General features: G+C 46.0%; 2 protein-coding genes across 2 annotated transcripts; one reads left to right on the plus strand and one right to left on the minus strand.

The window, feature by feature from the left end:
* Positions 1-90,762: 90,762 nt before the first annotated feature.
* Positions 90,763-217,297, minus strand: Hn (phenylalanine hydroxylase). The gene is made up of 13 exons (XM_075675329.1): positions 217,008-217,297; positions 170,134-170,256; positions 166,273-166,453; positions 153,426-153,520; positions 149,068-149,135; positions 146,245-146,295; positions 144,608-144,753; positions 140,620-140,755; positions 127,096-127,222; positions 99,924-100,019; positions 97,848-97,981; positions 96,081-96,196; positions 90,763-90,964 (listed from the first exon to the last, which is right to left on the minus strand). The coding sequence occupies exons 1-13, from the start codon at positions 217,044-217,046 to the stop codon at positions 90,924-90,926; spliced, it is 1,353 nt and encodes a 450-aa protein (XP_075531444.1). The 5' UTR covers positions 217,047-217,297; the 3' UTR covers positions 90,763-90,923.
* Positions 175,358-176,577, plus strand: LOC142563125 (uncharacterized). Its single transcript, XM_075673667.1, has one exon. The coding sequence runs from the start codon at positions 175,504-175,506 to the stop codon at positions 176,545-176,547; it is 1,044 nt and encodes a 347-aa protein (XP_075529782.1). The 5' UTR covers positions 175,358-175,503; the 3' UTR covers positions 176,548-176,577.
* Positions 217,298-288,358: the final 71,061 nt, after the last annotated feature.

Genomic DNA, 288,358 nt, shown 5'->3' on the forward strand with positions numbered 1-288,358 from the left:
GCGCCTTAATTACAGTAAGCTTTACTTTCAATGGAGCTCTGCCTCGAAGGTGATACATCATGGCAGCAATTGATCTTAGCTTTTTACATATGTGTTTAACGTGACTATTCCAATTAAGACATTGATTGGAATGTACACCTAAATACTTTACAGTTGATTCGAGTGGCAAAGGTAGGCAATGGCATGAATTACAGTCTGATGAATGCAAAAGAAATCCTCCTATTAATTGTGATAGCATTGTGGGGATTCTTAAACAAATTAGCTTTGTTTTTCCTTTATTTATGAAAATATAATTTTCCTGAAACCAATCACATAATTTAACAATATCACTCTGTAGTTGTTGGAACCCTGTATCAATGTTGGCAACATCTATAGTAATCGCAGTGTCGTCCGCATACTGAAAAATTTCAGAATGTAACGGTAGAAGGCTGAGGTCTGTAACATAAATGTTAAAAAGCAGGGGTCCTAACGCACTGCCCTGAGGTACTCCATATTTTAGTGGCTCCACACTGCTATATATTTCTCCTCACTTAACATACTGAAATCTGTAAGCAAAACAACTTGAAAAATACTTAATGAAGTGTCCCCGAAAGCCCAGATATTGCAACTTTTTTATCATAATATAGTCTATGGTATCGAAAGCTTTTGTTAAATCTAACATTAAAGCCAGCACCACTCGGTTATTGTCTATCGAACTGTTGATGTAACCGGAACGCTCATCTAACGAGGAAGTTGTATTCTTATTCTGTGTGAAGCCAAATTGCGCATTACTGTTCTATGAAAATCGATCACAGAATCACAGCAGCACGGATGCTACATGCTTTTCCATTATGTGTGCAAGCGCTGAAAGGATAGAAATTGGTCTGTAGTTTCCGCAGTCACTCTTTTTTCCGTTTTCGTATATTGGCCTAATAACAGAGATTTTTCATTCCTTTCGGTATATCTCCAGTTTGAAATATTCGGTTTAGTACTTTTAATAATACGTGTTTTAGTTCGTTAAGTTTACTACGGAGGTCTCGATTACGAATCTTCTCAAAACCCGGTGGCTTCCACTCCTTCAAACCCTTGAGGATATTCCATAATTCGACTTCAGATATTCCTGGCAGAACAGCTGTGTTCGTGCATGGCCGGTTTATTTTCCAATTCCGCCACCCATGAGATTATTTCAGCATCTCTGACCTTCCGCTTGACGTTCTTTGTTGCTGTGTTGCCTGCCCTACAGGCCGCATACTTGCTGGTGAGCTTCCTAGTTCTTTTCCTCCAGTGTGAATCAATGATATTTCTGTACAAAGGTTTCAACACTATCCCAGTCCATTTACTTTCTTCCGCATTCGTCAGCCGTTCTTCATAATCAATTTTACTGTGAGCTTCCCTTACTTCAAAATTTGTCTAGCCGATATCACCCTGCACAACTTCATTTTAGCCTTTCCGTCAGCGCCCAATGCAAGGCGTCCCACTGACCTTTGGTTGCCATCGAGTCCTGATTGTACCCCTGATTTCAAGCAAACGACCGCATTTCCAAATGCAAGTCCGGGACCCCGTAGCGCTATGTGTTTCATTATGGCCGTATTTCTCTTCCCCTTTACAGTTCTTTTCCTGTTTTCATATATGTATTGCTTTCGTTTATCCATACACCAAGGTATTTATTCTCTTTCACGCGACGTGTTTCCTGGCCCTGTATTGACACTGTCTGTTCACGGCATTGAATATCACAAAACCTATTTTTAACGCTAAATTTCCTACCTTGATTCACACCTTCCGGTCCACGGAAAGTGGCAGGATGACGGCGCCATCTAGGAGTGATAGCTCACACTACCTCGCCACCAGCAGTGGAAAGTAGATAGAGGAAGCTGGCCTGCACATGCGGGTCGCAGTCCGGTGGGGGAGGGCCAAGGAGAGAGTGACTCAGGGACGCGGAGAGCTGCGATGGCACGGAAGAGAGGAGGTCTGGGAAAATGGCTTCGCGTTGCGCGTGCGTTGCGCCTCCTGGCCACGGTGTGGTCGGTCGCATCTGCGCCTCCAAGGGGAGGCCGGGTTTCCCAAACAAATGGCAGAGAAATCCAGCTTGCCTCTTTCAATCCGTATAACGCTGGTTGCGTTCAAAGGTTCACTGCATTGCACGTTCGCTGCATTGCAGAAATCCTCGTCAGGGGCATCCTTGAGCCAGATGAAAAGTGCGCGTGAACACTGCCTATGAAGCTGCACTGTATGTAGATTGCATCAGGGCACGTTGGACCGGCTGGATATTTTTGTTCCCAAGTTTAAGAGTGAAATGAGCGCTTACAACCTTTTAAATGAGAGCAACTGACTTTTTCTTTAATTTGAGTTAAACTAGCGAGTTTCCATGCAGCCTGGTGTGCTTTGGTAGTTGGATTTCCTTGTCCATAACCATCCGTCACTCCCTAGAACTTGAGGTTATGCTAACTGCTTCAAGTTTACAAAATGGTTACTGTTTGTGTACGGAGACCATATCTACATGTTTCACGTACATTTATTTGTAGAGGAATACTGTGGCTCAGAAGGAGTTGAAGTTTTGTTTTAAATTTGTAGTAGTTATTGGAATAGCAAATACATGAACACTACAGACGCGTGGGCTATACTTGGTGCACCGGGGAATGCGTGGCGAGCGCGGCGTGCTCTGTTCGCGTGATATGCTCCGGTCGCTGGGGCGAGCGCCGAAAAGGCCGATGGCTTGACGCGCACTGTCTTCCAGCGCACCAAGCATATTGCGCCCTGTGCTGGACGTCACGTGATCTGCAAATCTTTTGGAGGGCCACAGTGAAAACAGTGAAAAGAGCGGCCTCAGGAAACGCTCGCGTCGGGCCAACAACAACTTCTCCGAGCGCTTGCTGTTATTGGGTAAACTCTCTTCACGAAATGCTCAAGGTGCTTGGCACGAAGCATAAATTGTTACTGCTTGAATATTCACTGCAATTCGTAGTGCCTTCAAAACTGCGAGTTCTTCGTGTAACAGTCTAGCACTGAGAATTTGACAAGTTACACAATTCCCAACCCCACCAACAAGATTTATTAGAAATTAACTCAAATTTTCAGAGTCGTTCTCACTCCTTCAAGGGTGGCGTCCGGAAGCTGCAACTACTTTTTATACGTTTGATCTTCCGTCTTGGTGGCTTCCCGTGATGGAGGAGCCGGAATGAGGATGTAACGTCGGGTTAAATTCTAATCAACTTTCTCAATTCGTGATCGTTAAATTTTTTATCTTCAAGTGTCCCCCAGCGAGAGTGATTCCACTCGAATGTTACCTTTGAACTAACCCTTTGCTAATTGTAAAATTTTCTGCCTTTTGGCGGAAATCAACAGTTTTTTTTGTGGTTTTGAAGAAAGTAGTGGAGGTCATGATGGTGTTCGATAAGTATTGAAAGTAAGACAGTTTACTATTTCAAAGCCACCTCCGCTGCGGTTAGTATGTGCTGTTCAAAAGTGGAAGAATTCCACTCATTGCCTCGGCGACCTCGTGAGCAGCTCCCTATTACTTATCCAACGTTGGCGACGCAAACACAACAGCGTCTTAAGCATGCACCTGACATATCTTAAGAGGCTGTCTTTCAGTCCAACCTCGGAGAAATTGGTGTTCACGAAAACAACCACAGCTTAATGGGTCGACCCAGAAAGACGTTAATCTTCCGCTCAAGCACAGCTGATCCCCTTCAGTGGGAGCTTAAGCGGGTCGGCTTATGGGTGTTGTGCTGGCGTCGCCGATAATGCGGAGTGTGCAGACTTCCTCCATGATTTTTGCTTATTTTTTGTGTACCTCCAACGGTAATGTGTATCTGTTTGTTTCCTTTTTTGTGGTGGTGCCAGTCGCGTCCGCTCACCAAGTTAGCAGGACTTGTTGACTTGGCGGCTGAGCACAATACCATGGCTTGCGATCATTAGTCCACCCCTCATATAACGTCCGCGATCGGGACGCTTGAGGTGTCTTAAGTACATAACAAAAGTAATCATTCTGCTCACAAAAGCTTTAACATCACCCCAGGTCGAAACGTGAGGCGGTATTTCACCTTAGTAATAGCAGCTATCTTTCGCGTTCTCGGTGATATGTGCCTTGCATCACCGAGTTTAAAAAGCCGCGGCTCTCGGCAGTCCTCGTAGCTGTGTTTCTGTGTTGTAGGTAAGCCAATATTGCGACCGCACATATTTGTGCTGAAATTTCTATATACAAATGCAGTACTTGTAAAGGCACAGTGGTTATAAAGTGTAAGAAGTTAAAATATTTATTTATTTATTTTCATCATAGTGCAGGCTGTGTGGCCCAAGCAGGATGGTCAAGGTAACAAATAAAAGTACGCGTACAAAAGGCAGAATTGCAAAACATAAAACTTAAATGAAAGAATATAGCACAAAACAGCAATGTTACTTAGGAAATACTAATAATATGAGTCTGAATTGATTCAGGGGAGTTCAGTTGATGGAAGGGGATGAGTTCCATTCTTCTATAGTTCCAGGAAATAAAGAAAATTTAAAGACCTTTGTCCTGGCAATGTAAGGGGAGAGAGCGAGGGGGTGGGAATGACGGGTTTTCCTGGATGCAGACAAAGTTATGTATGGACTAAGATCTAAAGAAAATGTACAATTTGTGAAGGAGTAAAGGAACTTCAGGCGTACTATTTTTCGCCTCGTTTCGAGGGTGTGAAAACCATTAGTCCGCAGTAATTCAGTTATAGACTCTTCTCGGTCGTATTTGGATAAAATGAAATGTATGGCTCTTCTTTGTATCCTTTCAAGGGCGTTAATGTTGATTTTGGTAAACGGGTCCCAAATCACGCATCAGTATTCCAATTTGGGTCGAATAAAAGTGGTATAGGCTAATGATTTTACTTCATGGGATGCTTGTTAAACTTATGGCGAAGTTGACGTAGCTTTCTGAAAGCAGAAGAGGCGGTAGCAGCAATGTGGCTATTCCAATTTAGGTTGTTAGTAATTGTAATTCCAAGATACTTCTGCTCGCTCACTTCGGCCAAGGGGTCTTGACCAATAGAATAAGAAGACTACAGGGGTAGTTTTTTGTTTGTTATATGTAGAAGCACAGATTTATCTGAGTTTAGTTTCATTCCCCACTTGCTGCTTCACTCAAGAATGTTGTTTAAGGCTAAACAAAAAGATAGTTGATTACTAACTGCCTTAATATCGCTAAAGATGATACAGTCATCAGCGAACAGACGGATATTGCCAGGGGCCTCTATTACATCAACTATTTCGTTACAATAAATAAATAGTAATGGGCCAAGCACGCTGCCTTGAGGCACGCCAGATCTTACTGAAAGAGAATCGGACTGTTGACCATCAATCACTACGTACTGTTTTCGACGAGTTAAGTAAGCAGAAACGCAAGACAGCACAAAGCCAGGAAGACCAAGGAATTCTAATTTACAATTTAATTTGTCGTGAAAAACTACATCAAATGTTTTTTGAAAATCCAAAAATATCACATCTACTTGGCCAGCCTTGTAAACGACAGAAGCAAACGAGTGAATGGCTGTGCTAATTGGGTGACTGTCGAGAGCCCCTTCCTGAAGCCATGTTGGAAAGGAGATAAAATGTTACGCTCGTTTAAGAAATCACTATTGTAGTGAGCAACAATGTGTTCAATTAATTTACAAGAAGATAATATGGATATCGGTCGGTAATTCAAGGCTGAGCTTGGGTCACCTTTTTTAATATAATGACAACACGTGCTACATTCCAATCGAGCGGAAGTACCGCGGGATGTTGAGAGGCCTGAAAGATTACTACAAGGAATTTGCTTAAATGTTCCGCATAACGACGAAGGAAGGTGTTGGGAATGCAGTCTGGACCAATAGATGGTTTTACTTGTAACCGCAGGAGCATTTTAAGTACACCTTGATGAGAAATGTTAACGTCACAAGAGCAGGACGGTGAAGTTTGGAAAGAGGGTTCAGTAGGCGGGGAGAAGACACCGTGTAAGTGGTCATTTAAAAGGTTAGCAACAGCCTTGGGATCAGTTAGTGGAATGCTATCGTGGATAACATTCGTTATGGATTTATTCGGTTCCATAACAAAGTTCAGAACTTCTGGTGATCTTCCTTAATAAAATTTGGTAAAGTGTTACCAAAATCAAAATTTTTTGCGGCACGAACATTGGTTAAATTTTAGTAGCTGGGCCTTTCTTTCTTAAGTGTTTGGCTTTACGTTATAATTGAATAGTGCGTCTATTTGTCCATGGTGTATGTTTAGCTGGCTTTTTAACTTTGTTAGGTATAAATTAATCAATGCAGAATAAACACATTGCTTAAACTTTTCCAAGAGGTGCAGAACGTCATACTGGCAAAATTCATAAGGACAAGAATCACTATAATCTGTTATTCGCATATGCCTGCGCAAAATGTTTCACAATCTTAGGCGCATGCGTGCCATGCGAGCGGGTAATATTCAACGGGAACGATACAACCATAAGTTCATGGTCAGACAGCCTAGGTTCAATAGGTACAGAATAATCGGAAAAGGAGCGTTCAAGAAAGACAAGGTCAACGAGCGAACCGAGACCTTTACCGAATCTGGTAGGTTAACGAACTACTTGTACAAGGTTGTGGTCGTGCGTCATGTCAAAAAGCACATTTGCGTCGAGAACAGAACTGGCACCTGACATAATACAATCCCAGTCAATGCCCGGTAAGTTCAAATCACCAACCATTAATAGCTTATTTCTATTGAACTGTGCCATCTGTTCACTTATCCTAAATAAATACTCGGGGGCAGAGACAGGTGGACTGTACATCGAAATTAAAACAAAAACAGGACCATAAATATTCAGTTTTACGAACAGACTTTTGGTGTTGCTCGACTCTGATAACAGAATGGCCTTCACGGACGACTTCACAACAACAGCCACCCACCGCCCCTAGAAGTCCTACCTCTACGAATTATTTTGTAGACAGGCGGGATTACGTCCTTGTCGCTAATTTCGCTATGAAGCCAGGTTTCCGTCATAGGTTCCGTGCAACTTGTGGCGAGTGCGACAAAAGAATTGATTCCAGTTGAATTGTCTTATTCACGATGCTATGTGCGTTAATGTTTAGTAATCTGATAAGCCTCTCATTGACTGGTCAATCAGAATGTTGAGCAGTACGGGAATTAAAGGCTATCTCGCGTTGGTTTGTTTTGTAATTCCAGATTAACATATCATTGTTAATGCGTAGATTATCATGATGAAATGAAACCTTCTTTCTGAGCGATTTATCATGCTTGGCATTTTCCCATAATAGATTACGCTTCTTCAAAGCGACTTGCGAATCGTCGTTTTGAACAAAGGCGGTGGTTCCCTTCAGTTTACAAACATTTTTTAATATTGCTACTTTCTCATTATAATCCTGAAGAAACATTATGACCGGTCTTTCAGGGCCAGTCCTACCAATTCTGTGAATATGGCCAATGCAAACACACTTAACACCTAGTTAATTCTCGAACCTTTCTGTAATTACTTTGAGCTTTATGTCAGATTCCGTCTCATTTGGCACTTTAAGGATACCATGAATAACTATGTTCGAACGCCTACGCCTACTTCTATCCTCAATATCAATGTGCTTGCAAGCGTGAGTATTCACAGACTCTTGAAACGTCTTTACTGTGTTTTCAAGGCAGCCGAAGCCAGCCGTATCAGATTTAAGTTCCGATATCTGAGCTTGAATCCGCTGAAGCAGTTCTCTTGTTTCAACTATCAAGTTTTCTGTTGTTGTTCTCGAGTCAACTAATTCCTCCCGCAGCAAATTTTCACCGTCAAGAACTTGATGCAATAAATCGGCGTTAGTGGGTCCAGGATTAGTTTCAACATCCCCACACAGCAAAAGTTTCAGAACAATAAAACACTCGCGACATATTTTAGAATACTGTGGTGGGCACGGCAATATCAGCAAGAAAGGACAGTCACTACCAAACGTAGAATAGCAAGAACTAACGTGCACAAAGCAGAAGAACGGCTTGGTGAGTGACATTCCTCGGCAAGGTCCATCGTGCCCACTGAAGTTAATTGATGCGCAGATTGTTTTATACGGGCAACACTAGATGACGTCATGAAACCAGTGGGGGGGGGGGAGGTTTGGAGCATACTGAAGAGGGGCGGTATTTTCCATTAGCTTGACGCTCAATCGAGTTTCAAAGCCATCCAGGCGTTACTGAGCTTTTTAAATACTACGGGCCTGGAGACTGTAGGCTTTAAACATGCCAAATTGCTTGCCATATGTTTTGCATCCTCCTTCTCTCGTCATCATCACCCATCATGCGCATCTTTCTTCCCTCTTTCTTTCTCTCTATTGATGCCGACGTTATTGACGCCGACGCTTCTTAGTTTTGCTCCGCGATTGCGGCTTTCAGCACCCGAACGTCCGCAAGGCATCATCATTGTTATACTCAGCCTCTCAAACCGCAAGCTTATATGCGTTCTGCCGCTGGGCAATGATAATGGCATAGCAAGGACGAATCATTGTCGTATGCACGGCGCGTTTTGCTACGCTCTGCGGTAACGAGTGATACGCGACACCTTGTTCCACCTGCTGGCTATGAGCACTCATGCAGATCATAACACAGTCGCCATTTCTTTGCTGTTGTCAGTGTATAGAGAATATTACAGCAGACTTCTGTTTACCTTGAACCACATTTCGGTGGGGGCGAAATGCGAAAACGCCCGTGCACTTAGATTTGGGTGCGCGTTAAACCACCCAGGTGGTCCAAATTTTTACACTACGGCGTGCCTCATATTCAGATCGTGGTTTTTGTACAAGAATCCCCATGTTTTTTTTAAATTTTGGTGTGCCTTGAAAACAGCTCTCGGCTGTGGCTGCATTGGTGAGGGCTGGTAGCGGAGCAATACTCTTGCGAAACAATTCGCCCAGGACTTGTTACGTCGTACCAGAGCCTGGTCTTAGTGTCATCTCATCATGCACATGGCGACGAGTTCTGCTGTAGGCATTTATGTTTTCAGCATTATCAAATCAGGTGTCCACCATTTTCTGGAATGGCTTTTGAGGCTCACCTGTTGGTAACATTCACTTGCGACGGACACGCAGTGTCCACAGTCGTCAGCTTTACGCACGAAGTTCGTGGACGACTGTGCCAGGTGAAATGTTCGCAGAAATGTCACTAGCACTGATATAGGCTAAGTCGTTTTATTCCCAACTTAGCCCTTCCTATTCGTCTGCTACGTATACCACCTACATCTGCGTTTTCGTTCGTTTGCTTAAATCAGCATCATCATCATTAGCCTATTTTCTGTGCACTGCAGGACGAAGGCCTCTCCCTGAGATCTCAACTCGAATTGATGAAATCATCACGTGAAAAAAATGTAACGTTTTTAAATGAGAACACTATGTGCCAAAAACTGGCGTAAGTCACTGGCGCTCTTCACCAAAAAGGAAAGATAAATTTGTGGCAGCTTTCAACGCTCTTTTCGATCAATTGAGTTGGGAGCCCGAATGCTAAGTGCATGCAAACAGCAAGAGTGTAAGAATGCAAAAAAAAAGGAAACAGTCTAGAATGGCTCAAGCGCCTACAGCTACAGGGTGCGTGAGCACGCGAGGACCGAACTGTGTCATGGACGCACGAGCACGCGTTTTGAATTGCATTCGAAATTGTACCTCGCGAGTCAAAACTTCTCGGTGTGCAGCAACGGCCGGAAATCACACCAATATGCGTGAGCCCTCTACGATGTTGTTGTTTTGCCCCGTGAGGTATAAGGACAAAAAACAAAAACAAAAATACATTGAACATAGAGAAGTAACAGCCCAACGAAGTGGTGTTTCCATCTCTCGGCTTGCACATTTTAGGTTGGTGATTCCGGATCGAAGTCTCTCTTCTCGCTTCTCGCCCCGGGAGTTTGAGGTGGGGGAAGGAGGCTCTAAAGCCAGGACGTGGGCCCTCTGGAAGCTGTTTTCGACGAAGAAGCCGACACGGGCAGAGAGGAAACGCAGGAAAAAGAAGATAGCATGCTGTGTTTACGTCGCAACATTATGGTGATAGGCTGCGGGTTGTACGATGAGTGGAGGTGGATGTGCCGCTCACACGGAAGGAGGCTATATGAGAGCATCCACAAGAGCGCACATGCTGTAGCTTAGGCGGTGGCGAGTCCTGTGTCACAGCTTCTTAGGAAGAGAGCCGTTGCAAAAAAAGAAAGCAGACCTAGAAAAAAAGTTTGGTGTTGATATTTGGTTGCGCCGAAGGTATTACGCCGGTGTTTCTGGTGAACCATCTTAAAAAGAAATACAGCAGTGCGAAATCCATATTGGGCACGTGCCTGTTTGAAACGTAAACCACAGAGCGTAATGGAGGACAGTGCGGGGGGAAATGAAAATGTCGGTGTATACTGTGCAATGCTTGTGGCTTAACCACGAACCGTGGCTCGGTCGCTGGGCAAGGTGACATTACTTCCTGGCAATGAAGGCCCTCTCTCTGCATAATAAGCTTGCGGTGGATATCGAGATAACGTGTTTTCAATACATTTCCAAGGAGGGATTCTTCTGCAAATTATTGGAAAAACGAAAGTGAGAGTAATAAAGAGTAAAAAGTGTCAGAGCCAAAAACTTGTGTCTTGCTTATTTACTTTATCTACTTCTTTACCAATTGTTATGACATTGTATGCACTACATGGAAGGCAATATGCCGTGCTCCCTTTTCTAATAGACTTTTCGGTAACCTAGGTAATTTAGAGCCTCACTTGTAAAAAACCAGCAGATAGAGGAAGGAACTGTCTCCGTGAAGAGCTGGGCTACTCAGAATTTCACTAGACACAGACGGCGTGGTTATTATACAAGTCATGTTTATAGTTTCCAGATGATATTGCAATCAAAGCATAATTTAGGAAAGCCTAATTATGCGAGGTTTTGTTTATTTATTGAACTAGTTTTGATTCCCTGACGTATTCATAGCGTACCTGCCAATTCTCCGAATCGTTCGTAAACTTTAGAATGTGGGCTTGTTTTACGATTTTACGAATGTTGCGTGAATTTTTATGAAAAGGAAATTCTCTTTGTAGAAAGATTTCCGGTGCATCGTGTAAAAAATGCAAGACGTTTATTCTGTGCGAACAAGACTGTACGGACAAGTTCCTGAATCAGTTGCGAAAACGGTCCCTCTGACATAAAAGCAATGTGTTGCTTGTTACTATTTGCGGTGCTAAGTTTGTTTTGTGTGCGCCGTCTCGAAAGTTAAATCGTCTTTAACAAAGTGCGTATGTATCCCTAGAAAAGCATGTGCTCAGTGCATATCTGAAAGTTAAATCGTCTTTAATAAAGTGCGTATGTATCCCTAGAAAGGCATGTGCGCGGTGCATATCTAGACGGAAACATGTATGCTACCCCCTCACCCCTACCCCCTGCTCCCGTTATTTCGACGAGGCTGATTTTACAATAATTAGAACTCACACGTTGTCAAGTATGATGGCGAGCCCACTGTGTTGAAGATCTCGGAGCAACGAGGTAAAAATAACATTTCGTCCGATTTAACAAAGTTTCGGGGGAAATATGGTTAAAGAGGGCGTATGGCAGATTTCAAGTAAGATGACTGATGCCAATTACCTCCTGAAGTAATCTTGCTGTTTCCATGTATGAGGACAAGACGTGCGCAATGAGCTTGGTGTCCGAGATACTATTGCTCACACAGACACATTCATTTGCCTTAGATACATCTTATTGTTGCTCGCGCCAGTGTTTTAAATGTTTTCTGTTCAACAAAGTCCTCGGTTGAACGAAACGATTGTCGGGTCCTGACGGCTTCGTTAAATTGAGCTGGAATTGCAGTTCCATTTATTGCTGGAGTTTGCAGCTTTCCTAGTTTCAATGATGCGAAGGCGGACACAGAGAAAAAAGCAGTGCGAAAGGTTTGCTCGCCGATTTCCTTATAGATTTACTAATTTTTCGCCGTCACACAAACGGGCCTCCAGGCCTCCATTCTGCTTTGTTTTAATAAGCTTCGTTGTGACTTACGGAGTATACCGGATCAAATATGATTATTATTTTTTCTAGTAAAGGGCCTCGCCCAATTAGTGCGAAATGGACGTTTTAGAGCGGAGCTGTTATGCGCTAGTTTCTGGCGCTTCATTGCGTCCTTACAACGTTCGCGTACACAAGAAACTGCTGCAGCGTCTATAAAAATTTATCGCCACTTTGCTGAGCCAAACTGTGATAGGCGAAATCCTATCTATGACTGCCTCTGTTGCTGTTGTGTGAACTGTTTTGCGAAGGGTCGCCGCCGTGGTCGCGAGCATGAGATGCAATCACAGCGATATGGCTGCAAGGTTTGTCACCGATGTGCACGCACACTCACGCGCATGTCGCGCTCTCCCACGCGCCCGCTCGCACAGCGCTACTGGCATGGCGCCTCCTCTCCTAGCTCCCATCACCGGTGGCGCCTGCTCTCCTTGCTCCCCTCGTTAGCGATGACCGCTTTCCTGCGTCCACCACACTCTTAGGCAAAGTTACACCCTTTGGCTTGCCCCTTCTGCCACACAACGATAATCATTATCTGCCTTGATGCATTTCCTTTCTTTAACGCTGCGAGCCCGGTACTTTCCAGTAACGAACGGCACGCGCGTTATCAGCTTAGAACAGTTTACACCCTTTGGAGTGCCCCTTCTGATAACGCGCGCACCGTTCGTCACTGGAAAGTTCCGGGCTCGCAGCGTTAAAGAAAGGAAACGCATCAAGTCAGATAACGATTATTGTTGTGTGGCAGAAGGGGCAAGCGAAAGGGTGTAACTTTGCCTAAGGGTGCACCGGACTGCGCTCGGACACTCGAGATCCACTAAGCCTTACGCTTTACTAGAGATATAGATACACGAAGCGCATCGCCGTATGTACCCCAGCGGCGTCTAATGGCTCAAAATGTCAAAGCGGGTGACGGACGACACCCTCTGCTTTTGGAGCGCTCGCGTCAAAGCCTCGACGCACCCTCTCCACACGCCATTTGTGTATCGTCGGAAGATGGCGCCGTCATGCGGTCTACGTTAGAGTTCTTGTGTCATCAGCATCGTTAGCCTGGCTCCGCTGTTCCTGCATATGCTCCCACATATAACTAGCCTACGTATAAGGAAAATAAACGTCAGCGGGCAAGTAGCAATATATGTATATATGCTCCCACATATACAGGAACACTAGCCTACGTATAAGGAAAATAAACGTCAGCGGGCAAATAGCAATATCTGTAGTAGTGCTTGCCCTGAGCGAGCACAATCGTACGTACTAAATTTTCTCTTAACATCTGCGTCAAACGGGCAACTTTCGCCGGCGCGCTCGGGAATGGCCCTTGTCTTTGCTTTTGTAGCCGAGGTATACGTCGACCGTCGAGGCCTCGAACACATGGAGCGTGGTAACGTCCGTGTTAAACGCATCGACCTCCTTGTTTCCTTAGAAGATGCGAACAGCCGCGGGTGCAAGCCTAGCAACCACAGAGCCGTGGTCACCTTGGTGACAAATAAGAGGCAGTGGAAAAAATAGAATCGAGTAAATGTGGTATGTGTCTTTATTTAAATCAGTATTGTTTATCAGCATATATACAGCTCCACTGGTCGTCCACCATGACGGAGTGGAATGGCCCTTAATTTTTCCGTGAATGTGCCGGCAATCGCTTTTTGCGGCGAAGACAAAGACAATGCCGTCTTTAAGGAAACACGGTGCGATACTGAGAAAGAGGTGGCGGGAACAACATATACACATCCGTCTATAGCCTGCAATTTTCTTCACTCGTGCGTCGACGTCAGAAATGTAAACCAGAAAATCGCATGACTGGCATTTTTCCAACGCGGCAAGTGCATGGCCAATAGCAATGCGTGGCTATTCGGAATTAGCTCTGTGCACAAATCGCGACTTGATCAGAAGTGAAGAGTTTCCTTTCATAATGGCTTGGAGTGTATTCCAGCACGCATCTCGAGGGAAAGAAGAGGCGAAAATATTTTTGCTATGATATTCACCCAAATTGTTTCTCGGCCTGAAGTATGTTGCGAAGCTCGGAGACTCTTGTTCACGAGAAAAAAAAAATTTGCTCCGGAAGGAAGTGGGGCCTTTCATGTCGTCTAGCTAAGCGCAAGATGAGTATTAAGCTGCCAGTTTTCACTGTACCACACTACTTTCTGTTCACACAATTCATTACGCGAAACGAGGTTGGAAATCTTTTGCCGGCGAGCAAAAGAAACGATTTTAAAACAGACCCTAAGATAACGAAATTACTTATAATGCGGCTATTTTGCCGGCAATAGCAATATTGGCAATAGCTTGAGCTGTAGCTTGAGCTAAACGACAATAGGTTGAGCAATTGATTTGATAAGCTAGCACCACCGTAGCGCGGATGTTTTGCCGCTACCACTGATGAGCGATCCATGGGCATGCTTGGCAACCGGAGATCATTAATTCCGTATCAATCACTCGCACACAATAACGTCGGGGAAATGGGTGGGGGCAGTTTCACGTATTTATTTTAAATTTGCCTTGAGCACACGCTTTTTGTGGGATACGCAGGCACTATTTTAATGATGCTTTAGTTATAGACGCAGTACACAAGTACAAGAAGCAAAGTTTCATGGAACAGCTGACGCTAACAGGCAAGGAATTTGTTTTTCATGTCAAAGTAAGTGTTTCAGCGGCGTTGGTGTGGCAAATTGAGCTCGATTCGGGAACCTGTGAATGCCAACTTCGAGGCAGCTGTTAATTTGCACGCTTTTGCCACAGGAATACATCCAATGGATGCATCGGAGACTGCTAAGCGACACTTCTTCGCGAACGACGTTTTTCCGCAAACACTTCACCCCAAGATTCGTAAAATCGTAAAGCGATCCGAAATTTCTAAAATTTCCGGAAAGAAAAAACTGCAGCACTGTTGACAGGTTGACCGGCTATAGGACACCGAAGAAGTCACTGCCATAGGTGCGGACAATAGACTCCTTTTATAGCCTTGTCATGGGGAGTCGTGCAGAGGTGCATGCTGGTGCGTGTGATTCGAAAACGCATGCCTGCTTCTACGACGGACCCGGCGTGGATTAATACATGCTTCGTGCAAATAAACGAAGGCTACAAGCACACAACCTAGAGGTACGCGACGAAAGATGGAATTTTCCCGGCAAAAATTTTTTTTTTTGCCGAGGGCACGCGACAGTAACATGGAATTGATAAACGCAATGAAGAAAACAATAGTGCGTAACATTAGCAGGCACTATCATAGGCGTCAATATCTAAGGCGCTTTGTACTTGATGCATTAACCACGCGTAGTTGGAACACCGTTCGACATCAAACCGTAATGTTCGCCTCTTCTGTCTCTACATATACAGATTTGAACAACTTGTTCCCGTTTATTTCTGGCCATGGAATATATTTTCAAAACAAAGTCAAAGAAATGTGTGAGGTAAAGCTTTTTTATTAGACCAAATAATTAAACAAAAATTGGTTTCCACAACTGCTCATACCTGAAAACTCTCCCCAGCAAAAAAAAAAAAAAAAACTATACTGTAGGCTGCGCAGGAGGGTTCCTGTGCTAAGCCCGGAATTTTAATCAAACAAAACAACTGCTTGTGCAAAACGCTGGGCATTAGTGGGTTAAGATGGCCTGGATTTAAGATAAATAATTTATTTATTTTAATTATTAATAATTTATTCATTTATTCCTCATATGCCCCAGCCAAGGGGTATTATATGAAGGTATGTGGGGGCTTTTATGAAAGAAAACATTCTTCAATTTACTTCTGGCTGGGCATGTCATGTAATGTAGAGCCCATGACCAGTTGTCTATTAAAGCCGCAAAATAGGTACGAATAAAGTGCACAGTCGGGGATCGTATAGAGGACTAGATTACGTGATGATTTAAGGAATTAGCAAATATAGAATGTATACAGTCGACCCGCGCAAGTAAATAATAATTGGAGATTGCAGATGTCTTTCTCCTTCCGTAGACGTGAAATAGGCTGATGATGATGATAGCTCCTCTATAGATTACGAAAAGTGGATGATGTACGCTTAGCGACTATGAATTAAGGAGCTTTCTTTCGCAATGTAAAACACGCACCAGTACGCACACTGCTCTAGCATTTTTCGAACTGACAGTGGCAACAGCCAAGAGTTTTGGAACCATTCAGCTGAGGTTACGGCGGCCTCCCAACATGTATCACCTGCGAAATCCTCATTTTGAACTTTGCATGCTGGAAGTCTGTGATCGCATGTGCTGAGCCGCACATTCTAAATCCAGAGCTGGAAGGTTGATCCCGCATTTGAGATGAAGTCTCAGAGGGCAACGAAAGTGCACAAGGTTGGCTCTCGTTGGCGCAAACCAACCTGCATAACCTAAGGGCCAAGGTTAGCTTGCCGTTACCAGAAGAACTCCCTAGGGATAAGGTTACTTATTTAACTTTCTTTGGGGGACAAGTACAAACTTACGCTTACTTCTGTTACGCCGTTCATACAGTCATACAGAATATCCAGTAGCTCAGAAAATACGGAGACCATTCTGACCAATCGGAGGGTGGAGAGAAGTTCACGACACAACATTTGGTTGACAGTGGGATGTCAAACTCCTACCAGCACTGTTATAAAATATTTTTCAACTCTTTATCGTGCTTGTCTAAAATAAAGTGAAAATAAACGGCCTGGACAACTGACATCATCAACCACTTTACTAATTTAAGGTTGAGGGGGCTGTGCGACACATTCACCACATTTTATTGGTTGTGGCAGCATTTTACATGCGCTAGTGTTAGTTACTTGTTTGATTTGGGACGTGTTTCTGCAAGTATAAATTGGTTCAACATTAAAATAATATATTTTACGAAACGGTTCTGCAGTCACCCTTAAAGTTACCGTTAGCATAGACCGCTTCTAAAGCCTTGCCGTGTGCTAATTGCACAACGATTACCTCAGGTGCGTCTCATTACAGAGTATGCACGGCTGGTATAACGTCGATTTTTGAAACCTTCGTGCTAGTTACGAAAGCTGTAAGCAGCAACGTAGGACGCTATAAATGATGGAGTATTTTTTTCCAGCAACTTCCTTTCCGAACTAGATGGGACAGTAAGCGTGACAATAATAAAAGTAATGAAGAAAATGATAGGCGTAACGTTACGAGGTTTGCATGATAGGCGTAAACACAGGGCGCCTTATTTCTAACACAACCCTGTGATTCGCTAGCACCGTTAAAAATGAAGAGAAATTAGACCACATTGTTCACTTTTATTTGTAGGACATGGATAATACAAACAAGAAACTTGCGTTGATTTCTGCTTCCTTTGTGCAAGTTACGAGAACTATAAGCAGCAAGCAGGCTAGGACGCGACATATGATGGATTTTTTCTCTAGCATGTTCCTATTTTAAATTAAAGTTACAATAAGCATGAAATTGGTAAATATGATGAAAAAATAATGATAAATAGTAAGTGTCCAACAATATTATCCTTAGAAGCCGAGGATATCGCATATCAAAAATATGCACAGTTACGTCAGCAACAACATACGAAGTTTTCCTCCGTGACGCATCGCCATCGTTTAAGGGAAACATTTATTTTACTCAGGCTTTGGCGATGACGTACGTACAAGCCGGGTATAGCGTGACAGTCGTAGGTGGTGACCGCCTCGCCGGAGTTTCTTTCCCGGGTGATGGATGCCGATGAACCCAGACTCTCGAAGAAATGAGAATATAGAGTGCACGACGATTAGCTATACGCAGTGTCGGCGGTGTGACCCCTCCTGGATAAATTACTGTCGCGTAAATGTAAATATTTCTCGTGCTGGTCCTTTTATAACAGCGGGGTTTGCTGTGCCAGATGAAATGCTCTTTATATCGCCCACTTTCATCACGCTCGGTGCAAGATGTAGAAACAACAGAGCCACATTTAAATGCCCACGCAGGAGCATTGGCCGACCGTGTTCTTACATTGTGTATAGGCGAACGGCTTGCGCGGGGCTAAGTCCTTTTACAACGTAGAACTGATGCTGCGGCACTTTTGCAAAGCGAACGACATCGTCAACGTATTCTCAGGAAGTTGGTGATACACCGGAGTTCACACTGTTGGCTGCCCTCAAAGCGCTTCTTTGGAGTTGCGTCTCCTCTTTCGTTGCCACTGACACCGATATGCCAATTTCTACGCTGAAACGTCGTTTTATTATCTCTCCTGGCGATTTCTTAAATTACCGCCGGCGACTGTCGACAGAACTTCTTCAGAGGTGCAGCACGAGATGCTAAATTCGAATGCGAGACTTATATTGCTCTAAAGTATTTTAATGGGAGAGCATTATGGTGTTCTGCACGGTCCATTCTACAATTTGTGAAGGGTGAAAGCAGTAGCGGCACTCTGCAATAGTAGTAAAGGTGGTCTACACAACCAGACCATACAGCGCCGAGATACGGGAGCTAACAAGGGACAATACAGCTATCGCAGTCCATACGCTGACCGATCCGTCCGTGTATACATGGAGGTGGCTGGGATAATCTGCATACAAATGCTTCAGCACCAAGGGACAAGCCACAGCAAGAAAAGTTGCAGTTTCCCTCGGAAAGTGAAGCATCGATTACAATAGCACATTAGTAGATAGCTAGCTATAGGAAATAAGGATAGTATAGTTTTATCGGCCGAATCAACTTGGAAACATTCACTTAGTAATTCACAAGCATGGTGTCAGCGCGCACAGGCTAACGTGAACACATCACACTCGATGACCGCGGACACTCGCAGTAAAAACGCTGGCATTAGGAAGCACGGCAGCATGAGCGAACGAAGTGACCTTCGTGCTGCCTATGAGGCTCTTGCATTGCCCAGGGGGCGCTGCGAAAATGGTGCTAAAAAGCGCCCTCTATCCCGAACTGGGTAGTACCAAAGCTCGGTCGTCTGCTTCGGAAAGCACGTTTACAATATGGACCCGCCACTTTCGGTTTTGTTGTACCACGGCTTGCAGCGAATATCTGGCGCCGAATATTTTTCCAGAGGTGGCATGCTGCGTAAAGGCAATAAATTATGCAACGCTGAATACCGTGTACGCCCTTCAAGAAATAAGCGGCGAAGTTTTAGCGCGGTGTCAATCGCAAGTGATGCGAGTCGCGTACGAAGTCGAACTTCAGGTACTGTTTGCACGCTACTAGATTCAGACGCACAAACGCGAGGAAATGCTTGCTATAAATGAATCCACAGCAGCGATACGCAGACATCATGTGTACGGAACTGCTCGAGCGCACGACGGTACGCGCCGCGACAGCAGCGGTCTTTCAGCATGCCGCGATGTACGAACTGCTCGAGCGCACGATCGTACGCGCCGCGACGGCAGCGGTATTTCGACTTGCCGCGAAACGGCGGGCCTCCTGCAATCTTTGTTGACTACATGCCGCTAGACAAGTAGTTATGCTTGCAATGTAGTAACGGCCATCTGTCCCTTTAGCAACTGATAAATAACTGATGCAATGCATATGAGCTCGCAGTAACGTACGTGCGAATCGGGCTGCAGCGCCAGCTCGTGCGCTGCTCACTTGATGTAGCTTTTAACGACAGCGCTCGCACATCGATGTGCTGCAATCAATACTACCTTGCTGCGCTGCCTCAACGTGCTGGCTTTAGGTCAAGAATGAACACATTTAACTTTCTAACCTGTGCTGCTCGAAGTGGGGTAGTGAATTGTCGCAGAATCAGCCCGACCATTTGTGCTCATTTGCACACACCTGCGGTCACTTCACCACTTCGCACCAGTCGAATTGTTAATTGTCGCTGTGGCCGGGTCTCGAATCGTGAATCACCAGCCATTCCTGCTGTTATGTCGGTCTGGTGTCGGGATTGTAGGTGCAAAGACCGAATTTTAGCAACGCAGATAATCAAGCAAGCTTCAAGACAGGCGAAGCAGTCAGCACGGCGCGAAGTTTGGCTTACCCAGCGCGACGAACTGCAGCTATCCAGCGCGCCCGACACTCCGCTTCGTGGGGCCTTGAAGGAAAACGGTAGAATCTGATGTTGGGATTCAGGCCTTCTTGTTCATGGCAGCCCACGACGCAGAAGAAACGACGGTGACGCTTTTTCGAGACTTAGCTAGGTCTCTCCGGATCGGCGTCGCCGATTCCATCTGCTTCCAGCATTACGTCTCAGGGAGAGTCCGTTTTCGTTATACTATAGGCTGCGGCTAGCTCTCAGCGTGTTCGGCGTGTTCTGTGAGAAGTGACGAGCCTTTTCCCACTCGCAACAGGGCAGAAAACTCGGGCTGGAAACGTGCAGAAACGCAAAACTCGGGCTAGAAACATGCTTCACCACAGCCAGGGCTCAATACTAGCCAAGCCGGTGCTACCCAGATAACGTTTCGCGTGCCCCCACCAGGCGCCGCTACTATACCTCAAACTTTAGCGCAAGACGCCCATCGGAGTTCAACGCAAACTGAGCATCGAGAACACCGCACGCACAAAGCTATGAGCCGTCTGCAGATCGCTCTCAAGATAAGGCACACGTGACCGCTTAAAGTGCGCAGTTGTTGCCGCAGAAGCCACCTACCCACCCCCTCTCGCCCGCGCTGCCTTCCCACTTTTCTCCGCTTCGCGCGCGTGACTGAGCCGGGATCGCCAGTTCCCCTTTGCGCCCGGCCGCGAAACAGGCAGTTGCTGCCGAAGCCCAACGCCGCGCCCCTCCACGCTCTTCCCTCCCATCCCCTCATGGCTTATCGCGCGACGGAAGACGGCGCGTGTGCTCTCCGCCTTCCTCCCTTGCGCGCACCAGATTGTGAGCGATCGTCTGCTCCCCTCGCGTATTTTCACTCGCGCATACAGCATACGGCGCGCGGAATCGGTATTGTCACCCTTGGATGTCACACGGAACACCACAGTGACGCCGACGGCAAAAACGCGCCTGCAGTGTGCATATAATTGTTATGGCGGTAGAAAAAGAGTGCCAGTCACTTGGACCGCAGGTCGGGAATATTAAGGTCACAAATGACGTGCTCTAACGTCCAAGGCAACGCAATTCGTTGCCTTCGTTTCGAAATCGCGATATTGGGGGCAGCAAGTGTACTGAGCACAGCGCAGAAGCGCACGGAGGTGTGGGCGAACGAGTGCGTGCGTGCAAAAGTATTTTTTAAATTGCAGGGATTGCTCTTGTGGACAGGAATAGCCAGTTAGATGTGGCAGGGTGACAGTTGTCAGAAACAAGGGTCACAAGGTGATGCAGCGTCGCAAAACGATCAATTGAGTGTAGCAATGAGACACAATAGACAAATTCTAGTCAAGCCCGTCTCTCAGAGTTTCCAAGAAAAAAACGCAGCATAATAATGTGTAGCCAAGAAAAGAAATGGGAATGGCATTTCGTGGTGACAGTAAAATAATAAGGAAGCTTGTAAATCGAAGAATTTGACAGAGGCGCGATTGTGACAGGACGAGATTGAAGAAGCTTGCGGGAAGGGAGTTCTCTCTTTCGGAAACAAAACACGGCCGATGAAAAGTGATAAAAGAAACGAACTTTTTACAAGTCAAGTTATTGAATGCATTTGCTTTTACTCGAAAGAGAAAAATAAACACCAAATTATTCGATTGAGCCGTGTGGTTCCTAGAAAACAAGAAAGAAGTGTGAACGCGCTGAAACATGCTTTTAAACACCGTATGTTGCTTGCGAAGAAGCCTGTTTACTGTCTGTAATGGACTTGAACTAAACCCGACTTGACCGTGGTATGCATATTGTAAGAAATACGCGGGAGACGTATATTGAAATGAAGAACAAGCAAGATAAGGCATGAAAATTACAAACACCTTGAGACAAGCGTATTTAAAATGAGAAAACAGTTTTCACGCATGCCACATATTGGACTTGGCCGAAGTTCCATTGCTTTTCTAGGAAATATTGTTTTTGTGCCATGGAAAGGAACATTTGATATCAGCATTGTCGAAAGGAGTCTGTCCTTATATGTCCTTCTAAAGCTCAACGTATATTCTTATGCTGCGATGATTTGCTTTGTCATGCAAACACGGTTAGTCTTTACGCTGCTAACGAAGATAGATATCGTATGAGCCGGGGTGCTCATTCATTCATGCGATTCAAGCTGCTTATGCAATAAATATCGGTGTTACTGCAACTAAGAATGCTTGCATAATTCATACTGTCCGCGATCGCCACACCTTTAAGACCCTCCAAGAGGCCGAACCGACTCTTTTATTCAGCGGCTCTCACATAGAGCTCACGAAAGATGATGACGCATACGATAATTAAAATTGGGGACAATGGAAATGATGAAGCCTTCAGTACTGCAAGTTACCCCTATATGGTACCCAGGAATTCAGTAATTCGAGGTCAGTTTGCCTCTAAAGCCGCTATTTATCCCTCGAATAATTTTCTCACCTTGTTAGCAGTCACCACGTCTCCCAAGTACAACCCGTGGGAAAACGCTTTTGTTCACTTCATTATTTTCATAGGCGCTTGTATTATATCGGTAGGTCGCGGTTTCCTCCCATTCCGTTAATCTTTTCATTGTTGTTCTTGTTCTACTCGCTCGTATTTTTATTCTTTTGGAACAGCCCATATTCTTGTTCAAAAGTTTCTTTTTGTATCCATTTTTAGGGATTCTTGTGTCAGCGTACTTGAGTGGTTCGATTAGAATGTGGAAATTCGAGAGAGACTTCATTTGAAACTGGCCAGTGTCATTTATGTGTCGTGAAGTATACATATTCTTTGTCTATCAAAAGCTTATAAACGATGACCATGTTTTTTCTTCTAATGATCGTTTCCGTTTTGAACATCTTCTGGACAAGAACAACAGTAGCCAGCTCCATATATAGGCACTAATCTATCCTTAAATACAGCTAGTAAAGAAATAGAGAACGATGACAACACAGGTTTGCAGAAAATTATTTTGCTTAGATCTTTTTTTCTACTTGTCAGGTAGACAGTTTACAGTAGAGCCTCGAGCATCATGAAGCAGGCAACTTCAGAATAAAGAAACAAAAGATACATTATCATTTAGAAAGTTTAAAATATACATCTGCACATACACAGAAAGAGAGAGAGCGGAAATTCAATTTTAACAGAACGACTTTGCTACAGCAAAAATATAGAAGAAAACGGAGAGCTTTTTCCTAGAGTTGTGCAATCTTGATGGTTCGTTGCACGGAAACAACACATAGCTGACTCACACTTAATTCTCATACACATAGATCCTTAGCCAATAACATCCCCTCACACGTGCACATTTTTGCAGACGACTGCATTCTTTGTCGTTTCATGAAATGTGCCGATGAGTCTACAATCCTCCAAAAAGGTCTAGAACTTATTTCTCTTTGGTGTAACAATTGGCTAATAAAGCTTACCTTTTCTAAATATAAAATTATCTCTTTTAGCGGCAAGCGTACTAAATCTACGTTTGTTTATCACATAAATAACATCACTATTTTTCATTATACCTAATATGAATATCTTGGTGTTAACATAACTTAGACTCTTTCGTGGTCAACGCACATTGCATACATATGTACCAGTGCTACGAGATCAATAGGTCAAATAAGACGCAAGTTGCATAATTCTACTAAAGACATTCGTAAACTAGCTTAGCTAACATTTGTTCGACCTCAGCTTGAATACGCCGCGTCCGTCTGGTCTGCCCATCAGAAAAACTTGATCGGAAAACTCGAATCTATTCAGAATAGGGATGCGCGTTTTATTTTATGCTATAACTATAAAAAAAGCATACCACAAATTAATCTTGACCTCTCACTACAGCCCTCACATGATCCTCGTGATATAAGCCTGCTCTCATTATTTCATAAATGCGTCCACAATACAGCGCCATCAGTTCTGCCTTTTGAAACTCCTAATCACAGGTCACACCGGCTGTACAATCAGTTCAATTTCATGCGCATCTGCGGAAAGACCAATTCATTTAACTACTCCGCTCTTCCAAGAGCCATTTGCCTTTGGAACAATCTTCCTAACTCCATCGCTTGTGAGACTGACCAGGAAAATTTCCGACATCTTCTAACAACGCACATTTCAAATTCTACATAACCTAATGTGCCATTTTTTCTTGAGTTTTCCGTTATTATTTTGCTACTATCTCGTAACTGCTGCTTTGTTATAGCCAAATACGTCCCGCTTGGTCTGTAATTCTATTGATTATATTTTACTTTGTGAAAGTTTCTTGTTCAGTGACGTCTCGCGTTCAAAAGCATTAGCTTGGTCCTTTGTACAATTTGAACACCACAATTACTGTATGTTAGCATATCTCTTGCGCTCTACTTTTTGTATGCGTATTCACATTTGTATTCTAATTATTGTATAATCTTTGAGTGTACTCTCCCCCCTTACACAATGCCTCTAAGGGCCTGTAAGGTATGTTTCAATAAATTATTAATATAAGGAATGCGTACTATCTGCACTCAATAAATTTATCCTAAACCTTTCAGACGCGGTGTACACAATTTTGTCCACCAAGACAGTGCATCCACACCAGAAGCACTGATCAAAGCAACGATATTTAAAATGTTTTGCATATATGTTGAAACACTTATGATTGAAAGTGTGCTACAGTTCGAATAATGTGCAGAATGTTCGAGCAAAATGGGTGGCAAGGTGTACGGTTGGGTCTTTTTACTCGGTGTCAGTGTGTTGTATAGGTAGCGGTTTCAGTTTCATTGTTTTTCACAGTGCCATGCACCAGGCATAATTTTCAAGTGGCTTGATAAGTGCTTCTCTAGCTTTTGAAAACACGAAACAGTTTATGTTCTCATATATGATGTTCGTGTAGTGACTTTTCGCATGGAGTCCACATTCTGTATATTTGACAAAACTCAATATACAATTGACAATTCCTAATCTTTTCTGCAGCTCTACACTTTCTGTGATTCTGAAGATACGAGAAATGTGTGGAAAGGAAGTTTTCAATCAACGGGATAAACTGGCGTCTGAAGTGTTAAGATCAAAATGAAAAATAAATACATATATTACTTCTTTAGTCATGGCGCAGTTAGGCAAAACACCTCGGCTGTTATTCCGTTGATAAATGCATTATGCACTTCTCAACACCTTCCAGAAATCTAAACTATCAGCAAATTTCATTGTGGTATTTACGACTGTTTAGTGTTCGATGATGACACCGGGCCATATGTCTTATGTTTACACTTCCTGCAACTATTTTGTTACTCAAATAAAGATTGACCACCGCATACCACCTCAATGTGTCATATCTCTTAAGTTGCTCAAAGGCTGGGGAAAAAGAGAAACTTCCATGAACGCAAGCACCCAAGAAGACTGGTTCCCCTTCATATGAAAAGAGCAAAAAAAGAACTTCCCAGGTTTCTAGATGAAATATCATCATCATCATCATCCTCCTGGTTACGCCCACTGCAGGGCAAAGGCCTCTCCCATACTTCTCCAACTACCCCGGCCATGTACTAATCGTGGCCATGTTGACCCAGCAAACTTCTTAATCTCATCCACCCACCTAACTTTCTGGCGCCCCCTGCTACGCTTCCCTTCCCTTGGAATCCGGTCCGTAACCCTCAATGACCATCGGTTATTCTCCCTCCTCATTACATGTCCTGCCCATGCCCATTTTTTTTTCTTGATTTCAACTAAGATGACATTAACTCGTGTTTGTTCCCTCGCCCAATCTGCTCTTTTCTCGTCGTGGGTGCAGCTGGTACTGTATAAATCTCCATAGAACTCCTCAGCCACTTGAACTAGCTCATCCATATTAGTAATGATATTGCCGGCTTTTTCTCTTAACGCATACAACTGATTCTTGCCTATTCCTAGTTTCTTCTTCACTGCTTTTAGGCTTCCTCCGTTCCTGAGAGCAAGTTCAAATCTATCCATATTATAATTCCTTATGTCAGCTGTCTTACTCTTGTTCATTAACTAGGAAAGTTCTGCCAGTTCTATTATAGCTGTAGGGCTAGAGGCTTTCATACATTGGCGTTTCTTGATCAGATCTTTCGTCTCCTGCTATAGCTTACTCCTATCATGTCTAACGGAGTTACCATCAACTTCTATTGCACACTCCTTAATGATGCCCATAAGATTGTCGTACATTGCTTCTACACTAAGGTCCTCTTCCTGAGTTAAAGCCTAAGTTAAGTCTATTTCATTTCTAATTTCGCCATTTGGGCTCCTCCACGTCCATTTTCGGCTATCCTGCCTGCTGAAGAAGGTATTCATTATCCGCATATAATTATCTTCTGCAAACTCTGCTAATAACTCTCCGCTGCTATTCCCAGAGCCTATGCCATATTCCCCCACCGACTTGTCTCCAGCCTGCTTCTTGCATACCCTGGCATTGAAGTCGCCCATCAGTATGGTGTACTTTGTTTTTGACTTTACCCATTGCCGATTCCATGTATTCATAGAAGCTTTCGACTTACCGGTCATCATGACTGGATGTCATGGAACACTGATATAACCAGTCCCGATTTTGTTCCAGGTAGGCTCGAATGAGTAAGCGGAACAGGTTAAGCTAGCTAGCACTGGACCGCTAGTGCTGCGATGGAACGCTACAGTACTTCTCTCACGTCTCTCTGCAGAAGCGATCTGGCTAATCCTTTCATCGGGCTGCTCACAAGCGCCGACGATTTTTCTTTGTGTCTCGGCTCATGCACGTTTCAGGTGCGACGTCTGCCGCGCCGCTCCTCTTCATGTCAGCGTTGTAAGACGCCTCATAACAGCCAAGGGGCTGTTTCTGTTGCGCAGCAGCTGTTCATCTCGTGTGCTGAGCGGCGTCATGTCACCTCCGCCTATTCTTAGCACACCACGTCAGAAGCTGGTGCGCCACGCTAAGCTTCGAGTTTTTCTGCAGAAAAGCAGCGTTTTTTTTTCTGCAGAAAAAGAACTCAAAATGGGGGGGCTTATGTCGAAATATGCGCTAGTTGCCATGTACGCATCGTCAAGGACTTTCGAGTTCACGGCGCTGCGCGAGCTGTGTGCGCGATGAAGACGACGGAGAAGACGTGCCATGCAGCTTTTTAGTGAGCGCGCCGAGCGCTGCAAGAAAATAAGAAATAGAAAATAAATATCTTATAACAGAAGTGTATATGGGTGACTAGGAAGAAAAATAAGAAGAGGGAGGAGAACGAAAGAGACACGTAGGCAGATGGGATTCGCCGGAAGACGGCCTGGGGTGCGGAGGTGTACGCTCGTGGGGCCACAAGGACCACAGCGCACAAGGCCTTCACCCTGCGCGCATCGAAGCTTCCCCGATGGCCTGGTGTCAACCGGGCACGACATAAGCAGGGACCGTTCGAGGAAGGCTGCTGGGGCGCGGAGGCTTGGGCTTGACGGGCTCCCCGACCCGGGCTCGTAGGGGCCTCCACCCAGACGCGTCGTGGTTTCCTGACGACCTGTGGCGTTTCTACCGGTGTTGCGGAGACGGAGCGATGTTGCGACAATTGCTTGGCTCAGCCGTTATCAAGTGCCTGGAAGCGCCCCTGTGCTGCCAAAGCCGTACGAACTTCTAACCAGGATAAAGAAACAACGAGTGAATTTTTAAAGCGAAAGCTTTACTAGCCGCGAACTTGTAATTTCGCCGTGGCCGTGCTCTGAGGAGGCACATGACTTCACATCGCGTTCCTCGTCGTTGCGTTCGCCTCCGATCGCTTCGCCAGCTGTGTCGCATGCCTGATAACATATCGGAGGATAGAGAAGGAGAGATCGCGTGCGCCGAAACCACAGTTGAGGCGGCAGTATGGACGGTGACAATTCTGATAAGCATGAGGAGGGCTGGAATCGACATCGGAACGAGATGAAGAGCAAACGAATCGCCCAGGAAACAGGCGAACAGCGCGCAGAACGACTGGCTAAACGCCGCAACGTAGCTAGACAACCAGACTAACCTGGACTTGCAATCAAGATTAACCAAAGCTAACCATGCTATGCCTTAGCTTCCGCTACGTATCTCCTGGCATAGCCGAGCTAAGCCACTGCCAATTTTTTTCTTTCCACATTTTTGATGAGTTGAACTGGGACTCTTCAGTTACTGTGTACATTTTGCAGGGCTACGTTAAGCCACAAGTTTATGTGTTAAAATTGTGCAATTTCTTGCATGCTGTCTGGTTGCACTTGCATGCAATGATTCCTTTCTTGTCAATATGTTGAGATATTGAAGACCCAACACCATAAGGCCGTTTGCCACTGCTTTCATTTCTGCTTTATAAAGTGTTTTGTGTGTCTTAAGTTGCAGCTGGCTTCGTTCATTACTGGAATCGAGCCAACACCTCGGCCTCGTAAATAAGACACGAACTAATTTGTTACAGGCAGTACGACAAATACTGCCGAGTGTGTGATTTTAGTTCTGCACTACTTATTGGGCTAACTTACGCCCAGAAAAGGACACAAGAGACAAATCCCAAGGATATCTCTCAGCATGCTCGTGAATTGTCGAACCCGAACTGAGGGCTCAAGTCCGACCAATATGCATTTCACGACCGTACATTCCAGAGCGTTCGCTGGTTTCCGCATACGTTGGAAAATATAAAATTCTTTTGACGTCGCGCGCGCAATTACGCAGGCTTTATCAGTGTCGAATCGGCGAAGCTATCAAGAAATTTCCAACAGAGTATGCGCGTATTACGGCGAACGAAAATTCAATATCAGTGATAACGCGGTGACAGAACGGTGACCGTAAAACAATAAAACACTATTCAGACGCGATTCTGATTCTGATTTATTGTGTCAGCCAATGAAGAGAAAGGCAAACACAAGCTATTGCATCTTTGAAGCGGGGCTGTCAGATTTTAATCCAGTGGGCCTCGGAAGGAATATTATGATCATTCTATCTGTTTCTTATGTTCCCATTACTTACGAGAGTTTTGTGATACAAATGACACAGGACAGACAAAACCCGCACGGGGGGATGCAGACGGTAACAGCTTGCGCTGTAATGTAGAGTAAATGATAGATCGCACTTGGTGGGAGATTTGGCGTTGGTGTTTGTAAGGATATAGGTCGATAATCTACGCCAGAAAGAGCAAAATTTATGGAGAGTACATCTTGCATCGCCGCCCGATGTCATGTTACATGACGTGACCTGACAAGAACTTTATATGAGTCCTGGGGGACTGAGATGTTGGGGAGCCAAAACCGAAGGCTCCCGAAAATCAAGTTGGTGGCTCCGCCCAAAATGGGACCGGGAGATAAAGTACCGCCCAATGTCGTGGACCTTCTGGACAGCCTGGAGTTGAATGTAGAGATTGCTGCTATTGAAAGATTCCTGCCATTGCTCTTTCGTGATGGGCGGAGAGGTGTTAAGGGCTGGGCACAGCCAGAGCATGTGGTCTTAAAAGCATGAGTCGTAACCACATTTGGGGCACGACTGCGTGGGGTCAGGGTCTATCCTGTTAAGGGACCAAGGAGTGGGATACAAGCTGGCTTGCAGGAGTCTGCGTGTGCTAGCCTGAGGTTTTTTCAACTTGGGGTGAGGGGGTGGAAATGCTCTCCTTCCCAGTCGATATATTTTCTGTCGTGAAGTTGAGCACATTACCCACTCGATTTCATAGGATCGATGATACCTTGAGAACTAGTGAAAAATAAACAAAAAACTCAATCACGTGCGCTCTTACTTCAGGTATTTACGGCGAAGTGTGCGGATTACCTACAAAAATATAAATATGTCAATTTTCATTCACTTTAGCGTGCTCGTGCGCATGCTATAGTCTAGTTTTATGCTAGGCTGTCTACACAGCCGAGCTTTAAACACCATGCCTGCCTTTCCATAAATTTCTGCGGCTGCGGAGTTTCCGTCAAGACTAAAGATTGATTGGGAGGAAGTGTTGCGAAGACGTTGACAGTCTTGCCTCATTCGTGATAATTAGAAACTTAGGCGCCGAGAAGGAGGAGGTGGGGGGGGGGCATGCGAGTGAAGCGGTTCGTTGGCTTTAGTATGAAAATGAGCTCTGCCGTGGTTATGCTTACGTTTCATGGCAGTCATAAAAATATTAGAGAACGGGGATACACACCTTATTCTTCAGGCCTTGAACGTCAGTTTTGTAGCATAAATTGGATAACATGGCTGATTGATTATTCTGCGTGGTATTACACTGGATGGTATCGGCGCAAAATATTGAGATATTCATATTACCCCAGATAGGCGTCAAGTCACATGAGGGCGCTTGGCAGTGCATTTTCACGTTCGGAAGAAATCTGCATGAAAAAGAAAATTTGTGGTGTCGCAGGGTCTCACTGCAGTGCCAGAGTAAAGGAAGGACCGCTGCTTACTAGAGTGACTATCGTCTTTTAGAAGGATTTTTCTTTTTGTTGGTTGGCTAGTTGTTTGTTTGTTTGTTTGATTTATTTATTTATTGATTGCTTTAATGGTTGATTGATTGACTGTCTTATTCATGAGTATGTTGACTGATTGACTGACTCAATTAGCGATTGATTTGTTTCAACATCCCAGAGTAACAGAGTAGGCATGAGAGACCCTGTTGTCGAGTGCTCAGGGCGAGCAACCCAGTCTGTTTAAAGCGCACCCTGAGCACTTCAAAAGTGTGTTCCCTTTTAACACCACCATCGGGATTGGAACGCCACAACCGCTATTCCTACCCGCGATCTGTGCTCACCATAGCTGCAGAGCCGCCTGTGTGTGCGAGGGCAAAGAACGGGGTGGGTGAGGGAGGAGAGGCTGTGCAGGCTCGTGTGCCTTATCATGGTATGCCCCGCTTGGGCACTGCTGGATGCATGCCCAAGCACGCTTCTGTTGCTGCTCCCAGTGGTCTCTTTTGTGGCTTCTGATGTACGCTCTGCCACGCCACTGCTGGATGTACGTCCAAGCACGTTTTTCTTGCTGCTCCCAGTGACCTCTGACCACAGGCTTTATCTTGTGGCGTGTCATGGTATGCCCTGGTTCGGCCGTGCTGGATGTATGCCCAAGCACGCTTCTGTTGCTGCTACCAGTGACCGCTCACCGCAGGCGGTCTTTTGTGGCTTGCCATGTATGCCCTGCTTCGGCAGTGCTGGTTGTATGCCCAACGACGCTTTTGTTGCTGCTCCCAATGATCTATCACCGCAGGCGGCCTTTTGTGCCTTATCACTTGCCGCTCTGTCCACTTCTGTCAACGTGGCGAAAGGGCACTCTTTCCGCAGTCCGCTGTAGCAGGTGTATCCTATTCCCAAGAAGGTCGCTCGGGCTAGCTTTTATGTCGTGCTTGTCGGTCGGTCAGTTTGTTTGTCATACTGGGATCCTAAGTAGCGCTAAATATGCATAAACATAAGAATGACAGCGCATCGTGCTACGTATTGCCGTTCGTGTATCTACGCATGCCTTCTATCGCGGCTTAGGATAGTGTTCGATACTGCGCTAAGGAAACGGACATGTATAATAAGCAGCAGTCAATACCGCACTATGCGGGAGGTTGTTCGCTGGGAGGGTCTTAGTAGGAAGTGCGGCGACTTAAGCAGAAGTATAAACTACAGACTTCAGTGATGCTTGCGTGTGAGGTTGTTTTTGCTTTCGTGTCCAAACGAACAAATTAACTACTCTTACCCTCACCCTCTCTCGCTTTCTCTCGGTCGATGGAAGACTCGCGCTTTATTTTTAGGCCCTTCAAGACAGGACACGGATTGCCACTCTCTTAAACTCGTTTCACGTGAGTTCGAATTAGTGCAACATATTTGTAAAAAAAAAAAAAAAAAAACGTTCCACGTATTTATGCATCTCATGTGAAGCCAGTGTTGTTGAACGTCGGTTCTTGCAATGGTCTTGCTCCTGCTCCGATGTTCTATACATGGGTTGCTCAATGAGGACTGAGGCCGATGCTCTGAAATATTTGTGGGCATATTATCCACAGAAACTTTTATCCCTTTTGATATGCTCCTCAGTGAGTGAAATGCACGCGTGCATTACAACTAGCTAGCACTGCCACCTTTCCTACCGGGCCTATAGGTAACGTCAGTCAAGCCATCACTTTCCGCCTTCCTAAAAATTGCCTCCAATAAAATGGTAACGCCAGGTTCAAAATCTTATTCCATACAAATGCGTTGCCCTCTTTTTTGAAGTACCCCGAAGCATCGCAACGATCCTCTTGCCCGTCTTACAGTGCAGAAGGGGCACTCTCCGAGTTTTTTACGTACCGCACGGTAACAAAGGACACTTGCTTCGACATGGAAGAAGGTGTACTCAGGATATTGGAGGCTGTCGTTAAGTAGATGTCAAAACATGGCTTCACTCGTGTTTTCCAGGCTTGGTAAAACGGTGGGAGTGAGAATTTCACTTACTGGAGACGGCACTTAGACGGATGAAAGTGGCAATGGATAATTTTCAGAAATAAACGTTATAGGTCATCTCCGTCTCAACTGAACAACCCCGCTATACCAGTCCTAATTTTGTTCCACGTAGGTTCCAATGAATAAGCGGAACAGCTTAGTCCAGCTAGCACTGGACCGCTAGCGCTGCGCGGTAACGCTACAGCGCTTCTGTCGCGTGTCAGTGCAGAAGGGACCTATCTAACAATTTTATCGGGCGCTTACAAACGCCGGCGATTTTTGTTTGTTTCTCAGCTCATGCCCGTTTCAGGTGCGTCGTCTGCCGCGCCGCTACTCATGTCAGCGTTGTAAGACTCCCGATAACAGTCAGGGGGCTGTTTCAGTTGCACAGCAGCTGTTCGTCTCGTGTTCTGAGCGGCGTCATGTCACCTCCGCCTCTTTTTAGAACACCGCGTCATAAGCTCGAGTGTCACGCTAAGCTTTGGGATCGGTTTCACTGCTTCCCCTGGGGTCGAAACTTTGAATGTTTACTTTGATTCAGAAGACTGAGGTCGAGTTTTGTCGATGACGTCATTTGAGATTGAGACCAATTGCGATGCATGCTCACTGACCTGGAGAGGCAAAGCAGAAGGGTGGGTCTGAAAATTAATCTGCAGAAAACTAAAGTATTGTTTAACAGTCTCGGAAGAGAACAGCAGTTTACGATAGGTAGCGAAGCACTGGAAGTGGTAAGGGAATACTTCTACTTAGGGCAGGTGACCACGGATCCGGATCATGAGACTGAAATAACCAGAAGAATAAGAATGGGCTGGGGTGCGTTCGGCAGGCATTCTCAAATCATGAACAGCAGGTTGCCACTATCCCTCAAAAGGAAAGTGTATAACAGCTGTGTGTTACCAGTACTCACATATGGGGCAGAAACCTGGAGGCTTACGAAAAGGGTTCTGCTGAAATTGAGGACGACGCAACGAGCTATGGAAAGAAGAATGATGGGTGTAACGTTAAGGGATAAGAAAAGAGCAGATTGGGTGAGGCAACAAACGCGGGTAAACGACATCTTAGTTGAAATCAAGAAAAAGAAATGGGCATGGGCAGGACATGTTATGAGGAGGGAAGATAACCGATGGTCATTAAGGGTTACGGACTGGATTCCAAGGGAAGGGAAGCGTAGCAGGGGGCGGCAGAAAGTTAGGTGGGCGGATGAAATTAAGACGTTTGCAGGGACAACATGGCCACAATTAGTACATGACCGGGGTAGTTGGAGAAGTATGGGAGAGGCCTTTGCCCTGCAGTGGGCGTAACTAGGCTGATGATGATGATGATGACTTTGGTAGAGAACTGTACCAACGGGCTGTTCATTCTGGAAATGGCACAATCTCGAAACGAGTACAAGAAATGCCGAATTAAGTTTGGGCATCATCATCATCATCATCATCATCAGCATCATCATCATCATCATCATCAGCCTGGTTACGCCCACCGCAGGACAAAAGCCCCTCCCATATTTCTCCAACAACCCCGGTCATGTACTAATTGTGCCCATGTCTTCCCTGCAAACTTCTTACTCTCATCAGCCCACCTCACTTCCTTCCGCCCCCCTGCTACGCTTCCCTTCCCTTGGAATCCAGTCCGTTAGCCTTAATAACCATCGGTTATCTTCCCTCCTCATTACATGTCCTGCTCATGCCCATTTCTTTTTCTTGATTTCAGCTAAGATGTCACTAACTCACGCTTGTTCCCTCACCCGATCTGCTCTTTTCTTATCCCTTAACGTTGCACCCATCATTCTTCTTTCCATAGCTCATTGCGTGGTCCTCAATTTAAGTAGAACCCTTTTCGTAGGTCTCCAGGTTTCTGCCCCGTGCGTGAGTACTGGGCAGAAAGTGTACACAGCTGTTGTACACTTATCTCTTGAGGGATAAAAGTGTATAAAAAAGTGGATAAAAGTATATTTTCGGCATATGTAGACTATAATACCGGCGGTGTAGTTTGTTCAGTCAAATGCATGTACCTGTACTGCCATTAGAAGTTAGTGGAATCAAAGTGGAACCAACAAACGAAGCGCGCTAAGGAAACAGGACCAGAACACAACCTTGCGCAATATCATGTAGATTGCAACAACTTTGGATATTTATTTCGCATTATTTACATTCGACAACAGCTGTTCTGTATCAAACATACAATCTGGTGGCGTCTGTGCACCTAGTAAGGACGCAGAACCCAGCGAAGAATAATGCAGAATAATGCTGAATAAAAGACTAATGCCAGAACCATTTCCATGATGTTTCTCGACTCAAACGAAATTGAAAATATATTTTTTTTTGCTTTCTCACTCTCGCAGTTCCATAGAAGGCTGATTGTATTTCAATAAGCGGAAGGGCCCACGAAGTTTGCACGATGTTTTTGCAGGAACTGTATGTCAAACTTTCGCAAAAGCTTTTTCTTTACCCTGTTTTTTTTTCTCGTTTCATTATCGACACAGCTGCATTATATTCCAGATTGATGACAGGTGATCGCGAACTCTAATACTGTCGCGAGATGGGCTTACGATATGGGTTTGTTTGCGCGAAGCCTTGTCTACTTGTGATTTCGAAGATTTTTTTTCGAATCTCCACGTGGGACTCTCGTATTAAATTGGAATGTTTTCACAAGAACGGGAAGGTGTATATCAGATTAAATTTACAGTGAAAGAGAAAGCAAATGAAAGAAAGAAAGAAAGCAGTAGGATCAGACGGGTACCCCTATTACTGTTTATATAAAGGAGGCAATTGTGCATATTAGGCAGGTCACCCCGTATCATTTTTTTTTGGCCCACAGTATTACATTGTTACTCAAAAACCACGGCGTAATATTACTCGGACAATGCAGTCCATATGTCTTCATGGAGGCTGTGTTGTTTTTCGGCACGTTGGTTACTCATAGTTGTAGGGCTTCTCAAACGAGATTTTGATGCCGTGGTCCCGCCAAGAAAAGTATTTCCTTTGAATTGAGGGATGGCGGGACGCAATATTATATGCGATGCTAATGTGAAGCCCGCATGTATCCACGTTAGGGTTTCGTGGAGTCCTGTTTCTGTGCTCCTCTGCAAGAAGCCAAACCCGCACAGAAGTTCGTAAAAATATGTCGACATAGATTTCTCGCAGCGCCTGAATCACGCTCTTGCACACAATCGCAATGCTCGTTTCAGTTTCAGTATGCGCATAGAGTGACTTTGCTACTGCATCACACACCACGCATTTGGCTCTCTCTTGATCTGTTGTCCTTTTTTGGTATTCATACAGCACCTGAAACTAAACAACAGGGTGGAATAAAATAAAAGAAGAAAGCTTTTTTTGAATACCTTTACACAATGGCAGAAACTGCAGGTTTCTATGTATGATGGCATTTTTTTATTTCATTTTGAAATCAGGGAGGTTTCATGGGCACACCGTGTATTATGGTTGGTTCACTAAGCACCATGTAGCTACGGCGGACAGAGGAATCGTTCTCGCGATAGTCAACAATGGAAATAATAATTGATCAACTTTCACGAATCAAACGTGAAATCGAAGGGTTTGGAAGGCTTTTTTCGTGTTTTATTCGATTATATTCGATTACTGTTTTTCCCCGAAATAATCGACACGTTAATAACATGTGCGTTAGCCCCGTAAAACCGAAAAAAAGGAAATTACAGGCGATTTAGCGGTTAATGCCACAGGAAAGCGTTCGCATTATGCCGCACTTTGTTTAGGTCCAGGATCCATGTGTTAAACCATGATCACCCCATTGCGAAATATGGTTCAGGAACCCGCATGACCTATATATATATATATATATAATGAGAAGCCAACAAACACTGACACCAAGGACAACATCACATCACCAAAAACAACTTCCCGCAGGTGGGAACCGAACCCACAACCTCCGCGAAGGTTGTGGGTTCGGTTGCCACCTGCGGCAAGTTGTTTTTTCATCCACTTTAATTTCCATTAATTTATCGTTTCTTCATTTTCATTTATTCAGCACAAGTAAGTTCCCCTATGTTGTCCTTGGTGTCAGTGTTTGTTGGCTTCTCAGGATATGATTAATAAAAATCGGGCCCCTCGGTTAACCCCCTTTCTTCTCGTTCATTACATAACGAGGGTCTCGAATCCGGCTACATTGATGCCTTCAGGTAGCATATGTGGGTTTATTGACCAGTTGCCTTCACCCGAAAAGATCACGTTCTCGTGACGCCTGCGGCAAAAAAAGACGTTCCACGTCCACCGCCTAGGTCTTGAGTGGTGGCGCTGGCTAACACTCCCAGGGTTCTACTAGGACACATCCACCCAAGTAAGTGGATGGGGAAGTAGCGCCGCGGTAGCTCAATTGGTAGAGCATCGCACGCGAAATGCGAAGGCTGTGGGTTCGGTACCCACCGGCGGCAAGTTGTTTTTTCATCCACTTCAATTTCCATTAATTTATCGTTTCTTTATTTTCATTTATTAAGCACAAATAAGTTCCCCTATGTGGTCCTTGGTGTTGTGTTTGTTGGCCTTCTCATGATATGATTAATAAAAATCGGGCCCCTCGGTTAAACCCCTGTCCTATCTTTCATATATATATATATATAATGTGTATGGTTCTGCTGCGTAACCGGCTTCGCACACTTCACACATCCTTTAAGCCGCTGTGATACTCTCCATATTACGCCATTAAAAAGACAAGAAATGCTGAAAGTAGTGTCGAAATCACAACCCCCTAACTCGAATGCCACTTTTTGATCTCGAAGAATGTGCTCTATCGCATTGCAGGCGCCGGAAAAGACGCTCCATGGTGGCTCGGATGTAATAAATTTTAGTTTTGCAAGTTTGAACAAATCGTCGTTGTTCCGTCTTGCTTAGAGTAAAAAAAAATATCTGTTGTGAGAACAAAGAGGAGCGTTGTATTTGGCTTTTTTTTAAGTCCGGAAATAGGGGTGCGTGCTACAGCTGAGGGCGCGCAATAACGTAAATACGATAGAAAGGAAGAAAGAAAGAGATGAAAAAAATGATGCATATAAGACCGCGATATGGTAGAGGCGTGTTTTCGCACTCTTCGGAAGTACCAGGGGTCTGTTTGCTGGCTGTTCTAAGGAATTATTCATAACCGACACCCTGGATATATATGGCAGCTCTGAGGCTTCTTTCTATACGCTTGCTGAATTGCTGGAATACGGCGCAAGTTTTCACCACGGTAGTGGTTCAAAGCCCTAGCTGACATGCGACGACGACAGAATAAAACGCGATGAAAGAGAAAAAAAAATGGTGACTGCGCAAAAAGAGAAACAATGGCAGGCGACCCTAATATTTAACCTACGTGTCTCTTAGGGGCACTCGCACCTCGGCGTTGGCGTTCTTTATGTTAAATATGGGCAAACGCAACGCACGAATCGAATTCGCAGACAGCTGTTTGCCATTAATTTGCCGGTTAAATATGATGTCGCCTGGTTGTGTGTCAGGTCATTAGAGACGACTTTGCATATGCTATCTACTTGCTGGTTTCTAGGAATATCGCCTAAGTCGTGCTGACATCGCGGGTCTCTGAAGTCTACAATTCTGTGCTTTGATGTGCGGTATTCAGTGATTTCAAATTATTTCTAATTATGCCAGGCACTTCAGTAACTAAACGTTTGCTCTGGATATATGTCTATAATGAAACCCATGAATTTTGTACTGCACAATTTTTTTCTATCATTTTTATTTATTTTGAATTTCCTCGCCGGTCGTCTCTGATGCTGAACTGGAAGTGCTGTGCAAGAAACAAGAGCGTCCCTCGATGTTCGTTCCATTAAAAAAACAAGCCATTTTACGGTGTGGAGGCGGTTGACCAGCGAAGCTGTTTAGCACATGACACGTAGGTGGTACATAAACTTGAGCTAAGGTACGAACTCATTTATTGTCTTTATGGGTGGTCATCCTGACGGAAGGTACGCACACTAATTTATTGCTTCTATAGGGGGTCATTATTTAAGTGGCAACTGGAATCACATTCTTTATTAATGTCAAACCGATGCCCGTACGCCGCTGGATGGTTATTTGGGCTGGATGGGTGTGGCATCGCTAGGGATATGTCTGCGACACGGAAAGCGTAAACCGCTTCTTTTTGGTACCGACACATCCGCATTGACATCGCCGACAACGACAAGAGGGGTAATGTCATCGCCAACAATTCACGCAGAGTGAGTAGCCATGAACGTTACGGGACTATCGGTAATTACATTTTTTGCTTGCTTACGGGGGTATGAGCCATTGCTTATGCGTGTATGAGCCGTTGATGACAGTCTTCGACATGCTGTTGCGTATGTTGTGCGGGTGATTAGAAAGAAACGCATTGTTACCTTCACTTTGCTGAGTACTTTTAGCCCCTGCATTACGGGGCTATGTGCCATTACATTTTTTGCTTGCTTACGGGAGCATGAATGCTTACGGGAGTATGCTCCATTGATGATGATAGTTTTTGTTCGCGGAGAACAAAATTGTACGGAACCCTAGGCATATACAGCTTCGTTGTAAAAACGTTGTGGTGAACATCTGCGGCCAGGAATGTGTGATTGCTGGTTGCTTGTATAAATTCCTCTGTCGGACTAACAAAACTGTGAGTGAAAAGCTTATCCTGTCTTGTTTATGGGTTGCACCATCCTCTGTCGTCGCGCTTCAACATGAATATAAATGAACACGAATAACGCGAACGTTCACCAGCTAGCTGCCTAACTTCTGAAGTTAGGGTCTGAAGTGAAGCTCGTTGCTTTGCAACCATGGTAGAAAAATAGCGCTAAAAACACGGACACAAGTAAGAACATACGGAAAAGCGCTGGTCTGGCGTAGTTCCTTCTGTCCGTGTTCTCCTAGCGCTCTTCTTCTACAACGGCTAGCTCAAATCACCGTCTTCTTGCTGACGTACGTTCTTTTTCTTTTTTCACCACGAGATATTCGCCTGTGACTGGCAGTAGCTTATGCGTCCGACGGTATAAGCAACATTTACAAAGGTAAAAACTTACCGAGTGAAACGAACTGTGCCAATTGCTTGGGCGAGAAGTATTCGAATTGCTCGAGTGCTTTGTCCCATCGTGGATGCTGATGGCCCGACAAGGCGGAAGCAATCTGTGGTTTACGAAAATCGCGCGCCAACTCGCGCGAAAGGGGCAGAGAATGTTTCGCCATTTTTGCAAAACGCTCGTCAGTGGGAAAGATATAGATATAAAAATAACAGCGAATGGGGGGAGGGGGGCACTAAAAGTTCAAACGCAACCTGAAATGCGAAAGATGTCTGTTTTGAAGCCATTCAGCCCCGTTCAAAAGACAAAAAATAACAGACGTATTGGCTGCGCCAACTGCAGGATGTCGTGCGAAAACACATTTTATTGGATCAACTTAGACATCCTCTGGCACCAAATTAGGCATTGCTAGGCCATTGCTTGGCCAGTTGCTGAATAATTCCTTTGTAGACGCGATGTCGTTGCTGAACTGTTCTTTTGCAGCAGACACGATTCGCACAGTCATGCACACTGGGTTACATAATGCACAAAGGGCTACTCAGTGGACACAGCCGGAGGAGGATTGCAGATTTGCACAAGGAGCGTTACGTGGTTTCACGTCGTGCTGTCCAGTGTTGTAGCACAGCCTTCGCACTCATATGAATGGTATACGCGCGGAAATCATGCGCTCCGTTCTACATGTAGTGGCGTTGAGCGGGAATACGGTCGGCAAGAAACAGAGTGGGACACGACAGACGCGCTCTTACAGCTGAAGGTTAATGAAAGGTTTTCCAGGAAGCAGCGGGCTGCACTAGCGCATTTGGAAGGCTGTTAGAAATCTCATGCATAATCACAAGCAAAAGTTGTAGTAAGTGCTAACGTCCAAGGAGATAACTTTTTTATCCGTCAGCGCAACTGACTGGCCCACGCGGTAGATTGTGCGTATATCTGGCCAAGCTCAATCATTTCCCTCACCAGTGTTTCAGTAGACTTGTTTAAAATGGCTGCATTTCTAAACAGCGGAGTGCATACCGCCCGCTACAGCCTCTCAAAGACGCTGAGTGCTTCCTGAGCCGGTCGTCTATACATCGACCCGTTTGGCGAATGTAAAGCTTACCGCAGCGAGACCCGAGCTTTCCAGACGTGACACCTGCAAAATGAAGCTAGGGTTTGCCCTCTAGTCTGTTGGTGGCCGTTGGGGCTTCTGAAGTAGCTCCATATGGCACTCGTCGCAACCGCCAGGCAAAAGCGGAATCCATAAAAGGGTTGAGGCACGGAGGAAGGAAACTAAGGAGAGGCCCTGACGTCACTCTTTGTGAAGCAAAAGTGAAGCCGGAAGTTGGCGTTGCTCATGGCGATGCTCCGCCTTTTGAGCCACCCTCCTCTCTTGTTTACATGTTTCGCGAAACCACGCCGCGCTGCGCGTGGTTTCGCGCGCGGAGTGCGCGCGCTCACGCAACATCCGGCAGAGCACGGTGCAGGTAACACAGCGCAACAAGACACGGTGACTAACGCAAACCCGCCCACACAGCGCCTTTGCCACGGCACGAAACCTACCAGAGCAACACGTGTGAGCGCTCAAAAACATAACAACGCCGCAATTGTGGCCCAAAAGGCGTGGCTATACAGCAAGAAAAATAAAAAAGCAGCAAAAAAAATGAGAACCTACTACGTCATTTCCGCCACACTTTTCTCCTAGCGCGCGGAGGGGGTAGGGCCTCTCCTTAGTTTCCTTCCTCCGTGGGTTGGGGTGATTCAGTACATACACGCGGTTACGCATAACCTGAAGAAAGTAGGACGCAACCGTGAGGTGGGCGTAGTTTTCACAGTCTCTTGTAGGCTCTCTAGGTTGAACTCCCTCACACGCGATCAAAGGGAATAGTGCAAGTAATGCATGTAAGAAGAGGCATGTAAACCCCCTTGTGACTTGCGCCACTGAGGTAGTTTACCAGATTCCGCTCCGCTGCGTTTACATTGCAAGTTTACACTGGCCAAGCGGGTCGACGTATAAATTACCGACACAGGGAGCACTCAGTGTCTTTAAAAGGCTATAGCGGGTAGTATGCACTTACCTGTAAACATAAAGATTGCAGTTGCACTCCGATATTTAGAAATGTAACCATTTTAAACAAGTCTAATGACAAATTTGGCTGGTAAATTACTGAGGCTGGCCAGATATACGCACAATCTGCCACGCGTGTCAGTGTCCCATCGCTTGCGAATATTTAAAGAAATTAGTTATCTCCTTGGGCGTTAGCAATTTTTGCACCTTTTGCATGCGATTATGCAGGAACTTTGTAACAGACTTCTGACTGCGCGTTTGTGGCCCACCACTTCCTGGAAAAGCTTTCATTAAACTTGAATTGTAAGTGAGCGTCTGTCCTGTCCACCGTTTCCTCACTCCCGCATTTACGCTGAACGACACTACATGACGCACCAATTGGCCCAACAGTCTACGCTGCTCCGCTACACAGCTGAGCGGTGGCAGGTGAGCAATCTTGGGTGGATGTATTTATACCCATTGCTCACAAAGAAAAAAGACTCTTTCGTTTGGTCGAGCGAAGACTTGCAAGTTCCTCAAACATTAAACGAAAAGAATTCTTCAACGATGAGAAAGAAAAAAAAATCCAAGGTGGCGTAATAGGGGCTGTGACGCATTCCAACCCCTTCTTGTGCCACAGTCTGTCACATACAGAACACGCAAAGCCAAACAGGTTGTCTGTGAAGTCCGGCTTGAAGATGCCCGTCGCTGCAGTTGCCGAAGACATATGTTCCTCAGCTGGTACGCAACGTACTCAGTCAGTCGGTGTTGTCGCTGTTCTTCCGTTTCGGCAGCGGGCTTTGCACGCATGTGGAGTCCTTTGTTCTCTAATCGAATGGCTTCTATCGTTCTTCGGCAGTTTGGTTGGCACGTTTCAGTGCCAAGAATTTTCTCCTTTGTTGCTGCAGGTGCAATCGTTTGGCCACATCTTCTTCGGTCGACTTCCGCTGCTTCATGTCGCCGAGCTCTTTGTTGTTCGCTGCACTTGGCGCGACGAATCTCTTCTTTGGGCATTTCCGAGAACGATGCCGATTCACTTTCTATATTTCACAAGTACGCACGTGGGCCTTTATGTGAAAAGAAGATGATGTTATGCACGCGAAACGCGCGTGTGGAAACGCGCATATTAAGAGGCTTCACACAGACGGAGGCAAAATCGGTGCTTTCCTCATTGAAACGGAAAGGCTTTCGGGAACATGTAAAAAAGAAACGACAACGGCGTAGTGAGTAATCCCCTAGACACGTACTGTGATGTCATTGCTCTTGGTGAGGTGGAGAATGTGGAATGCTTTAACAGCCACTTCTGTCCCTTTTCACTCCTGGAATAGCGTCTTCTGCTGACGAATCGATGCTACTCGAAGTGATTAGGGATATGAATGACATTGTAACCAGCCTGCGCGGCACTGAATCATTTCGTCTAGTGTGCGGCCCTTTTTTGTTTGCTTACCCACCTTCCTGTGCAAATCATGCGCTGAATCGCTTCAAATTAACTTTAGATAGTGTACCACTGGAAGCTTCCTTTGCTGATGATTCGAAATGATGTATTCTTTAGTTTCTTTTTAGTCTTGCCCTCAAAGTGGCATTTCACATTATCGGCAAATATTGTTGTTATTTTATTTACGATACTGTTGGCCATAAGGCCGTTGCAGAGAAGGTCGTTGCATCTATTGCATGCAAGCGCCTCCAACATATTTTATTCACGAACGTTATAACGCATTTGAAATCTCATTGCTTGTTTGCATCCGGTCTATATATATTCCGCAAATGAGTTTGTTGCATATACGTAATTTAATTGACACCAGGTATTGCGCCTGGATTAGATAAACGGCTCAGACTTAGCAGTCATAGACACATTGCGTAATCACGGTGTACTGGACGCTTGCGTAGATACCTTGGAAGATATCTACAGATGTTCTACAGCTACATTAATTCTACACAAGAAAAGCAGGAAGCTACCTATAAAGAATGGGGTCGGTCACGGTGCGGCATTATTCGATTCGGCGAAGCCCCGATCAACGGGCGCCAAAGGGTCGTAGTGATAGGAATCGATGAGCAAGACGGTTATTGCCAGCCACTCGGGCAAGCGGCTGAAAAGGCTTGAAAGCAGGTTTAGGGATTGTTGTCTTTTTTGTCGTGGACGCGACCGCGCCGCCCCGATAGCCTTTTGTAGGAATCCCTATGTCGTCGGCGCGACCGTGACGCCCCGGCAGGCTTTTGTGGAAACCCAGCGTATTCTCTGCTCCGCGCCTCCACTGAGAAGCTTACTAAGAAGGCGGGGGTGCTGATACTCCGAAGTATGCTGTGACTTTGCATTCCTGTGTCGACGAAGTGCTGGCAGTTTATGTGTACCGACAGCGCCCTAGGGCCGGCTGCCGTCGTTTCTCATATATGTTAATGAACGGACAATGGAGGCCCGGCACAGACTCAAGGATGTGCGTGTGTGGTGCAATACGAGTGAGCGAGCTCTATCAGCAGGAGGGAAGCACCCGTTCCCTCACCCCTAATTAAATGGGGCGCCCACAAGACATTGGGAAGCGCCAGTATACAATTGGGTGAACTTGATTGGATCCTCACCAATATCTGCCGTCCTCCAAACCAGACCACGAGGGAAAGGAGAAGTTATTTAGGCGCCGCTTTGAGATCGAGCTAGGCAGTCTAGAGTCTAGAAGCTGATCCTACAATCTGCTGAAAAGCGTCAAGGAGCAAGTGGCGTCCAGTATCGTCTGGGCCGCCTAGCCACGTCTGAACTGCAAGTTACTAGTTGGCGTAAGAGACGACAAACCAACGTCTGCAACGAAGCTCACGGTAGTTCTGCTCAAGTTAGCTCAACCTGTTCGAGGGAAAACGTCAGACCTAGATTCCCGGGAAACCCAGCCCAGCGATCGCATCCACTGCAACGAGATGGGCTTGCCAGCGTTCTTCGGGAAAGCTCTGCCGTCGACTCCACGCTTTATGAAATTGCTGCTGCTGCTCGGCCATGCTTATGCCATTTGTTTTCTTTTGAACTCTGCTTAGTGGACAACCGTTAAGTGTGTTCTTGTGTAGCGTTCATTTTTACATCCACTGTTAATTGCTTGTTCCATTTCTTTTCTATTCATGATTGATCTAGATTAAGTGCACGTGTGTTAGTGTCCTTGTGTTTTTTGTGTTTCTTTTAATGTTTGCGTTATGAACCGTCGATAATTTTTTTTCTGTCTTTCTCCCGACTCTGACTCCTTCGCTGTGTTCGCCTGACTACAGAACGACCAACCAGCTTGTGTACCGAGTTGACGACTTCGCGCTGGCAGCGAACGGATGACAAGCCGTGACTGGATCAGACAGGGAGACACAATCTCTCGAATACTATTCACTGCATGCTTGGAAGAAGTATAGAAGCTGTTAAACTGGGAAGGCTTAGGAGTAAGGATCGACGGCGAATATCTCAGCAACCTTCGGTTTGCCGATGACATTATTCTATTCAGCAACAATGCAGACGAGTCACAACAAATGATTGAGGACCTTAACAGAGAGCTATGGTGTTAGGCTGCTGAGCACGAGGTCGCGGGATCGAATCCCGGCCACGGCGGCCGCATTTCGATGGGGGCGAAATGCGAAAACACCCGTGTACTTAGATTTAGGTGCACGTTAAGGATCCCCAGGTGGTCTAAATTTCCGGAGTCCTCCACTACGGCGTGCCTCATAATCAGAAAGTGGTTTTGGCACGTAAAACCCCATATATTATTATTATTATTACCTTAACAGAGAGACTGTAAGGGTGGGGTGGAAGATTAATATACAGAAAACAAAGATAATGATGAATAGGCGGGCTAAGGAACATGAGTTCAGAATCGCCAGTCGGCCTCTAGAGTCTGTCAAGGAGTACGTTTACCTAGGTCAACTAATCATAGGGAAACCTGATCATGAGAAGGAAATTCATAGAAGAATAAGAATGGGTTGGATCGCATACAGCAGACAGTGCCAGCTCCTGACTGGAAGCGTACCATTATCATTGAAAAGGAAGGTGTACAATCAGTGCATTTTACCAGTGCTGACATATGGGGCAGAGACTTGGAGACTGACAAAGGAGCTTGAAAATTAGTTAAGGACCGCGCAAAGAGCGATGGAACGAAGATTGCCAGGCATAACGTTAAGGGACAGAAAGAGAGCGGTTTGGATCACAGCGAAAACGTGTATAGACGATATTCTAATTGACATCAAGAGAAAAAAATGGAGCTGGGCAGGTCGTGTAATGCGCCGGTTAGATAACTGTTGGACCATTAGGGTTACAGAATGGATACCAAGAGAAGGGAAACGTAGTCAAGGACCGCATAAGACTTGGTGGAGAGCTGAAAATAGTAAATTAGTGAGTGCTAGTTGGAATTGGGGGGGGGGGGGGCGGTTGGCGCAAGACAGGGGTAATTGGAGATTGGAGGAAGAGGCCTTCGTCCTGCAGTGGACATAAATCAGGCTGATTACGATGGTGATGGTGATGCCAGTGATGATGATAATGATGATCACAATGAAATAGATCTTTTCTGATTACAGCAAGGCGTATCACAGGTGCCCCATTCATTTCTTACAAGAAAATGTCCTTAAATATAACAATTACCCACGGTTGTTTCATGGGCTCAAGATTATGTTACACTGCTCCGACAATACGTTGCTGTAAATGGGTTCAAGCGCACTTGCAGGAAATTTCGTCAGGCGTGCACATAGGCTCTGTCCTGTAGCCTTTGTTGCTTTTGTTGTACACAAATCGTATTACTGAAGATTTATTATGACCTTTCAGGCTCTTTGCAGACGAGCTCATGCGGAATAGGGCCACATTACTAGTGTGGAGGATGCCAGATTGTCTCAGAATGACATCGATACAGTTAATGAAAGTCCTAATATGCTTATAATTTGAATGATAATGTATTCAACCAACTTAACCGAGTGTAACTATCTAAGCTTTTGGTACGCTCCAGAATTATAGTGGCAGCGACAGGTGATCTATGTAACTGCAAAGGCTGGAATTCTTTTTATTTTTTACGTGTGGTCTCTAGAACAATAATTCAGTCCACACGGGAACTACCTAATAAAACTGATGTGATGTCCCATCCTTGAGCATGCCAGTATAGTTTAGTGACCCTCTCACAATATGTGACACCGACGAACCTAAGAAGGTACAGAGTTTAGGCGCGTGGTATGGGCCAAATAGATACGGTATCAACTTCGGCGTTCCAAACGCGAAGCAAAGCTCATATGGGGGACATTATAGAAAGACGACGGAGTTGGTTACGCCAGAAGCTTTGAATTTCATTTACGATGGTGTCTATGGTACACAAACGAAAAAATATACCGGGTGTTTCAGCGAAAAATTTCAAAAATGTTTAAAGGGTGCCTGTGGAAGATTGCACAATTAAAGTTGATGAGATGGTTTACTCAAAAAGGCGCATATTACGTGCACAGAAAATTGAAATGCACAATCGTCTGATTAACGAAAATTCACTAATAAAGTTTTTGATGGATTAACTTATGGCCTATATTGCAATTTACAAATTCTATCTGTGGAACTAGCGAGGCGGATCCACTTGGAACGAATTCTCAGGATGACGCCAGTTTCGACATGTTAATTCCGTAACATTGCGTAGAAATGCATTGGAGTTCGAGTTACTGTTGTGCTTCAGTGCATAAAACGAGGTTTTGTTATGTAAGTAAGTGGAACGCCAACGATATTGGACTCTAGGATGAAAGGAACTTCTTTTTTTTTTTTTGTGGTGAAAGGGCTTGTCTCAAGATCGCCAAGTAATGGCTGCGCCACTCCGAGGCGAAAGCTGATCATCGGGCCCCTATTGTTCGTATCGCTCACTCTTTCCCGGCAAAGATAATTCTGCCAGAAAAAAAAAAAAAACCGGCCAGAACAAGATTTCGGAGGGCCTCTCAAGGGATAGTCTTTAATGCCACCGAAAGCAGCGTCACTGAACAGGAACCATTAATTTTGTGTTCGCGCTCCGATTCTTTCTTTCGTTTGGTTTGCTTGAAGTGGTTGCAGACCGGCACTTCCACGCAAGTCATCTTGAAAGGCGATGCTCAGTGCTAGATGTGGTGCTCGTTTTAGGTCTAGCCCCTCGTTGTTCCGCGTTTACTTGAACAAGAATAACTGGGCTTTACGCAACAAAAGGGTATGTCTCGTGTACAGAAATGGCTTGTAGGAAACAGAAGAGCGGCTTCACCTATTCTTGTGGCGTTCTCAGCTGATTATGTCGTTTGTTTTTATGAACTTCGGTATTCCTTTAAAGCGCACGGGATAAAGCTGTTGCAGAGCGTGCTCAAAGCTTCCACCAAATATAACAGGCGCCGAAAAGCAGCACCTTAGCCAAGTTCCGTAACTCATAGTAAACGTACTGCAATAAATGTGTGGCGTATGTGCCGTTATGTACAATCGAGAGGAGAAGTCAAAAACCAAAGTATGAGCAAAAAAATATGCCTAATTGTGAAACGCGCGTTACGTCAGTAGGATAACCGCACGTGGGCATTATTACTTGATTCCAGAGTTCGCGTTTGGGCAGCGAACATTTCTTGATATTTTTTTTGTGGCCTGTCTGGTTTATAGACACTTGCGCGGGACTGTACGTATAGCCACGTACAAGTGGGGGGGGGGGGGGAGGTGCAGCATGCAAGTACTGCCGGGAGCTTGATGTAAGTTCTGCACTCTTTATTAGGCTAAACCATGTCCAGAAAAGGAAACAAGAGACAAATCGCAAGTATATCTGTCAGCATGCTCGCGAATCGTTGAACCCGAACTGAGGGCTCAAGTCTCTCCGCGGTGCATTTCATGATTGTACATTTCAGAGCGTTCGCTGGTACTTTGAAAAAAAGAATTATAGACAAGGCTCTATCTTGGTGGAATCGGCGAAGCTATTCAAGAAATTACCAACAGAGTGTGCGCGTCTTGTACAGAAAGAAAAATCGTTATCAGTGATAACGCGGTGAAAAATACGGTGACCGTCAAACAGTAAAACACTATACACACGCGGCACTAGTGTGTCACCAATGAAGAGAAAGACAAACACAAGCTATTGCATCATTGAAGCGGGGCTGTCGGATTTTAATCCAGGGGTCCTCGTAAGGAATATTAAGATCAATATATCTTTTTCTTGCGTTAAATTTACTTACAAGAGTTTTGTTATACAAGCGACACACGCCACATAAAAGCCAGGGGCGATGGGGGAGGGGGGGGAAGACGGTAACAGCTTGCGCTGTAATGTCGCGTATATGATATATTGCTTTTGGGAGATCTGGCGTTGGTGTTTGTTAGGATATAGGCCTATAATTTGCGTCCATAAGAGCAAAATTTATTGAGAGCACAACATCGTACACGGCGCCCGATGCCATGTTACATCATGTATAATATGGTTTCTGTCGCGAAGTTGAGTGCGTTGCCCGCTCAAGTTTTCGTTAGATCGGTGATACCTTAAGACCTAATGAAAAAGAAACAAAAAACTCCATCCCCTGCGCGCGTATTTCAGGTATTTACGACAAAGAGTGCGGATTACCTACAAAAAAATAAATATATAAGCTTTTATTAACTTAGCGTACTCGTGCGCACGCTATAGTCTACTGTTATGCTACGCTGTCACCACAGCCGAGCTTTAGGAGGCACCATGCCTGCCTTCTCATAAATTTATGCAGTTGCGGAGCTTGCGCCACGCCTAAAGATTTATTAGAAGGAAGTGTTGCGACGATGTTGACCTTGTCACCTCATTCGTGTTAATGAGAAACTTAGGCACCGAGAAGGATGGAGTTGGGGGGGGGGGGGGGGGGGCATGCGAGCGAAACGATTTGTTGGCTTCAGTATGAAAAGGAGCTCTGCGTGGTTATGATTAGGTTTCAAGGAAGTCATAAACAAACGTTAGAGAGTCGGGAATGCACGCCTTATTAATCAAGCCGTGAACGTCAGTTTTCTAGCAGAAATTGGATAACGTGGCTGATTGATTATTCTGCGTTCTATTACACTGGATATTATCGGCGCAAGATATTGAGATGTTCTTACTATCCCAGGTGGGCGCCGCGCAACAAGAGGGCGCTGGGCAATGAATTTTCGCGCTAGGAACAAAATTGCATCAAAATCGATATTTGTTCTGTAGGGGGGTCTCACCGCAATGCCACAGTAAAGAAAAGACCGCCGCTTACTAGTGTGACTAGAGTATTTTAGATGAAACATTTCTTTCCTCCTTTCGGGCGGTCGGTCGGTCGGTTGAATGAATGAATGAGTGACCGTCCTATTGATAAATATGTTGGGGAGTCCACCACCACAATTCATGCTCGCGACGTGTGCTTACCAGCAGAACACCTAAGCTACAGAGCCACCGTTCTTTTCGAGGGCAAAACACGGGACGGGGATGGTGAGGGGATGAGAGGCTGGGCAGGCGTCATTCTAGCAGAGAAAGTTTCGGGGTGGGGCGGGGAGGAGGAGCACATGCCCAGTTTACAACCCCCTCGCTGCGACAGTGTAAGATGGAGTCACCTATATATAGGATTACTTGGAGCTGCAGTTACAAAATGCGGTGTGTCCGAGGCGTATAGTTAAAGGATATTGTTAAAGACGGGCTCCGTATAACATTCCGTGCGCGTAACTCCATCATTCTCATTCGCCGCAGTTGCTTCTACTGCTAGTGCTGCTGATGACGATCATGTCCTAAAGAATGCCGCAAGTTGACTGTCAGGGATAGGCCAAGTATTGGGTGGTAGTGTGAAATGCAAAAGGGCAATGGGGCTCATGCAAATTAAACATATCATCAGTGAAAAAAAAGCGAATAAGTACTCAATCTTTCGAATCAGTAATCTTCTGAGTAGTCAGTCGTTAACAACCAAGAAAAAGAAAGGAAGTCCGGGGATGTCCAAAAATAAAAATGTGGTGAACGGGATCCCACACATTTGCTACGCCTGCGTGCTGCGATGTACTATTTTAGGCAAGATATGAGTGCCGCCATTACGGAATATAACAACGGGTGTTCTCTGACGGTCAATTCGCATGGGTAAAAATAGTTGATCGAACGCATTTGCAATTTAAGACCATGTTAACTTGACGTTGCTGTGCACAAATTTGAGGCCCACTCCGGGACACGATCGAGGCGCGCGAGGTGGCAGTTCCCTCTGTCGGTGGCCGCATAACTGAATAAGCACCACAGTTCAACAATTTCAATCAGTCGCGGCTAAAACACGCATTCGAAGAACACACTTATCCATAAGGCTTTGCTTCGTATTTGATAAAAGAAACCGTGCTCGAGCTTCGCAAGGATGTTCCAAAAATCGGTTCCTATAATATATCAATCAAACTGTAAAAGATGACAGCGTTTTTCTTTTTTCGAGAGATTAAATTTTTTAACTGCGCCCATTCGGCTAAGCAGTTTAGAGCCGACACTCACCTAGAGAGGGCACCACGCACCTCGCGCAAACTTCGTAAAGTAGCGACACTCTCCTCCTCCGCCTTCACTCCTCCTCGTTTCTCCTCTCTTTCACGCTCCCTCCTCGACTGTGGCGGCGCCTACACTGCTCGCGCGTAGCAACGGCGCCAACATGCGCTCCTCGCCGCTCCGTAGACGCGTCTAGAGCAAAAATGGCGCTGATACACGGCGCGAGGGCCCACGTGATGCTATTAGGCCAATAGCGACGCGGCCTCGGGCAGAGCGCGCGAGTAGGAGGCAGCATTCTTCAAAGCGTGGCGCCACTTTACGAAGTCGTGCGCCTATAACTTCTCACATTCCTAGGCACATTGTAATTGCAACAGTGCATGAGCGATGACTACCTTAGAACGAACATAACTTCTCTTCCTGCGTGCAGGCATCCGGGAGGTCTCCTGTGGCCTCGAGCGCGGACCAGTTTTCACACCTATTCAGCCCCCAGCCTTCTGCACGGCGGTGCGGCGCGCCATCACGCCGGCGAGTGTGCACCGGATGGCGCGACCGCAGCGCCGCGACTCATCCCGACGGGCTGCTTCGTCGTCTCCGACGACGCGGTCTCGCAGCGTCGCCAAACTGCCTGGGTCTCGAGGCCCGTCACGGGAGGGCGTGGACAACCAGGGTTACAGTTCGGACTGAGTCGATCGAACGCGCATTCTCGACGGACAACGCCTTTAGCCTTTCAGTGAAGCAGCGACCGGGACGGGCTACTCCTCCACGCTCGATGACAGTCCTCATTAAACCCGGCGGAGAGTTACCTTCATTTGCGAAGCCATCGGATAATCGAAATGAATCTACGCAGTCACGTTCACTGTAAGAGAGACTGAGTCGTCTCAATTAAACTGAACGGACGAACGGTTTCCGTGGGTCGGCAAAATGAGTGGTTGCTCTCACTCTTTCACCAAAAATTTCTTGCGGGCTACGTATTCACATGCTCCTGTTCACTCACCATTTGTCGGCTCTGTCACTCATGAATACTCCTACACATGCCCTCTGCACACACGCTTCGATGGTGTGACGTAGATAGATAGCGAGTGACGAAGGGGGTCGGTGGACGCCAGTATGAACAGGAGTTGATACCTGCTAACACATTTGTGAACAAAAATCAGTGACGGTGAGAATGACAGGAAGTGAATATGAACGTGACTGTCGGCAAGTAGGAGTGGACGGGATCACGAACATGACTGTCGGCAAGTGCTAGTGCACGCGAGTGCGAAGCAAAGCAAATTTCTGTAAGCGTGAGTGCCAGCATTACTGGGTGCCGGCACGTGCGGACGGCAGCCAGTACGAGCGCGAATGAGTATTGATGTGTGACTGATTCGGCGCGAGTTCAGTGCAAAGCAAGTGGATACTCAGGCAAAGTACGGCTAAGTGAGGCGATACTCACGCACACACCATTGTTTTTTCAGGCTAGGTATACTCAAGCACACGCATGCCCACTCAGACTCAACGGCACTGATTCACGCCTACACTACCGCCTAGTAATACTCACCAATCCTCACTTGCGTTCATACTCGCTTTTATTAGCCCTTATGCAGGGGCACCTGCAAACTATGATACACGCGATACACCGAGGCTCACTGGAACCTCATTCCGGTCAGTATTCGCATCTACTCGTAAGTGCCCACCAACGTTCATACGGACCTCTGCTCAAACTCACCGTAACCGATTTTTGTTGACACTCACGGTAACTGTCACTCACTCCTGTTCACAGTCAAGTCCACGCAGTCTCACCAGCAGTCACTCCTTTTCGTAATACTCGTCTCATTCGCACCCTTCGTCACTCGCTCGCACTTAATTTCATGCATCCGAAGTGAGTGCGGAGCCAGTATGAGTCGGTGTACTCACCGAGTGCGTATGCTGATTCATGACAATATATTCATGACAAGGACTGTGTACAGTGACCAGTAATAGTGCTCCCATGAGTGAGTATGCCTATCCGTGACCGCTACATTAGTGAAGGGCTGCGGTAATACGCGAACTCTTTGAGAACTAGAAAACCAAGGGACCTCGCTTTGCACTAGAAATAATGCTGATGTTCTCCAGATCTGAGTGGTAGAGTCATCATTAGTGCATAAACCTGGGAGAACGCGTAACCAATGACGCATGCAGGGTTGCAGCAGGAAAAAAAAGCGCAGCGTGCGTACGTAAGCACACCTTCAATCAATATTCAAATTCAAATAGAGTATTCAAATGCGTGTCCGCCGCCGTGGCTGGGCTCTGGCGCTTAAAGCGATATCTCGTGTAGTGACGTTGTCGAGGTTCCCTTCCCCTTCTGCCTTATTCTTCCTGTGTATTTATATCACGTTCGCTGCACACGATAAACGTCACTTTAGAGCGCGGGATACATGGAGCGTACTTTCACGGCGAATTTCGCCCGGCATAAATAGACGCTGCGGGACGACACCGATGGTTCGCTGGCATCGCTTACGCTCAGCGAAAAACAGGCGGACGCCGCGGAGCGCTCGCCGCATGTTTGCCAGTGTTGCCAGACTCTAGGAATGTGTTTAAGGATAAGAAAAACAAATAGTAAATACGCGTTTTATTGTGATATTTTTTGCTAACGACTAAACAACTTGGAAAGCAGTTTCCTAGAGGCGCTTACAAACGATTTCCGCACATTTCATTGAGCTGCGAGCGTTTTAGCGGGCTGGCTTTGGGCCGTCCGGCTACGTTGAGCGGTGGTACCGCGGAGCGCATGTGTTGCGCATGTGTTGCAGTACTGCAGCCTGAGGGGATCGAGTTATGGATATTTGGCGTGAAATGGGCCTGTCAGCAGCTCTTGTTCTCGATGCCCAAGGCATTCCACGTGCCGCCTGGGCCTACACAGATGCAAACAGCCAGAAGACCAGGCATGATCGGCTTCTAACTATAGTCCGTCGTCGCTCTTTTGCCTCAAGACACTCGGGCAGAAGGGACTTGTGTTTGCAGTATAGCAGGGGTAATTTCCGACCGAAGAAGCACAAAACCAAACTTTGCTAGCACGCGTGCCGACAGTGAAAAAGAAAAAGAAAAAAAGAAGCTTCGGGTGCCGCGAACGAGAAAGCGTTTCGTCCCCTGTACACGAACACGTATGGCCGGCACCATACACACGAAAAACACGATAATAAGACGAAAATCACTACAATGCACACACTATTTTGCTCCATGGAAGCTTCGATCTGGTTGGTAAGAAAACTGCACCGCACTTATAATTATCTGTTTCATGAGCACCTGACTTAAGTTTGTAAACGAAAAAGAACTTTACAGAAATTTATACTTTTAAACATTAAATATCCGGCTGTAATGATCAACAGCGTCCCTTTCATGCGCAGAGAACCGGAAAGTGCGCGGTGTAGTGGTTTGGGGTCTGGCATGAAATAGGTGGTAGCTGGTCCATGCCGTCGTCCCGCTCATCAACGCTGAGGACGTTGTTGAAGGGAGAGACTTGTTCTCATCGAGAACCAGGAATATGAGATTTATTTACAATATCTACATGAGAACGTTACAGTTAATCAGTCTAACCTGACTAAAAGAGAATGCACTCTGAAGAGGCGGCAATGGTTGCTTATAAATACTCCGTCCTCCCTAGATCACTAGGGGAGGGAAAACGGCCGTTCAACCTTCGGCGAATTTGGAGCGTCCAAAGCCATCGTAGCCGACCCGCCTCTGAGGGGGAGGGTGTACACACTCACTTCCGCACAGGTTTCACTGACCCCACCGAGGTGAGAGGGTTTTCGCAGACACGGGCCTTGCCCTGAGCAGCCGCTTCTTGATCCCACAGTTAACCCCGCAGACAGCGGCCGCCGCGTCTGTCCATTGACTGACGACTTCTAAGGCCCACGAGACGGCGCCGCAAAACATCTGATTCCAGGAGTTCCCGCTCTCCAAACAAACCGTGACGGTGACGGCGAATCTACTAATACTTGGTCCGCCGACTCCGTCTAGACATACTGGCGCCGTTCGGTTGGGGACGCGGCGCATTGTCGTCTGTACAAAGCGAGTTGCCGCAGCAGACATGCCAGCGCCAACAAGTTGTGGACCAGGCGCATAGTCGTCCTTACAAAGCAAGTCGCCGCAGCGGGCCGGGCAGGTTTCGACGGTCGCTTCCCCGAAGATCGCCCCCGCGCAGGTCGAACGTAACAGCGGTCAAATTAGCCCAAACGCCCGCATTCCGTGGATTCAGCTGGCCGCGCGACGGACGCTCCCATAGAAGAGAGTTTTGGAATCGGGCCCCCAATTGTTTGGGTCCCCAATGAGCTTTGCGGGTGTTAGCGTTGGGGCACGCAGGACTGCAGTAGTAGTGCGGGAAGTCGTGTGCGACTTCCCGCATGCGGCGATTCGGGACACATGGTACGAATATCCGAGCGGCGGGTAGCTCCGCCCAGAACCGGCGCCCCTGCGTGGAAGTTCGGAATGCTGCGTAACTTCGAACAGAAAGTGAAAGCAAACGTATTTGCACAGCCCTCTTGTTTGAAACAAACGATGGAAATATAAACACGCCTATGCAAGCACTGTAGACGTGTTTCCGCAAGGCCTCGTTAGCAGTAGCGGCTCCGTTGACAGCCGCCAATTGCTAGGAGCCGGCAGGCATAGCTCGCTCGGCCATCGAATCCGACACCGGTGGCGCTTGTGACACGATCGCTTGCAGTTCGTATGACGAAGCGCCTATGTTAGTCGGCATAACGTGTATACAGTTATGTCACGCTTAAATTGCAGCACATTTGATTTTATTGGCGACGACGGAAGCGAACGAGCATGCCAGGCGAGCTTGCGATCGCTGGGAGACAGTGTAGGCCTAGCTCGCCGGCCGTCTATCCGAGGCCGAGGGCCCTTGCCGATGCGTCCGCAGCTCGTAATAAAGCGCCTAAATTCATCAGCACAATCAATGCCAGAACATTTATGTTTCTCTTAAGTGAAAATACGGTTAGTTTTCTCGGTGCCGTTATATAGTAGCGATCAGTAAACACGCCAGTCAGGCCAGCCACTTCGTATAGACGATTGCTGGCGCGTCTGCGTTGACCGCGTCCGGTTGGAAATCACGCCAATGATTTACTATATCGCTCAACGTTTTATAACATGCGCTCTTTCGAGGTCACTTTATTCTGTAAGTTATTTCGCGTCAGAAACAAATTGCAGCTGATTTATGTGCCGCCGTCAGCGGCGAAAGAGGCCTTCGTTTCGACGGTGAAAAAAACAACACAGACATGATCGGTGCGGCGCTCGCTCGCCGGCCTCGCCCCGTCGGGTCTTCCGCGGGGCCGTGACGTTCCCGCTCCCGCGCTGTCATTGGCTGCGGTCGTCCGACCGATGCGGCAGTCGCACGACAATATTCTGCAAGTTGGTCGCATGCGCGGCGTGCGATTTGACCCCGCGTGCGGTGCATTTGGATGAGAACCAGTTGAGTGCGGCTGCTGATGCGAATTGTCCTACGAGCGATCGCGCCCAAAATTGCACCATGTGTCTCGGGCTTTACGTCACGCAGCCAGCCTTGGCAAGCGAACGCTTCGTGAAGCCACAGTGGCGGCCCAACATGTCACCTCTCGCGTCGAGATCACGGAGGAAATCCGAGATTTGCCGAGACGTTTGGTTACCGGTAGTTTTTATTCGGTACGCGCTCTGCCGGCGACAGCTAGCTGCTCAGATGGAGGCATCCGTGGCTGCTCAGCTGCTCTGCCTGTATCTCTGGTCGCATTTCTCTCGGTATGCTTCTTTCGCTTCGGTCGTTTCCTGCAAGGCATGTGTTATGCACTTTGGGCGAGTTGAGAGAGGTTCAGAATCCAACGTCAGCGCATTTAGGCTACAGGTTATATACTTCAGCCGAAGTAAACAGACCATTGTGAGCGATAAGAAGCGATATGTATTCGTCACAATTTTGACCGAGGCCTTGCCCGTGTGTACTTTGCCCTGTTATGTGAGCCTCATTGATTTGCATTGTCGATGGATCAGTGGCATCTTAAGCACGAAGGTTCGCATGCATGCGATTGATCGCATTGCGGGAGCGGAGTCATCCTTGCAAACCAAACGCTGTGGAGCTTATTGCTTCAGATGACGCTGACTCCCGCAAGAAACGGTGAGTTGCATTTGCTAAGGGCGTGCTATGGTGTTCGCTAGTGAAATGCGGTGCGTTTTCATTTTATCTGCTCCAAAGAAACGCAGCAGCTACTGCAAAAAGCGCTTGTTCCAGCTTTTGGAGTTTGAGATCCATATACGGCCGGGTCATGCGGTCTCTGCCGCTATGTTCCCAAGCACTGACCCTGTTTCGAACACTGCGTACTGCGAACACGAACAAGCGGTAGGTCATTGGACGCATACGATCATATTACAAAACAATTATGGGGTTTTACGTGCCAAAACCACAGTCTCATTATGAGGCACGCCGAAGTGGAGGACTCCGGAATTTTTTGGGGCCACCCGGCGTTCTTTTACGTGCACCTAAATCTACACGGGTGCCGTTGGCGGGATTCGATCCCCTGACCTCGTGCTTAGCAGTCCAGCACCATGGCCACTAAGCAACCACGGCAGGTAAAACATCAAAGAGCGTAGGTTAGGGCGTGTTGGTATTCCATAGAGGTTTTTTAGCGCATGAAAAGGGACGCGAGACAGTGGCAAGACGTGCCCGCGTCTGCCACTGTCTCGCGTCCCTTTTCGTGCCCTAAAGAACCTCAGTTAGGTTAAAACATAACATGTATCGGCGAACGAAAGAAAAAGGTGCACTCCAACTCAAGCTAAACTTTGCTTTATCCCTGACACGCGAATTGACCACTTTACAAAAACAGTTTTTAGCCTCCCTTTATAAGTGAAGTATATGCGTGCTTAGCTTCTGAAATAACATCTATTGTTGTGAAATTTACTGCAACACGAACCGAAGCACACACTTACCGCAAAAGAACTCAGTAGTGTAGCAACGCCGCGCACCTTTCGGAGAGGCCTGAAACATTTGCCTTCAACTTCCAACACGCTTGAGAGACTCTCACTGATGCGGCTCAGCGAACGCACACGGATAGCGCAACACCGCGATTCGATGCCACAATACAGAAGCTTGAGCGCGGCATTAAGCGAAAGTGTCGCGGTGGTAGCCATATTTTTGTTTATTTGAAGAGCTTGAAATGATTTCGGATGTGCATCGAAAAAAATTGGAGGACGCTTAAGCTTCGCCTTCAAGAGTGGAACACGACAGCGTTCCCGTCGACCCGCCAAGGGGTGTAAGACAATGGGCTACGGCGCAGCGACTACGCGCCCCGCATCGGACGCGGTGAGCGTCGAGCAACGCAGCGTTCGGCGCGACAACGAAATGTGCGCCTGAGCAAGCGACGCACGCCTGAGCCTTAGAAACAGCTCGTTTCTAAGACAACACCGCGTTCACTAGAGGCGCTTTTGTACCGCTTTGAAGCATGGAAGTCGTGGCTCAATCGTCGACTGGACTGTGTGTTGCTACAAGGCAAGGTCTGTGAGGGGAGCGCCGTAGGCTCGGTCTGGTGTCACTCGCCAATATGGAGTCCTTAGAGAGGTCGATAAATATTGCAACACTTAACGTCCGAGGGCTTAGTGCCAACAGGCGGCAAAACCAACTTTACCGCCTCGTAACGGAGCACGATTTTGATATTGTAGCCATTCAGGAGACCAAAGTAGAGAGAGATGATCAGACAGAGCGTATGGTGCGTCCTTTCACGAGACGCTATAACGTGTGTGTTGCCCATGCGGTGGGGAGGTCTTCGGGGTGCATTTTGTTAATTCGGCAGAGTCTTGGTGCTGTAGTGCAGTCGGTGACTACCTGTGAGTCAGGCCGTTTCATTGTATCTGACTTTTCCCTGTCAACAGAAAATTGGCGAGTAATTTGTCTTTATGCACCAACTCAGGCTCAAGAGCGAAAGCTTTTTTTTTGAAGAAATGGAGACGTACGTGAAATGCGAGCGTAGACTAATCCTGGCGGGAGATTTCAATTGTGTCTGCACGGAACGTGACAAAACCAGTGGGTAACACAATGATGCAAGTACTGCTGTTTTGAAAGACTTGATTGCAGAATTTAATCTAGAAGACGTAGGTGAATGTCTTCGCGGTGGAAAAGCGGTCACCTTTACCCACTTTCAGGGTGCGAGCCATGCTAGACTTGACAGAGTGTACGTGTCGGTGTCGAGATTATCGAGTCACACCTGTTGCATTTAGTGATCATTGTTTGGTTTCTTTCCGTGTTGGAAAGGAAAAAACAAATAGCAAAGAAATATCCTGGGATCTTTGGAAATTTAAAGGGAAGCTGAAACACTTTTCGAAAAAAATGAGTTCTCTGCGGCATTCTACAGTTTTGAGTCCCCTGAACACGAATATCTGGTTCAAGAAGGGCGGAAACAAACGCAAGCGGCTGTTTTTTCAAGAAAACGCGCACCAGCGCCTCAGGGCATCGCGCGAACGCCGTTGTTGCCCGTGATTGGTCGGGGCCGCTGTGACGTCGTTGGCGGTAGTCGCCGGTCGGCGCCGCCGCATGTCTCCGTTTCAGAGCGTAGCACCATTCCATTCTCTCTGGTATACACGCGGTTCTGCTGTTCTGGCTTCATAGCTGAGTTGTAAGATGGAACGTTCTCGTTGTCTCCGACAGCTTGTATTCTCCCCGTACATGTTTGAACCCACAGCCGATACGGAAAACGATGGCGGCAACGGCGGCAACGACGATGTTGAGTGTGCCAACAGCGAGAGCGATGTGTGCACCTTCTCGCGCGCTGGAAATCTTAGCTGGTACGTATGTTTTTTTTTCATGTAGCTGCGCGTTGCAATGACGGGAGAAAAAATGCGCTAAAGTGTCACTGGGAACATGCTGCTGGAAGAATGCCGAAACACTAACTTCTCATTAGATTCTAAACACGGGTGCAATTCCGCGATGTCAAGCACCTTGCCGCTGCTTGTCCGTGCTTGTACCGTGGTTTTTTCAGCGTTGATACACGATCGCGAACATAAGTGCCGCGTTTCAAAGCGCGTACATGCAGTGCTGTGAGGTACAATCATGGAAGTTGCTTATCATACACATCCAGAGATGACCAGAGGTATTATATGTGCAATATTCATACCATGGTTCGACGACTTTGCGAGTGTGGCTCGATAAAGAATCGGTATGCGTGCTCCATGCTAGTGTTGACATAAAGATATTACGCAGTTTTAGCACCGCCGTGTGGTAAACACGATAACTGAACCGTACGTCGAATGTCACTAGGCAAGCCTACACTCCATTTGATACCTCAGGTGCAACGCTGTGGAAGCTACGCTCGAAGTCCGGTCACCAAAATTTATTACTGCGCGCGTTTCCGTCTATGCTTCGCAGCGTGCCAGCGGCGTTTGCTCGCGCGACGGGCTGCAATTAAAAAATACCGAAAAGAAAATTTTTTTTAAAAGAACGTGTTAGCAGCCGTATAAGTATAAATCTACGGAACGAAGTTTTTACACGCCGAGTTCAACTACTCTAATGCGAGCATGAAAATATTACCGTAACGCCTCATGTCGTGCGATTTGAACACGAAAGCTGAACAGCTAAATCTGCGGGCACCGCGAGGTAGGACGAATAACAAATATCACTGAATGAGCAAGCGTAGCCCCGGCCAGTTATTTCATCGTATAAGAACAGCGCCGAACAAACAGCTGTAGTACAGTGTTCCGTGACAAAGCGGAGAGGCAAAACAGGATGAAAACGGCAAGCACTTTGCACGTAGGTGCATATTCCCGGCTGTGCCTCCACCTCGCTTCGTCGTAGACCGTTTGTTCGACACTAAGGTGATCATCTGGTAAAAAATTGCCCGTGTGCACATTAAAACCCTTACCTCACGCTTTCTCCTCTTGGCGAAGGCCGCTTTTGGAGGTGGCGAGGTGCTTCTCTTGTAGGAGAATATAGACGGAACAACGCCGGGCTTCAGTCGCGCCGATTTAACTGGAATACCGAATGCCCGCATCGTTGTCAACCTCCGATGATAGTCACTGTCGCGGAAATGGTCCGAGCACAGCACAGTTGATTTCGTCGGCACGAACTTATCTCTCCTCACCGCACGTACCCACTGCGCTGCAAGCTTCTTTTCCTTCGGGAATTTGTGAAACACCACATCGTCTCGCCCACCTGTGTTCGCGCAGCCGAATGCTGCACAGAACGAGGGCATGTTGGGCGCCCTTGGCTGTAGGCACTCACGCAGCACAGAAGGAAAGAGCAGTTTACGAAAATCGCAAAACAAACGTGAGCGGCGGCGGCGGCGGCGGCAGATCTCTCGTAGCGTCGTTCAGTAAAGCGCAGGACGGAAAGAGGCATGCCAGCACATGGCAGCACGCCGGTCCGCAGCTCGGTTGGCTCGGTCTCCGCCCATGACGTCGCTCTCGCCGGTTCTCTCCTCTGGCAACAACCTCACCCGGCGCTCCGGGAAGCGATGGGGGCGTGTCCGCGCGGGTGATTTAGAAAGCGATTTCCGCCCCTTATATTAACAAAACGAAAAAAAAATTTTCGGAACCGTAAATTATTAGGTCTGTTCTTCCCAATCCCAGCAATTCATGGAAATTGAAAACCGTTTCAGCTTCCCTTTAATGCAAACTTGCTGAAAGACGACGAGTTTTGTGAGCAGTTTCTCAAGGCTATAGATAAAACAAAAACTCAAAACTTAGATAGTTATGGACATAAATGGGAAGTTTGTAAGCAAACAATTAAATTGAAAGCACTTGAAAGGGCCAGTGTCTTAAGTCACGCGAAAAAAGAACTCGAGTCCCGTCTTAGATTGAATCTGAAGCAATTATTGGAAGCTGAAAGTATACAACCCGGTTATTTCTTAGAAGACATAAAAACCATAAAGCAAAAACTTGAGCTGATAGACCAAGAGCGATACAATGGAGCATTGATTCGAGCCAGAGCTGAAAAATGGAGCACAGGAGAAATGCCGACAAAACGTGCCTTGGGAGTCGAAAAGAAATATGCTTCCCAAAATGCAATAACAGAAATAGAACATAATGGGTTACTGTCCACCAACAAAGAAACAATAGCAAGTTGTTTTTTGGAATATTACAAAGTATTGTTTTCTCGTAGCCAAGTTGACACTGATAGATTTAAAAAAGACTTCATGTCATTGATGCCAACATTAGATCATGAAACTAAGGAAGTATTAGAAGTGCCCATAACAGTAGAGGAAGTTAAGAATGCGATTGACTATTTAAATAATGGCAAATCACCGGGACCGGATTGCTTAAGCGTTGCATTGTACAAGGCGTTTAAGGGTGTTATCGCACCTGTTTTGACTAAAGTATACAACGAGGCTTACGCGAACAAACATCTACCGCCGTCCTTTTTGTCAGCACACACGGTCCTAATACCAAAAACTGAAGACCCAATCAAATTACGTAACGTCACATCGTATAGGCCGATCAGCCTGACAAATATAGACTATAAAATATTAATGAAAGTATTGGCTAACAGGTTGCAGACCGTAATGAAAGATTTAGTCGGTCCACATCAAACGTGCGGAATAAAAGGAAGGACAATTATGACAAATATACACATAGCACGATCAATCCTTGAATGCTGTGACGCAATGCAACTAAGTGTCGCTATGCTGCAGGTTGACCTTGAGAAGGCATTCGACCGCGTGCCGCACGATCTGCTTCTATGTATGCTTGAATATGTGAATGTAGGCAATGTGATCAGCGAAGGTGTGCGGATGGCTTACGCCGGATCTACGACGAGATTGATAATAAACAAATCAGTAGGTGAATACATACCAGTACAGCGCTCGGTCAGACAAGGGTGCCCATTATCACCGCTTCTTTTTTGCATATATATTGAGCCCTTTTGTCTAAGCGTAATTAGGAACAACGCGATACGTGGATTTCAGTTACATCAAGCCGAGGTAAGCTTTCTTGCTTACGCCGATGACATTGCAGTTTTCTGTGCTGATCATGAAAGTATAATGCATACCGTCAATGCTGTTAAAAGTTTCTGTCAAGCAAGTGGTAGTGCAGTAAACTGGGACAAGTGCGTTGGGTTCTGGCATGGGGAATGGGACGTCGCACCAAGGATGTTTTTGAACATTAAATGGCAAGAAACACCGACAAAATACTTAGGAGTACCCCTACAGTACTACTCTGATAATGATCCTTATTGGAAAAAACAAACAGAGGTGTTACGTGAAAATGCACAAAAGTGGAAAGGATGGGATAAGTCAATTTTCGCACGGGCCACGACGTGCAACCTATTTCTTGTAAGCAAGCTATGGTATGTAATGCAAGTTTTGCATTGCAGCAGGTTAAATGTACAAAAAATGCACAGAGTGTTCGCGGTCTTTATCTGGAGCTCTCTATGGGAAAAAACGAGCCGAACAAATCTGTTTAAAAGAGGGAGTGATGGTGGGCTTGGTCTAGTGCATCTGTATGTGAGACAACTCGTCAGTCGATTTGTTTTTCTCAGAGATGTAGATCATACCTTTCTCAGAACTATGATTCAACTGAGGCTGGGTAAAGTGCTACCAGAGTTTGTTGTGTCTTCGGTGTGTCAGCAAGGACCAGTACGAGGATATCTAAAAGAAGTGGTGTCATCTTTCCGCTTCTTATCGCTGCGTTTTTCTTTGCAATATTTGACAGATGTGTCACGCAAAAAACTGTACAAGGACCTTGTGGATGTGTTATTTCCTGTGCCATTGTACCGTGAATTATACTGTGCAGGCAAAGGAAAAGATGTTTTGAAACGCGTTAAAAAAATGCTAGTTGCGCCAGGGGTTAAAACCTTTTTTTTTAAGCTGCACACAGGAACCTTACCTGTTAAAACATGGTTAGAAGAAAAGGGTTTATTTGTTCCGTGGGGTACTCATTGTTTGTTATACAAAAAACCAGAGACAATTGAGCATGTGTTTTTAGATTGCTGGGGTGGAGTGTTCTTCTGGGACATCTTACAGAGAACCTTGAAAAAAGAGTTGCCATTAAGTCCGAACGGAATCCGTTATCTCACGGTCGAAAACGACGATGGTGTGCCTTTCGATCTGGTTATGCTCCTGGGCCTGCACAGTATATGGCGAACTCGGACTGCTGTACACAATGCGGATATTGACGCTAGACCGGTTCGCGAATATTTTTGCGAATCGGTGTCCCATTTTGTCGAAGTGCAGAAGGTGCAGTTGTATGTACCAGAGTGGGTTCCAAGATTAGAAATGTTGTTGCAGATGCCGAAATACTGATGGCTTGTAGTCAGCAAACAGCTGACGGTTCTCGGTACTATTATCTTGTTAATCTGTTCTTCTGATCTCGTAAACTCTGTGAAAAGTGAGGCAATAAAAAAAAACCCGTGGCTCAGTGGTAACGTCTCAGTCTCACACTCCGGATACCCTGGTTCGATTCCCACCCAGCCCATCTTGCAAGTTGTTTTTTATTCATGAAGTGCCTGCTAGGATTTATCGCTCACGACCAACGCCGCCGACGACACCGGCTTTTCTGCGACACGAGCTCCTTACCGCTGTCGCGTTAAAAAAGAATCAACCAGCAGTACTAAAACCTACCGCCCGCTCTGACGTTTTTATGACGTGTTGGGCCGCCACAACGGATTCAAACGCGTTGTGGCATGCTCCCTCCTATTTCTTTCCTCCATGGCTTTGTGTTTGCGGATAGCGTCTTGCGCTGACAGCGCCACTACGGTGTCAAAGAAAAGCAATTGGAAATAATCAAATAAAATACACCATTTTATAATAGGAATAGCAATTTTGACTTTCGTGTTTTCGTGTTTAACTACAATTTAGAGGTTATTCTGTAAGCAGCAAACAATTAGTTGCGCTTAGTTTTGAGTAACCAACTTTACGTGCCTTCACCAGCCAAGCTAAGCCGTGTTAGGCCTACGAACCATAAAATTCACAATCGAATTCACAATCAGCGGTGTCTAATTAAACAATATTTATAACACACGCTAGTTGACAGAAAGCGATAACCGCACTCACTTCTCGTAGCTTGCGAACGTTACGCGTTACCACGAATCGAACCCAGTTTGGTGCTAGGTTAGGGCCGTCGCTTCGATGGGTGCCGCCATGTTTGTTTAAGCAAATCTTTTGGGGCAACTTTTGGGGCTCCCGCTAAAATCAGTGAAATAGCGTGCCCGACCACAAACGCAATTTGCGTTTGGTGCATGCGCAGTGGCTTCCACGCTGAAACTCTCTAATAAAGAACCAGCTTACGCTCCGATGCAAAAGGAAAAATGCTCAAAAACCAACCAGCTGCCGGAAGTCGGAGGCTGACCGATCGTCGCGACGCCTGGTGAGCGCGGGACGCGCTGCCGCCACTTCCAACGGCGATTTTCGCCGGGCTTGTGTTTTTTCGATCGGAGCGGGTAGCGTAGCTAGCAGGCGGGAGTCAAATTATTGGACACCGAGGGGTGAGCGTTCGCCGCCGGGCGTATTTCGTCGCCTGGACGTCGGCTTTCCGCTCCATGTATCGCGGGCTTAACACAGCGCTTCGTCGTTTTTGTTCATGCTTGTTCAGTCCTTCCCGCTGTTCAGACTTTATTATGCACCACCTACACCACGTCAAACCGCCAACGCTCTAGGCTCGGCAGTGTCTGGCTCGGTCGGTACTATGCACTGGCGAATTCCACCAGCTGTTCAAAACCCGCGCTAAGCCGCAACGACAGTGCCATTTTGGGTGTGCCTTAGTTCGAGTACCAACGCATTGCCGCCGCGTCATTTATGTTTCGTTACCTGAAGTTTGAAGCCCACCTCTAAATCTTGCAGAGGGAATAGCTCAAAACATAAGACCACAGTAAATAATTGTAAGCGTTGTTTCTACGAACATATTTAGGATTTGGTATACCCAGGAGGAGGACGCATCTTGACGTCACGATTAAACTGGCCCTTTGTTCCTGCGATCGTTTAGGCGAAAACGCGCTCGCACAGCCAAAAAAAAAACATGTTTGTAGCACTCTTTGCTTACCTTTTATTTTAACTTTCACTTTCACTTTTCTTCTCGGCTATAAACCCTCTAGAGGCGAAGTTTCAGCGCACATGTGTTATCAAGGGCATACGTAGAGCTGAATTGTGACTTCAGACTTCGTACCGAGCAAAGGGATACGGAGGATGATCCACAACCTCAAAAGAATGCAATTCGTACATTTTGATAGTCGCCGTAGATGAGTTGTGGCCGAATTTTCTTCGAGTAACGTCGCCAGACTTAGCATTACAGGTTGTACACGACCGCAGCAAGTTTTCTCCGTGCAATGACGTCAGGGTAATGATGATGACTTACAGGCCTGACATTTTGAGGCAGAATAATGAACCAAATTACAATATTGTATGGGTGTTGTCCAACCCTTATACTCCTTAAGTGTTCTCCACTTACGTGCGAAAGACTTTTCGCAGAATTGCTGTGGCTTCGAATATATATTTCAATACTAATTTCCCCAGTATTTCCACTGCGACGCAACCCTTTCAAGTTGTCGCCGATTATCGCCTAACCCTGCTGGATTTTTGGAGTGAACTTCGATCTCAAGGTATGATTGAGGCCTAGTAGAAGGTGCAGCTTGGCTTGTTCGTTCATAGATGCAGGTTTTATAAGTGCACATCTTAACGGGACAAGGAACTATGTTATTACACAAGATCATGTACCCGAGGTCGTGATTTGATTTCGCGGAGAAAAAAAAAAGGAAATAGGAGGGACCGTCGCGGGATATAATTGTAGCCAAAAAATCAGAACGCGTGAGCATGTGTTTTCAAAGAGGACCTTGAACACTTTTCAAGCCGCCCATCTTTCCGTCGCAGGTTTTGCATACTGACGGTTGGAGACATTTTAAGCGTAGCTCGAAGCACCGACTTCGCCCGCCGTGGTTGCTCAGTGGCTATGGTGTTGGGCTGCTGAACACGAGGGCGCGGGATCGAATCCCGGCCACGGCGGCCGCATTTCGATGGGGGCGAAATGCGAAATCACCCGTGCACTTGGATTTAGGTGCTCGTTAAAGAACCCCAGGTGGTCGAAATTTCTGGAGTCCTCCACTAAGGCGTGCCTCATAATCAGAAAGTGCTTTTGGCACGCAAAACCACATAATTTAGTTTTTAAGCACCGACTTGAAAGCCGCAACGTCAAAATATCACATTGATCCCGTAAACAACTTAATCGCTGTCGACGGCATCATCGCCCAGTGGCGCTCGACAGAAGAATTTGCACGGAAATCAATGTCACCATTTACTCATCCATGATTGCTAAAAAAACAATGTTGCAAACAACTGCAACACTGCTGCGAAAAAGTGATAAAATAATGTTTAGTTTTATCTTTATTTTCACTACTTTTTATATAAACGCAAGCAAGAAGCCGTAAAGAAAGAAAACAACACTACAACCACAAAGCACGGTTGGGGCGCTGGCCTCTCTGAACATTGCTCCATCTTATAGGGGAGTGTGCACGCAGGTATAACGTCTACTTGAAGGCTTCTCTTCTCGCTCGTAAACGCTAATGAACAGCCTCGCCAACTTGTTGACTCGTTATGCGTGTGCCCGTGCAGAACACCTGTGACTTGTTTAAGCGAGGCAAGTTTCTCACCTCAGTGCATCGTTGATGCCGGGCACTTTTCCGTTGTTCGCGTTGCCGTGCCCTGACAAAGCGCGCAGGCCATGGAAGAACAAAATAGACGTTTGGCGGTCCTGGGATGTTCGATCGGTAGTGGCAAACCATGCCTCTCAGTCATTATCGTAAGGGAGGCTCATTACCTGCAGCGACCTTCCCTTCGATGGTGTAAAAAAAAAACGGGCGTGGTGCTGTTTCCCGTGTTTTGTTGCCATATGGTAACGACACCACCATGTCATCCGAGTCCGCATACATGAAATGGGGAAACCGGGGAGTGACAGCTACCTCAACGTAGGCGCTTCCACGATGTAGGCGCTTCAAGCCCTTACCATTGGCAACGAGGGGTTACGTCCTTAAGTGAGAGAAATGGGAACAGGAGGCCGCGGGAAAGTTTGAGCTGAGAGCAGTATTTCTTTTGCTTGTGTTTTGGATATCCTTAGGCGAATAACCTCGTACGACCTGTCCTTACCGCTTCCGTTCCTGTTGCACTTATCTCTCCAGCCATCAGTCTGCAAAACTTACACTAGAAAGACGGCGGCTGAAACGGTGTTCGAGGGACCATTTAAGATTTAGCGTCTCCCACTGCCAAGCCGTCGCCGTGTTCAACGCATCCTCTTCCGAAAACAAAGGGTTTTGTACGATAATTGGTCGGGGGAACTCTGGCACTTGTGTCTACGGAAATTGCGAGCAGGGCAGTTGAACTTACACTGTCGTGAGGGTTAGTAAGCGGAAGTGATTAACTAGGGCTTTCTGGCTTTTAACGGCTTCGCGAAATTGCAAACCATAATTTCCAAGAATGTTTTGTGTTTTAAATATTTCAATAAACATTAAGAAAATTGTCCTTCAGCTGGATACGAACACAGGACCTCTACCACGTAAGCCCAGTATTGAAAACGTTACGCCGCGGACGCTTTTATTTTCTTGTTTTTACGATGATCTTTCACAAAGAAAGCCCTCACACCAACTTCATGCAAAAGGTAGTGCCTACTTCGAAATTGCTTGATGTTCACCAAGTCATCCAGCAACACCACCAAGTCGAGTGGTTGTCTGTTTCTCGAACATTTGTCTCAGGTATTGTAAATTATCAGCGAAATTTTTCCTTGTCGACTTCATTTGTAAATATGAGTTTCGAGCACTCATTCTTGTTTTCTACAGTCTGTGCATACTTAGAGGCATCGTTATAGCATTTGGCACACTTCCTTCGTTCTCAAATGGAAGAGAGTGAATACCACGGGGTTGTGAGTGGTAGCTCCTTTTTGATCGTTGTTTGCAGTACAGCCCAATAAAACACGGCGTACTAGCAGTGTACAAAAACATGTTGCCCAATCTCTGCTTTCTTGCACGAAAAGAACAGTGAATTGTTCTATGGACAAAAATACGCGCCTTGCACTCAGACCTTTTCAAAGTGGAAAAGTTTTACTGTGTAACAAAAAAAAAAATGTTTGATTCAAGGTCTTACGGGACCTCTTTCACCATTTTCAGTACATCTTGACCTGGAAGACGAAGGTACAGATACCTCTACATTGGGGCAGGAAAACTTGGTACAAGGAACTCGGTCAAGGAAACCTCGGTACAGCTTCTCCCATTAGACTATCTTTAAGTAATCGAGAGAGAAGCGTGCCATTAGGATATGCAATTACGATTTCCCTAAAATAACCCCTCACACTATAACATGTTCCTACAGCTTTAGCTATCTGCAGCGGTTGTTTAGCCGCTATGGTTTTGCTCTGCTAAGCACGAACTTGCGGGGTCAATTTCCGGCCGCGGCGGCCGCATTTATATGGGTGTGAAATGCAAAAAACGCCCGCGTCCCCTGCATTGGGGACGCGTTAAAGATCCCCTGGTGGTAAAAATTAATCCGGAGTTCCCCACTATGGTATGCCTCATAACAAAATCGTGGTTTTGAGACTTAAGACTCCAGAATTGAATTCAGTTCCGGTTGTAGCCACAGCAAAGTCGAGGAGTAAAGCGCCTGATCTAGTCTGTATCACTGTATGCAAACGTAAATTTTTATGATCTCGAATTAAAGTAAATCTAGCTACGACCTGTGGAAGAAAAATGTGATCTAATCCTGTACCTATTTGTTAACTTCTGGAAACAAACTGCATCGACTGGTTCTTTACCATGTAGAGCTCCACCTAAATAAAGCAAACAACCTGTGAATTTCTCGCGGGTAAACCATGCAGCGCATTGAGACGCTTGGCGCATTTCGATTCGGCCACCTCGATAAGCGAGACCGACTATGGAGGAATAAATAATATGACTTATTGTGAATATGAATAAAGCGTAATGAACAACTAAGGCCACAAGAACGTCTGAAGCCACAAACACGAAGATAAGGCTAGTCCATGTAGCACCCATCGATGCCATGGTGTCTGAACGATCGCAGTGCCAGGGTTCCGTATGGATATATTAGTATATATAGGAGACTATACCGGCTGTCCCAGTTAACTTGGACAAAGAAAAGAAAACGAAGAGCTGTAGATAAATTGTGCCTACTGCATAGTAGCCGCAGTCGTGTGTATTTACCGCCGACATTTTTTTCATAAATTCCGAATCAAGCATTTATTTCGTACTCAAGTGTTTCTGGTTTTTTGCAAGACAAAACAGAAGCCCGCGAAATACGCGAAATGTGAAATAGATGCGCTCTCGCGCACCGCTACTCAAGCGCCTCCACGCAACCTTTGAAATATATACCGCTGCATTCGTTTACCGCCCTATCGTATAAGGCTTCGTCATGTAGGATGGCTCGAGAGGTTTCAAGACCTAACTAGCGTGGTGGGATAAGCGTCAGCATCTGCTGATGCAAGGATGTCATGTTCGACTTGAGGCACTCGGGATAGCTTCAGCCCTCGCGTATCATGAAACAAGGCTGCAAAGGAAAATCAAGCAATGTGAAAAAAAAGCAGTTTGCGAAACAGCACGAAAAAAAGCACCTCTCGGAAGAACATAAAGGAGCTACTCAGGAGTATATTTAAATACAAAAAAATAAACCATAGCAACTAAGCCCTCTCAGCCGCCCAGAAAGAAACATTCAAAGGTGCCACTGGTTTAGCCACTTACTTTTTCTGTCTCTTGAACTCCGGCAAAGAGTGAAACAGTCTTTTACCTATTTCTATCGTTCCCGTACGCTTTTTTGTTTATGTAAGGATAGGGTGGACATAATGAAGGTGCGTTAAACAGTCACGTTTTACACGAGTTTTGAGCAGTTATTTCCCACTGTCACTTATAGCATGTGCTAAAACAGGTCACCGTCTGAAGCCCAACACAGTACTCGCTTCTTTCCAACACTTGTGCTGTTGCTCCTATGACCAACAACATTGGAATCTCGCGGAAGACTCTGCTTATTTTTGCCTTTAGGGCGTCCGGTGTGGGGGCTCGCTCCTATACACGCGATCTTTCACGTAGCCCCACAACAAGTTCAGCGGTGTCATGTCCGGCGACTTTGAAGGCCCGAGTACAGGTCACGCCGACCAACCATTGCCCAAAAAAAAGCTTATCGAGCCACGCTCGAGACTGAGTACTACTAGGCACGGGAGCACCATCGTGTTGAAACCAGATGTTGCGAAGGTGCGCTAGGGGAACGTTGCAACAGACGTCGTTCATGGGGCCCTCGAGGACGTCGTTGACGTAGCGTTGCGTCGTTAGTGTGTTCTCAAAAAAGAAGGGTACGATGATGTTGCCATCACAGATACCGCACCACAAATTAAACGACCACTAGTGTTGGTGCCATGTTTGTGTCAGCCAGTGGGGATTCCTATCACTCCAGTAGTGCTCGTTGTGAAGATTAACTTGTGCGTTTCTGGAGAAATTAGCCTCATCCGTCCAAAGCACGCGAGTGAGAAAGTCGTTCTTCTTCACATTTCGTGAAAAAGTCGTGTCTGTTTTCGAAATCTCGGTATTCAAGTTTTTGATGAAGATGCACATGGTATACGGGTGCATATGACCTTGAAGTTGCGGCCTTCGCATTCGCGTCGCGCACACTACCGTCAGAGTCAGCAGCAAAGAATCCCAAAACGTCGGTTTCCGCTTCTCAAACGACCGTCGTAGTCCTGTGGCACTTTCTTGTGAAGCTAGCCGTCTCGCAAAGGACTTCGTACGTTGTAAGTATGGTTGACGGGCAAACGCGCCCTCCACAATGCCACATTCGGAATAGCTTGGCTGCCTTCCTCTTGCCGCCGTGCGCCGTCCCCAAAGCCAGGATCATTTTAGCCTTATCGCTCGTGAAGAGCATGACTGTCTTCTTGAAGAGCCGATCATGGGTGCGGTACCGCTGCGATCTCCCGTTATTACCTAAGCGCTAACACGTCAAGGAAAAATCATTTACGTAATCGACGACAGCATATGTTTCCCGTACAGATCCGCCAAAACGCATTAGATGGACATAACCTGCGCAAAGTTTGTTTCTATTGGTATAGGGAACAAATGGAACATACGTCCCGGGCGCGCCAATCTACAGGATAAGATGAGTGCACGAAATTAGTCCCAAGTGCGCCGTCACAGTATCCCGTATTCGAATCCGCCCTATCCCCCCTAAGACTCCGCTACACCTATCAATGCGTCAGCGGCGTGGCATCGTGACCATCACATAGCGTGAAGCCATGTATCTAGCTTCTGGCGCTAGTAAAGCCATGTATCCGTGGCTATTCGATTGGGAGCGCATGTGTAGCGGCGAGCGAGCGCGTATCTCTTTCCAATTGTGGATGTTTCGTGCGCTTGTCTTTTTTTTTTTCTCGGAAAAAGCAGCGACGCAAAGCTGAGCACGAAAAAACTGCTTGATTCGGAGGTTATTTCGAGCGCCCTATAACCTCGCAATTGATATGTTTGCGATTGAAGGAACAATAAAAAGTTCACTATAATTAACAGCAAATTATTGATTAATAGTTCGCGATGAAAAAAGCAATGGCTGTAAGTGCACGCGACTACGGCTACATTGCAGTCGGTACGAGTTCTCTAAAGCTCTTGGTTTATTTTTTTCAAATATTGGTCAAATTTAAATGCGACGCCCGGTATATGTACGAAAATACAATGGGTGTGGCATCGGCGTGCGGCTCCCACGCTGACAGGTCCCAACGAAAAGATAAATGTGTGCGCGTTGCAATAAACAACCGAAGTTGCAGAAGGACAGCCTTGTAACACATTTTGTAATATCCCGCGATTGCCCAGCCCAACGTACGGCATGCCCGCGCCTTACAATGGCGAGCAGCAGCGAGATACACTGTAAAATAATTTACACTCTAAGAAGTGAAAAAAGGATGTAAATGTGTCTATAGCTCACACCCTTGGAGTGTTCGTTATATATATAACACCCTAAGGGTGTGAGTCATAGACACATTTACACCCTTTTTCGCTTTTATCGGTGTAAATTATTTTACAGTGCAGGCGACAGTATGGGAGAGCGCCCAAAGCATTCACTGGGTACGAGCATCGTCTGCAGTGCTGTTCGCAGCAGAAGGACATACGCACCGCCTGTGGTTATCCGCGTTGTCCTGTTTGCGGAAAAGATGCGTGGTAATAGGCGTAGATTGTGATGTTTTTTTCTTCTCGCGATAAGCTTTGCAACATAATGCGAAGCGTTCCTTGCCTCATTACAGACATTTTCCGGTATAGGGAGACAGGTAGGTGGATGGGTTGCTGGTTCGCCTCGTTGTGGATCTCCTCAATAAAAAAATAAAAAATAAAATGCGTGGCCGATAGTGTAACGCAACTTTTATAGCTTCTATAGAGCAGCCCGTCGCTCCATAGAATCTCTATCTAGAGAGAATTTCAATCTCATCCTTCCATTCTCTCTTTCCCGTCCCCCGAAGTAGGGCAGTCAACCGCACACATTTCTGGTTAACAGCCCTGCCTTCTCTTTCTTTCCATCGATGGCCACGATGCGTAGGATCTGAATATTTCTTTTACGATAAAGCTGCTAGTCTGGTATCGCGTCGTCGCCGTCCTCAGAGGAAAAAATAAATAAATAATAAGCATCCAGCGATTCATTCGCAAAGTGCAGAGCTTCCTTGGTATCGCGCATAGAACATACAGCACGGCGTTCGCTTAAATAACGAAGGCGCGCAAAACGAGCCTCCTAATCCAGGATAAGACGCTCCTGCAAGCAAAGCTAAGTACCTAATGCTTGCGCTCCCCGCATACGTGTCGTCGTAGATTACGCTTACCGTTGCGCAAGCTGCCACGCCGACGGGAGCTTGCGACGTGGGAAGTGACGTCACGAACCTTGGTTGTATAAGAGAACCAGCCTAGCAACTAGATTCATTGTTGTTGCAGCACCGCTGCGGGTAGGCAACGCATTTTTAGGACTCCAGAGTTGCAGGGCGAATGGGAGGAGCGAAAGAGGAAAAATAAACGGCAGTACGACGACCGGCGGCGTGCTTCCAAAATTACCATTGCAGTAATTCAATAAAGCATTGTATACCGCCCCCCTCCCCCTCCCACCCCTCTGAGCAGTTGTATGACGGTGGTTTTCAACAGCTTCGCTGAGCATCCGCTTTCGCAGGGCGGGAATGGCGGGCAATTTTTTTTTTCGTACGACTCGTACCAGGGGCACGTACCAGGGAACAAAAAAAAAAAGAAAATGAATTTGTTACCGTGTGCGAGGTGTATTGCCACACACACGCACATTATGAAAGCAACCTAACCAATTACTGCGAATACCTGTAGCGGCATTGTGTGTCTACTCGCGTGGCGATGCGCGATGGGGCTTCAGAGATAGCAAAGGCCGTGCGCGGTAACTCTTGAACCGGAAACTGGCGCAGACTTGCATTCGAAATGGAAATTGCTTTGGACGCACACAGCGTGTGGCTCATCTCCTTTCTTCTTGCCCGTTATAGGGCTCTTGAATAATGCCGGACAACCCTGCGCTCACATTGGAATTGCGCCGCCACCACCGCGAAGGGTGAGGGCGGGTGCAGGACGGATCTGGGAAGCTTGTGTGGCGTGCGAGCCCTGCTACATGACTCGTTGAATTCGCTGCGGTGCTCTGACGTTCAGGTGTGCAGCATGTTGGCTGCGTGGCGTCTCTGCTAGCGCAAGCTTGGTTTCGCGCAACGCAACAGGGTGTAGGTAAAGTGCATTTTTTTGTGTGTGATCCCGCGCCTGCGCCACGAAGCCATCGTTCACTACCACGGAGCGGTGACAAGGTCGATCCAAATAGGTCGCGAAGCTTCGGGCGAAAAGCGGTTCAGTATAGATAGTCATCGACATCAGCAAGGGGGGTTATGGGAGCAGCGATTGAAGCGCGACTATGTTTGGAGGGAACAAACGTTGGGAAAGAAAAAAGCGTTTTTTTTTTAAATTCAAGTGAGACGCAGTTAGATTCATGCAAGGAAAACAAAATTCCTGGTCAATTTTTTGTATTCGTGACGAGTTAGGAAATTCAAGTTTATTCCATTTTATTATTAATAATAAATGCATTTATTTTCAGCGCCCATCAATAGAGGGGGCGTTGGCGCCATTATCACTCGCAATGCAATGCACGTCTTGAAATGGGCAGAAAGGCGCACTCGTAAAGTTCACCTGTTGAAATACGCCCCCCTCACAGTTTGTGCTTTCTTGCTTGTCGAAGTTTGAATTTGGTGACGCGGGTAGCTTCATCGCTTCTTAATCTGTTCAGTCAAAAGTAGTGAGTTAAGACCGCCAGATAATTGTGTAGTTGTTCTCGTGCGACTGTGCCGGCCGACGGGCGTCCGACGACAGGATCAGCACTCTACACCTAAAGCTTTTGTCGGCCTCCAAAGAAAGTGTGTTGGCTTTTGCTGCATCGCTTTCCGCGCTGAAAGCTCGAAACGCCCATCAAGTCGAATGGCGGGGCATTTGAATATATAGCTCCGAAAGCAGGCCGACAAAACAAATTTCGCGCCTTCGAAAACAAAATGACGTCACTTCTTCTTTTAAGGGACATGGCGTCACATTATTTTTTTTTCCGCCGGAAGTGTTCCCACCACATACAGATGGCGCTAAGCCCCATGAACTGCCGATGGACCGCCATGTTTTGAACGTACGGGCTCCTATGGAAGCTTCGCTGCCAGGTATATTTACCTTGGCGGTGACGGGAAGAGACTTTCGACTGCGCGGGCTACGACATCTGTACTAGCCTTGCGTCGTTTCTGTTTCCATCCGAGCAAACTACACGGAAACATGAAGCGCGGCACGCTGCGATTTATAATGTACACTGTTATGAAAAAAAGGACGAAAAATGATATAAATTTTACTCCTTTCGGAGATTAACTGACCTGCAACAACCATTCGTCCTTTTGGGGTGTAGCTGTTGAGGTGGGCAGAACGTTACTCCCCATGGAGTTACCCCTTCAAGGCCCAACAGTTGCTCGTTTCCGATGCTGCTCAAGAGAGCAGCTTAAATTCTTACCAATGCTCCACAATTAAGCGAATAACGACGTTGGCCATTTATATACGCTGATAAATAGAATGATTGAGCTGAGAAGAAAAGCACACTGTTGCGTTTCGCCTGCGACACGTGGTTTTGCCGGCGCGACTGCGGCAGGGCGGCAGACATTTTGGCCCGATCGTCGTCGCCGCAACACTCATCGCCAGGTGTTTCCAGGCGCGACTGCGGCGATGCGACCGCAAAGGATCACCCTCGCATTCCAGTCATTGTGCCCGAAACAGGCGATGCCAAAGCAGGGATCGTCCCCTCATTACAGCCATTGTGCCCGAAACAGGCGATGCCAAAGCAGGGATCATCCTCTCATTCCAGTCATTGTGCCCGAAACAGGCGATGCCAAAGCAGGGACCATCCTCTCATTACAGTCATTGTGCCCGACCGGCAGCGCTACAACAGGGTGCTACGAGATCGTGCTCGACAGGGTGCTACGAGATCGTGCTCGACATGGTGCTACGGCATCGCTACGACAGTGTGCGTCACCATTAGCCCATTGTACATTCTCGTGCTCGTCTTTTGAGGGGTTCCTTCTTGCCCTCAACTGCGAGAGTATAAAAACAGCTGCCCCCGGACGCCAAAAGGAGGGCTCCGATTTCTTCTGTTGAGTGAAGTGCTCTCCCGTCTCTCTACTTCGGTCAAACCTGACCGCCAACTCTTTGCGATGTTAAAATAAACAAGTTGTTTCGTTGTTACCAGTCGACTCATGCTTTGCCGGGACCTTCGGATGCTTCCAGTTGTACCCCAGGCCGCCAGGCCAACGCTACCCTTGGGGCTTGCGACCCAGGTACAACCACGGGCGTCAGCGCCGAGTTCCCAACAGATCGTACCAGCAGTCCGATCCCAAACATCTGGTTGGCAGCGGTGAGATCGCCTCCGACTTCAAACAACTGTCTGCCAGCGGTGAGATCGCGACAACGGAGGCCAGCAGCGAAGAGATGCAGTTGACGGTATGCTGAGCAGCTCAACGACGATCCGGGAGCAGTGCAACGAGCCCTGTGTGACGACTGGTTGCCTGCAGCGGAACGACTGCGCGGAATTCCTGCCTGCGAGGTTTGGTGAGTGCGGGACTTTCTTCTTCTGAGCTTTGCCAGGCTTTTGTTAGTGTCAGAAACAGAGCTGGTAATTGTGGTTGTCGTTGCTGCCGGGTTAGTTTGCGGCAAGACAATAGTAAGCAGTAGAGAAAGCAGCATTCAGAGCAGCCATGGATTTGAAGTCGTTGCGCAAACCGAAATTGTTGGAGCTTGCAAGAGAGTTGGGTCTGGATGTCTCAGACAAACTAAGAAAACCTGAACTGCTAAAGGCTATTCGTGAGTTAGAGGCTGAGGATGACGAGCTGTCGGAATGCCTTGAGACTATTGAGGAGAGGTCAAAAAGACAGGAGCGCGAACTTAAAGAACAGAAAGAAAAAGAAGAGCGTGAACTTAAAGAACAGAAAGAAAAAGAAGAGCGCGAACACGCTTTGGAAATGAAGCGTCTCGAGGTAGAGATGGAACGCGCTCGTAATGGAAGTCAGGCACACGGTGCAGGAGAACGAGTATTGTTCAAAATGACTGACCTGATGCGGCCGTTTAAGCTTGGAGAGGACATTGGTTTGTTCCTGGTTAACTTTGAGCGAACGTGCGAGAAGCAGGGGTTCTCTCGGGAAACGTGGCCACAGCGCTTGCTCACTTTGTTACCCGGCGAGGCGGCCGACGTAGTCGCTCGCTTGGATAGAGAGGAGGCAGAGGATTTCGACAAAGTAAAATCGAGTCTGCTAAAAAAGTACCGGCTGTCTGCGGAGGCGTTCCGTCGGAAGTTTCGGGAAAATGAGAAAGGCAAAAGTGAGTCATATACAGAGTTTGCGTATAGGCTTATGTCGAACATGCAGGAGTGGCTCAAAGAAGAGAAAGCGTTTGGTGACCACGATAAAGTTCTGCAGTGCTTCGGGCTAGAAAAGTTTTATAGTCGGTTACCGGAGAACGTGCGATACTGGGTCTTGGATAGGCCAGACGTTTGTACGGTGGCTAAAGCCGCTGAGCTAGCCGAGGAGTTGGTGACGCGTCGGGCTCGCGGAGCTAAGGATGGTCAAAAGGGTGAATTTGGCTCGAAGTTCGAGAGGCCGAAGTTCACACCCATGAGAGCAAAGGGGAACACGCGTAGTGCGGATGCGAGTGGAAGCAGTGCGACCGAACCTAAGGAGACGGCGGCAGCCGAAGCCGAACGCAGAAAGCGGTTCGAGATGAGGCGAGCGGGCGTTTGTTATACGTGCCAGAAGCCGGGTCACTTTTCGGCGCAGTGTCCGGAAACAACACCAAAAGTTGTGTTTTTTTCAATAGGCAGCACTGACGAGAACATGAAGCTTCTCGAGCCTTACATGCGAGACCTCCTCGTGAACGGGAAAGAGTGCCGAGTGCTTCGCGATTCCGCAGCTACGATGGATGTAGTTCACCCATCTTACGTAGAACCCCATATGTTCACGGGCGAGTGCGCGTGGATCAAGCAAGCCGTGGAAGCTCATAGCGTGTGTCTGCCAGTAGCAAAGGTGCTTATTGAAGGACCTTTCGGAGCGCTTGAGACAGAGGCGGCAGTGTCATCTATGCTGCCACCCCAGTACCCGTACCTATTTTCAAACAGGTCCGATCACCTCCTGCGCGAGAAGGGGCTTTTGTTTGGTGAAGCTAGTGTTCAGGCCTTAACCAGATCGAAGGTTCGGGAGCTCGCTGCAAAGGCGGTAGTTGCGGGGCCGACGTTATCAAACAACGAAAAAGGGTCAGAGGCGCAGCAAGCTGATATGCCGAGCACGCCCGAACTGAATAAACTAGAGTCTGTAACGTTAAAGGCGCCAGATACTGGAGAGGAAACGCCCGACGCGGGAAAGTTAGAAGAGCTATCTACTGATTTGCTCATCGCGCCTACGTCAGACGGACTTGATAGGTTGCTAAAAGTCAGCCGGACGGCTTTGATAGCCGAGCAAAAAAAGGATGGCAGCCTGGAAAACGTGCGCTGCAATGTCAAAGAAGGTATCGCCAGGAAAACTGCGCGTTTTGTGGAAAGGGGTGGAGTCCTGTACCGGAAGTATCTAGACCGCCGAGGAGTGGAGTTCGATCAGCTGGTCGTGCCTCAATGCTATCGTCAGGATCTGTTGCGCTTGTCACACGGGGGTTCGTGGTCCGGACACCTAGGAGTTAAGAAAACTAAGGACCGTCTCTTGCAAGAGTACTATTGGCCAGGGTGTTTTCGGGACGCAGACCATTTCGTGAGGACATGTGACACTTGTCAGCGGGTGGGCAAACCAGGGGACAAATCGAGGGCGCCGTTGAAATTGGTACCTATCATTACGGAGCCTTTTAGACGGCTCGTTATTGATACTGTGGGACCTCTGCCGGTAACAGCCACGGGGTACAGACACATTTTGACTGTGATCTGCCCAGCGACAAAGTTCCCTGAAGCAGTGCCGCTTAAAGAACTCAGCTCAGTTGAGATAGTTAATGCACTACTGTCCATATTTGCGCGAGTTGGTTTTCCTGCAGAAATTCAATCAGATCAGGGCACAGTGTTTACTAGCGCTTTGACGACAACTTTTCTCGAAAGGTGTGGGGTAAAGCTGCTACACAGCTCAGTGTACCACCCACAGTCGAATTCCGTTGAGAAGCTCCACTCCGTCATGAAGCGCGTGTTGAGAGCGTTGTGTTTTGAACATCGAACTGACTGGGAGCTGTGTTTGCCTGGGGTGATGTTTGCGTTAAGAACCGCGCCGCATGCGGCTACGGGGTTTTCGCCAGCTGAACTGGTGTACGGTCGCTCGCTTCGATCTCCGCTTCGCATGCTTCGAGAATCGTGGGAAGGTAGGGGCGACGACCCAGTCGTGGTGGAGTACGTGCTTAAGCTCCTCGAACGCTTAAGAAGGGCACAGGAGTTGTCAGGTGAAGCAATGACAAAGGCCCAGCAGAGGGCCAAGGTTTATTATGATCGGACAGCCAGGGCCCGTCGTTTTGAGGTTGGCGATGAGGTCATGATATTGCGCACATCGCTAAACAACAAACTAGACGTGCAGTGGGAGGGCCCAGCACGAATTGTTCAGAAACTGTCGGACGTTAACTACGTGGTAAGTCTGCCAGGAAAGCGGAAAGCACAGCAAGTTTACCACTGTAATCTGCTCAAACCTTATAGACAAAGGGAAGCAGTGGTGTGCATGATGATAAACGTTCCTGAAGAGCTTCCGGTCGAGCTTCCAGGACTAGGCTCAGTGACGAACAGGGAAGACACCGGTCAAGTCATTAGTGACCTTATCAGTAAAGCACCGCTGTCGCCCGAGCAGAAAACCGAACTACACCAGCTATTACAAGAGTTTCAAGGTCTGTTCTCTGAGAGGCCTGGTAGGACTTCTGTACTTACTCATGATATAGAACTTACCTCCCCAGAGCCAGTACGATCCAAGGCGTATCGGGTGTCACCCCGCCAGAGCGATATTATGGAGGCGGAGGTAAAGAAAATGCTACGGCTCGGTGTTATTGAGGCAGGTGAGAGTGATTATACCTCCCCTTTGATTTTAGTTGAGGTACCGGGCAAGGAACCTCGTCCTTGCGTCGACTACCGCAGGCTTAATTCCATCACTAAGGATCAAATTTATCCGATCCCTAACATCGAGGAGCGCCTTGAGAAAGTTAGTAGCGCTCAGTTTATTTCCACCCTAGATCTTGTCAGGGGTTATTGGCAGGTTCCACTTACAGAAGAGGCTAGTAGGTATGCGGCGTTCATTTCACCAATGGGAACATTCCGTCCTAAAGTGTTGAGTTTTGGTTTGAAGAACGCGCCATACTGTTTTTCAAGCCTCATGGATAAAGTGTTGCGGGGACAGCAAGAATTCGCTTTACCGTATCTAGACGACGTAGCGATATTCTCCGCATCCTGGTCTGAGCATATGGCACACTTGCGGGCAGTGCTAACCCGCCTGCGCGAAGCGGGCTTGACAGTCAAGGCTCCTAAGTGCCAGTTAGCACAGGCCGAGGTTGTCTACCTCGGTCACGTGATTGGTCAGGGTCGTCGCCGCCCCTCTGAAATAAAAGTGGCCGCTGTGCGAGACTTTCCGCAACCGCGCACAAAGACCGATATTCGGTCGTTCTTGGGTGTCGCCGGCTACTATCAGAGGTACATCCCTAGGTACTCTGATATCGCGGCTCCCCTGACGGATGCTCTAAGAAAGACAGAGCCTCAAACAGTCGTCTGGGACGAGACAAAGGAAAGAGCTTTTAGCGCCCTAAAGAGTGCCCTAACAAGCCAGCCTGTGCTACGATCGCCAGACTATACAAAAGGGTTCGTTGTTCAGTGCGATGCTAGTGAGCGAGGCATGGGCGTTGTACTGTGCCAACGGGAAAATGGAGAAGTAGAACACCCCGTCCTGTATGCTAGTCGTAAGCTGACCAGTCGTGAGCAGGCGTATAGCGCCACCGAGAAAGAGTGTGCGTGTCTCGTGTGGGCCGTTCAGAAATTGTCATGCTATCTAGCCGGCTCGAGGTTTATCATTGAGACGGATCACTGCCCTCTCCAATGGCTGCAGACCATCTCTCCCAAAAATGGCCGCCTCCTGCGCTGGAGCCTCGCTTTACAACAATATTCCTTTGAGGTGCGTTACAAAAAGGGGAGTCTCAACGGTAACGCCGATGGCTTAAGTCGAAGCCCCTAACGTAGGAATCAGCCTCAAAATTGTTTGTTACTGATGTTTTTCTTCCTGAGGCAGGATTTTTTTTTAACATATTGCTTTTGTTTAGTGTTTCAAAGTGATGATATGCTTTCTAGTGCAATTTTTCAATTTGTGGACGCGTTCTGAGTGATGCTAGACTACTGTAAGGAACTAGGCAGTGGTATAAAAAGGGGAAAGAGCCTGGCAGGGCTTAGTGAGGGTTGTGCCGTGCTTGCGGACTGAGCGGTTGAGTTTCAGCGTAGTTCTAACGCTTGCCGGGAACGAGAACAAAAATGTGAACTCTCCCGAAGTCACTTTGCAGTGTCCCGTGCGAACCTGAACGAGAGAACGAGGCCTTCTCTGTGCGCTGCGCTCAAGAAACGTCGAGGGACGCCCGACTTCGGTTATGAGCATCATCGAGCGACATCCCTCCGGCCAGCGGATGCAGTCCCCTGTCCATCGGGATCTCCTTCCCCCGGCGGGGCGGTCTGTTGCGTTTCGCCTGCGACACGTGGTTTTGCCGGCGCGACTGCGGCAGGGCGGCAGACATTTTGGCCCGATCGTCGTCGCCGCAACACTCATCGCCAGGTGTTTCCAGGCGCGACTGCGGCGATGCGACCGCAAAGGATCACCCTCGCATTCCAGTCATTGTGCCCGAAACAGGCGATGCCAAAGCAGGGATCGTCCCCTCATTACAGCCATTGTGCCCGAAACAGGCGATGCCAAAGCAGGGATCATCCTCTCATTCCAGTCATTGTGCCCGAAACAGGCGATGCCAAAGCAGGGACCATCCTCTCATTACAGTCATTGTGCCCGACCGGCAGCGCTACAACAGGGTGCTACGAGATCGTGCTCGACAGGGTGCTACGAGATCGTGCTCGACATGGTGCTACGGCATCGCTACGACAGTGTGCGTCACCATTAGCCCATTGTACATTCTCGTGCTCGTCTTTTGAGGGGTTCCTTCTTGCCCTCAACTGCGAGAGTATAAAAACAGCTGCCCCCGGACGCCAAAAGGAGGGCTCCGATTTCTTCTGTTGAGTGAAGTGCTCTCCCGTCTCTCTACTTCGGTCAAACCTGACCGCCAACTCTTTGCGATGTTAAAATAAACAAGTTGTTTCGTTGTTACCAGTCGACTCATGCTTTGCCGGGACCTTCGGATGCTTCCAGTTGTACCCCAGGCCGCCAGGCCAACGCTACCCTTGGGGCTTGCGACCCAGGTACAACCACGGGCGTCAGCGCCGAGTTCCCAACAGATCGTACCAGCAGTCCGATCCCAAACAACACCCAGAGCAGCCTTCGAACTCACGTCTTCACGTTCACCAGCCAGGTGCACACTCGAACCACTACATCCCGGCAACTCGGTTGACGTGACGGAACAGTGAGAGCGTGTTAAATATCTAAAGCAGGGGCCGCAATACACAAGACTCGGCATGTTGTGTGTGCGCTATGCGGGGAGAGTCTGACATTGCGTGCACTTTCAACCATATCACATTGCAAAATAAAGCTGCCCGATTGTTCTTAGGACGACTTAACCTCAGACAGACTACGTGATACCTGTAGCGCGAACGGGGCACGCATGACGCTAGATAATAGCAATTATTTTGTCAATTTGCGTGTCCCGTTTCAGTATATATACACATCGCTTCTCCAGAGTTTGTAAGCTCCTTGGAACGGAAGCAACTTAGATACCCCTGAAGAAGAACATCTGTCAGTTCGTCCATGTATTGTACGTTTAACGTGTATTGTCACCTTATGTTGTGCCCATGAAGTGCATGGCCTTTCTTATTGCGCCTTTGAAATATCACAGAATTTTTTTCACGATGAGACAAAGTGATAATCTGCGTTCCGTGGAATTGACAGCGCACAAACTTCATATTACTTGAGATTTATACAGACAATGCAGACTCCGGCGCTACACTCAACGAGCACTAAGACGGCGGAGTGCATGGCGAGTAACGGGTGCCGTTCGTACTCCCGTTGCTTCGTTTCCTGCCGGAAACTAACCGCTTTTGCTCTCCGATATTTGCACGTGGAACGTGCGCTTCTCGCAGTTTAGGCCCTTGTTGGACGAAGGCGCCCTCTTCAGGACTAACTGTGCAGTCACGCCACTTTTCCCCGGAACCTTTCCTTAGAGCGTGGTGCAGCCATCTAGCTACATCATTTAGCACCGCCGTAGTGGCCTCGCACGCGCTGGGTTATTCGGCCACACGATCGGGCCAGCTTGTCGCAGCAAGCACTTCAACGCCGTATCGTTTCTTGGCTCGCGAAACGTTGCTGCTGTCGACTACACCCGGCTCTATATAGGCTAGTGACGTGCAGCCCACGACACCGCTGTAACTCACGAGTGAGAAGAAAACTGATAAGTAGCGATGCAGGCGCTGTTCATATTCGTTTTAGCTGCAGTTAGCTGTTACAGTTAGCTGAAATACGGAAGAACGGCCAGGGCTTGTAGCACGGTCCGCGCGACACACACGCTTCTATAACGCGTGTCCTGCGCTCGCCCGCACGTCAATCCTACACGACGGTGTTGTGAAACCGACGTGGACAAAGGGTTTGTCGGCATTGGGAAGAAAGTCTACAAGGCGCTGACCTTTCGTGCAGGTGACGACCGCACGATAATATTAAAACATTTCAAGAGAGGAGGTTGCCAGGAAGCTTTAGAAGAGAAGTAAGGAGATAAAAAAAATGCTAGTTTCTCCTAAAGGACGAAGCAGTGACAGTGACGGCAAGATTTAGCGTTACGCTTGAACTCCTCGGACGCTGCTCTACCTACAACCTGCTGCGGCTATAAGTGGGCGCGACATTGCTACGCCTCAACATGCCGTCTAGGGCCTGTATGAGGGCTACAACCATGCATACTTTAGCGGGACATTCCCGACTTGTGATTTAATGTCCAGTGTCCCAACCTTATCCATTCGGGACGGCGACAATTAGCCTATGCGTTGTTGCATTGGACTCGAGTAATATTTTGGACTCTTTTTGTATAAAAATCTATCTCACATTTACTATATGGCAGTGGCTACACTCTTAAATATGTGCACCATTTGGGGCGCTTATTGGACACCCAGTAATAATCACCATCCGCCTTTCTTGCGTTTCCTTTCCTGAAAACACTGCGCTCGCTCCTTTTCTCTCGAGAATGCAAATGTTACACTGATAACGCGCATGCCGTTGGTTACCTGGAAGTGCCGGCCATCGCAACATTAAAGAAAGGAAATGCTGGCCAGAGAGATGATTATCGTTATGGAACAAGATAATGCAAAAGGGTACAACTTTAAGAGTGTAGCTTGAATTATCCTTCAATCTGCACTATTGTTTTAACAAAGTAAAAAAAAATACGTAAAACTAAGCGAAACAGTTACCTACGCTGAGGTACGACACTCTCCTAAACTCATAGAGACCTGAAGACATGGGCACTCAGAAGCGTCGAATCTTATCTTACCGAAATCACGCTAAAGAAAAAAAAACGTACGGTTGACAACGTAAAGGGACTTCAGTGCTGAAAACAAGAAAAGAAAAACCGTGCCACTGGCATGCGGCACGCCTGCACCTCGAAGGAATGACGCGGGCTTTGATGTTCTCAGTGACGAAATACGAAATTGCCGAAAAAAAGATGTACGTACGACCCGTCATTTCCGTATAGCGAACGAACGACAGCAGCACCAGTTTTTTTTTCCGGCCTAATTTCGGTAGGATGCTCTGCGAGGCTCAGCGCTTTCCTGCCATTGCCATTGCCGCTGTGATCTGCGGTGGGTGCATCTTGCTCCGTCCATGTGAATGGGAGCCGTGATTACAGCACGCCGGTCTTCGGTGCAGGCTACCACACTGTGCTATTTTTCTGCATCACCGTGTTTTCTGCGATGAGGATAACCGTAATTTGCGAAGCTTTTAAGCTTGAAACGGACGAGGGACGTTTATACTTCACCGAGTAGCGACAGCTGGAGGGAGCACCAATTCCAGCGGCGTTTCCAGGTTAGTTCTTTTTTTTTTCATCTTTACACATCTGGCAGCTACTACTGCGAACGCTAGAAAAAGCCGCCCCGTTTCGCTTCAACACACTCGGTGTTGCGCTGCTTTAAGGTAGCGTTTTTCTTGTTTTCTTTTTGCAACCTTGTGCATGGGCCGTACGAATGCTAAGCCTGGGCCTAAGTGCTTCCTGTTTTGTCCGCAGGCCTGCCGGTTCTCTCGAACCACCCTATAGTTTTGTGTGTTCGTAATGAACGCGACGCTGGCTCAAAAGTGCCATCTCCGAAAAAGATAAACAGCTGTTCAACGGGGTAAGCTGATGCGCGCCGAGAGGCACACCACTCGAGTTTATCCCAGTTCGATGTCGAGAGCGGATGATACGGATTTCACCGGCAGCCGTAGCGCGAATTTCGCAATAATGAGAATATAAAAGTTTCAAGGTGATTCTAAAGAATCGATATACGGGATAGTACGAAAGTGCGCACTTTCGTTCAGGCTCAGTTGTCAGCGGCAGCCACCCCGCCGGTGCGGAGGCACATTTTGTTTTTTGTTTTTCGGTACGTACTGCCTTGGCCCTCAAATAATTCCCGCTAACCGTGCAGTCGGTCGCATAGGCTTACGCGACGTGGGTCGTGTGACAAATGTGGATTTGTGTTCTCTTAAATCCCGACGCTCCGATCTACTCCATTGCGGCACTAACATGACATTTAGGACTTTTCATTTTCTTGGTTTTCATTTTCTTGGAGAAGTATGGCCTCTCCCATACTTCTCCAACAACCCTGGGTTGACCGGGGTTGTTGGAGAAGTATGGGAGAGACCTTTGCCTTGCAGTGGGCGTAACCAGGCTGATGATGATTTTCTTGGTGGCTTTGATGTGCGAGGCTTTGAGGCAATGGAAAATATACTGGCAAGCTTCGCGGCACCCCAAATGATTTACAATAGCAATTATTCCACGACCAGTGTCGGTTTGCTTTCCAGGGCGGTGTGCTTGTTTTGACGAGCGTTAGTCGTTGCATACGTCACGTCGCTGCGTCCCGCGAGCCAATTGCTTATTCGGGTTTTATCGGTGCTGTGTCTACTTGGATGCACTCCGTCCGAAGCGTCTAGCGCAGCGGTATCTGTGGAACGTGGTCGACCACGGAAGCACGTCGCCGAAGGCGAAGCAAAGGAACGCCACGAGGAATGTGGTTCATGTTTACGAGCTGCACGACGGTATACCGATGAATGCCTATGCGAAAACATGTTCCCAAAGCGACTACAATGCTTTCGCATTCTAATACGAAAGTAGCGTTGAGCGTCACTGCCGATCTTATTTTTTGTTATCACCTAAGAGGCTCAAGTATGAGAACACACCTTGAAATCCGTGACGTCACACTAACGTACCAACGCAAATATCGCAGTGCGGAATTTAAAAATGAAATGAGAAGCCATGGTTTCCCGTTCATTATCTCCGCTATTGATTTTCAATATTAGGCAACAGAAGAAATAAAGCTGATAAAAATATTTTACTGGCCTAATCATATTTTCTAGTTCAATTTCGTTTTGTCGTTGCCAGGAGAAAACGAGCTAATTTGTCTATTTATGAAACGACCTGCGTCATCACCAGACCTAGCGCAGTCAAATGAGAAAGCCAGTTGCGACATGAAAATTTTACGCAAATGTCATGGCCACGTTTCTACTTCACTCTGAGCGCGCTTGGCTATCGTTCCTGCGCTTGCTTTAACAACGGTACTCTTCGTCCCAAGTCTGCTTCTCTTCCCTCAACGCTAAGACTTCGTGTACAGCGCTGCATTCTCATTTGTAACATTTTCTTTGTGTAATGAGTGGTGAGTAAAGTAGGAAGCGCAAAAGCTCGAAATTAAACTCTGACAACTATTTGAATTCCGAGAAAGCTTTGCAATAGTTGTGCAAGAAACGTGGCCTTAGAATTCCTGTTTTTCGCAATGGCAAGTATGCTTTGCAAGTTAACTTTAACGTTTGCTTGGCAAAGCAGTTAGCGTACCTCGTAGAACTGAGCGTGTCAGCCGGGCAGAAAAACTCCTGCCTTTCGCAGCAGGCTGTTATCTGGAGGCGAGTGTTTTTACAATCGGTCTACACTAGACAGAGACAGAAGAAAGGGTAAAGGCAGGGAGGTTAACCAGAGGGGCAGATCCGGCTTGCTTCCCTACGATGAGGGGAGAGGAGTTAAAGTGACAGGAAAGTAGAGAGATATAGGAATAAAGGGGCCACAGATACACAAGTACAGTCGGTCATTGTCACCGCATACTATCATGGCACACCACATCAGCACCTTGTGGCACCATATATAATCATCACTTCAGGCTCAATCCGCTTGTACAAATCTGCTGTCCTTAAAAACTCCCACAGCACGTTCGTCGCCCTTCGCTCTGGTGACTTGTGATGACGCACTCCAATATTATCATACTGTTAATAGTCTTGGGCCAAAGCACGCTACCGCGATTGCGAGAGATCATCTCTGCAGATTGTAGCGAGGACAGTCACAGATGTCGCGTTGAAGAGTCTCCTCGCTACCATAGTCGTTACACGAGGCATCGTTGGTCCATCCGATTCGGAAAGCAAAAGACTTCGTAAAGGCCACTCCTAGCCATATTCGACAAAGCAGGGTAGCTTTGCGTCGGCCGAGTCCAGCTGGGATGCGGAGGCGGAGAGAAGAGCCTAAGTACTGCGACGGGTTGTTTTAAAAACTTCGTGTATTCCACGTGAAGAACGTGATATCCCGGGTGAGCATTCGAAGTTTTCAAGAGGAGTCGGTCCTTGAACGCGGTGTCGACTGCTCTTCGTCGCCTTGGAGAGCCGACCGAGCAACGTTATCGACGTGTTCGCTACGCGCGCCGCAGTGACTTGGAAGCCCCTGAAACGTCACTTGATGCTCTTTCTCAGTAATGATATCAATTAATTCTCTTATCTCGAATGCTAAATTGTTCTTGGGGTTCGCGCCTCAGGGCTGGTAGCAAGGACTTCAGTGCTGCCTTTGAGTCAGTCAATATCGACCATCTTCGACGTCACTATCGGCTGCTGAGGCGAAGTCCAGAGCGAGGAGCTGCAAGTTACGCAGCCGTCGATGTTGTTGGGTGACATGTCATTAAACTGATGGTGGCGGCTGCCGCTCGGAAAATCATGGCTCCAGATGGACACTGGGGAGCTGCCGATCCATTAGTATTATTTCCATTATTTCCTCATAATGGCGCAAATCCTTTTACAGTTCCGGACAGCTGACAAATGGAGCTCCTATGAAATTCCAACACTCCACACAGACCATTTAAGTCGCTCTGTTCCAATGACTAATGTGCATATAATGCGCCTGATCAAGAAAAATGAAAACGAAAACATACCCACGAAAAAACGAAAGCCGGCATCACTGGCGCGATTTGAGGTGCTGCCAGAATGAAACCAGGAATAAAGGAATATATCGTGCACATAAAAACGAAAAAGAAACTGTGGTGTGCATTCCTCAAAGGTTAGTGAGTATTGACAATTTTGAAAATGTACTTCTTGGTTTTTGTAATTACATTGTTGCGAGGGGAAACGACAAAGCAGGCAGCTCAAAGTAAATGGCCATTACCTAGTAGCGTCAAAAACTACGAGCTTCCTCCTTGTCGTTTACCACTATTAAAGCGTGGAGATATTTTATTTGTTTCGGTGAAAAACACCGAGCAACGGAGTAGCGTACTATGTTCGTCATTCTCTACACCGAAACCAGTTTATACCAGAACAGAACAAAGAGACATGCTGCGTCATGTCTTATGAAAAATCTGCTTCTGTGCTCTTATGTCGAAAACAAAAAAATTCTGTTATTCACCAGGTTTCTTGCCGTCGGTCGTAGCCAACAGTATCATGTTTATGTTCGCAACGTTTTCTTGCTATGAAAACAAACTTATGTTACAATATTCAGGAGAGGTGAACTGTATTGTCATAGTACGTCGTGATCGTCATCATCATCATCATCTCTTGTGTCCACTGAAGGATGAAGGCATCTCCCTGTGATCTCTAATTACACCTGTCCTGCGCCAACCAATTTCCTTCTTTCCATACATAGCAGTCAAAGCTGTGGAGACTAGAGAGACTTCTTGCAGTGGCGAGGGGGGGGGGCTGCGTTTGCACTTGCATGCACCCTGCCGTAGGTGCATCCTTATGTAACATTTCAACACTTTTTTTTTTCATCTGCAACATACCAGTTGGCGATAAAAATGAATGTGCAGAACTCGCAATACCGGGACTCGGAGTATGTCGGCGGCGAATAAAGAAAAAAAAAGAAGCAAGATGAACAAAAGACATGGCTTGTAGCCCTAAAGCCCGAACGCCACGTGAGCGATTTTGCGCGCGACGGCGACGAGCGACGGCTTTGAGCTCCGAAACGGGCCTTTGCTTGAACAGATCACTCATTCTTGTCGCTCGTCACCCGGAAGGGCTACGAGTGACTCGCCAGTAGCCCGAAGCCGGAACTGGCTCTAGTACATCTCAAGTACTACCGATTGTCGCACGGAACGAGCAAACGACTAACTTTTATTACGTTCGACCTATTGCAAGACCTTCAGAAATATTTTATTCGGCTCTTTGCTGTAAAACACATAAATTTAAATCGAAAAATTCGAGGGACACTTCATTGTCCCAGCGTGGATGATTGCAAAAGCATTGCGACCACCACGCGATTTCTACGCTCTTTCAGTCGTTCAGTAACTAGTTCTTCGGACACCTACTTCTTAGTCGGACACCCAACGAAGGCCGTGGGTTCGAGTGCCTTAATTATATCTACCTTAATAAAGCTCGCATTAATTAACACCAAGGCCTGTAGGTTCGAGTGTCGTAGATAACTACTTTAATTAACAACCTTAATGAACTTCGTCTTAGTCACCACCAAGGGACGTGGATTCGATTCCCATCAGTCGTTGTGGGTTCAAACGCCGTAATGAAGTATCTTAGTTAAACCTGTACTTCAATTAACGCTGCCCCATACCGTGCCTCAATTAACTCCGCATTAATTAACTTCAGCGGTACTGGGTTCAACTACCACCGAAGGTCCAAGCTACGGCTCCCACCAAATGTCGAGGGTTTGAGTACGTTAACTATACCATAGTTAAATATATCTCATTTAACTGTTCCTAATTAACTCCACTTTAATTAACACGAAAGGTATGGTTTCGACCCCCACAAAAAGGTCGATGGTTCGAAACCTTTTTGGACCATCGTGCGGTCAGACCAACGCCACATGATGCTTTCGCATTAGTAGAGCATGCGTCACGCCAGTTTCGCAACGTATCAGCTGCCCTGATACCGGCAACCCCGGGGAGACGTCGCTCAAAGTCGTCGCTCGCGTTGGGTAGCCATCTCCATTGGGTCGATTGTTGCCGTTGGGCGCAAGATCACTTGCGTACAGTTCACACTTGAACGTGACCTAGCCGAGCGAAAGGTGAGACAATCTAGGCTGGCAGTGAAGCTCACCTCCTGGCCACAAGGCAATGCAGCATTTCAATTCCTCCCATCTCCCGTAACAACAAACCAACTAAAAGAATTGCCGGAGAACAGACGGTGTAACAAACTGCAGTTTGTTACACTGTTCAGTTTATACCTCTAATTTACACCGCGGCCTGGTGAGGAGCTTTTCAAATGACCTTTTATAGCCGTAATAAATTAAATGGAGATAAAATAGTTTTATTTGTGAGCAGTGATATACAATGCGGAAGTATCATCTCTCGCGAACTGAGAAGCTTTCCGCGTTCGCCTCTGGCTGAAGATGGTCCTGTCTTCCGGCTTTTTCTTCGATGAATGCCTGTGCGTTCCGCTTATACACCTCAGATTTTCTTCAAGGCATCAGCCAGGAGGGTCATTTCGGCTGTAATAGAGGAGAATGCAAAATAATAGTCAGTGATTTAAAGACGCATTCCATAATGGCCACTTTTGACCATATTCTTTCTGTAAGTACAAGTTAGGCAACACTCCATTTTTTTACGACCTGTGGAATAAACAATATCGCCTATCAAAGTCGAACAGAAAAGCATGAGTTGATTTGCGCTAGTATCTGCAAAGTGCGGACGAATAAATACTAATATGTAAACGCAGAGGCCCTCATGAAGCTTTTCTTGTTCCATATATCTACATTTCCTGTCGTCGCGTTACCCGAAACCTTTAGCTTTTAGCTTTACCCGAACTTTTTGGTTTAGGTTTCTCCTCCGAAAGTGGCCCTTAGTCTCTTTTTCGGGGTCCTACATTAGTCGCCACACATATCTTTCTTCAAAAAGAAATCATGTGAGGAGCGACTTTCTGAGTGCTGTTGTCGATGGCATATTGGGACGGGGTTGAGAGTTGTTTTATTTTATCTTTATTTTCTAGTAAAAGCACAAAGTTGTAAACGTATTAGGCGTTGTGCAGCGCAAACGGGAAACCCGAGACGACAGATTCGAGGAAACGACAACGCTACTAACAATTGAAGGTTCAGTACTCTGTACAAATAAGTATATATATCATTGTTCAGCAGGAAATAAAGAAAAAAAAACAGCCTGTAAGTTTCAGTCGTGCAATATCATCTTTTAGAGGCCGCTACCGAGAAAGAAAGCTACATTTCTTTTATTTTTGGACGAAAGCCTCAAACAGCCCATTAGCCGCGTTTACATGAATGAGACCGAATGAGACCGAATGTGGCAGTGGCCCATCATATTTCATACCGCATCGCGAGTAATGTTATGCTAAAGCACTTACACGTAGCTAATTACCCTTGGTGCGACAGTTTCGGTACACGGTGTCGCACATCGAAGGCAAAACGGCCCTGCCGGCGTGACCATAGTGTCGCCATCAGGGTCACCATTTTCTCAACGATTTTGGTGTCCCGCAGCTCGGCGAGCGCAGTAGTTCTACAGCAAATTCCCTTCCCATAACCCGCCGTGGTTGCTCAGTGTCTATGGTGTTGGGCTGCTGAGCACGAGGTCGCGGGATCGAGTCTCGGCCACGGCGGCCGCATTTCGATGTGGGCGAAATGCGAAAACACCCGTGTGCTTAGATTTAGGCGCACGTTAAATAACGCCAGGTGGTCGAAATTTCCGGAGTCCTCCACTACAGTGTGCCTCATATTCAGAAAGTTGTTTTGGAACGTAAAACCCCATAATAAATTAAATTCCCTTCCCATAATTCCTAATATGTGATGCGATCGCGTTTACATTTCACTCCGAAAGTCGACTTCCTCATCTCAATTAATCCCTGCCTGACGCATTAACGTGACACTTTCCTAGGCCATTGGCTCTGCTTGCGTGCATACGATGAAACTAGAAATACGAAAACTAGAACTAGGTGTGAAGCAATGGGATGCGCCAGTTGTTGCATTCGTGTGAACGCGGTTATTGATCCAAAAAGCCAGCGGCGTCTGTAGCAGTCAAACGGCACCTAAGTTTCCATTAGCTGCGACGCCAAGTCACAAGCGCGCACCTCACGCGCTTGTGCGGCTTGTGACGCCAGCTCGCACTTGCTGGCTCGAGTCTCGACAGAGCACAGAGAGAGAGAGAGAGATGGGAAGAAGGAAAGGTGGGGAGGTTAACCAGACTGAGTCCAGTTTACTACCCTACACGTTGGGGAGGGGAATGGGCAGTGAAAAAGGGAGAGATAAAACGTGAGTCCATACCGCACTTTCACATGCACTAAGTTAGGTGTAGGATGTCTATAGTCGGGCACTCAAGTCTGTTGCCTTCAGGTAGTGAAGAAGTGCTCGAACTGCTTTCTGGGCTAACGAACTGTGAGGCCAGGCTCCCGGGATCTTTGCTCCCGTAAATGGCCTGTCATCCAGTCTACTCAAGGCACACTGGAGAGCGGGCGAAAGCGCCCACCTGCTCCCGCGGTAATGCGTGAGGGGAAAGGGCATCGCCGTGACGCCACGTCATCCTCGCGCTAGGAATGTTAGGCGCATGTTCCTCGTCCGCCAGCGTTGTAACTGCGCCTCAGTAAGGCAAAATCAAAACGCGCCAAAGCGTGCTCACTTGCACGCGACGGACCACTCAGCAGCGTTCAATTGCACATTACTGCTTTCGCATTTACAACTCGTAAGACACTGAGCACGTGCTGGTGAGAAACTCGTAGGAAATGCTAAGGTGTCCTCGGAATTTTTGCAATTCCCGTGGAAACTGTCCAGATTTCTGCTGGAAAGAAAACCGTGTATGAGACTACCTGTGATGACAAAGCGCTGATTCATCGATTCGCAGACAAGACTTCCTTGGTAAATTGTGATGAGAATGCCCGGAGGAAGCGAAAGATAAGCTACGCCTAGCATCGTGGAATACGAGGCCCAAATGCCACAAAACAGAGTTAATGTATAATAAGAATGACAATTGATGGAACCGTGCGCAAGTCTTCCAGACCCTCGTTAACAGTGTGTTAAAACCAAAGTCCAGACGGCACACCGAGTACAACACACATCATGACTCTTGCGTATTCTCAAGGGAGGTCAAGGGAGCAAGACCGAGATGTTCCAGTGCACCCACCCGATCTCCTGAAGCGTTTTATTGCTGCACTGACAATACCCCAACGCGCATAGCGGACGCTGCTACAACTTTTACATTGTAGTTAGACCAACAAAGAATGAATCTCGAAAAACCAGGCAGACGTGTCCGACTTGCAAACGTTTCAGCTTAGTTGTACTTGTATATGTATTCATGAATATCATTAATAACGATGTGAGGCCTCAAGCAAAGTGGATTGATGCAGGGTACATATTCCTGGCAACAGCCACTGCATTGCGGAGCGTGGCGTATCTTTCCTTCTGAGAACATTAGGCGCCAAGTCAATTTGTCTCTTGCCTTTCAAGGGACGAAGATAACAACCACAGGAAGCAAGCGGATAGGTTATAGGTCAAAATCCTATCATGCTAGGCTGTCTTCCTCGAGAGTATCAAATGGAAATTACATTTATAGCAGTATGAACAGAGCGGGGATGTTATTTTAGTCGTGTATCTTCATGCAGGAAAGAGAACCAGCGACATCAACGTGACTTATCACCACGTCCATCGTGTTCCTTTGAAAACCTGAAGATTACATTTCGCTGCCGACAGACGATGTCGTATCATGGGAGTGATGCGAATGGATGCATTTCTGCATGTCGCTTGCTTCCGCAAAAACCCAATAAGCTATACAACAAAACCAGACCACCTTGAACCTCTCTCGATACCGGCCTTCTCACTCCCAACTACCGGCGATAACCGCCGGCGGGCTTGGCGGACGATCTATTTCAATCTCTGGAAGCAATGGCGCCCACGTTGCGAAGCAATATCATTCCCTTTCACATTGCGTTAGTTTCTCGCGGGGTCCCATGGGGACACTGCGCAAACGGTGTGCCAAAAGCAATGACGTCTACTTCTCAAAGTGAAGAGCGCGACCTTGGTGCCTTTGCTGTCGAGGCTGATCCTAAAGAAATTGCAGTTTCTAAGCATCAACTGATGTGCTGCTTTGACATCGTATAAAAAGAAAGGAAAGAAATAAGCAGAATCTGCCTACCTCTAACGTGCATCGACAGCCGTTTCGATATTTTTCATAAACTATATTAAGAAGCTTGCCCAAAACGAAAGTGCTCCAGCATTTCAGCATGACTGCTCTGGATCGGGCCCGACGACGACGAGAGTGCTTCTGTGGCAAATGGTCCTTTAAGTAAGTAAGCATCGACCCGTATGCGTGAAAGTAGTGCCTGTATCTTGCCGCAGCGAAGTGTTGGGAAATGGTGTCCGCGGGGATTGAATGAGTCCTCACAGTTTGGAGCTGATGGCTGTGTTGACACGGACAGTACTTTGGCCGTGTCATTGCCTACTTTTCAAATTTGACAAGAAATACATACTTATATATTCCTATGAAGTCGTAATTACACACTCTGCATACAAGTAGCAGCATAGTCTGATACATAAGTTATGTGCAAGATATTTTTTTTCGACAGAAACCATTCCTTTAAAGAAATGTTCGCCTCTGTTAACGTCCTCCCCCCTGTTTCTTTTTTCGGGGACGTCTCAACTTAGGTTTTAATGTATTTGAGGGTTACGGCTTGCCGGACTTCGAAGTGGCAGTTCACGTTAAGGATATTGTTTGGCTTAGGTTTGAATGGCTAGATTATATCTACACTGCGCGCGACTTTTACGTAACAGGTTACTTTAATTTCCTGGGCTTGTAAATGTGATCGTGTAAGTTTATGATGTACAGTATAGTTCAATCGGTCACTTGCTGTGCATTCGATTCGGCGTTTGTTTTCAATATTTCCGGCTACATATTGGCATCTGCCAGTGAGTCAAAGATGTGTAGATCCTGCACCAAACGGCGAATGGTGGCAATTTATATTAGGCATTAGAGGAAACCGTTGTTATGTGCAGGGTACACTGGGAAGGTGTAAAGAGTACACCTTTCCGCTCCGGTCATTGCCATGCAAGCACCGTGCAAGTGGCATGTCAAAGCTTTCCAATTATATGCGACAGTGGCGGTGCGCTTCATGTGTAATTTATGACTCTGAGCATGCGCGAAAAACGAATACGATGACAGCAATATGGCCAACATGATTCACTAATTTAGTTTTCAGTGCTCGGAACCAACAATGAAAACCACCTTGTCCAATTTTTTGCTCTTCTGATAATTCATGATGAAAAATTCGCTCGGGAATTTGAATGTTTTTTCACAGCTGCCTGCTAAACATGAGTTTCCGTTGTGGAGGCTTTCCATCACGTCGTGTGCCCGAAATAATGACACTCGCCTGTTTTAAGAGTGAAAATGTGCTGATTTGTAACTTTGGATGAACCTGCTGTCTTCTGTAATGCGAAATTATGAGATAATTTCATTTTATTTTACGGTAGTGCGCGACGCCTTAGCACATTTATTTCCTTGCTAGTTACTTGTTGTTAACTTGGCTTTGTCTTGTTCAAGACTTGTTTTTTTCTGGGAGGCGTACATTTGTACTCCTACAGCGCTCGAGAGTTGCACATTCCACAAGCGAATACTCACACTGAATGTCACAGGCAAGGTTTTGCACTTGGATGTTTGTGTCGACGATTTCGACACTCTGGGTGTAGGGGTTGTAGCGGACCGTGAACGGCCTTGGGATCGACAGAGCGTACTCCCTGCAAATATTAAAAAAAAAGAAAACAGATTGCTTGCTATTTTGTCGACAGATTGCCCTTGAAAGTGTTTCCTTTAATTCCTTTAGCGAAAGGTAATTCTTTAGCGAAAGATGGTTGACTATCAAAGAAGAAAATGAAGGGGAAACGCTTCGATTTCCTTAATTTCGTACCAGAACTAGCTCGTCTCTGTGATGTCACGGATTTAATTGTATTTTTCCGTATCTGGAGTGTGTTGGCCAACAAACAGTGCTTATATAGAACTTCCTATTTCGAACATTTGGTTGACATTTGACAGCTACGTAGTCCTTCGTTATTGACAAACACTGAACTACGTTCGAGTACAGATGCTTTCGAAATTCTTGACGTCACATTGAGCAAGTGTGGAATTGCCATGGTCTAACGTTTGTAATGTTTTCTTTGGCTTACCAAACCTCTTGCCACAGGTAGAAGCTGCACTTTTCGTTATCACAAAATCATATTTGTATGATGTAGCTCAACTTAACCTTTCTCTTCGATGTTCGTTTAATGCAACGTTTAACTGGAAGATCGAAAGAAAGTCCTCAGGACAGCTTTCAGATGGCCTCGCTCAAAGGCAACGCAGGCAAGCACACTTGCGGGCAACTTTCTGTGGCTGTGAAGGGAAAGCTGCGGGCGCATGGCCGCTGCACATGTGTTACAGCGCCAAATAGTCCGGCAGCGTTTGGCAGTGCTTTTGGTTGCCCGGAACACACGCTGAATCGACGCAGGTTCCACGTGCGATAGTTTCGCGTTTCCCCAGATGCGAAAAAGAGAGAGCCTCAAAATAACTAAACCTTCAAACTCAGTGGTGTGCTCTATCTTGTTAAACTGTTGCTAATGAATACTTTGTTTAGCGCAAAAAGACAGACACAAGAAAGACGACAGGACAAAGCGCTACTCTCAACTGACATCATTTTATTACGTCACTCCTTTATAGACCGCTCAAACCAGAGGAACATGCGCAGTGAGCACCATGCGGTGGAGCCACCAACATCCGATCCCAAGCGCGCACTCATGCGACAGAATCCAAAAAAACAAATTCAGCGCTGCACAAGGTTAAGGAAGGCACACTAATACACTGTGACCCCAATGACCGAATGAAAAATGCTTCCGATAACTCTCACGCGGTGGTGTCACGGCAACGCATTGTGTTGCTAATGAGGTGTTTGTTTCCTTTTCGCCAGCCTAAACTAACGTGGATTAAAACCCGGGTCTCTTTTCAGAAGCGCTCTCACTTGTGCGCGCTTTGCCTCCGTAGATTTTCCTTCATAGCCGCGCACGCTAGTATAGCGACAAGTACGCATACGCGCGGTCCAGCAGTCATGACACCTTCTACTGGTATGAATCGGCTTTAGCAATAGAGAACACACCCGACCTAGCATTCTGTCGCAGCAGCATCAGCGGGACGTCTCAAGTGCCGTACGCAAATCACGCTTATGTTTTTTTCGTGCGTGTTGCGGATAGTGCACTCCGGTTTTTGCTCCAATACTTCTGAAACTGCAAAAGTGTTGGCGTTTAACTTAAGCGCTTCACCTGACGCTGTTCTAAAGCTTCCTGTTGCTTCCCGCCAACTCTGTAAAGTGCTACCTCAGATAAATAAAGGCCACGCCATGTACAAAAGTATTTCACTGACCTCACTTTCTGCTGGGCGTTCTGGAAGCTTTGCGCCACGTAGTAGATTGGCTGGTACTGGGTTATAGGGTACTTCTGCTCACCGGTCACCGCTGGGTCGAAAGGCTTCATTTCTGGCTTTCCGCTGAGACAGTACTGAAAAATTAATGCACGGTGTTGTCAACGTGCAAGCGTTGCAGCTGTAGTAAGAAAATGCGCAAGAGCCACAGGGAAATTTCAGCTTGCGGCGTAGAAACACTATGGACGAGGACACAGGCAGCAATCACACACAGGCAGCCTGCACATACGAATAGTGTACATGCACAAGCAGTTGACACATACTAGTTGTGACATAGAAGCAGTGGATTCATACCAGTTGTGACATAGAAGCAGTGGACACATGCCAGTGGTGACATACAAGCAGTGGACACACACTAGTTGTGACATAAAAGCAGTGGACACACACTAGTTGTGACATAAAAGCAGTGGACACATACTAGTTGTGACATAAAAGCAGTGGACACATACCAGTTGTGACATACAAGCAGTGGACACATGCCAGTTGTGACATGCAAGCAGTGGACACATGCCAGTTGTGACATACAAGCAGTGGACCCACACCAGTAGTGACATAGAAGCAGTGGATACATACCATCTGTGACGTACAAGTAGTGGACATATATCAGATGCAATATACATAGATAGGACACATACAAGCAGCGGAAACACATGCGCCTTGTGACATACAAGCAGAAGGCACGGCACGTGCAATAAGATCAAATATACAAGTAGAGGACACTAAAGATGCAAGTGCTTGAGAAAAAAACTGAACATTTCGCAAAAAGCAGTTTTTTTTCGTTTTTATCAACCAGGATAAAATTGAAAAAGCATGAAACTGAGCTTCCCTGCAAATTTCTTCTGTTGTAATGCGACTCCTTTCGGCGTATCTAAATATTTGGTCAAAAGAACGAGTTTGGGAGTCTGCGAAGCACCTGGATCCATCCACGGGCTGGCAAGGACTTTGCTTCAACCAACCCTTAAGCCCCCTCACCTGTCGCGTACTGCAGATTCCCCCTTATTCTGTGGCTGTGGCATGTGAAAGAAACTTGTCCGAGTTTTGAAATTTGCGCACCAAGCTACACAACAGGCTCGCAGGGGATCGCGTGCAAGAACTTGTCTGCGGAAGGCTTCGTGCGCTGCACATTTCAGTCAAGCCGAATTGAATCGGAAACAGAATGATACGAATGTCGGGCTTGATTCTTTGACGCGAAATTAATGCCTTGACATGAAATGGTACCTAGATTTAGAACCCAGAAGCTCTGCTGGGACGTTTGCGATGCAATAGTGTAATAATTATGTTATTTTCAGTGTTATAGAACTAAATGTGTCGTGTTTTTCATAGCTCTGCGCGTGATCGTGTTTTTTTTTTTTCATTTTTCGTAATTTTCTGAAGAAAAACGCAAGAGAAATCAGTTTCTCACGCCCCTCAAAATTTTATGTAGAATCAGACCTCTAGGGAACACACATTCCAGTTGTTACACACAAGCTGATGACACCGGCAAGCAGTGGACACACATACCAGCTGTGAGTGAGCGCTTGACATGTGCCCGCTTCGCGTTTCTTCACTGCCGCGCTCTAGCTTGCCACTTAGTAAAACGGACTTGTCCGTCCTAGTGTAGTCGCTCGAAACGCCCACGCAGATAGCCTTACGCAGTTCACGCAGCCTCCCCTCAATTTCTCTCCTTCCGAAGGAGATAGCCGTCCTAACTGAGTGATTACAAGTTGTTGGCCCTGCGCGTGCTGAATTTCTGTTGCTTTTCGTGCTTCGAGATAGTGGTAAAGTGTGTGTATATATGTATATGCATATGAATATATAATATGCTGACTCAAAGAATAAGGAGTCTTGATTGTAAGTCAGTGCTGTGGTCTGTGTCCTTCTCATCGTGATGTCGTTTAGCGCTGCTTTCGGCTCGTTCACTTGGTGCTCGATAACTAGGTGTCTAGCGTGTGTCTACCGGTGTCTAGCGCAAGGTGCTGAGTCAGCGGTAATGAAGTTTTCGCTTTTAGTCAGAGGGCGGCACACAAGTGAACTACTCACCTCGAGTTCACCGAACGATGAGAGCAGGCCGGCGCCGTAGGCCTTAAGGTGCCCTTCTTGTTTGCAGATGCCGAACTCTACTGTGAACCAGTAGCACTGCAATAAAGAAAAAGAATTGATAATGAAATTGTTGATCTTCTTGAGGAAGCGTTGAATGAATATATTTTGCTAAATCTCCGGACAAAGACGTCGATACTCTCTGGACTATTTTCAGAAATGCGTAATCTGCACTCTGTGAAAAATACACTCCCTCTATGTATGCGCAAGACAACCCCAAAGCTGATAAGCCCTGTAAAAAAAGTGTTGTAAAAAAGCTTCTAAAAAACGTTATCGCTTATACCAGCAATATAAAAGAAACCCTGCTGTTGTTCAGCCCTGTCTGGACGAATTGGATCTGCTGCATAAGTGTCCTATAACAATAGCGAAGGGTATTATACCTCTCTGGACTATATTGGAAATCGCTTGAAACTGCAATAGTTCCCAAAAAATGGAAGACGACTTTGATTGTACCCATTCACGAAAATGGTCCGAAATCTATAGTAGCCAATTCTAGGCCGACTGCCTTCTGCTGTATATCTTGCAGGATACCTGAACGTGTTCTATACAGTAGTACGTTGAAACATTTAAACATTGTTTTTTTCTTCCAGAACACACACGTGTTTAGCGCTGGTGCTTCATGCACCACACAATCAATAGAGCTTTTTCATAACGTTACCACAGCGGCTTGTATCAGTCCACAGCATGTGGATTGATACAATATTGATGGACTTTAGAAAAGCATTCGAGTCCGTTCCGCTCAAATTAATAAAGCACAAATGCTCTGTTCTCGGCATTAATCAGAATATGTTTAATTTGATTGGAGGCTACCTTAACAAGAGAAAAAGTGCGTTTTCTTTGGGGCAAGCGGTCTTGCTTTGCGTAAGCAACTTCGGGTGTGCCACAAGGCTCGGTATTACGGCCATTATTATTCCTAATTTTCCTGAATGACATCGGGTCTAGTATATCTTTCAGTGTCAGATTGTACGCGGATGATTAAGTAATTACAGGGCAGTCAGTAAAGATATAGTCACATGAAACCACTTCAACAAGATCTTCTTCATATCACTTTAAGCTGTAACACATGGGAACTAGGTCTAAATGGAGACAACAGCTACCATGCAATATTTAGCAAAGGAAAGCGCATACTGGACACGACGTACACGGTCGGTGGTAAAGTAAACCGAAAAGTTCCCGAAGTCAAATATCTAGGCGTGCTCCTTTCAGAAGACCTTTCATTTAATCAGCTTATTAATAACACCGTAAAATTAGCTGCCAGCATGCTTAGCCTCGTTATTCGAGCAATCGTCATGCGCTCCTCAAGTGCTGAAGATGGCGGCGTATAGACAAGTAGTGAGACCGCACACAGAAGACGCGTCCAGCTCATGGGACCGCGTTCAAAACTGCCTCAGCCATAAAATCGAAGGTATACAGAACCGTGCGGTGGCAGCTAGTGTCACACATAGGAAGGCTACCATAGAAATCAAACGCCTTGACAGAAGGCGGAAGGAAAACCGGCTGAAACTAATGCGTGCAATTTATAATAACTCAACTCATACCAGCAAATATAAATATATCAAGCCTCCTCACTACCTCACGCAGGACGGATTACCGTTCTAAAAATTATTATATTAAATGTCGCACAATTGCATGAACTTCTCTTCTGAGAAAAAAAACAAACTTCTGAATGGAACGCTTTACAAGAGGAGGTGACCACAGCTGATGGTGTCCACTTCGCTCAAATGACCAATGATTTCTAAAGACTAGTTATTCTTGCACTGGGCTGTTCTTGTGGCTCGTTATGTATATTCCGAAATTGTTGATGCCTCGTTTTATAGTCATCTATTCAAGAGCCTGTCTGTTTGCTTATTTGTATTGTTCTTTTTTTTACATTTCTACCCGCTCTCCTGCTTTAATACTTCGACGCTGCAGGGTATGTCACAAAAAAACAAAATTGAATACCTGCAAGGCACGCGCTGAATGCGTGAACACGTATCAGGTGTCTTCCCAACGAAGAGCGACCTCAAGTTAAATGCGACGTAGGAAAAAAATTAAGATGCGTATATGGACTGTTCCGCTGGGCCTTTCTTCGAACTCTTGCTGAAGTAAGCGCCTGTCATGTGATATAAAGGGGAAGCTTTAGCTCGGAAACTTCTGCCTGAATACAGAGCAACAAAGATTTTGTGTTTGTCGGGGTCCACTGCGGAGATTTTGTCGAAGTCTGTTGTTTCTAAAAGAAGTTAAACTGGTATGCCTGCAGGTGGCAGATTTTTTTTTACTTAGGCCATCATTTTTAATCCTGTTAACATTTTATTAGAACTCAATTTTCTGCGCGTATAGTTTCACATTCCCAGTCACCCAAGCTTTGTATAAGCTTGGGACACTAGGTATATGCTGGCTGCTATTTCGGGTAATTGTCTGATCTCAAAAATATGGAGACCATCTTAATGTATTTACGGACGCGTGGGTAAGCAGCGACGCTCAAGGCGCAGCAGCAGCTTTCTTCTGCCCTTCGACGGACATAAAGGTGTTTCGAATACCTCATCCATCTTCGTCAACTACTGCGGAGCTGGCAGCGATTGATCTTGCTCTGAAGTACTTACAGAAAGAAATAGGCGCATGAAAGGTCGTCATCCTTTCAGGCTCCCGTACTGCCCTTAGCAGGCTGTTGAGAAAGGATGGCAACAGCCCAATTCTACGCAGTATAATAGAGTCCGCCGACAAAATTACTTTTCCTGGAGTGTCCCTGGTTGCCCAGTGGATACCTTCACACGTGGGTATTGCTGGAAATGAAAAGGCTGATTGCCTCGCTTCAACTTGTGCTCACAACAGGAGTAACTGCCCAGAAATTTATTATATGATTGACAACGCCCGTGCGTTAATCCGCCATTACCCCCTAGAGCAGCACCCTGACTACTGGGTTACAAACGGCTCGTTCCCTCTCCGTGTTCGTGGTCATTCCGTGCCTCATAGTGCTAGAGCACGGTTAGTGAAATTCATAGTTGGCGCTATGTTGGTGCGCGAAGGTTTGTATCGTCAAGAACGTGCGGACAGCCTATCGCGTACTTCCTGTGGAGCCTGTGGGACACTTGAACAGCGTATATTGCAACGTAGATTGAAGACGGAGTCTTACAAAAGACGCTTCTGTTTAATCGCGGGCCAGGAGAAGAACGTGCAGCTCACGCGCTTCATCGTCTTTCATGGCGCCGACCTTTTTGCGCGCCGTCCCACGGTGCGAGAGCCCCACATCATTGTGTCAATTGCCTCCCACCGCCTCCCAATGCGAAAAGCGACCGCCTCGGTCGCGTCAAGAAGTTCTTTCGGCGACAAGAAATGGAGCTCCTCAGGTGCATTTTGGCGTTCACGTACGCGCATAGTAGGGTTTCATGCGCACTACATGAACAACTTCCGCGCGAGGACGACGACGGAGCGAACCGGGGTAAGAACTGCAAGGGACGACTTCGTAGGTCACGTCACTGAGGTGGCGTGTAACCCTGTAGGGACCAAAATACCGGCGGAGCAACTTTTCTGAGAGTCCACGGCGACGGATGGGCGTCCAGACCCACACGAAGGCGCCGCTATTGCAATGGACGTCTCGTCGACCCTGGTTGTAGCGAAGGGTGTCGGTATGCTGTTGGCTCCGGATACGATGCTGAGCTAGCTGGCGTGCTTCTTCGGATCTTTGTACGAATTCTTCCGCGTGTTCGCTTGGCGGGCTATTATCAACCAGAGGTAGCATGGCGTCAAGTGTTGACGTGACGTGGCGCCCGTATACAAGTTCGAACGGCGTAAACTGTGTAGTCTCCTGTACAGCGGTGTTATACGCGAAGGTTACATAGGGTAAAATCTCATCCAACATCTTGTGCTCTACGTCGATATACATCGAGAGCATATCAGCCAGCGTTCTGTTCAGACGTGCAGTTAATTCATTGGTTTGCGGGTGATACGCAATGCTCTTGCGGTGAGAGCAATGCGTCAGCTGGAGAACGTCCTCCATAAGTTGGGCTGTAAATGCTGCACCGCGGTTGGCGATGTCGTAGGACGATGTGGCTTACAAAGAACTTGGCCACTTCATACGAGTTTGCTTGCGGAATCGCTTCGGTTTCGGCGTACCGGGTTAAGTAGTCGGTAGCGACGACTATCCATTTGTTGTGCGTAGAGGTCACTGGGAATGGCCCAAGTAGATCCATCCCTGTTTGTTGGAACGGTGCTTGAGGAGGGTCCACAGGGTGGAGAAAGCCAGCTGGTTTAACTGGTGGTTTCTTGTGGCGCTGACAATCACCGCACGTCTTGACGTACCGTTGCACAGAAGAAAAAAGCCGGGGCCAGTAATACTTCTGGCGTATCCTTGCTAATGTTTAAGCGAATCCCAGGTGTCCAGCGCATGGCTCATCATGGCAGGCTTGCAAAATCTCTTGGCGCAGTGCCGACGGCACGACAAGGAGGTACGTATTTGGAGCGCTTCCGCAGTTTTTCTGTAAAGGACGTTGTTGTGCAAAGAGTACGATAAGCCGCGCACGAGCTACCGAGGTTAGACACCTTCAGCTCCTTGAAGGTGCTCGATCAGCGGCAGTAGTTCAGGGTCAGCGCACTGGTGCTCAGCCATCCTTATGGCGTCGATAACGCCGACAAATGGCATGTCATGGTCAGGGTCAGAGGACGTCGTAGGGAGTGGTGCGCGTGACAACGGGAAGCTTAGCGGAGCTTGTGCGATGTCACCACAGGCCCTGCACAGCACGGTAAATCTTTTAAAGGTGCCAGAAATTGTCGCGCACCCAAGTATATAGCGTATACGTAGACCCGCATATAGTTGAACAACGTCCCAGAAGTTCCAGTGAAACACTGAACTTTGCAAACGCCGTCCGTGCATCGCCATTCGGCCTAAATGCTATTTTCCTACCATACCCTCGTATGCAATACAAAAATTGCACGGAAGCTGTATATTGGTCTATAACATTTGTTTGCTTGAGATTCTCTTATGCATTTCGTTACAGAAATGTAATATCTGCATTTAGTCCAAAGATGCGTAATTGTAAACTTCGTGCTTCTATTTTTGCTTAAGTTTGTCGGTTGTAAAACTTGTAACCCTTGTAAAAAACTGGAGTTCGTGCGTAAAATAAGAATTCTGCTCTTTATAGTTGTCAAATTAAAATTTGTCGCAATTGCAACAGATTTCATTCAAATCTATCCCCGTAAAGCTTCCTTTTAAGAGAGACAGGGGTATTTATTATGAGAGAAAAGCTGGAGAGGTCGGCCTGAGTCAGTGTTCTGACTTGCTATATACTCGGCGTTGGGGGAAGGGTGTAAACAGAAAGAATAGAGAAGACGTTGATTATGAGGACAAAGGTGGTGGCGAGAATATTGCGCGCTCTAAGCCTCTTGAATGTCTCTGGTCCAGTCTGCTCTCAAACAAAAGCTTGTTGAGAGCCTTCAGACTATCGGGATGATGCCAAGGATCAGGCGAAGGTCCCAATAGGACCTTTTCAGCCAATGGTGCAACAACAAATTTTCATCAAGATGTCTGTCAGAGATTTTACCTGCACATCAAGTCTCGGAAAGATGCACAAGAGGTGTTCTGTCGTCTCGGGAATGGAGCATTCCTCACAATTCGGACTGTCCACCCGGCAGACGAGGTGCAGGTAGCGCCGGGTGAATGCCACATTTTATCGTAGGAGGCTCTAGCTCGGGACCAAGTCCTATTTCACTATTAATACAGAGGTAAAACTGAAGAAAGCTTTTTAAGAGAGCGAGGTAAATTAGAGTAACCTTAGGAAGCTGAATTTCCATTTCGAAGCTCGAAGTGTTAGAAAAATATCCAAAAATTGGTAAGCTAAAAAAACATTAAAGCATGAAGTTTACGAATGCGCAACTTTGCACAAGAACAGATCTCAGAGTTAAAGCTCGTTTGCATGTATTTGTTCTCCTGCAATTTTCAAGAATTAAAAAAAATATATTTATGCTATCAATTGAAAGTTCACTTGCTACAATGACTGGATTTCAGGTTATTTGTTTGGAGTGTAACGAACTTAATCAAAATTTGTGTAGTGGTTACTGTATAGACCGATTTTCCTTCGTTACGATATATTTATACGGAAGCTTTCGAGCTAAATTTTCTCATTAAACTGTCAAGACCACCACCGAACGGCGGATGACGGAGCTCGTTCAAAGAAAGAAGGCCTCGGTGATTAGAGGATTACGCCTGAGAGATGAGCGAACATCACCGAGGCGAAAGCATCGGTGATGAAAGCATGCTACCTCTCGGCACGAGGTGGCTTTTTTGTGGCTTATTTGCCTATGCACGTCGACATCAATGTCGAGCACTCACCAAAATTTTTAGGGTGGTAGCAAATGTACGGTCGTCAGCAATATGAAAAGCAACGGCGAAATTTTTAAAATATGTAACTATATATGTAAATATATAAATGCAGAAAAATAGATAGGTGACAAGTAGTTTTCCTTTTTGAGCATTTAGTCCCATTGAACACGTTTATGAAAGGTACGTGTTTAGCCTCTACTTGCTTTTGAAAAAGAAAATCTTCGGTGCACTGTTTATTATTGCTCACCACTCTTCGCATATATGCATGCAACGTTGGCTTAACATAAGCGTACGCAGCTCGCTACTTACGCTGTAGAACCATCATCATCATCATCATCATCATCATCATCATCATCAGCCTAGTTACGCCCACTGCAGGGCAAAGGCCTCTCCCATACTTCTCCAACTACCCCGGTCATGTACTAATTGTGGCCATGTTGTCCCTGCAAAAGTCTTAATTTCATCCGCCCACCTAACTTTCTGCCGCCCCCTGCTACGCTTCCCTTCCCTTGGAATCCAGTCCGTAACCCTTAATGATCATCGGTTATCTTCCCTCCTCATTACATGTCCTGCCCATGCCCATTTCTTTTTCTTGATTTCAACTAAGATGTCGTTTACCCGCGTTTGTTGCCTCACCCAATCTGCTCTTTTCTTATCCCTTAACGTTACATCCATCATTCTTCTTTCCATAGCTCGTTGCGTCGTCCTCAATTTCAGCAGAACACTTTTCGTAAGCCTCCAGGTTTCTGCCCCATATGTGAGTACTGGTAACACACAGCTGTTATACACTTTCCTTTTGAGGGATAGTGGCAACCTGCTGTTCATGATTTGAGAATGCCTGCCAAACGCACCCCAGCCCATTCTTATTCTTCTGGTTATTTCAGTCTCATGATCCGGATCCGTGGTCACTACCTGCCCTAAGTAGATGTATTCCCTTACCACTTCCAGTGCTTCGCTATCTATCGGAAACTGCTGTTCTCTTCCGAGACTGTTAAACAATACTTTAGTTTTCTGCAAATTAATTTTCAGACCCACCCTTCTGCTTTGCCTCTCCAGGTCAGTGAGCATGCATTGCAATTGGTCTCCTGAGTTACTAAGCAAGGCAATATCATCAGCGAATCGCAAGTTGCTAAGGTATTCTCCATCAATTTTATCCCCAATTCTTCCCACTCCAGGCCTCTGAATACCTCCTGTAAACATGCTGTGAATAGCATTGGAGATATCGTATCTCCCTGTCTGACGCCTTTCTTTATAGGGATTTTGTTACTTTCTTTGTGGAGGACTACGGTGGCTGTGGAGCCGCTATAGATATCTTCCAGTATTTTTACATATGGCTCATCTACACCCTGATTCCGTAATGCCTCCATGACTGCTCAGGTTTCGACTGAATCAAACGCTTTCTCGTAATCTATGAAAGCTATATATAAGGGTTGGTTATATTCTGCACATTTCTCTATCACTTGATTGACAGTGTGAATATGGTCTATTGTTGAGTAGCCTTTACGGAATCCTGCCTGGTCCTTTGGTTGACAGAAGTCTAAGGTGTTCCTGGTTCTATTTGCGATTACCTTAGTAAATACTTTGTAGGCAACGGACAGTAAGCTGATCGGTCTATAATTTTTCAAGTCTTTGGCGTCCCCTTTCTTATGGATTAGGATTATGTTAGCGTTCTTCCAAGATTCCGGTACGCTCGAGGTTATGAGGCATTGCGTATACAGGGTGGCCAGTTTCTCTAGAACAATCTGACCACCATCTTTCAACAAATCTGCTGTTACCTGATCCTCCCCAGCTGCCTTCCCCCTTTGCATAGCTCCTAAGGCTTTCTTTACTTCTTCTGGCGTTACCTGTGGGATTTCGAATTCCTCTAGGCTATTCTCTCTTCCACTATCGTCGTGGGTACCACTGGTACTGTATAAATCTCTATAGAACTCCTCAGCCACTTGAACTATCTCATCCATATTAGTAACGATATTGCCGGCTTTGTCTCTTAACGCACACGTCTGATTCTTGCCTATTCCTAGTTTCTTCTTCACTGTTTTTAGGCTTCCTCCGTTCCTGAGAGCCTGTTCAATTCTATCAATATTATAGTTTCTGATGTCCGCTGTCTTACGCTTGTTGATTAACTTAGAAAGTTCTGCCAGTTCTATTCTAGCTGTAGGGTTAGAGGCTTTCATACATTGGCGTTTCTTGATCAGATCTTTCGTCTCCTGCGATAGCTTACTGGTTTCCTGTATAACGGCGTTACCACCGACTTCTATTGCGCACTCCTTAATGATGCCCATGAGATTGTCGTTCATTGCTGCAACACTAAGGTCCTCTTCCTGAGTTAAAGCCGAGTACCTGTTCTGTAGCTTGATCCGGAATTCCTCTAGTTTCCCTCTTACCGCTAACTCATTGATTGGCTTCTTGTGTACCAGTTCCTTCCGTTCCCTCCTCAAGTCTAGGCTAATTCGAGTTCTTACCATTCTATGGTCACTGCAGCGTACCTTGCCGAGCACGTCTACATCTTGTATGATGCCAGGGTTCGCGCAGAGTATGAAGTCGATTTCATTTCTAGTCTCACCATTCGGGCTCCTCCACGTCCACTTTCGACTAACCCGCTTGCGGAAAAAGGTGTTCATTATCCGCATATTATTCTGTTCTGCAAACTCTACTAATAAATCTCCTCTGCTATTCCTAGAGTCTATGCCATATTCCCCCACTGACTTGTCTCCAGCCTGCTTCTTGCCTACCCTGGCATTGAAGTCGCCCATCAGTATAGTGTATTTTGTTTTGACTTTACCCATCGCCGATTCCACGTCTTCATAAAACCTTTCGACTTCCTGGTCATCATGACTGTATGTAGGGGCATAGACTTGTACCACCTTCAATTTGTACCTCTTATTAAGCTTCACAACAAGACCTGCCACCCTCTCGTTAATGCTATAGAATTCCTGTATGTTACCAGCTATTTCCTTATTAATCAGGAATCCGACTCCTAGTTCTCGTCTCTCTGCTAAGCCCCGGTAACACAGTACATGCCCGCTTTTTAGCACTGTATATGCTTCTTTTGTCCTCCTAACCTCACTGAGCCCTATTATATCCCATTTACTACCCTCTAATTCCTCTAATAACACTGCTAGACTCGCCTCGCTAGACAGCGTTCTAACGTTAAACGTTGCCAGGTTCAGATTCCAATGGCGGCCTGTCCGGAGCCAGGTATTCTTAGCACCCTCTGCAGCGTCACAGATCTGACCGCCGCCGTGGTCAGTTGCTTCGCGGCTGCTGGGGACTGAGGGCCGTGGTTTGATTGTTGTATTCATATAGGAGGTTGTGGCCAAGTACTGCACCAGGCTGGCCAATCCTGCTCTGGTGAGAGAGTGCGTTACCGCGCTGTAGAACACGTAGTAGCAAATCTTCGTTCCGCTTCTTACTATTTTTTATTTCGGTTCACTGCTTTTGGTACAGATTTAATATGCGCGCTGGAGAGATTAGAGTCGGTAAACGCGAAATCCACGTGGAGGAACGAAAATGCTTTCACTCGCCCTTTTTAGAGGACCCATTTGACATGTTTCTCGCCGGTTTTAATTAAAGTCCTCATTATAGCCCAGTTAATAACGGTTTTCAAGGTAATACATAACACGTGCATGCGATGTGGCCGCTGCTGGAAGATTCGCAACATGAAGAGCACGCGGGCTTTCGCAACACCTGCCAGTTTTTGGTGCTTTTTCATTGCAGACTTGTGGCTCAATAGCTTGACAAATGCGACAATGGGATACTCCGCGTAATGGCTCAGTCGTGCTTTTCGTACTTTACGGCGTCACGTGACACCAGTGGGTGTAAGAGTGGGCGAGCGGAAGGGATTAATTAACAGAAACCGGCCCACGCGCTTGCAGGTTACTTCATTCTATTAGCACCCAAGAATAATAGGAAGTAGAAAAATACAGAAGACAAATGAAAGAAGTGATAACAGCTAATGAAGAAATACGCTAGCGTAGGGAAAAGAAACGATGACATATAGGCTCACAACCACACGCACTAATAAAAGGAACAAATGTTTGCCAACTGAACATAGGCTGCATGCTACGCAGGATTTGTCACTTAGAGTGAGTCACGCGAATTAAAGGGCCACGGAGCACTTTGTACCTTTGAGCTCTTACTGGCAAACCGCAAAACTTTTTCCCTTTCTTTTTCTGTGCCTTGATCAAGAATCCCTAAATGTAGGAGAACTGTGAATTATGGTAGCCGATATTTATTCGTCATCACTTCCGTGCAAACAACGAAGATGAAATGTAGCTAGGTATGCGTCCTACTTCTTTCCATATACAACGGTAATTGCCATTGTTTCGTCGTCAAATTTTTCACTGTCATCGTCAAATAACTGTGCGCACATTTGACTGTTAATCGTCGCGATTTCGTGCCTGCTTTCTGGCCTAGCTTGAGAACGGTGTTGTGAAATTGTAGGTTGAACCAGGTAACATTATTAGTGCGCAAATATAAACAATCTATGAGATAACGCGTTATGTAGCTTCATAGTAGCTGACTCGCACGCATCGGCGTTCGTTAGATCCACAGCGTTTACTTGAACGCTTCATGACAGGTTCGCTTGCGTGCTCATGCTACAGTCTAAGAATTTCAAACCAGCTGCACGCACAAAAAGACAATGCACCTGCGCTTCACCTTCTTAATGGGAGCCGAGGCAGCTGGAGTTCACTCACTGCTTAGTGGTTTTGCTCGTCTAACATGAACAAAGGGTTGTCCAGAAAATAGAAGCTCCTTTCTTCAAGCTAAAATAACTTTCCCTCACTGGTGATACCGGGATCACCCACAAATTTTGCACTAGTCGTTCAAGTCTTATCCTGAAAACAGTAACACAAAGAAAGATCTGCAAGAAAAAAACAAATTGCTCCTTTAAAAATACTACTTGACGTATTGGAAAAAAATATTATTGATTGTGTATATATATAACCTGTATATTGTATACAACCTGTATAGACCCGCCGTGGTTGCTCAGTGGCTATGGTGTTGGGGTGCTGAGCACGAGTTCGCGGGATAAAATCCCGGCCACGGCGGCCGAATTTCGATGGGGGCGAAATGTGAAAACATCCGTGTGCTTAGATTTAAGTGCACGTTAAAGATCCCCAGGTGGTTACCGCCCTCAAGGCTGTGTGCATACGAGGCAGTGTGACAAGCGTGCGTACCGCAACCGGAAAAAAAATTCACCGACCATTACGACATTATTTTTTTGTGGCGATAAAGAGTTGCGCTTATAGCATAATTTCTATTGCCCATATGTGTATTATACGTGCGCTCCCTATTGCGTAATTGGAGCGCAGCTCTATACGTGTTTTTACTTCGCGACATATTGGCTGGCGCGGTTAATTTGTCTCGTGCGGCACGTTCCAAACGGGCGAAGTGTGGCGCGTCGCCTCACTAATCGGGAGATCGCGAGAGGCAGCGCGTTGGTTACACGTGGGTGCGATTCACAGCAGCTGCCGCAGACGGACTTCCGCTCATGCGGCGCTTGCTTTCCTTACATATGTTGCGTCGCCGCGCAGCCAATGCACCTTGCGCTGCACCGCGCTTTTATTTTCGCACTTTCGCTCCACCAATAGCGAGAGCGGCCCGTCGCCGCCAGGGAATTAAGTCGTGCCACAAGTGGCACCAGTGTCAGAGGCGACAACGCGCAATGGAGCATCACATCGAGCCTTAATACTCGGAGTCGCTCGCCATCGCCTCCCGCAGGAGCAGTGACTCCCTCACACACGCCGGTATACCGTGGACTGCCCTGAGCAGCAGACATAACGGACGAGCATAGCGCTCCCAACCTCACGGCACCCTGCCCCCCCCCCTCCCTCGAACGCGCAGAAAAGATCGGCCATGCGGAGGCCATGGCGCCGGCACCAGCGCGGCCGTGTGCCCTCGGCTCCTCCTCCGCTTCCCGCCTCATGATTACGCTGCACACTCGTCCTGCGCTTTCCCCCTCTCTTCGCTATGGCCTTTCTTTCATCTACCGCTGCGCTCCGCATTCGCGTTCATTCCTGGCGGCGCTCGTTAGGCCGGTTACGCCGACGTCGCCGACGCTCGCCGCAGGAACGGGCTATTAAGAGCTGTGCTCTAGAAAAAAAAAACGCGGAGCACGCCCACGCTTGTTTACAACGTCCTGCTTCCGCATGAGCGGCGGATGTAGGAGGGTTGTTAGCTGAGCAGTGGAGGAAGGTCGTAGACTGCAGTCTCTCGGCCAGACCCGATGTTATTCCGACGATACCGGAAGCACGATGTCTGCGACAAACACCCATAATACTGTATCATTTCCCGCTCCAGGAGTAGTAGAGTAGAAAAGTTGTTTACTGTAGGAAAACTGTAAGGTCGGCTGGGAGAGCTGGATAAGTGGGAGTAAAGCGCAGGCACTCGAAGGTAAGCAAACTGGCTGTTTGAAAAGCGAGTCGAGAGTTGAGAACGCAGGCAGAAGCGGGATGACAGAAATATGTGTTTTCAAAGGCGAGCCCAGGTGCTATCTCTAGTTGCAGTGCAGACAGGTTGTCGTTCTTGAGTCTTGCAATAACTTTGAAAGTGGGCTGTGCAAACTCTATAGCAATAGCGCAATGACATTTTTTTCTTGATTTTAAAGGTATCGACTTTGTTACTGAAAGGTTTCCTACACTAAAAGCGGCCTTTCGTAGTTTCATGAACTTGCTGATACCTCTGTTTTATTTATTTGGTAATCTTGGCGTGGCACAAGGAATCTTTAATGGACCCGGCGTTCAACCCTAAACAGTGTGGGGAGCACACGCGGCCATCTTCCACCGCGCCGTCGCGTCGAGAGCCGGCATAGACAGGGGAGAGGCGCACTATGCCCTCTCCCGATTCTCCCTCGCTCTCGCGACGCGCGCGCGCCCTTCCTCCCCTACTTGCAGGCAGATAGCTGACGGGCGAGGAGGACATTCCCCTCGCCCGTCGCGAGCGGAATCAAATGTCTGGGTGTGCACTTTGACCATGATATGACATGGCGCTCTCATGTAGATTTCTTCACCGGCAAACTGTCACAGGTTTGCCGGTGCTGTCCATTCCTCTAGGTACCAGCCGCAATCCGTGAAATTGCTGATTTGTAACTCGCTTTTTTTCAGCCACTCAAATTACTGCTGCCCCGTATGGGGGAAAACTTCAGCCACAAATATTCACAAGCTGTTTGTTATCCAGAAGAAATTTCTTCTTGTCATTTGTAATAAGCCTCGTGATTTTCATTCCGCTCGTCTTTTCAGCGAGAGAGGGGAGACCCTCTCTCTCTGACGCCGGACTCCTAACCTGCCTGACTGGAGTACCTGCCGCAACCCGTGAGTGACCTCGTTTGCCTTACTATCCCGGGCAACGAGGCCAGCCTACTTATTACTATTACAGAGAGGACGTCCCTCTGCCAGTGTTCTTTATTGCCGGTAGCAATGAACGTTCTTACAGTTGACGCCGCTGGTTGGCTTATTCGTTCGAACCCGACGTAGCCGCGATTCCCGCGCTACGGGTTTGGGAGTAACGCAAAGCGACTGCGTGGGGCTAGATCCGGAGCTCGCCTTCAGCCATAGTCGCACGAAGAGTGGAAACCCCCTCCCCCCGCAAGAGTAGAAAGGTTAGGAATTCTGACACCACTTTAGTAGCTCTATCGCTTTGCTATTTTCGCAGAGATTATCAACCTGTGAATGCATAGACAAAACCAAATTTGTTGCAATTCTAACGCCAAACATATTGCATTTTGTAGCATTAAGATGAGTTTCTCGTTATATGAAACCCTGTTGTAACATGTAAATATAATGTATTAAAATATAATGTTCTGTAGCAAGTAAAAAGAACAATCTACAAAAGAAGTCGCAGCTTCGCCGGAAGGGCAAGGCGCTGGTTGCGACCGAAATTCGTAGACAGTTCAGGATAGTAATTTCATCGGTCATATAAACTCCGAACATTCGCTTACTATCTGGATTAACAAGGATGGTGTCAGCGCTCACCAGCAAACATGAACTCATCACACTCGAAGACCGCGGACACTCGCTATCAAAACGCCGTCGAGAGGAAGCGTATGGCAGCGTCACGCGACGTGAGTGAGCACGAAGGTCGCTTCGGTGACGAGCGAAGTGACCATAGTGTTGTGTAATGCTTCAACGCAAGCTGATCGGCGAGAACACAGCACGCACAAAGATATGAGCCGCCTGCAGATCGCTGCGTGCCTTGCGCTGCCACGCAAGGCACGCAGTTGCTGGCGTAGTAGAATGCGCCAGCCTCCTCCCCGCGCTGCCTTCCAACTTTCCTCCCACTCGCGCGCGAGATTGAGCCGCAATTGTCAGTTGCCCTTGCACCCGATCGTGAAATACGCAGTCACCGCCGAAGCAGACGCAGCCCTCTCCCTCTCTCCAATTCACCCCCCTCCCACGGCCTATCACGCGACGGAAGACGGCGCGTTCGCTTTCCGCTTTAGTCCTTCGCGCGCAGTAGGCTGAGCCGGGATCGTCCGCGCCCCTTACGTGCTTTCACTCGCACATAGAGACTACGGCGCGTGGTGAAGATGTTACCGGCCTTAATTGGAATCTCACGGAACATAATGACAACGTCGACAGCTAGAACGCGCCTGGAGTGTCCACATAATTGCCATCTTAATAAAACGTACCCAAGGAGACAATTTTAAAGTATTTGATTCGCGTTCCTAAAGGCCTTCCGTGAAATGCGCCATTTTTCTGTATCGTTTCAGCAACAGCTAAAAACTGCATGACAGAGAGTTCGCACTTCTCGGGCGCAGTGCCGTGAAAGAGCAGCGTGGTTTGACAGGCAATTTTCAACCGCCATCGAAACATAACGTGTGGTAGCATCTCTGGGCGATTGGCAACCTCCTTGGTACGTCTGTTGCTTTGAAATTATACAGCTTTCAGTTCGATGCTATTGCATGCATAATCGCTTTACTCGTGTTTCAAACAAGTGTTTCGCTAAGACTGCATTGATAGCGTTGCCATCGCGTCATACAGAAACGCGTGGCAATCTGAAGGGAGGGCATTGAAAATGCCAGGAAACACTATAGGTAAAAGAGAAGCTATAGGTAAACACTATAGGTAAAAGAGAAAAATGAGGGAGTTGCCAGAAATAGACATTGTCCAGTGGAATAAGGTACCACATCAATCACGAAAAAGTACGAAAACAGAAATCGCTTTGAAGTACAGCAGCGAAGAGCTCGTTGATACACCCAGCACATTAAAATGAATCCAACCACAAGGAGTTGGAAACCAAGCTGAACGGGATTTGTTACAAGTTCCCTTCGGAATACACTCTTTTTCGAACTTTTTCGCACTTCGGTACAGCATACCTTCTGAACCTACTAAAACAAAACTGCCATGACGTTCCTCTAAAGCTGGTGGTGAATCCAAGCACTCTTCGAACCTCGTGTAACGCTCTGCTGTGTTTTCTTGTTTCTTTAGGCGATGCTTCGTCGCATAAGCCTCAAACATGCTTTCACCGTCCCCCACTACGGTAGATGTGCCGTCCGAAAGTTTTGTTTACGTTATCTATAAGTGGGTTTGTCGACGTTCCGTTAGGCTGCCGCAGCGGCGGGCAAAGATACGGTGTAGAGGCGAGGTGGCGTAGAAACTTAAGAACGATGAGAGCACTGTATTTGTCGCCACATGCGAAGACAGAGAACGGGTCGCGTTATATTGAAGCGCACCTTAGGCGCCTGTTCCTGCGTTGAGCGACGGCGTCCCGTCTATCGGCGTCGCCGAGCGTACGAAATCAGCCAAGGATGATTGAGCGAATGTGGAGCGCAGTGGTGGTAGCAGAGGCAAAACAGCGAGAGCGAAGAGAGCGCGAGGAGGAAAGCGGAGGAAGCCGCCTTGAAACATCACCAGATGGCCCTTAGGTCCCTGCATCAACCTGCGCATCCGTACATCAAGGGTGATTATCGCTGGCGACTCAAACGTGGCTGGGTGCTCAAAAGCAATTGTGGAGAGGGTGAAAAGCGACAAAAGAGTGGCGGTAGGGACATTTCCAGGGCGGACACTGGGTTCTGTCATGGAGCGAGCAAAAGAAAAGCTCGCGGAAAATGCCCACGTGCGCAACCTTGTCATAGTAGCAGGTGGGCGAAATGACGTCCTAAATAGAAAAGGGCCAGGACTAGCCCAGCGCTTGGCGAAGGGGGTGGACGACTTGCGCGAGCTATCCCCTCAGGTGGTGCAGGTCGTGGTGTGCACGGTGCCGGAGGTGCCTGTACATGACAGTCACGTACAAAGAGCCGTAGTGGCTGCTAATGAGGCAATATGGAAAATGAGCCAAGAGAAAGGCTTCGAGGTTGTGGAAGTAAACAGGGAAGTGAGAAGTTGCGGTGGTTTTAAACGAGACGGGATCCACTTCAATTACAGGCTGGCACGAGAAATGGGCTGGCGACTTGGTGGTCGCGCTGTTGCTTTTTTAGGGGGCCCGCGGGCGCTCAGGAGGTTAGAGTAGATAGTAATGAAGAAGGTCCCCTAGGGAAGCATCAGAAGAGCATCGCCGTCGATAACAGAAAAAGGAGGAAAGCAAGAAGAGCTCGCCATGCAATAGGCTACATAAACATGCAGTGCGGCAGAAGAAAGGAAAAGTAGGCAGAGCTTGAGGAGCAGTTACATAGAGAACAAATAGTGGTGTATGCGGTTACAGAAACGCACCTTAGAGACTCGGAAGAGCCGCCAGTTATTGAAAATTATGTTCGGGAAGCGTGCAACAGAACTAAGTCGGAAAGAAAGGGAGGGGGAGTCGGAATGCTCATCCATCAGGGAGTCAAATGAAAAAGAGTAAATTCACAATGTTAAGAGCATCTTTGGTTATCGGTTACAATGACTGGGAAAGAAACTTGGCTGGGCGTTACGTATTTGTGCACCGGAAAAAATTTTCACAGGGAGGAATCGTTAGTGGAATGTATAAGCGCTGAAATTAGCGTTTCGGGAATGGTGCTGAAATTGTCCTATTAGGTCACATGAATGCCCACATACAGGATTTAGATGACTATACCGACAATAACGGGAAGTCAATGCTATACCTCTATGAGCAACATAACCTCGTTATCGTGAATACAGGGCCTAAGTGTGAAGGACAGATCACGTAGGAAGCGGGAAACCGGCAATCGACCATTCCCTCTGTCTGATGACAGAGGGAATTCATGACAAGTTGAGAGAAATGGTCATCGATGAGGAAGGGTTTAGCAGCATAGGGATTGACCATAAACGCATCATTTTGAAAATGGGATATATAATTGGGAAAGAGAGCAAGGAGAGCAAAATGGCCAGTCCAAATTTGAACACTGAAGAAATAGCAAATATAGTCACTAGAGTTGAGGAAGAACTTGGCAAATGGCCAAGAGTGGGAATATGGTGAGCTTCTAAGTGTAATAACGACAGAAATAGGAAATCAGAAGCATGTGCAATGAAAAGGAAAAAAGAAACCGAAAAGCTGGTGGAACAAGGAGATACGAGAAGCGATCGCCGAACGACAGAAAGCATCTCGAGAGCACAGGCAGGCAAAGAAGGCGCAGTTGCCGCAGGATGAAGTAACTAGTAAGGGCGAAATATACCGGGAGAAAAAGTCTATGGTTCAAATACTGGTGCAATCAAAATTAAAAGGTGAAAGTGAACATTGGTTGGTCAGAAATACGTGAGAAAAAGAAAGCCGCACCTAGATTATTTTGGAACCACATAAAATTATTAGGCAGGAAGACAACAACAATACAACAACTTATCCTAGACGAAGATGAAAACAGACTGGAAGGAGAAGCGGCAATAAATTACATCCGAAATCTTTCCAAGGCAAGGACGAGGTTGTATTTGAAGAAAAAAAGAGCATGAAAGAGACCCAAGTGGAAAAGGAGCTGGGGCTGATAAATTTAAACTGGAAGAAAGCCGAAGAGAAAATTCCTAAGCGCACAGCCATAGGTCTAGACGAGGTTCCTGTGAGGCTGATAAATGAACTATGACCAAAAGTAAGGAAGGCCCGGTGAAAGCAGTGGAAAAAAAACTTTAAAAGATAGACGAATGCCAGACATTTCGCGATAAAGTAGAATGAATTTAATTTATAACGGTAAGGGGGAGAAAGACAGAATTCACTCATATTGACCGTTGACCATTACATCGCTATTATACAGGCTAGCAGTGGAGGCAATCAAATTAAAGCTTCAAGCATGGGCAGACAATAATGTTATTTTGGGAGAGCTTCAGAATGGCTTCAGGATAGATAGGCGTTTGGATGATAACTTGTTTGTTCTTACTCAGTGTATTGAAATATCAAAAGCAGAAAGCAGACCGTTGTATGTGGCCTTTTTAGGCATTACAGCAGCCTGCAACAACATAGACCCCAACATTTTGTGGGATATTCTGGAAGCGGAAGGGGAAGGCTTAGGTAACGATTGCCTACGGCTTTTGAGAGAGATTTACCTAGAAAATACCGTTTGCGTTGAATGGGAAGGGACGAGGAGCGAGGAAAAAGCTCATATCAACAAGGGACTGAGCCAGGGGTGCCCTTTATCCCCGATGCTGTTTATGAAGTACATGGTGAGGATGGAGAGGGTGCTAGAAGGAAGTAATATCGGGTTTAATCTCTCATAGAAACAGGTGGGTACAGTAGTAGAGCAGCAAGTCCCAGGTTTATTTTATGCGGACGACATTGTGTTGCTAACTAACAAGCAAAGTGATTTGCAACGTCTGGCTAATATCTGTGGACAGGAAGGGAACAATTTAGGTTTGAAATTTAGTGTTAGAAAATCAGGTGTTACGGTGTTCAGTGAAAACAGTGAACAAACAGTGGACATACAGGGCCAAGAAATACCTCGGGTAACAGAATATAAATACCTTTGTATATGGATAAACGAAGGCAATAGATATATGGAAACGCAGGAAAAAAACCATAACAGTAAAAGGGAAGAGAAATGCAGCCATAATGGGGGGGGGGAAGCACAGAGCGCGTCGGGGATAGAATAGGTACGAAGTCCTCCGAGGTATGTCGAAAGGTGTAATAGTTCCAGGACTTACTTTTGGAAATGCGGTTGTTTGCTTTAAATCAGGTGTACAACCAGGACTCGACGCGAAACAAAGTTCAGAGGGTCGCCTCGCATTGGGCGCTCACGGGAAGACTACAAATGAAGCTGTGCAGGGGGATATGGGCTGGACTAGTTTTGAAGTGAGGGAAGCTCGCAGTAAAGTTGAGTATGAAGAACGGCTGAGGAATATGGAAGAAAGTAAATTGGCTGGGAGAGTGTTCAGGTATCTGTACAGGAAAAACATTGATTCACAGTGGAAGAAAAGAACTCGGGAGCTTACCAGCAAGTATTGCGACCTGTAGGGTGGGGAACACAGCAACAAAGACGGTCAAGCCAGAGAGGCTGAAATAATCTCATCGGTGGCGGCAATGGAAAATAAACCTGCCATGAGTAACTACTTAAGAGTAATAAATGAAATCAGGAAAGAAACAATTTATAATAACTCTAAAGGAAGCTCACTACTTTTCGAAGCGAGATCGGGATGCCTTAGAACACGCACCTATAAAGCGAGATATAAGAAGGAAGAAAAAGCATGTGCTTGCTGCGGTAAAGCTATAGGGAAACGACGCAGCATGTTTTATTAGAATGTGAGGACGTCTACCCAGCGGTCGATTTAGGCACCACTGGCCTCCTTGAAGCCCTTGGGTTCAGCAGGAGCAGTGATAAAGGAAACATATCGGCAATAGGCATTAGTAAGAGGCAATTGTAGGATTGGTGGAAGAAAAGGAGGGAAACGACAACAGACGGACATGTACAAAAGCACAGTTCGCAATAGGGGATCAGAAAATTTGGGCATGGTAGTTCATAGTTTTTTTTTTCATTGTTTAACCTAGGTAGGACATTAGGCAGTATAATAGCAAGAGCTTGGTGGCGCAACCCACCGCCCCGGCGTTCCAAAGGGGACGCTCATAACATCCATCCAGCCTTCCATCACCTAAGGTCCCTGAATAAAACTAAACGGCAGCGACATTCCCGCTCGCCCGGCCTCTGCTCCTCCTCGCCCTCTCGCAGCTCGCTCTTTCTCTCGTATCTCGCCCTCGCAGTCTGGTCGTTCGCTCGGAAGTCGCCCATAGAGTTACACTAGGTGCGACATTAAAAATTGCTTTTGGGTGTGTGCGCGCGTAAATTTTTACCGTATTTAAGGTTTGAGTGTTGTGTGACGTGCTAGGAGCGATGATGGAACGATATGAAACTGGCAGAAGCAGCTGTTTTTTGTGCTTTTTCGGCGCGCAACTGCCCGCTTGTACTGTGACTTCGCGTTGGCTGCTTGCTTCCAGTTAATAGGTTTTGAGGCTAGTTTTGTGGACATATTCTTTTTAATGTTGAGTACTAGCACAAAATCAGAATTCTTTGTCTCGACAATAAAGTATACTTAATATACACTATGTTTGCATGCATGCCAGATCTTTGCTCGAGTGTTATGTCGTCCACGGCCAGGCATTGAACTCGTAGGCAAAAACGCTGTCGCGGCGTGCACAAATAAACCCGCTTCACGTGTTATTTCTATTGCTTTGATCAGATTCTCTGTTTGGCTATCGAAAGACACTTTCCCGGCGTGGAAGGGCTGCGATGAAGGTTTCGCTGGTGCACGCCATAGACGATGGGCTTGCGTGTGTGCAGCACTATGTCGCTGCCGGTTCAACAACATGGATGCGTTTACGCTGCTCGAAGGAAGTACGTGTGTACTTGAGTGTACCCAATCATCTGCCGTGTGTCCAGCTTGTCCTGCTTCAGAATTTAATCATCTTAGTACCATGATGGCCGAATGCAAAGCGCGTGACATATTTGCCTGAATAACGCGAGCCTCCTGTGTCACGGATGCATTTAATCTGTCGGCTTTGCCACGAGCCATCCGTTTACACGGTTCTATTCCCGAGAGCACTGTCACGCCAACGGACAGAGATAAATTAAGGTCACTCCTAACCATGCCGTTTCTGTCCTAAAAATGTGCCATAGACCATATAATTGTTTAACGTCACGCGGGTTTTTTTTTGTCTCTTGCTTTAAACTACACATTTTTATTATAAGAACCCAACAAACACTTTTCCATTAATTTATCGTTTCTTTATTCCATTTATTAAGCACCAGTAATTTCCCCTATGTTGTCCTTGGTGTCAGTGTTTGTTGACTTCTGATGATATCACTAATAAAATTTGGGCCCCTCGGTTAAACCCGTTTCTTCTCGTTTATGACATTTTTATCATGTGTGTGATAAAAAAATTATCGCATGTTTCGTACGATACCTCGAAATGTAATTTCTGCTTATCTGAGTATAGTTTGTATTGATTTTTTATCTCTTTTTCATGCTTTAAGCAACTGCTTTTGCACGATGTTTGATTATGTGTGCGAGGAATGTGCGGGATAAGATTTATCCGATGTTTCTTTACTACCGCAGCCCTACATTTGTAACCCTGTTTTGCAGCGAATATTTCCACTCGTCTTGGCTGTATTCTCGTGTACAACTTTCACACATTGATGCCCCCCTTACTCAATGCCCCTCATGGGGCCTGTAAGGTATATTGAAATAAATAAATGCAAGGACGAAAGTTGGACGTAGAAATGGTTTCCATCAATGGGAGCACTTTCACCCTTTGCGCCGTTCCGAGTCAACTTAAGCCAAAAAAAGTCGTGCAACATTTTATCCCGCCGAGATGACGAAGCGGACAATGCCTACTCAACGCGGACAAAATCAATTGCACTGGTAGTGAACGGGTTCTCACCGCGAAATATATTTGCAGCGCTTAACAAAAGCATGGACTGAGGAAGCTACGCACTCTCAGTACAACAACGATAGCGCGTGTTACGTTTCAAGCAAGGTTTGTGACAGAGTACAGCCTACGCACTCGATAGTTTTGTACACCTGTTGACGATAGCGCGATCAGGAAATCTCGACGAGCACCGAGAATAGCAGCCGTGCATAAGCTTACCCGCGCCTGAGATCCGTACCTCGTCAACAAAGCAAATAAAAAAGCTCCGTTCGTAGGCGTTAGCACCTCCAGCGCTCTTAAAAGTATTCCCTAACAGAAAACAAAACCAAAACATCGTTTTTTCAATGACGCGGTTCGCCGCTAAACTTAACCAAAACATCGAAAATTCATGAAAGCCTCGTCGCGGATACTTGGCGAATTGTCATGGTGGCGAGTGCGACGCAACGCGGAAAAGAAAAAGGACGCAGAAAAGGGCGCGAAAAATACCACGTGACGGCGCTCAGCGAATTGGCAGACGCAGACCTTCTTTCCTGCACCTTCCATGCTCCTCGCAGCAGCGCAGGCAGCAAGATTAAAAACATGTCGCTACTTTTCAGTTCTATTCAGGGACCTTATGCATCGCCACTGGCTTCCTTGAAGCCGTTGGGTTCAGCAAAAGCAGGGGGAAAGTAACCATTCCCGCAATATAGATTAGGAAGACCCGATTGGAACATTGGCGGAAGAAAAGTAGGGAAACGACCAAAAACGGAGACGTAAAAAAAAACAAGCTCACAATAGGGGGTAAGAAAATTTCGTTATGGCAATTCAACGTGGGTTTTCTTTTCTCTTCTGTTTCTTTTTACTTTTTCTTCTTTTTCTTTTTTTAACCACGGTAGGAGATTAGGCCGTATAATAGCTAGAGCTTGATGGCGCAACCCAGCGCCCCCTTGTAATGGAGACGCTCATAACATCGAGCCATTCATCCACGCCAGCGGCATTGCCGGCCTAGCGGGGGAAAGGAAAGAAAATATGCATATACCACGCACTGTGGGAATCGATGCAAGCGAACCTTCGCCTGCTGTTTGCGTTCATCGACGTTATTTTGCGGAGATATACTGATGGCATGCGACAGTCGTAACGCGATGGCAAATGTTACCTTGGCTACTGCACTTCTCTTTTTGTTGTTCTTGTTCCTAGGGGTGGGCAGTGCCACCCCGACGAAAGTCAAAATGAAGTACACGGTACGAGCGCGATACTGCAGTCGTATCGGGTACTTCCGTTTGTCTTTCGTTCGGGTTGCGTTGCCCACGCCTAGGAACATGTTCAATCACCGACTCGCCAAGCTTGCCGCGTTAATTCAGTTTGTTGTTCCCGCTCCGCTTGGCGCTTTATGCGAGCCTTCCCCTCGTCGGCACCAAGTGCACGCTTCGGCGCCATTGTGGGTTGCAGCCTTGTAGCTCACGAAAGTGCATCCTTTCTTCTCTCTCCCTATTCCCTCATTAACATTACCCCCACTTCCTCCCTCTACTGTTGCGATTGCGGGTGAGCACGGAGACAAGCGCGGCAGCTCCTGCACTGCATTTGTGTGTGGGGGGGGAAGGGGGGGGAAGGGGGGGGAGCGGTGAGCTAACGTCTAATTACGGCGTCCAGAGGGTATTATGCACATGCGACGCGGCGTAAGTGTTGGCCCGAGCTTCTCAGGTCGTCTTTCCTTTGTGCGACACTCCTGTCATCTACTAACGCGACAGCGTTAAGGGATGCCGTGTGGCAGAAAATTCGGTGTCGACGCCACGGCAGTCGTTCGACGAATAATCTTTCTGAAGCATAAGCGCGCAGGCCCTTTTCGAGGCGCATGCCTTATCTTACACTCTTTCCAATGTGATCCCTCCGAATTTCAAGAATGACAGCTCATGAACAAATGCCATGAAACAAAACACCGAGAGCGCATGCCTTTTATGTTTTTGTGACGTGGCCGGCGTTAGCGGCGTGAAAGACAGCAGCAGCAGCAGCAGTAGCGGCACCAGCGGAGAGTCGAAGAAAGAGGCAAAGAAGAAAGCTTTGCTCTAAAAGCACTAGAAAGGTGGCCTTCGCGTTTAGCGTACGCCGCAAGCGCTTTCCCGTAAGCATTGTAGTTGCATAAGCTGCAGTTGCACGTATATTTATAGCGCAGCATGTCTTGCCACCAGTCGGTGCGGTGGTAGGATCGGTGCCTAAAATATATCGCGAAGTAAAAACACGTACGGAGCTGCGCTCAAATTTCTCCCGAGGGAGTATCGTAATCGTCGGTGAATTTTTAACGCGAGGGCGTTAAGGAACCCCCGTCGCAGAAAATCCGGCGCCTGTCTCTGACGTCATATCGGCAAAAAGAATTTCCTTCCAAATTCCGAACCACGCATATACCCAACCATTTCTCTACCACCAAAAGTTACTCATACCTTGCCTGTCATTCTTCACAAAGTTATGCCTCGGAATTTTGAGAACGGCAGCCCAGAAACAAATGCAAGGAAAAAAAAAACACCGACAGCGCATGTCCTTTATAATAGCTCTTTTCAGACTGAAATATTCAAAGTGCGAAACAATAACAGGAGATAGACCTACACAAGAGGCCGCGTTTCTACCAGAAAGCTCGCCTTCCTGCATAGCGTTCGCAGTCAGCATTACCCGCTAAATGTTACGGTTACATAAGCTGCAGTTGCTGGGAAGCATGAAAAGTAGCAAGGGGTCCTTGAACGCTATCGCGTTCCACCCTTAAAGGTGAAGCTTAAGCGTCTTCCAAATTTTTTGGGAGCTGATTTGTTGATTTGAAATAAATAAGCTTTCTAGGCCCTGCTAACACTTTCCATAAACATAAAGGTCCCTGTTATGCACTGTCAATTTACTTTACGAATGTCGCTAAGTTTGAAGTCGCGGGATCAAATCCCGGCCATGGCGGCCGCATTGTGATGGGTGTGAGGTGCGAGAACGCCCGTCTACTTAGATTTACGCGCACGTTAAAGAACCACACGTGGTACAAATTATTCCGGATTCCGCCACTAGGTCATGCCCCATAACAAGATCGTGGTTTTGGTGCGTGAAACGCCATATCTTTTTCCCCTTTATGAATGTGTTTCACTTAAGCCTCTTCTAATGCACTCGTCAGTGTAAAACGTAAATGCTGCTGCTCCGAGGCTTAGCGAGGATACCAACTGGGATTAAACGAGGCTTAGTGGGTAGAATAACAACAAAAAAAAGAAAACGAGTGTACTGTAGAGACTGCATCGTTTGTAAACCCGGCACGGCGTTTTACTACGCACTTATATACATGGTACTTCGTGTTGGACGGTTTTTACTATCGCGTAGTGCTGCTCCAAGTAACCTCGTACTTTGTCGTTCACTTCCTCGCTTCTCTAATGAGGGGACGCTTTTTCAAACAGATCCAAATATAGGACTTTAAAATAAAAATGGCGACACGTGAGCTAGCTGTTCTACGTTGTCGTTTCCTTTCCCTGTTTAATTTATCTACATTTTTCGATCATTTATTAAATCTTGAATTTCCTTTCGTGGAAACTATTCGTGTTCGTTTTACTTTCCATGTAAAGTTCTTTGAAGTTCTGCGGTCTCTTATGTCTGCCTCTGTGGGCTCGTTCGTTAATCTGTCACGAGTGGAGGCTTTTAAAACTTTTTTTGGGCAGGAACACTGCGTTATCGTAGATTGCTAGGCAGGTTGCTTATTTGGCTACACTCGAACCTGTAGGTCTCATTCTTTTTTCCTTTTCTTTTTGCCGCTTCATTGGTCAAGCGGTGTGTAATAAAGGTGCGTGCAATGAATACTGGCAGCATGACTTTGAGGAGAAGAGCAAGTTGACGATATTCTATTTCAGCGAGAGAGAGCACTGGTACTAGGCCAGTTTCATGATGTTCATATCAGATAGTCGGCAGCGTAGTAGAACGAAGGAATGAGCGGCAGTGAAAAGTAAATGCAGTCGACAAATGTATTGTTAATGAGAGAGAAATGCAGGGTTGCTGCATCGTCAAGGGGACCAGGAGGTTTAGGAGCGAAATACGGTTGACGCAGGAAGGCGGTGGTAGCAGATTTCCCGGAGATCGCTCCGCTTTGCGGTTCTAACAAACAAATTAACGGCGGTGACTTTCAATGTCAAAAGCGGCGCGAGAGCGAACTTGATGAAATACTTCAATGTCGGGTGTGCGGAGCGCGCAATCAGCATGAGTCGACACTCCTGCAAAGTTCACATTCGGCGGAAGAACGGAGATAAATAGAAATATAAAGCAGTGCTTGTCTGTTGTGCTTCTTTCTTGTGTGCTTGTTTTATTGGCACTGTTCAACTTCAGTTATATGAACCAACTAGCCCTCATCAAGTTGTTACTAGTAGAAAGACAGGTAGCCAAAATTATATCAATAGACGGTGATATATATATATATATATATATATATATATAGATGGAGAGAGATATCTTGGCGGATTGGTCTGATTTATTGACACGCTTAACGCTCTAATGCAATGCGGCTGCCATGCGTTATCTTGTAGTGCATGTTTTGGATTAATTCCGATGACATGGTGCTTTTCAACGCCCTACGCTTTTCAACGCGATACATACACACTTTTTTGTTATGGCCTTAGGTCGATACTCATGAGCTCACATCGAAGTAGACGCGACGACGCGAAATTTTCGACTTTAATATCAGCTTGCGCAATCACGAACGTGGGGGCCACATCTTGTAATTGAGTGCGCAGAACGACTTTACACGCCCTCCAGAAATATCGTGCACACATCTGATACACGAGAAATGGAGAGCTTCCCTCAGCAGAAGCCTGACCGGATAGATGGGGGTTTAACGTCACAAGGCCGGCTGTGTAAGTGGCGCCTCGGTAGAGGGCTTCGGAATAACGTTGCCCACCAGGTGTCATTTTTCCCTTGACTCAGACGGGCTATGGAAAAGCGTGTTTGCCTCACGATTCCCATCGGATTGCGGCTACCGAGGTTAGGGATCGCATCAGTCACTTCGTGGCGGGCTCGAAATCGCCATACCAACTTAGCCATCATGGAAAAGGACACAACGACTTCAATCAAGGCTGCCTGACTTATAATGCAGTATACGAAACTACAGCAGTGTTCCACACTCACCGTTGCCAGCTTTTCGATGTATTCATCCGGGGCGCCCAGCGACGCGAGGCCAATCTCCTGGGAGAACCTCGCGAAACTCGGGTCCGCGAAAAGTGGTGCGTGGCCCAGGAGCTCGTGGCAGATGTCCCTGCGAAGCCGAGAAAAAGAAGTATCACGAGCGAGAACACTATATGAATTCCGTCTGAGCACTGTGGCGAGAAGGCAGTTAAAGTTGAACGGGGTTTTCCAAAGTAAATGGAAATCAATTCCTGCGTTTTGCGCGCGAAAACCTCAATCTTAATGAAGGGCAACGCCGAATTGGCGTACTCCGGAATTATTTTGGCCACCTGGCGTTCTTTGATGCGCACGTTCATCTTGGTGTATTCCTTTGTCGCTGACTGCAGAGAAATGCCTTCTGATTGTGCTGCTTTTTGTGAGCCGTTACTTTCGGATGCGAAATTTTTGAACGTGTTCGGTTTGCCAGGAAAGTGACCACCTTGGAAAGTGACGCTCTGCAGTAACTGGAAGCAGCTACACGAGAACGAGTACAGTTAAACGTGGAACCTGGTTGTGCCATACATGTCGACCGGATAAAAGCACACAGGGATACTTGACGCAGACGCCAAAAGAAGAATCGTCTACACAGCTATTTGTTGCTGTAACTGAGCAACTAGACCGACTTGGATCTAATGTGGAAATGCTCGCCACGAAAGTAGAAGAACTTCTAACATTTAAGGACGCGGTTGGAAAGATTGAGAACGCAATACAGGGAGTACAGACTTCAATCGAATTTCTTTCCTCTAAATGTGACTAGGTAGTGGAGTCAGTAAGCAACAATCAGACTGATGTGGCGGAATAGCTTTTCAATGTTGACTCGCTGTCTTATGCCGTCCAGTTCCAGTCAGACCTGATTGACAAAATAAGAGAGCAAATGGATGAAATGGAACAATATAGCAGGAGAAAGAATTTCGAGACCCACGGGTTTCCCAGCAAGCCAAAAAAGAATATGCAATATTTACTCTGTGATCTTGCAGAAAAACTTGAGATAGCTAACTTTCTAGCAACTCAAGTCGCTGCTATTCACCGTCTTCCGAGCAGGGACAATACTGCACCAGCTATTCTTGTTCAGATGCGCTACATTGAAGCCAAGCAACAATGGTTTCGATCACGTAGATAGCTGCCTGGATTAGTTCAGAATGACTTTCCACAGTTATTTTTTAATGGTAACCTCGTACGCTTTAATCGTGAAATGTTCTGGCTAGCTCGTACACAAGGAAAGGGAAAATCCTTCAGATACGTCTGGACAAGAAATGGCTAGGTTTCTGCATGGAAAACAGACGGTGCTCCACTCGTTCAACTTGAAAATCAGACATTGAAAGGCTTGTGTAATTATGGATAGTAGTTCTTTCAAGGTCTGCTATGACTTTTCAGAAATTCCTCGTTTTTTTTCTTGTTCGGGTAACGATGCGTTCCATGTTACTCGCGTAAACATAAGAAGCATTCGTAAGCACTGCGATCATTTAGTAGCCATTCTATATTTTGTTCCGTTGCTTTTTGATATCGTAGTGCTCAGCGAGACAAATATTTCTCCAGATTTATTTTCTCGTTTTGCGTTGCCAGGCTCTCAGACATTGTCAATATTTCGTCCGATTGGGAAAGGTGGGGGAGTAGCTGTCTTCATAAAAAAATACTTGGTCAGTCTCCGAACTAAATTTTAACTTTCGACCATGTCGAAGCTGTTACTCTCCACGTATCGAATAATCAATTTTCTCTGGCCTTGCTTTCCGTGTATTGCCCCCCATGTGGCAACAGGCGTTTTTTTCTTGGCTGAGCTCGCTTCAGCGTTATCACGTCTAGGAACCGATGAATGTATCTGCCTCATAGGAGACATTAGTACAGAGACGCTACGTCCAACAGTACGGGTAGCTGCTGATCATCTAGATACACTGTCTGAATGGGGAATTGAAACAGTTCACGCAGAAACTCGCGAGGAATTTCTATCTCAACGTCTTGTTTCATCCTGCATTGATCATCTAAGATGTTCGTGCCCATAATCTAGAAGTTAAATATGCCATTGCACATGTTAAGCTTTCTGACCATTACTTCGTCTGCTGTCGACTGGAAGACTGTGAATCCCTCATTATCAGAGGCTTTTAACGTCATCAAACAAATCGGCAAACCTGATCCAAGGTTATTTGACAAACTTGTCCAAGAAAATGACTGCGATAGCTTTTTATGTAGTGTCACCGGGAAACATATACCGTGAAATTGTAGCTGCTTTTGATTCTTTTAGGCAGGGGGCAACACGAGTTGTCAAAATTAGGCAACGTGACCTGAGCCAGAAATGAATGACTAGTGGAATCTTAGCCGCTATGAAGGAAGAAGGCTTGCTGTGGGCTAAGGCCAAGCTCTCGCCTAACTGCGATGACAAGCGCTTAAAATATAGATGTGTCAAAAACAAGGTAAATGCAATGATTAGATTTGCGAAACACTTTACTTTCGAAATAAATTTCAAGAAGCCGGACCTGACATGAAGAAAACGTGGTCCCTTATCAACTGTCTTAGAGGCGGCAACATTTCAACGCCTAAACAGCGACTTTCATTTTATTTTTCTGCAGATGATGAAACTGTGGCAAACCAATTTAATCACTCCTTTTCAAGTAACTCAGGACTCAGAAAACGGTGGCCATTTGTGTGCACTTTAAAAGATAGCTTGTTACATTCAGCATATGTTCCCTTCTCTCCCTTGATGAATTGAGGTCCATTGTTTTTAACCTTAAGGTGAATAAATCGCCAGGCTTTGACAAAATCTCTGTCAGTGAACTTCAGAGGAATTTTGACGCAATTAAACATGTATTGCTATCTCTTCTAAATTTTATTTTGGAAGCTGGTGTGATTCCAGTGGAAATGAAAACCGCAACAGTAATTCCACTTCATAAGCAAGGTGCACGCAGTAATATTGAAAATTACACACCTATTTCGATAATACCCTGTATAGCTCAAATATTATAGAAACATGTGGATCTTACGATAACGCATTTCCTAGATAAGCATAGTGTACTACCATCAAATCAATACAGATTTGTCCTGAAAGTTAGTTAATAGATCCAAGAATGATCCATGAAGGCCCAGCAGGGGCAGTTTCTGTAACAAAATGTCATGACAAACACTGTCAAATGCACTCAAGCACTGTTAGATTTCTTTGATCTATTAAATTCCACACTAAATGGCAACCGGGTAGCTTGTGCTTGCATTATGGATGCTTTTAAGGCATTTTACAGTGTTTGTCATGATATTTTGTTACAGAAACTCTCTGCTGGGCCTTCGCGGATCATTCTTGAATCTATTAACTAATTTTCTGCAGGATAGACGACCGTGTGTGAAAGTAGGTAATAGTTTAGGTGTTTTTACACACATTTATTCTGGAGTTCCTCAGGGCTCGATATTAAGCCCCCTGCTCTTTAACATTTATGTGAATGATTTGTCCGATGTAGTAGGTGTACATATATATCAATACGCCGGTGATACAGTTCTTGTATCCTGTGCAACTAATCTCTCCAATTCAATTAGCTCCTGACTGAAAAAGGTAACAAAGCTATGGACTGGTTCGTGGCGAATTTAATAAACGTCAACCCTTCTAAAACGCAACATGTAAGTTTACATAACCTCACGAAAAACAATCCTGCCTCTGAAACCGTTATTCTTACACAGATCTGACTATTATGCATGCACATGTCAACCGGTTAAATACGCGTCTTATGTTATCTTGGGTTGCGCTTTGACTGTGATATTTTATGGAACTCGCATTTGTCCCACCTCTGTAACTGGTTGCGCGCCGTGTCCTATGTGTTATTCAACATGCAAAGACTTATGCAAATCTCAGTGCGAAAAATTGTTGTGAATGCTTTAGTACAGTGTCCTCTACGTTATGGCTTGACTGTTTATAGTCACTGCAGCCTTAGTTGGAGCTCAAGAATTAAATCAATTTTAGGTTCACTGTTGTGAATAAAGGTGTACCATTTGTGTCGAAGGAAAGATATAGATGTTTTCAAGTTGTTGAATTTGCCAATCTTCACTTCTCTGATTGCAGAAAATGTCGTAATTAAAGGTTTCTGGAATAGCGATCTTAATATACGGTATACACTAGCCCGTTCTCTGAGGCCGAAGGAATTGTAGGGGATCCCCAAGACGAAGTATGGGAGAAGAACGCGGCAATATTATGTTCAAGCCATATTTAATAAATTGCCAAGACCTGTGTTTGAAACTAGTACGAGACATGGAATCCAAAAATTACTCAGGGTTTTCGAAGTGTGAAAGAACATTATGTATAACATCTTAACTATTTCGTTCCGACCCGCTAAGCGCTAACGCCGCTAATAACCATGTGCAATTTCCCGTGACCTGACTGTCGGGCCCTGCCAGTCAAGCCCTCTGCGGCTTTGGCAGGCCCGCCATTTGTGCTTTGTTTTATTGCGAAAGCAATACTGTTCGAGGTTTCCGCTCTTGGCCGTCGTCCCGGAGAATCCACCATTGACCTTTAGCGTGACCTATGTGTTACGTCATACCAGCTGTGGAAAAGCGGGGCCCCAACTCGGCTCGTCGCGATCGTGCCAGCGAATCCTCCATGCTGCAGCTGTGCGCCACTGCAGCGAGGGGCGCTCGCTCTACGTGACGTCACGCCAGCTGTGGAAAAGCGGCCACCCAACTCGGCTCGTCGCAGTCGTCCCAGCGAATCCTCCACGGTATGTCGGATGATGCGTATAAGGTGAAGCTGCAACGATGTGCTGCAGCTAAGAAGCGGCAGCGTGCGGAAGAAACGGATGAAGAACGGGAACAACGTTTAGCTAAACGGCGTGCATATTATGCAGCCAGGCGAATGCGTTCAACATCTCTTGATCTGGGTGCATCTACAAGTATCATGCATGCTCTCAATGCTGACGCGACTTTGTCGACACCTGATCGTTCGACAGCAAGCCTTATGGATGCTTTAAATGGCGACGAGACTGCATCTACACGTTCGATGAGCAGTATGGAACTCTACAACCTGAACAGAAGATTGCTTTCGCAATCCACTAGGCTTAGCCAAGCTAAGCATCTGCCAATTTTTTTTTTGTTTATGCACAATAAATATTGTGTTGTATTGTATCTGAAGCGGTTGACTAAATGCCACTAAACTTTTAATCTCCGGCCACGTGGTTTGTAGCATGTAGAGATTGCTTGCCTGCCCGATAAATCCGTAAGGCACGGAAACCGACATTGTGTGGGACACACGACCCACGCCACCACGGATTGCGTAGCCTCCAGTATCGGTCCTGTTTTGAGCCCACCATCGCTGGGCCCAGCCCAGTTTACTGCTGTGCTACATCCAGGATCAGGCCGCATTAAAAGGCCATAAACTGTCCAAGCAGACGCGCCAGAACCCAGAAAAGAAAGATGACACGAAGGGCTTGGCTTGATTAAAGGAATTATGTACACGAAGGAGTATATATGTTGCGTTGAGTATGTTTAGGTAGCGTCTGATGCTTCATTGCGTAATTCTGTGGAAGACAGAGCCGGCAGCAGGCAAGTCTCTGTACGAGTAGCACAGGTAGCACGAATAAAGGCACTGTTTATGCGAGCGCTCTTCTTTAAGTTATTCGGTAAGAGGGTAACACGGGAGCAAAGAGCAGGACCACCAAACTGTGGCCACGGTTGGCAAAGTCCGGATTAATTCGCAAATAAAGGTTCGTTTTATTGAGATAAAGAACTAAATAACCGTCTTCCAGATTGCCTGCTGCGACCCAAAAGGCGCCACTAGCCTCAAACAAAACGATAACAGATAAATGAAGGCACATGCCACTTGTCTCACGACTCCTTGAACTTACATTTAAGGGCGTGACAAAGACGTAAGCACTAGCCAATTACCGGCGCCTCACATTTACGCTTGCCATGGCAAAGATTACATTTGCAACGGCGCACATTTCGCCGTAATAGCTTCAGAAGATTTAGTGCTTCACGCTGCAATAGCCGCATTTACATCGATGCGATAGCATCGCATCTTGTTTCTCGTAAGCTGGTAAGCTTCTTAGTTCTTTTCCTCCATTGTGAATCAATTTTTTTCTGTACAGATACATCAACACTCTCCCAGCCCATATACATTCTTTCATATACCTTCCATATTGCTCAGTGGCTCATGTACCCGCGCATCGCTCTCTACAGGAAGCGGCGAAAACCAAGCGCGAAACAACGCATGGGCTGCTCATGCCGCGCGTCGTCTGCTTCCGAACCACCCCTTCGCATTCCTGGCTCGCCGATCGCGGTGGAGCTGTGCAAACAGCGTGTACATGCAGCGCATTCCCTTTTCGTCCTACACAAGCCGGACCTAGTTTCTGGCGAGAGGGTTTTTGTCGGTCAGTAGGGGAGACCCACACGCTGGCAGCAGTCTGTTTTCCTTCTCTCCCTCAATGCGATACGCCAGCGTTTACGTGCATCGCGTGAGTCGATTACCCATTTCAAGCTGCCCTCACTTGGCGCATCAATGTCATTCGTCTCCCTGGCACGTTCCCATCGTTTACTTAGATGCGATGCCATGCGCCGCTGTAGCGTTTATCTAAATGCACTGATATTGCAACAGTCCTGCTTTTTTTAGAGCGAAAGCTGTATATGGCTAACGTTCCATAGTTCTCTCATCGTACGACAACGGAAATGGACTTGGCGACTCCTAAGAAACTCTTACGGGCGCAGAGCGGTGGCGCAGATGTAAAATGTGGAACAGATTGGAACGCTCGTCCTGAACAGCAATGTGACGTCGACGTTATCACAGTATAAAAGCAGGAGAGGCATCGGCGTTAAAAACAGCTGCGTTGTCGGTGGGGTGAACACGTATACTTCGTACACCCGAAGAACAACATGCGTACGAGGAGCGCCGGGGGGAACGGCAACGAGAATGTAAACGGCACCGGCGCGAAACGACCACCGACGAAGAGCGTTCCCGCGATGGTGAACGAAAACGAGAATCGCGAGGCCGATCACGTGCGCGCTAGCAACGACGCCAGACTCACAGCGTTAAATATGACAACCATTACACTCTGTGAAGCTGGAATGGCAGCGAAGGCACTTCGCTTTTCGTTTGAGAACTTTCATCAGCTTTCACGGCCATTACATCTTCACAGAGTGGAATGGTTGGCACTTTTGTTTGTCTGCATTGTTCAATAGAACACTAAGTTCCATTGTTAGACTGGTTTACCTGTGCAGTTGGAAACGAGAAGCTCAAATTATCCACGTGACTGCATCTGCTCGCTGCTTCAATGGCGTAGTGTACTTACGGTCGTAATTGTATTGGTACCCGTCGTGGTTGCTCAGTGGCTATGGTGTTGGCTGCTGAGCACGAGGTCGCGGGATCGACTGCCGGCCACGGCAGCCGCATCTCGATGGGGGCGAAATGCGAAAGCACACGTGTGCTTAGATTTAGGTGCACGTTAAAGAACCCCAGGTGGTCGAAATTTCCGGAGTCCTCCACTACGGCGTTCCTCATAGTCATAAAGTGGGTTTGACACATAAAACCCCGTAATTTATCTCAATTGTATTGTTACACTATTATTAATCCATGACGAAAATCTATCAACGAATGCCTTAGACGCCTGAGGACGTTTTTTGTCTTGCGACCCAGATGGCATACCGGCCATTATAACGAAACCTTATGGCAGGGCTTTTGTACCTGGGCTGATATTAGTCTTTAGTAATTGTCTCAGTGGTTCCACATTTGCGAGTGCTTGGAGAACCGCTCTCGTTATTATTCCAGTCTTTAAATTTGGCGCTGAAATGTACGCCGACGTGCACGTCCAAACTATCTGCCGATTTCTTATATTTTCCAGTCCCGGACATTTCGAGTTAAGTACACTGTATAATTGAAAAAAAAAAGAGACAGAAAACGTGGAGCGATGCTCCAACAAAAGAGAAAAACGAAAAAGAAACTGAAACTTAATGACGTTTCGACAGCTCCTGCGGGATCCCTGTCACAGTAGAAGCTCCCTAGTGGGACTTTCCTGGTAGTGCGTAAGCATTCTTTCCAGGCGCGCATCCCGCAGACATGCGTCTATGACGCATCCGAATGCATGTGGTCGCATGATGGATACGTTTCATTATTTATTTTTCGATAATTGAAATATGTTAGTTAGGGACAAGTAATCATGTGATAGTTCCGTTTGCTTAATTAATTAGGCCGAATAAGTCGTATGGTGCCAAATCTTGCTGAAGTAAATAATTACCTAACTAGTTTTCAATAATATTCAAACCCATAATTAAATTATGAGGCATAATTATTTATCTCTAATTTTCTCGATTGGGCTAGTTATTTTAACCTAACTCATTTTCATGAACCTCATTGCTACGTTAGCCCTATGTTAGCCTTAAGGGGTCTTTACTCATGACCTAATTAATTCCGTGATAATTAATGTTCTCGCATTTTATTAACCTTAACTGCTCTTAATACCGTTTTAGTACTCACTATATATAGCTATAATCATAAATATCAGTAGTGTTGACCTGAGCTTATTTTCCTTTAGTTCAAACACGTGCATTTGCCCCTCAATATTGTGGCCTACTGACTGCATTTCCGTCAACAACACGCGAGGTCACGTGCTGCTTTCACACGTCATACACGTGCTGCTTCACTCGTTACCTGAAATCACGTGTCTCGCTGATATACCTGCATTATCAGTCACCGCAAGATACGACGTTGACTACCCCGCGAATATTTTCACCGTGGCATCTTATTATAATTCCTTTTTCTATGTTGACCGAACGTTCCTTAGTTTGCGTGTTGGAAGATGCGTAAATTCGTCGTCCAACTTCCGCATGATACGAGCGACGGTATCACTCTGTGCCGGCGACGTGTGCAACGGCAGCTTGTCGAGTGCGAATAACTATCCTACGCTTCCGTCACTTCGGTGCAGACGTAACCGCACCAGCGCCACCTTTTTGTTCAAAATGACTTACGTCATTATTGCGTGCACGGATCTACTTACTGGCTTTCTCTTCATTTACGGTTTCGGAAGGAAGCTGCTGGGGAGCTGCATGCAGACTCTTCCCCCTTTCAGCCTCTTTCAGCAGACACTCGTCTTTTCACAGAATGCACGGTCTATGTGACATGTTTTATCAGTGTTTTATATTTTTCACAACACGTTGTCTTCTTACAGTACCGGGCTTCCCACTTTCTCCGGAGCCTTCCTAGTAGCGGGACTCCCCTCCGTTCCTGGCATGGTTTTTCCGTCCTTATGTGTGTAATATCTATTGGATGTAATTTTGTGTTGTTCCTTAATTGCTGTTCCTCTGCTTACATTATAATTCTTGTCGAACGCCCAATTTTTTTAACCTGTAACCTCTGGTCATAGTTGTTTCACCTTTTGTCTTTTTTTTATTGTGCTTCCCTGTAGGATAGCATTTAACCTTCGGTTATGCCCGGACACATAAAATATTGATTGATTCATTGACTACCTGTGCCTGTCTTCTGTAGGAACAGACGGCAGGTTACGAAGCCAAGTCCCTTATTTAACGATGTGAAGCCGAAAAGAAAGTCTAGCAAATTGCCACGAAAGTTTCGCTCAAATTCGTAGTGCGGACGGCTGTCCACGACCGGGAGAAATTGTCATCCAAACGAGATTAGGACGGAGATGCCATGGGAGCCCCACACGGGTTTCTCAGAAAAGAAAAGAAAGCATCGCAGTTCAAGAAAAACTATTCCGCGCCGGGGATCAAACTAAGCGCTATAAAAGCCTTTCTGGCGCGATTGATTCCATTTGAGTTAACCAGCCGGTTAGCAGATTGCAGGAAATAGGCGAATTCATCGACAACTCACAGCGCAGGAGCCACAAATATGGCAAATTAATTCCGTGGAAATCTGCAAGGCAGTGAAGGGTTTTATGGAAAGGGGCGAATTGTCATCCGTCTGAGAGAGTATCGCACGCAGCTACAAAGGAATGTGAATAATGGCATAACGCCAATAATAATAATAATAATAATAATAATAATAATAATAATAATAATAATAATAATAATAATAATAATAATAATAATAATAATAATAATAATAATAATAATAATAATAATAATAATAATAATAATAATAATAATAATAATAATAATAATGCTGATGATAATGATAATGATAATAATGATGATCCATAGGGCATAGCGTTAAGAGACAGAAAGAGCGGTTCGGATCAGACAGCAAACGGGTACAGTCAATATTATAATTGGCATTAAGAGAAAAAATGGAGCTGGGCAGGTCATGTAATGCGCAGGTTAGATAACCGTTGGACCATTAGGGTTACAGAATGGATACAAAGAGAAGCGAAGTGCATTCGAGGATGGCAGAAGACTAGGTGGGGCGATGAAAATAGGAAATTCGCTGGCGTTAGTTGGAATCGGTTGGCGCACGACAGGGGTAATTGGAGATCGCAGGGAGAGGCCTTCGTCCTGCAGTGGACAAAGAAGAGGCTGCTGCTGCTGGCGACTGCTTATCATGATGATAATGATGCCGACAAAGGAAACTCATTTGACAAACCTCGTTTACCGTAATATTGTCCCTGCTTACCTAGCTATCGGTTGTTTCGCCCTCGCCTTGTACTCTGCTACAGTGCCCTGTTTAGCCCAGAGGACAGAGCGACTGCTCGTGAAACGAATTGATCCGCCATTTCTGCGCCTGGACCAGGACCAAGTTTGCTTTAACAGCGACGCTTTCTTACCGAGAAACCCTTACGGCTTTCTTTTGTGCCATCCAGCGCCTGTATCCGTGTGGCTATGCCGCTGCAACGCTGAGCTCGGGGCCGCTAGTTTAATCACGCTCACGGTGACCGCGTTCATACAGTAAACGAAATGCAAAACGGCTCGTGCACTTAGGTTCAAGTTGTCATTCAAGGAACCTGAAGTGGTCAGAATTATTCCGGAGCCTTCCACTGCCGCGTGTCCCCTAATCAGATCGCAGTTTCGGCGAACGAAAGTCGAGACTTTAATACAATTTTCTTTGCTGCTTCGACCTACTTTCGGCGCGGATTGATGAGGAACCCTGTGGATATCAAACATAAAAGCTAACGTGCAGATTTATACTGCAGTTCCTGGTGAGCTTCCTTCAATAACAAGTTCTGTGTAATTCCCCAGAGGAGAACGTTTGACAAAAGGAATTTTAATCTAGCTGGGAATGACTTCAAACTGTAACGGAATACCCTGTGGTAAAACATTCTTTTTCTTCAAGTTTGAAGTTTGAGTTTATTCATACGCTAAGCAAATAAAGAAAGCTCAAAATACAGACGAGGGTCCCAAAGTATTGTTACTGAAAACGGGACTTGCTATGCTGCCATGTTTCCGGCCCTTGTGCTTGGAGCTCATGATTAATTTGGCCTTTGCCTACGATTATGCTGGCGCCCTGGTTATCTCGGATAGTACACTTAAAACTACTTCTGTGGAAACGCTTTGATTCCGTGTTTCCCCACAGGTCCAGGGTGAACATTTCAACTTCGAAGCCTCGTTTCTCAGCAGCCTGGATGGAAGATAGCAAGGAAAAGAAAAAAAAAAGGGGGGGGGTCAAGCAAACAAGCATCCGGTTTGCTAACCCCACAATAGTAGCAGGACAAGAAATAGGGAAATAGAAAGATGAAAAAAAAAACGGGGATAGAGTGAGATCTGCTCGCACAAAGTAACACGCGCAGCAGGCCTACAATTGGTCGCTGACACCGGTGGACTTCCAATTACTGCAGTCACGCTATAGCTTTCTGCGGCGAGGGAGGTGTGGCCAGTGTCGAAGTCTTTTCGTTCACTTGATGCGGTCTGGCAATCGATGCGCTAGACGTCGTATTGAAGGCCACTGCACGACAGGTGCTCCATAATATGTGTTGCGGGGCAAGTTGGTTGAAGAATAACGAATGCATGATAGTGCAACAAGGAGAGATAGACTTCTCAAAGAGGAAGTAAAAAAAAATGGGAGTAGCGCCCACTCTGTTCCTTTCTACTGCCTCCTTGTTATATCTCTCTTTCCTCGTAGAGCTAACGTGCATTCCTTACGTGCTCAATAGTTTTTTTTTTTCAGATCTACAAGCGGTGGCACGTAGGTGGACTGGCCATACCAATGCGGCAAGCGAACACGTTCCTCAAGGTCACAGCCGAGCGGATTTTCCTTCGTACCCTCGTGCTCGCCTCATATCGATGACAATTTTCCCTTCTTCAGAGAAAAGTTAAGATGGTTAGGAACTTTCAGTGAATAAACAACAAGGTAGTAAAGATTGAATCATTTTTTTGTGTCGTAATAAAAACGAGAATCATTATCTGCAATGCAATACTAGGAGTTCCTGACGAGAAAGAAAAAAAATCTACAAAATTTCCCGCGACGAAAAAACATGCAATGGGCTGGAAAATGGAGCCATAAATCAAACATTATGGCAGAAAGAGCATTCCGTGTTGCGCATTTAGAGTGCAAAGTTTTCGTGCTAGTAGCAAGCAAACAAAGTATGAATGCTGTGGAAGACATGCGCTGTCACTGTTTTTTCTTTCGCATTCCCAGAGAAAGCTTCAGTGGTTAAGCTTCAGTGGGCGGACCAATAAACAAACAAGCCGTGCGAGAGGAATCGCTCAGAGGTATTTCGAAAGCTGATCAATAATAAATGCCTGGATCGGTCTGCACAAAAATTCATGAATAGAGCATTTGATTGCAGAAAGGAGAGTTCTGATCTAACGAAAGGAAAAAAGAGAATTTAGGCAATGGTAGGAGATGAAGTGATGGCTATGCAATTCTGGTGAAGCCTGTTGGATGACAATCCAGAATTCTGGGGAAATTGATTGGCAACTCTTGTAGTTCCAGTATTTTTTGCACTGCTATGTCCATTTGGAACTTTTCTATATGTTTCACAGACCATAGGAACGTCGAAAGACTCAATAGCTTGAATAGTATCTTCTTATTTCCATGTGGTCTGTTAGAAATTTGCAACAACGCATTCTTTGACCGAATGCCGGGATTACATTTTCAAAGCATCACCATCATGTTCTTCATAAAAGCGACGATTTACATTTTTTTAAAGTAACTTGTTCTCATAAAAATACATAAGTGTAAAATAATGCCATGTTCCGGCTCATTGATTTCTTTACTAACGCGTAGTGTTTTGTTCTCATAAAAAGTCATAAATGTAAAATAATGCCATATTCCGGCTCATTGAGTTCTTCATTGACCGAGAATGTGGATCGTCATGTAGCGGCATCTGCCGTGTTATTTCACGGGCGTTCACCAGCCGCGGCCACAGTAGAAAGGCATAAAAATTCAATGCTAAACACCAGTCCCAATAAGATGCTTAAACTATTGGTATACGGTGCCTCCAACGTAGCTCCTGTTTGCTCGTTCATTAGCCTATGTATTCTCGTAAATTTTTGCGAATAATGACGTTAAAAAGCTACAATGATGGAAAAGGGTTTTGATCAGGTTAGAGATACTGTTGTTTATATCGAAATTTTTCTATTTGAAGGAAATAAAAAGAGCATAGGGATGCTGAAGACTGAGTGCACGCCAAAGTCGGAAGTACTCACGGTTCAGGTGTGTAAAGTGGCTGAGAAGGATGACGGATGTACTGCGTGGAGTGAAATACGCGGAATGCCAAGCCAGCCAGGAAGTCTCTTGAGGAAAGGAGCCCTGCTACAGGCCTCAGCGTAAAGCCTGTGCAGTCTAGAATAAGAAAAATAAGCAAGAAGAAACGTTGAATAAGAGAATGACACTTCACAAACGATAAATTCCCGTGGACAGATGGACCTCATATGTTTGGATTTTGCCAAAGCATTTGATAAAGTTTCCCACTCCAAACTTTTGTTCCAAATTAATAGTGTGTTTAAGAATCCTAACCTCAGAAAGTGGTTTACATCCTACTTACAGTGCTGTCAGCAGTACGCTCAAATAAACGCGCATAGGTCCAGTCTTCAACCGGTGTTATCTGGAGTACCTCCGGGAAGTGTCCTAGGACCTCTTCTATTATTTTCATGAATGACTTGACACACCACATTTCTGTTCAAATAAGACTATTCGCTGACGACTGTGTTATTTATAATAATATAGAATCTTCCAGGGACCAAATTAAATTACAATGCAACCTTGATAACATTATAAAATGGTGTTCTGGCTGACAAATGGCTATAAGTCCAACTAAATCAGTAAGCTTGTTTATTACAAGAAAAAAGAAGATCCTGCAATTTCCTTATAATATACATGGCAACAAGCTTGAAAAGGTAGAGGAGCACAAATATTTGAGTTTATTATTTAGAAGGGACTTAAGCTGGAATAGGTATGTACAGAAAGTAAGACGGCGAATAATGAGCTTTGGAGCCTAAGACGAAATTTACACACAGCAACCTCTGAAGTTAAAAACTTCGTCTATAGAACACTGGTCAGAACAATCATTGAGTACACGAAAATTGTCTGGGATCCTTACACAAAAAAGAAAATCATAAGAAACTGGAAAGGATTCCGAGGCTAGCTTCTCGATTCATTTTCAACAAATGTGGTCGACTTCACTCCCCTTCAAAACTGTCAGCTTGCGAATCTTCCCTATTTAGAATTAAAGACTAAGTATGATAGGCTGAAGTTCCTGTTCCTTATTATTCATAATGAAATCAAAATTAATAGGACGAACTATGTTGAAATTTCTAATAATGAATCTTCTAGACATCGCCACAGAATGTATATTCTCCCTCCGGTAACCCATAATGACACATTTAAATATAAAAACGATAAAAGAGTGGGACATGCTTCCCGATTTGGTAGTTCAGTCTACCTGTTTAAATAGTTTTCTGAGTAATTTGCATGCCATTATTTATTCCGAGAGCGCGGTGCGTTAATGATGTGACTTTCTGAATCATCTTATTTTATGATTTTGTTATCTGTGTATGTTGTTCTTATTTTACATGCGTCAAGGTACATTGATTGGTTTTTTTCTGCTTGCCCTATTACAATGTATATGCAATGCAATTTGTTTTTTGTACGTTGTATTCAGATGTATTGTACGCCCTGCCTGAATCAGATGTGTTGACATTGCTTTTTCTATTATTTTTTCTCCACTCCTGTAATGGCCCTAGAGAAAGGGCTGACAGTATCAATAAAGAGAGAAAGAAATAATTTCAAGATGAACAACATGTATCAACCTTCAAAGCAGACCTTCGTACCAATAATATAACACGCAAGGACTGCTTCACGTATAACATTAAATTAACGTTCCTGAATAAATTGTGGCCGGACATTACAAATTAGTGAGGAATGTGGTAGGCATGTTGACGGAAGATAATTTTACAGGGACATTGGTGTAATTCCGGCGGGGTGCGCAATTCGAAACATTTATTTGATTTTGTTTTATACTCCATATGGCTTTCCGGGAAGTCCTCCCCTCCCCCAAAGAAGTTGATAGAAATGTTGTATGGCTGTTGTACGCTTGTAGACTAATAATGCCATCTGGTAATCCAAAGCGGACGCTATTTTCGGCATATAGGTTTGTATTTTGTGGAGCTCCTGAATCCTGCGGCGCGCTTAATTATCTAAATATTGAGGATGAGGAACGCAGCGACCGCTGTGACAGGAGTGGCTATTTGCGAAAGGAACTTGCTGAATTGCGCGTTTTACTTATGCGCTACTAGACCAGCAGTAATCAAAGGGAAAAGGAAAAGCAGCGTTCGAGTGTTCTCTGACCGTTAGTTTGGACAAACCTTAGACCTGCGCCAGTTCCGATGACTCGGGCACTTCATGAACGATTTAGGCGAAGCCAACGTACATGTAATTCCTTCCCCACTCCCGCGAGGATGGGCCAGAGCTAATGAATCGAGAAGTCGGCAGTTTCCAGCAGGCTGCAGCTGGCAGTCAAGTCGCTCCTATTTAACTGTCGCGACCAGCAAAGCAGGCTTTACGGTTTGGTGAATTTGGAACGGTTCCACTAAATAGGAGCGCTACGTGTAAGTGAGTTGTCTAACTCAACTTCTGGTCCTCTCGCACTAGAATATAAAAAAAAAACATGTTTCGCACAGAATTAGCATTTCTTTCAGCACACTTAGTGTATAACAATGGTTGGCATTGCTTTTCTTTTGTCACGATCAATCCGAAATATGGGCGTCTTCTGCCATGATTACACTAAACAAAACAAAAACGAAATGTAGTATATTCCGTGGCATCGCAGCCTACGATATGCACTTCGAATTTATTCTGGACCAAGAAAGCAAGTAATCCCTAAAAGCGCGGTAGCAAACTGGGAATCAGGCGTGGAAACTGTGCGAAATTTAAGCATGAACAAGCCGGTGTGTTTTGCTTGGAAGAGCTCCGCATACTGGACGTGCCCTTTTACAGAACAATCGGCAGGTACGCGTTTAGGAGGTGACTCACCTCCATAACGAGTACAGCCAATCGTCTTTGTTTCGAAAGGTGCCCTTTAAGTGTGTGTGTTCTGATAATTCTGCGTCACGGAATATTTCATTGCGTATTAAAGCGATGCTTCCTGCGAAGCCTCCTGTCTGCTGGTTGCAACCGCTGTCTTGCCATACAGTACACACGCAAGACCGCACTCATATGCTGAATCAACTCATTTATAATATATATATATATATATATATATATATATATATATATATATATATATATATATATATATATATATATATATATATATATATATATATATATATATATATATATATATATATATATATATATATATATATTATACCTTATCCCCAGTGAACGCCAGGTAAAATTGCAGCCAATTTTTGAATAATCATATTTGCATCATTATTGTTGGTGACATTATCGGGAAACCAGCATCTAACACAGTGTTTTCTAATAGAGGCTGGAACTTTCTGACAGACTTGACCTATGTCGCCGCTAGTAACTACAAGACGCCGTTTCTCTCGAGAAAAAGAATTCAGTCCCATAGCCTTGCTTCCCGGCATAGTTACAGGGATCCTTGTGGATCTACAGACTTCCCATTGTGTTCCCTAGTTGATATAAAAAAGAAACTGTTTGTTTGACGAGAAAGACGGACAAAAAAAAAGAAAAAGAAAGACTGGGAGGTTAACAACGGTCGAACCCAGTTGGCTACCTTATACGTCGGTAAGAGGAAAGGAGGAAAGTCACTTTATGAAGAATCAAAAAGCCAGTACTCTGCACACACTCGTGTTTCCTCACACATATTCACAAGACCTAATACAGCCCAGTTGCTTTCAAGAAGCGCGTTGGCACTTTGGTGGCTTTATGCGCAGTGGCGTTCTGACAAGATCCCAGGATTTTTGATTCCGAGGCCCGTCTCTCTTCTAAGCGGCTGAGATTAGTACGCAGAGCACTGCCGATAGTCCGAGGGGACGGTACGGGGGGTACAAAATGCACTCGAGTCATAATCACATCTGCGAGGAAGAGATGCCAGCTGATGACAACTCCGATAAGGAATGCGCGCAGAGTGTAAACAAAAAAATGACCTGATGGTTAATTAAAAAAAAAATTGTTCCTGCATGAGCACGTGAATTTGAAGCGGAGGAACGACAACGTATGTCTCACCTTTGAGGAAGTTGGACACGTCTTCGAGTTGCGGAACGTTGTCTTCTCGGTAGCCGCAGTTCTCGATGAGCAGCGGGAATATGTGGTTGTGCTCGCGGCAGGCGTGAGTCTTGTACAGTTTCGTTAGCTCCCGGAACACGACACCCCTGGAGTGTCAAGAATGAAGCATCAAGTATCATATCAAGAGCAAGATCATTAACTCGCACTGCACGATGTGCCGCGTCAGGTGGCATGATTTCATATTTGCACACACAAAAAAAATACAGCTGAGTACGCTTAAGCCATACAATTCGGTTGTCAAAGTAAGCGGATAGCTTCCTCAACCCGTTAATTTTTCTGCGAAAGTCATTAGGCGCAACGTGGTGTTCTTCATTTCTATAGTTTTTTTTTCACCACTGACGGCCTCTTCTATTCCCTACGGTTCTGCCTTACTCTTCATCATTCTACCAGCGGAGAAAGTCTGGCCGCCGACTAAATAAAAGAACAAAAAGCCAAGGAACGCAGTTCTTACAAAAAGCTAACAAACGAGAACGTACAAAGGGAGCATAAGCATTGCCTTTGTCGTTTCGCAAGTGCCTTGACCACATTCGCCTTTCGCAAACGCAGGATGGTTCTTAATGATGCAAGGATAACTTACTTGCCGATGTATTGCCCACGTATAGGTCCTTTTCACGGCGATCCCTTGGGTGCCGCCATGTCTCTTGATGCCTGTTTTTTTTTCTTCCTTTTTTGTGAACGTTTTCTCGGTGACGTGCTCTTAACGAGCGCCAAGAAATGTGGGAAGCGAAATCCCTGCCTTCACAGAGTTAACAATGCTTGCTCTGTTGAGTGTAATGACATCCGTTCGGGCTGTGTAATGTGTATTTGTACTTAACATTGGAACTGTATACCTCTTTTGTAGCTCTATTGTCAGGATATCGCAGGGCGAGCTCTTGAAAGGAAAGTGAAAGAGTCCTTTGCTCAGCGGGGATTAGGCTGTCGAAATTGGGAACAATAGCCGTGTGCGGCCTAAGAAAAAAAAAGGGAAAAAGAAAGGAAACCGGCTTGCTTTTGGTGAAATTAGCAAGTAGGCGAAAATATGAGGAGACACGTATTAAACACGAGCGCCGTGACCGAAGCATTTCAAAGGGAAGGGAAGCACAAATAAGCTTGATAAAAACGTCGCATCAATTACCTTAGTATTTTCACCTTCTGAGTACTTCCCAGCCTGTGCATTGTTAACTAGCTCCATGTACATTTTTTTCGAGAGCCTGCTGTTCGCTTAGTGAACTTCACTGTGCGGCCTATATGTGACAGGAAGTATGCACATACAAAGAAATGCACGTCATTTGCGAGGTCGTCATTCCTGTTATATACATTTGCTTAGCTAGCTTTCCGACGTCTTGCGGGCTGCTGAGTTGTGTACCTTGTGAGTGTGATCATCATCTTTGGGAAAATTTCCAAGTGATGCACATTCCGGGTGTTTTCATATATTGCTAAGCGTGAAGCAACGCTACCTTTCTATCCGAGAGGCTCCGACATATTTCGCGATATACATATGCAATGCAAACTGTAGGGCCTTGTTTATTCATTCGTTCGATGACATTTCGCGCTTTGCCGCGAACAGCAAGAATAACTTTTCGTGAGTGCAGGCTTACCATGTTTTTGTTTCCTCTTCCGTGTATTCCACTCTGGGTATGGGCTGTCCACTGAAACGCAACGAATGAATAATATAGCAACAACAGTTAAACACGGGATTTCCCTGACATGTTGCCTGGGCGTAGGGCCATATACAACGTGGGCTGGATCTCGGAAGTCTTAAATTGAAAGGCGCTGTGCGTGTAGCGAGAATGAGTTGGTGGTCACCATTGCGGCGTACATGATGCTTTGGATTGTGGAAACATGCACTCACAATCTTTTTTCCACGTAAGTTCTACCGAGTGTATCATTTATGCAGGTGTGTTCCACTTAGGGGGGGAACTTATGTCGCACCAGATTATGATGCCACACTTACTTATCGTCCCCTATTTAGCCTGAGATCGAGTATGGAATGAGCAAATCAATAGATGAACGGGCGTACGGACGGGCCAGAGGTTTTTATTTCATACTTAATTTTTGTACTTCTTTCCCCCGAATATTCTTGAAGCTTAACGCTTCGGGCAGTGTAAATACGTCTGCACTCACATTTATATCTATGTTAAGATATACTGAATCAATGCAACAACGACTTCTGCTTTGTTTCCACACACTTAGCGTGATTAGCCATCGGCAAATTATCTTGATTAATTCAGAAAAATCAAGGCCCCTTTAGCAGCAGCGGCTTGGATACAGGTGAGCTTTCTGTGGCAATGCTTTGCGTTCTGCAGCTAATTAATTAGAAATGGCGAATTTGCAAGTGTATATGCAGACTTTTTCGGAACCGCAGACGCAAGGTAGTTAAGCGCAGAAAACAAGGTTCTCAGTGAACGTAATGAATGAAGTTGAGCTGCGCGGTCCCTGATATTGTTAACGTTTCGCAGATATTACGAGGGCGAATCAGAAGGTATTCACCCATATCCTTTATTAACCAAAGTAAGGCACACACAGGTAATTACAAATATAACGTACTATTCTATGTACCATACACTATTTTTTTACACATTCCCCACACCGGTTCAAACATCTGTCCCATGGCAGCACTAAATTTGAGATGCCCCTGCGGCAGGACTCGTCCGGATGACTGTCATGCATGTCCAGTCGTCATGCAAGTCTTCGCGGCCGTCGGTTTACTCATAACAAGACCACCACCTCACATTTCTCAAAGTGAGACACTGTTCCCGCTACGTGGGCTGCATTTCCATGCGAATTTCGATGTACATTGGTACCATGCTCCATAAAAAAAAACGAATCGCACTTCGTTGCTTGCACGCCGTGGACGTGTGAAGCACAACCGCCGTCTTCAGTAACTACTGACAGGAGCGCCGTGCAGCGGAGATACCGGCAAATAAAGACGGGCCTGTCCAAGGAAGGTTCACCGCTAGGAACGGATATGCTGACTTCGCATTTGCAGCCGTAATTTGGTTGAAGAAAAGATAGCGACAAAGAGCTTCTGATTCGTCCCGGTATTCGTTAGGTGCGAAGCTGGCGCCTACTGTACAGAAGACGCCTTGCTGTTTTTTTTTTGCTCAACGAGAGGGCCATGCAGTCCTTGTTAGCTCGCGGATCTATGCTGTGGTGCCCGAGCTAGGCACGGAACTATTGCTATTATTGGCTTTGAAGACGTCATGCAATCCCTCAGGAGAGAAACTAAATATGTTCTTTACCAATTTAGTGCTTTATATCTGCAAGGCTTCAAGGGGTTGGGTGGCTGTGCGTAAACCTCCTTAACTTGTCTCGCAGAACTGCTGTGCTCCGTATTATGTATTGTTTGTTTTTATTTGCAGTTATATTTGTTACTCTACTGAAGCACACCTGAGCGCGATGCTTTTAGAAATGCCGCGAAAGGCTTCTTGACGTTTTAGTGATTTGTGTTGGCGCGTATTTATTGCCTCGATCAGCTCCTGCTTGTGCGTTTTCATTTACTCCAGTGCTCTGCAGTACGACACAAAGCCCATTTGAAGTAATCTGTATCTGATGAAATTTTTTTAATCAATCGCCCACCCTTTTTTTTGTGCCGCTAAAAGGCCACCGGCAACACTGACTAAATGAAAAAGCTATTTTGCAGGTCCAGCCCACATGTCGGAATCCGAGAAGCGAAGATTTCGCGACGAGGTCGAACAAACGCCATGCAGCTGATTGCATTCTGCGCCGCGTTTTGCACCACAGCAAGTACCTGCCTTCCTGGGAAAGCTGTAAGAAGTGGGGACCCCTCCACGCGACCCACGTGATCACGCATTAGGCGTTGTCCTGGCTCGCTCCCATTTGCTGCGACGCTGCAGTTACATAGGTCCACGCGCCAGCTGGCTCGGCTCAGTTATGGAGATGGTGAAATTGACTCGGCGACGTGGAAGAAGATGCGCCAAACCACACACCCTAGGAAAGTACGCTTATGAAGGTTCGCTTTATTAACGAAATCGGACTCTCGATGACCTATATTTTAGGCGTCCGCGATATTTAGATATCATTCGTTTTGCCGCTCCGTAATTCCGTAGAAAACAGAGCGGGTAGTCAGGGCGCTTGTAGAAGAGTGAAGATGATAGTGCTTTTCTGCGTGGGAGCTCCTCTGCGAGAGAGCAGCAGAACGCCAGGCCAAGGGGGACCGTGAGGATTTGGAAAGAACGCTTCGCTTTAACATAGCTGGCCACAAATGAAAGAACTCGAAAGATGCCGGCGGCACGCGGAGGTTGCGCGGAAGTTTAGGAAATAGAAACGTGTTTTTTTGTTGTTGTTGAAGAGTCTGAAATCTTTTTTATTTCGTATCAGGCCCCCAAGCTTCCATATTCATCATGAGGAATAACCTTAATAAGTGGGTCCATTAATAAAACGAAAAAAAGCATTCTTACTGTTTGTACGAGTAGGCGATGTCGGCGAAGTACTTGCGTCGTTTTCGGTACGTCTCATCCGTGAATCCCTTGACGAGGAAGGTGTAGAGGAGAGGGCGCCGTAGAGGGCGTGAAAAAATAGAAATAAACGTAACCTTATAATAGCTGCAGCAAACCCAGGTAGTCTTCCTTGATAAGCGAGTAACTCTGGGTGATTACTGTGGATGGAAGTAAGATATAACCGAAGGAGCTCGAGCACCAAGCGTCATTGTTACTCGTGGTTACGCATACCGTACCATTGCTGGTTCTTACGACGTATTAACCAGTCTGCAGAAGCGAACTAGCACCGGGACTAAGTGGTCTAGCGCACTAAGCGGTGGAACAGGGGGACTGCGGTAACTAGGTTTGCTATAATTAACGCATGTTGATATAATTAACGTACGTAGTGACTGGCTTGCGAGCCATTGTACCATTTGGTGCTTTTGGCGAGACTCATTAAGGTCTATAAAGAAAGAAAGAAAGAAAGAAAGAAAGAAAGAAAGAAAGAAAGAAAGAAAGAAAGAAAGAAAAAAGTTCGCTTCGGTACGAGCCGGCATTCGTCTACGTCAAAGACAGCTCTCGGATGCCACATTACCGCCCGCGTAATTTTAGTGATTAACTTCTGATGGAAACAAACCCGGTTTCTTGTGTTTTTGCTAAGAATTCTCCTGCTCGTTGAACACGTTTGTTACGGAAGTTTGTTAGTAAGGGGAACCTCGATATTCTGATAGGGATAGAAAATTTCAGGATACCTGGACAGGCAACCTTATTGGAGCAACAAAGCTCAATGTTTGCCAGTCCGTAACTCTGCACCAAAAACACAAATCGCAGCTCTCCGAGTTGCATTTGTTAGAGCAGGTAATACATACAAGTTTGGGTGCATAAATTTACAGCTTACGTAAAGTCCGTAAAGTGCTGACGAGGCCCTTGATGATGACACACCAACTAGCCCAGCTTTCTGCCTTGATCCCTTGGAGAAGTCCTACTCATAAATTAGTGGTGGTAGCCTTTAAAGCTGTGCTTAGTACATGCAATTTGTCCGTTTTTGATCTATTAAATGGTGTAGTTTACGGAATTGATATATCTATATTCATAACCTAACATAACAATTTTCTTTCAAATTTGCCGTTGTCAACAATTTTCCGTAAGGGAGCTTTTGCAGGAATAAATCGTGGTTTAAAAACACTAGGTTTTTATTTTCCTGTTAAATGCAACAAACATCGCCAAATTTGGTGCAGTGATTTCCTTGAAAAAGAATTTCTCCGTTTTTATGTATTCAGGTCGGAGACCCTGAGCTACAGCTTCTTCTTAACCGCTCTCTGGAATTCGGGCTGAGTAAACTGATTCCACATGGGCGCTGTGCGCAGCATCTCCTTAGACATGCGTTGGAATGACGAATACCACACTATGTCATCGTGCTCACCATTCAATGTTGCAACATGGATGTTAAAGTGGGTCAAGCTGCCATCCTTGAGAAGTCGCGACGTGTTTAGGTGCGGCATGTGGGGCAATAAGGAGAGCTACACCTTCGTAACAAAGCTGCCTTCACTTAAACCGCTTGTTACTTTCTAATCGATGATGATGATCAGCCATGTTCTGTGAGCGTATCCGGCTGGTTTCTTCTTGTATTTTTTTAGATTTGTTGCACCATGTCATTCTACCTTCGGAACGTCTTAGCTTAATTGTCAAATCACATCTCTTTCCTCGCTCAAATATCTTATAACATTTATATCTCAAGATCTAGATATCTAAGTAAAGAGGCTAGATATATAAGACAGATATACATTTTCGAGCTTTCACAGCGATGATTAGCGTAGCTCAAACCTCAGTGCGTATCAAATTTAATGAAACTGGTGATAAGTAAAGCTTTCGTAATAAATTGGTGTCACTCCACTGCTGCTGGACTTCAATTTCACAAGGAAAACATAAGCTCCCAAGAAAGTAATCGTATAGTTGAATAGAGAACTCTCGGTAAGTTGGCAAACACCACTCTTCAGTGGCTCTTGCAATTACAGTGCCAGCTTCTTCATGTAATCAAGGGGATGCGACCTGGCTGGGACATCTACGATATCAATGATCTCAAAGAACGCTAAACACAATAATAATTTTAGCAGCACTATCAAATTAGAATTCCATGATACCAAAAAAGCCACTCTTTACCGTTAGAAGAGCCAGAAAAGACGCAAAAACGAAATGTGGGTGACGGTTCCATCTTGAAGTACCGCAGCTGCTCGCAAGGAAGTCATTAGTGGATCTTGAAAACCTCTGCTTGGGCTTAAGAGGAAGCTTTAGCTCGGGTGCTCCTATCTAAATACATGTAAAAAGAGAATTCGTTTTTCTCGGCAACCACTGCACCAATTTTGACGACGTTTTTTGCATTTAAAAGAAAAACTTAAAGTCTAGTGACTGTTGGTTTCGAATTTTTAGTTAGGTCGTCAATCTTTTATTAAAAACTAGCAAAAATTGAAATTTTCAAGAAACCAAACTGTCAAGTTTGCAACTCCGTAACTCCTAAAAGAAAAAAGGATAATACAATTCTGGGAAATGCATCTAATAGTACATCCAAAGCGGACAAAATTGATATATTACACATGAATCTCAAAAAATTTAGTAACATGGAAATACAGCTTTTGCAGAACCCTTGTAAACAACGTAACAATTTCACGTAAGAAGTAAAATGACATATCGAATTTGTCCGCTTTCAATGATCTAATGGATGCCCTTCACAGAACCGCGATATCTGTTTTTGATACAGAGCTATCAATTTTTAAAAATTGTGCTTCTATTTTTTTCAAACGGTCAAATATTTGAAATTCGTTTTAAGAAAATTCAAGCCCTAAATAGAAATTCCGCTTCCAACAGTCACTAGAATTCAACTTTCTCTTTCAAATGCAACAAATTTCATTAAAATCGGTCCAGGGGTTACCTCATAAAAACGTTTTTGCGTTTTACATGTATTTGAATAGGCCGTGTCGGAGTTGGGCCCGAGCTAAAGCTTCCTCTTAATTTCGAATCGGTGAAGGTTGACGGCGTCGTAATATAAGGGAGTTAAAGACCGAACTCGGCAAGCTGCAAGAAATTCACCAAGCCGCACAGGTCAAAATAGACAAAAAAAAATTCCGAGGACACCTAAGCACTTCTTATGAGTTGCGAATGCGAAAGCATTTATGTCCAATTGAACACTGCTGAGCAACCCTTCGAGCTTTGCGCGGCGAGTAATGTACCTCAGTGGTGCGTGCTGCTAGGGCCAGCAGGCACCAGGAGGAGCAGCCTGCGGTGCCAACATCGCGAATCAAAGACGTCCTGCGTGACGAGAGACCGAGCAAGCAGCAGCGGCCATCATGGCCGGTTGGCGCGCGCAGCAGCTGAGCTCAGTGGGTGAGAGAAAGAGAGATACGGACCGCACGGCGGTTTCCCAGAGCAAGAGTGAGGGTGACGTGGCGTCGCGGTGACGTGGCGTCGTGTCCTGTTACCTCACGCAACACCTGGCGCGCTATCTCGGCAGCAGGCGTTCTAATTTACGCTCCAATTTACATGAAACTCTGCTATTTTAAATAAAGGAGTGCATGATGTTCAGAAGTATATGCGGATATCGTGGGCAAATGTAAATTGATGATGGCACTTTTCACTTAAGCAGAATAGTGGCCCACAAAGTTAGCTGTATTACGCAGAGTTGCGAGCCACTATTACGCCTAAAGCAATTACTCCGTCTTCTTATTTAATAGCGCTGTATCGCATAGCGCAAGCAGAACAGGCTAGCGGTACAAGAAAATTGACCGACGAATACGGTACTCACTAATGCGGAATTTGAGCTCAGCTCTGTACGTGTTTTCGTTTTGCGATATGTCGGCGTGCGTGGACAATCTGTCTCGTGCGGCACGTCGTAAATGGAGCGAAGTGTGGCGTGGCTCTCTCGGTAATCGGGAGAGCACGAGAAGCAGCAGATGGGTGACACGTGGGTGGGATTTAAAGCAGCTTCCGCAGACAGACCACCCCTCATGCAGCACTTTACTTAAATACAGACCACTCGCGCTACTCTGGCGCCATCTCGTAGCCATCATCGCCGCAAAGCCCGTCTTGCGCGCTACTATGCTTTTCTTTTCACGCTTTCGCCATACCCTCCCCCTCCGCTTTCTGCATCATGCTGTCTTCTCTATTGCCGACTTTAATCTCCATCTGCGCTCCGCCTTCGCTATCATCTTTCGCTGTGCTCGGTTACGGGGGACAACGCCGACATTCGACGCTGGAACGGGTGCATGAGAGCTGCGCTCTAAAAATATAAAGAAAGCAAGACAAGTGTCATCCTGTTATACTTGTAGAACAATTGCATCACCACTCACCGGGTGATCCGAGTCGAGTTCAGATCCGTAGCTGAGAATGTGGTTGGCAAAAATGTCTAGGTCCTTGATTCTCCTCGGAAACCAGGGCACAGCGTCTGCGAGATCAGAGTAACAAAATTATGGTTGCGGGCACTGATAGCACTGAAAATTTCATAAGGTATTCGATCTTTCTCTGAAAGTATACAAAGCCACTAGGCGAGTTTGTTGGCCACCTGACGAAATTAGTATATTCCAAAGCGGCATTTTTTTATCAATGTCCGCTTACCACACGGTAGCAACGAACCAAACAACTTCCGCATGAAAACTACGAAGCCGCCGAAGCCCGTGCAGTTCCGCACAAAAAAGTATCACATTTACCGCTAAGTCTTCACTGATTTTTTTTTCTTCCTCGTAATGGCAGCATCGAATAACTCACCTGCTCCTGTGCTTTCAATGAGGGTTTCATTTTTTTTTTTGCGTTAGAACAACGCGACATCATTTACTGTACGATAAATCAACACTATTTACTCTGGGATTCTGGAGAGCTGCTAAAACATGCGAAAAGTATTGTCGTTTCATTATAGCATTTCTTTCAGTGGATTTTGCAGTGCCACGGAGAAAAATTTTCAACTTTTACTCAGTTGCTCGAAGTACGTCGTAATTTGTGGAAGAAGTTTAGATCGGTTTGCGAACCAGATTTTGCGGCCCCATTATACTTCTGCACAGTTTGACTACTTAATAACAATAGTCAAGGGTTCCCAGCGACGGAGTTTAAATTTGACAAGCGCCTTTTCCTAGCGCGAAAGGAAGTTTCGAGTTACAACACGAATATGAAGTTTTCTTCTCAGGCGTCTGTCTCTACAGTGGCTGCCGCTAACTTTCTAAAACAGCCTACACTGTAATAATGCAATGTTGGGTAACAACACCGTCATCAAAATTGTAGTCAAGAGTTCGACAAAAGTTCGTCTGGTCAGTTAACATGGTTATGATGAAACTGCAGTCACTGACGAAGTCAACGGGAAAATAACACAGTGACGTCTCGCGAATGATCAAAATTGCTTCATTTCATGGCGAATGACGGCTCTTGCCAGCTGTGGGACATGAAGGGCAAAAGTGCAATTAGCTTGTTCTAGAAAACTAAACCAACGGACTGTTTCAAAATGATTGAAAATCTTAATGGTATCCGAGCATCCACAACAAATGCAATTTTACCTAAAATGCGCATCCGGTTGAATGCCTAGCCACGAGAGAAGATACTTCATTATTCAAGCATCTCTGTATTTTGTTGGGTTTTCTGGGTAATTTTGTTTTAATTAGCAGCTTTTTACGCTAGCTAGGAAGATGTAATCGTGTTGCTAGGGGTGCCAGCCTCTGAAATGATGACAAAAAATACGCCGCAGCTCTGGCTGTCGCTTCAGTCAAAAGGAGCCGCAGTTTTCAAAGAAAAACGAATATTTGTTGCAATGACAATTGAAATAAGCGTGGCAAAGTTACCTTGTTTCTGTACGGCGCGCTGAATTATATCATCATCATCATCATCATCATCATCATCATCATCATCATCATCATCATCATCATCATCATCATCAGCCTGGTATCATCATCAGCCTGGTATCATCATCACCCTGAATTATATCAAAAGACCTTAAACAAATGAGCAGCTAAACTTCCTGAGAAAAAACAAAATACGCGGCATTCGACTTTCTAGTTCCTGCAGGCCCTTCTGCATTGAAGTAGTCCGAAGTGGAAGGTTTGAAACTTCTCTTGTATCTTAACATCAGTATGAAGATTTGTAATGGACGTCTGCGAGCAGAAGTTGGTGATTAATGAATTTGTCACAACTTTAGTGGCTATCTCTGACAAACACCGATCGTTACACTATACTATACTCGTCCAGATTTGGTGGCATCTCAACTTTTATTCTTGCTTGGAACGGTCTTGCAAGTACGTTTCCCTTGATTACTAACGTACGTGGGACGAGATTAAGATGTTCAACTCACTTAGTGGACAGAAATCAAGAAAATCGACAAAAAGCTTCCCCTAGGGAAGAACCGACGCTCAAGGACATTTGTTTCGCTCCCATATTCTCAAACGATTCTCGACTCGAAGCCCGTTCTCTACTCCGATGATTTCAACACAGCGCCATCCCTTGATTGAAAAAGACACCACGCTTTACAAGAACTGCCATGAAGCCTGAATGGCTAGCGGTGACCATTTATGACCAGGGTTGGTGCTACGCTTGATTTCCTGGAGTCAAGGTGGAGGGCCGAGTAAAGTAACATTTTAAAACATGAGGATTACGCTCCAGTTTAGGCGGTATCTGGGTGGTCGGTGGAATGCGCTGTGGAAGGGCTACAAAGGTCGCGCAAAACAGCTTTAAATATGTATTACCAACATGTATTATATGTATTACCACTACCGTGCATGGTATGGAAAACCTGGATTCGTTATCATTAATGTAGCCAGGTTATGTTAACAGGAATGCATAGTTGTTCTTTTATATGACCTGCGAAGTGGTGCGAGGGCTCCGAAACAACCAAAGAGCTTTAAAAGAAATTGCCTAGAAGCAACCACATGAATAGGCCATTAGGATATGTTCCACTTGCTGTAATCGATATAGAAAGAGAATAAGAGTGTATCGCACTCATCGCTGAATGTCCGGAAATGAAATACTCCACCTGTACGTCTGCGGAGCCAAATGCGCGTTGACGCTGCTAAAATACATTTTGAAGAGCCTCCATGCGTGTTCTGGTAGTCAGCATGTTTCTTCCGCGTACCTATTTAGCAATGTGGGCAACTTTAAGTTCGACATCTTAATTATAAACTTTCTGAGCTTCCTTCAAGAACTTTCAGTCAACATCTTTGAAAGCAAGAAAAAAAAAATTCACTGGCCATCTCGATCCATCCATCCATCCGTCTAGGCCCTGCGAAAATGCATGTCCAGAGAAGTTCTTTAAAACGACCACTACTACTGCTGAGGGGGCTATGAAATTCTTTATTACATTAGAATAACTGTAGCGCTGGTAATTTAGAGTAATGGTAGTAATGGGAGGATTGGCAATTTTGAGAGCACGTCGGGCGTTGGTCGAATTGCCGTTTCGTTATCCCTTTGCCACTCCTCTCATTCATGCTGCTCTTCGGGAGTCCTAACTACGAGTTGCTCACCCACAGCGGTGCTGCAACAACAATGAGATCACTTGCTGGGCTCGCTCTCTTATATAGTAAAGGCTAGTGCGGTCTAGTATGCGGGGGGCACTACGTACTTCGTACTGTTATCAGGAGCGTCTTATCATCAATTATGTGCTTCAAGAGTTTGTTTTGTGCCTATTTCTTGTTAAAAACGAATGCTGTTCTGTACGTTGTATGCGTTATTCCAAAGAATGCATGCACTTCTCGTTTCACTTTGCTGAGTGGTTGAAGCCTGCTTCACCTGCGCAGCGTATGCTATCATTTAGAATTAGAAACGAAAATTCCATGAAAAGTTACTCATACACCGAGACCTTCCTGTGAGTTATGTCTATAGAAGCTCAGTTTGACCACCACTGATTCCGGGTAATCTTGTACATACTTCAGTGCAGTGAAGTGCAAAGGTGTCGTGAATAACGAGCTGGCCTGGTGAGGACGCGGACGTTAGCGCTAGTAATGAGCTTCGATCGGAAAGATTCTGCACGCTGCGAGAGAGGCTCAAGCGTTCGCAAGTAGCTCTGCAACGTTTGACAGTATTTTCACACCTCTAATTATACTAGGCGATAAACAAAGTTGTCGTCTTAATTAATCAGTCAGACCCCGCATGGTAGAAACGCTGACTTCTTTTTATTTTCGAAGACAACAGGGGCCCAACGGCATTACTTAGGACTTCAAAGCGGCCAAATATTTCCTTTTGGAGGGAGAGAGAGAGAGAGAGAGAGAGAGAGGTTTTGCATAGATGCCTAAGATGGAGCATGAAGCTCACGAGCACAAATGCGACAGGAATCAGGAGAGTCGAGGAAACCGAGTTTAGACGTACGCCAGCCTTGCCAAACCAGCAGAAGCTAGAGAGAACGCAAGTATATGAGGAACGGAGCTATCAAGTTCTTAATTATCACGAATGGTTAAAGCGTATCATATTGTCACGGGCGGCGCTTCTGTAGTCGGTGCGTGGACGACGACGGTGAGGCTACAACGCGCTATCTCTAGCATAGCTGCAATGTTGTCTACCTTGCCTTGTAAATGTATCTCCTCTACATAGTTTCTCCCTGTAACAATGGCATCAAATTCCCGAAGAAGAGCAAGGAAATGATTATAGAAGGCAAGGCAACATGGCCATGGAAACGAAGGCCAATCCTGTGCCTTTCTGAAAGTGTGTGTGCTTGACTTTACGAAACGAGCAGCGAGATCGGCTGGCCCGGCTTTATTTTCACTTGCACACTTATGGGGACATATTCTCAACGTAGCCCTTGGAGAGAAATACGAGTGTTAATAACATGCTGAAGGGGATTCTTAGCCTGGCTGAGCGCCTGGTATGCTAGCCTTTGGACAGTTCATGAACGCTGCTTGCGGCCAACACGATGAATGTGGGGCATGCGTGTAAACAGAAGCCACCACGCAGTCGCCTCTATTACATAAGTTGACAGCAGGCAAATTAGGCCCCTTATCCTTCCCAGTCCATCACCAGTAAGACAATCTTTTGTACTGCGGAGATATATATTTCTTCCATGCATAATTGGCTGCCCACTTTTGTGCTCATGTTACGAATGACGAGAGCGCATTTATGCTGTAAGCAGACACTGATCGTGATCTGCCTTCGAGATGAAGCGGAGCCTCCCAGAATCACATGTGCCGTATTCCGAAGCGATCTCCGAAATACGTTGATTGCAATAGGTGTACTATGCAATGTTCTCCTTTGCTCTGGCTGCTTTACATGTGCCATTAGGTATGTCATCCGCGTGTTGCTTGCTCCAGCAGACTTGCTCTGGTAGTTCGGGACAACGTTCGATGGAACTTCAATTTAGCTTGCGGATATACTCCTGCTCAATACCTACTCCTGCCCAATATACTACCGCTGGCTTTGTTGATAGATGGTTTTGTTTCTGGCATTGAAACAACTGCATAGTTGCCCAAACATATTTTAGATAACGCAAGACTTTGAGGTGCATGTATTTCTGAGTCTCGTAATTCGCGACATCACATTACACTAAATAATTGTAGCTGACAAATGTTTTTTACAGTGAAGCTGTATATGGTTAGGTTTACGTTTTTGTCTACGTGCGTAAAGACGTCCGCATAGACCAAGAAATTGGTATATATATATATATATATATATATATATATATATATATATATATATATATATATATATATATATATATATATATATATATATATATATATATATATATATATATATATATCCCCAGCTATGTTCAAGAGGCCCATTGAGACGTTTCTGACCGACGTGTTCGGTTGGATCGCTCCTATCGACTCTATGTCCATCGCAATTGTAGGCGATTTCAACATCGATCTGACCCAACCGGGCGGAAAGTGGCTGGTGCTCCTGTTTCATACGTTTGGCATTCAATGCTATACACATGTCGATGTACCAACTACGCGTCATCGGTCAGGTATAGCTTTGACATTTCCTTAAAATCTTTCGAGCATCGCCGTTCACCCGATGGCCGTCTATCATAGTCACCATAAAGCGATTATCACTATGATAACAATAAAATACGAGATGGTAGAATCAAGAAGTCACGTGTATGTGCCTTTTTTCAATAAATATAGGAATTATTAATATGGTCACCACTACACAAAGGTTTGCTGGTCATCCACTTGAGGATTATATTAGATATAGGTGAAGTATCGGTCGATTTAAATTATTAGCATTATCAAGGCAGTTTTTGAAAAGATACTCTCCGTGCACATAAATAAATTCATATCCTAATGCAATATACTGAGCCCCCACCAGCATGGTTTCAGACCTCAGAAATCTACTTCTTCCGCTGTTTTCACCCTGACGCACCTGCCGAATACGGCTCTCCAGCAGAATAAAATTGCGGTCGTTGTCTATCTCGACATTAAAAAGGTCTTCGATACAGTTGACCATCATATGTTACTGAACAAGATCAACAATCTTGGGTTTAGGGGCAAAATGCTGAACTTGCTTCGAAGCTACCTCAGTAACCACAAGCAGCAAGTAATACTTAAAAATTGTACGTCTACTTCACAAACCGTACTAACTGGTGGGCCACCGGGTTCCGTTCTTAGGCCCATGCTTTTCTCGCTTTACATAAATGATTTCCCTGCAACGCTTAGGCATTCACAGGCTTTAATGTGTGCTGATGACACCGTTCTTCTATTTAGTGGAGACAGTCTGCTCGATATACAGGATAAAATAAATGCAGAGTTAGATAATGTTTTTAAGTGGTTCACGTCCAATGAAATGACCCTTAATCTTAGTACGACTATGTATACAGTTTTGCATTTCAGGACAAAAAAAAACTTAGTACTGAAATATTGGACATATCATTACAAGGTACAAAACAAGTTGTCTCCTATAAATATTTAGGCATTTTCTTTGATTCAGACATGCAATAGAAAACTCGCATAAACCAACTTTGTTCCAAGCTTGCTTACGGATGTTATATTCTCCTTAAGGCTCGTGAATGTTTCGAATATCCTCTCCTACGCATTCTCTACTTTTCCTTCATTCAGAGTGCCATATGTTATTGTATTGATTCATGGGGAAACACTTTTATAACTTACCTTGAGCGTGTATTCCGTCTACTAAAACACGCATTAGGAATTATCACTTCTTCTAGACAAGCACAATCCAGTACGTACTTATATAGCTCATTGCATGTGTTGCCAGTGCACGCATTGTATGAAATAAAAATTGCTGAGGTCATTCACAGTATTATGGAAACCAATAATGAACTTCCAATCACTTTATTTAAAATCCCATTACGAAATGCAAGAGCTGCAACTAATCAGTGTTTTAATTTGCCTCCATGTCATAATCAGTACGGGAAAAGGCTCGTGGAATTTAATGGCGCACTTATTTGGAATTCTCCGCAAATAAGTATAAAAGAAGCCCGTAACTTTACGTCTGCTATGAGAAAATACTTTTTTGAAAAATACTGTTTATAAAAGTACACTGCTCTATTTTTACGTTCCCGCCTAAGTAGTTCATGTGAATTTCATCTTTATGTATTATTACTGTTTTGTTTGCTCACGTGCGAGAAGGATAAATGAGTTTATATTTACCTTAGTCTCTGAGTTATCTATGTTTATACTACTATTATGTTTTGTCTGCTGTTTTCGTTTGCTCGCGTGCCGCGTTTTATACCCTAAGTTGACTATGGACCCGGGACTAGCCAATGGCTATGGGTCCAGTAATTGCTTTCGTATGTTATAAAGTATGTTGTAAATAAAGAATGAAAGAATGAAGATGCAGCGGCACTGAATTTTTTTGTACGTTATGAGCCCTCTTAAAATACAGCTCCTCTGAGTTCAAACATAAAATAGCTTGTTCACTTTAAAAAGTACGGAACGGGTGGGTGAGGTGGACCTTGGTTATAGCCACATATCTACCACTGACGCAGTAAAGGCTCCTCTCCTAAAAAGGATCTCCCTGCGCTACTTTAAAAGGCCAGGAAGAATGTACCACGATTTTACCAGAAACAAAAAAAAGTCTAGATACATAAACTACACTACTTTAGGGGAAATTCCGAGGAAGGCCAATATGTACAAAAAGGTCCATGTATGAAAGGATACATGTACTAGCACAAATGGCTGGTGCACGCAGAGAGCTCAGTTCAAGCTTAACTCCGCAGTACTGAACTATGAAGGACACCTCATTCATCACTATACAGCGAAAACACATGGAACGCACGAGATGGAAATTCAAGACGATGAGCAAAACTAGAACATGGAGAAAGCCGAAGCTCCAGCTCATCGCTATACAGCGGCACTTATCACACTGATGTAACCATGTCACTATACTACAGAATCGTTTCGTAACACGTTCGTATTTTCACGCAGTTAGCTTGCTGACGACGAGTCCAAGTAATTTTCGTGTGTACTTACACCATTATACAATTCTGCTAATTCCTTGGGTTTCGGCACTGAAGGTGTTAAGGGCTTTGCTGAAGATCTTAAGGGCTTGTGAATTAAGCAACCGTCTTTGAATGTTGTAGCGCGTAGCATCGCGTTGCTGTGGGAATTTTTTCTTCTTTCTCCTTTTTTTTAAAAGCGCTTCTTGTTGGGCTAGTTGGTAGCTGTTCATAATAAGATATGAAGAGGCCAAATAAAGAGACACACACAAGAGAAGAGAACGGGACAGGGCGCCACTCGCAACTGTTTTATTTACAGAACGCAGGCACATATATACTGTCGGTCAACACATGCGCACAGAGCAAACATTCATTCACGCATCTAATCAAACATTCATGACGCACCAAGCTCAAGAAACCTCGTCTCGGCCTTATAAATTGTTATCGAAGTATCGCTAACGCACAAGCTGCCTTTCTTGCCTATGTGATAGGCTTCAACCTTTTATTCCCTTTACCCTTTTCCCCAGCACAGGGTAGCCAGCCGGTACTTACACTGGCTGACCTCCCTGTCTTTCCTCCCCTTTCGTCTCTCTCTCTCTTACGCTAATGTCCTTCTTTATACGACGTGTATCGGACACACGATAAGCAGAAGCATTCTCTGTTTATTTGCTAGCCAAAGCAGCACTCAGGATACGTAGGGCAGCATACTTTCTGTCCAACGCTATTTGCGAAGACATTTGTCCATCGGCTATTTTTAGACCTTTGCTTTCATTGCGGCTTATCCATGAACTCTTCCAAGGCAACTCCGCTTAGAGTTTGTTCTCTTATTCGGTGATGGACCTTCCTAGGCCTTTCAGCGGAAACTGTGCCCACTTTCGTTACGACCGAAATACCGGCCATTTACTCTCAACATTTACAAAATCCTTTCGACGAACGACTCTTTTAACAACCACCGCGTTTTGACCTTGCTGGATTTCGCACTCGAACTTCCAGACTATAGGCTATCTTAGCGACACTGTGTTATCCTACGTAATAACGAGACTTGCCGATGGCTTTCAAAGTTATTTTTAGTCGATAAAAGCTTTACCGAACATTGAATTTCGTGTTATCAGATATTGTGGGTGAAATTCGGGCAGTATTGCAACGATCTGAAGTGCGTTTTTATAAACAATGGATAAGTTACAATGAAACCTAAAGTCGTTGAGCTCACGCGATGTATCGTTTTATTTGAAGATGGAACATTTGCGAATGTTTTGCAAGAAGCTCGCTGCCGCGCTCGTGAACAATACGAACGGGATCATGTATAACAAAAGCTGGCCATTTTAGCTTTCCATTTAAAGCCTGAACAGTGTTGACGTCGTAGCGAAGCTATTTTTGCCTATCCTCCTGGGTTGGACGTGGTCGCTGTTGCTTGTGCTGTTTGCGGCAGGGCTGGCTGGTGCCTCGGTGGATATATTACGTAAATATATGTGCGAAGGTACCTGGACATTCGTATTCCTCCTGCGGAGAATCACTGCCTCTTTATGAGATGCAATTTTTTAAGGAAGGAAACGCGAACGGTTACAGGCAATTTCAGAGCAAAGCTATCCTTGCCTTTTCCCTGGAGCCCGGCGGTCCTCGTCCTTCCTTCACGGTGCAGGTATATATGCGATTATATGTATGGCATAGAGTACTTGGCCCACTGAATATGTGCTGACTGCTTAGAAAAGAATAGCACTGTCGCCACCGGTGTACTGGGTGCGTGCGCGAAGAGACTACGCTGGCTCTTTGTATGCGCCACTTGATGTGCAACTGTGACAGAGGAGGTATGATGCCTTAGATATCATTGTGCTGTACTTGTCTCTGCAGACAAGTCTCGACAATATTGGTGCAATGACAAGCATCATTATTTATATACATGGCCTTCGGTACTTGTGATGCTGGCACCTAGCACCTCCCGGCAACACGTGTGTGTTTGCGTCATCCTACTACTGCTGCTACCTCGATAACTTCGCGTCATTTTGATTATATCATTGTGCGGCGCCGGCATGCCTAAAAATCAGTTTAGGGCAATAAAATATACTTCCCGAAAACACGTGGTATAGCGGAAGTTTGTCAACCTGAAACTGCCATGGGTTACAGCTCCTACTTGATTCCTGCTAATTTCGCTCCCATTTTCTGCGCATTCGTTTTTCGACACGCGACCATGGTCTCTGTTCTGAGGTTGGGATTGAAACGGCGCTCTTCATCTCTCGGGACACATCCTCTAAATGTCGCTGCTAAGTGAAACCCATTTTTTCTTACACGAAGTCTCTTTTATAGCTTCCCTGTGGGCTGGAGCGAGTCACTTGTCTGAGGAAAGTGATGGATTATTTTGGCCAGAACAGGTGACGATGACAAGAGTAAACAGTGAGCAGCTCTGCTGAGAGAAACGGAACGGTGTCGACGGCAGATTTCAAGATTACATTGTTTCGATGGAGGAATCACACGTCCATTGCTGAGTGTGAGAGATATTTATGCGTAGTAAAGACGGGCGAGATGAGCTTAGCCGTACTTCACGCCAAGGGCGGTAGTTTCGTATTCTTCGTCAATTTGTCATTTGTAACCCAATCAATGTTGTCCCGCACGCATGAAATCTTGTCTTGAACAAGATTAATTCGGATGGTGCTAGTAGGAGCCCGTGACAGAGGGGAAAAAAGGAGTAACCAATCCTTGTTTTTTTTTAGTGCTGTCCAGCTTTACAGAGTAGGAACAAATATTTTAGACAACACGGCAAGAGCAATACCAAGTTGAAGATGTAACCTTGAAGACCCAGCACATCAACTGGCCGTGACATGAGAGACGTACGCTGAAGAGTCGGTTTCCAAAACACGTCCGGGAAAGCACCGCACTGTCGCTCTTTGCAGCTTTAAGCTTTTTGAAAACATTTTAGGCCGCAGTTTTCTATTTCATTGAACTTATTTCATCGCGATTGTTTATTTACTCTGTCAAATGCAGCCACAGCTGCCTGCTATGCGGAATTGCAGTTACAGCTGCGTTTTTGTCGGCGAGAAGGCCCACAAACCGCTCAGAAGGCCAGCTTAGAATGCAAGATCTGTTCTTGACTTGGGGGTAAAAAATGTTTACTGGTGGGTGCGATGTGTCGGTGACATTCAGAGAATAAGTCTTAGAGCAGGGGCCCCCAGCGGCCTCAGGACAAAGTTCTTCTGTACTAACTGTTCGTTGTACTAAGTTCGTTGTACTAACTGGTCCCGTAACTACGCCCTTCGGCTCTTCTGGCAAATGAACGAATCAGAAGTTTAGCCCGGTGAGCCAGTCGTTAACGATTCGCCGAATCTGAGTCCTTTGCCTGAAGTGTTTGTTGGATAATCTTTTTGTTTCTTTCAATGCTTGTTTATAATAACCAGTATAAACGGGAAAATTACACAGCACTTGTGAAAAGAAGTTGACAACATTCCGTCCAAATACCAAAATTTGTACACGAAAGTTACCGAAAAGCGAAGCACAACATGAACATATATTGCATGCCTGCGCCAGCCGCGAAATAACCGATCAGTTGGTCTCAATTTAAGTTGTAACAAGCGCATTGTTTCAGCATCTTCCTTGCCTTGTTACTTCATGGAATTCCCCTCGTATATACTTTGTAGGCTAAATGTCCCTACGGGTCAGTAGTATGCGCCTGTTTGTTTGTGTGTGTGCGCGCGTGTGTGTTAATTAACAAATTATATGGTTTTACGTGCCAAAAGCAGGATCTCATTCTGAGGCACGCCGTAGTGGGGGACTCGTGGTTAATTTTGACCACCTGTTGTTTTTTAACGTGCACCAAATGCACGGCAGCCGGGCGTTTTTGCATTTCGCCCCCCATGAAAATGCGGCCGCCGCGGCCTGGATTCGATCACGTTGATATCGGATTTAGCAGCGCAACGCCATCAACGCTAAACCACCGCGGCTCGTGGTGACCGTGTGTGTGTGTGTGTGTGTGTGTGTGTGCGTGTGTGCGTGTGTGCGTGTGTGCGTGTGTGCGTGTGTGCGTGTGTGCGTGTGTGTGTGTGTGTGTGTGTGTGTGTGCGTGTGTGCGTGTGTGCGTGTGTGCGTGTGTGCGTGTGTGCGTGTGTGCGTGTGTGTGTGTGTGTGTGTGTGTGTGTGTGTGTGTGTGTGTGTGTGTGTGTGTGTGTGTGTGTGTGTGTGTGTGTGTGTGTGTGTGTGTGTGAAAAAGGCGTAGGATCAATTTGGCAACTGTGTAGCCCACCTTCATAATTTACATGGGTAATAAACAAGCCTAACGTCAGTCGCTGTAATCAATTATCCTTGAATTCGTATCATAGATGACAGCATGCAAGCAAACATTATGCACATTGAAAGAACAACTTGCAATCTATTCGAAGCGATGCTTTACAGAAGCGTTGATTTGAATACTACAATCATGTGCTTCTTCCGCAAGGCGTTTTTTCACCGTAGCGATTGCGTTCCTGCCCGGAGAAATCAGAAATGCACGGAAAGAAGCCGACCAAGCTGACGCGTCAAACCACGGGAAAGAACACCTATAGAAGCATTCGCTTTATTAAAACAATTATTTGATAGAAGGCGCACTTTTCTTACACTGAAGATAGTTAGATACTGCTTGTTATTTCACGGCGCAATTCCGTAAGGAACAGAGCCAAAACCGGTGCATCTGCAGAGGTAGTACAAGCGGAATCCTATTCGCTATGCGAGTGCCGACCTGTGGGTGGCCTATTCGGCACGACAGCGGCGGCACTCAGCCGCAACGGTCACTAAAGCCTCGGTGAGTTCGCCTATAGCAAGCTTCGCTTGAATGCATACTGTGGTTGCAGAAGCCATTCCAAGGCAACTCTGCTTACCATCTGACTTGGGCGGCAAGTCCCTGGAGATGACCTGCATGTACTGGGACATGTTCTTGATCTGCTCCAGAGCCTTGTGCACTCTCTCATCGGTAGGAGTGAAGTTCACGATGAACTCGTAGCCGTCCTTGAAGCGCGCCGATGACCTGGACTCAATGTGCACCAAGTTGACTCCGTTTTCCTGAAAAACACATCATGCGGGACAGTCAAACGTAGCCGGAACGTAGACTCCGCATTTGCGTTCAGGTGCGATCTCGCTTCAAATGGTAGGCCATATCTACTTCAATAATGGCGTAGGTGTTTTTCACCTGTTCTTTCCAGTAGAGGCAAAGACAGAAAAAACGCGCTCATTAGGCGTTTTAAAAGTTGAACCCTGTGATTGCATGATTTCAGCCTATTTCACTTACCCGGTGCAGAGCATTGCTACGCAATGCTTTGTTACTGGAGACAGCTCAATGTTTGATGGTATGTTTGACGTACCGCGTTCAGTGAGCCACGGTGAATTATTTTTCATTCATCGTAATGAGCATTGGTAACCAGCTTGTTCGCATGCTCTGAACCAGTGATTCAGCTGTTCTAATAAAAAAATATCTAAATATGACATGATAGCCTATAGCCTAAATATAGATTTAACTGCTCACTACCTCGTTAGAAAACATGCAAGGTGTCATCCTCTAATCTTGATTTTTTTGAAAGAGCATGCAGAGCCTTCAAATAAAGTTACGCAACTTTGCAAATTCATCCACAGTCGATGAAGATTTGTGACTGAAAACGTCGCACTTTGCGAACGAATATTAATTAGCATAGGAAGGCTTAAGTTGACGAAGTTTACATCTGACCTGATTCTAGTTTTTCCGGTATGCCATCTCCATCTGGTTGATCTGTTCTGTGACTGGGGCTAATAGGGTAGCTACAATATTGAAGAGAGCGACATACCTAAATTTAATATCCTTATGCGCGGTACCTAATAGACCCTACGAGGTGCTTAGGGACACAGATTGAAAAATTATTATTTTGTCGTTTATTTTTGTGATATGTCGATATCTACAACAGCCATCTTTTAGGTATAACGTTCTTCTAATGGAGAGCCTTCAAAGTTAAACTAAGGGTAACTTTAATAACCTGATGCTATGTATAATTTCCTTGCACAGGGGGTTCATGCGCTTTGGTGGACACAATGTTTTGTGAAAAATTAGTCAATAACGGATAAATAACCAACGCTTCCTAATAACCTTTCCTGCTATCACTATTTTGGTTTATGCTTATATTTGAAACGTCACAAAAACCTTATTTGGAGACGTCTTCAATTGGATATCGCCGAACAGAAACACTCCAGGAGAATCAATCAAGTTTGTGATATCCATGATTAAGTCATCTAATTTCATATTCCGGGGCGGGGAATCTTGACACAACGTCAAATCTTAAGGGAACCTCAAGTGAAGGGAAACGAGAAATTCACTCGTGGATTTTTGCCAGCTGATAGCAAGAACGCAGCTGTTATTAGTTTCGCCCGTGTTTAGAAAAAAAAAAGTTTATTACGACACGAGACAACACGAACACTGAGTCATAATCACGGCGCAATTCCACCAGGACGATAACATACACAAAGTACGAAGCACAGTATACATGGCATGTTTTCAAAGTACTGTCCGAGTCCTCACTTACTAAAATATAATCACATAGACCCACGGCAACGCACAGTTAGGCATGAAATAATTGTCCCAATATATAAAATCGTGTTCAATATGTAGTGCACACAATGGTTATGTACAATGATGATGTGACATAGACACTTTACTTATTATTGTAGTGATTCTATGAAATGTGTATATACAAAAATAATCATGTATACGAAAGCACGGACACACAGAAATTACGGGCACCTATGTTCTATGTACATTCAATGAATACTTTTGATGCCCAGGCTAGAAGAACCAGGCTGGTAGAAAATTAAGCCATACGCGTCCATCAGCCACCTACAGTAAACGGCATGACCACTGTCGAAGGAACTCCTCTTCCCCAAGGGAAGAACAACTCCTCTGACAGAAACAACTGTAGCTCTGAGCACAGCCTTGGTAGAAGTTTCAGAATAACTTCAGTTTGGCCTAGTTGGTGTTTACCGCATATCCTACTGACTGCAAATAAAGATGGGGACAGCGGAAGAGAACACAAAAACGACACAGGCGGTAACGTTCAACTGGTTTATTCATGGCAAACCGTGGACATATATAGACAAATAGAACAAGCGCAGAACGCAGCGAACAAGAGAACTCATTAGCCTAGCGGGGCAGCCAACTATAAAAAAAATCTATCCGATTGAAACAACCTAATGGAAGTGTCACTAACACAGTCTTGGCCTTTCTTTTTTATGTGATATATGCCTCCTGCAGTTCGCATGCAGTCGGGTCCTGGCTTCTCCCCAGAATCTTTATCGTCTTAAAGAATGGTGCACAGGGGCAGTCATTGCACTGCGCAGGCAAGTGCGCCAATTCATCTTTCGTTAACTTTTGTTCTTGTTCTCTGGCTCGATCATTCAGGCACCGTCGTGAGTGATGAATTAACGAAAGATGAATTGGCGCACTTCCCTGCGCACTGCAATGCCTGCCCCTGGGCACCACTTTTAAAGGCGATAAAGATTCTGGGGAGAAGCAAGGACCAGACTGCACGCGATCTGATGGAGGCGTATCACATAAAAAAGAAAGGCTAAGACTGTGTTAGTGACACTTCCATTAGGTTTAAATCGGAGAGATTGTTTTTGATAATTGCTTGCCCCGTTAGGCTGATGAGCGCTCTTGTTTGCTGCTTTCTGCGCATGTTCTATTTGTCTATATATGCCCACGGGTTGCCGTGAATAAATCAGTCGAAAGTTACCAGCCGTGTCGTTTTTGTGTTCTCTTCCGTCGTCCCCGTCATTATTTGCGCTCATTATTATATGCTTGGTAGAAGTGGAAATAGAGCACGGTGACGATGTGTCACGGCAACTGCCTCGCACGACCTACGCCATAGACAAAAGCCCTCGCAGCTTCACCCAGCTTCCAAAAGATGTGCCACACGCAGTAAGCTACGTGCCAAATTGGCCTGACGTTTTGTCCATGCATATACCTCTGAATAGGTGAAATCAGCTAAATAAGGGCCAAATACAATGACCAATAGCGCGGAGCGGAAGCGATCGAAGATATTCAAGCAAGGTGAAGTTGTCGTCAAATACGATTGCCTTAAAATTTGCTAATATAAGCATGCACCACCATAGCGACAGCAAGAAAATAAATCAAGAAGCTTCTGTTATTCTTGCGCACGTTGACTAACTTATCTCAAGTACTGCGTCCGCCAAAACGCATAAACCAACCGTGCCGCAGATGGTCCTTAGCTAACATAGCGTTTTTATTAAGATACTGCTAGTTTAACTTTGGAGACACTGTATGTTGCGCCTTTTGTGGTAAGACTTCATATCTTTGTTTTGATTAGTGCTCCCTCATTATGGTAAACACTGACAGGACTGTTTGTGTAACGAAAACAGCTATGATGTTCATTATTGTTGTCACTAATGACATAATATCGGAGAAAAAGTGTTAGGGCATTTCGAGTAGACCGAGTGCGTAGCATACGAAGAAGATGCGTTAGCGAGGGCATTCCACCAGCATTCCTTTAAACGGCTATAAAATTTCATGCGTGTTGTAGTTCAACATGTGGTGGAATCTCACTGTCCTGTGTGCAGACAGTTCCATCGTTCCTATGTTTCCTTGTACTTTCTTTTCAGCCTTTTCTTTCAACGCTGGGTAGACAACAACACACTTCGCATGCTTCCGCGTTTTCAGTTTACCCTCCCCCTTTCCGCTCGCCCATCAGTAATGGCAGTCTCACCTTGAATATGTGCAGGGCTTTTGCGAGGGCACCGACCTCCTCCTTGAGGGAGAAGATGACGGAATTTCCGCTGCTTTCAGCTGTCTTGGGCTCCATGATGTAGGCTTGGGCGGTACGTGTTGGCTGCGAGGGCGATGCAAAATTCATTTATTAATTTATCACAAATGTTAGAAACAACTACGGTGTTCGCTGACTTCATCACAGCGTCAAATTGTGAAATGAATGAAGTATGAATGTTGTTGAAGTAGTACACTTCACCTATTTATCAGTACAGAACCGTACACGTAATATAAAGCAGCACTTTTATGCTGTCTCAGTGATTAATGAAATGTAATGGATAGAACTTCATCGTAGAGGAGATAGGAAATAAATGAGACGAAACGAACAAGACGCCTAATAAGGCATCCCAAACAAGAAACACAGATAACAAGTCAAGAAAGGAAGAGGAGATAGTGTCAACAGTTTGCGAAAAATCATTACATAAGTTTGGCAGTTTTGCAAGAGGACGAAGCACTGATTGCGACAGCAAGGTTCAGCATCGCGGCTGAATTTTTCGGACGGTGTTCTAACTACATACGCTGGTCCGACTAACACTGACGTGGCATACTCGGCTGCACCGAAATTTGTGGCACCCTTACCCCCGTATTCAGAAATGCATCTTAAATTGAAGCCCACGCTTGACTTGATTTAAATGACGCCTTTCGTGAACGCACCAAAGGAAACGCCATGAGCGTCTTGGGCGCGTTCCCACCAGGTGTCACTGAAATCAAGTCAAGCACGGGCTTCAACTTAAGATGCGTTTCTGAATACAGAGGTTAAAATCTTTAACACACCCTGAAGGGCCTGTAATGACGTCTCGCATGAGCCACTGCACTGCCCGCGATTCCTCCGCCGGCTGCCGAAGCGAACGGACGCGCGTCCGACGAGCTCCGTCGACACCGGGGGACCGAAGCGTACTCGGACCACCGAATGCGTGAACATCTGGCTGGAATCAAGGAGAAGAGAGGTCCGAACGCGGATTCACCGGAATTAACAAGGTGGGACCGAATTCTCCAGCTTGCTGAGCTCACGAAGCCGCACCGTGCCGCGAGGGCCGCTTGGCCTAACGAGGCCCAGACGCGCTACCTGGGCCCAGACGCGGCCCAGACGCCCAGACCTCGTGCAACATGGAGGTTGTAGAAGGTACGGAAATTGATCCCGACGAGCTGCAGATTCCGGGACAGTGGTTTAAAGCGAAGAGGAGCGGAAAAATAGCACCAGCGGAGTTGGCAGAAGGCGGCCACGTCGCCGGGAACCGAGGCCTACGGGAGCGTGCTGCGAAGCGACGCGAGGGAAGAAGAAAGGCAGAGAAGTCGGTGGAAAGGCAACATACGAGAATTCCGCCCGACTACGAGAAGATAATTATGAGACCTCAAGGGGGACTAGAGAAATTACTCCAACTCGGCGGAGCTTTCGTGGCTGACGCAATCAGCGCGACGGCCGGGACAAGTGACAGAGGAGTGAACGACATCATCACGTTCAACACGAAGCAACAATCGATCCTCATTGCTACAAAGGACAAAACGACGAGAAATAAGTATGCAGCGCTCAGAGAACTGACGATAGGCAAAGAAAAGGTGAACGTCAACGCATACGTGGCGGCGCCAGAGAACAGCGGAAAAGGCGTCATATACGACGTACCTCTATTTTGGACTGAAGACGAAATCAAAGAAAGACTGGAGTACTTCAATGCGAAGAACCCCCCAATCCTAGGAGTGCGAAGGCTGGGCAAGGGAACGAAGGCCGTACTTATCCTCTTCGAAGAAAGCACAGTTCCGAGGCAAGTGTACCTGTCGCCCACGCCAACGAGATGCGTCCTGTACAAGAAAAAGTACGAGGTATGCTATGCGTGTGGTCGATTGGGACACAGATCGGACGTGTGCCCAAACCCGGACAACAAAAAATGCCGGAGATGTGGGGCAGAAAACCCACAGGAGGACCACCAATGCGAAGCCAAATGCCAGCTCTGCGGAAAAGCGCACCCACTCGGCGACAAGAGATGCAAAGAGCTGTACAGAACACCGTACGAAATCAAGAAAAAAATCTGGGAGAAGAAGAAAGACAAGCAGGAGGAACTGAAGACCCAACAACGGCAACCCCCTGCCGACGGAGCTGAGAAACTTCTCAAGGAGGACTTCCCCAAGCTGGGAGGAAACCACCAAGGAAACTTGCTGACCCCCGGTAGTCAGGAGACCAGGGGACGCAGGAGATCGAGATCCAGGGACCCAAAGGACCCATGGGGCAAGGGACGAAGCGGAAGCAGGGATCCAAGCAGAGAGCCCAAACAAGTAAGCTTTGTAGAAGGGTCCTCCCAGGTCAAAGATGATAAAGACAGAGAAATAGAACAGTTAAAGAAAAAAGTAGAGGAGCTACAAGGGCTCATAAATAACCTTATGAAAGCGCAAAAAGAAAAAGAGAAGGCAACATCCCCCCCTCCCCGCACACAACCCGCACAACCCAAGCAGGTAGCCCAGCAAACTACTCCCCCTACACCCAGGCAGCGGGAAATGGAAGGAGAGAAAATGGATGAATCAGAAACAGTCAGGATACCCCCACTTAAACGGAAAGGAGATAACGAAACAGACATGTGGGCAGAACTAAAGAAGGAATGCGAGGCGAATAGGAACGCAATGAAAACGATACAGACAGAACAAAGAGACTTCATGGCACAGGTCATGACCGCACTCAGCCAGATACAAAAAAACATAAACCAAAGATTTGAAAGTATAACAGCAGAACTACGGGCACAGAGAACTGAACTACAAACACAAAGAACCGAGCTGGTTGCCCTTGCGGAGCGACAGAAAAACTTAGAGGACTCCTTTACCCAAATCCAATATGGTCAGAAACGCACGAATTAAGTCTATCATTTGGCAATGGAACTGCCGAGGGTTCCAACGCAAGCGAGCGCTACTGCAAAACTACATAGACACACTAGAAGAAAAGCCGCTAGCAATAGCGCTGCAAGAAACCGGGAAATTAGCATCCCTCCCAGGATATCAGGCGTTTCACAGCGATAAGGGGGAAAAATCGAGGGTAACAACCCTAGTGAAAAGAAACGTAGCAACAATCGAACACGAGATTCAATCCAGGGACACAGAAGGAGTCTTAGTGGAGATGCTTACGGGTAGAAAAGAAGAGCCCAGCCTATTTCTACTAAACATCTACTCAAGTCCTAGACAGAAAAAAGTCAGGTTTAGGGCCATCTTCCGAAAAGCCCTGAAAGCAGCTGGAAAGAACCCCCTATTCATAGTAGGAGACCTAAACGCGATGCATGAGGAATGGGGATACAAAAGAAGGGATGGCAAGGGAAGGCAGCTGTGGGAGGACATACAGGAACTGAACCTCTCACTACACACCGACCCAGGAAACCCAACTAGAAAAGGTAACAGCGTCACCGCAGATACCACACCCGACCTAACACTCTCCAAAAACACCAGAACAGTAACGTGGGAAAATACAGGACAAGACTTAGGCAGCGATCACTATATAATTGCCACCACATTAATGAAGGGAGTAAAGGAAAAACGACTAAAACAGCCAAAAGTTACAGAATGGGATAGATTTAGGAAGCGGCGAGAGGAATCTCCAACCACAATCATTACAGACCTAAGAGAATGGACAGACACACTTAAAAAACACGTCACCGAAGCAACGGTTACTTTAGAAGGCCAAGACGCTCCACTTATAGCAGACAACAAGCTATTGCACATGTGGGAAGCAAAGGGTAGTCTAGAAAGCCGGCTCAAAAAACAGAGATGGAACCGGAATCTAAAAAGAAGAATAGCCAGACTAAATCGAGAGATTGAAAAATACGCACTACAGCTATGCGAGCAAAACTGGTGTAGCACATGTGATGACATGGAAAAAGGTATGAGTTTAGCTAAAACATGGAACATCTTAAGACACCTGCTAGACCCAACCCAATCAAAATCGCAGACAAACATAAGGCTAGCCAAAACACGACATAAATACGACGGAACAGACGAGAGCTTCATGGAAGAGATCAAACAAACATACATAGGAAACGTGACTCGCACCAACCTACCAGAGTATGGGGGACCCCTAAATGAGGAGCTAGATGCACCCATAACAGAGGCAGACGTGAGAGCGGAAATAATCAGACTTAAAACGAAATCGGCCCCAGGCCCAGATGGGATAACAAACAAAATGCTGCGGAACCTAGACGATGAGTCGATCACAGCTATAACCAAATACATTCTACAGGTATGGGAGAAAGGGGAACTCCCGAAACAATGGAAAGAGGCTAGCATCATACTAGTCCCCAAACCGGGCAAGCCCCCTAAGCTAGAGAATCTCAGGCCGATCTCCCTCACATCATGCGTAGGGAAATTAATGGAACATGTAATCCAGACAAGGTTAACCCGATTCATGGAGGGAAATGAACTATGGCCGAATGAGATGGTTGGATTCCGACCGGGCTTAAGTACCCAGGACGTGATGCTGCGGCTTCAGCACGACATCATAAACTCAAGATCAAGAGATATAAAAGCAATCCTAGCTCTAGACCTCAAGAAAGCCTTTGACAATGTCAAACACGAGGCAATCCTGACAGAAATGCAAGAAATAGGGGTAGGATGCAGAACCTACAACTATATAAAGAACTTCCTGACAAACAGGACGGCAAAGATTAGATACCATGATTTGGAATCGGAAGAAATAGAACTGGGAAACAGAGGTACCCCGCAAGGATCTGTACTCTCCCCACTCCTCTTCAATCTGGCTATGAGGGGCCTCCCGGCTAAACTAAGGAAAATAGAAAATTTAAACTTCAGCATGTATGCAGACGATATAAATGTTTGGATAAACAAAGGTAACGACGCGGAAATTGAAAACAAACTGCAAACAGCCGCGGACACAGTAATCGAGTATGCAGCAACTAGGGGGCTTACTTGCTCACCAGAAAAATCGGAACTCTTAATGTACAACCCCAAATCATTAAGGCTGAAAGGAGACAGCGATCTCAACATCACGGTTGGGGGCAAACCAGTACCCAAAGTAGATAAGATAAGAATATTAGGACTTTTCATCCAAAGCAATGGATACAACGACGAAACCATACGGAAACTGGAAGGTTATGCAGCACAAGTCACTGGGATATTCAGAAGAATAGCTCTTAAGGGGAGAGGGCTAAGCGAAAGAAGCCTAGTTAAGCTTGTACAAGCGTACGTCATCAGCAGACTTAGCTACGCCACACCATACCTTAACATCCGGGCTTCAGAAAGAGACAAATTAGACTCGATAATCAGAAGATGCTATAAACGGGCACTCGGATTACCCATAAGCACCTCCACTGAGAGACTCCTAGCAATGGGAATTCACAATACATGGCAAGAAACAGCCGAAGCAGTTAAAACCGCCCAACAGGAAAGACTCAGCCAAACATATACAGGCAGAGCTATCCTGAACATGGTGGGGCTGCAGACAGACAGAGGCATGCAAAAGAAACGTGACATCCCAAGAGAAATCAGAGAACAGCTAAGGATAGGCCCAATTCCCAAAAACATGCACCCCACCTTCAACAAAGAAAGGAGGGAAAAGAGAGCCGAAGCACTGGTCAGACGCTTCAGCGAAATAGATAGGGAGATAGTGGCGTACACGGATGCGGCCAGCGGCAAACTGGGTGCGGCAGTAGCCTCGGTGGTAGATGGCCAAGGCGAAGCAGTCTCAGCAGCAACAATACGCAGCCGCAATCCGGAAGCAGCGGAAGAAGTAGCCATCGCGCTTGCCTGTGTCGGGACCAAGGCGAGCTACATAATAAGCGACAGCAAAACAGCCATCCACAATTACGGAAAAGGCAGAATCGCACCAGAAGCGATACGAGTACTAACAGGAAAGAAAATTGACAGAAAAATCAGCCTCGTATGGGCACCAGCTCACACGTCGGTCCCAGGCAACGAGGCGGCACACTTCCTAGCCCGAGATCTCTACTTCCGGGCAGGAACAGAGCCGCCCGCTTGCAAGGAACTAGACGAGAGACTACAGACCTACACAGAAATAATCGAAAACTATAAGCTTCAGCGTAGAACTGTCCCCCCTCCGGACAAGGAGCTCGGAAATAGAGAGGCGAGAGCCTGGCGCAGACTGCAAGCAGGAAACTACATAAATCCAGTATGGGCGTCACACGTACTGAAAGACGAAGATATAGACGATAAATGTAAGAGATGCGGGGAGAGGGGGACCCTCGACCATATAATCTGGCAATGCGTAGACTCCCCAGGTGTCAAGGAAGGAATAAATAGTAGAGAAGCCTGGGACACCCTTCTGCAAAGCGCGGACCCCGCCATGCAGAGGAGAGCCATCCATCTGGCGGCAGAGGCCGCGAAGAGCCAACAACTCTTTGCCTGCATCTAGTCGCGGAGACCCCCGCCCCTGTCCCCAGGCCTGCGCGCCAGGGGCAGGGAGTAGGGGGTCTCCTTCTCTGATGGAAATAAAAGTTTTTGGAACGGGAACGGAACTGCACTGCCCGCAAAAATTCGCGCTAGCAAAATTAGATCGCTTTCAGGTCTAAGCACACACATTTTTCCGTACTTTTAGTAACTACCAGTCTGTGTAAGATAAAAGACATGCGCTGTGAACGTTATGCTTCATGCCATTGCCTTGTGGGCTGCCGTTCTCAAAATTTCGAGAAAAAATTTTGCCACGAACATAATATCAAGGCTGCGCAACTCTCGCGGTTGAATCGTGTAGCAACATAACCCGAATATATATGTATACGGCACGCATAAGCACACAGTGGATATGACTACCGCTAGGTTTCCGAGAATAAAAAACACTTAAATACCTGCTCTACTTTACAGACTTGCTACCACTGCACCCATTTATGCGTTCGCTCAACACACGTAAAGTTTTCTGTTGCATATTTCCAAAGCGGATTGAACTTTGTCTATAATGCTATAAAGGCATGCATGACCGATTGTGAAATTGAACTACTGTTTCCACCAACAGCCGACAAATGCTCTAGCAGTCACACCGAATTAGTAGACAACCTGCTCTCGTGCAAAAGAAACTTTTTAACACATTGAACACTTGCGTCAGGCGCAATCTTTTTACGTTATTCGATCATTCGCCACCGTTAGTCCTACGAGATGCTCTTATATGGCACTGCACTTCGGGATAGGGCTGTATTTTTTGTCAGTTGGGTATCTAGGAAACAACTGAGGTCAACTTTAATCATGTCGCAATAAATATCCACAGCCAGCCTCCGCTCGCGCTGGAAGACCGCACTGCTCAGTTCGAACCTGGCAGCACAACTCTGGGCCGTCCAGCGAGCCGAGGAAGCCGCTTCGAGACACGGTCACGGTCCGCGGCGGGTGCCCAGACCAACTAAGAAGACGCCGAACACGAATCTCATTGATTTGAAAATATTGTTTACGTTCTTCTTCTTCGCCCGACGGAGATAGCACGGTGTAGTGAGCCTACACGCAAGCCTTTTTTTTTAAGGAGCGCTTGCATGTAGAATCCCCTATGGGCAACCAGCGCTGAAGCTTCGCGTTCCGACAGCAGCGCCGTAACACAACCTAGCGAGCGGTAAACACAGCTTTCCGTAGCACATACCGTAATTTCGTGTCGGCACATGCACCGATCGTAACGAGGCGCACTCTTAACGGCTCCTCACGTGACAGGGAACCGACGTGCTCGGACGTAGCAGCGCATGCGCTGAACGCAACGCGGACGCCTGTGCACAGAGCTTGGCTGCCCGCATTGGGCTAAGCTAACATCGATGTAGGCGCGCGTATGTTATCGTTAAATATGCTGTGCCATATTGATAGCTTTCCTCCCGGATGGTGTCAGCATATTTTAGTTGCACACTAAAACTGTCGTAGCGCCTCCTAGGCAGCGCTACTTCCCCATAGCAAGGTGCCTACAAGGAAGGGTTGTTTTAGGGTGGTGACAACGCAATAACATTGCCCGCGATTTACCGCCGAATTTGGCGAGCAGCCATTTTGATCCCAAATCTTGCTTGAACGGTACCATCCTGCTTTTTTTTTGTCATGCTCTGATGTACCCATCTTGGCACACGATCTATTAAATTTCTTTATTATACCAATGCGGGCACATGAAACCTGCATGCATCTATAACATACTAAACGGCTTTTCTTTTTATTTTAACACATCAAACCACTACTGTCTTTTTTTTTCTATTGCATGTCGTGTTACACGTATACAGCAACAAGTTATAGGGTGCGGTGGCGTGCTCGTGGCAGTCTCATCTCACGCCAAGAACTTTTGATTGTGCATCATTCTACTACGATGGATTTTAATGTTCACAGTAATCGTCATTAGTCATCGCCATAATTTTATAGCACGTAGATTTTACGCACTTTACAGCGACAATTTTAGGCCACTTTACAGCCAAGTCACATCTCCATAATACATCGTCAACATCACCACTTGTCATGGCGCTCTTTGGCCAAACCTGGCCCTTGCGCCATTAAACACTACATATCATCATCATCATCACGCCAAGAAGGTGAACTGCATTAGGCACGGTCGTTGCCTTCCACTTGTACGTAATATACAAAGGGCATTTTTCGGCGACATATATAGTATCGTGTCGGCCGTCAGGCGCCGCGCTGTTTGGCTGGTTGAGCAAAATCGCATAAGCTGATTGGCTGGTTGAGCACTACGTCACGCGGACGGCGACAGTATCGCTTAAGCTGTCGTCGCAGATTGCGACCCCCTGTCTCAGTAGGCCACCGAGGCGACCGAGTCGTAGCGTTCATGGTGCATCTACTTGGCTTCGTCTATTCGTGGCCGCATTGGTATACTCCGCGCCTACGGAGACTGTCGCACCCTACGTGCACTGAGTGCGCATGCCCGGGCGATAGTGGGACAGCACGACAACGGCATCGCCATCGAGAGCGTGAATACGCCTCGAGCGTTTGTGTATTTTTGCTATCGCAATATAATAATGTAAATGGTGCATAAGACAAATAAAAGCATAGACGAAATTCATGCAGCTTATTAGACTGGGAATAAGTTTCAGCGATACCAGAGCACACAAAAACATGCAGAGACAGCGAGAGAGAAACCAGATGGCGAGTGGAAGTATACCTCGACGGGACTTTATATTTTGATGCTATGTCGCACACTAAAATATTGATATGGGATGAACCCTTATTCGCTTTGCGTCGAGCGTCATTGGTGAATTCATACACGTGAGCTAGGTATAGCAAACTGTGGCTCTACTTTTGTATTTATTTTTATTCTTTTCCATTGATTTCGGGGAGGAACATCACGTGTGCGAAACAAATCTAATTTACCCCTCTGTTCGTGGTGCTGCTATGAGGCGCGTGCCTAAAGAATGCGGGGATGCTGTCGAGACGACACGAAGGGGGGGACCACCAAGGAATATCGAGCGCAATCAAAGAAAGGCACCCGACGGGCTTATTGGACCGCCCCTTGGTGAATCTCAAGTGACGGCACCGGACCCGAAATGCTTATATACAAAGAAACAAATGCAAGTGATTCCTACAGCGCTGAACTGCGTTTGAACGAAAAAACCAGTCAAAAACACAGGTATGTACCAACTGGCCCAGATTTCAACCCTTCTGAACTGCGTTTCCTGGGTGGCAGCAGCTTTTCACTGCTGACCCCCGATAATCTCATCGACGGCTTATTCTTTGCCATGACTACGATGCCCTTTTCTTCCGCTATGGTGATGCCCACTGTTTCCTTCGAAATAGATGCAAAGCCACTACTCTCAGAGTCTTCGCAGCGGGTAATATCCCTCCCCCTCCCTCCCCCCCCCCCCCACAAATTGCAAGGCAGTGCTTGGCAATTTGGCAGCGCGTGCTGTTACACGGTCCACAAATTGCCGATTGCTTCTTCTTCGGCCTGAAACAATCGACCGTTATTGCGTGCATTGTCGGAATGCCGTGTTCTTTTGGAACAGTGGGGGATAAACTTCTTTTTCTCTTTTTTTTTGTTATTTGAAATATGTTGAGGCGGAAGTTGTGGATCAGGAGCTGAGCTGACAATTACTGCTTAAAGACATATAGACGGGTATTCTGAAACGGCAAAATCAGCTTCATGCTTAGGACTGCTGTCGTAGTAAAAAACATCACCTTGTTGCGCGTACCAACGGGGCTCCGTGAATACTAGTACTAAAGTTTCAATCGCTGACAAAAGCTAAATTATTAGGCGAGGTAGACACTATCTTAGGAGGGGCTTCATGCATTTTACAAATAATTGGCGGCAGTGTTCGATGAAAGCAAGTAGAACGTAAAGAAAAAAATGCAAGTTAACGTTCACGTGCGTATTCAAAAGTTAAGTTATGATCCGGTGCAATGGAGAAGCGTAAGAAATAAAAAGTACGCAAACAATCCTGGTGGGCTGTCCCGATCTGGACACATCTACCCGCTCGAAAATATAAGCGCACACTCTTATTTATCACAGATTTTGGTAGCTAAAAGACCTCGATGTAACAGTAAATGATCAGAATTATACCCTTGTTTTTTCAAACCATTAAAAGAAAAAGCCGTGCAGGAAGCTCCGTAAGTAGATCTATTTCCATAGTTTCGCATTTGTTCACATATGATCTGGGTTTATAATAACTGCCTTTGTTGAAATGTTTGTTTGCGTAATCCTCCTAGCATCTGTTCGTAAGAAGTTCATGTTTAGGGCCAGCAGCCTTCGCTATCATTGGCTGTCACCCGCTCTTAGGAACAATTCTGCTGCAAAAAAATTAATATATAATAATAATTTGGTAATAAAAACCATGCACTTTTGTAGCGTGAGCTGAGACTGATATCCTCTTCTTCTCCTACATTTCCCTGCTAACCTTTGCTCATGTCCTACTCCCCCTTTCGGCTACTATGCAACGTGGCAAACTTCAAAACGAATCCTTCTCTGTCAAAGTCGGCGACCCAGTTACTCCACTCAGCAAGCAGCCTGAAATGCATCTGAATTATAAGGTATCACGCCTCTAGGCAAAGACCCAGGCCATACGAAAGACTCAGCATAAATTTAATCCTCCGGAGGCATACCTGACGCACCGAAAAAGAACCGTGTAGGCGCTTTTGTCTTTTATTTCACGCCGGCATTAGGACCCCGAAACGCGTGCTTAGCGGAGCTCAGCAACCGAAACCACTTATAGCCACCGCAGCAGGCGAAATTACAACTTTTCTCCTTTCGGTATTCCGTGTCCTTGCGGAAGGAGCTTATGAACTACGCAGGCTGACGGCCTTACCTTTCAGTGCAATTGCGCAAACCTACGTTCCGCACTGCTGTTGTGTTGCCCGTCGGCTGTGGGGTGTGCTGCTCCGCCCGAGGGACAGCACTTGCGGCAACACCGTCGCCGAGCTGTCGACATCGACTGCTCGCTCGTTAAACTTGCAGCAGTGCCGGTGAGGCCGACGGCCTGAAGCAGGCCGTCAGTGAGACCCGGGGGTTTAGTGTGTCGCCGAGGCCTACGGTGATGAGCCTCATTTGGGAAATAAACACTGCGAGTGCGTTCTCGGATTGCCGGAGCTTGTCACGGGAGACTCGCTCCGGAAACGCACCCTTAATCGGTGTCAGTTTGTTGCCGGCCCCGTCGGTGCCGGAATGCCAAGAGAACGCGCTCTATTCGGTTCCGTGCACTTGCGACACGTTGTAATTGGAATACATCACCCGTATCGTGAGCCAGAAAAGCCGGCGTTCTCCGCAACATGCGGTGTTAAGGGAATTATCGTCATCGTCATGATGACGCCATCAGCGTCTGGTATGACGTCAGCTGTAATAAAAAAAGGATAGGCGGAGCAAAGTGAATTAAGGTGAAGTAGTCGGCCATACTATACAGACCGTGCAGGAAGAAAGCGGGCCATGAAGGTTGGTACAAATAAGAGCCAGGTGGCGTAAAGTGGATTAAGGTGGATTAAGTTGGATTAGGTTGAAGTAAGGTAGAGTTCTGAAGTCATAACGATTTTGCATTCAAATCACGTAAGTGACTGTCAGTTCATTTTTGCATCTCCCTAGTAAAAATGTACGCCACATGGGGCCACGTTTTCGTCATTGCAATCTGAATTCTAGTAGCGTCCACTCCGGTCGCATCCCTTTCCCCCACTCCTTTAATAGGAAGCTTTAGCTCGGTGGCTCCTGTCTAAATACATGTGAAAGGAGAATTAGTTTTTCTCAGCAAGCACTGCATCGAATTTGACGAGGTTGTTGCATTTCAAGGAATAACATAAAATATAGTGACTGTTGGTTTCGAATTTACGATTGAAACTGTCAATCTTTGAATAAAAATTGGCAGAAGTATAAAATTTTCAGAAAACTAAGCTATCAAGTTTACAACTCTCTCACTCAGCAAGGAAAAATGATATCACAATTCTATGAATTGCATCTGATAGTACATCTAAAATGGACAAGATTGATATGTTACACATGAAACTCAAGAATTCGGCAACATGGAAATATAGTTTTGCAGAACCCCTGTGCACAAGGTAATAAATTCATGTAGGATATAAATTGACATATCAAATTTTTGCAGTTTGAATGATCTAATGGATGCCGTTTACAGAACCACGATATCTGTTCTTGATGCAGGTCTGTTAACTTATAAACCAGGTGCGTCTATTTCTCTCGTACTTTAGAATTTTTGATTTTTTTTCCACAAAGTTCAAGCTTGAAACCGAAATTCGGCTTTTATTTAAATAGGCCGCGTCGCAGTTGGGCCCCAGCTAAGGTTTACTCTTAAAACCGAAGCTTCAATAGCTTAGTGTCACCAACGGACTTCGAAAGCAACTTCTAAAGCGTGTAAGTCATTTCCACTCTACCTGCGGTAAGGCGCTTGTGCTCCCTTGAGCTTCAACGTGCGCGTCTGGCCTTTTCACACTAGCCGTGTGGGTGCTAAATTATGTTTTTGTGCCCAATAAGAATGTAACGTGTTTGATTTCCGGCATGCGTGACTGCACGCTTAAATAAAAACATAAGATCACTGCCGCGCCTTTAGACTTGTGCGTACGTTAAGGAACCCTTCACGGCCTAAGCGAATCTGGAATCTTCAAGTATCTATAATTCAACGATTACCATAAGCCGCTAAGCGGCATGAATGACTGAATCAATGAATCTATCAATAAAGGAATTAATAAATGAGACTATGAATTAACCAGTCCACCCCTCAGCGAATGAATGAACACGCCGATGAGCGATTGAATGAACAAATAAATAAATGAGTCGGTGACCCATTAACCAGTGGCATGACGAAGTGCCAGAACGGGAAGTCATGAATAATAACTAGCCTAAAGTTTTGCGAATCACCTAAATTCGCGAAAAGAATTCGTGGCAAGCGAAAAGTGTATGTATGTAGGCTGCTGCATGCCGACGGGGGATCCAATAATTTCGCATCATTAGTAGCGGGGCTTTCCGACATTCATCAACGACCAGGAAGTTTTTTTTTACATGGGCCTCGGTATGTACGATGCAAAAAGTCTGCATTTTTAGTACTACTTAGGGGTCGATTATCATAGGAGAGTAATACCAGGGCTGGTGGATAAGAGACGCGTGTATAAACTCTACAAAAGAAAGGGACGGTGCCATAGGTTATCAAGGGTAGCACAAAGCAGGGCGAAGAGAAATTGGGCAGAAGCCGTGCTAGGATTGTCGCAGCGATAGCTTCTCGGTAAATACGATGAGATTCGCTTATCTGCTAGCTGTATACTGGGAAAATTCTGTGAGGATAGTGGTTGTCCAGCCTTTGCACCGACTCGTGCTTCTTCATGCGTCACGAACCATATTAGAACCCTTACGAACACATACAACGTGTAGTCATATTCGAATCAGGCAGCTGGGCTGCAGTATAACAAATTGTTTTTGGGGGGGGGGGGGGAGGAGGCGGGCGTGCCTGGTCTCTGTGCAGCGCTAGCGACGAGCCCGGTTGCTGCATGACTCATTTCTTCGCCCTTCACACGAATCGGCACCCCTCGGAGAACACACGCAGGCTTCGCGGCGGCACCGCTAGATGGCACCTAGTTGTCTCGGGGAAACGCCATAGAAGGATGCCGCGGCAGTGGATGCATCATGCGTAGCTCGTTCTGACGGTGCCAATACATTGTGTAGCTGTATTAAATCAGATGCGAAGCGAATTACCATCGACTGTCATCACTTTTCTTTAATCTAAGGAACCTATACCTAAAAGGTCAAGTCTGTCGTGTCTTGTGACTGTACCCGTTCCGCTGCTGAATAAAACGTCCGAAACGTTCCGTAAGGTCCGCCACCGTGACCGCGGGATGCGCCTTCGTCGCTGAAATCTGCGGCGCGTCTCTTGTCGTGAAACGCAATCGCGCCTCGTTGCATCTCGTAAAACGCCCACGTACACAGATTCCCACAGTGCATCGGCTCTCCGTAATGTACTGCATGTTTGCCCCGCTTACTTAGCAGAACGTACGTGCGACGAGACTGACGGCGCGCTTCCGTTTTGCGGAGCGTTTCGCGCCTTCACACTTCAACACTCGGCACTTGGATTCCGCCTGTGCGCTGTGGTGTCATACTAAAGAGTGCATACTGTGCAGTTCTCTCATGGGTCTCGGTCCCACTTCCTGTGTTCACTCAATACGGCGGAAGCCAGCGAGCATTCATCGATTCCGCGCTTTCGAAGCGGAGTCTGCTCGGCCGTTTCCGCCTCACGACGCGCGCTTACGCCTCCTCCGCTGTAGAGGCAAGTCCACAGCTTCGCGGGTAAATTCGATCAGCCGGCGCAAGCGGATTGGGTCTGGAGATCAAGGAAGTCCGGGTTCGGTGCTTGATCGAATGCGGTTTGCTTTCAGCCGGTATCTTTTATGATTTATATATGCTGGCAGGTGCTTTCTCCTTGCAAATTGAACTTTCTGCTGAGGGCCGGTGGAAGGTTCTACAAGGAGGCCGCCAACACTCTGGGCATGTAAACAACAAACACGTGATGAGATTACGTGCACTTGTGCCATGGTCGGTACGTGGCTTATTTCGGGGAAAAAAAAAGAAGTGGAAGACAGGTAACGGAGATCGTGTAGCGGACAGAGCAGATAACTTTGCTACGTCGGCTCCTTAGCCTCTGTATTCTACCTTCACGGGATTTTTGTTTTTCGTTGTTGTTGGTCGAAGACATGCTTGGAAGCGACGTCAACACCGCAGTCCGGGATTTGTGCCCAGATAATAAAACATCAACGAAGTTCGGGGTCAAGCTGAAGAATCACAGCTGTGCTCGTCTACCTGCGCGTCAGCAGAGCCACGGAATTGGTGCTTTCTTACCTCATAAGCCGGACTTTCGCGGATTCGTTCCCGTACCTCGGTCACCGTCGCTCGCACAGGCTGATGCTCACAAGTCTGCCGAGGGTGAACGCTGCGTGTGCGTTTTTTATCGGGCGCAGAATTTTTCTTGGCTCTGTCACACGACCAGTTCTTTTTCCCTCTCCGCAAACGTGCCCTGTTGGGGCCCGATCGGCTTTGCTCGGTCTCTGTGTGCATTGTTGAACGTGACTTTAGGAGTGACATTGAAGTGGATCGGGCGAGCTGCCAAGTCAGGGCAATACTGTTCTTCGTAGCGGCATTCGCTGGCACCTTCTCATTACGCGGAGGGCGTTCTCGCACAGCGGCGTGCTCTCTTAGGCCGCTGACATTAAATGAAACCAGCGTCGCAGTCTCTTTCAAAACGGCCAAACACACAGTCTCTTTGTTTCCGTGCGTGTTTCCGCTTTGACTTTGATTAATTTTTTAGTTGTTTCCTAACAGAGTGCGAACTTGGGGCAAGTTGCGATTTCATGGTAAAGTAAAGCTGAAAAAGAAATCACTTTACGAATGTGACGAACTCTAAGAAACCGGCGTCGTGCTTGTTGACCCTCCTTGTTTTTTTGCTTGGGCACTGTAAACAACGTGCTTTCAAAAGTTGAGGAATTCGATGCAGCAGAAGAGTCGCAGGCATTCTGACATGCTGCGTCCGTGGCCCTTCCGGCTTATAGCCGCTTTCACGTGCATGTATACGATGGAGCGGGCGTAATATATTTCACGAGCGGGATGTGAACTGAACGTACAGCTGCTCCGATACTATTAGAAACGTCCCCGTGTGCCCTTTGAAGTGTGCCCTTTCAAGACTATCGTAAACCAATCTCCGGCCTTACGAAACGAACGCGACCAGGGGTGCGTTTCTGCGTATATACTCATGTAATGCGGATAATATATGCCACGTGATGTACAACGCCTCGAGATGTTGGATTTAAGGCCAAGAAAGCTAACGCGAAGCTCATGATAGGCGTTTTTTTGATACGCTGAAGTGAAGTTTCAGCTGTGAATATTTCAAGAAACTATTACGAAGGAATTGATTACTACGCCACTGAAGTGGCAACTCGAACGACATGTCACTGGTTTTTGGTTTTCGTTTTTTCCGCAAATGCATTCCCCATGGCCAGAAATAAAGGTGAACATTTTTGTCGCACTCTTTCTCGATCTGGAACGACGTTGGGACTTTACAGTGATACAGAAGAAATGACCGCGTTGAATTTATAACAGTAGAGCAGGCAAATATGTACACGTTAAAAAGTATGTGACAGATAACAAGTATTCTGGTCATGGCGGCCGCATTTTGATGGCTGTGAAATGGGAAAACACCCGTTTACTTAGTTGCACGTTCAAGAACCCCGGGTGGTCCAAATTTCCCGAGTTCCCGATACGGCGTGCCTCATAATGAGATCGTGGTTTTGACACGTAAAACCTCATAATTAATTTTTTTTTAGATTTCAAGTACAGCTACTTCATTCATAAATGTAATTTATTACAGTTAATAATCACTGCCCCACGTAAGTAATTGAGCGATTGCTAAAATGTAGTCTATTCCTTTGCCGCTACTCTCCGCCAGTCCTTAACGATGCACAACTGCTGTAAATAGAACGAGCTGGCCGGGCTCGTTCGTTCTTGACCTCTGCAGCAGTTCATTGCTTGGCATTACTGAGACTTGCTTTTTCGAAATTTTCATCCGTCTTCCATCCTTGCTCGTTTTCTTGTGAACGCTCCAGAAACGAGTCGACAAAGGCCCTTCTATCCTCTGTAGCGAAATTGAAAACTCGCTCGACGTGCGCCTGGTATTGCTTTGGGATATTGCATGTAATCTGTAGACGAAGCGATCGGGTATTTTTGTTCGCCATTCCAACTGTTATTCGCAGCTTTGCAGTTCCGGGAAACCGCAGTGGCCTCAGGAGATCGCGCGGATGTGAAAACACGGGACCGGCTTCACTCGGCTTAGCCTGCCGGCTCATGCCAGGCTAGAGAGAAATTGCTTTGCGGGCTTCGCAGTTTTTCGGAGTTACGCTGTTACGAAATGTTCAGTGTGCTGCTGCTGCGTCGGGGCGTGCATCCAGATTGGTGTAACGCTATGATCACGCATCGTCCGGACAGAAAGCTGCCGATTCGTGCGCGCCTGCTGTAGCTTGCAAGTCACACATGTGTGGTGCTCGCACGCAGCATGCATTACATATTGAACGGTGCGGTAATAATCGGAGCTTTCGAACAACAAGTCGTATATTTGCTCCATTCGATTCGGGCTTTGACTTCGAATGCCACTTTTTGTAAATGGGAATGATTTTCCAATGCTTCTGCTCTCATTTGTGCGCGAATATAAAATTGAAGCACCGGTACGTACAATCTAAAAAAAACCATCTCGGCCGGCAACGGTAGCCGCTGCAATGAAAGCTGGCCGCTGCAGAGCGGACGTAGTCTTGTAGCCGTGGTGCCAATGGTGTTGCTCGAGCTGATGTGAAATTGCAGAGACATCTCCGCCACTGTAGCTCCAAACACACGCCGATAACGCAGTAGAAGCAAGGCTTTTAAAGCGAAAGTTTTACTGGCCGTGAACTTGCGATTTCGCCGTGGCGGTGCTTCTAGGAGGCAAATGATGTCAGAACGGCTGCCTCGCCGCGGATATTTCTCTGTCTCGCTCCCTAGCCACTACTGCGCATGTGCCACTAGTAGCACCGAGCCACAGGTGTTCCGCCGCTGCGCAACGCCGCGCCTTTCCTCCGCCGCCGTTTAGTGCGATGTCACACCGCCTTCCTCATCGTTGCGCTCGCCTCCGCTCGCACCGCCAGCTACGTCGCATGTCTGATAACATGTCGGAGAATTGAAAAGGAGAGCTCGCGTGCGCCGCAACCACATTTGAGGCGGCAGTATGTACGGCGACAATTCTGATACGCAGGAGGCCTGGAATCGACATCGGAACAAGATAAGAGGAAACGAATCGCCCTGGAAACCGACGAACAGCGCGCTGAACGACTGGCTAAACGCCTAAACGCCGCAACATAGCTAGACAACCAGACTAACCTGGACTTGCAATCAAGATTGACCAGATTACCTTAGCATTCGCTACGTATATCTTGATATAGCCGAGCTAAGCCACTGCCAATTTTTATCTTCAGTGCAAGCGCGAATGATATGTGGTGAAGCTCAGGTAAACGTTGGATGATGGCTTATATACCTAGCTCGCCCGCGGAAGAATAAGCATAAAGCGGCATGAACGAACAGCCGGTCTCGAAGAGAGTGCGGAAAGTGTCCGGCTAGCTATAATGAGCGCAATTATCGTCGCTCGGAGATGGCAAACAAGTCCTTCGTATTTCAGCTGCGCCATGAATTGCGTCAATCGGAAGAAGAGAGAGAGAGAATGAAAAAGAAGGCTCTTAGGAAAATTCTACGCTCATTCAAACTGGGAACAGCGGGGCTGGTGTCTGTTCCGACTAGATTTATGCACGCTTGAGCTAAAAAAGTATACTATACCGCTGCGGTTCGGAAAAAGTAGCAGAATTATAGTAGTAGTAGAGTAGTAGTACATACTAGTTGCACCAAGAGTAGCGGAAATAGCGTTATAGTATGATGTGATGTAGTAGAAGGCAATAGCAGCAGTGGTAGAACTAGCAGTAGGGTTTCGCCATAATTGTCGAGAAATGGGACGCAAAAAAAAAGTTTTTCCGTACTCGCGCTCACTATCTTTGATGGTCATATGTGATCGGCGACCAAGGGAGGAATGTGGGAGAGGAGGATATAGAAAAAAATTTGGAGTGCATAAAGCAGAAAGGTTACAACATTTGTGACAAAGAAAAGCTGTATACAAAATACGTTTATCTTGCGAGTATGTGAATGTCTACCGTGTCTATTGCGTGGGTGCGTGCTCACGTGTGCTGCACATATATAACTATAGTTATCTTCTTTACTTTATACATCAACTCCGCCATCCTCTTCAATTACCTTTTACTCAAATAGACCCATTCCCACACCGCTGACCGCCATTAAGGTATCAGCAGACCGCGCCTTACAGTTACTGTTTGCTCTGCCTGCTACATGTCTCTGGTACACGTTGCGTAATTGGTTACGCAACCCATTGCTGCTATCCTATAGTCCAACATCGCTATGATCCCACGCGGCATTTTACGTGTTAATCCGTCTTATAATAAAGATGGACATCGCATTTCATTGTAGGCGTCCCGCAATGAAGCTTTCTCAGCGACAGCAGCGCCAGAACGCACACCTGCATAATCGATGCCTGCATAATGGGAGGGATGCGATTCGCTGTGACAGCTGCGATCGCTCACCTGAAGCAACAGTGCCGTGAATCAGAATGCATACAAGGCTGCGCAATGTCTGGACAGGTTCGCGATTGAGATCGCTAGCGCGAACGTGCCCGAGTTGCATCTTGAAAAAGCTCGGGATGCTAAGGCTCAGACGAACGATGAAGCCTGGATCATTAGCGTTTCAAATCGCGTGCCATTTTCTTCACATCTCGGCACCCTTATGCTGGCTGTTCATAAACTCCACCCAGTGGAACATTTTCTTTACGTGTATGTTTCGCTTTGATGGTGGAATCGATGTGAAACGCGGTTTAGACGTTTCAATTATTTAATGAAACTTTCTACAAACAATAATGTAAAGGTGATACAGTGGAACGCCCCTAGAACGTAAATGAACTGTATAACAAAGAAATAATTCCGTCCTTGTTCTACCGTAAGTAATGATTTGTGGAACCTTTACAACGAAGCGACTCGTATAACGAATGATTACGCATTCCCTAAGCAGTTCGTTATGAAGGCGTTCGACTGCATAAGTTGGTAGTGCCTCAAGGACATTCGTTCCACATGGGTTACTCTTAGTAAGCGGAACACTTTTGTAAATATATTTCGCTTAACCTATGTGGAACGAAAATTGAGAGTGCAGCAGCCAGTGGTGACGACGCTGCAGCGGTAAAGGAAAGCGTAATTTTCGCTTCAAACTGGCAGTTGTCTGGTCACAAGCCCCGCACTCGCTTCCTGCTCAGCAGGTACGTGTCTACGTCGTATCACGCGCAGAACGGCAATATACCGGAGAAGTGGGCGGGGGGGAGTAGGCTATAATTATCGCTCTCGTGACCCTTGGCTGGCTGGCCGCACCTCGCAGTTTGCCGCAAGCCAAAGGTAAGAAACAGGGCTTCCTCGTCATAATGGAGACACGCCGCTCTCAAGGAGGTGCACGAAAGAAAGTACGCGATGTAGTAAAGCAAAAAAAGAAAATGCCGATCGAATGTTCTCGCCACTCCCGCTTCGCTTGGCGCTCAGCGCAGCGCCGTAGTAGACCCAGAACTTGTCCTCGCTAATTATCCACACTACGCGCGTTCCGTCTTTCGCAGTGCCCCACTCGAGGGCGATCCATCAGTCGACGCAGCCCTGCCGGCCTCGCGAGAAGGAAAAGCCCGTAGGAGCCAAGGAAAAAAAAAGAGTGGACGAATCGCTCGACTGCCGGTCAGGCTGAGGCAATTCACCTGCATTGTTGGCACTGCGCACGTATTCACGTCGGAGCTGTCTTGTCTATTTGCTCTTAGTGCTCGCCAATGACCTGACGCCTGACGCATTGTGTCGGAGGCCGTGCCCATGGCTCTGACGCAATCGCAGGCTGCTCTTGCGTCAGATGCGACAGTGAATAGAATGTACGAGACAAACGCGGAAGCGCTCTGACCTTCGACAGTCAGGCGCATGTTAGGTTCCTTGCACTTTGTCTCACTGCAACGCCAAGCGGTCAGTGCGTCGTTTCAGAACTTCGAATCGTGTGCCTGAGACCAGTGAGCACTCAAGCTTAAATTTATGCTTTAACCTACATCATATTAAAAGTCAGCAGTGAAATCAGGGTGTCAAGCCGAACGCAAATGCATGCGCAGGTCAATCTTAAAAGTGATATCATAATATCGCGTCGCCTTGCTTTATTTGACTTGCATCTGTCCTTTCATTCCTCGCAAAGTAAGCACACAGGCCAATGTTCGCGCTGGAAAGGATAGCTGGCTTTAAATAAAAAAAAAAGATATCTGTTTCGCTCTCAGCGACTTCGTACGCTTGTACCGCTAGGCAAACAACGCGGGAAATATTATATTTGTTGTAAGCAAAGGCCTTTATGTGCACGTACTGCTTTCAGACAAGTGTCAATGCTTTGATTTGTAACTTACGACTTCCTTCTACCATGCGGTTGTTGTAACATGTATAGCTATTGACAGCCAAGAGCCTTGGGTAACAATAAAATTCAAACAGCGCTAAACGACAGGGCCAGAATGAGGAGGAGACAAACACGGGTGTCTTATCCTTGAAGTGTGTGTGTGGGGGGGGGGGGAGTCTGCGTGCATCACGGATTGTTTGTCGTTGTGAATAAAGTATTCGTTGGTGATTTCATGGCATGGCTTGTCTTGCTGTCTTGCTTTCCATCTCCTATTATGCATTTCTTCTCTTTAGGTGGACGGGGGGCTGTTTCGGACAACGTAGATGCAAAAATCCGGAAGTCGGTCTTCTTGCGTCGAAGACTGTGCCTGGCCTTGACGCAATGCTGGTTGCTCTTGCGATAGATGCCTTACCCGGGCATCATAGGGCTTGCGTTGGAGACTTCCTTGGTGCTGATGCAATGACGTCTTACTCTTGCGATCTATGGAAAACACGGGGAAGGTGGGAGATAGGAATTCAAGAACAAGGTAAAAGCTGGAGCCAACTTTTCGAATAGTGGATTTGCATTTTTCAAGGCGACATACGTTTTCCTCGGCACACTATATATAAGTAGAGTTCTTCTAAAGGGGGGAGGGGGGGTGAGGCGAATGGTTGAGGCAACGACCGAAGGTGTGCTAAAAGATGTCTACACCCTCGGCGCTAACACACCTTCTTTCGGTAGTTGCCTCGCCCACCTGCCTTACCCACTCTCCCTTTAGAAGAACCCTAGCTATATATACAGTGCCGAGGAAAGCATATGTTGCTTTGAAAAAGACAAGTCCGCTTGTCGAAATGATGGCTCCCGCTTTTACCTTGTTCTAGTTTAGCTCATCGTCTTGCGATGTACGTATTTTATCTCGAAGGCTGATGATTCGCGTTTGACTGTGCCATGGCGATCACATATTAATAGGTTGATCTTCTACATTTTATTTTAGTGTATACTTCAGTCCAAAGTCCAAGCTGGAGGGGCAATAGATGCCTCAAGAGGACTTGTGAATTCGGTTACATATTTGTTTCGGGCTACAAAGCAATAGGACATGGCATTTACCCCTTCAGTTTCTTGGGTTATAAAGTCATGCACCTCGTAATCACAGAAAAGAAAAAAGGCACGAGGGGGGCGGGCGCAGAGCGCCTTCATTAAAAGCAAGAACCTTTCCTGAAATCAGTTTCCATTTACAGGAGGCACATATGGCGTGACGTCATGACGTATATGGTGGTGACATGGCAGCAGAGCATCGTTACGTTTCATCACTCGCTTCAGAAGGCTTGGTAGTCTGCTAAGTTCCTGCTCATTGCGCGACCCGACATAGTATCACAGCAAACGACAAGGAGAGCTGGAACAAGTTCCTAAGGATCATGATGTTCTGCTCCCGCGTGACCACCTTCTGCGTCATAAAATATGGAAACCGAATCTCAATGTAGAAGGGCTGTAACATTAAACTGCTGAGGCCTCTTTGTGGCTTACGAGCATTTCTTTCTACGGGTTTCAGGTGCGGGTCCTTCGTATAGCGCAATTAGGAAGTGGAAAACGTCATGTCATTAACGCTTATCTTCACCGAGCATGTGGCCTGTACGATTCTGCTCTTCATAGTGAAGCTCCCTTTGCCTCCTAAAAGAGCAGGGGGTGTATAACGGTGTATTACGACTCAACTGGTTTTTAAGTTTTATCAGATGAAAGTCGCCAGATGAGCTCATTTATTCAGAAGAAATGCCCGTTACGGTTTAGTAATGCAAAGCTGGTGCGCTCGCCCTTTTACGATATACAAGCAAGCAAAAAAGAACGAATATTTCGGTGTGCTTGGACTAGCAGAAAACAGAATGGAAACCTGTGACTGACGAGCCACTCTATCATAATACTAGTTGTCTTTGCAGCCGTTATCCAGTAAAAAATGACTCTTAGCACTATATGGACGATTTGCCAAGAAATATATAAGTGATTCGAAGTGGTAATCAGAAAAGAAGGACCAAGACTGATATATAAAAAATAAGTATGTGTAAAGGCGAAATTACACGCAGTTAAACAAATAAACAAATACGATATATTAGGGCAGGAACTCCACACTGGGGAATTGTCTTATAGTGCATAGCATTCTTTGTAATTATTTGTGAAGCCGATACTAGGTTCTTGAGACCAAGACTGCTGTGTTTTTTAGAGATAAGAAGCTGCAAATAACAACACGCGCACTATGACGATCTCCCTAGAAAACTCATTTTTACTACCAATCTTGCGTTTGGTAAATAAAAGAAATTTCGATCGCAGTAGGGCTTTTTTTTCTCGCATAATTTACCCGCCTACACGTTCGCCTTCGTTCCAACGCGTCCTCTTCAGAAGCTTCTCCCTGTTGCTGCGTACGCCATTCTCAGGTTACCCGAGCCATTCACGCTTATCTTGTCCGTGTGAGCATTCACCTGCTTTCTAACTGCGCCTCGGCAAGGCCAAATCAAAACGCGTCTAGCGTCTTAACAGCCTCGCTTGCCCGCTAGAAATTCATCGGGGTGTTCTGTGCCGCCTGCCGATGCATGCGTCCGGGGCACAGTGGTTTCAACGTCGGTCTTCTCTACTGCACTTCGTCTGCTGGAATACTGCCGTCGGACGATTTTAATCATGTTTATCTGATGATTCATAAAGTAAAAGTTCGTTTAAAATGAAATGTCTAGGAAGTCACAAAGCCGCTTGATGCCGCAAGGACGAAGTTTAGGCAAATATATGTAGTAACCCACAACTCCTATACTGTCTTACAAAGTATGTCGTCCTAGTTTCGGTGGCCCACGAGTAGGTGAATCTAAGCGTACAGAAATTTGCGTATTCACAGAAATTCACGTACTCAAGCCCATATGGCGTTACGGGTTTTTGAGACACGAAGCTGAAGAAAGAACGGAACGGAGCAGAAAATGACCCCGTGAACCTATCCAAAGAAGGATACGCATTAAATAACATTAGCTGGACGCTTAAGCTCCGCCTTTAAGAATGGAACGCGATAGCATTTCAATATTCCTGACCGATTCTCACGGTTCCGGGCGACTGCAGCGTCTGTAACCGTAATGATTACCGGGAAACGCTGGCGGCGAAATCTATGCGCGAAGGGGAGCTTTCTGGCTGAAACGGCAGATCTCTTATTGTTTCGCACTTTCGATATTTCAATCTGAGAACGTTTAACATAAAAATTACGCGTTGTCGGTGTTTTGTCTCATGAAATTGGTTTATGGGCTGCCATTCTCAAAATCCGAGAAATAACTTTGTAAAGAGCGAAGGCAAAGTCTGAGCCACTTCAATATAAGTGCCGTATAGAATACTACGGCTCGGAATGAGTTTTGTTGAAAAGACGGCCGACGCCGGATTTTCTGCGACACGAAACCCCTTAACGTTATCGCGTTAAAAGAAAGTAAGAAACAGGCACAGTGTTCGGAAACTAACATGGGACCTGGATTTGGAAGCATTCGACTGTCAAGGTGACGGCAGAGACGCCGAAACGGCAATGATGTCATTGCGGTCTCATTGGCGCACGGGTTGCGTATGATATGTTCTCAACGCCATCCAATTAGCAAGACCTTTTTTTTATATTTTGCTCTGCCATTTCCATCAGAAATGGAGAGAGGAGATAACGGCTCTTGTCAATACGACGCCAACGGATTGTAAAAATTGGCGAAAGGATGGTCGTCAATGCGACGGCTGGTATTTAGAGATTATGTTAAAATAAAAACAGCAACAACAGCAGCAACAGTAAGAGTCTGTATCCGTTATTTGAAAAACAGAGATAGCGAGAGCAAGAGAAAAAAATGCATATTTAAGAGGGCAATTGGTTGGACTCGATGAGGAATCCCTGCCGCTGAATCCCAGAGTCGAGTTTCCAAACAAAAGCGTACGTAGTGAGGGAAGTGCCAAATTTTCTTAAAAACGTATTTGCTATTCTTCGCTTATATTCATGCGCAATAATAGTGCTTCCGTGGAAAATTTGACTTCTCAAAACTAACCATCCACTTCATTTGCTATATGGCTGGCCCGACAATCATGTCTCGAGAAATGTCGATTTCTGCTTCCGTACATAGAGCAGCGATCTGTATGGTCGCCTTTTCCTACCTTAATGTTGCTTTATAGATAAACAATGAGAAAAAAAACTAGGATCAGCAGGAACGAAGCCGCAATATTCGCGTGTTACCCGAAGCCATTGTCACTTAATTTTATATCTGTATTCCTTGGTTTCTTACTCCAGTTATTATCTTTACCGTTCGGTGCCCACATTCCGAGAGTCTTGGCGATCACTAGCATCTGACGCGACTGTTTGATGAAGGCGCTTCAAACATGACTGCGTCGAAAAGAAATATAGCGAATGTTAAGCAACAAAAGTGGGTTCAAACACCGCGTCCCTTCGAAGTTTATTTTTCCCTCGAGCCTGCATTAATCAAGGTGCGGTTCTTTTGAGCAACAGACAGCACTTCTGAACTGAACCATAAAGAATTCAGTGTTCATTGCTACCTCAAGCGCATGCTGTCCTGAAGCGATGCCAAGCGCGGTAACATATCGAAGTGAATACGGCCTTTACTTTTGTCCGGGAGCGCTGCGTCTTGGTGGCACTGGCGCTTCGTCTTACACCTGGACAAATGTTAAGTATGTCAGCTGCCTTCAGAATTCCTGTCGAGTGGCTTACGTTCCACAAAGGCAGGTGTGAATCTAGAACAAATAGCTTGTTATCTAGCTTTGTTTTACTGCTCTTCGGATTTGTTTTTGTTGGAGATCACTGTGAGAGGCATTCGTACTGCAGTGGACATGAAGTGGGCCGATAATGATTATTTGTGCCTACATCGTCGGAGAATCTAAAGAAACCATAGATTATCCACGGCCGTGGACGACGCTACACACTCGTTTCCCGTGAGTGTTCGTATAGCCAGAAATTTCTTCACCAATACAGAGTCGCAGTATAACTGATGCCAATGTGAAGAAAGAACCAGCGCAGCTATTACTCTCTACGATCTCTCCCACGGCTATCCATCTCATCTATGTCGATGATATTTGCATTTGGACGTCGGCTGTGACGCGAATGCAGCTTCGCGCGAGGCTACAGAAGGCAGCCACTTTAACAACATCCGACCTTCGAGAACAAGGACTTCATATATCATATGAAAAGTGTGCAGTGGTGGCGTTTACCAGGATATCAATGTCTCCATACGTGATATCCGTCGACGGACAATTGATCTCGTGCAGCCATATTTCTGGGGGTGGTCATTGACAGAAATCTCTCCTGGACCCTTGATGTGAATTATGTTAGAAAACGCCTGACAGGAATTTGCCATATGTTTAAGTTCCTAGCAGGAAAGACCTAAGGAGTGCCAATACAATCTATGCTGCCACTGTACAGGGTCCTCTTTATTGGATTCCTGCGGTACAGCCTACCGGTCATGTCCAACATGTGCAGAACTAACCTGAATATAATCCAAAGCATCCAAGGCCAAGCCCTCAAGATATGTCTTGGTCTACCGCGGAGTGCGTCTACAACTGAAGTTATTGCGGTCACTCAATATTCTACTCTTGAGCGTGTGCACATAAGACACTTCGGCACTTGCCAGCTGTGTCGGAAAATCAATGGAAAGAATGATTTTAACACGTCTGGAATGGTACTTAGAGTACTATGAAATCTATCCACATGCTATGGCCGGATTCAGACGGGGCCATTCGTCAACAGACAGCGCTGTTGACTTGATAACATTTGTGCAACACCAAAAGGCCTGTAAGCGACTATCTGCTGCTCTGTTTCTAGACGTTAAAGGAGCTTATGATAATGTCACCCATGAAGCCATCCTTAGCACGTTAGAAGCCGTCGGACTTGGTGGTAAGATGTATATGTGGGTGTGCAACTACTTACAGAGGAGACCATTGTACGTGCACACAGAAAATGGCCCGACATCCGAGCATTACGGTAGCCGAGGAGTCCCTCAAGGCGGGGTGCTTAGCCCGACTCTTTTCAATCTCACCCTCCGTGCATAAGTTTAGAACCTGCGAAGCACCGTACAAGTTTCCATCTATGCGGACGACATCTGCATTTGGGCATCAGGTGTGACATGACTTCGGCTTCGCACTCGTCTTCAGAAAGCAGCCACAATGACATCTTGCTACCTTCGTGAACAAGGACTTGAAATTTCATGCGGAAAGTGCGCAATGGTGGCATTCACGAGGAAGCCAATGTCTGGTTACGGCGTATCTATTAACGGACAACTTATACCATACAGCAGAAGTCACAGGTTCTTGCCCATGTCACTACATCTACAGCTGCAGAGCTCGCCGCTCTCCGCGACGCGCTTCATGTGATAAGTGCTGAAAGTGCTAGGAAACGGGCAGTCTTGTGCGATTCAAGGCCGACCTTGCAATGTTTGCAGTCGTTTCTCCGACATGGAAATCACGATCAGCTCACGTGCGAAATTGTGGAACTTGTCCATCATTAAGCAGAAAAAGGCCATGATATATCTTTTCAGTGGATAATAGGACATTGCGGTATCACAGGAAATGATGAGGCAGATAAGGCAGGTCGGATGTCGAACCAAGAAGACCGCTGCGTCCCCATTCGTCTCTCAAGGAGCGACACCGCAAGATAACTTCGCGATCTAGCTCGCATGATCTCCTTAGCAGAGTGGAATACCGCACATGCAAGGCGCACAAGACTGCGCAGACTAAACCCGTCGCTTCAACTGAGACCTCCGGCCGGTCTGCACCGACGCGAAGCGTCTCTCCTGTGTCGTTTGTGGCTTGGAGTTGCCTTCACGAATGCCTACTGAGCACTAATTAGAATGACTGTTAGTCCTACGTGTGATGTTCGCGGATGCGAGAAGAACATTGACCACTTATTGTGCCATTGACCTCAATTTCAAACACAAAGACAATCTTTGTCCAACGCATTCAGGAAATTCGATGATCGTCCTCTGAGTGAACAGACGTTACTAGAGCACCCTCCCCACCGATCAACCGCTCAGAAGGCAGTGAAGGCACTTTTATGCTTTCTCAGAACGTCTGGTTTGCGAGAGCAGCTTCAACTCAAGTACTGTCCGTACGCGTACCTACACCTTCTCTCTCCCTTCTCTCTATTCCCCTTCTCCCAGCGTAGAATAGCCGACCAGACTCTTGACTGGTTAACATCCCTGCCTTCCTATGTTCCTCTCTCTCTCTCTCTCTCTCCCTAATGGCCAAAATACGAGTTACAATAAATAGCATGCGTTCTAATGCACCTCAGATTCACCCTGAGACCCGACTCGTGGTACGCTTCAAAGCGTTACATGTTGAGGCGTGTAGAAACACATAGGAAAAAGGACTGCGGAAGGGAAGCCTGTGCACGAGTCAAACATTTTAGCGGCAAATGGCTGTGTATGTTTATTCAGTACTACGTGCAAGAAGAAATAAATTTTCTGCAAATGCAGTAGTTGAATTGATAATAATAATAATAATATTTGGGGTTTTACGTGCCAAAACCACTTTCTGATTATGAGGCACGCCGTAGTGGAGGACTTCGGAAATTTTGACCACCTGGGGTTCTTTAACATGCACCTAAATCTAAGCACACGGGTGTTTTCGCATTTCGCCCCCATCGAAATGCGGCCGCCGTGGCCGGGATTCGATCCCGCGACCTCGTGCTCAGCAGCCGAACACCATAGCCACTGAGCAGTTGAATTGATGTAACTGCTATGGTGGCGACTTCATATTCTGCTTCGTTGATTTTTGATCTACCCTCGAACTATGTACAAGGCTAAACAGATTAGTAACTATAGCAGCTTTAAGTTCCACGATACTGAGCTGCAGATTTTTAAACCTTTTTTGTTTTTCGTCATTATACCTTGAGGGAAACACCCTTTGAATCAGAAAGAGCTGCAGAATTGTAGTAGGGCGCTAGATTTCTGAAGCAAGCAAAAATTCATTGCTGGTATGTAGTTTTCACCCGGGCTGAACAAACAAGAGCATATCGCTTCGCTTTTGGTCTACCTCTCATCTCGGTGGGACAGACATTCCAGGCACAAAAGCGGTCAAGTGCTTGCGACGTGCGCACGTAAGACGTGGAAATGTGCTCGTTCTTTTTTCCCCACAGCGTCTGAAAGCCGTCTACATTGTGCCCGCCAAGTCGGGTTCTTTTACCATACACTTTACATATTTAGCGCCCGAAAAGGGACGACAGACAGTAGCACGACGCGGACACAGCGCTGTGTACGCGTCGTACTTGTGTCTCTCGTCCCTTTTCGTGCGCTAAAAACGTAAATGTTATGGAATGCCAACATGGCCAAACTTACGCTCTTTCTGTTACCAGTTCGGTCATCGACACGTGGAACCACACACACATTTCGAAAGCTCGCCGTCTTTGTAACGCACGTTCCCGAATCCTTTCATAATATAGCTCCAATTTGCGTGCATACTCGGGTTCCCAGAACGCGCCTTCTTGCGTAAACAAGTTTGTCGTACCACAACGGACCTAGTGCCATTCTTTTTGTCTTAACTTAAAACCTGCTCATTTATTTTTTTTCTCAGTGTAGTTGGTTATTCCTGACCATTACTAAGGTCCAGAGGCTGCCAGTAGCAAGTGCGTCATTGTTGCGATATTTCGCAAGAGGAGCCTCGAGGGACTAGTATAGCGCGCCGGCACTCTTCAGAGTGACGCCAGCTTCTGCAGTCTAAGGCGCGCGAAGATTTCCTTCGCGTGTCGCCTTATCATAAGCAGCCTTTCGCGTCGAGAAATGACAAGTTGCAGAGAGACGCTTTTTAAGTTTATCCTGCTTAACGTCACGGGTGGCACGAGACAGAATGCAGTGGCTACTGACGTGCGGCGACGTCGGCGCGCCGGGCCACACCAACTTCGCCTGCTTGGTCGTTGCGCTACGATCGAACGGAGCAATTCGGCGGCGTGTTTGGCCACTGTCGTGTACTGGATTCCCTCCGTCCTTCGTTGCACCTTCGAATGTCAGCCTGGTCTATCTCCTTCCGAGTCAGCTTCGACTGTTGTGGTGGAGGACACGCGCCAGCTGTTTGCGCACCGCCATGATGGACAGTGCCGTGGGCGATCTTTCGCTCACGAGGAGACCATCGACCACATCCTCTGCTACGACGCTTCTCTCGGCGGCCAGGGCGCGTTGCCTTGCGCCCAGTGGACGGCACAGCACTCATAGAACGTCTGGGGAAAGAGTGTCGGAACGGAACGAAAAGAAAAACGAAAAAAGAAACAAAAACTCGTGGCCCTTCCCCTCTGCGAAGACTGACGACCAGGGAAGCTGCTGTGTGTGTGGGCCCCTTATTAGCGAACTGCTCCTCCGCCGCCGGTCGACCCGGCATTGCACTATCTTCGCGATTTTGTGTGTACACACGGAAACGATCCTGGCGCAGCTAGCCCTTAACAGCTTCGCTGTAAAAACGATATCTTGTTTCCCGGAACGAAAACCCAACCGAAATGTTATTTATTACTTTGTCTTGGAGTGAAACCGAAATATTCTTGATGGGAGGAGGAGGAAGAAAAACATTCATTGCAAAAAGAAATGGAACAAGCAGGTATCTTTCTGCTTGTGAGGCGAGGTGGCCTCAATCCAGGGATCCTGCGGTTCTTGCTGTCTCCTGGGCCCGCCGCACCAGTTACAACTGGTCACGTGGGATGGATTTTCGATACAAGGGGAAAGTCGGCAATCCGAGGCAACCGACTTCAGGCGACGTCAGAATTAGCGCGTTTATCTCAGGCAGGGATAGTGCGAGCTTTGGGCGGCCGAGCGCTTCACTAATCTCAGCCTGCCCCTCGGTGCGCCAGGAGATCGGCATCGTAGCAAAAACCAGGGCTTGCGCGTTGAAGATCTTATCGTTTCGTTTTCTGCGGGTACAACGTTTTCTTACCGAAGCTTCATTGTTCGTATATGTTCGTTTAAGTTCATTTTATCGAAACGGTCGTCTCGTATTTCGGCGAGTACACTCGACGACATGCTGCTTCTGAGATCATGCTCAGTGCCTTTACTGAAGGCACTAAGCATGATCTCACAATTCACTTATCGAGAAAAATAAATGCTATCTTTTTATCGTTACATTGCTTCGAAAATTTTTGCATGCGAACCAAAACCGTTGTAAACAATTACGGATCATTTCTTTTGTTCGTTCCGAAGCAGAACTGCAACGAAACTTTTTGCACTGCAACGAAACTAAAACACAACGAAAAACATTTTGTTCTGACACGCTGACTTGGAATGTTATGAAACCGAGCTAAAGACGCACATGTTGTTCCTTACTTTCTCAAAGATATGGGAACGTGCGACTCGGTCATTATCCGTACACAGAGTCGCTGGAGCTTTTGAAAAAACGCGTGGACTCTGCAGCCACTTTTTAATACACCGTGAATGCGATTGTGTGCGCGGATGCACCTCTTATAGCCTCTTTATTTTTTCTCCTTTTCTTCCTGCTTTCCTCATCAGTGTAGGGTATCAAACCGAGTTATAGCTGGTTAACCTCCACATCCTTTCTTTTTTCTGTTTGTTTGGCAAGGCATGGTTATGTGTGCTTGATCAGTTTCCAATTGACGCAGCTTGCGGCTGCAGGTTCTATAACGCAATGTATAGCACGTTTATCCCAATACAACGCGCATTGCTTTCCTCCTCATAAGGAAACACTTGCAGACCGCTCCATATAGCCTAGCTTCGAGCGCGCTGGCGCACCCTCTCCGCAAGCGTAATTCACACCACAGTGTGTCTGAGAAAAAATGCCCTGGGGCTCACCGTATCTAGTGTACACAAAAAGTCTCGGGACACCGTATACTGAAGCGACCGTCATACAACAGGTCGGCGCAGTGAAGAAACTAAAAGGTCGCAATGTCTGAGTTTGACCAAGTTCATGCCGTCGTGTCAACCATGTCCTGCCGGCGTCGCCACGCTGCTTCTGCCGTTCTATTGACGTCTTTGCTTGTTGGTCACTCCATCGCAGTCATGGCGTCGTGCTCGCCGACGACCTTTCCAGGCCAGTACCGCAGCAAAGTGGGCCGGTAGGGTATGCATTGTAGGTCACAGGTAGCCGAAGCCACGGAACTTTAAGAACGGGCACTAAAGAAATAATTTAAACGCTACTTCAGCAATGCAGTGTGTCGCTGCATTATTCTAATGCAATTTGCATTAATGTGGATAGCAATCTTGAGGTTTGTTCTGTCGTATATCTTTTTCTTTGTGCGTGTGCATGTGTGCGTATGTGTGATCGTAAATGCAGCGCGTTTGAATATGTACCAGGAGGTTACGGAAAGTTTAGGCAGAACTTTGAGTTCTTGAATTCACAGCTGTTCATGAAGGACAGTGCAAAAAGAAAAAGAACGAAAATAAGAGGCACACAGTAAACGAATATGCACACCCAATAATATTTCTGTCAATAACCCACGCCCTTTCGCTCTTTATGGGTGTGAAGTACAAACCTATTTGCACCGTTCAGGACCCATAAAAGTGTAAAATGGGTTACAATGCAGACATAGGAAGAGGAGACGAAGAACAACGCTTCCTGTGCTTGCAGATTTATTTTGCCAATTCCCCTTAACGGCTATGCGAAACCAATTCGCCCGACAGTCAGTCTTTCCCGATTATATTTCTCGAACTCACAGTTCAGCTATTAGGACAGCAGAACCAAGCTTTCTGGCCAAGAGCTGAACGCGTAGATATTTTATTGGAGCACGGCGAAGACCGTCCATTGATTGGTTGAGCGATGGAAATTCATCGAAATGTGTGGTCCAATCAGGTTTAGTTGCTTTAACGGCGCAGTGTGTTCAAGCAAGCAGGCCCTCATACCCTTGTTGCCCAATCACGGCGGCCCGTAGTTTAATCTCAACCATAATTACTGCCTGGGGCTTATGCGCTGAATTACGCGTAGAACTTTGTTCCAGTTAAACGTTAACCGACCGTGGTTTCTGTAAGGTGAGTGGTTAACTTTTCATTGACGCGAAGGGAAAGTGGCACGGCGTCATGAAACTTAAGCTTGATCACAGCTAACTTACTCCCTGCCACAGCTAGCGCACTTGTCAGAAAGGAAAAAAAACAAGGTTATTCCGCGGAGTCATGCTCACGAGATATCATGCAGGCGCCAGGGCATGGTGTAGAATGAATACAACCTATGTGTCGTTTCTAATTAACACTATTATTATTACAGAAAGGTAAATGTGTCCATTAAGATAGCTAACAATTACTACACCACGTTTTGAGTTGCTGTCTTCAAACTTAGCCGGATTGAACTTACTTCATTTTTTTTAGTAACAGGTGGTTCGGTGAAGGAAATTAGAAAGCTCCAGCCTGTTTTCACGCACCCCTTTGACCACTGTCTGATTATATGAAGCAAGGTTTTGTTGACGGCCGCTACAGGTGCCCTGCACATTGCCAGGTGGCGCGAATGTCGGATATTGGAAAGCGCCACCACATGGCCCTTTTGGCATTTGTTGGGACATTGCCTCCGAGATCGGTCTGCACGTGATGTCGGAGACGTTGGCTGTAGGAAGGAGTGTACGATTACGCTGGAAGTACCGAAAATTGCCGCGCGAGCTTAGCGTGATGCTCGTTGTGGCCAAAAACAGTGGGCCCGCGATCATAGCCACAGGACTGCTGTCCGAGGCAGGGACGAGTTTATTTGCGGCGCTAACCTCAAGAAGCGAAACCTGATGTGTACTGCAGGCCTCGTCTACGAAGTCCAGGAGGCGGGGAGCGCGGGCGGTTTCAAAATCACTGTGACATGTATTCCTTCAGCTATAAGGCAGAAATTTAATAAAGAACTTGTGTTCACCGCTACGTGAGGGGCTCTAGATTTGAAGAATACCGAATGACCATTTCTCGATCTGCTTTTTCCAGAAACGAACGACCTTTGAAACTAACATCACGTGATTCTATCGACGATTATACGGGGCTGCTTTTCGAATGAAAAAATAGCAAGAAAATTTTATTGTCCAAAAAGGAGGATTAATGGCGATGCGCACGTTCTCATCCGCATTTACTGATTTCGTAAGCTTTAGTTCATCCTTTTTTTTGCTTGGAGTGACATTCTCACAACCGTTGTTGACTAGAGCTGTCTACGTGCCAGGTTCTCGTTTGTCCAATTGATATGCTTCAGCTTATTATACGTGTGTATATAGGCGAGGCATGCAAAACAATATCAGTAATATTGGAACGCGCCGCCTCAGCCATCCGAAAACCGGATATATACTACTTCGAAGGACGCCATAGTTCGCCATGTATGTAAGTAACCGCCTGGCAGAGGGATCAAGAGCGCATGTTTATGAATGTGAACTCTGTTAACGTGAAAATATTTGTTTTTTAAGGAGGCTTGCCTACAACGGGACGGCAGCCGGCAGGAAGTCGTCATATCGCTATCACCACATCATTCGTGTCTTCGTTTGTTTCCAAACCCTGCAGAACATTTAACGCCTGGCAGCGAGAATTATCGCAATAGAGGGAAAGTATATCTACTTGACCTAAATTCATTTCATTTCATTTTATTACCTTAAAGACCCCTTGCGGGGTATTACGTAAGGGGTGGGTGGTACAAAAATACAGGAGGTTGCTCACTATCTTATTTTGAAGACAGAATACTCGTTACTTCATCCACGAAGGCAGATGAGGTGGTGATGGCAGCGACGTGGTGGGGAAGGCCGTTCCAGTCTTTAGCTGTACGATGAAAAATGATGACGAGCAGGTGACAGTGCGCGCGCTAGGGCGAGCAACATTCAGTGGGTGGCCTGTGCGCAGCGATATGCGTGAAGGTGGTACAATGTAAGGTGCGTGGCGAAGCGAGCTGATGAAGAATTTATGGAATAATGATAAGCTCGCGATACGGTGACGGTGCGCTAATGTGTCCAAACCAGACTCTATTTTTAATGGTGATACGCTGACATCATATGAGTATGTCGAGTGAATGTATCTTACGGCGCGGTTCTGTATGGATTCTAATGCGTTGCTGAGGTAAATCTGGTGAGGATGCCATATGGGTGATGCGTATTCGAGTTTTGGCCTAACCAGTGTTTTATATGCTAGTAGTTTTACTTGTTGAGGAGCGTTGCGGAGATTGCGTTTCAGAAATCCCAAGGTTTTGTTAGCAGATGATATGATGTTAGTTATATGCGAGCACCAGTTTAAATCATGCGTGATCGTAATGCCTAGGTACTTAATAGAGTTTACAGTGTCGATTGGGGTGTCATTAATTGTGTAGATAAAGTCATGCCGATTACGGCTGCGGGAAATTGACATAGATTTACATTTATTATTGTTTAGTACCATTAACCATTGATCACACTAGGCTGTAATGTTGTTCAGGTCATATTGAAGATATGACCTGAACGCAGTGTTAACGCAGTGTTAACGTTTGAAAGCCATTCGGCAGCCTTTATTATTGAAATGCACGATACTTTCAAAACTTCACGCCCATTACGCCTGGTCTCCTGGGCAAAACAAGTGCAGCAGAATGTAAAATAAACGCACGGCGGGCAGCTTCAGGATCCGCTCATTTGCCATCAAGACAAGGCCAACGAAAATAACGAGCATGTAGTTGACTTTCCTCGACGAACAAGCCGGGTCCAGAGTTTGGGACGTTGCTTCTCCGATAACCAGGTCGACAAAAGCTTCCTAGCTGTAAAAACTGCTGCACCCCCAGCACAGCAGGATACGCGGTAAGTCTAGACGAGGGCCATTTGCACTGAGCCTCACGAACCTACGTTATCAGTTACTATTCGAGCAAGGGACGGAAGGCTTCGGTTCACGGTTGCGGACGAGGTAAGAGAACGAACTAAACGTTTTCGACATTCACGCCGCCAAACTAGCGGTAATAATCTATTCTTGGCCCGCTTATTCTTAAAAGAAGGAACCGTTTCATGTATTGAAGTGCAAAAACACGTGAAATGTCTATGTGTGTCGTCTCACAAGCTTTGGGAAAAAACTTCTCGAAACTGGTGTCGTCCTAAGCACTCTTTCCAAGTGGCATCCACTTGGAAAGAATGGGAACCTTGCGAACACATCTGATACAGTTCTTAAATTGTCATATGTGCCACAAAGTAATCTTGTGACAACCTAATTGGCAAAATTATGTTAATAAGCAACTATGCATATTCATTCATCGTACAAGTAATGTCCGCTTCTTGGATTATGCCAGCTCAAGGCTGAAATTGTGTTATTGCCGCACGATGTTAGAAATTCTGCATGGTCACGAAAAAACAAAACATCCAATATGAGTTCATCGCTGGAAAACGGACGAGAGCAGCAATAGAAGAACAAACACTAAAACGTACAAGAAGCACCGGCGTGCGCAGCGTATTGAGTGCTTCCAGCTAAGTCCTGTTTGCTTTGATCGCAGCTGAATTATAATGCATAGCTTTTAGGAAAGTACAGGCGTAATGTATCGCATCGAAGCTTCTGTTGCTTGGCAGACAAACATGAAATAAAAATAAGATCGATGCCGCTAAGTGCAGAGTACCTTTTATACGCTGCAGAAATGATGTGCGATTTCTGTTGTTTCATTTGGTTTTGTTAGGACATCGCGTAATAGAGACAGGCTTCTAAAACCTTGCTACCGCACGTCCGAAATTATCACAGAAATTAAAGTATTCATTCGCAAATGAGAAAAAAAAAACACTCAAGAACTACGTCAACCGACGGAATGAGTTTGAGGTTGATACTAATTATTTCATTAGGCGATATAAAAATATTTGCAGCACTCTGCTGATGGAAATCGACGCACAGAGAAAAAATAAAAGCTACAAAACATTCGGGTTGACAGTGATTGCGAATAATTGAAATTTGACAAAGACGTGGCTTGAGAGCTCACTGCGCGTTGGAAGGCACTGAGAATTTCTTTCTTTGAATCGCCCGGAAACGCGAGACTCGCTTTTTTGTGAGGCACTTCTCCCCCACAAATGGCAGGGTAGTCACTTTTTTTTTTGTAAACGTCATGTGCAAGTAAAGTTTGCCTGTCCTAGGACATCGAAAATAGCCATCGTTGCTCTCATGATGAAACTATGCGCCCGAGACATGCGCCATTGGATGTCAGCTTCACCGCAATTGTTCTCACATATACGATGACCTCAGAGGTCATTAGCTGGCAAACGAGCCCTGCAGAGAAGCGTACTTTCCAAATTATGAAAAGGATCCATTTGTAAATTGATAGCGTCTGCAACCATTAGGGCGAATGCTGGAAAAGTTTTTAAATATGGCGAAAATTTATTTTTAGTGCACCGTAAGGCTGTGCCTAATGTCCTTTGTCGCCCAGGGTATGCCAAAGGTTGCCGCCTACGTACATGTTACCGTAGTCGGCTGGACGAATGCTGCGACAACGCAATTTCAAAGCATCTTAGGCATTTAAATTCGAGTTTATTGCCCGCGGGGAAAAACAGTAAGAAATATAGTTATTTATCTCTTTATGTATTTTGCCATTAGTACTAACGATTACAAAGCTTTAAAGAATATAAACATGTTTGAATTTCTTGAACTACAGAAAATGCTTCACGACCGTACAACTTGCGCACAGCGGAACACTCTTTTTCTCGTCGTTTGTGGTGATATACAAACTCGTGTGAATAAAACGTTAGACATCGTGTCGTAAACAAAGGCTGTTGCACCATTCGACCAGCTGCCCACACCATCTCACACTTATGACGACAGCCCTTGCCGGACGCTAAACGTAGCTCTTATTGCAAGAACAGCCGCCATCGTCTAACACGACATTCAAAACAAATGTTCGTTTTTTTTTCAGTGGGATGTCTTACTTGTTTTTTTCTTCTCTTTCTTCATCTCAATAGTAACTGGTAGTACCAGTGCAAACTGTGTTAGATCTTGTGCTTTATTGTGTCTGTTTTGCATTCCCTGCAATCACCTTCACCAAGTACCATACAACTAGCCGAAGAACAAGAGAAGCCAACAAAGACGCCAGGGACAACATAGGGGAAATTGCTTGTACTTACTAATTGAATTAAGGAATGATAAATAAATGGCAAGGAATGTGGATTAAAAAAATAAACTAATTGCCGCATGCGGGAAATGATCCCACGTCTTCGCATTAGGCGCGCGATGCATGCGATCGCCCGCGTAATGCGAAGACGACGTGGGATCGTTCCCCACCTGGGGCAATTTATTTTTTTTCATTCACTTTCATTGCCATTAATTTATAATTTATTTAATTCAATTAGTAAGTACAAGCAATTTCTCCTTTGTTGTCCTTGGCGTCTTTGTTTGTTGGCTTCTCACGATATGATTAATAAAAACCGGGCTGCTCGGTTAACTCCCTTTCTTCTCGTTTATTATCCCAAGATTATGTTATCTTATAGACCACACTATTACTTTTGTCAGCAACTGTACGGCGCTGCCGGAGTGACTTTTGTTGAAAAGAAAACGCCTGGCATGATTAATCAAAATGTAGGCAATGGTATAGCTGTGCTGAAAAGGAAACACATGGGCACCAACCACGCAAAATAGAAACGCTCGAAATCTAACAGAGCCTAAGAAGTATCGTCTCCCATCACGGACCCCTGTTCTCAGATAGTACGGCAGGAGTTTGTTGTCAATATAAGCCTAAAATGGTGGCTCTACGTGCCTAAGCAGATGATTACGCTAGAGTTTCCTAGAAAATTTACTTGAGGGAACTGTGAAGCTTGTCCCTACGCGGTACCCGCCTTGGTTGCTCAGTGGCTATGGTATTGGGCTGCTGAGCGCGAGGTCACGGGATCGAATCCCGGCCACGGCGGCCGCATTTCGATGGGGGCGAAATGCGAAAACACCCGTGTACTGAGATTTCGGTGCGCGTTAAAGAACCCCAGGTGGTCGAAATTTCCGGAGTCCTCCACTATGGCGTGCCTTATAATCAGAAAGTGGTTTTGGCACGTAACCCCCCCCCCCCCCCCCAAAAAAAAAAAGGTCCCTACGCGGTCTGCTGGTATTGATTCAGTCAGCTAGGAAATGATATTTGTCTAAACTTCGTTTAGATCTAAACCGGCTTCGTGACTTTGCGAATGGATCATTTCCAACAATACGTTGCTTCGTAAATGTAAAATTTAAAGTTATTGTGCGTGTGCGCACAAACCTATTGCCTTCATAGGTTTAAGAAAATATTATAAGCCAAGAATTCACGAGTACTGTGCGTAGCGTAGTAGATAACGCATTAAGAACGTGTGAAGCCATTAGGAAGAAAGATAGACAAATCCATGTGCTATATATCCTTTCCACAGGGGCTGAGCGAACGCAGCGCCAGAGTTTCCCCTATAGTGTTTTGTAGGAAGTTCTATCCCCCTTTTCCTGGTTCTATTCCCCTTTCCTCCACCCGCAGTGTAGGGTAGTGAATCGGGTGCTCGTCTGGTTGACCTCCCTGCCTTTCATATCCTTTCTCTTCCTCTCTCTATATATACGATCGGTAGGACGCGATGGTTGCGATTACACGTCTGTTTAGTCGTTTGAATGTGTTGGCCCCACATAAAGCCGTGTCATCTAATTCCGCTCAGTACTGGTAATCCATGCGTTTTACAGTAACTATCATGGCCACTGTACTCATAAGGTGGTTTGCAATGGCACTCTCTCAAGATGACAAAGGCTAAAAGACCTAGAAGAAGAAAATAAGTCTTAGTTGTAATAGCTTGCCTCTGTCTTGTTCTTAGCCAACTTTTACCATTTTTCTGTGGATTACCTACTCGGCAAATTTTCCACACGGGATTCAGTGTTGTCACCATAGAATTTAGCGATCATTTTTTTTCCTCTTTCGCATCATGGCAAGGTTGCCTTAATGTTCTTTCAAAATCGCCAACCTGATGCGCGTCCACTTTTTACACAATTATGTCGTGATCACCTATCGAGCAGTCAAGCTTTCAACAAACCCTGTGGGTATCAGAATGGAGGTAAGATTACGACGGACTCAGGCTCAAGATATCCTTAAAAAGAACGTCATGTTAGCCTTAGAGGAATACCGACATGACTTTCGCTGAAGTTTTTAGACATCTAAACACTAGAAAAATGTTTGGCTTGCCACAGAGATCCCTAAATATTTTACTTTTGTAGCCCTTTTAAAAATCAGTTTTGGTTTCAGTTCCGAAAAGTGAAACGTGTCATAACGCAGAAGGTTGTCACGCGGGAACTGGGCATCGGGATGTTTCGGCAATCAGTGCGGCTCGCTACGTAGTATGCTAGGCGCATAGCCATTTGTCGCGCATAGCAGAAGTTCCAGCGAGCTGGAGCCAGTGCCAAAAGGTCACGGTGTCCTGCTGCCATGTCACCAACTTTTTATGTGTGACGTCATAACACACATCTTGGGGAACAAAGCCACAGCTGCTTTGTAAAAAAGCTACTGTCGTAAATTATTATAGCATTCCCAAACTTTGACAGAAACTTAATAATAATAATAATATTTGGGGTTTTACGTGCCAAAACCACTTTCTGATTATTAGGCACGCCGTAGTGGAGGACTCCAGAAATTTTGACCACCTGCGGTTCTTTAACGTGCGCCTAAATCTAAGCACACGGGTGTTTTCGCATTTCGCCCCCATCGAAATGCGGCCGCCGTGGCCGGGATTCGATCCCGCGACCTCGTGCTCAGCAGCCCAACACCATAGCCACTGAGCAACCAGGGCGGGTGACAGAAACTTCTTAGGGGTTTCGAGGTCAAAGGTATTCAGTTAAAGCAAAATAAGAAAAATAAACATAAATGTTACGGCACTATTCTTTCAAATTCAATTTGTTGCTCCCAGACCTTTCATTCGGCAAGCCGGACACGCGCTTTGTGCACCTTTTGTCGAGTGAAATTCGCAGCTGGCACAAGCACTCGCACTCTTCTGTCGACCTTGCACTTTCTTGGTCAACTAGACTGAGGCCAGACGACGAGGCTCGACGTGATAATTTTCGAATGGGATGACGGGGTTCGCTCCCTAGATATATTCGTGCCAAATGAGATGAACGCAAGAAGGGGTGTGCGCGGAAACGAAGCTGCTTCGCAGCGAGGGGAATAGGCAGGCTTACCCCGGGGTACGATAAGAGGCCAAGTTCATGGGTATCTACTTCTCCGGCGTCCCGATAAGCTACCGCACGTGCCACGGTCTGAGCGTCTCGCGGACCAGACGGCATCAGATGACGCCGGCTCATGACGCCGGAAATCTTGACAGAGAGCTCCTGGGGGTCGCGAGAGCAGGAGCTTATCGTGGCCAGAGATGGCCCCGAGGGACCTACGCAGGCGTCCGCCGGTTCCTCTGGTCTCAATATCGATAGAGATTTCGATAATGGACGCCGTGTGGGTATGTTCGTGACTTATTATGGAAGGTGTCCCTTCGTTTACTTGATCGCACCATGAATATTAAACGGGGCAGGCTAAGTCATATGAAGTTTATATCAGAAATTACGGGGTTTTCTTTAGTACGCACAGTCGAAGCTTAATAGAATAGTAAGTCCAAAAACCAAACTCCAGAGCCAGTGGGACCAGCTACTGTTGGAAAGACATGGTAACTATTCAGAAAACGAACCACTACTGGAAGTTTGGTCAAGTGAACAAGCGTATTAAGAATAACAAAAACGCAGATGGTACATGCAAAGCATGCATCAATGCGTTGCCCAAAATAAACCGATGGGCTGCACCAAATGGGTTTGAGTAAAGATACAAAGCGTGATACATAGATATGTTATTTCAAAAGTTAAATAAGCCATTCAACTTCATAAAGTATTCTTTGGTACTCGTGCAAAAGGCAACCCTTGGTGATATTCTGTTACCGGGTAATGAAGTTTATAGTGATATAGAAGATAACAGAGCTGCAAATTTTAGTGTATTCGTTGTAAACGTTTCACACGCTAGGATAGCCGACTGCAACTGCCGTCATTAACGATGTTCTGTATTAAAATATTCACTGTAAGCGTCAAGCGTCAGATGCCTACAAGTTATGCCGGTTACTTCTCGGAGAATTACTGTAGCTTCCATGGCAGTACGTTACCGCAATTTCATGCAATAATCCCTAGCAATCTTGCCGTTATGGCTTTAGGGACTTGAATACACTGTTATTCAGCGCGCAAGGCTTCGAACTGCTGGTGTCGGGTGTCAGGCGCCTGCATCTTCAATTAAGAAGACCTGCCGCAAGGCATATATGTAAGAAAAAAAAGGACTTCAAATAGACGCATACCGTCCTTCGTGACACAGATATTGCAACGGTGAGTTTAAGAATTGTCCATCATCTACTGGGTAAAGTCCTCTGGAGAATTACAGCAGACATGAGTTTTGATTCCCTGAGCACTTGTGCCTAATCTCCTGTGCACTAGGGCAGACCCACCGCAGGTGATGATCGCCCGCCGTAGATGGATGATGTGAGTACTTGACACATGCTGCAGGGTTCAATGCGTGAGTCATCTTAGGCTGCTTACGCATTTTACGGGCAACGTGTGCCTAGCTATCTATGTATGCATGTTTATACATATGTATAATCCTATCTTACTGTTTCTCCGCCTGTGTGTGTCACTGAATATGCTCCGTGTTCGAATGGGTAGCACATCGAGCTGCTGTACTGATGGAGCGAGGTTCGAAACCAACCTCTGGGCCAAGTTTGGTCACTGAATATGTGGCGATCTGTACATATGGGACCCTCTTCAACGAATCTCTTTCACCCCGACATGGGCCAGCGTAGATGCAGGACTGGGTATATGCCGCTACTCAACGAATCTCTCGTCAACTTGGATAACTGAGTACGTGCCAGTGAGTGTGCGGCGAGTGGGAGAACAATTCTCAGAGTACGCAGGCGCCAGTGCTCTACGCTTCCAATCTCGGAGGTCACGCGCGTAATTTTGGACGTTGCTACTAGATGGCCCAGCGTGTCCAGAGAGAGCCGCGAAGAGGGTAGCCTCAGTGGTCGCATGAATGCGTTTTCCGGTGTTCGCGCGCACCGCCGTGTCATGCATTTCCGAGTCCACACGCGGAGGGCGCCGAGTGTTCTCGGGTAAACGCGAAAGAGTCATCGCACTGCAGTTCACGTCTCATACATAACTCGTGTCGACGGTGACATTACGTTATGTCGCTATATTAGTTCAATGCTAAGCGTGAGATGGGTTCGGCCCAATTTTTTGCGGATATCAGTTTCTAGTAGGGGCGGCGGGGTGATAGGTGACAGCAAGCGTCAGTGCTATCTGAACTAGAAGCCTCCAATGACTAACTTGCTGCACTCAGGATATATCACGGGGAAGGAAACAGACATACGGTGGCATGATGGACTTGTCCCGTCTGAGAAAGGGAGTTTCAAATAAGAATGATCAGTGAGCCATTTAGTCGGCCATGTTCTTGATTCAACTTCCCCTGAATCCATAGTATTGGCGTTGAGGTGTGACGAATTGTCTAGTCTGTAGTCGTACCGAAGTTCCTAAAATCGTCAATAATCTGTCATTGGAAGCTCGAGCGGGTGGCACTATGCATCAGCAGGTTCAATGGCCGCTGCTTCATCATAGTTTGGTCCATGGACGAGAGAGCAGTGTGATACTGTGTACCGATCTTTTGAAGCAATTCGAGTGACAGGGAAGCTTGCTCTTACGCGCAGTGGGTTTAACTGGGCATTCATAAACACCGTTTTCAAAGGACCGCCATATTGGTGACACGAGCATATCAGAATATAAGGTCTTCTTTTAAACACAAATTTTCATTCAGCCGGCGGATAAAGGATTCGCAATCACTGCAGATAGTGAAGGCTACACTTTTCTGCCGTTGGACTTTCTCACCTAGCTTCAGTGCCTATACTAAGTTCCACATTTCGCATTCAAGATAATTTCTCATATTTGTGTAGCTTTCGTGGTAGCTTTCTAAGAGAATTTACTACCAGAACTTACGGCCGATGTACAATGGGTCGCTTCAATAGGGCATCTCCTGTGCATTTTCAGAGCACAGAAGGAAGTTTTTAGGAAGCTGAAGTGACCGTCAGTTAACGTGGCAAGGGGCACCGTATGAAAACAAAAATATCACATTTTATTTCCAAAAAAAAGCAGATATTTCTTTCGAGACGTTTTCTGCGAACATTTCATAGTCTCCTGGATTCATTTCACTTTGCTGCTCGGGAGCTCACCAGCAAAAGGTAATTAGCGCTCCGAATTGCTTCCGTCATGACATCAAGTGACCTTGAACATGAGCCGAACGTTGCATACTGCAGCAGCATGACATCGCACTGCGGACCTTCCATGTCTGACCTTCTACGCACTGTGGCAGACTTCTATGTTACGAAGCACAATGCTCGGGAGGCAGAGAAGGTTATATGTGCCTCAGCGGCGTAAAAAACTCGTGAATCGCGCGCAGGAAAGGTTAATGAAAGAACGGAGTTTCCTTACAAAAAACAAGAAGTACATGAAATTATACATAGTGTGTGAGCAACGTGGAATAATGTCATACGCGCCACTCGGCCATTCGCCATCTCAAACGCGAGAGAGATATCAAATGCAAGTAATTGCAGTAGACGGCAATGACAGATAGTTCCTTAGTAGCCTTACCGCGCGTCAGCAACGCCAGCCGCTTCCGCTGCGTTGGCGTCGCTGGCTTTCTTGGTTATTGTTTGTATATAAATGGTTCAACTGTCGGGCATCTCAAGTGATTCCTTCATTGCTAGGCATGTTATTGCGTTTGTTGCTGTCACCGTGCGGTGTGTCGGATATGTAGTGCTTTTGCTAGAATAACTTGCCGCTGGCATAGTTGGCAAGTCATTATGGTAAACCAAATCAGAGTGCAAACAACACAGCCGCCAACAAGCACACACGCAGTCCAAAAAAATATGCCCCCCCCCTCCATGACAACGGCACTCCTGTCTTTGGAGTCTTTTTTGAAGTTGTTGCCTGTGTGGGTGATGTGTGTTAGTGGTGCGTTTCTTGAGACCTGATTTGTTTTGCCATGATGTTTTTGTGCTGTGGTACCTCAATATGAAAATGGCACTTCACATTATAGAGGTTGGCTTTTCCTTCTACGTTGATTGTATGCCGTTAGACGCGCGAGTAATGTAGACGTCATCATTTACGGTTTATCTTTCTCAATTTACAAAGATTTGTAGTAATCTAAACAAATCAATGTAATTAGTCGGTGTGCGCATGCATAATCACTGCCAATTGCCGCATCTATAACACAATATGTTGTTGAAATGATAAATTCGCCGTAACAGAACCGGTTGAAGCCAGGAAGATGAAGTTTAGACAAACATACTAACTTTGCATCATCCTCATGCCGCCTAAATCCCCATACTTAAGGCTACCGTAAACACTAGCGCCAAAATTCTCTATAGTAATTTCTTAGAAAACGCTATGCTTTCTGGTCATCAGAGGCATGTGCACATGGGAAGACGTATGCGTTCTGGACAGAAAAGTAACGTGCCCAGTATGCTCAATGGAGGACATGTACTTACAGTTCATGACTACTATTGTTCGAGCAGAAGGTAAGCCCGAAATGTCGTGAATTTCGTTATATTCTAGAATAAAGAATTTCTTAGCCGTGTCTTGTTTGGCACATCTTTTCAAGCAGTAGAAATTTTTCTTGTACAACGCATCACAGGCCTTAGAGAAGCTGCACATGACAGACTGAGTTTTGTGCTTGGTCCTGTGTCTCTTTTCTTACTTCTGTGTCGCGCTGTTTAAAAGTATATTCTTACTACTCGGAGAGAGTTCCTCCTGCTTTCCCACCCTCCATGTATCTGCTGTTGACAAGCAAGCCAGGAGCGGCGCCATGTGTTTTCTACTTGTTCTTTACGACAGTGTCAGACAATCAAGATACGGTAGGAACAAGTTCCAGAAATTTCGAAACTCATCAGCGTGCATCAGGAGCAACAGCGGCAGCGATAAGAACTGCGAAAACTGCGTTATCGGCAGACTAAGAAATCGCATAGGAAACGTGAAACCTCGAAGTTGACAATTCCCATGACCCGTGCACTGACCCGTTCACTTGCGCCAATAGTACACAGACGGAAGCAAAGCGTTCACTATTAATTACGCGCATAAACAAAAGTAAATACAAAAGGTCGCTGTAAACTCATCAAAATGGGAATTGTGGGGTATGTATCAACCCCCCCCCCCCCGCCCGCGACGCCACTACAAAGCCAACACTTTATACTTTGCTTGACCTGAATACTGCCGCCTCACATTGCCTGTTTAGACCATTTTCGCGTGGCCAGTAGCTGCAACAATATGAGCTTAACAATATTGGTTTAATTGTGTTATATTGCATGGATGTATATACGCGGACGAAGCAAATCAAAGCTCTTATATTAACCCGTTCGGCTAAGTGTAGCAGACTTATGGAGTATAGGGAATCACGCTTTTATTTGCCAATTCGCGGAAAGCACCAGATAGTTTTCTACGCTCAGATGTGTGCAGTTCGTGCGCACAGGTAGGCAATATTGTAGCATGTTCTTCCCGTGTAGAGCGGGCCTGGTGCATAACTCAAGCTGGCGATTGAAAACGTGATTAAACTTAAGCATGTCCTACCTTTCCAGCTCTTTCACCACTGTCGTTGACTCCGTTCATGTCGCCGGAATGTCTTGTTCTCCGATTCGGCCCAGAATTCGGGAGCGAGAGCGCGCGTCACGTGTGGTTGGGATCGCTTCTTCCGCGGTTCAAACCCCGGGTTCCTCACTCAGTTACTGGTTAACCCGCGTGCACAGGTCTGCTCGGTCTGGTAAAAAAACTGACACGTCGCGCGGAGCTTCCGAACGACCGTCGCAGCTAGTCTTTCAGACTGAAAGCAAGCTCGCGTGATGCAGCTGTTTATGTCCGGCTTTCTGGTGATCTGACCACGCCGGCGTCGCCCAATCGCAGCCGGTCTAGCCTCGAGTTAGAAACCCCCTTTCCCGTAATCGCTGTCGACCTTCTTAACGGGCGTCTATCTGCAGCACACGTCGTCGACGACAGCTCGCTTGCGACGTCGTCTGCTGTTACAGCCCGCGGGCAAGGGCTTTTCCAGCGCCATGGGATAACGAGTGTTTATTGCCCTAATATGCGGCGAGGAAATCTCAAAGAGGTGGCGCACAACAGTTTATTTCACCGTCGCTCTGCGACAAGACACCCATCGGAGTGCTGGGCGTCCTGTCTTAACCGGCGGGCATGTCTGCGGGCATTGAGAGGCGCCACGAGCACTTACGATCGAGTGGAGTACCTTTAGCCTTCGAAGTCCTGAGCTCTTGCAAATTTGCGTAGCACTGCGACACACTGTAGCGAGTCGAGCCACTTTGCAGTTTGAACACAGCAAGCGCGTGAGCAGTACTCACTTAAAAAGAATGTTTGCCTTCGCTGCCACGATTATTTCCCCCGAAATAAATGCACCAAATAGTGCTCCTGGTCATGCAGTGTCACTCGGCACAGACTCGCATTTGTGAACTTAGGGTGACGATGATATTTTTCGCACGTTGGTTTCATATCGTTGCATTACGATATGGTACAGTGAGCCGAGCCACTTCCCTCGGAATTCAGCGCAAGTTGTGAAATATTTACGGAAGGCTGAAACGTGTGGAAAAGGCACACTTTAGCAAACTGTTTCTTGCAGAAAAACGGAACCCAAATTGTTAACTCTTTCCGTGCCATGGCTAGGAACATATCCCGTGTCCAAAAATATTACTTTTTACCTAGGAGGAGCCACTGCTATTAAATGATCTCATGTTAAGCGTTAAAACGCTCTTACTAGACTGCTGCAGGCCCGATTGAATGGCATAAGGCGCAATAATAAAATAACACTGACTGCTGGAAGCAGATATCTATTTCATTTATTTATCCTTTCCTTTTTTCATTTCCTATCATTTCCTATCATTTCCTTTTATTGCCTTATCCTTCACAGAACCAGGACTCGAGAAAAAGAGAGTATGGCATGAGGAACTCAACCCGTTAAACTTACAGTACAATGAGATATAGCAGTTCTGCTAATGACTTATGGGATATACGTCGCTTTGGAATGCTATTTATTTTGAGGTGGTTAACGTGTAAAATATTTGAGAACTAAACATTTCCCCCCGACTTTGACTACTAATGCCGTGTTATTCACCGTTTTCGATGCACTAATAAACGCAATTGATATATTCGTAATATTTGTCTTCGTAACTAGGAATTTCTAAATTTCGTGCTTCGGTTTCTTTTCCTACGTAGCAAATTTTAGTGTTTTCTTAAAGGAATATAGCTTCCACCGTCCACTCGAATCAAACGCATTCTTCTGAATTCAACAACGTAAGAGTTATTCTCACAGTTTCTCAGTCACAACCATCACATTATTCTTCTACGTAAAGCATCCTATGCTGCACATACCCTGAATACATGGCTACACCTAGTGAACTGTACCCTACAAAAATTCCGTGCTTAGAAAGCCTCTGCTCAGATACGATGGTTATTTATCATCACCATGTACACGCTGCAATGTAACGTCGCGCTACGTTCTGGTTATTGACAATTTTCTCTTCCATAAACCTTTCTCAGTTTTGCCAATTTCCAACGGCTTATTTGCTGTTTCAATGACTCCTGATTTCTAGCTGTCGACTAATCGGCCTTGCCCTACCATTTTCTAGTTTACAAGTTGTCTGATGCTATAAAGGGACTGCCGTTAAAACGTGGTGGCTTTACGTTCGACTTCCATACTAGCAAAATTTCTTCTCAAAAGCGCAGCTTTACCTTTGCGTAACCAATTAGAGTTCACTCTGTTGTTTCAAGTAAAATTTGAGCGCATTACAATTTTCCATTTCGCGCTGAACGCTTTCAGCTGCGATAACGCTGTGTGTCTGTTCGAGTGCCGTCGTTCCTTGCATTGCAGATTCGCAACGCCATAGCCGCGACGAGCAGGAATTGCTTTGCGATAATGGTGGCCCTTTATCTTTATTAGCCTCTCAGAGGGTAATTTTACTAAATTATCTTGGAGAAAGTGGCTAAATGCGAACATTTGTCTCGCTGTGTCCTCTTGCCCTTAAAAGAAGGGCGTGGTGGCGTAGCTGGTAATTGCGCTATTATACCACAGTATGGTGCATATCTAACACGCTGCCACAGAGGACGTTATACGTTATTTCGTAAGGAAACTGCACGGATATATCAAAAACTCAAAAATGGTTCATTTGTATTCGGCTTGCTTAGCGCTAGGTTTTTGTACTTTTTTGCAAGTCCTGAAATATACAGCAGGCGTTTAAGTGTATAGAAGAATATTCATGAAAACGTACCGTGCGCCGATGAATACAGATAATAAAGTTGATGATGATGATATGTAGTGTTTATTGGCGCAAGGGCCAAGTGTGGCCAAAGAGCGCCAAGGCAGTGATAATAAAGTTAAACTTCACTTTAATGTTAGCAGTGTCAGTACTGTTGCATAAAAGTAACTTCGAGGTAGTAGGCCTGTTCTGATTTGTCTTATCCGTGACCGAAAGTCATTTAATTTGTACATATTGCGACAGCGTACTCAAGTAAGACTACTTGATATTGAGTAGCATCCTCTTAAGCCACATAGCATTCTAATTTGTGTGACAGTAACTGATGACTTTTGTGATAATTTTCTTTGCTCAGTCTTTTAAACAACGCAATTAACAAAATGTTCTTAAATGACCAAGTGTGATATTATTCTCTGCCAAAAGAGCGGTTTCAGTTGAAGACATTTTTCCGGAAATAAAGCTGCCAATCCTTAAAAAGTCGTACCGCTATGATATGTGTTACCTTCTCATTTATCCTTTCTTGAGGTGCTTTGAAAACTAGTGGGCCGCATGAATTGACTGATTGCTGCTAAACGACGTTTTGTTTCTATTGCTTAAGTATTGCATTTGCTATTAAAAGAAGTTGATGCCACTAAGTTGTATATGTTTGCTAACCCGACCATTATAAGATCTAATAAATACTGAATTGGTTACTTTTCTATGCAATTTGCATGACGTTGGTAGATAATCTTTAGGTAGCTGACTAGTGTTACCAACTAAATAGTACCTACTTCACAAAGAAATCAATAAATCGGTCTGCCAGCTTTGTTCTGCTTCTATATTGTTATCGCGTCAATTTCCATTCTCTTTATTCTGGTTAGGATTGTACTTAATTTTACTTCCTGACTTATCTGTTTCTCTACTTCACTTCGTCCTTTACTATGCGGTTGAAGTGCACTTTTTCCCATTGTTTTTGTTTGATCTGCTTTTAGTGGTCTTGCATTCAGTCAACTGTTATACAGTACGTGTTTTGACAAAGCAGCAATAAAGCTTCTTTTTTATATTTTTAGTGCTGGTGAAGATAACATTCATTCATAACTTTTATAAATTGTTGATATGTTCTACTTCATGAGAGGAAATGATACAATGTAATCGATTTTAAATGTTCCTTTGAATTTGTCATACAATTTAATAACGCCTCTGGCCACTACAAAATGATTCCAGTCGATTTGCCTAATAAGTTGCTTAAAATCACTATAGTTACGTTTCTTGTTATCTCTTTTTTTGAGCCACACTAAAAACTTTATCGCGCTGTCCTGGGCGCTTAAACTAGAAAATTAATTATTTTGCCGTTATCTTTCAGCTGTATCCCACGAAACAGGTCGATAAGACCAGCAGCAGCCTCACGAACGGTCTCTTGCACCCATTCTAGAAGCTCATCCACATTTACTACGATTTCTTTAATTTCTTCATTACAAATGAGGGTACATTGTCCTGTTTTAAAATGCTAATCTGACACTCAATAAAATTGCTTTATGGAGCAATAGCGCTGAGCGTGAGTGGATCATTTCTTTCCACAAGGTTCTTGTTCTCATTGAGAGCTATGTCAAGTTCACGGCTGGCATGGTCAAGGTTTTCTTGCTAACGAAGTTCATGCTTGCTTTAATTTCTGCAAACGGTCTACATGTTTTCCCTTTCCTCTGCTCGCATGCGAATTTCTATAGCACCCTTCTTTCTTTTCCGATTCGTCCATGAATTTGTATTTGAAATCCAGAAACAGTATTGCTACCCTTCGACGTGTTAGGCGCGGCAAGTTTACAACATCACAAATCACCGGGCAACAGTTACGGCGGCTGATACATTAGTCAAGCTGCGTCGGCGGAACGCCCCCAAGAAAATGTGCACTAACCTGGACAAGGTAGTCGGTGCTTGGCAGAAACTTGCGCACGACGTTATCGCGGTTGCCGAAATGCTGAGGCGTTAGACAGTGCGGGCTTTATATGAGCTAGGGCAGCGTAAACTGTCGAAACATTGTCCACCAGTTGTCGCTTCTTCGTTCGCTCGTGTACAGTGGTGATATTGTGGTATCAGCGGCCCTCCCAGCGATACCCGGCAGGCCCTGATATCCCTCGTTGTCACAATTGTGGCCTTGCATGCCACCCAGTAGTCCGGCAAGGGCGAGGCATACGATCCTCGGCAGGTTCTTAGGCTCAGTGGCGCAATCTCTAACTCGCACCCTTACACCCAAAAAGCGGTGTAAGTAATAAACCGGTTGACACCATTATGCAGCTTTAGCGGCGTAGATTGTTTGACACAGTGGCGTTAGAGAGGGCAGGGAAAATTCAAGAAAACGCAATGGATGCTGATAACGCTGTGACCGCCGCTAAACTTTTCGTCCGTGGTGCAGTGGAGCCTTTATAAGAAGCAGGGCTCGTAGGGTAGTCGGAATGTTGTCGACTAGCTGTCGTCTGTTCCTATGAGGTCTCTTTCGAATGAGAGAAAGGCACAGAGAAATGACTTTTGAGGAATGACTCAGAAACAAGGGTGAAAAGTGGGAGGCTAGAGTGTACAAATATCGGTACCTGAAGAGCATGGGCACGGAATGAAGGAAGAGATCAAGAAAGTTGGCAACCAAGTGCGAGGCATCATAGGCACCATATACGTCAAAGTGAAAGCGAAAAGCAGAGTCGGTAAATTGAATACAAAGAATAGAAACAAGTGCAGAGAGCTTCACAACGACGGACGGTAAGCTAGAAGTCAGGATGTTCGTTTTTTTACTACTGCCCTTACTCACCATCACAGGAGAAACATATATGCAGATCCACCGTACATGTTGGAATCTATGCGAAGCCAAGCTTTCATCAAGTCGTGAATAAAATGCTACATATTTATTGAGTTCTTCCTTCATCTTTGGCGTAAACGAAGCTGGCGTGAACAAGTGCTCTTGCTCACCCGTGCTACCCAATGTGCCAAATTTTATGCTGACTTACAATTTCCCATATTTTCCTATTTCTAATCTACCGGTCGTTTCTCTGCGATTGCCCGTTCTGGCTTCATCATCAACACATGGCGACCACCTGAGATAGATAGTTGATGGCGCGATATGCACCGCCAGCTGCTACGTCAATGCCCTGTTGGGGGTATGGAGTGTATTATTGAAATCATCATCTCTGCGAACACGCGGACGCTCTCTTTGGCCGATCCCTTTTGGTGGGTTAGTGCCATCGTATGGCAACCATCATTGTAAACCAACAAGCGGACACGTTTCTTGGCCGAAGCTACATTTAGAGTATATGCCATAGTCTGGAAATCATAATCATCAACACGCGGTGATTACCTCGGAGACATTGTTTCCGTCGTTACAATGCGTACCGCTCACTTTTCTGGCCAGTCTTCCTGTGTCATTGCACCATCCATCATCTATGCGTGCCATTGTACCATCAGGTTCCTTTCCATGCAACATGGCATGAAAATCAGTATCATTATCGACACACGGAGACACTTCGTGGCAATTCCTTTGTTGGTGATATGTGCCATAGTAAGAAATTCCCGACCCGAGACTAACTTAATGGTCTCATGCGGGACCTTCCAAAGGCATACAGAGCCCACGCTGACATCCCCAGACGCCTACCTATGATCGACCCAGAAGATAAAATTTTTTTGCCTGGAAGTTTACGCGGAGCAAAGCGTCATTGCTACGCAGGACTCGGCTGGACGTTGCTTTCACTCGCCGCTTTGCAGACCTCGTTGGCCAGTTGAACAACCCTCAGTGCGAACAATTTCATCATCATCATCATCAGCTTGGTTACGCTCACTGCAGGGCAAAGGCCTCTCCCATACTTATCCAACTTCCCCGGCCATGTACTAATTGTGGCCATGTTGTCCCTGCAAACTTCTTAATCTCATCCGCCTACCCAACTTACTGCCGCCCCCTACTACGCTTCACTTCCCTTGAAATCTAGTCCGTAGCCCATAATGACCATCGGTTATCTTCCTTCCTCTTTACATGTCCTGCCCATGCTCCCATTTCTTTTTCTTGATTTCAACTAAGGTGCCATTACCTCGCGTTTATTCCCTTACACAACCTGCTTTTTTCTTATCCTTTAACGTTACACCCATCATTATTCTTTCCATAGCTCGTTGCGTCATCCTCAATTTAAGTAGAACCCCTTTCATAAGCCTCCAGGTTTCTGCCCCGTACGTGAGTACTGGTAAGACACAGTTGTTATACACTTTTCTTTTGAGCGCTAATGGCAACCTGCTGTTCATGATCCAAAAATACGTGGCAAACGCACCCCAGCGCATTCTTCTTCTGATTATTTCAGTTTCATGATACGGATACGCGGTCACTACCTGCCCTAAGTCGATGTATTCCCTTACAACTTCCAGTGCCTCGCTACCTATCGTAAACGGCTGTTCTCTTCCGAGACTGTTAAACGTTACTTTAGTTTTGTGCAGATTAATTTTTAGACCCACCCTTCTGCTTTGCCTCTCCAGGTCGGTGAGCATGCATTGAAATTGGTCCCCTGCGTTACTAAGCAAGGCAACATCATCAGCTAAACGCAAGTTACTAAGCTATTCTCCATTAACTCTTATCCCCAATTCTTCCCAGTCCAGATCTCTGAATACCTCCTGTAAACGCGCTGTGAATAGCATTGGAGAGATCGTATCTCCCTGCCTGACGCCCTTCTTTATTGGGATTTTGTTGCTATCTTTATGGAGTACTACCGTGGCTGTGGAGCCGCTGTAGATATCTTTGAGTATTTTTACATACGGCTCGTCTACTCCCTTATTCCGCTTTTTGGCCATAACTGTCCGTTGCGCTATAAAACACTACACACCATCATTATCGTCGAGTAAGTACGGAAATGAACTTTTTCCTCCATAATAACATCGAGAAAACACGTAGGAGTGCACTCGAATGCGCCGCGGACAGCTGCCGTTCAAGACACTTCAACTGAGTGCGTAATTTGAGCTGCGAGTGTTCGACAAAGTTGTACTCGCCAGGACCCACATGCGCGCAACACTCAGTGTTAAGAGGAAGCTTTTGTTCGGGGCCCAACTCCGACGCGGCCTTTTCAAGTACGTCTAAATAGGTCTAAAACGTCTAAAATACGTCTAAAACGCAGAAACTGATGGACGGACGGGCGGAAAAAACTTCAATGAGAAAAGAACCTGCGAGGTTGTCAGCCCGGGCTCAGGCCAGCCGGGCATTATGTGCGACGAGGCATAGCCTTTCCACCGCTACCCGGGCCCGCTGGTTTGCTCATAGTTGGTTAGTTGGTCATAATTGGTCATAGTTAGTTTGTCGTGTAGTTTCGATGTAGTCAAAGCGCTTGGCCGTTGCTCCTCAAGAATGTCCGGTTCTATGTTGTCCTCTACATATATTGATCTGATTTCTGGGCATTTCCGTAATATGCGGGCCATGTCTTCTTGTTCATGCTTGGAGAGCTCGCAGCTCGCTTCTCGGTATTGTCTAGAATTTACTTCGTATAAGTGTGCTGTGTTTCGGAACGTTCAGGAACGCTTTCTGAGATAATGCCTGGACCGACTTTAATGAAATTTGTTGCATTTAAAAGAGAAAGTTAAATTCTAGCGAGTGTTAGGAACGGAATTTTGATTTAGGGCCTACATTTTGTGTAGCAAGCTTTCAAAATTTTGAAAGATACAAATATAAAAACCCGATGTTTACAAAGGATTAGCTTTGAATGAAGAACCGATATCGGTGATTATGTAAACGCATCCATCAGATCATTCAAAGCGGACAAATTCGATATGTCAATTTAGACCTTACGTCAATTCGTTACGTTGTGTACAGGTGTTCTGGAAAAGCTGCATTTCCATATTACTAATTTTTGGGGGATTCATGTGTAGCACATCCACACTGCCCGCATTATATGTACGATTAGATGCAGCTCACAGAATTGTGATATTTTTTATTGCTGAGTTACAGAGTTGCATACTTGATAGTGTCGTTTTCTAAAAATTTACGATTTTCGCTATTTTTTTAAATAAAAATTACTGACCTAAAACGGAAATTTAAAACAGTCACGAGATTTTAAGTTTTTCTTTTAAATCCAACAAACCTCGTAAATTTGGTGCTGTGGTTGCCGACAAAAACGAATTCTCCTCATACATGTATTCAGATAAGAGCACTCGTGCTAGAGCTTCCTCTTAAGCGTGTCAACGAATGTTCTAGAGAAATACATCAAACGACCCATTTTTATAGAACATTTATGTATGGCGCACTGGAAGTCTAATACCGCACATATTGTAAAACGCACATATAGACATCATTATAAAACATAAAACAATATAAGAATGAGATATTACAAAAGAAACGAGTACAACGCAAAACGCAACAAAATGTAGTAACTGAACATATCATTCTAGGCGAAATATTACTCCTAAGAGTGAAATAAGCAAGGAGGAAACACAGAAACACTGACAACACGCAAACACCAGAAGAAGTGAAGGAGAAATCAGGCATCTGCTATTAGATGGTGGCAAGGCTGACTGCTGTATTACGCATCAATTTAGTTGGTTTAAGAGAGGTTGTTTTCATATTTTTTAGATGTCATAACACCACTTATTCTCGGTCTACCAATAAGAGTGGGTTGGTGCCAATAATGAAGGCAATCACTACCTTATTCACAGGAAATAGGCACAGAAAAGTGGCTGCCTGCCCTTTAAGAAGGAAAGAACGATAAAGAAGTTCATCTTCGTGGCTTAGCTCTTCTTGCTAGAGCTTTACTACCGAGGGTGAGAGTGGGCTGTGTTTCGTGCCTGAGCGTTTGCACCTGCTAAACCTTGTGGAATCAATGGGCATCCACCGTGCTTCCTAGACGACATTTGAGCACTTTGTGGTAACGACAACGCCGCCCTGCTTTTCTCGCATAGTGCTCGTAGCTCTTGAGAGACTGTCGTTTTGTTTAGAGTTCCGATTTAAGAACTCCCTTGATGCGCCGTCGAGATCATTGAGAAATTTCCTTGATGTTCTTTGTTCTGTATACTATGTCCTTTATTCAGCGTGTCGAGTATCCAAGCGATCCCGCGCCTCAATGCGCCAGACCTGGTTCACCGAAACCCCCTCTCTCTGCTATAAGCAACAGCTACCTTTCTTTTTCACTTGTCCAGTGGATGGCTCAATCTTACCCTATTATTGCATTGTCGTGTTTTAACGTTGCATTTATCCTTCTTCGTCTGTCTGTCTGTCTGTCTGTCTGTCTGTCTGTCTGTCTGTCTGTTCTCAAATAGGAAGTCAGAATACAACTCCTTTACACACTTTAGATCAGTGCTACATTGTCATAAACCCACCAACATATTTGACAACCTTCACTACCCTCTTCCTTAAGTACAAGCTTTACAGCAAAGGTTCTTACAAGATATTTGCTTAAGTTACCCTCGAGACAGTATCTGTGCGTAAGGAATAGCAAGATTGTGGTTCGGCCCTAAACAATGCCTGCAATAGCGCAGACGATAGACGACATTATAATATTCAGAATTTATTCGGTTGCTACATTTGAAACGAGGTCTAAATTAGGTAGACACATCACACAAACGATAATAGACAAACATTAAATGATCTCGAGATAACTAAGAGTAAGTTCAAATGTAAAACAATAAACGATAATGTGATATGGCATGAGAGAATGCATGCTGACCAAGTAATGATATTGCTTGTTCGTTAATGCAAGAGATGGCTTGCTGTCGCCCATTCTGTTGGCCTGAAAGAACTTATCGCTTTACTCTGATTCATGTGTCTTAAAAGAACAGGTGCATCATCAAAGAAGGGTGCGTTGCCTTACGCCTGCCAGAGTTAAGCTTGGACGCAGTACGCTGAATTAATTTGGTGATTGTGTTGTCTTAATTGAACAATAAGGTGCCCAACCGTGCCCCTATTCCAAGGTTGTGCACCTACCGAGCGTAGGGGCCCAATGTTTTGTCCCAGGAATGATTTCCCACGCGCGATTGGGAGGTGATAGTATGAGACTCGTTGCTTACGTTCACAATTTTATCACGTCAGGACCACCAGATCTTCACATCATAAAATTTCCGTGTACTTGATTTAGAGCAGTATGGACGGCACGCCTTTCGTTGACGAAGGACGGTCATGTTGGAGGTGATCTGGGAGCTGCAGACGGCCACAAAAGTGCTACTGCTACTTTTGAAGGCAACCGGACTGAGCAATCGTCTGGAACACAGCGCTGGGAACTGTCATTACGTGATTGACTTGCATTGCAACCTTTTTTTTCATTATATTTTTTTCCTTCCCGTTCCCCATTGCGAGGTGCAGAACCGGGCTCAGTTCTAGTAAAGTTCCCAGTCGTTAATTTATCCTTTTCTCTGTTTCTTTATAATTCAACATGAGTTTCTCCGTAATGAGTGCACATGTTTCAAAGATATTGTTGGCACTCAAGAAGAATGTTTCAGCACAGTATCTGTTAGAAAAAGAGCCTAATACGTCGCGAAATTTACCGCGCTGTCGAAGCTCGGTCCTGGGGTGGAAAAGCCCCTCGAGCGCTGTTCTTAAAAACCAATTGGCCACGAATTCTGCACAAGTATTGCTTTGCTGGCGAAAACGCGTCGCAATGAAAAACTTAAGAACTAGCACGCGTCGACGCTCCTTGAAAACCTCCATCATCGTTTGCTGCGTAAATATTTATGGTCCCCATGAATGCCGAACCACCTACTCCAGGAGAGGAAATGATGGATCCCGGATCCCCAGCATGCCTCTGGGCACATTTTCCACCGACAGGAAAGTTGGCCTCATTATCGGCTCCACCGGCATCGACGGAGTAATTGGTGCTCACCTGGAAAGGCTGGCGTCAGAAACCCATCTCGTTTCTGATGGCGTTCTTGTTTTGCCGAAGTTTCTGCAGACCAGAACTTGAAGCGTGCGTAGGCGGTAGCCATCTTTTTTTTTTTTTTTTGGGGGGGGGGAGGTTTATGGTCGTCCCGATTTGCGAGAAGTTGGGTAGGTTAGTGACTACTTTCTCCAAAGTGCTGTGACGCTCAGTGGATGGGGACTGCTTCGTGGAGGTCGCATGCGCTGTTGCCCTTTTGCTGCATTGCTATTCACCAGTCTACCACTTAGGGTGTCAATTACGTATGCACTTTTTGCATGAACACTGCGGTGCTGAAATGTGTACCTAATACCTATATATATATATATATATATATATATATATATATATATATATATATATATATATATATATATATATATATAGTCATATTATAAGAAGCTAACAAACACTGACACTAAGGTCAGCATGGGAAAAAAAACTTGTGCTTAATAAATGAAAAAAGAAACGATGAATTAATGGAAATTAAAGAGTATATATATATATATATATATATATATATATATAGTCAGAACTCAACTAGCAATGACACCAAGGACAACATAGGGGAAGTTACTTGTACTTTCTAAGTGTATAATGAAATGATAAATAGTAAAAATGAAACTACGAAAAAGCTTGCCGCAGGTAACTTACGATCCCACGTCTGCGCATTGCGCGTGTGAAGCTCTACCAATTGAGTTACCGCGGCACTGTTTTCCCATCCACTTTCGTGGTTATCTATGCTTGACTACTAGAACTAACTGTGGGAGTGTGAGCCAGCGCCACCTCTGACAAACTTTGGCGCCGGACGTGGAATACCCTTTCCGCCACAGACGTCTCAAGTACGTGATCTTTTTGGGTGACGTCAAGTGCTCAATAAACCCCCACATGCCACTTGAAGGCATCAGTTGTTGCCGGACTCGAGAACCTTGTTATGGAACGAACGAGAAGAAAGAGGTTAATCTAGCGGCCCGCCTTTTATTAATCATATTAAAAGAAGCATAGAAACAATGACACCAAGGAAACCATGGGGGAAATTGTTTCTGCAATGCATTAAAGAGATATTAAGTTATAGGAAATGAAAGTGGATGAAAAAAATTGCCAGTGGCTTAGATCGACTATGCCTGGATATGCGTAGCGAAAGCTAAGACATGGAATGGTTAGCCTTGGTTAATCTTAATTGCAAGTCTAGGTTAGTCTGGTTGTCTAGCTATGTTGCGGCGTTTAGCCAGTCGATCAACGCACTGTTCGTCTGTTTCCTGGGCGATTCGGTTCCTCTTCATCTCGTTCCGATGTCGATTCCAGGCCCCCTCCTGCTTATCAGAATTGTCGCCGTCCATACTGCCACCTCAGCTGTGGTTACGGCGCACACGAGCTCTCCTTTTAATTCCTCCGACATGTTATCAGGCAGCGCCACCGCGAAATGCGAAGGTTGTGGGTTCGGTTGTTTTTCCATCTACTTTAATTACCACTAATTAATCGTTTCTTTATTTTCATTGAATAAGCACAAGTAATTTCCCCTATGTTGTCCTTGGTGTCAGTGTTTGTTGGCTTCTTATGATATGACTAATAAAAATCGGGCCCCTCGGTTAACCCCCTTTCTTCTGCTATATATATATATATATATATATATATATATATATATATATATATATATATATATATGTATGTATAGGGAAATGTGCATTATATGATTACTATCTGTTATGCATAATGCATTAAACCAAGTAAGCGCCTGCACCGCACTTACTGTTCTACACAATACTCAAAGCTTCTGTAGCCTCGTATAGTGGCCGCCTTGCCTCATCACGCTGTGCTTTTACAGCTTTCTTGCCAAGGTGGCCTTCAACACTACTTTCTGTAAGCTGTAAATGGATCTCGACAGCTAGAAAGGCCCACAGACGAGATATTGCGGAGCCTCTTTATCTTACGTAGTCGCGGCCCATTCCCTCCCGACGCCTTCGATGTGAGCGGCGCCGTCACGGAATCCGTGGACACAGCGTGGGCCATGGCGGCAGATCTTGAGTGGGACCCAATAAAATATACGTGAGCTCGAAACTTGGATGTGAGGCAGAGAATTCTGGAGCATACATTACAGAAACCAAGAGTGAAAATAAATATCTAGTCTTAGACAGAACATTTAGTTCATTCAAATTTTTTTATCCTGGCACGCAATGAATGACGTTTTATCGATTTTAACGCAACTACCCTTTATAATGTGCGTGAAGAAAAACCAGACGGACGCTGGTGCCTGGTGTCCATAAATTATATTTTTTAACCAAGTCCGCTCAATCAGGCGGAAGTTCGATTGCGCGGATTCCACTGCTCGCGCACCATCAGCGTGCTCGGCGCCTCCTCGCCGTCTTTGGTAACCGGATCATTGTGCGAGGCAGTAGTCGTTACAATATGACAGTTGAAAATTGGTCATGAAGATATCATTGACGATGACCCCCTAACTAAAGACCAAAAGGCCATACTGGGGCTGGACCTGCAGAGCGCCTTCGACAACGTGAAGCACTCTGTGATCCTAGCCCAGGTGTCCGGACTCAACATGGGCGCAAGAACGTGCAATTACATCAAAAACTTTCCGACGGGGCGGACTACCGCGCGCTCTGCGCCGGCGATCTACGGCTCCAAGAGAAGAGGCTCGGCAGTGTCGGGACCTCCCAGGGCTCGGTCATCTCGCCGTTGTTATTCAACCTCGTTATGATTGGGGGGGGGGGGAAGCGACTCTCTGGAGTGGAGGGGGTCCGGCACACCATCTACGCCAATGACATTACGCTGTGGGTTCCGGGTGGCAGCGATTGTCACATTGAGAGCACGTTGCAAGAAGCCGTCGACGCGATGAAGACCAGCTAAACGGTTCCGGTTTGATCTGCTCACCGAGCAAGTCAGAACTGATGGTGTTACCACGGAAGTACGTCAGACGTAACGAGAGTGAACCGAGGGATTACGAGGCCATCAAAATCGTGACAAGGAGCGGCCAAGTGATTCCGGAGGTCGACAAAATCCGGGTGCTCGGCATGATTCTAGACAAGCAACGGGGCAATGGCGAGACCATTTCTCGCCTTACAGCCAAGAACCCACGCAATACGTCTCATCAGACAGGTCGCCAACCGCAATGCCGGGATGAAGGAAGGAAGCTTTATTCGGCTTATGCACTCCTTCGTAATCAGCCACGTCACCTACGTCGCAGCCTTACACAACTGGATGCAGTGTGAAAAGAATAGGATCAACGCCCTGATACGCCGAGCTTACAAGGTGGCGCTCGGACTATTCGAGTGTACGAACACCAACAAGCTCCTGAGCACAATACCATCGAGGAAATTTGGGAAGCGCAACGGACCGCCCAGCGGGAGCGCCTCTCTATGACCGAAGCCGGCAGGCGCATACTTCAATGCTTGGGCTTCACACCGGAGGCGAAAAAGGCAATTAGCGACGTTCCTGTCCCAGACGGGACCCGGCGCCGGATTCGGCTAGACCTCATCCCGAGAAACATGAACCCGGAGTTTAACTAGGAAAGAAGAGCGGCGAGGGCCAAGGCCCTCATTGACTTTCATGCCAAGGACATGCACGCAAGGCTCGTGGATGCGGCAGAATACCAGGGAGACAGCGTGGCGTTCGTAGCTACCGTCATCGAGGCGTCGTCCAGCGCAACGAGGGCAGCGGCGAGCTTACGGGTCCGAAGGCGTGTCAGGCGGAGGAGGTGGCCATTGCCCTGGCCATTGCCGATCCCGGGTGCCAGACGGTGCTTTGCGAAATGCAGAGTGCGAAGTGCAGTGCGGAATTATGCCAAAGGCAAAGTGTGTGGTGAGGCTGTGTGTCTTCTGTGATCGGCTTACCTGCAACGAGAGAATGGGTATGTTAAAATCAAGTGGTTCCCGGCGCACGCGGGCAACAATGCGTCGGAGTAGCACGATAACCAGAACGAGACGGCACACGCAGTGGCGCGAGCGCTAACAAACCGCGCCGCTGTAACCGACCGTCCAACGTGGTGTATTACCAAGGACCGCATGACGACGTTCAACGAACTTACACAGTTCCACCGCCTGGCTCGAAGCACTTTCCCACCCCCGCACCCGGGGCTGAGCCGAGTGGAGGCGGTGCTGTTCAGACAACGACAAACTGGTTCCTTACCTACGCCAGTGTTAATGTATCATCTGAGCCCGAAAGTTAGTGATGTGCGCCGCGCGTGCCAGCGGGAGAGGGCCACCCTGACGCACAACCTATCGGATTGCACTAAGTTCCCCGACGAAGCTTCGACAAGTACAACGAATTCGCCGCGACTCGCATCTGCGGCAAATTGCTACGACCCGAAAACCCAAACCTGAGCCGTCCAGCAGGTCTCGGCAGCTCTTGAAAGTCAAAGGCCGAGCGAAACCGACGGAACGTTGCCCCTCAGCGCGACGGACCGCGGCAGTAACACGCGCTGGAGTTGAGTAGAGACCACACGCTGAGAAGATGTCAGGGCCGCGTCGCGGCGCCATTTAGTCGTGCTATCGTTCTGCAGGCGACTAAATAAAGTTGTCTCTCTCTCTCTCTATCTCTCCCTATCTCATGAATGTCGTATACTAAAGGAATTTTGTTCTTTTAGGTGCTAACGGCAATTACGATTCGTGTACAGCTTCACCATGCAACCTCGTATGTATGACCTTAACTCCGCCAGCGAAGGCCAGCCACGCCGCTCCTAGTATAGCTATACGGGGTGCTTGTTAGTCTTTAGGTAATGTTTAAAAATCTTCTTGTGGTAATAGCACGATTATAATCCTACAGGTAGATTGCCCGAAGAGGCGGGCATTATTTGTAAGAGTAATCGAAATGCACAATCAACTAATTGCGAGATATCCGCAAATTATTTTCAACTAGTTACTTTACAGCACATATTGAAATTTGCAAATTGTTACTTGCGAGTTCGTAAGGTAGGTTGAACTGAATACTGTGGCTTTACGTGCCAAAACTTTTATTTGATTATGAGGCAGGCCGTATTGGGCTACTCCTGAATAATTATGACCACCAGGCGCTTTTAACGCGCCCCCAATGCAATGGACACGGGTGTTATCGCATTTCGCCCCCATCGAAATGTGGCCGCCGTGGCCGGGATTTGATCCCGCGACCTCGACATTTAGTAACGTCAACGCCAAGAAAGAGAGAGAGAGACATACAGGAAGACAGGGATGTTAACTCGTCAATAGTCTGGTTGGCTACACTACGCTGGGGGATAGGAGAAGGGGAAGAGAGAGAAGGGAGAGAGAAGGTGTAGATACGTGTACGGACAGCAGTTGAGTTAAAGCCGCTCGCGCAAACCAGAAGTTCTGAGAAAACACAAAAGTGCCTTCACTGCCTTCGGAGCCGATGATCGGTAGGGACGGTGCTCTAGTATTGTCTGTTCACTCAGAGGACGATAATCTAATTTCCTCATTGTGTTGTACAAAGATTGTATTTGTGCTTGAAATGGAGAACAATGGCACAATAAGTGGTCAATGTTCTCCTCGCATCCGCAAACATCACATGCAGGACTATCAGCCATTCCAGTAGTGCTGAGTAGGCATTCGGGAAGGCAACTCTAAGCCATAACGGACACAGAAGAGACGCTTTACGTCGGTGCAGACCGGCTGGAAGTCTGAGTTGAAGTGACGGGTTTAGTCTGTGCAGTCTTGTGCGCGTTTTATGTAAGGTATTATACTCTGCTAAGGAGATCGTGCGTGCTAGAATGCGAAGTTGTCTCGCGGCATCGGTCCTTGAGAGAGGAATGGGGACGCAGTGGTCTTCTTGGTTTGACGTCCAAGCCGCAACTTCAAACCCACTAAGCAGCTACGGCGGAGAAACATAGATTAATTCGCAGATTTAGAAAGGATACGTCATAACACATTAGCTAGCTTGACGGATTAGCTTTGATTTGCAAATGGACGGATGGATGGATGAATTACTTTATTGAGGTGCCTCGGTGCGCACGATCAGTGCGCAGCAGGCCGCTCTCACGTCGGCTCAAAGAGGCCATGCCCCTCCGCCACGTCGCGGGCCCGATGGACCGCCCAGAGCTGTGCTTCAAGGTCCGAGCTGCGTAGAGCTCGGTCCCACTCTTCCTTTGTGCTCCTGGCCCCCGGCGCCAAGGGGCAACCCCAGAAAATGTGAGCAAGGCTAGCTATATCTTGCCAAAAGCGACACGCATTGTGAGGTTGCGCGTCCGAAAATATTTTGCACAGGAAGGACGGGCATGGGTAGTTGCTCGTCTGAAGCCGCCTGTACGTGACGTCTTGTGCTTTATTGAGTGCTTTGTGCGGTATCGGCGTGGTTCTCTTGACTAACCTATAGTGCTGGGTGAGATCGTTCTAGGTGACGAGGGGGTCGCGCTCGCTCTCTCATTCTGCCAAGAGGGAGTCCGGGCTCGCATGCTGAGTTAGGTCCCGTGAGGCCTCGTGTGCCGTCTCCTTGAGGTTAGGGACGGCCACTCCAATTATCTCATATGTGCCGGGAATCAATTGATGTAGTGTTAGGTGAGATGTTGAGTACCAAGTATTCCACCGATTGTCGGGGATATTCTCCATGTTCCGAAGGATAGAATTGCCCTCTTGAAGTTGCAGTATACCAAGCTTTTACTTTCTCCTAAGAGGGCAAGGCTGATGGCCGCCTGCTCGGCCACCCCAGGACTGTCTGTGCGGACCGTGCACGCGTTGATGACCGTGTCATCTTTCTTGACCACCGCTGCTACATAGGCTTGTCTGCCAGGATATTTGGCTGCGTCCATAAAGCAGCATGCTCCCCAGGAGGCGGCTGAGTATCGGAGGAGTGTTTTGGCTCGAGCAAGTTTTCTGTCGATCTTGTGCTCAGGGTTTATTTTCCCGGGCAGGGGGGTTGGCCTGATCTTTTTCCTCTGGTCGGGTGTTAGCCCGTGGCTGGTACACTCGATCTGCCGAGGCGCGACGCTGATTTCTCGCAGGATCCGTCTGCCCGCAGGTGAGCCGGACAGCCTGGTGATCTGTGCCCGTTCTTTTGCCTCCGCAATCTCGCTCAGCGTGTTGTACATGCTTAATGCGTCCAGTGCCTCCGTGCTCAAGTGCATGGGTAGACCCATGGCTCTCGTGGCGACCTTACGCAGGAGCGTTTCGAGCTTGTCTCTCTCCGCTTTGGACCAATTGTCCACGATGTACACGAAGTGACTTATTACGCACGTCTGTGTCAGTCTAAGCAGGTTGTCCTCATTGAGCCCGTGATGCCGGTTGGCCACTCGTCTCAGTAGGGGTGTGGCATTGTCGGCCTTCGCGGTGAGCTTAGCCACTGCGATGATGTTCGAGCCATTTGCCTCTATTGTCATGCCCAGCATCTTGATAGGACCAACCACCAGAATTGTGTTGCCCTCAGCGGTGTACAGGCGGACGCATGGGTCGACGCCTGTGTCCCATCCCTTCGGTTTGGGTTCTCGTCTCTTGGGTCTACATAGCAGCAGCGGCAGCTCAGATTTGCTCGGCGAGCACCGCAGGCCTGTTGGTTTGATGTACTCCTCAGTGGTTCGGATCATACTTTGTAAAGTGTGCGCGCTCCCCTTTGCCACCCCGCATGGCCACGTCATCTGCATAGATGCTATGTTGGAGGTTCTCGATTCGAGTCAGTTGCCTGGACAGCACTATCATGGCCAGGTTGAAGAGAGTAGGGGATATCACCGGGCCCTGTGGGGTAACCCTATCGCCCAGTTCGACTGGCTCCGACTACAGGGAGCCGACTCGTAGCGAGGCCTGCCTTCCCCTCAGGAAGTCACGGATGTAGTCATGAAGACGTTGACCAAGTCCGAGTGCTGAGATTTATTGTAGAATGAAGGAGCGCCGTATGTTATCAAATTCCTTTTCTAGGTATAGACCTAGGATGGCCTTCAGGCCCCTTGTTGTGCGGTATAGTATCTGGGTTTTGACTAGGTTCATAGTGTCTTGCATCTCCAGCCCCTGACGAAAGCGAACGATGTGAGGGTATATCTCGTTGTCTTCCAGGTAAGGCTTCATACAGTTAAGCGCCGAACTCTCCATGGTCTTACCCACGCATGACGTAAGCGAGATTGGATGCAGATTGTCCATGCTGAGAGGTTTGCCGGGTTTCTGTACTAAGAACGTTTTGGCGGTCTTCCACTCTATGGGAACTATGCCTGAACGCCACGTCTCATTAACTATCACAGTGAGCTGTTCCGCGCCACCCTCGTCCAGATTGTGGAGGACCTTGTTGGTGATATTATCCGACTCTGTAGCGAATCGATTAGTTTCGATTTAAATTTTTCTTTGCACTGAGAGTTAATTTAGGATTGCCTGAATGCAAATCACCAGCTATGAGGTATTTCGGACTAAACAGCGAACTAGGGGAGAGGTCTCATATGCGTGAATTCTTTTTCTCTTTTTTTCAATTTTATATATCAATATTTAGAGAAGAAACGCGGTTAACCGAGGGGCCCGATTTGTATTAGTCATATCATAAGATGACAACAAACACTGACACCAAGGACAACATAAGGGAAATTACTTGTGCTTAATAATTGAAATTAAGAAACGATAAATTAATGGAAGTTAAAGTGGATGAAAAAACAAGTTGCCGCAGGTGAGAATCACCTGCGGCAAGTTAAACCGAACCCACATGTTATTTGCGTTGAGCTCTCCTTCGACTAAACTTTGGAGATGTTAATGTTTGCTAAAAGACTATTAAAGTGAACTTGCTTGTAGTTGCCCAGTTCGCTGGTGCTGCATGTAAGGCTGCTAACATCGAAGCATCATTAAGTAAGCCTTTGCATAATGACAGCTTAATGCGCCTTTATTTGAATAATAGCAGGGACAGTTAGGTTGGGCTGTCTGGAACGCAAATCGCCGCATCTTCTGGAGCAACAAGCGCTCGTTTTCAAGTTCACGACATAAAAAATAAAGGAAACTAGTTGCAACATCTTGCGGAAGTAATTTCCAGTCCCTTAAGGAAACTCCCATTTGCGGAGTTTCAGTGACACTCGCTGGACGTTCAAGTTCTCAGGCGCGCAGCACGAGAGCAAATACACTATTCGCAACGTGTGGCTGAAGTAATGGCCAGTGCCATCACGTGATCCCACATTGTGGAGCTTAAGTAACGGTCAATTAATGCTCGAGCTAGTTGTGCGCAAGATGCAGATCGCCAGCCCGACTAGAACGGACAGCTTATTTACACACTCTAATGACAGGGAAAGCGATTGCAGCTCAATACGGAAGTAACGAATCGTCGTATAACGGGGTTTTCTTTTAGGAAACTTCTGTAGTGCACAGTGGACTACTCTAGTAGCTGTGTCGGCTGGACCGTTTTTTTATGCCTTCCTTTTTCTGCGACCATGCTTTGGTGGCGAAAATGTTTGCATCTCAGTCAGTTACGTTCCCTCAGGGCTGGAGCAGAGTTGAACTACTCCGCACTGGAGCACACAAATCTTTTGAGCCAATTGTGTTGTATATGGGAGCAACGTCTTCCTCCACTAAAAGGAGTTGTCTGTGAAGAAATCACGAATGTTGAGCCACTCACTGGCCTAAACGGTTGGTGAACTTATGGTCCGCATTGTAGACCTACAGCACAGGTTATTGAACAGAACCGTCTTTTATCGCACTGTAACAACTATATGCATATATATATATATATATAATATAGTGCTGCTCTCAAGCGTGCGTTCGGTGAACAAGGTCGCTTGCCTCATGCATGGCGACGAGGAAGTGAAAGGGCGTTCTTGATCTCATCGGCAGCGCTCGGCCAGCAGCATGAATATTCGCCGTCATCCGACGGGAGCCGACCTTGTTCATTAACAGTACGATACCACTGCGAAAGCGCTCCGCCACGTGCATTTTTTCATGTTTCGCGGGATTCGTTTGCAACCCGGAGAAAAGGACAACGTGAGACGTATCGTAAAGGAAACAACTCTATCGGTGGTTTCTGAAGGTGTTCTACAAACTGAGCATCATACTTCTGGTCCACAGCCAATAATAAAATAGTTTGGTAATTAAACTTAATAACTTATGAGTTATGGGGAAAACAAAAAAAATTGAGTTACTATGGGCTATGGCGAATAGTACGCGCTCGGTTCAATTCGCCTCCGAAGCGCCTTGGATTTGTAACTTCTTAGCGCAAGTTATGTGGGATACTTTGTATGTATATGCGTAATCGGGCAAGCTATCGAATTTAAAAAAAAAGCACACAAGCCAATACTGCACTGCGGGCGACAATATTTCGTGCATCCTTTCTTCAAGGCTGTAGAAACACCAGTCATTGGTTGACCATTTCTTCTTAATCCATGGACCTGATTCGGAACGAAAGGCCGCTCTTGCACGATTACGTGAGCAATGAACAGTTATGTTATCTACGTGCGCATCGCGGACATGCGCGGTAACTAGTCCAGACGTATAATTTTAAGGAGACTAATCAATTTTGTGGCTGTTCCTTACGACAACTCATCTTTCGTGCTTGCTTATGAGGTAGGCGCACCTCTCTAGCGCCGTCTAGTCAGTGGTTACGTTTCATTAATATCCTCGTTCGAAAACTCAGAAATGACGCTGCTACTCTACGAACCTGGAGCACGCCGCTATGCAACCTGCTAATAGAAAAGTGAAATACTTTGCTCACGCCCTCTGAATTCTTGAATTCTTGGTACACGACGGCGCCATAATTGAGGAGGTAGCGAGAACGTACCTAATTTTTAATGTTTCATTGAAAGCAACGCAAAGAGGGAGGAACAGCAACGCGACGAAAGTATAACAAAACCAGAAAGACACTTTTTTTTGCGTGCGGTCATTTATAGCAGTTAACTGCGTTTCCAACCATATCAACTTAACCCTCTTGCCGTAACACTCCCGTGTACGGAAATACTGAAACTTCAGGCTTCACCGGCAGAGAGGTTCATCTTTTCCTGTGGAAAAGGTTTGTGCTCTAGCGTGCCGCCCACAAACTATTGGATGCCTCGAGGCTTCAGCAATTTCCCTGATAGTAATGGAAAACGTGCTCCGCATTTGAGCTCAGAATTTTTTTTGAGTAACCAGTGCTTGGAAAGCACAATATGCACAGGTTTAGGTTGAATAGTTAAGCTCACTGAAGTGGAATAGCCCGAGGCAAGGCTGTGCGCGTGATTTTAATGATAAACTGCAACGAAATTTTAGACCGCGTAAAAAAGCATAAAGTTTCATATTGCGCAGATATACAGCAGCGTACGCGCGAAACTTCAGATTTGAAATAACAGTGTATGCGTCACATAAGGTTCGCAATACCAGACTTGTTCGATAGTAAAACTGTAAAAAAGAAAAAAACAGAAAAAAAGCTGTCCCCATTAGCGTAATCCGAAGTTGATGCATGACCGAGCATGCTCGTCTGCTCGACATTGCCTCCCAGATTACGTGGCCATCACGGCTGGCCGTGGCAAGCTGAAAATCGCAGAGGCGACGTGTCGGGACTTACGTCATATCCGATGACCACAAGGTGCACAGGTCGTCCGCCCATAACTCCATCTCGCAAGTCAATTGCAGCACTGCCGAAAGCAGGAGGCGTACGCCTGGAATAGAGAGATAGACAAAAGGGAAGGAAAGACAGGGAGGTTAGCCCGTGTAAATACCGGCTGGCTGCCCTGTGCTGGGGAAAGGGGTAAAGCAAGTAAAAGGAGGAGGAAGAGAGAAAAAAATCAAAGAATATTCACGCAGTAACGCGATATTACTCCCAACAATAGCCAAAGGCGGTTGCACAATTCACAGGTCCTTAAAAACTGCATCAACGCTCCTAAGACCTTGAGTGCCGAAGTCAGTTTGGACCAGTGTCCAAGAACTTTCTCTTCTGTGAAGAAGCGGTTGCCCAGTTTTTAGAGTGCGGACACGAACACTTTTCTTGGCACATTGTAACGTGGACAGCCACAGAGCAGGGGCGCGATCGTCTCTTCGCAGCTGTAGGTGTCGCAAGCTGGGCTGTCGGCCGTCCCAATGCGGAGGAATACGAGTTCGTGAATGCAACACTCAGCCATAGGTGGCACAGAGGTGTTGCTCCCGCTCGTTGCAACCCTGGTGGAAGAAGGGGCTGCAAACTTGGATCCAATCTGTGAAGACGTGCGTTTGTGAAATCACTGGTGTTCCTGTAATATCCTTACTCAGCGGAACATAGCTTGTGGCATGACTGTTTGAGTATTGGTGAAATTCTATGTAGCCTCATTTTTTTTTGGTGCATGATACGTTATATCAACACGCGATGTGTTGGGACCTTTGCGCAAGGACGTCGTGCACAACGAATTACTGGGGCGTTGAGCAGACGACGCGGCGCGGAGGAACCCGTCTCGAAGGACATTCGGTCTTCCTATTGGCTAAGGAGGCCTGCAGCTTCTACAGTGATGTCAACGACTAGTATATGGAGCATAGGCATGGTTTACAGGCTGATAATAAATATACAGCCCTGCAGGTTTGCCAAGATCGCTTCGACAGTAGAGAATACTTATCTGCAGCTTATTTGGGCAGGGCAAAATTTGGTCCCAGTTGATTTTTTGATGTCTGTCTTCCACCTGGATGTGTTATTGCCCCATCGATGGAATCAAGTTGGAAGAGGGCAAGTTTTCCTTTCACTGCGTCTCCGCGGCCCGTTTCTAAGTGCGTCACAAACTAGCGGGAAAACCTGTTTTTGGGAAGCAGCAAGTAAATGCGCGTATGCGCAGGATACTCCAATGTTCAAAAGGAACACGCAAATAATATTTAAACATAACTTGAACATGTCATAAACTCCAGAGAAAATGTGCAGATCGAGCGCACATATTGGACTTTATGTGAAGGAAAACTTTAGTGCACAGGTCAATGAATACTATAGAACAAAACTCGATGCATACGATAGTGCTTGTTTTCGTCCTACACAACGTGTTCATCAGATACGATGTTTGTCCATTGCACAGGACAGAACTTCAATCTCATATCGTCGTCTGAGTTTATGCACAAGACCATTCACAAACTGTGCCGGAACGCCAACAACAATCCAAGTGGGCGCTCAATATGTGACTGAATGTTTGTTGGAGCTAGGCTTACTGTGATGCAAATTTTTTGTACGAACTACCAGTAGCCTCCATGTCCCAATTTGCGAACGTTTCTGACAGACATTTAATAATGCAAGCATCATAGCTTTATTGTTTTGTAAAGAATAATATTTTTGCAAGTGGGGATGGGATGGCTTTTTGTGCTTTGACGAGAGCATTGGCTCAACTGAAGCGAAGAGTGAGGATTTAGATGCTCACTAGCAGTATGCGATAATTGCACAAAGGGGACAAATACGACCACATCTTCACACATTCAAGCTTGAACAGTCATGCCAAGACGACGTACTTATGAATAACTGCATATGTGATGGAAAACACGCATATAACCTCCTGCCGTTCTGGCGACACCACACCGGGCAATTGGGACATCGATAGCGGCAATATGACAAACTGACGGTCCCCAGATGACATTGAGTAAGTATGCACAGACGGCCAATGCGAAAGACGATATATTAGCCTGTCAACCGCAATAGGAGAATTGCCTGTCTGTCTTTTCTTTCGTTCTTCCTTTCTTTCTTTCTTTCTTTCTTTCTTTCTTTCTTTCTTTCTTTCTTTCTTTCTTTCTTTCTTTCTTTCTTTCTTTCTTTCTTTCTTTCTTTCTTTCTTTCTTTCTTCCTTCCTTTCTTTCTTTCTTTCTTTCTTTCTCTTTCTTTCCTTCTTTTCTTCCTTCCTTTCTCTCTTCCCTTCTTTCTGTCTTTACTTCTCTCTCTTTTTTTTCTTTTTTACAAGAAAGAGGTCGATGAGGATATAAATTCCATTCCGGTACTTGAAGAGCATTGCCGCATAAAATGAGCTTTTCTTTTTTTGTGAGCCAACGATGGCATGTGTCAGCAGTCATGGAACCTCAGCAGTCATGGAGGCATTACGGAATCAGGGTGTAGAGAGTAGAATACCGAAAAAATATCTATAGCGGCTCCACAGCCACCGTAGTCCTCCATAAAGAAAGCAACAAAATCCAAATAAAGAAAGGCGTCAGGCAGGGAGATACGATCTATCCAATGCTATTCACAGCATGTTTACAGGAGGTATTCAGAGACCTGGATGGGAAGAATTGGGGATAAAAGTTCTTGGAGAATACCTTAGTAACTTGCGATTCGCTCATAATATTGCCTTGCTTAGTAACTCAGGGGACCAATTGCAATGCATGCTCACTGACCTGGAGAGGCAAAGCAGAAGAGTGGGTCTAAAATTAATTTGCAGAAAACTAAAGTAATGTTTAACTGTCTCGGACGAGAACAGCAATTTACAATAGGTAGCGAGGCACTGGACGTGGTAAGGGAATACATCTACTTAGGGCAGGTAGTGACGGCGGATCCGGATCATGAGATGGAAATAATCAAAATAAGAATGGACTGGGGTGCGTCTGGCAGGCATTCTAAGATCATGAACAGCAGGTTGCCATTAACCCTCAAGAGAAAAGTGTGTAATAGCTGTGTCTTACCAGAAGTCACCTACGGGGCAGAAACCTGGAGGCTTACGAAATGTGTTCTACTTAAATTGAGGACGACGCAACGAGCTATGCAAAGAAAAATGATGGGTGTAAAGTTTAGGGATAAGAAAAGAGCAGATTGGGTGAGGGGACAAACGCGAGTTAAGGACATCTTAGTTGAAATCAAGAAAAAGAAATGGACATGGGCAGGACATGTAATAAGGAGGGAAAATAACCGGTGGTCATTAAGGGTTACGGACTGGATTCCAAGGGAAGGGAAGCGTAGCAGGGGGCGGCAGAAGGCGGATGAGATTAAGAAGTTTTCAGGGACGACATGGCCACAATGAGTACATGACCGGAGTTTTTGGAGAAGTATGGAGGAGGCCGTTGCCCTGCAGTGGGCGTAACCAGGCTGATGATGATGATGTCATGTGTTTTGCTACAGGCCTTAGTCAGACGAGTGCTACAAGAAAGATACAAAACCACTACTACATTAAACGAATGTAAGCAAATAAACTCACAACACGCGACAAACAGCCGCTTTTTCAGGGCGGGGTGACAGCAGCGAATATCTCCGCAACATCTCCACAACTGCACCTCGCAGAGCGAGAGGACGACCCGACAGCCGGCGATGTTGCCGGCCCTGTGTGAATTGTTATATGAGCCAACTTTCTTAACATGGCGATCTCCGTCGTTTGAGCTCCTGCAGCGATAATGGGTAGGCAAGCTTGTTGAGGACGTTGGCTTTGGCAGATAAGGACAACAGCCTTCGTCTCAGCTGATGTCTCGTCGAGTCACTCGTGAGGTGACACACAGGATGCTCCGATAATATCGCAGAAGAATGGCCACGGCGATTTCCGCCTTGCGCATATCGCTGGTTTATCATTGATGATGTGCCGTGCAGTTCGCGTCTCATTGCCCAAACGACTTGCTCTTACGAGTTACCAGCTGATTTGAACTCAGAAGATTCTAGCATCCAATCGATTGATTTAACTGACAGGAACAGTGGCGGAGCTTTGGGCACGCGTTTATGTTATCCTGACGAGTTAGAAGTACCGAGTCAGTCGCGCGGGTCACATGTTCTAATACGATTGAGCTTGCGTTAAGTCGCCTTTGAATAATCGATATCAGAATAACCTCAAAGCATCACGTCACCGTAAGATAATGTTACGCGCGGATTGCTGATTTTTGTCGCTGGTGTTTAGCTCGGTGGCATTGAAGACGACGCGAAGATGGTTCGAGCGATTGACAGGCGAGCTCAGTGAAACTAGCACATCTAGGCGTGTCGGCTTGGCTTAATCCGACGCTCACAGAGCTTAACAGGCGAGGACATGTAAAATGGAGACAGTCGAGGGGGCGACACAACCAGCTGTTCTCAAATTTATGTCACCTTTGACGACGAGCACTTACGATTGATTGCTGGCGATAGATTGATTCTAGGTTGCGTGCGGCAAAACGACTGCTGTAACCATTTTTGCAATAAAATATTATGTTAAATTGTTGAAGAACGTTTTCTTATATGAATTCTGGTGAGATTCTTAGTGCGCTGCTTATGATGGGTACGATGAAATGATACGACGTGGAAAATACAGGACACAGGTACGCACCATACAAATACACACGTGCACGCGCACACGCACACGCGCACACACTCCGAAACACTCAACAAAGTAAAAGTACCTCCCTCAGGTCAGTGTCTCTAAGGAAAGTTAAAGGCGCCTACATTCCGTGAGGTGTGCCGAGAGCGTTAGTTCATTATCCATGTTAGACATGTGGTTAAAATATGTACTTGCTCTGGCTGTGCATAATTTCTCCCTTTCTTTCTCACTTAGCTGTATCCATGTTGTTTGTTTTGTTGTGCACAATAAGGGGCTGCATGTCCCGCTTTATCTTCCATCGTCCTCTTTTGCGTGCCATGTTGATTTTCATTTTTTAATATTGCCACCCTTCCCACAAGCCACACACACATACATCGCAATTCTCTAAAGAGCAAGCTTAGGGTTTTACAATAAACATAAAAACTAAGTAAACCAGTTTCAATCCTCAAAAAATTACAGGTGAGATTTCCAGCGTTCGACGTTTCATGGCACTTATCGATATATTTGCATGGCAACAATGCCCAAAACCGAAAACGCAACTATAGCTAGCCTGAGCGGGCACATGGCGTAATGAGGAGACACATGGTACGATTCGGCGTCCGATCCGACGTATGGCGCTGCATGCTTCGGTATGCGGAATACAGTGATTCCACGAAGATGGGGCCTGAATCCGAACGATTGAGCAGCACGTATAAGCTCCGCCCAGATCCAGCCCCCCCCCCCCCCTCCCAGCTTGTACGCTCGGATGACTTCATATCCGCGTCGAGAAACGCAATATCAACAGCTCTGCTCAACACCGCTTCGCTTTACGCGAACACTATCAGTAAAACTACGCTACTGCGAGTGACAGAACACTTCCCGACGGCTCCGCGTGCTGAAAGCCACAGGTCCGGTAGGCCAAGCTAGGCGGACGCTGCGGCCGAAGATGCTTGCGATCCAGCTCGAGCTCGTCGATGAGCGCTTATTTTTGTCACAAGGATTACCACTGCCCACTTAGGTCGCCCGTAATTAAATTCAATTGATTCACTCGACGCAGTCGTTGCGAAGGGCAAACGTGCAAGCGAAGCGAGCAGCCTTGCTCAGACCGGCGGTGCGTGTTGTCTGCCCGCGAAATGCCCTCGCATTTCCGCTCCCGATCTCGCCATTAGCTTAGTACTAGTGTACAAGGCGCTGCTTTGCAGAACAGGCACACGTTCGAGATAGTTTTACTGAACTGCTAACTATTTCGTATCGGAAACTAACTGCAGCAGGCAAGGAAAAAAAAGCAAGACGGCGAGATACCGGCCACTCAGCGCCGCCTCTGTGGAGTGAACGTCAGAGAACGTCACATGCCAGCCGCGCTGTCATTGGCTGCGGCCAAACAATGGTGCAGTTGTCTGACGCTTCGGACGATGAAAATCTGTCTGGTTTGTCGCGCGCCGGGCGTCCGATCCGGCGTCTCGGCATGGCAAAACTCCTCGATTTTGGCTGCCCTTCCGACGCGTCGGACGCCGGATCGGACGCCGAATCGGACCGTGTGTCTCCCGCTTTAGGCTGCGACAGAGAAAACCCCTCCGGTCTGGGATACTTGATATCCAGCAATACTTTATCTGGGAGCGCCATTTTTGTTTGTGTGTCCCGGGGAAAGTGAGTTATAGGAAGGATAGACAGGGGCACAAACGTCCGCCTAACTATAGAACATAGAATAAGACATGTCGCTGCCGAAGACATGCCGAAGCAACGAGCTAAAAACATCTGGGAAAGGGGTGCGTGAAGGCTGTAGGGGACGGTGAAGCGTTGCCCAGGTTCGTCGTGCTTTCATTCGTGCCTCTACTTGTGTAACAGTGTAGACGTAAACAAGAGAGTCTCCGGAGGTGGGTCATTAGCATAGCGGCTAGGCAGACAAAGGAAGACTCTAGCACAACAACAAAAGATGCAATGCGGAAGTAGACAAAAGAAAAAGAACACGTTCACTTTTACGATGTTTCGCGAGGGTTCATGAGAGTTGAAGGCCGCGATAAGCGGCGTGGTCATGGTTGACACCGTCAAAACAACTTCGTAAACGCTTTATCTTTGTTGCCTGAGCGAGCCCTGTAAGCCAATTATCTGATGTTCATTGCGCACGTGCTGTGTGCTAGCGGCGCTCTAGCGCCCTCAACATGGAAAAAATAAACCGTAAAGAAAACGTAGGAAAACGGTAGAATTTCGAAGCGCTCCGCCATGCAGGATACATGGGATATAAAGAGAGAGAGAAACAAATTCACCGACGATTCCGACACTTACTAAAGTAAAATTTGAGCGCAGCTCTATACGTGTTTTCATTTCGGGATATATTGGCTGGCGCGTAGAGTCTATCTCGTACGTACGGCACGTTGCAAACGGATCGAAGTGTGACGCGACTGCCTCGCTAATCTGGAGATCTTGAGAGGCAGCGCGTGGGTGACGCGTGGGGTCGATTTACAGCCGCCGCCACAGGCATACCTCCCAGATGGCGCGCGCTACTCTGGCACCATGTCGTAGCCATCGTCGCCCGCACTACGCTTTGCTTCTCACGCTTTCGCCATACCCTCCTCCTCCTCTGCTTTACGCTTAATGGTTCCGCTGCGCCCTGCTCCACGCGTCTTTTATCCCCCGATGCGCTCCGCGTTCGCTCTTTCATCTTTCGCTATGCTAGTTCGGTCGGTTACGCCGACGCTCGGCCAAGATGCGGGCGCATAAGAACTGCGGTCTAAAAAAAAACACGTTACGACATCCGGTAGGTCGTTCTGTCTGTCTTTACCACGGCGTCGCATTCTGGCACGCCACTGATTCGGGACCAGCCGTGGTTGCTTAGTGGCTGTGGTGTTGGGCTGATGAACACAAGGTCTCAAGATCAAATCCCGGCCACGGCGGCCGCATTTCGATGGGGTCGAAATGCGAAAACACCTGTCTAACTAGATTTAGGTACACGTTAAAGAACCCCAGGTGGTTGAAACTTCTGTAGTCCCCCACCATGGCGGGCCTCATAATCAGATCGTGGTTTTGGGACGTAAAACGCATAGGTTAATATTTACTATAGGCATCTCTGTCCTATATAACAATATCAAAAGCGCCCCCTGGTATTGAAAGTAACCGCACAACAAAGAATCATCTGAACTATATATGCGAACATATATCGCTTGGGTTTCCTTGGTTTCGGTAAATCTTTGCTGTTGCATCAGTTTCCCTAGCCCGCGGTGTTTGTGAGAGCCGATTTATTTTTCCATAAACTGTTCCTCCAATAAAAACACGATTTGAGAGTTTGCGCTTGGGTACCGTAATCCCTTTCTCGTTCGTATGTCTTTTGTGTAACCCGCCGCCTAAATGACAGCCGACTCTTCCAACTTTCGGTTATTGCTGCAGTGCCGGTTAGCGCTAGTTTAATGAGTCTTCCTTGTCTCGATGTTTCAATCTTTTTTCGGTGTTTACGTCTTACAGTGTGCGTTCGCTGAAATCAAGCCATGGGAGGTCTGTCCTGATCGTAAGGGTTAAGTGTGACGGCAGCTGTATGCTGTGCCCGGGATCGAAAATTACTGGTACTTGCTCAACAGCTCAACAGTGCGTCAGCATATCAACAAAAACAACCAAAAAGACATGCTGGTATAGTGTTCAGTGACTGTGGTCTTTTTTTTTTGACAAATCACGTGAAAGAAAATACAAAACATTGCAGACAGCAGGAACAGTGTGACTCATTAGGTTTCTGGTGCAGACTTGGCCATTGTTTGACTTTTTTTTCTTTATTACATGAAGAAAGCTGAAGGTATATTACATGGTGGACGCAACTACACACTTAAAACTCAGGCAAGCACACACGTGCATCCAACATGTGCATCCAGTCTGGCGGAGGTTCCTGCGCAGCGTACAGACTTCTTACATAAGCAGCACTTTCGCGAAAGAAGGATTCTGTGGATCGCGGGCTTTCGGCGTGGCGATCACTCAGTCTACTTCTCCATAGGCTATATAAACCAAGTACTATGAACATGTCATAGGGAGGACCACCGGTAACGTTAAACGGTAGAAACCTAATTGTATATGGAGTCATGTCAATGCCCTTTTTAAGCGTCCGTTGGAGAATGTCCCAAAAAATACAGCGTCCCTACAGTCTATGAAGCAGTGATCTATGGTTTCGGCACGTGGACAGAGCCGAAAGTTTGTTGACCACGGCACAAAGCAACCCCTCGAATTCAACCAAGCTTTAACAGGGAGTGTTTCCGGATGTAATTTAAAGAAAAATGTTTTTACTCCAGGAGGTACACACATTTTTCGGACGCGCTTAAATACATCCTAATAAGGTCGGCTTAAATAAGGTGCACGATACAAAGGATCTGGGAAAATAGAGTCCACCAGTGCCGCTGAAGTTGCTTTTCGACTCGCAGTAAACACGTACTCCAGGCTGAATCTAACTTTCAAGAAAAGAAATTTGTCAACAACCTCTTTGAGAAAGCCCCAGGGAGCCTGTGGGACATCTTTGGCATTTGATGACGCTACTATATTAGGAACATAATGAACTAAGCGGAGTTGCAACATTTCACGCAAAAATGGATGGTCATTGTCTAGAAAGAAAAGCAGGAGTGAAAGAATTTGCCGGACGAAGAGGTGGACTAATCCTAGGCCAGCACGTTCAAGGAGGAGGAACAGATTGTCGCGCCGCATCGATTCACAACTCGAATTCTAAATAAATGTTGCAAATATGCGATGCAGTGCCTGAAGGCGAAGTCATCAGAAGTGTAGTACTTGCAGCACATACACAAAACGGGAAGCTAAGAAAACGTTACACACTTCAGCACGAAAGAACATTGACAAATTCCGCCCTCGCCAAGCATTCAATTTACGTTGAATTTTGCCAACTTCTCCCGTCCAATGAGCGTTGCTATTTCTATTCTGTGAGAGAGGCACACCTAAATAACGCAGGTCTTCATCCATTGAATGCGTGCGTAATCTGATGGCATTGTGGCCCATAATCCAAACCAAAAACCTGAACTTTTTTCAATGTTAGCGCTTGCACCAGAAGCCGCGCAAAATTCTTCTGCAATTGCAAGAGCAGTCTTTACACTCTTTTTATCTGCACAAAAAAGGCCACGTCGTCTGCATACGCAAGAACCCGAACCTCATTAGTCAGTAATTTAAACCGTTGGAAATTTCGTTTTTTAAGAATGCTCATACAAAGTGGTTCTAAATACAAGCAGAACAGAAGCGGTGACAAAGGACATCCTTGTCGTACATATGATGCAAGCCTAATCGAATCGGAGAGAGAGCCATTCACTATCAGCCTCGTTGAACCATTAGCATAACATACTCTGGCACCTCTAAGGAGCAGAGATCCGATATTTGTATGCTCTAGTACAGTAAACAGGAATGAGTGATTTACCCTGTCTAACGCCTTAGCCAGATCTAGCTGTACCATTGCCACCTGTCCAATCTCCTCAGCCACACACTCTAGCACCGATCTCGCGACATGAATGTTTGTCTGAATGGAGCGGCCCCTGATGCCACATGTTTGATGATCGCCGACCACAGATCTTATTACAACTTGCAACCGGTTAACTAATACCTTAGCAAAAATTTTATAATCAACATTCCATAAGGAGATAGGTCGATATCCGTCAACGTTTTGCAATTTAGTCGCATCATCACTTTTGGCTATAAGGACGGTGTGTCCTTCGTACATTGTGGTGGTTATGTACCCTACTTCCAAGGCCTCACGGTACACCTGAAGTAATAATGGCGACAAGAGGGAACGAAAACACTGATAAAATTTGGCAGTAAGGTCATCCGGGCCTGGCATCTTGCCCTTCGCTAACGAATCGATGCATGCAGTTACCTCATTAATGTCTATGTTTTCATTTGTATAATCGTAATCATCCTGATTTAACTGGGGCAGCAACGATACAATTTTGGCAGCATATGTATCCAATGGCTTATGGTCCCCAAATAGTTTTTGGTAATGCTCGAAAAACGCTTTAGTTATTAGAGTAGCCTCATTAACAATGATTCCACCATACTCTATATCTAGAATTTGTTTCGACAGCGCGTGTCGGCGTTCATCACTAAGGGCCCTACTGCAAGGCTGTTCTTTCAGGAAACACTGCTCTCGCGCGCGCGCACTAGTGCACCTCTGTATTTTTCTGCGTTCAAAGTTTGTAACTGTGCCTTGACCTTATAAAGATCATCAATCTATTGACCCGGATGTAGGCATTCAAGCTCATGCAATTCACTCAGAAGTCTATACAATGCTTTGTAATTATTCTTTTTTTCAAAGGCCAATATTGATGATTCTTCGATAGCTATCATTTTAACTTCTTGTTTGAATAATTCCCACACAGCAAAGAGTGGCAAGTCCTTCCGGCTTGACACATCAGCTATAAGCTCAGTAACACGATTTAAGAAACACTCATGGGAAATTAATTGGTTATTACACTTCCGCAGCTCCCAGCACATATGTCGACTTTGATACCGACGGTTGCCAAACGATGCTGAGACTAGGCAATGGACACTAAAGAATATAGGGTGCACAGTGTAACCATAAATAAAAGGTAGCGTGCTAAGTGAAAACATAACTTCGATCAAGCCTACCATGCGAGGTACCTTGGAAGTGCGTATATCGACATCGCGCCTTTTCATTCCCCCCCCCCCAATGTCCACAAGCTGATAATCACATATCAGGCGTTGCAACGCATCACTACTTGGATCATATCTCAGCTTCAGTGACGTACGATCTTGCGCGTTACATACACAATTAAAGTCTTCAAAGAGGACCAATGCACGATCAGTACAGAAATGATGTTCTAGAGATAAGAAGAAACACCCGCGTTCACGTAACTTGTTGGGAGCATAAACACACACAAATCTAAAGCTCATACCACTGATAATCAATATCGCAACAGATTAGGAGCCCTTCCCTATCTGTAAACAAATGTAGCAAATCACATGGTAAATGTTCTCTAACAAATAACATACAGCCTGCGGAAACGCCTATTGCATGGCTGACACAAACATTATAGTCAGATACGAATGGACATAGAGCTACTTCTGTGTTTTCGTCGGATTCAATCTTTGTTTCTTGGATAGCAGCAATATCTAATTTTCTATTGCGTAACAGATGGAGAAGCTGTACTTGCCGTCGCTTACTTCGTAAGCCATGGACATTTAAAGTACCAAAATGGAAGGGAAGAGCGCCCGTCATGTTTACCTATGTAAGTGCAGTGTCTAAACGATGCTCAAGAGGTACACCACTCCCTTCTTGATGAGGTGATCCACTATGGACCTTTTGGTGCACGTTAATACAAGGGACATCTGCCTGGAGTAGGTGTTCCCCGGAGCGGTTTTGTCAACTTTGACACTTTGGGAACGCGAGCCTCCTTTCCCTAGGGCGATGGATTGTCAGATGGCGCTGGACGCTTCATCGGCCTCGCACATCGATCCAGATTCCACTGACGGTGGGCAATCTGTAACTGGTGGCGATTCTGCCCATGACACAGTTCGTTCGTCGTCAGACGCCTTAGTCTCATCCTCGCTCGCAGGCTTCTGGCTGAGGCTAATGTCAGTCGATGATGGCTTAATCTGTTCTTGTCGACGAGTATCAGGAAATGTTTCTCCAGTTGCATCCACAACCTCGCTCACGTCCATTAGATGATCGATGAAGTTATCAACCTCAGCTGGTCTATTCCCACGAAGCTTGTCAGTGTAGGTTGCGACGCATGCATCTGCAGGCTGACCGTAGCGGTGACAGTTACTGCAGCGTGGTGTTCTACATTGTCGCCGGATATGCCCAACTCTTTTGCACCGGAGGCAAAGTGGTGGTCGGCCAGGTACCAAGATAAGGCACTGGTAACCGTATATGCTCAACAGATGTGGCAGATTACTGGCAGAAACTTCATCTTTCAATGCGAACGCTTCGTCTCGATTAGTCATTTGCCAGCCCTCCATGCCGTCACACCGCCACAGTTCTCTCGTGGTGGACTGCACTGTGCCATATGGCTCTAGCGCTTCGACAATCCGTCTATGTTCGCGGTGTGGGGGAAGCCAAAGAAGCTTCATCTTGATATTCTTGCATTCCGGGTCTATGACAAGGCACTTGAGGCCCTTCACCAACAGCTCGCCTTTGTCGACAAGTTTCTGTTCCGCGATGCTGTTAACACATGTCACCAACCACAAATGACTCATCTGGTATTGTCCAGCGCCGAGTATGTCAGTTGCATTTAGCACTGAAAGGAGAGCAATGCTAAAGTCCAGGGCCCCATACGGCCGCCCTGCCAGGTCCGCATGCAGAAACACTTAATTTAGAACGGTGTTGCCATTCGGTAGACGAGTAAGAACGACTTTATAATTACCGGAATCAGTAGTTGACGGTGGGTGTGATCCTTGGCCGAGGGCCGATGCGCTGTTTCCAGCGGAGCTCATCGCAAACGTGGCCGTTCGAACAAGCCTCTTCTTCTTGTTGGCCATTGTTTGACCCTTCATGCTCTTTTTTCCCTGCACTTCAAATACCGAGCAAATAACCATGATCGACTATGGGTTCATACCACTTATATAAGTGACCAATAGAGACGTACGCCGAACAAATAAAGCTTTTTAAAAAGTGAGCCACATCATGCAGGTGGCTTACTGTGCCTGTGCACAAACTCAGACACACACTCGTTAGTGGGAGTTGCATGCTGCCGAAGCAAGCCTTTCTTGACGTTGTGTACAAGATCCCCTGTGTGAAATATGATTGAGTCTACATCGAGGAGACAGGACACTTTAAGCAGTGCTTGCGCCAACATCAAAACGATGTGGATAAGAAAAGAGTGGCTTCAGACGCTTTGGCAGAGCACGCAGCAACGACTAAGCTTTAGCCTAATCATCCAGGAAAGAAACTGGAAGTCCCTGGAGATAAGATTAACAGAACACACTCTCAATTGAAAAAAAGGAACCCTGCCCCCGTCTTACGCGTGCTGCTTGCATCACATGCTAATACGTATTTAAAAAGGCATTTCAGCCTTTTTGTCCCCTTTGATAACAAGTCTTCCGTTTGGAAGCCGAAACATTTTTTTAAGTCTTACTTGGTCGGTGTACGTCTTCCTCTGTCATGTTTCATCCCGACCAGACGGGCTTGCGCCGAACTCTCGATTACAACTTATATAAGTACACATAGAGAGATAAAGATTTCGATATTTATGGGATTATCGAGATAAAATTCCTTTCAATATCGCATGCCTGTGGAAATACCCTGAAGCTTTCAGAGAGCCTATAGTAACTGCAATTTTGGTCAGGAGTCCACTCGTAGAAACGAGACACGTGCACGCGATTAAACTATATAATCTCTGACATTCGGTAACCGGATCTGAATTTCGCATAGTCGCTACGTAGAGGTTTCCGAGGCCAATTAGTTTGAGATGAAGAGATCCGTAACATCACCGTCTTCATATCTGGATATTGCGTGGTCCCTTACCATGAGAATATCTTTTGTGTTAGTACTGAAATTCTGCCAAGTTCTCCTTCATAGGACAAGCCAAGCGGGCACCCGAGGCCCGTGGGGCCCTAGGCTAAAAGGGCTCCGACGATAGCACAAAAATTCTTTTATGCATTAAAGGTTTCTCTCTCTGTCTCTATGTCGGAGGATACCACGTCTCGTTCCTTTTATTGTCGTTATAGTAATCAATAAAAAAAACTTGGCAACGTGCCATTTGGCGATTGCAACTAGTTGGACATCTTATGCAGCTCTATGGTACAAGCACTATGAAAGAGACAAAAACTTCACAGGTGCTACTAACAACTGCTTTGTAAGGCAGAAAGATATACACAGGTACATATTTTAGAGCGATTAGCATTGGTTACCTACTTCTGGCCCTTTTAGTATCTTTATCTATTTATCTATCCACCTAGCCTTTGAAGCCTACCCTTTGGCCCAACTTGCCCACTATAGTCTGGGCTGATAGGTGTGTGCTCGTGGTTTTGATGCCGCATTCGTTTCATCATCGTTTTGGATTTGTCACTCCGCTATCGCCATTCCATGGCATCACGCAATCCTTGTCAAACCATCTTCTTATTCTAACGATCGAAATACTTCGTCGTGTTTCTTTTGAATTTAGGCTGTGGCCAAGCAGTCGTGGTTACGCCGCCTTTGTTATGCCATCGTCCTCGGGCTAGTCCTCGTCATCAATTTGTTTTTTGTCATACCGTTGTCATGATGCCGCCGTGGTCATTTCATTCTGTCCGTTCCAGCGTCATCATTCGTTTGTCGTCATGCCGGCGTCGTCACACCATCATCTTCATACAGTCATCGTAAAACGCTCGGCGTTATCCCATCAGCCTCATGCCATCGTCTTCACGCTGTTGTCATAACATCGCTGTCATTTAAAATCGTCGTCGCATTGTCATTTTAACGTCGTCGTCCTACCCCCTCCGCTGTCCCACCGACGTGATTCCTTCTTCGGCGATCTCTTGTCACTGCGTCGAAGTCGTACACTCATCGTCATGCTTTCATGGTCACGGCAACTTCTGGCGAGCGAGGGTTACGAAAAAGTGAACCTATCCCTAATACGAACACATTGTGTGTCGAATATACGGGAAACAATGCTAATCTGAGTACGACTACCACGAATGCTAAATTAATGCATTTTCAGCTTTACGGCATGTGTTCTTGAATGCTGAATGAATTAAAGTTGACAGTTGTGGTCGCGTGGGTTGTTCCGTAATATATTGTAATACAGTGCATTGCTACGGCCCAGTACTGCACTGTAAGATATCCTACACCCTTAAGGATATTGCATTTGTCCCACTGGCGACACCCTTGTTTTTAAGGCGATAACAGTTTCGCACGCGACAGTGAGCCCTACCTATACGTCCAATCAGAGAAGACGCACTTGGAAACTGTGCAGTAAATCTGGCGAGCAAGCAGGGAATACGTGATAATAAGCAGAGCAATACCTGACAATAAAATTTGACAGTGGCACGTTGTGTATGTTTCTTTCCTTTTTAATTTTTGAAACTTTTTTTCTTCTCTCTCTCTCACCTATCGCATCCCCTTACCCTGTCCCTCCCCCATTAGGAAGCCAACCGGAGATAATATCTGGTTAACCTCCGTGTCTTTCTTTTGCCTTTTTCTCTCTCTCTCTCTCTCTCTATACAGTGGCAGCTCTAAAGGTTTACACTTTTCGTGTCGCCTTTCGCAGCTGTCATAATTATTACTTTCCACAAAAAGTCGGCAAAAAGAAATACTTCATAGCTCCTCGTCAACGATTCAATCTCACCCCTCTCTATTAAAAACGTTTGCACCGTTTGAGGCTTATCTTATCCCACAACAATATTCAACTGCCTTGCTTTGTTTTCCTTTCTCGAAAACTTTGACTACCCTATTTCCTGTCGAAAACGCTATGTCACGCTGGTGACGCGCCTGCCGTTCATGCCATGAAGTATCGAGCGCACACAGTTGAAGGAAGGAGAGGCGTGCATGATACATGACGAATATTGTTGGAAGACAAGATAAACCCCGCAGGGTGCAAACTTTTTCAGGTATCACTCTTAGACAAAGCTACACCTTTTGTTGTGTATATTTACCACACAACAAAAGTTGTCATGTGCCTTGCTTGCGTTTCCTTTCTTGAAAACGCTGCGCTCGCTACTTTCCTATCGGGAATGTTCCGTCATGCTGATAACGCGCATGCCGTTCGTTACTGGGAAGTACCGGGCTCGCAGCGTTAAAAGAATGCGGACGAGACACATGGCGATTATTGCGTTGCAGGATAGAACCGAAAGGGCGTAATTGTGTTTTAGAGTGTACTTAAATGTGAGAGTGTTGGTCATGAGACAACCAAACACCCCTTATATACCCATAAAGGTGTAATGTGTTTATAGTGCATAGAAATTGAAGACGACAGCTGTGTCTGAAAGATGACGACGATTTAAAGCTAGCGATGGCTGGTTCAGTTTGGCCAGTATGGCGTGTGCATTTTTAAATATACTTGCAGAATAGCTTTTCGTTGGCATCTTTCAGCCTGCGAATATGCAAAAAATATTTGTGTGTGTGTGTGTGTGTGTGTGTGTGTGTGTGTGTGTGTGTGTGTGTGTGTGTGTGTGTGTGTGTGTGTGTGTGTGTGTGTGTGTGCGTGCGCGCTTACCTCAAAAGCGAAGCTTTGCTTGCCTCTTTCTTCGACTTTCCCACTATTGCTGCTGCCTGGCACGCTGCATCAGGGTGTGATTTAGAACAAGCATAATGTACATGGCGGAGGCACGGGAGAGGTGTCTGCAAGATTTCTGCGGTGAGAGCTTTCCCAGCGTCACCACGATACCCTCTGTAACTCTCTGGCCACCGGCACAACACCTTCTGGACGGCTGTAGCTACACGTAAGCAAGCCCCCCCCCCTCTTCCCCGCCCCCCCCAAAAAAAAAATTTGCAGAAGCTGCAGTGCTTACCACTGTGCATATATGCACAAGTGTGCTATATAATTCTCTGGGCTATAGAGAGTATACACGCTATAGCCAGGGGATTATTATTATTATTTGTTTTTAAAACATATATGCATTTAACAGGATAGGGAAAGCGAGGAGCAGGCTGGCAACTGCCACCGAAAGGGGCACAATGCCTGCCTACTCTTCAGAAGAGAGGTGACAGCAGCGCAGAAATGAAAGCTAGGAAGGAGGGGAGGAAAGAGCAATGAAAAAGCAACAGGATAAAAGATACATAGGACGACACAGAGCAAACAGAAACGAGGCAGAGAATGGGTAAAGCCAACGCCGTAACGAAACTGGTGAATAATAACGCTGCCACTCTTCACTCATGGCAGTTTGTATGCATGGGAGGACTGCCAGAAAAGGTAAACGCGCCGTCAGAAACTATGCGAAACTTGTGGTCTGACAATGAAAGGACTGCTACCACTACACATTACCTAAGTTGCGGACAAACGGGGGAAAATTACTTCAAGGTACGGTACGACACGCTTCTGCGCTTTCTGAAAAAAAAAAACTTCCTGTAAAGTTTGGCATTGCGGATAATTAATTGACGCAGTGTGGGTAGACGCAAAGCTGCATTAAACCAGCGCAGCTTCAAGACGCCACAACGCAAGCAAACCAACACTTCAGCGATGATGCGACGTGCCGTGTGAGATACTGACGGTGTTAATGCTATCACAAGCTACGAACAATGGCCCAAATCAACGCCTCGAGCAAACACCTCTCGCTGTGTGTTCTGTGCACTGCGTAAACAAGCCCAAGTGAACTACGCAAGGTGAAATGTGGCATCTACAATCACCTCACGACTCTCATATGCCGTCAACATCACTTCCGAATATCGTCAATCAACACAAACAGCCCAGAATGCTTCGCTTTGAATGGATTCGCCGAGTGCATGGGATGAGCACATTTATTTTACAATATGCCGAAACCACGGCCACAACAAGCAGTCTTCAGGATGTTTAGCGAAACCACTGAACACGTTTGAAAGTGCCAAAGTAAAGTATGTATATATGGTCCCAGTTGCACAATGTAAAAGTGTGACTCATTCTACATATGGCATCTTTCTTTGATATAAAACGCTTCGATAAAAAGTATACGTGCAGTTTGTTTTTTTCTTTTCTTGTGTCGTGGATCTTCACACCATGAAATATCGGCAGGATTTGCAGTGCTACGAGAGATTCGCGGTGAATTCGTTGTTCTGGTTATTAGGGTGCTTCGTCATCCTATCATTAACGCTGCGGTGAGTTTGCCCAACAAAAGACAAAATACTGGTGGGGACTCCTTTCCCGTAACTCCATTACTGCAAGCACAGGTTACGTGTACCCGACTCGGAAACCGGTTTAGAGACTCCTACACGATAATTTTTTTTTGCAAGAGCAGATTGCAGGGGATGGTCCCACTCTGCTGTGCAAACACACGCGACGACGCGCATCGCATCCTCCGGTCCAATCACGCATGCCGCTTTAGTGCGACAGCATTATGGAAGGATTTCACCCAATTTGAATATATCCAATGGAAAACATGAACTGATCCAGAAGGCACTGCCGTCTAGCATAGCGTGTCAATGCGCCAGCAGTTGCGAGGGAAGAATGCGAGAAAGTCACGCACGCGCAAGACGTTTCAACGAGCGACTTTGGCATATCAGAAGCGTGGTCTAACGGTCAGAGCAGTAGATTGCTTTGCTGGAAAGCATACAGATTCGTTTACCTCATTGGTCGCGCATTTTGCCCATAGCATTATGAGCAAACTTCACGCAGTTTAGAGGTAATTATTACAAAACTCGGGTCGTGTCGAGAGTGCGCCAGCGCGATATGGTTTGCACAAAAATCGCGAGCTTGTTAGTCATATATTGCGTGGAAACGTTGCTTTGATAAATTACAGTGTACAAGGTCACCCGCAAAGCAGGCGCATGCCGCTGTGGAGACTTACGACTTACACGACTACATCGACTAAACCCCTCCCTACAGCTCCGACCTCCACCCGGACTTCCTCGACGTGAAGCTACGCTTCTCTGTCGCCTTTGGTTAGGAGTGGCCTTCACAAAGGCATACTCTACATTAATTGGGGTGACTGACAGTGCAGCATGCGAGGTCTGTGGCACCGAAGAAAACATCGACCACCTGCTGTGCCACTGTCCAAGATATGCTCTAGAGCGACAAGAACTTGCCAAAGCTTTCCAAAAAGTGGACAATCGGCCGCTTTCTGTGCAGGTGCTGCTGGAACACCGCCCCCATCGCCCATCGGCCCATAAAGCGGTGAAGGCACTTTTGTGTTTCTTAAGGACGACGGGTTTGTGCGACCACCTGTGACTATTAAGGCAATTTCTGTAAAACCGCACGCGTCAGCGAACTTGCCACAATTTCATTCTTTCCTTCCCTCCTCTCTCTCCCTGTGATCTTTGCTTTCCCCTTTCCCATTCCCCCGGTGTAGGGTAGCCAACCGGACGTTATTCTGGTTAACCTCCCTGCCTTCTTCTTTTCTCTTTCCTCCTCCTCTCTCCTGATCATCCCATTTCAAGTGTGTTATCGCATACTTAGAGATTTAGTGTCACAATGTTCCGACACACTTCTTTTTTCCGGAAAGGCATATACTACAATGGTACAGATAGGGCCGACCCATTTTAAAAAGAAGCTATTTTTGCATGTTTGTCTTCGAAGTGGCTTTAATTTAAATTGCAAGGCGGGCCTAACCCTGAAGCAGTGCATTCATAGCCGCGGGTTGGGAAATCCTGACCACGCTCCCACACTTGTGTTAGTCGAAGTGTATAGCATGTGAACCTATATGCTTCTTTGTCCCTTCCTCCAGGCTTGGCGGCGGTGTCTTGCCTTGTAGAGATAGCGGTAGGCTCTGCCACAGCCTAGGCTCGTACAGGAAAAGCACGACGGACAACTGTGACGCTAACGTAGAGGCGTTTTGGAAAGTAGGCACTTAATTCCGTCGGCGCTGCTTCGTGTGGGACGGGGTATTCACAGAGCTCTTTGTTCGACTCAAACACGTGCTACTGATTGAAAGGTAAACGCTTTGAGAGTGTACTTTGGCCTACATTTTCCCTACACATTTTGAGAAAATAAATACTGTCCTCTTACTACAGCTCTGCTCTTGCTCAAGTTTCACAGATTGTTGGATGTAGCACTTGGAAGTGTTGCTTGCTTGGTTTTCGAGAAACCTAACGCCATGTCTTGAGCTGCACCCCTCGTAGTGAGCGATGTAGCAAGCACGGTCGCTGTAGCGTGAACTGATCGCTCGCGGCCTTGGAGAACGGTTTCCATTGATCGCTGTATAGGTGCGATGCTAACACTAAGAGTGATGAAAGCGATGACGTGCAGGGAAAAATGGATGTCTGTGTACGTCTGCTACTGTTATGTTTCAGCCTGTTTCCAGCGTGCTTTGCTTTGACTGACGGTTATTGGAAAAAAGCATAAAGACATCAACAAAGGAAATATAATGCCGTCATAAAGTGGGTACCTCGGAACATTTTTGCAGCGTTCTGGCATATGGGAAGATATAGAAAGGATGCAATTCGGGCAACGAACGTCCTGTGTCAACTTGCACGCTGAAAGCAACCTTACATTGCGCGAGACAACAATCATAAAAGCAAAAAAATGAAATAAAATGGACAAGATGACTACAAGTATCGGTATTGTTTCTCGAGAACTAAGTCAGGTGTGAACAACACATTTAGGCTTTTTCTCCGTGATTTGCTTCCATTCTAAATGAAGAAAGGCAAACTTCAAGTACTTCCAGCAAATCCAAGCAGAGAGTGCAGCAAAAATTTCAAGTACAATTATGGGGTCTTTCATTAATTTCGGACGAAAATCGGTGATGACGATGATTAATTGGCATCCTTTTGGAAATTGGGTGGTGACAAATACTCAGTTTGCCTGCTTTTCTTAGGCAGGCATGCTATGCATCTTTCTGGTGCATTTTGGGTTTATTGCTTGCCAAAACCACCATATCATTATGAGGCACGGCGGAGTGGGGGACTCCTGACTAATTCTGACCATCTGAGGTTCTTTATTATGCATTCAATGCACGGTACAAGGATGTTTCTGCATTCCGCCTCCATCGAAATGAGGCCGCTATTGCCGTGATTTGACCGCGCGACCTCGTGCTTAGCAGTTGGGCATCCTAGTAACAAAGATATTTCTACCTTGTGCCACTACCTGCTTCTGTAACGGATCCGGTCCTACCAATCTCTTCCGTGCTTTTTGTCGATCAGAGCTGTAAATATGTCTTGCTTATCTCAGCTGCTGAACGGTTGATGCTTCAATCCCATTTAAATCCAAGCACTTCTGGAAACGTTGCGCTACCTACGCGTCCCATTAGGACGTGTTGAGTTGTCCACGGATTTTAGCTGCAGCAGGGAAATGCATCATCGCATTGCGAATATTTGATCCGGTAAGTATTGTGCTTAGGCAACCAGCTCGAGCCTCAAATAAAATGGGTTTTCTCTTCCCATTTCTTTTTCGCGATGCCTCTAAATCTCGATTGTCTTGTTTGCTTCCATTCTTTGCGTACAGCTTACTGTCTCTCTATCTTTCTCTTTGGTAACTCCTGGTTGCCTCCCCGCAGGGGCGTCTGCGCCAGCAGGCGTTTGGTGTGTTGCGACACCACGTACCCGAGCACACGAGGGTTGGGCCTTCCCGCATGTAGCCGTACGCGGCTTAGCCGCGTCCGGGGAAAGGGGGATCCTAGGGGTTGAGGCGATGCCGGGCGTTCGGCCCTTTAAGGCCCGCCGGCAGAGGCAACACACCTCTTTGGCCTCTGCTTCACGTAGACGGCACCCCCGGACTGACCCACCCGGGGGAAATCGGCAGTCGCCTTTTCCTGTCCTGCTCTCCAATCTTCGTCTTTCTCTCTCGCCTTTGTCATCTTTCCTGTCTTCTCATCACTTCTCCTCACTTCCTAGTTTCCCGGCGGTAAGGGTTAACCTTGTGTGGCTAGCCAGCCTTGGTTATGCTGTACTTCGTTATAGCAGCGATGTACGGCTGGCGTTGGCAGGGTTTCTCTAGCAGGAACTTCTGTCACGCCCCCTGTTGGGCTTCATGGTGGGTGGTCGGCATCGCGGCCGAAAACCCAACTGTAATTATGGAAAACGCTTTTCCTAAACTCCCTGATCGCCCTCAGAAACGAGGGCGCACCGAAGAGGTTTTTCAGTTTTTCGGACGCCAAGTCCACAGTTTTCTTCGTTTTCACGTGATCCTATCAGAAAAGCAGCTAAACCAGTGCGAACAATCTCACCGCTCCTTGTATCGAAGTCTGTTACCGAAGTTTTTGGTCCAGGATATAAGGCGACGAGGATGGCTAGCGGTGACTTCCTCTTGGAGCTCCATGATCAGAAGCAATTTGAGAAACTGGTAAACTAGTATCATTTGGGGAGACCCAAGTAGTAGTAACCCCCCACCGCACGATGAATACCTCCCGCAGCGTTGTCTCGGATGATGCTTTGCTGGAGCTCACTGAGGCTGAGCTCTTGGAGGGCTTCAGTGAACAAAATGTTATAAATGTCAAAAGAATCAAGATGAGGCGAGTTGGTCAAGAAATTGCCACCAAACACCTAATACTCACCTTCAATTCAAGTGTCCTGCCCGAGTCAATCGAGGCCGGATACATCAAGCTCCGTGTCAGGCCGTTTGTGCTAAATCCCCTGAGATGTTTCAAATGCCAACGTTTTGGTCACAGCTCGCAGAGCTGCCGAGGCCGCCAAACATGTGCGAAATGCAGTGCCCATGAACACACGTCTGAAGCTTGCGAGAACGCTTTGCATTGTGTAAACTGTGATGGAGAGCACGCCGCGTACTCGCGGTCGTGCCCGTCATTGAAAAAAGAAAAAGAAATTGTCACGATCAAAGTGAAAGAAAATATATCGTTCAAGGAAGCACGCAGGTGGGTTTCATGCCTGCCCAAGAAAAGTTTTGCCGATGTGACGCGTCAGGGGGCAGCGACACAACGGCCACCGGCGGCTGTCCAACCCACAACCAGCGAGTCGGCAGTTACACCATCTGCCCCCGCGGCGGTTGCAGTTAGCGCTGCTCCGTCAACCCAGAAGACGGGGCCACCGACCCCGAAGGTTGGCGCAGCCGAGGCTGCCCCAACCTCTGCGGCCCCTTCCAGCGCTGGCAACGGCCGGCGCAGCCAAATTCCTCAGGGAGCCCCATTGACCTCTGGGCAGGTGGGCGCAGGGGTCTTGCCCTCCAAGGCGGCACTCTCGCTAATAACTTCCCGCTCGCAAGAGCACGTGGCCGGCGCCTCACAAGAGGCAATGGACACTACACCCATCCTCAAGGCACACGCGCCTAAGGAGCGGCGAGGCTCCCTCGAGCGCTCCAGAAAGGGCAAAACCCCAATTACAGGGCCTCGAAAGAGATGAAGTCTAGAAGCGTACGGTGAGGGGTTAGTTGGCATGACTAGTTGGTATGTTAGTCTGCGCCTGTGTCGTGTGGTTCTTTCTCTGTCTTATTCTTTTTTGCGCAGTTTTTCTTTGTTCTCATAACCTCGAAAGAGCTCTGTAATCTAAAGCATAACTTCCGTTTCCGTACACACAGCACCTATTGACTTCCAATATGGATACACAAATAATTCAATGGAACGTCAGAGGACTTCTTAGAAGCCTTGATGATGTGCAGGAACTCATCCAAAAACACAATCCAAAAGTGCTGTGTTTACAGGAAACACACTTAAAATACACACACACAAACTTTCTTCGACAGTATATAACTTTTCGCAAAGGTCGCGATGATACTGTCGCCTCATCGGGCGGTGTCGCCATTGTTATCCATAAAAGCATTGCTTGTCAACTTTTACAGCTACTAACGCCTCTTGAAGCAGGGGCGATACGAGCTGTTCTCCCAAACAAACTCATCACCATTAGCTCTCTTTACATACCCCCACATTACAAATTAACAAAACATGAATTCCAATCCTTTATAGATCAATTGCCAGAACCTTATGTTGTTCTTGGCGATTTCATTGCGCACAGCCCCCTGTGGGGCGACACTCGTATAAATGCGCGAGGTCGTCTTGTTGAACAGTTCCTTTTTTCTTCTGGTGCGCGCCTCTTGAAAAGAAGGAACCCACATATTACTGCCTTGCAAACAAAACCTTTTCTTCAATTGATCTTAGCATAGTCTCCCCGTCTATACTGCCGGAATTTGAATGGGAAGGTACCAACAATCCTTACGGGAGCGACCATTTCCCCATACTGTTAAGAACATCTAAAGAAATCGAATACCCACCACAGGCTCCTAGGTGGAAGGTTGATACAGCCGACTGGGAGAAATTGCGTACTCTGACAAGTATCTCATGAGATGACGTGTCTTCTTTAGGAATTGATACTTCTGTGCAGTATTTTACAGCCTTCATTATAGATGCCGCATCTAAATGCATATCACAAGTAAATGGCTTGGCATGCAAACGGCGTGTTCCGTGGTGTAACGACGATTGTAGGATCGCTCGTAAGGAACAGAATAAAGCGGGGGGGGGGGTGGCTACGCGTATCTCCCACTGCGGAGAATCTGATTAACTTTAAGCAAGTAAATCCCAAGGCAGGAGAACGCGCCGACAGGCTAGAAGAGTGAGTTGGCAGAAGTTCTTGTCGACTATCAGCTCGAATACAGATGAGGCGAAAGTCTGGAACAGGGTTAATAGGATAAGAGGACGACAAACACATTCACTTCCTTTGGTAAACACACAAGGTGATAGATACCCTGCTTTATCAGGCAGACTCACTTGGGGAGCCCTTTGAGAGCGTGTGAAGTTCCACCAATTATTTAAAACCCTTTCTCGAGTATAAACAAATAGAAGAATGTAAGCCACTCATAAGAAAGTGTCGGCAGAATGAACCGTTCAACCGTCCTTTTAGTATTGCAGAGTGGCGAGCAGCCTTGAGCGCATGCAAGAGCTCTGCATCGAGATCTGATAGAATCATGTATGAAATGCTCAAAAACTTACACAATGATACGCAAGGTACACTACTTAGACTTTTCAACACTATCTGGTATGCAGGGTACCTTCCAACCGCATGGAAAGAAGCCATTGTGGTCCCTGTTTTGAAACAAAGCAAGGACCCTTCCTCAGTGGCAAGTTACCGACCGATAGCCCTCACAAGTTTCATTTGTAAGTTATTTGAAAAAAATGGTAAATAAGCGACTCATCCATTTCCTTGAAATGAGCAAAATACTTGATCCCTATCAGTGCGGCTTCCGAGAAGGATGCTCCACAACCGATCATCTGATACGCGTTGAAGGAAATATCCGTGATGCATTTGTACACAAACAGTTTTTCTTATCCATATTCCTCGACATGGGGAAGGCGTATGACACAACGTGGCGCTACGGCATCTTGAGAGATTTGTCAGAAATGGGCATTCATGGTAATATTCTAAACATAATAAAAAGCTACTTGTCCAATCGTACATTCCGGGTAAAAGTCGGCAATGTACTGTCACGTCCTTTCACACAAGAAACTGGTGTACACCAGGGATGCGTGCTCAGTTGCACACTCTTCATTGTTAAGATGACAACACTCCGTGCTTTCTTACCACCGACCATATTGTATTCCGTCTACGTGGACGACATTCAGATGGGTTTCAAATCCTGTAACCTCCCAGTGTGCGCGAGACAGGTACAGCATGGTTTGAACAGGGTGTCGCATTCGGCAGAGAAAAATGGATTTAAAGTCAATCCTCACAAGAGTTCTTGTGTTCTGTTTACAAGAAAGAGTGGCCTGCTTCCGGATCCTTGCTTAGAACTGTGTGGACAACAGATACCTGTAAACAAAGAACACAAATTTCTAGGCGTTATACTTGACAATAGACTCACTTTCATCCAACACATTAAACATCTTAAAGAAAAATGTCTGAAAACAATGAACCGAATGAAACTTCTGTCGCAGACTACGTGGGGTAGTGATAGGACGTGCTTAATGAATCTCTATAAGTGCCTGATTCGGTCACGATTAGATTATGGTGCCGTGATCTATCATTCTGCCGCCCTGAGCGCGCTAAAGATGCTAGATCCGGTCCACCATCTAAGAATCCGCTTAGACACGGGCGCTTCCAGAACTAGTGCCATTGAAAGTTCATACGTAGAATCAAATGAGTGGTCAGTCACTTCATCTGCAGAGAACATACATCAGCCAAACATATTTTCTGAAAGTGCACTCTAATCCTCAACATCCGTGTTTTAATACCGTTGACGATATGACGTATGCTACACTCTTTCACAATCGTCCCTCCATAAGACAACCTTTCTCGCTGCGTGTTAGGGAGCTTAGTGAAGAAATGCATGTCCCACTCTTCGAGCTTCGCCTAATGCATCCGGCCAAGCTGCTACCTCCTTGGGAGTGGCAGCTTATACAATGCGATACATCTCTCACTCCTGTTACAAAGCACGCCCCAGAGATTGAAGCCGAAATGCATTTCCTGGAACTCCAGTACAAGTACGTCTGCAGTGAGTTCTACGCAGACGCATCGAAGACACACGAGGGGGCGTCCTATGCGGCCGTCGGTCCATCCTTCTCGGAATCCGACGTACTGCATCCGGAAACTAGTATCTTTACGGCTGAGGCCTACGCACTGCTGTCGGCCGTAAAGCATATAGACAAATCAAAACTCCAGAAATCAGTTATATATACGGACTCCCTTAGGGTTGTGAAGGCCTTGATGTGTTTCTGTAATTACAAAAATCCGGTAATTAATGAACTATACTCCGTACTGAGCAAAGCATATATATCTAACCAACATGTGATTATATGCTCGGTGCCTGGACATAGGGGCATCGAGGGAAACGTTCTAGCGGACCAGATGGCCACATCAATTTCATTGCATGCAGTTAATCCTACTGCTTCGGTCCCTGTCACAGGCCTGAGGCCTTTCTTAAGTAGGAAACTGCGAAACCACTGGCAACGTCTGTGGGACGCAGAAGTAAATAACAAACTGCACGTGTTGAAGCCACAGTTTGGTTCTTGGCCCTCCGTAACAAAATCACGACAAACAAATGTCCTATTCGGTCGCCTCAGAATAGGACACACATTTGGCACGCATAACTTTTTAGTCACTGAAAATGATCTTCCAACCTGCGGTAGATGCGGGGAGAGGCTGACCGTCCTCCATGGCCTCCTGCAGTGTCGCACAGCCGAATCTGAGAGAAGGAAATATTTTTCCCTAGCATACCGGCAGCACATCCCCCTGCATCCCGTAATGCTACTCGGTCCAGAACCGCTATTTGACACCAACGCAGTCCTAAGTTTTTTGAAAGATGTTGTATTGCATGTTGTTAGCCCCACATGTTCGTAGCGGGTCGTCTATTCAGAGGATGCCGCTGTGATAGCTCCTTCGTATAGCACATGCCTCTAGGCCCTTGTGTTTCAAGGGCTCTGGCGAGGCAGCAGTGCTCCAAGTAATTTTACCATCTCATATATTTTCTATTTTGCGTCATTCTTCTACGATGGATCTTAATCTTCATAGTGTTCGTCATTAGTCATCGCCAAAATTTTATAGCACGTAGATTTTACGCACTTTACAGCGACTATCTTTAGGCCCCTTTGCAGCCAAGTCACATCTTCTTCACAGAACTCATCATTCCACTGCGAAATCACAGCACTGTCTTGGCGCTCTTTGGCCATATCTGGCCCTTGCGCCACTAAACCACACACATTCATTCATTCATTCATTCCTGGTTGTCTATTTACATTTTGAATTACTCTGTAGATAGTAGCCAACTTTGTTCACCTCTTCCTTCATTCTGTGTCCACGATTTGCAAATAAAGATACTTGCGCACTAAAGCTGCCCATTTATTTTCATCCTTATTCCTGAGCCTTTCTTCGGAAGAAATTTTCCTCTGTGCTTCTCTGACTTCAAGAGAGGCCCAAACTTCCAAACCGGACAAGATATTCCATTTTAAGTGCGCAATAGCACTTGGGAACTTCAGCGCGGGCCCCATTACTCCCCTTCAAGGTTACACGCAACCTTATATTTATTCTAGCCCGAAAGTGCCTGACGTTTCGTTATTGTTGAATTGCACTTGTCCTTAATTTTACGGTTATCTTGGCGCGTACTTTAGTAAGCCATTGCTTTGTTTATATACACACCCACAAATTTATAGCGCTTGAACCCCACGGTGCAACAAATTCAAATTTAAGACCAAACGGCAGGTCAACGCCTTGTTACAACGGCAAGCGATGACGTCAGCGACAGTAGGCGCATGCGCAAAAAGCACTCTCCGCTGCGGGTTTTCTACGCTGTTCACCCTGCCACCGTCATTCGGGCACTGCTGCTTGCGAAACGTTCACAAGAGAATGAGTGTTGCGTAAAATTTTTCATCTGCGATGTGCTTTCCACGTTTTGTTTTTATAACGGAAACCTGCGCGTGTGATTGGAAACAATCACAATGACTGGAATAAAATTTGCAACCACGTGCGGGACATTGTCTCGCGATCATTGCAAATACCTGTAGCTGCGCAGCCTGGCTACCTGGGGGGGGGGGTGAAACCGCCTTGCGGGTAACAAAGGGAGTACTCCTGTGTTCACACCTGAAGCGAATGGTGCGGCAAGCGAGGTTCGAACCGCGAACTGCTTTGCGTGCTCTGTCGTGTTGTCGCCGATCTTCCCGCTTCTCGTCGTCATGATGCGCCGACGGGTCATGCGGTGAACTGTCCCGCGTTATTATTGAATCGTTTAAAAGATGTACCTCTGAGAGGCTTATATCCCGGTGTTGCGATGCTTTTTGCGTCGTTTTTATGCCCCATGCTGCTTATTTTGTCATCTTGTATCTTTATACTATGCCTTCTTGCAGGATGTGTAGATTTGTTTCATCTGTGTGCACAGCAAGGACTCGTCAAATTCGTTCTGAGGCGAAGTTTCCACGATACACTGAACAATATAAGTGCTGGAGGAGGAGTGGGCCGACCATGTTATGAAGAACTTGTACACGTGGAGGCGTTATCTTAGGAAAGACTAATGAGGTAAATTCAAAGCAAAGGCAGAACCTTCCTTATATGACAGCAATTCTAAGGATATAAAGAACAAAGGAATGGCTTGAACAATAGCGATGAGAATGATGGCGACAATGACGACAATCATGGTTTAAATCGTAGTTCGATGACGACAGCACGACTGAGGATGAAAGGACCCCTACGTCAAAGACGCGTGATTCAAATTTGGGTGGTCAATGACCACGGCAGTGATGAGCATGAACCTTTGAAACATGGTAATTGAGAAGTGAGACCACATGAACAAACGATTATTTTCGAAGTAAATAAAAAGAAGCTTCTTTTGAATATTCAGAGTGATAAGAAATTAGAAAAGATCTATTAGATATACTCGTAGTAAGGAAACTAAGAATTAGCAAAGTATACATTTTGTTGCTTGAGTGAAGTTATAGACAGCTTCAAACACCTCCCTAAGCTAGCGCGTAATGCTGAGCGCTAAAAAATGCACTTTATTCCTTTTATTATCCTAAATTTGAAAGATAAACAGTTTGGGTCACAGTAAGTGCTGACCATCCAGAAAGTACCAACAAACTAAGAACAAACGACAAAGATTAAAAGAACAGGTCAATCAAAATACAGAACACACTCAAAAGTCTATATTGACATAAATTCCTAGGAGAGCTGGTCCGTGAATCATAGAGAAAAGGGTGCGAGAACAAAGCAAACATCAGCAGTTCATGACAACAAAGAGAAATTTTCAATGCTTATAAATCACTTTTCGCGAAGGTTTAACGAAGTCCTTGTCTGCGAGAAAATTCTATTGAAGCCTGAGAGGTAACCTGTTCGTTGGGACGCAACTATGATCGGATCGTTTTCTGCACAGTAAAAGGGTGCCTACTTAAAGTGGTTAAACTACGAGATATATCATTGCTGGTCATGTTGACAGCACGCATTGAATCAGTGCTCGACAGAAACGTCCGTTGTTTTGGAGCGTAGGCACTCAGATTGTCTTTTTTTTACATGATACAAGGAGTAAGGCGAGCAAGCGGTGTAGGAGCACGTATGGTGTGCGATCGGTCTTGTGGTTCACACAGAAGCGTATGAGAAGCTCAATGCTACAAACAATGGAGACGGCAGCCTTGTCGAGAGTTAACACGAGCACGACAATCGTGGAGATGTTCCTTACAATGGATTCAGCAAACATTGCTTGAAATATAGTCGTAGCAGGTAATGCTACGAAGGAGGAACAAACAAGCAAGGACACGAAACATTTTTGTGTGTTTTGGTACCTTGCGAAAATACGCGAGGCGTCGAATTCGGGGAGGAAGGTAAGGAAGGTTCACGTAAAGTTGTGGCTGGTTATCCGGGCGGGTTTACGCTTGCCGGCACCGCTGAAACTCTTTTAGTCGGACGTATAAGCGCGATTGTGTTTGTGTCGAGATATAGTTTAGTCATCGCACAAGCTCATATGGTAGTTCAGATACCTAAGGTGCTTGGCGTGTTTGTGTCGACAAAACCTATATAGCTTGTAAGACCCACCTTGCCCGTCCAAGCACTGCAGAAGACCAGGAAGACGAAGATTTGACGCTTAAGGCAACAGATTTCTCGACAATATGCCCCGCACATATAGCTTGAGTTACTCAAGAACACTAAAGACACATTTATACGAATACGCAGAGGTGGAGCGAGTTCATTTTCCTCATCGTTAGTTCAAGTTTTTTCGTGCGGTGAGTTGAGAGACCTGCGTTCTTCCCCAAACATGAATAAACGAAATAAAGAATAACACCGTGCTTAGAATTGCTCTGTTCTATCACAAATTTCGCAGCGAGATCGCATTTTATGGTTCGAATCGTTCAATGGAGGACTAGGCACTGCTTCTTTCCTGGTTAGTCGAACCGAAAGATGTCCTGCCGACATTGTCTATCGCCTTCGTGACCTAAGTGACGTCTGAAACGTGACGGCTGTGACGTAGTCTCGTGTGCTTAAGGTAAATCATGGCCTTTGAAATTTTTTTCTACTGCTCACCGATATGTCCTATGAGAGTATCCGAAAGGGCGCAGACGAAGCGAGCACTTTCTCTTTCTTGGTAAACCAGGCAACTGCGTAATAGCGCCTGGTGCTATATTGAAGGATCCGAAACCTGAAATGTCATCTTGCCAAGAAATTTCCGCAAGAGCGGAGCAGAAAGCGCGAATTTTTGTGACACTCGGGGAAAAAAACACCCATATTTGCACAAGCAACAAATCAATCAATCAATCAATCAACCGATCGATCGATCGATCGATCGCTCAGTTTCTTGTTATTCCACTCAGCAGTATACGTAGAGGAAGAAAGTGGAGATGGCGAAAGAAAGCTGCGCTAACTACACCTTCACATGTCACCATCCAACGAAAGGGCGGTAATATACAGGATTACATGCTGATAGCAACACACACAAAAACATTGCATGCCTTGCCGTATGCATACGTACAAGGAAATAAAAAAGGATCAATAATGGAATAGTGCATATCGTGTGGGACTTATAGAAACAATTCTGTAATACCCGTGTTATAGCTAGTTACTATAGTGCAGATGTTCATAAAATACATTAGGTGCACTTGGGAGCGCATGACGTGCTTTTGTTTCCCGTAGTATGTTCGCGACACGGGAATGTTCCACTGACACTTATACAAACATCTGTAATATATCGCCACGAAACGTTTTTTTTAGATTAGTTTCAATTTGCGAGCTACTGCTCGCGCTGTGTCACCTACCGGTCTCCAGCGCACACGGTGGTGGTCGACACGCTGTCCAATCAGCCCTACTATTCGGCGTCGCCGTTTAGTTGAAGCGGTGAGAGTGGTTTTGAATGTGCAATTTTTCGTGCGCTTGCCCAGAAACTCCAAGCATGGATGCCTAAACCATCCTATAAATAAAAAGAAGCCAAATCTTGCAAACATTGTAAACAAAGCAGTTTAAGCTTGCTTCAGAGGATGTCACGCTTTCAGGGATATATTTTCGGAGGTTCAAACTGCTTAACAATGAAGAAAAATAAGTAAAACTTTTCGCAGCTTGGACGTGCGGGGCATATGGCTGCTTTGGAGGCTACGTGCTCAACTCTCTCACAGTTGCACGTTTACACTTCAACACGACAGACGTGACTCGCCGGCTGGAAAACAGAAAAAAATCTGTCTTCTCTGTCCATTTATTCTGTGTTTCCGGCCAAATGTGATTGCATTCAATTTTTGTCTGTGCGCACTGGAATAGGCGTTTTCAAAGTTAACGTGCAAAACGCTCTCTTCTGAGTTCTTTGCGTCGGAAATCGAGCGCTGGATTTCCTGACTGTGGTCTCAAACAGAACGGAGAATCGCACTATTACTTTCATTGTTTAACGCAATCTTCACAAGCAATACTGATACTGACAGCAGCGCAATGAATAACGACACGTTCTTACTACGAATTTGATGTGATCTAGGGCCCTATAGCGTAAAACTATTCCAATATATTTTTATTCCAATTTCCTGACGTTAAACTTGCGTAACCGCCGACGCAAGCATAGGGAGGTCAAACGCAGGGTTGTCTGAACAGAGGAATCAAACGGTCTACTCGTTCATAGGAAGTCACTTTTGTTTCCTTGAAGAACGAATAACAATGCCTACATTGAGCGGCTTGTCTTATCTAATTGGCTCACAAGAGGCAAGGAGCACGCTCAAGTGGAAAGGGATTCGATGGGGCCGAGCCACTTCACTGAAAGTCGACAACTTGATCAAGAAAGTGGTGCCGGAGTCTGCGATTGGTACGCTTTCCCTTACTTTGCTTCTGGTGGCTCGTCAACAATCGAGGCGGCATGCAACGGAAGATTAAGAATGACCCTGAAACGGATCGTCAGCAAAGGAGAGTTGGCAGAATGAGGTCGTAAAAGTGCCGAAGGGGCTCGGAAACGTTACACGGCCACGCAAAAAGTTTTTTTTCCACGCAATAAAGCCATGCTCTCTGGCAGGTGCCAGATCCAGTGCCTGAGGGATTGACGGCAGCCATCTTTTATTCCTTTCGGAACGGGGCAGGCTGCGGCTACTCAGAAAAAAATTGAGTTTTGTTCGGCATATTAATGCATTTTTAACGCGTACGCGTCACTTTCACGCGGTTAGTTCTTGCGGTTTTGTGACGTCGCGTGAGAGGCAGGTGAAGTGGGTGCAGCTCGAAAACTTTTGACCAACAGGCGAGGGCTGATGGCGAAAAGGCGTCGAATCAGAAATAACTATTGTTCTTTACTTCGGTCAAATCATGCATAATTAGTTTGTACACGTCATATCAGATGGGGAGCTATCGTGGTTTTCGTGACGTCGCGTGACAGACAGGTGAAGTGGGAGTGGTCCAAAAAAGTTTTTGACCAATCGCGGAGAGCTGGTTACAGAATTGGAATAGCAAAGTTTGGAATAGTTTTACGTTATAGCGCCCCTTGAATATTTATTAGCTGGTTATACTGCAGTTCTTGTTCACTGTATCGAAGCGCATGCGCACAGGGTGCCCATATGGCAGCCACTCTTCACGTCTACCGACGACCTTGCACTATGAAGCGGCAAACTTTATCTTACGTGCGCCCGAGTGATGCGGGTCAAACACAGACGGCGAGAAACTTTCGGTTCGCCAATACAAACTCTGTATCGCCCGCCGTGATCTCGTTTGGGCGGAATGTTAGGTGGTTGCTAAACGAGAATCAAAGTACCTCGCCCTCCGTAGCACTTAGACAAACCCACATTTAAAAGCAAAACCCTTCCAAGAGCATGTCGAAATATTTATCTGACTGTTTACGAAACTGCCTCAAATACCTCCTCTTCTTTTCTCCGGACTAACAGCGGCACAAACCACATATTCAGTGAAATTGAACAAGGGCTGCTTCCTTATGCGCGGCTCGGGGGCCACTTTTAAAATGAAACAGATGAAGGACAGTGATCACATTATTAGTAGTGAAGCAACTTGCAGAAGAAAGCTCCGAGGCGATAGAAGTTTCACAAAGCTGGCGGTGCAAACATCCACAAGATAGCAGCTATGAAGAAGAAAAAGGCTTAGTTTCGCAGAGATCAGAATTGATTGCAAGTATATTCTCCGCGGCGGGGATGAAGTTCAGAAAGGGTTGGCAGGGGGAGGGGGAACCGATGGAACAGTGGTAGCGAATAACGTGACAAATTATTTATTTGTATATTGCATGCCTCTGCAGAGGCACTGTTTTAGAGACAATAACGTAGTACGGCCTGCATAGTCAGCGTTCTTGTACGAATTTCTACATTGTGCGGTTTCGAGCTGAAGGCACTTGCGAAAGCATAAGTTTGTTGGCATCGGGTAAGAGTGGTAACGCCCGCAGCTCGACAACAGGCTGAGATTGTTCGATTCTGTGGCATCTTGGCGCAAGGCTGTCGAAGTTTTCTACGAAAAGTGTACAGCCGCGCTTGTAATTTCGGGGCTCGCTACTCTACACAAGCCGCATCAGTTCTCGTTTTGCAGTTCGAGAGCGACGCTATTCTTTCTTCACAGAGCCGGGGTAGAGTGTTGTTTTGAAGTAGCGTACACCGAAAAGGTCTTAAGTTGAGCTTCTTCGTACGCCCTCATGGCAGAAAGAAACAAATAAGTCAAAGGAATAGTAAGAGGGGCAGGAATAATTGCGACATTTAGAGCGTGTCTAGGAGTCCACGTTCCGCTCGGCCTCGCCGGAACCCTCTGTGGAGTAGACCACTCTGCTTAATTGATGTAGCGTTTTCAGGAGGCTAATAAAATGTCGAGAGGGTAATAAATAGGGACGAGAAACAGCCAGCTTAGCAAATTCTGCGTCCTTGTTTGAAAGGAAGGCGAAGGCGTTGTCCGAAACGCCAACGTGACATTTAATGCCTTCCCATTACACGAGAACGAGAGCTGGGATTCGACGTTCCGCGTGTTTTCCATACTGTATCGCACTGTGACCATGCATGTACGTTATAGTAGGCTTTGGCCGTGTTTGGTGTTGTTTCATTTCCATGATATGCTTTCTTTATCTTTCTGCCTCGGTTCTTAATTCTTCCTCTTGACATGTCTTATTCGCTGAGGGTTACTTTTGATGAAAGGCATCATGCCAGGATACCATCTATAAAGAAAGCAACAAATTTACTACATAGACAAGACTGTTACTATCCATAGGGTTAAACTTGGTTACGGCAATAAATCACTGTGAGGAACTCTTCGCTGCAAAGAGTAGAAAACTAGAAGGAAGTCTTTGAAAATGAAACCAGAACCGAGAACATTTCCAGCTGCGTCAGCATCCAATAGCTGAAACACTTCCTTTTCTTTGGTTTTCTTTCGATGTTATTCGCCGAAGCCTCACAATTCGCTGACGAAAGCCTATACAGCAACCTATTCAGTACATGCTCTATTCGAGTTAATAAATTAGACGTTTTTTGATGAAGGTAGAGATAGAGGTCATTTGGCCTGGCTTGCCGTCATCACGGGAAAAAATATTTAGTGACAGACAAATACTTTTTAAACATCACCGTTACGTACGTACCAACTAGAAAGGCGAAATGGAGCAAAAATACATCAACATAAACACAGTAAATGAAACTGGAGCACTTACACCATGGCGTACAGAATTTTTTTTCGCTATGCTGTCCGTGACCTACACATACAAAAAAAAGCTAACTTGGAGTGCGCTTAAGCTTCGCCTTTGAGAATGGAACGCGATAGCTTGCAAAGATCCTTGCCAGCTTATCCCGCTTTCCGGCTACTGCAGCTTATGCGACCATAATGCTTAGAGGGAAACGCTGGCGGCGAATGCTATCACGAAGGCGAACTTTCGGTTAGAAACGCCGCCTCTTGAGCGGGCCGATCCCGGAGGTAGTGCACAGCCGCGCCAAAACAAAAAAAAAACTACATCTTTTTCAGGTTACTAATATTGTTTCGCAATTTTAACATTTACGCCTGAGAAGATTTAACATAAAGCGCATCCGCTGTCGGCGTTTTGTATGATGACATTTGTTTTGGCTGTCATTCTCAAAATTCCGAGAAATAACTTTTTCAAGAGTGCAAGACAATTTGTGGGAAACATTAGTGAGAAAATGGTGTGAAACTATAACCCGGATATAACGAATGTCATATAGGATAGCACGGCATATAACGAAATATGTACGGAAGTTTTCGCTCACGGACAACGCCGACGCCGACAGCGACATTGCATTTTCTGCGACACGGGCCATTAATGCGATCGCGTTAAAAACAAAAGAGAATTACGACAGAACCTATCTCATGAAGTCTTTCGATGGTAATGCGATAACATTGAAACACTGTACCGATACGACATATTGCTGAAGCCACGTTTATATGAAATCTGCGAGACTTCTGTCACTTCTACATATACAGTTTGGGTTGTCGGCCATGCTTTGGTATAGCGCTCGGTTCGTAAGGTCGTCCATGACGATGGCTGTCTGACGACAACGCAGTGTCAACGATCAAATAATGATCAAGGAGTGACGTTTATGGAACGACAAGTGTGATAGGACGGCGGTGGCATGAGGACAATGAGATTCGATTCTGTAATGATGACGATGCCACAAAGGCGACAGCGCGACAATGATGACACAAGGAGAGTGCGAATACCAGGAGTGTTTGTCGGCGATAGCTGACCGCGACGGTATGATGAGAACAGGATGACGGATCTGGAATGACGACGATGGCGCGGCCATGATTGCATTACGATGACGATATGACAGCGGACGCGTGCCAGCGACTATCTGACGACGACCCAATGGCGACGATAGCATACAAACGGAGGCGTAATCTGGACTGACTCACGATAACATGATTACGCTGGGTGGGAAAGAAATGACTTCGATGAAACAATGCAGGCAGTATTACGACGACTACGCTATGACGACAGTGCGATGATTTATCTGAAATGATGGAGATATTAGGGCGCCAGCGTGTGGACGATGGCATAACGACATCGATATGGTAACTACTGGGTAACCGTGACGGCATCATGACCGGAACGCAATGACGAAGTCAAAACGACGATGGGGACACTACTACGGCATAACAATGATGGTATGCCCACGAGTGCATGACGACAACTGTATGACGACGATGCAGTGACGGCGACAGCATGACAACAGTACGAGAAGAATGCGATGTCAACGTGTGGATGACGACGATGGCGTGATGAGTACTGCAAGACGAAGGCCGTATGTCGACTATAGCAAGATGAAGACGGCATGAGAAAAGTTGTAAGACAAAGCAGGAGTGCTGGCGATAGAACGACCACGATAGCGTTAGGACGGCAGTACAACGATGGATACATGAGGAGCGTTCGACAAAGACGCAGTGACCACAACAGCAAGACAACGGCATGAGGCCAATTGATTGACGACGAGCGCATGACGAGGATAGTGCGACAACTAATGTACGACGAAGGCTGTGTGACGACGATATGGCAGGACAATCGGATGGCGGAGCTGAAGTGACCGTTATGGAACGACCACAAAGGCATCACGGTTGCGATGTGACAACAATTGCATGACCATTCTATCACGATGGCGACGTAAGGACGACGGCATGACGAGTCGGATAACTGCTGAAATGACGACGGTGCAAAGATCAAGGTGCCATTAAGATCAAGCTTTAGCTCCGGTGCTCCTATCTAAATACATGCAGAAGGAGAATTCGTTTTTCTCTGCAACCACTGCATCAAATTTGGCGAAGTTTTTTGCATATAAAAGAAAAACTTAAAATCTAGTGACTGTCGGTTTCGAATTTTTTATTTAGATTGTCAATTTTTATTAAAAACTGGCAGAAATCGAAAATTTTCTGAAAAATGAAACTATCATGTTTACAACTCCGTAACTCAGCAAGGAAAATTGATATCCCAATTCTGTGAATTGCATCTCATAGTACATATAAAGCGGACAAAATTGATGTGTTAGACGTTTATCTAAAAAAAACTTCAGTAGTATGTGAATACAGGCTTTGCAGAACTCTTGTACACAACGTAACACATTCACGTAAGATATTAATTGACATATCCATTTTATCAGCTTTGAATGATATAATGGATACCGTTGACAGGACCGCGATACCTGTTCTTGCTGCAAAACTATTAATTTATAAACTCCGTGTGTCTATTTTTTTCGAAGTTTCAAATTTTTAAAATTGTTTTTTCAATCTTCGGGCACTAAATCGAAATTCCGGTTGCAACAGTCACCAGAATTTGACTTTCTCTTTCAAATGCAACATATTTAATTAAAATCAGTCCAGGGGGTATCTCAGAAAAACGTTTTTGCGTTTACATGTATTTGAATAGGCCGCGTTGGAGTTGGGCCCGAGCTGAAACTTCCTCTTCTTAAGATACAATCAGATACCTAGTGGCTCAAGCTACCAGATAACTTGGGCCTATCGGTTGGCGTAGAAGACGTGACAACTACGGCGTGACGAGAGTCAGATCAAAGTTGAAGGGATCACAATGCAACGACCACGACGACTTCGCGACCTAGTTCCCTCGCTCTTGAACAACTTGGGCCACTTCGTCTTCATTGGAGATTCGAAAGATAGATTTAGTCAAACCCGCTAAAGCTTAGTTAAAAGACGTTGGCGCGCTAGTTGGTTTGAAATCATCATAGAATGTGTAAGCGTGACTGTACAAAGACGTAGAAAGGAAGCACACACACAAAGACAGCGTTGTCTCTATGTGTCTGTTTCTTTCTTCGTGCTCGTTGAGTCATGCTTACATATTCTATTATTGTTAATTTAGTTTGTAAGCGAATGTTTATAAGCTTATACGGCCTATAAAATTTGGAGGAGGCTTAAACTTTGCCTTAAAGAGTGGAACGCGATAGTATTCAAAGATCTATGACGGCTTCTCACGCTTCCCGGCAACTGGATCGTATGTAAACCTAATGTTTACCGAGAAACGCTGGACGCGAATACTATGCACGAAGGCGGACTTTGGGGTGGAAACGCGGCTTCTTGCGAGGGCCGCGATGTGACAAAGGCGTGAGCGCCAGCTGGTGGTATTGCGAGGAACCGGGCGCGCTTTTCCGTGGCCCCCGAGGCACCCGCGCGCCGGCGCGAGTCAATGGCGGAAACCACGGCCGGTCTGTGAATTGTAGAAACGCTGGAAAAGGGGTTTCTTTTAGTTTCTGCGTAAAGACTTATGTTTTCTCGTATAGTCAAATTACAATGCGACAGATATCATTTCTGTAGGTTGTATGTAGGTCGTAGTTTACAATTGTTCTACGTATTCTAGCTTGAGAAATTCGATTAGTTCAGTAAATTCCTCGCGTCACATTGATGGCCTGGGTATAGGTGGTTCGAAAATCTACTTGCCGAAGCGGCGTCCGACGCTGGATGCTGACGCAGACCTCTGCGACACGTGCTCCTCAAGGCTTTCGCGTTAAAATACTATCCTTACTTACTACATCTATCTACCAATTTGGTATCGCAATCGGTGCTTCACCTTTCGGGCGGAACTGCGATTTTTTTTTCCAAATGCGGTTCCTCAACGGGAGAGCGCCGTTCGGTCCACTCGACCCAAATGGGCCCCTCGGTTAACCGCCTTTCTTCTTGTTTATTACTTAACGAGGGTCTTGATCCGGTAACATTGATACCTTCAGGTAGCATGGGTTGGCTTATTGACCGTTTTCCTTCACCCAAAAAGATCACATTCTCGTGACGCCTGCGGCAGAAAGGATGTTCCACATGCGCCGCCAAGGTTTTTGAGTGGTGGCACTGGCTAACACTCCCAGGGTTCTACTAGGAAACATAGATATCCAAGAAAGTTGATGGGGAAACGGCGCCGCGGTAGCTCAATTGGTAGAGCATCACACGCGAAAGGCGAAGGTGTCGGCATCGTTCCCCACCTACGGCAAGTTGTTTTTTCATCCAGTTTCATTTTCATTATTAATCGTTTCTTTATTTCGTTTATTAGGCACAAGTAATTTTCCCTATGTTGTCCTTGGTTGTTTGTTGGTTTCTTATGATACGACTAATAAAAACGGGTCCCTCGGTGAACCAACTTTCTTCTCGTCATGCACCCTGAAGTTATTTATAACGGATCTCTTATCTTGCGGCCGCATATTGAACATATTGCGACATAGAGCATTTGTGCATGGGCATGTTGCGCGAGATCAGCAGTGGAAAAGGTGTACAAACTTTTGATGGTATATAAGGTGTAATTTCATCCGGTATTAGAATTAGGATGTGTTTCATTCCCAGGTGTGCCACCATGCAAGCTTCCGCCACTAACTTTTTTTGAACGAGAGGCTAACACCCTTGTGCTAATTACTTAAAAACTACGTTGCAAATGTCGCATGACACCTGGAGGCGAGAATGCCACCAATTTTACGATGATTTCAGCTTCTGGCCGTTCAGACATTCTTAGGAATATGAAAATTAACATTAAGTAGTCCACAAATCATTTTCATGTTCAATCCAGAATTATTTTTTTCTTGTTCATTGTCCCAGGCTTCGTACACAACAGATCATATATGCGGAAGCATTACTTGTGCCAATAAATGTATAAATTCGCCACCTGCTTCGCACCAACAAGCATTCAAACTTAATGGAAATTGCGTTCGACGACATTTCCTTCAAAACCGTGCAAAACTACTGCCTTACGGAATATAAATGGCACATTACACGGTAATAAACATACACTTAGAAACAAACGTTATCATTGCCACAGATACATCACAGTGCGAGGAAAAATCTGGCATTGGAATATTTCGCCTTGCGCTAGTATTTTTCATTATGGTTGCATGATTTTATTCCTATTATTTCTAGCTGAGTTCATAGCAGTAATTCCAGCTTTACGGAAATTAGGCCCAACGAATACAACAGCTGCAATTCTTACTGACTCACTATTTTCGTGCTCTTTCCTTAGCACATCTAGTGATTCGCCCATGCTAATACTCTTTCACTTGATAGATCCTGCCCATATGCAATGTGTTCATTTGATATGGGTGCCTTGTCACAAAAGTTTGTGTTTTAATGAAAATGCCGATTCACTGGCAAAAACGCCCCTTTTCAGCCCAGTCCTTCCTGGTCTACCAGTGACATCAAGGCGTTTAGACTTCGGATGCGTTCAATTAAGAAAGCGGCCACCAGCACTATTTATCTACGGAAGCCAGCGCTCTAGTAATGGAACTTCAAGCCATCCACGACGCTGTGCAAGATGCGACATCTAAGCTGCCTACCATCACGCAACGAGATACCTTCACTGATTCTTTAGCGGCTATTCAGGAACTCAAGAAGGTTGATAAGGCGATGGAAATCTGCGAGACAATACACACTATGAATAGTAAAACAGCTACTTGCGTCAAGGTACACTGGATTCAAGGCCATTCAGCGAACCCTCACAACATTGCTTCTGACCAGCAGGCACACTGCCCTCCTAATCCTTATCTTCCGCCTATTCCCCTCCCACCTCAACCCCTTAACTCGCTTCGAGCCCGTAAAAACTTTCTCCGGCAGGACACACGCGCCCTTATCCCACCGTGTGTCTGCTCCCTCCCCGTTCACCTTACTAGGGCGGAGGAAGTTGTGCTTAGGAGGCTTCGGACCGGAGTGGCCCTTACACCGGCTGTTATCTCAAGGTGGAACTGGTCGCATTTACCACTGGGTGCTACGTGTCCATACTGCTCCGTTCCTGTGATGGAAGCAGATGCATACCACCTAATATGGACATGTACTGGTTTAAAATCGGAACGCTAGCGTCTCCTACTGCAAGCCGGCCTCCGCTACAGTGTGACAACCAGCTATGACCGCTGGATGCATGACAACAGATTCCACAAAACACTGCTTCAATTCATACACAACACAGGCCTCACAGCACACATATAATACACATATACGGACCAAGATTGTATGCCTTAAGGGAAACTCTTTATCGCAATAAAAAAAATAAAGAAAGCCTTGTCGCACTAAGTTCTGACTGCTCCTCATGATTATAAGCACTTGACATTTCCCTGGAGTAGTGCACCCTGTAACATAAAAATGCTTGAGGCCTACATCATGGAATTACGTGGCCACGTTCCCTCCCGGAACTTCCAAATACCCAGGTCGGGCTTTGTGCCTTCCCCTCTCTGCTCGTCTTGTAATGAGAAAGAAATAATTCATCACTTCCATCTAGTCGCTTATTTAACGAGACAAGAAACGGAATATTGAAAATACTTTTCCGAAGGCTTGGCCTGGACCTAACAGAACCTGCTATTCATTCCTTTGAGGCCTCCACTTCGAGATTCAGCTCCAGAGACGTTTGCTCTGCTGTCAGAAAATTTCTTATGGCACCCAACCAAATGTTCTGCCAAATTCTCTTTTCTGTTATTGTGCTTCCGAATAATCATCATTAATTCGATCTGACTTCACTGATTATACTTTAAAAGATACTTTTTTACATTCTGCAGCGATAAGCCGATAGATAGTCGAAAACTTATTCTTCATTATAAATTAGAATAATCCATCCATTTCTTGGCCACTCACTCATAGTGGGCAGAAGCCACATGCGTGAAAGCAAACGACAACAATGACCAGAGCGTGCATTGACCGAAGAGCGCTAGGCTACATGAAAGGCAAGAAAGATAAGTGAAGACAATTCAATACATGAGAAGGAAAACTTCGCTTGTCACCGATTCTAACGTATGTGTGGGGATCAGCCGCGTTTCTTCGTGTATTTTATGGAGTTCTAGTTTTACAATACACTAACTTCCCTTTTGGTGCATGCATTGAGAGGGAAAAAGTGTCCGGTGATTCCGATACTCCCTATTGCGAAACTTCAGCGCAACTCAATAAGTGTTTTCGTTTCGCGATATATCTAGCCAGAGAACTTGAGTCATTTTTAGCTCCTATCTAAGCGAAAAGAAACAATATGTATGTATAAATAATTTTGCTTTGGCGATTAAATCAACCTCTCTCGGTGTTCCTCAGGGCAGTATATTAGGCCCCTTTCTTTTCAATTTATACATAAATGATATGGTAAACATAGGTCGTTCCGCAAAATTTATCGTTTATGATGATGATACAAGTGTATTTTTTGCACATGAAGGCATTCACCATTTCATCCAAAGAGGAAATCGTATATTACTGACGGTATACGACTGTGCTTGCTCAAATGGGCTAGTAATTATTACAGAAAAAACCAAGGCGGTTATTTTTCGAGCGAAAGGCAAGCAGGTGCATGGAACCTCTTCTCTATATCTCAATAATAACATTCTCAAATTGTCGATCACTTGAGCTGTCATATTTTCAAATACCATGTTATGGGACACAAAAGTAGAGCAGCGGGTTACAAAAACGGCACGTATACTTGGTATAACTTATCGCAAACATTATCTACTCCTGTTGAAAACAATGCTTATTATCTACCGTTCATTGTTTCTATCCTATGCTCATTACTGTTTCCTAGTATGGGGTAACACAATGCAAACAAACATTGATAGGCTTACAAGGCTTCAAAATAGATTTTTTAAAATTGTTGCTGGAGAAGTGTCTAATCATTCTGTTACTTATATACAAAAGCACATAAATTATTAGGTATGCAGAGTCTGTACCATTACACCATTTGTAAAGCGATAAAGAACGACGTTAAAAAAACAATAACTTCTGAACTGGCCAACCTAAAACCCACTGTAAATAAATATCTTACACGGCAGCATAATCGCTGGTTAGTGCCTCGAGCAAGCATTAAGTATGGCGACCAGATGCTATGCAGTGTTATACCAAAGATGTTATCTTATTGAAATTGATGTGAACATAGAAAATATGACTTCAACAGAGATCATAGCATTGTTTTTATAACCTTAGTGCTAACTTACAGCGGCCATTCATTATAGGTGCGATTTATCCAATTGTACAATAGTGATCCAAATCTATGTCTTTTCAACCTGCGTGTATATTTTTCCTTCTATTTCTTTAATGCTTGAGCAATACCTATTGTATACTGTTGAACTTTGTTTTTGAATAATTCTGAATTATTGTAATAATTACCCGATCTCATGTTTGATATTTTATGTTCGTTATTAGATGTCACTGCTTTGCACCCGTCGTGGTTGTTCAGTGATGATGTGTAGTGTTTTATGGTGCAAGGGCCAGGGATGGCCAAAGAGCACCATGACAAAGGTAATGTTAACAGTGCATTGTGAATGATGCAGGCAATGAATTAGACAATGAATTTCTCATGGTGTATGTGACATGGCTGTAAAAAGGCCTAAAATCGGTCGCTGTGGATGGCGTAAAATATATAGTCGCTAAAATAATGACTCTAAGTAAAGCTGTGGGCTATGGTAATGGGGTTTCGTTAAAAGCATGATGCAATAAAACATAGCACTGACACTTAAGATTCAAGAAAGCCTTTGAATACAAGGCTGGTATACGTGAGCTAAAGATGTCCTGGCCAAATGATTTGGAGACTGTCTGTTTCAGCTAAAAACGCTAAAACTAGATTCGGATTAAAAAGCGGTTCATTGCCGAGAAAAAATTTCGGGTGAAGAGGAATATTTTCGCGATAGGCAGAAATGAAATACTTTTTCCTCTGTGTTTCTATTGCAGGGCATTGAATAAGAACGTGCAGGACTGTGAGGTTTTGACCGCACTTACTGCAAGTGGGAGGATCCCCCCCAGTCAAGAGGTAAGAGTGAGTGCCGTAAGTGTGTCCTATTCTTAATCGGCAAAGGAGGACTTCGTTATATCGTGACATTCTCTCCGATACCCAATATCCTAATTTAGGCTTTATCAAGTGCAGTTTATTTGATATCTCGGCATTCCACTGTTGCTGCCAACAGATTTTGAGCTTGTAACGCAAGTATGCTTTAAGATCTGGGGCTGGGATGGGTATGTCTATGTCCGTGTCACTAAAAGCTACTAAAGTAGCTTTCTCGTCAGCAGCTTCGTTGCCTTTTATGCCACAGTGGCCAGGTACCCAGCATAGGATGATCATTTGTTTAGCACTATAAGCTGAGCATAGCAATGAATACAGTTCATTAAAGACAGTGTTTTTAGGTTTACGTACATTCATTAAAGCTCGCACTACACTCAGTGAGTCTGTGAACACTATAGCCTTAGTCAGATTGGTTTGCTTGATGTGCTTCACTGCAGAGAGGATTGCATATGCTTCCGCTGTGAAGATACATGTATGTGGGTTCAATGTACCGGATATTAAAAATGCTGGTCCTAGTGCTGCGTAAGCAACACCAGACGAAGACTTAGAGGCATCTGTGTAAAATTCAGCACAAGAATATTTCTCCTGAAGCTCAAGAAAATGTGACCGTATGTGTGCTTCAGGTGCTCGTTTTGATATTTCTGCAAACGAGATGTCACATTCGATAGTCTGCCACTCCCACGGCGGTGGAAGCCGCGTAGTTGCCATTATGACATTCTCTAATATCGGCACACCCGTTTCTTCAGACAATGCTTCCAACCGAAGGGACAGAGGAGGTCTAGTGCCTGGGCGGTTACGGAAAAGCCTAGCCGTAGACAGGTCGTAAATAATTGAATGGCATGGATGATGCAAATCTGATTTCACCTTGAGGGCGTAAGAAAGACTTAAATATGTTCTTTGAAGATACAGGGACCACTCGTTAGATTCAGCATACAGGCTTTGTACGGGGCTAGTCCTAAAGGCACCTGTAGCAAGGCGGATGCCTAAGTGATGAATAGGATCTAGCATTTTCAAAGCGCTAGGTGCAGCAGAATTATAAACTATTGCTCCATAGTCAAGCCGTGTTAATATTAGGCTTTTGTAAAGCTTTAAAAGGCACCGCCTGTCGCTTCCCCAAGATGTGCGCGACAAGAGCTTCAGCAGATTCATAGTCTTGAGGCACTTTGATTTCAGATACTTCAGATGTGGTACAAAAGTCAGCTTGCTGTCTAAACGGATTCCTAGAAATTTGTGTTCATGGCTCACAGATAGCCGTTCTCCATTCAGTTCTACTGCGGGGTCCGGAAGTATGCCTCTCTTGTTAGAAAACAGGACGCATGTACTTTTTTGTGGGTTTAGCTTGAAACCGTTTTGGTCCGCCCACTTAGATAATTTATTTATGCAAAGCTGCACATGTCGCTCGCAGATACTTAGGTTACATGATTTGAAACCTATCTGGATGTCGTCCACATATACAGAATAAAACATAGTATGTGGGATGGCAGACTGGATCGAGTTCATTTTTACAATAAAAAGAGTGCAGCTGAGCACACCACCTTGTGGAACACCAGTCTCTTGCGTAAATGGACGAGACAGAACGTTACCAACTCTAACCCGGAACGTGCGATTGGAGAGGTAACTCTGAATCACGTTCAGCAAGCTGCCTCGAACTCCCATTTCAAACAGATCACGGAGAATTCCAAAGCGCCAGGTTGTGTCGTATGCCTTTTCCATATCAAAAAATACTGATAGGAAGAACTGTTTGTGGACAAAGGCATCACGGATATTTGTCTCGATGCGGACAAGGTGATCTGTTGTGGATCTACCCTCCCTAAAACCGCACTGAAATGGATCGAGTATCTTGTTGCTTTCAAGAAAATGGATGAGGCGACGGTTAATCATTTTCTCAAATAATTTGCATAGACAACTAGTCAGAGCTATAGGCCTGTAACTGTTGGGTGAGGAAGGGTCCTTGCCCTCTTTGAGAATAGGGATCACGATTGCTTCTTTCCAGACAGAAGGAATGTAGCCGGCAGAGAACATGGAATTGAAGAGTGACAGTAATGTTTTTTGGGTTTCAGGGTGTAAGTGTCTTATCATCTCATACATTATTCTGTCACTTCCTGGAGCGGACTTGTTGCAACAGTTCAGTGAGGCTTGGAACTCAGCCATACCAAATGGACGATTGTATCCTTCATTGGATGAGCTGTTCCGACCCAAATTCATCTGTTCTGCAAGCCGCTGGTATTTTAGAAATGTATCCGTGTAATGAGATGTACTGGAAATGTGCTCAAAATGTGATCCTAGACAATTTGCCTGATCCTCAAGAGTGTCTCCTTGTGTATTTAATAAAGGTAAGGAATGAGTTTCGCGGCCTTTTATTCTGTTCACCCTGTTCCAGGCTTTTCGTTCGTCTGTATATGAATTGATGCTGCTTATGTAGTTTTTCCAACTTTCTCGTTTAGCGCGGCGGCGCGTTCTTCTCCCTTGCGACTTGATTGCCTTGAAATTAATTAGATTCTCTGTGGTTGGTGAGTTACGGAGGAGATTCCAAGCCTTGTTTTGCTTTTTCCTGGCTTCCCTACACTCCTCATTCCACCATGGAATACGTCGTTTAGAGGGCGACCCATTTGTTTGGGGAATGCATACTGATGCAGCCTCAATAATGAACGCGGTTATGTATGCTACTGCGTCGTCTAAGCTGAGTTCAGAGATATCATTCCAGGGCAGCTGCGTTAGTTCGCGGAACTTCGTCCAGTCGGCTGACTCAACGTTCCATCGAGGAAGATGTGCATGACACGGACTTTGTTTTTTAAGGTTTAGAACGATGGGGAAATGATCACTGCCATAAGGGTTATTAATGACATCCCACTGGAGATATGGCACAATTGTACTAGACGCTATGCTTAGGTCTATGGAAGAAAATGTTTTATGCGTAGGGCTGTAAAATGTTGGCTTTTTCTTGTTAAGCAAGCAGGAACTTGAAGTAAATAGGATGTTTTCTATAAGCCGTCCTCTCGCATCACAGCGTGAGTCGCCCCACAGTGTGCTATGCGCGTTTAGATCACCGACGACTATGTAAGGGTGACGCAGCTCATCAATAAAGCTTTGAAATGTTGTGCTAGAGAGTTGATAACTTGGGGGGATGTATACAGACGTGATGGTGACTAGTTTATTGAATATAACTGCTTCGATAGCCACTGCCTCAAGAGGAGTTTGGAGTTGCAGTTGCCGACAAGCAACGCCTCTGTCGACTATTATTGCTACGCCGCCGGACGATGCAACAGCATCATCTCGGTCTTTCCGGAAAATAGCGTATTGCCTAAGAAAGTTTGTTTGTGTAGATTTAAGATGTGTCTCCTGAACACACACCACCTTTGGATTGTATTTGTGTAAGAGTTCTTTGACATCGTCGAGGTTGTGGATCAAGCCTCTCACGTTCCAGTGTAATATTTGTGTATCCATATTGTTTGTGTTTATGTGATGTGTGTCAAGAGATATCACTTAGGTTGGCTCAAGGGACCTTTCCAGGCCCCTGGATGCGGGGTATTTCTTTTTTCTTGACGCGCTCCAGGGAGCAACGCCGTTCCTTCGGCGTTTGAGACGCCGGAGAAGTTTTTGTTACATCCATCGCCTCGTCAGAGGCGCTGGATGACGCCCGTTCAGCGGGCACTCTCGGGGGTTTTTGGGGCCTGTCTGCTCGAGCAGTGGCCCTGGGACCGGCAGGCTCGGGGGTCTGCTGGCCCTTCGTGCTAGGGGGCGGAAGAGCAGTGGCTGCTCCCGCCAGGGGGGCTGATGGCGTAACCGCCGT

This window comes from Dermacentor variabilis, chromosome 11 (assembly GCF_050947875.1).
Source record: "Dermacentor variabilis isolate Ectoservices chromosome 11, ASM5094787v1, whole genome shotgun sequence".
Lineage (NCBI taxonomy): Eukaryota > Metazoa > Arthropoda > Arachnida > Ixodida > Ixodidae > Dermacentor > Dermacentor variabilis.

Bases quoted from the DNA above. Each gene is read 5' to 3' on its own strand.
- Hn (XM_075675329.1), bottom strand. From the start codon at position 217,046: ATGAACGGAGTCAACGACAGTGGTGAAAGAGCTGGAAAG. The intron at 149,136-153,425 runs GTGAGTGGTGAT...TTCCTCGTCAAG, and splicing joins AACTCGACTCGGATCACCCG to GGATTCACGGATGAGACGTA. The intron at 90,965-96,080 runs GTGAGTATTCGC...CCTCTATTACAG, and splicing joins CCTTGCCTGTGACATTCAGT to CCGAAATGACCCTCCTGGCT.
- LOC142563125 (XM_075673667.1), top strand. From the start codon at position 175,504: ATGGGAATTCACAATACATGGCAAGAAACAGCCGAAGCAGTTAAAACC.